The sequence below is a fragment of the Budorcas taxicolor genome, chromosome 3, assembly GCF_023091745.1.
Source record: "Budorcas taxicolor isolate Tak-1 chromosome 3, Takin1.1, whole genome shotgun sequence".
NCBI lineage: Eukaryota > Metazoa > Chordata > Mammalia > Artiodactyla > Bovidae > Budorcas > Budorcas taxicolor.
The window spans coordinates 40,623,128-40,911,485 of NC_068912.1; the positions used below are offsets into that span (position 1 = coordinate 40,623,128).

General features: G+C 35.4%; 1 protein-coding gene across 1 annotated transcript; it reads left to right on the forward strand.

The window, feature by feature from the left end:
• Positions 1–10,731: 10,731 nt before the first annotated feature.
• Positions 10,732–232,773, forward strand: COL11A1 (collagen type XI alpha 1 chain). Its single transcript, XM_052638265.1, has 67 exons — positions 10,732–10,837; positions 39,671–39,838; positions 44,496–44,709; positions 48,321–48,483; positions 75,030–75,158; positions 80,282–80,398; positions 81,006–81,095; positions 83,066–83,320; positions 84,027–84,089; positions 85,650–85,691; positions 86,861–86,923; positions 87,531–87,605; positions 91,089–91,172; positions 93,190–93,246; positions 96,589–96,642; positions 99,538–99,591; positions 99,710–99,763; positions 99,943–99,996; positions 101,286–101,339; positions 101,457–101,501; positions 108,322–108,375; positions 108,802–108,846; positions 109,099–109,152; positions 109,595–109,639; positions 121,075–121,128; positions 122,260–122,304; positions 123,422–123,475; positions 123,558–123,602; positions 128,703–128,756; positions 130,391–130,498; positions 133,629–133,682; positions 139,664–139,717; positions 139,847–139,891; positions 140,031–140,084; positions 140,200–140,244; positions 143,360–143,413; positions 149,891–149,944; positions 155,553–155,606; positions 158,282–158,389; positions 158,789–158,878; positions 159,152–159,205; positions 174,258–174,365; positions 180,041–180,148; positions 181,051–181,104; positions 182,185–182,238; positions 182,748–182,855; positions 191,476–191,529; positions 193,087–193,140; positions 194,347–194,400; positions 198,785–198,838; positions 199,431–199,538; positions 199,824–199,877; positions 200,553–200,606; positions 201,647–201,700; positions 209,707–209,760; positions 209,897–210,004; positions 210,482–210,535; positions 218,076–218,129; positions 219,109–219,216; positions 219,711–219,764; positions 219,867–219,902; positions 219,997–220,050; positions 222,100–222,349; positions 225,617–225,729; positions 227,782–227,850; positions 230,974–231,207; positions 232,627–232,773. Exons 1-67 carry the CDS (start codon positions 10,732–10,734, stop codon positions 232,771–232,773), a joined length of 5,418 nt encoding a protein of 1,805 aa, XP_052494225.1.
• The last annotated feature ends 55,585 nt before the right edge of the window (positions 232,774–288,358 follow it).

Here is a 288,358-nt window from a genome sequence, read left to right on the forward strand (position 1 = left end):
TTGAGAGTCCCTTAGACTTCAAGGAGATCAAACCAGTCAATCCTAAAGGAAATAAACCCTGAATATTCATTGGAAGGACTGATGATGAAGCTCAAGCTCCAACACTTTGTCCACCTGATATGAAGAGCTCATTGGAAAAGATCCTGATGCTGGGAAAAATTGAGGGCAAGAGGAAAAGGGGATGACGAGGATGAGATGGTTGGATGCTATTACTGATTCAGTGGACATGAGTTTAAGCAAGCTCTGGGAGATAGTGATGGATAGAGAAGCTTGGGGTGCCACAGTTCACAGGATTGCAAAGAGTTGGACATGATTTAGCGACTGAGCAGCAGTTTATTAGTGATGTTGAACACCTTTTCATATACCTGCTGGCTACTGTATATATTATTTGAGGAAATGTCCATTCAAGGCCTTTGTCAAGTTTTAAATCAAGATATTTGGTTTTTTTTGCCATTGAGTTGTAGGAGTTCCATATATGCACTGGAAATCAATTTCTTTTCAGACATACAATTTGAAAATATTTCTTCCTGCTTTGTAGGCCCTGGTGATTCTTAGCATGAATCCAAGACACCCTCAGGAATAACCTTGAAGAAATTTGGGGAAAAAAGCATTTATTACTTACAAGTTCTGGAAATTACGTGCCACACTTTGGGCCACACAGCAAGGTCACAGGTAGAGAGAAAGGGAGAGAGAATGCATAAACTCGAGATTCTGCTTCTATTTGCAGTTAAGAGTGGGGGCCTAGGGTTTCATGGGATTACTATTGATAAATTTAAAATATAAGAATGAGAATTCAAAGTGCAGGAAGAAAAAAGAAAAATAGCCCAAATGGCTAGTTATCTAAACCAAACAATATGTTGGGGGGGGGCGGGAAAGGCCTTAAGTGGTGTTCAGCCTGGCTTTTTAACTAGTTGTGTGGCTGGAAATGTGTTTATTCAATATAACAGTCATAGAAGCACCTCTTTGAAGTGGATGCCTCTGCAATCAAAGCTTAAGTCAGGCATTTTCATTAAAGCAAATAAAATTCAATTGTCAGGGCTTACATTAAAATTCTCTTGATCATGCCCTTGGTTTTACAGAAGTCTTTTTTAGTAACTTAGTTCCACTGTCTACTTTTGCTTTTGATGCCTGTACTTTTAGTGTTATATCCATGAAATTATTGTAAAAATCAATGTCATGCAGTTTTCCCATACATTTTCTTCTAGGAGTTTTATAATTTCATCTTTTACATTTAAATTTTCATACTCTATTTTGAGCTGATGTTTATGTTGGTGATAGATTGGGATCCAATTTCATTCTTTTGCATGGGGATATACAGTTTCCCAAGAACAGTTGTTAAAGAGATTATCCTTTCCTTTTATATTATATGTATTCTTGTGGAAGAACAGTTTTCCACATATGCACCCATTATTTCTGAGCTCTCTATCATTGGTCTATGTGTTTGTCTTTATGTCAGACCAGTACTATTTTAATTACATAAAACATTCATAATATATTTTGAAAACAGGAAGCATATATTACCTCAAATTTTGTTCTTTTTCAAGATCACTTTAGTTTTTTTTTTGGTTCTTTTGCTGTCCCATATGAATTTTAGGTTTGTTTTTTTCTATTTATGTTAAAGTGCTATTGGAATTTGAAAAAATTCCAATATCTGAAAATCTGAAAAATTCCAAAATCTGTAGATTGTTTTGGATAGTATGGACATCTTAAGAGCTTTGCATGTGGATACCTTTTCACTATTTGTGTCTTTTAAAATTTCTCTCATCAATGTATTGTAGTTTTCAGTGTATAAATATTTTGTCTTCTTGGTCAAGTTTATTCCTAAGAATTTGATTATTTTTATGCTATTATAAATAAGACTGTTTTATTGATTTCCCTTCTGATGGTTCATTGTTGCTGTTTAGTCACTCAGTCATGTCTGACTTTTTGCGACCACATGGACTACAGCATGCCAGGCTTCCCTGTCTTTCACTGTCTCCCAGAGTTTGCCCAAATGTCCATCGAGTTCATGATGCCATCCAACCATCTCATCCTCGTCACCCTCTTCTCCTCCTGCCCTCAATTTTTCCCAGCATCAGGGTCTTTTCCAATGAGTTGGCTCTTTGAATCAGGTGGCCAAAGTACTGGAGCTTCAGCTTTAGTATCAGTACTTCCAGTGAATATTAAGGGTTTGATTTCCATTAGGACTGACTGCTTTGATCAAACACAAAACCAGTTGCGTTATTATACATTGACAAAGAAGGTTGAGTGCCAAAGAATTGATGCTTTTGCACTGTGGTACTGCAGAAGACCCTTGAGAGTCCCTTGGACGGCAAGGAGATCCAACCAGTCATATATATAGCTGATCCAATGCTGAATGCATGTGAAAGTGAAGTTGCTCAGTCGTGTCTGACTCTTTGCCACCCCATGGACACCAGGCTCCTCCGTCCATGGGATTTTCTAGGCAAGAGTACTGGTATGGGTTGCCATTTCCTTCTCCAGGGATTTTTCCCGACCCAGGGATCGAAACCAGGTCTCCCGCATTGTAGACAGATGCTTTACCATCTGAGCCATCTATAAGCGTAATATTTTCTTAATGAATTGACTCTATTATCATTATATAGTGATCTTTGTCTCTTGTGATAAAGGGATTTAGGAGTCCTGTGCAAGCAATGGGCTTCCCTTGTAGCTCAGTCATTAAAGAATTTGCCTGCAGTGCAGGAGACGCGGGTTCGATCCCTGGGTTGGGAAGATCTCCTGGAGAAGGAAATGGCAACCCACTCCAGTATCCTTGGCCTGGAAAATCTCATGTACAGCAAAGCCTGGTGGGCTGCAGTTCATGGGGTCACAAAGAGTCGGCCAGCAATGGAGATGAAATTCAAATATACATTTTGTTGTTGTTTTAAATCATGATATTACATGAGTTACATAAATCATCTTATATTTAGAATAGCTTTTCTTTTCAATTTTTATTTTTACTTTATTTTGCTTTACAATACTGTATTGGTTTTGCCATACATTGACATGAATCCGTCATGGGTGTACATGAGTTCCCAATCCTGAATCCCCCTCCCGCCTCCTACCCCATATCATCTCTCTGGATCTTCCCTGTGCACCAGCCCCAAGCATCCTATATTGAACATAGACTGGCGATTCGTTTTTTTACATGATATTATACATGTTTCAATGCCATTCTCCCAAATCATCCCACCCTCTCCCTCTCCCACAGAGTCCAAAAGTCCATTTTATGCATCTGTGTCTCTTTTGCTGTCTCGCATATAGGGTTATTGTTATCATCTTTCTAAATTCCATATATATGTGTTAGTATACTGTGTTGGTGTTTTTCTTTCTGGTTTACTTCACTCTGTATAATAGGCTCTAGTTTCATCCACCTCATTAGAACTGATTCAAATGTATTCTTTTTCATGGCTGAGAAATACTCCATTGTGTATATGTATATGTATATGTATATGTATATGTATATGTATATGTATGCTTTCTTATCCATTCATCTGCTGATGGACATTTAGGTTGCTTCCATGTCCTGGCTTTTATAAACAGTGCTGCGATGGACATTGGGGTACACGTGTCTCTTTCAATTCTGGTTTCCTTGGTGTGTATGCCCAGCAGTGGGATTGCTGGGTCATAAGGCAGTTCTATTTGCAATTTTTTGCAAAGGAATCTCCACACTGTTCTCCATAGTGGCTGTACTAGTTTGCATTCCCACCAGCAGTGTAAGAGAGTTCCCATTTCTTCACACTCTCTCCAGCATTTGTTGCTTGTAGACTTTTGGATCGCAGCCGTTCTGACTGGTGTGAAATGGTACCTCATTGTGGTTTTGATTTGCATTTCTCTGATAATGAGTGATGTTGAGCTTCTTTTAAACCTCTATCAACCTAACTTTAGGCTAAGTTAGTTAGTCACTCAGTTGTGTCCAATTCTTTGCGGTCCCATAGGCTGTAGACCACCAGGCTCTTCTGTCTATGGAATTCTCCAGGCAAGAATACTGGAGTGGGTTGCCATTTCTTCCTCCAGGGGATCTTCCCAACTCAGGAATCACATCTGTGTCTCCTGCATTGCAGGCAGATTCTTAACTGTCTGAGGCACCAGGGAACCTATAAAACTCCACATTTTTATTTCCCAAACATACTTTATGTTATTGATGTCACTACTTACATATTTTTATATTGTGTATTCATTAACTAGATCTTGTTGCTAGTTATTCTTAACCATTTTGTTTTTTTAACTTTTATACCGGTGTTAAAAGTGATTTTCAGACCACCTTACCTGTCTCCTGAGAAACTTGTATGCCGGTGAAGAAGCAATAGTTAGTTGTGGCATGTTAACTCTGTAGTTTCATCTTCTGGACTCTAGAAGACAAGCTTAATAGCTGTGGTACACGGGCCTAGTGACATGTGGGATCTTCCTGGACCAGGGATTGAACCCATCTCTCCAGCATTGGCAAGTGGACTCTTCACCACTGTGTCACCAAGGAAGGGTCAAACATAGCTTTTTAGTGAGGGCTACTCAGTACCAGTCACCAGAGTATCTCAAAAATTCATTATAGCAAGTCTGTAGATGCTATATATATATATATTACACATTTAGAAACAAAGATTCAGAATGGTGTGTGACTGACAATCAGCTACATGGGTAGCAAGTGGCACAGTGAGGATTCAAACCTAATTTAAAAAAAAAAATGTAAATGTCTTGTGTTCAAACTCCCATGAGAGTAGCCATCATTTACAGGATTGCTATTTATATTCCACTTTTAAGAGCGAATATATTTTGAAATTGCATTGAGTATGGAATAAATGAATTTTGTTATACACATTTTTTGAGAGATAACTTGAATGATGCCATGAGCTGGAATAAAAGCCCGACAGTTAAACTCCCAAAATCTTGAAATAGAAAGAAAAAAATTAATGTTCTTTTCTAGCATATGTTTTCCTTTGTTTAAATAATTTATATATCTTCTTTATTTTATGTGCAGCACTTTATAACTATCGAAATTGATACATTCTTACCTCATGAAGATGTTATGAAGACTAACAACAACAAGCATTAAGTATTTTTAATAAAAATGTTTTTATTTTAATGACAGTAGTATTTTGCTTTAAAAAGTATTCCTTCATAGTAAATGTTGCTTGTTTTGCAATCATTTAAATTCATATATGATTTTCCAGACTTATAGATTAGATTGTGGAATTTTGAAATAAGATCTATTGTTTGTCCAGCATTTGAATGTGTAATAATTTGACCATAGTAATGCTGGCAGAACATATAATATTGGGAGGATTATTAACATTGAGATCTGCAAAACAAATTAAGTTGAAGTTATTCATCACAGATGTTTAAAAAATCAGGTCTATTTCAACATTTAACCATATTCACCAGCCTTAAACCTTATATTTGGCATTCATTTTGGCAACAAGAAAATGTATATGACTGTCATATAAAAATAACAAAAATATTGTTTATAATTCAGAAATCTGTTTTGTATGAGTCTTCAGATTTTTGAAGCACATGCATTTGATTTCAGAATTAAATGAATTGGTACATATGGCAGAGGCATAAAACAGATTACACATGGTTATCTGGAAATAATATTCATTTTAAATAAAAAAATATTAACAAATGCAATTGGGATGGATGAATCTATGTAGACATTGAGGTGAAAAAAGGATTCACTTATTTTGGAAAGTGCACTGATATATGTGGTCAGTTTTATTATTTATATTAGGAAGTAATAAGCATCAAAGGAAAATTATTTACATATTCTCATTTTACGACCAAAATTAAATTTTAAAGTTCATGAAATTGCTATGTGTAGATTTTTAAGAGTAAATAATCCCTATAGATAAGCTAAAATCCTTACCTTCAGCCACCTTATTTTATTAGGAACAGCCAATGGGAATTAATTAGGAACAGCCAAGACAATTACTACTCAAATGATAGCTGAGTAGTAATATACAGTGTACATACAGAGTAGGAATAAACAGCGAAACATCATTGGGATATGTTCTTGATGTCGTAACTTCCTTTGGCTATGGTCTGTAGTTCACTAAAATGTTTAAGATACCATCTTCAGCTTCTATTGATAGAGATGTTGATGTTGTCCTGCAACACTTTGCAGAAAGTGTTGTGTAATTTTTGCTGACACAGGAGCTTAGTAAATGCCAAATCCATTCAATTAAGAACAAAAAAGATACAGAGAGTAAAGTATCGACAAAGGTCCAACAGATATTTAAGGTTTTGCTCTAAATCATTCTGTTCTCTTTTCCTCTCTTGTATCTTTGGATAATTATTAAAAAGAACCATGATAGTTTTCTTGTGAGCAGAACCATGATAGTTTCTGTGAGCATAGCTAACCACAGGATATTTTTAAGACAGATGTACATGATTGTACAAGGCAATTGTCCTTGCTGGTTTGGGGTTCAGTTAGATTTGATTTTACTTTTCTTTTAAACAGCATGGGTCTATCATCTCTGAGTTGACTCCTTCAGCACTCTAACAGACCAAACTTTTCATATAAAGATTTTCTTTCATCATGGATTTGTGCTAAATTTAGATTCCTCTCAAGTTATGTATGTTATTTCATAATGCGCAGAAAAATATCCAGTCATCACTGTGGGGTAAGTGTGAGCTAGACTGACTATGAAAATAAATTTTTCTATCCCTCTCTCACCCCCAACTTTCTATAATACAGTGGCCCATCTGTGAGGTAACAGGAACCAACACCACTTTTAAACAGAGATTAATTTTTAGCCACTCGTGTATTAGGAAAAAAACAACTGTAAAATCAATGTCAAACTGCTTAGTCATTTCTTTCTTAAAATAATTGACCTAAAGTTCAGAAAAGTGCAAGAAAGACAAACCATTAGGCACAGTAAGAGAGGGATTACATTCAACAACGATTTTCTTTTAAATGTATTAAGAATTTCTGATGTGTGCAAGAGTTTCCCACCCCCGTAATAATTTCTCATTCATTAAGTCTAAGTAGATACAATGGCTTTAGTGTGTTTGGAGAAATTGTTCATATATGTATCATCTCTCTCTCTCTCTTATGAATGCCAAATCATCTCAAAGATGATGAAACTTTTCAAAAATCTACTTCTTTCATCTAATTCTACCCATAGTAATTTAAGTCTTACAATCGAGTTCTCTGTTACTGTTTCTGTTAGGACCATTTTTGACAATATTAAGGGAGATTTATCAGCATCACAGAATGTTTAATAAAGTTCCATGAACTCTGAAGATTGTCTAGAACATTTATGTTCCCCTACTATGCTACTGGGGCTTCTCTGGTAGTTCGGCTGGTAAAGAATCTGCCTGCAATGCAGGACACCTGGGTTTGATCCCTGGGTTGGGAAAATCTCCAGGAGGACGGCATGGCAACCCATTCCAGTAATCTTGCTGGAGAATCCCCATAGACAGAGAAGCTTGGTAGGCTACAGTCCATGAGGTCGCAAAGGGTTGCACATGACTGGGCGATTAAGCACAGCACAGCACTATACCACTATACCCCTAATCAATTATCAAATTATTCTCTCAGTTTCCCAGACAAGCCAATATGGCCAAGTGGGCAATCTAAAATACTGCTACAAAGAATGTAACTATTTTTTCTCTAAACTGTTTTCCTCTTGTTTTTGAAAGACTTGCGCTCAGAGCAAATTATACAAAAATGAACAAATATCTTCAAATGCCATTTTTTTTTAATGTAACAAGATGGGAAATGTAATACAGATACTTGTGCTCCAAATAAAAGACCTATATGTCAGGAAAACTGTCGCATTCCATTACAATTTGAATCTACATATAAACAATTGGCATGGACTGGTTGAAAGATGGTGTAGGAAACAAGTCATCCCCTGTGAAACTGAAGGTAGTGAGGTGGTTCTCTTTCTGCTTCCCTCTGTCCTTTTGCTCTTTAGCATTACCCTTCCTTCCACTAAATTCATCTCCTGTAAATCCACGGGCAGGTACCTAGGAGACTCCAGACCTGGCTAATAGCTACAGGGTAGAGGGGTAAGACACAATTGACTATTCCTTACTATGAATCCACTATATTTCCTTCCAGAGCATTAATTCAGACCCAGGTTATGCTTCTCTGGGCAGTGGCCAGAGGAATTCAGACCACAGAGTACGGAGAGCATAAGGCAGTAATAACTCTATTCACCCAAACCACTTTGCCTGAAAGGACCCATTCACTGCTGTGAACAGGCCTGAGATGTGACCAGAAGGTGGGACTTCCTAGACTGACTGCATCATTTCTCACCTCCCAGCACAGTATCAGACCATAGAATTCTCTATAAATCAGGAGAGCTATTGAAAAACAGCTTGGAACACCATTTCTAACATGTTCCTGCAAGCACTGGAACACTCTTTAGGTCTTGCATTGACTTAGGATTCTGCTAGCTTCACAAATGATGTACTTCCAAACTCTGTATTCATTTCACTATTTTACATTTAAGAGAAGTCCTTGAAAATAAGTTTAAAAATATACAAAGAATTGGACAAAAATAATTTAGGTTTCAAAAAAAATTGTTAACTGAAAATTCCAACAGATTTTCAGTTTGAGAAGATAAAAATAAACTGTTTCTAAAAGAAAAGAGAGAGAGATGAAGGATAATGAAGATGATAAATTTCAGTATATTTTTCCCTTTGTTGTTGTTGTTCAGCCCCCTTAACGTTCTTAATTTTTAATCCTACGTTTCACATTCAAACACTGTATGATATTTAATTATTTTATTAAATTGTATGAACAACTTGAAAATATTTCTCTGCAGCTGATATAAGGCATCTTGAACATTCTGCCAGCAACATTATCAATGCAAAGTATTTTTTTAACCTATTATCTTTAAGAAGTAAATTTCTTAATGTGGGAATGGTGTCACAGAGTGAATAGTCATGTTAAAAGTATTTTTTAGTTGCTTTCCTCATTTGATATGCCTCTTATACATGTCCTTGTACGATTAATTCCATCTTGGACTTCGGATAGTTTCTGAACACCTTCCTTTCGTCTCTTAAACCACATAGTTAGAATATCTCGTTAATCTCATGGGTCATGAGCCATTTTTTGATAACTAGTAGAAAATTAGATTCTTAAAAATTAATGGACATATGCATCTCATGAACTTAGCTGAGAACTCTTAAGCCTTGAAATACCTTAAAATCTCAGCATAGGTCCTGGCCAAAGCTTCCAGTTTTAGCAACAGGAAAATGTATTCATTCACTCAACCCATCTCTACTGAATCCCTAATGTATGCTGGCACCTTGTTGGGCTCTGTTCCAGAAAATTTTTGAGAAACATCTTAAGAAATATTAAAGAACAAAAAGGAGCCAATAGGAAGGGATAATTTAAACGTAGAAAAAAATGACTGAAGAACTTATACTCCAGGTTTAAGTGGATTACTTGGAGGAGGAGTAAGCAGAAGGAGTTTAGAAATCTGTCCCTTCTCATTACTTTCAATGTGGAGTGACCATATTTTCAGCTCCTGAGGCCCTTTATAGGAGTTGTGGGCCTAGACGCTTTGAGATCTCCGCTAGTTGCTTTCCCTGACTTTTCTCCTCGCCCTCTGCCCCCTCAACCTGGTTCAGTATGGAATCAGTTGGAAAATTAAATTACTCACCCCCTTAATGTCAGCTCCCATATATTTCTTTCTCCTCCTGCCTCAGAGTACAGTTCAGTTCTTTAAGAGACATGCCTCTGAATGAAGCTAGCGTAGAATTCAAACATTCAAGAGAGAAACCTGTCAGTTTCAGACCTCGAAGGAGAGCTTCCCTGTAAGATCAAGGATTTTGACCTCTGGGGTCTCTCCATCTCACCTTTCTTTTAATTCTCTGTTTAAAAATAATAATAAAAAATGCTTTTCGGAGGAGGCAGAGCAGTGAGTCCGCTGGTTCCACGTCTGCTATAAGAAGCAGATTTTTGCACAGGGATAAGGTTACCGCTGGCAGCCCAAAACTCCAGCGGTGTGGCGGTTCAGACGCTGGGCTCCTCCCCTCCCCCGCCGACCAGGAGAGGCTCACAGACGGGTGCAAGTAGACAAGTAGCTGTTTTTATTGAATACAGAAGCTCCTTGAAAACTCTGTGGACTCTGGGGCTCTCCTGCAATTCCTTTCATTCCCAAAGTGCTGGAGCCAAGCACGCGTCCCCCGTAACTCCCTCCCATTTCTTCTCCGGGATTTGGGTAGGAGAGGAGGGAGGAAAGGGGAGTGAGGAGATGGAGGGTGGTTGGTGGGCTGGGCTTGCGGGGAGACCTGATTCTCCGGCAAAGGAAAGGGGGGCGGGCTCGGGGCCGCCCGCGAGGCGTGTGATTGGGTCTGACCTTCCGCGGGCTTGTCAGTTTCGCCCGGGGTAAGGGGGGCGCGGGAGGGGAGTGGGCGGGGGAGGGGGCTGCCCGGAGCCTCTCGTCCGGCCCACTGACGGCATGAAGCCTTTAGGGGCACGCAGTCCTCTCAGATTTTTGGTTGAAGCCCCTCATCTGCCGTCAGTCTGAAGGCAGGGCCCCGCAGAGGACAGATCGGAGGGTCCCTACCGGCGGGGCCAACCGAGAGGGAGAGGAGGGGGCGAGAGACAGGAAGGAAGCAAACCATCAAATTTAAGAAAAAGCCCTTTGACTTTTTCCCCCTCTCCCTCCCCAATGGCTGTGTAGCAAACATCCCCGACGATACCTTGGAAGGGACGAAGTAGGTCTGCAATCGCGATTTCGTGGGTTGAGTTCACAGTTGTGAGTGCGGGGCTCGGAGATGGAGCGGTGGTCCTCTAGGTGGAAAACGAAACGGTGGCTCTGGGATTTCACCATAACAACTCTCGCACTGACTTTCCTCTTCCAGGCTAGAGAGGTCAGAGGAGGTAAGAAAAAATGGTTTGGGGGAGGTGGGAGATTGCTGTCGGTCTTTCTCATTCTGTGCCCCTCCCCCCTTCCTTCTTCCAACCCCTCCCCCGCAAACAATTCTCTCAAATAAAATCCAGATTGTAGCTGCCACCAGGTTGGAAGTGAAGACTGGTGAGAGAGATGGATGTAGGCGGGACAGTAATGGGAGAAGAGGTAGCAGGAAAAAAGATCTGTCAGGCACAGAGCCTGCTGAAATGCCCTTCACCACCTTCCAGGGGCTTTGAAAAGAGGAAAAATATTACCTTGAACACAGAGGCAGTTGTACAAAGCTTTTGTTTGAGGAATGGTCCTTAGACTACCTTTGAACACATCTGGTTTCTTCAGATTCTAACTAATGAAAGTCCTTTTTTAAAGGTGAGCTGAGGAGAGAATATAGAGAAAGGGCATAAAATGAACCTTGATTAAGTTCTTTGTCTGGAACAAAGTGAGAAACAAGCTGTTTTAAGGATTTGAGAGAGACCAGGGGGAAAGAGTCTTTAAGACTGAGAATACTGTCTGTGTGTGTGTGTGTCATTTTGAGGAGATAATAAGAGGGAAAAAATGGCAGATTAAAAGAAATGGATGGAGATAGGAAGAACACTCTTCCCGGAATTTTGCACCTTCCTCCCCTCTGTGACCCCCCACCCTCAACTTCATCTTGCAGGTTGGACGTGCATTTCTCTTGGAGAATGATGAAACTCGCCAAGCAAATGGGGTGGGGGCGGAGGAATAGGGATTGGAGGGAAGGGGAGGGGGCGTGGGGTGGGATGGGAGGAGAGAGGTAAGGAAAAGTTCCTACGTGGCACCACCAAATATTCAATGACCAGACCTGCTGGGAAGACTGCAGCTCTGTCAGTACTCGAGGAGGGAGAGCGACTTCACTCCTCCCCTCCGCCTCCTCCCTCCCCTTCCCCCGCCTTTTCCAGCAAAGGCATCTGGCTGGAGCGGTCCGTTAGGTGCTGTAGACACGGCTGGCGGGAGGACGGACTCCTTTGGAGTTAAGGGAGCCCAAACAGCTTATAGTAGAAAAGCAAGCTTTGCCGGGGTGCGCAGAGAAGTAGGGGTAAGAAGGAGGGCGGCGATGATTGGCTGAGGGAGAAACAAATTGTCAACCCCAAAGGCTCAGGCTTTAGCAGAAACCTGAGTCTGACCCTGGTGGGTGCCAAGATCTGAGTTCTTTGTGGGAGTTAGCGCTCCCGGAGGCCGAACTCTGCGAAGCCAGGTCTGTATTTCTTCCCCACACTTTGTGATTGTTCGCCTTCCTGAGGAGCAGGCAGGGATGGGTTATTCCTCTGTGACTTTTCCTGGCGAATAGTACAGTCAGAGACTCATTAGGACTGTCTTTGAATTTTTGAAAAAGTCATGCTGATTACGTGGATTCATTCATTTGTACATTTTAAAAGATAAATAGTAGAGTCTTGGAAGTGAAATCTATCAAAAGTTTGCACTTTACCTTTGGTACCTGGTCACCAGCGGGATTGGTCGATTCTGTCCTCAGGTCTGCCCTCTGCTGGTTTTCTTTATTATTTGGAATTAAAGCAACTGCCTCAGGATATAAGGCCTCCTAAAATCCTTCTAAGTACAATGATCCTGAAAAAGGACACTTGATTAAGGAAGAACAGGTGTATTGTTTCCTTTTGAACTTCTCGAGCTATTTCTTTTGTCCAAACTTGGAACAAGTATCATAATGGCAGCTTTTTGTTTTTAGTATGGAAACTAAGACTTTCTTCAGTGAAGACAGATGCATTGTAAACTCGAGAGACTTATCATAGATATTCAGGGATTATTTCACTGAAGATGTTTCAGTTCCGCACTGGGGCTTCTTTAAAGCTCTTAGGAGATCGAAAGGTCAAATTTCTACACTTATGATGCATAATTTTCTCATTTAAATCTAACTGCATACCTAAAACTCTTCTAAACAAAACATCTTAGTACCACATCAAATAACTGGTGGAAAAAGAAACTTCTCTATGAATACAAAACCATCTAAAGTGAGAAATAGCAAACTTTAAGGATCATGTGTAGTTGCTGTTTGTTATTTTTGATGAAATATCTTGCAAGTTATATGGTTATTTGGATCTTCACATTGTTTAAGATTTGGTGTTCGTTTCACCAAATTGCTAGGTGCTTATTCTTTAGGAGGAAACCATATTTACTTAAACCTACTCTTATAGGCATTCTTACCACCTAATGAAATTCAACAAGGAAATACTATATTAATGCTTAAAAAGGAAACACTAGCCTGAATCATCACACAAAGGAAAAATAAACTCAGTGTTCAGTTCTCATGCTAGCCTTTGTATTTGCAACTGATGTAACAATGAGTTAGTTTCTAAATAAGGTACTGTATACCAGAATTGTACTATATATTTATATAATTTGATTTCTCTGAGATGCAGTGGTATGCTCTGACTGTTAAACTGAAAGATAATTTAAAGATAACTTTTATCTAAAATTTGTATTTCTTGGATTAAAAAATGCTTAAGCCTAAAAAGTTCTGGGTTCATAATAAATTGGATTCTAAAAATATGTAGTTAGGATCCTGGAGCATCTTACAGAGAAAACCTTACAAAGAAAATTTCCTGGAGTGAATGAAAAGAAAGTCAGTGAATTAACACAGTCATATTATTTTACTTTGCAAATCCAAACTCTGTAATTTAGTAATCTTGAAATTACTTTAAAAATTGTTGGTATTTATTATGGTTTAGTAAGAAGAAAAGAATAAGCATTATTTTTTATATTTATGTGCATTAACTTCAGGATCATATTTCATATACTTGTTTATGGTTAATATAAATGGTTTATCTCATGAATTTATAGATTTCATATTCAATTAGTTTAGTACTTATTAAGATAGAAGCTGAAATTTACCTGGAATTTATAGTGACTATAACTCATGACTGTGTTCAGATTGATGGTTTTATGATAGATGGTTTTAGCAGTTTTTAAAGGAGTTAAGCTAAATTGAGTAAAAAGAAAATACAATATCTGATTGAATCATTTTGTTACTAATTAAAATGGTATTCTGTCTTTGGTGGTTGAGCCTATACTGTGCCCTGCAAAACGTTGATTAATTTTATGAAGAATTTTCGAAGCTTGTCAAGAGTTGGTAGTGATTCCTGCTGAAGTGTTTTGAGTGCCTGGGATCAGCAGGTGAAATGGTGCTGGCTTCCAGAGTATGTGCTAATCCAACTTTGGGAAGAGATCAAGCTTGTCCCTTAGGTTACTCAATCAGAAATCAGTTAAAAGATCAGATATGCTTCTGATAGCAAATGAAGTATCTTCTATGATTATTAATATTGTGTTTCCATTTGTTTTTTAAAGCAAAATCAACAAAGTCTGTAATAAACACTAAAGAAAATTAGGTAGCTCATGAGAAACATCTTTCTGAATCTTTTATACAGATAACCTTAGTTTAGGTGGCACATATATGTTCAGTTAATTACAGACACCTTCACAAAATTGTCTATTAGTTTTAAAATTAAGTATATTAATATTTTAATGTGACAATTGACTTTATAATTAATACTTTGCTAGAATCTACTTATAGAAATAATTCTGTAAGAGGTATACACAGTTTTAAATAAAATTATGCTTATGATTTATATAATTAAATTTTAGCTTCTATGTTTGCTTCGATTTGTGACTAAAATTGAAGGGGCACATTATTCAAGTTATCACTAAAATATAGCAAGGCAAACATGGCCCCCTTTTCAAATTTGTGGGTAGGATTTCTGACAAAAAATAATTAGTTGCCTTTCTATTCTTAAATTTTGTTTCTTTTCTGAGACAAATTTCTCTTCACTCTGGTTAACTTATTTAGGCACTACCTATGTAGTGATAATGAATGGATTCGAATCGAGTTTCAGTGAAAGTGTGTAATAAAAAGCTGAATTTTTCGAAAGAAGAAAAGGTGTTTAGATTCTTTTAAAGAGAATGATAGAGATAGAAATTCTTATAAAAATGGCAACTTCATACTACCTTCTCACTATACTAATGAGGAAACTAAGGCACAGAAAAATTCTTAACTGAATCTTGTCTCTCAAAAAAATATAATCATATAATAGTCAAGATTTTCCATAAATGAGTAGGGTGAAATCTGCAATAATAATAAAGTATCTTTAAATAATAGTAGTCTGAGACTTAATGGAATAAACAATTATTACTTAATTTGTGTGTATTTATGAAATATAGAATGACCATATATTGCTTAAATATATGTGCTGGAGTTTAGTTAGTGAGGATCGATTAAGTGAAAATGATGAATCAAAGAAACACAGATTATAGAAAGCATTTAAAAATTCCTCAATGTTCTAAATTTAGATATAGGTAATTTTTGATAATTTGTATTGTTAATACACCTAATTATGTGATTCTATAAGATCTGTATCAAATTAAAAAGTGCAACAGTTTATAAAATATTTTTGTATACATTTGTTGCTGGTTTATGAACATAGTTTTTTTCCCTCTCTAAAGTTCCTAATAGAGGACCCAGTACAACTTTGAATTTTCAGGAAGCTAAGAAAGGTATATATTTATTTCAAATAAGACAAATAATGTCAAATTTCTCTTTTTGTGTTGATTTTGTATTGATTGGGTGATATATATAATATCTAATTGTATGTTTTTTATTAATAAGTCAGATAATGATTTGATTTTTATTTGATATGGGTTATTTGTTTAACAGATAACCTTTTTTCCAAAGAAGCAGTCAGCTTTGGGAAAAAAATAACAGATGCGCTTAGTAGTCCAAGTTCTAATTCAAGTTTTTCCTTTTGGATTGTCAAAGTGTCTAAAAGTACATAACCACATTTTACTTTGGGAATAAATGGATAGTTAATTTATAGAGAAATACTTCCTCTTCAGGGACTACCATGATATGTGGTGCTGGCAATGGCTAAGATAGAGTTAGTATTTCAACCATGAAGTTTTTTCCTCTCTTTTGGGAAACTCAGTACATGTCCTTAAGGTCCTGAAGAAGATACTATGGAAGTTCTACTGATGACTAACTCTGTTTTATATGAATACAGGGTTTTATATATATTGACCTAGCCCTATCATTTAATATAATTTTTAGTGATGATGTTTAGGTATTTAAAAGCCAGAATCATATTATATCCTAAATGCACTTTTCTTTCCTGTCCACCTTTGGAGAAAGCGCAGTTGGTTTGTGACATTAGGAATTCAAGGCAACTGCAGAGTTGGAGCTGAGGGCTGATCTGCGTTTCTGCTTTTACTCCTCGACTTCCCTCATATAATACTGGGGAAATGTGACCTGAGCTGGGAGTGGTGAGAGGAAATCAAACTTTTTTTTTTTTTTTTAGCATTGAAGTTTTGTCCCTTAACAAAGAAGAAAGAGGTACACACAGGTGCTATAAAAAGTTACACTGCTCCTTAAACTTTCTCCCTGAAGAGTCTATTTTAAATGCAGTTTTCAATGTATACTAAAACTACGCTATAATGAATTTCCTAAATTTGGACTTTTTTCTACTGATTTCTCTTGCAATTAAATTCAGAACCTAAAGGGTTTTGCTTTTTTTTTTTTAAACTACCTTCTATATTCTAACGCATCTATTTACTTCTCCTTTCAAAACGCTAATATGATTTTATTTTTATAGATAATTGTGTTTTTTTTTTTTTTGCTTTCAGTGTGTCAGAACTCAACATGAATAATACTCTTGGGTAGAGAAGATGAAACAATTTTAAAGTGATTTAGTGAGCAGTATCTATTTATCAGTTGCAGTCTTTGGCCTACTACTGACTTGGCTAGTGGTTCTTTAGACATTGGCTGATCACCAGACCTACTGTTATCTGGTAAAATAAACTCTTTGCTTGCTGCGCATGGAATTAGAGACAGTGCTATTAATTTAGTAGAAAGAACTCAGAGAAAAGAAAGGTTATCGTATTTCAGAGTAAGAGACCAGTTTAAATACGACTTGACAATTGAGAACTAAAACAAACCTGTGTAAAAGTGCTTCAGCACAATCAACTTTTGCAATCCCTCAAACCTTCTTTTTTTTTTTTTTCTCCTTAAAAAGCATTTCTTTCTTATTTTAACCAAATTTAATTGTTCTTCAATGGCCCTGTACTGTACAGGCCAATGAAGGTCCCTATTCACAGAACTTGACCGTATAGGATGTCAGTGGAAGCGTCCTTCCTCTGTCTGACTGGCAAACTCACATCCGGGCTTATAGGAGCAAACCTTAGACTGTAGGAGGCAGTTGGTTTTCCTTTCTCACTCAGACTTTAACAAACAATTTCCCGAAAGGATCACTACTACGAAATAGCAGTAGTTGCAGTTCCTGACCGAACTAACAAGAAGCTCTAGCACATTTTCCTACTTTGTGTTCTTAGGTACCACTGCGGAGAGTCGTAAGTATTAGTGGTGCGTGCTAAGTCACTTCAGTTGTGTCTGACTCTTTGCGACCCTAAGGACTGTAGCCCACCATACTCCTTTGTCCATGGGATTCTCCAGGCAAGAATATTAGGGTGGTTTTTGCTGTACCCTCCTCCAGGGATCTTCCTGACTCAGGCATTGAACGCAGGTCTCATGTCTCCTGCAGGGGCAAGCAGATTCTTGACCACTAGCGCCACCTGTGGTATTTGCTCTGAACTCTCTTTTCAGATTAACTGAAGTACAGCCTTCTACTTGCTGTCACTCTTTGAATGCTAATGAACCTTCAAAATACTTCACTGGTTTTAAGACAAACGTATTGTACAGACGGCCTAGCATGATGTAGGGTGCCCTTCTGTATGTCTCAGACTCAGGTTTCCCACTCCAACACCATGCACCCTGCACACTAGGCATGTTCAACCTCTTGACCATCTTTTCCCCTGTCCTGGAATGCATTATTCTTTTTTGCCTGGAATGTATTTTTCCTTCTCATCCATCTAGCAGATGCTTTCTCATACTTCAAGATTTAACTCAAGCTACATACTCCAGACAGATATAGTAACAAGCTCTAACACTGAATGCATATGTCTCCTTGTAAGCATTTTTGTATAGAATCTCATTCGTTCTGACAGTTGTCTTAGAAGTAAGCTAATACTACCATCTCTATTTTACCCCTAAAGAAACTGAGAAACAGATATGTTAATTGTTTTACTGAAGACCATACAGCTACTGTGTGATAGACCCAGGATTTGAACCCGACAGTCTTGCTCCAGAGCTCTTGCTTTTGACCATTTGCCCATGTTTACTTTATTGTGTATTCTTTTTATATATAAATAGTTTTTTAAAATAATTTTTTAAATTTCTTTTTTGGTTGCCCTGGCTCTTCATTGCTGTACACAGGCTTTTTCTCCTTGAGGTGAGTGGGGGCTACTCTTCGGGGCTACTCTTCGTTTCTGTGCCCTGGCTTCTCACTGCAGTGGCTTCTCTTGTTACAGAACACAGGCTCTAGGCACATGGGCTTCAGTAGTTGCAGCATGAAGGCTCAGTAGTTGTGACTCACAAGGTCTAGAGCACAGGCTCAGTAGTTGTGGCACACAAGCTTAGTTGCTCTGTGGCATATGGAATCTTTCCTGGACCAGGGATCAAATAAATCTTTGTCACCTGCACTGGTAGGCAGAATCTTATCTACTGCACCACCAGGAAAGTCCTATTGTATATTCTTAATGCTTTTATACAGCCTCCCTGACTTTGCTTATGATTATGGTGCCTTGGGGCCTAGCAATAATGCACAAATCATGCAGCTGTAACCTTTGTAAATATCATATAAATCGTGCAAATAACTTAAATGCTACCAAGGAAAAATATAAAGAGATTTTGGTGAAAGATGATGTCATAATTCAGGTGACTCTTCAGCTTGCACTAAATTTCAGTGGTGAAGGAATTGTCACTCTTCCCATTTTAGGGACAAATCTATGCCTTATTGATGGCAGAGAACCAAAGGCGAGTAGATGGAAGCTAGCATGTGTTACTTTATTCCTTTGACTGAGGGGAAATTGACAGCTTTGTCTGTTGGTGTTCAAGGTTCAACTTGGGGTTGGCCTGGTTTCATTAAGGAACAGGGACACTTACAAATTGCTGCCTGTTCTAATCAGGATCTATTACAAGGAACAACAGTTCTATTCCACTTTGGGGGATTGATGTATGGGAGGAAGCTTATTACCTTCAGTATAAAGTGTCAGATGTGATTATCTAAAAGCTGTTTGAATGTAATCAGCTGCAAGAATGTAACTGAAAGATACGTGGTCTGCAAAAAAAAAAAAAAAAAGACAGTATAATTATTTTAAAAGTTCTTCATTTATATATTAGCCTTCCTCTAGGAGTTGCTGGAGGGTAAAGACTGTGATTTACTTTTATTTCTTTCCCTAGCGTCCGCCAAGGTGCCAGAATGCATACAGGATATGATATAGTCACCATTTAGATGACTAATTATCTTCTTGTTTTGCTCATCAGACTGGAACAAGGTTAAAATCTAGTTAACTTGGAGTGGTGTAAAGTGACCTCCTCATGTCATGTTGTTAACAGTGATTAGAGTCCCCCTCCCTCTTTTTCTTTACTCACTCTGTGAAAGTGAATGAATTGCTACTTTTTTCCAGCTTTCCTCATTTGGAAAATAGTTTTGCACATTCTCTCCAAAGATATTTTTATATATTTGAAGCTTTCAGTTTACCATACTATCTCTAAAACTGGAGTTTGCTTTAACATAGTAAGATGACTGATAAAATGCCATATGAAGTCATATTTTTGCTTTGACAGCAACATAAATCATCATTTCACTTGCCTATTGGTAAACAGGAAAGTTTCATTCAAGTTTGATTTCAATTTGTAAAAGTAATAATTGAGAAAAATCCTGTCGTATATAATTTTTCAAACCTTTTTCAGTTTTGTATGATATTAAGGGTTGTCTGATTTTGCTTAATGACTATTAGGAAAAGTAGCCTATCTATATTTATTGTATTATGATTATTTTAGTAAGCTAGCTCTGCAAGTTAGAAAGCAAACTGCATGTTGCATATACAATTATGTTATTATGAAGTACCATCTTAAAGAAGGAGTACTTAAAATTTCAAGTGCTTAATAGAATTAATAGTCTACAGCAGTAGGATTGTTTTGGATAAAAATATATTTTTAATATTCTATTCCTATCTGTTGTATATTTTAGTTCCACTAAAATCATCAGGATGGGTATCTTTATCTGCTTTATTTAGTGTACCCTAAGCATGTAGATTGGAACCTATCACATAGTAAACATTTGGAAAATTTTTGTTGAATAAGGTAAAGATGTTGGTTGCAGCTCAGATGAATTGCTTTTCAATAACCTAATTGATAACCTGAGGTAGGATATAAATTATGTAAATCAGCTGTTGTCAGTGTCTGTGGAATATACTAAAGAGATTTTTGCTGATACTGTTATGATTTCTTGAGATGGCTGTCTCTGTTTTGCCTCCAAGCAAACTATGGTTTTGAATACTCTCCCAATCTGCTTACCATTATTTTTTTACACAGAATTTAGTTATTATCTCCTCTAGGGATACCTCTTCTTAACCATGAGGACTAGGATAATTGACCTTGTGTAGCATCCTAAAGCACAGAAACCTTATCATAGAATGGCAACTAGCACTATATCTGGACTATAATAGGTAGCCAGTAAACATTCATTAAGTGAATTAATGAGATCATAATTAAGACATTTTTATTAAAGTCAAGAGGACAGGAGTACTCAATTATGGCTTGATATCACAATCATTTCCAGTCCCATCTCTATGGATATTGATTGAGTGGATTTTGTACAGAATCCAAGCATAGCTGCTTTATAAGACTCTACATATAATTTTGATGCACAAGCAAGGATTCATGAACCTTCTGAAATAGGAAATAAATGTATATAAAAATGAGGATGTGCCTAGTTTGTATAACAGTGTACTGGAAGTCAAGATTTGCAATGTGCAAATCTTCTGATACATTCCTTATTTTCAAACAGAAGTGGTTCTGCATAAAATAATATAAATAGATCAACTGATCATGATATTGATAATGCTTTTTAAAGAAAATCCTCCTCTTCATAGCATGTAACAAACTAAATGCAAATAAATATTTCTCTTCTCAACTTTAAAGTCAAATTATTATAATGAAAATATAATTTTAGTTTTATAATAAGTATATTTTAATAGCTTTGGGCTTCCTTGGTGGCTCAGCTAGTATCTGCTTGCAATGCAGGAGACCCAAGTTCTATCCTTGGGTCTTGGGAAGATCCCCTGGAAAAGGGAATGGCAATCCACTCCATTATTCTTGCCTGGAGAATTCCACTGGACAGAGGAGCCTGCAAGCTACAGTCCATGGTGTCACAAAGAGTTGGACATGACTGAGTGATTTTCGCTTTCAATAGATTTGACCACTTATAAATCAGACTTTATTTTCTTGGGCTCCAAAATCACTGCAGATGGTGACAGCAGCCATGAAATTAAATGACGCTGATGAATCTGGACAGCATATTAAAAAGAAGAGACATCACTTTGCCCACAAAGCTCCCTATAGTCAAAGCTATGGTTTTTCCAGTAGTCACATACGGATGTGAGAGTTGGACCATAAGAAAGGCTGAACACTGAAGAATTGATGCTTTTGAACTGTAGTATTGGAGAAGACTCTTGAGTGTCCCTTGGACTGCAAGGAGATCCAACCAGTCCATCCTAAAGGAACTTAGTCGTGAATATTCATTGGAAGGACTGATGCTGAAGCTGAAACTCCAATACTTTGGCCACCTGATGTGAAGAGCCAACTCATTGGAAAAGACCTTGATGCTGGGAAAGATTGAAGACAGGAGGAGAAGGGGACAACAGAGAATGAGATGGTTGGACGGCATCACCGACTCAGTGGGCCCGAGTTTGAGCAAACTCTGGGAGATAGCGAATGACAGGGAAGTCTGAATGACAGGGAAGTCTAGCATGCTGCAGTCCATGGGATTGCAAAGAGTCAGACATAACTAGAGACTGAACAACAACAAAATTAAAAATGCCATACTTTTCAAATATTACACTTTCAACTGGTGTTTCTTCTTCTGTTACCATTCTCAAAGTTGTGACTTTATTTCTGCTTTGAATTTTCAGTATATAATGCTTTTTATGATATGAGAAAGTTCAGGATTAAAGTTGTTTAATAATTGAGAAAATTAAATGATCCCCTTCTTTGTGCAGTCACTGTGTTAGGTGTCAGGACTACAAAGATGGTAATTCAGGCTCCATTCTCATGGAGTATGTGTGTTACCAGGAGAGTGCTAGAGTGGAGGGTGTGGGCATCAACCATGTAACACAAGACCATAAAGTATACTTTCCTGCATAGAATGGAGTGATATGACTAATTTAAAGATATAGAGAGGCTGCCAAGTTGACATGGTCAGCGCATACTCTCATATCTGTACATGACTGCTGCTGCTGCTGCTAAGTCGCTTCAGTCGTGTCCGACTCTGTGCAACCCCATAGACGGCAGCCCACCAGGCTCCAGTGTCTCTGGGATTCTCCAGGCAAGAGTACTGGAGTGGGTTGCCATTTCCTTCTCCAATGCATGAAAGTGAAAAGTGAAAGTAAAGTCGCTCAGTCATGTCCGACTCTGAGCGACCCCATGGACTGCAGCCTACCAGGCTCCTCCTGATTTTCCAGGCAAGAGTACTGGAGTGGGGTGCCATTGCCTTCTCCATGTACATGACTAGGTGGTTCCAATTGATTGCAACCATTGGATTCTCTGACAAATAACCAGGGAAGTAGAGCAGTGCAGCTTTTTTCTGTGTTATTTAATCCACTGTAAAGTGACCTGACATTCTCAATGATAATTAGTACAGTTGAGTCACAGTTGATATGGAGTTATAGTCATGATTAAGTTGAAAAATGAATGAATAAATAATCTTCCTATTTTATAAAGGAGTATGATAAACAACCATGTACGCATTTATAAAGTCTGTTATGAGACAAAGTAGCCTAATATTTTTAAACCTTACAAAATGGTTGTTCTTGTTATTAACCAAATTATAGCATGTTTTTGAACATAAAGTGTAAATAGTGATTTTTGTTTCTGAAGATTAATATGTTGGACCAAAACCTCTGTTTTATTTTGTTGGGAAAAAGTAACTTATTATAAGCATTTTTAACTTATAGTGATTTCTTTCATGGGAAGTTATATCAAATAGAGTTTAAAAAATATATCATTAATTTAGTTATAGTTTAAAATAACATTGATAGTCTGTCAACTCCCAAAGTTTTATTGTTACTACTCTAGACCTTTCCTCTGAATTTCCCTTAAACTTCAGATTCCTAAACTCATTGAACTGCCTATTCAGCTGTTTCCAGTGGCATTTACTAAGTCATCTCAAAATTAGCATGCCTAAAACTGAATTGCAGAACTCCAGTCCTAAAGTCCATTCATCACGGTCTTCCCTGTCTCAGTTAATGGCAATACAATCAATCATGATGTTTGAATTAAAAACGTTGGTGTCATCTTTGACTCCTTTTCTCTTATACTCCACTCTGGTCTGCTATCTTCAGAATAAGTCCATAATATCACAAAGTACTTTATCTCTCAGCCCAAGAAAACAGTATCAACAAAATTTTACATCTAGAAGATTGCAATTGCTCCTTCTCTGCACTCTAATTCTACTCCAGTGCCCCTAGAGTCTGTTAACATAGCAGTCACAGTCTTCTGAAAAATTAGTTAGCTGATGTTCTTTCTCTCTCTTTAACTTTCAGCGGTTTTCCATTTCATTTGCAATTAAATCTAAACTCCTTGAATATCCCACATGAACTATACAAGCTGCCTTCAACATTCCCTCATTGTTACTTCTCTGACCTCATCCCTGTATTTCCTTGGCTGGAGGCATATTTATCTCCTTGCATTTCCTTCAGTATCTTACGTCTTTCGTCAGCTCCTATTTCATGTTCTTTGCATTTATTAGTCCCTTTGCTTACAATGACACTGCATAAAAATATTAAGGTAGAGGAAGAGCTTATGCCTTTTCCGAATTTACTCAAACCTTATCTTATTGAGGCTTTTCCTGTCTTAGATATACTAAAATCCATATCACCGTAACCTTTCTTATATTCATTCACTGATTTATTTTTCTCCTTATTGTTCAGTCGCCCAGTTGTACCTGACTCTTTGAGACCCCATGGACTGCGGCATGCCAGGCCTCCCTGTCCCTCACCATCTCCCGAAGTTTGCCCAAGTTCATGTCCATTGTATCAGTGATGCCATCCAGCCATCTCATCCTCTGATGCCCTCCTCTTTTGCCCTCAATCTTTCCCAGCACCAGGAACTTTTCCAGTGAGTTGGCTGTTTGCATCAGATGACCAAAATACTGGAGCTTCAGCTTCAGCATCAGTTCTTCCATTGAGTATTCAGGGTTGATTTCCCTTAAAATTCACAAGTTTGATCTTCTTGCTGTCTGAAAAGAACTTTCAGAAGTCTTGCCCAGCACTACATTTCAAAGGCATCAATTCTTTGGTGTTCTGTCTTCTTTATGATCCAGCTGTCAAAACTCTATGTGACACTGGGAAGATTATAGTCTTCACGATACAGAGCTTTGTCGGCAGAATAGTGTCTCTGCTTTTCAATACACTGTCTAGTTTGTCATAGGTTTCCTGCCTAGAAGCAATTGTCTTCAGAGTTCATGGCTGCAGTCACCATCTGCAGTGATATTAGAGCCCAAGAAGAGGAAATCTGTCACTGCTTCCACCTTTTCCCCTTCTATTTGCCATGAAGTCATGGGGTCAGATGCCATGATCTTAGTTTTTTTTAATATTTAGTTTTAAGTCAGCTTTTTCACTTTCCTCCTTCACCCTCATTAAGAGGCTCTTTATTTCCTCTTCGCTTTCTGCCATTAGAGTGGTATCATCTGCATATCTGAGTCTGTTGATGTTTTTTCGTTCTGTCTTGATTCTGGCTTGTAATTCATCCAGCCCGGCATGTCTCATGACAAACAGTGTAACAGCACACAACCCTGCTGTACTCCATTCTCAGTCTTGAACCAATCAGTTGTTCCATACAGGGTTCTAACCATTGCTTCTTGACCCACATACAGGTTTCTCAGGGGGAAGATAAGAGGGTCCGGTATTCCCGTCTCTTTAACAGCTTTCCACAGTTTTTTTTTTTTTTTTTTTTAATGATCCACACAGTCAAAGGTTTTAGAGTAGTCGGTGAAACAGAGGCAAATGTTTTTTTCTGGAATTCCCTTTCTTTCTCTGTGATCCAGCAAATGCTCGCCGTTTGATCTCTGATTCCTCTTCCATTTCTAAACCCAGCTTGGACATCTGGAAATTCTTGGTTTGCATAATTCTGAAGCCTAGCGTGCAAGATTTTGAGCATGACCTTACTAGCATGGGAGATGAGTGCAATTGTCTGATGGTTAGCGCATTCTTTAGTACTACCCTTCTCGGGAATTGAGACGAGGATTGACCTTTTCCAGTTCTGTGGCCACTACTGGATCTTCCAAATTTGCTGACATATTGAATGCAACACTTTGTTGGCATCATCCTTTAGGGTTTTGAATAGCTCTATTGGAATTCCATTTTATCCACTAGCTTTATTAGCAGCAGTGCTTCCTAAGACCAACTTGACTTCGCACCCCAGAATGTCTGGCTCTGGGTGACTACACCATTGTAGTAACATGGTTCATTGAGATCCTTTTTGTGCAGTTTGGTGTATTCTTTCCATCTCCTCTTGATCTCTTCAATGTCTCCTAGGTCTCTACCATTTCTGTCCTTTATTGTTCCTTGGGCAGAATGTTCACTTGATATTTCCAATTTTCCTGAAGTGATCTTTAGTCTTTCCCCTTCTGTTGTTTTCTTCTAGTTTTATTCACTGTTCATTGAAGAGGTCCTTCTTGTCTCTTTGTGCTTTCCTTTGGAACTCAGCATTTAGTTGGATGTATCTTTCCCTTTCTCTGTTGCTTTTCACTTCTCTTCTTTCTTCAGCCACTTGTGAAGCCTCCTCAGGAAACCACTTTGCCTTCTTTTCTTTTTCTTTGCAATGGTTTTGTTCACTGCCTCCAGTACAATATTACAGACTTCCATCCATAGTTCTTCAGGCACACTGTTAACTAGATCTAATCCCTTGATTATACTCATTACTTCCACTGCATATTCATAGGGGATTTGATTTAAGTTGTACCTGGCTGGCCTAGTGGTTTTCCTTACTTTCTTTAGTTTAAGCCTGAATTTTTCTATGAGATGCCGATGATCTGAGCCACAGTCAGTTCTAGGTCTTGATTTTACTGACTGTATACAGCTTCTCCTTTTTTGGCTACAAACAATGTAATCAATTTGATTTTGGTATTGACTGTTTGGTGATGTTCGTGTGTAAAGTCTTCTCTTGTGTTGTCAAAAAAGGATACCTTCTATCACCAATGGATTCTCTTGGCAGAATTCAGTTATCCTTTGCCCTGCTTCATTTTATTTTCCAAGGCCAAACTTGCCTGTTACTCCAGGTATATCTTGATTTCATACTTTTGCATTCTAATCCCCAGTGATGAATAGAACATCATTTTTTGGGTGTGTTAGTTCTAGGAGGTCTAGTTCTTCACAGAACTGATCAACTTCAGCTTGTTAAGCATTGGTGGTAGGGGCATAGGCCTGGATTACTGTGATGTTGAATAATTTTCCTTGGAAACAAACTAAGATCATCTGTCATTTTTGAGGTTGCACCCAAGTACCACATTTTGCACTCTTTGTTGATTATGAGAGCTACTCCCTTTCTTCTATGGAATTCTTGCCCACAGTAGTACATATTTAATGGTCATCTGAATTAAATTTGCCCATTCTCTATTTTAGTTCACTGATTGCTAAGATGTCGATGTTTATTCTTACCACCTCCTGCTTGACCACGTCCAGTTTACCTTGATTCATGGACCTAACATTTCAGGTTTCTATGCAATACTGTTCTTTGCAGCATCAGATTTTACTTTCATCACTAGACACATCCACAACTGAGTGTCACTTCTGCTTTGGCCCAGTCGCTTCATTTTTTCTGGGGCTATTAGTAATTCTCTTCCACTTTTCCCCAATAGCATATTGGACTCCTTCCAACTTGGGGGACTCATCTTTCAGTGTCATAACTTTTTGTCCTTTTATACAGTTTATGAGGTTCCTATGGCAAGTATGGGATGGTTTTTATTCCATCTTCCAGTGGATCATGTTTTGTCAGAACTCTCTGGTATGACTTGTCCATCTTGGGTGGCCCTACACAGCATGGCTTATTGAGTTTTGCAAGCCCTTTTGCCATGTCAAGGCAGTGATCTATGAAGGGGATTTTCCTCCTTAGTTCTCCTCAAATATTTGTCATTTATAAAAAAGTAATGACATTTAAATTAAGGGTTGAGATTTTATTTTAAGGCTTTATATAAAATGTAGAATTAGATAACTTTGCAATACACATATTATTTGGACAGCTTCTAGGCCATATTTATCCAAATAATTCCCATGTTTTTCATTTCATTTTACCTGTTTAGATATAGTCAATATAGCAATCAAATTCCACTTAGTAGAACATTTTACTTATTGGCTAGATACTGTGCACATTGATCTAGTTGTCCTGAGAGTTGTAGTTGTGTAGTAATTGTAATGGGGGTTTGTGCTTTGTTTTACTGGTTTAACAGAGCAATGATGCAGGACTTGTAGTTACCTAGAAAGTAGCAGAGAGATGTTTCCCACTGAAGACCTAGAAAGCAATTACAGAGTAGGAATTATCAAGAAAATGTAAATATATGTTGCTATTCAAGTCAAATTTAATTCTTGTTCCTGTGTGTGCTAAGTTGCTTCAGTCGTGTCCAACTCTATGTGACCCTGTGGACTTAGCCCACCAGGCTCCTCTGTCCCTGGGATTCTTCAGGCAAGAATACTGGAGTGGGATGCTATGCCCTCCTCCAGGGGATCTTCCCAATCCAGGGATCAAAATGGCGTCCCTTATGTCTCTTGCATTGGCAAACGGGTTCTTTACTACTAGGAAGCCCATTTATTGTTCCTAATCAACATTAGATCTGGGATTCTGTATTTTATGGATTTTTCTTAACCACTAAATAAGACAGAATTAGAATAAATTGTGACCAGTGGGACATCAATGCAATCAATTTTGATGGGAGTCATATTTTTCCATTAGTTCTACTCAGAATACTTTACTATATATATTTTTCCCTGATTTTTCCAGTTTTGAATTTTACTCTGTAGCTGATTAAAAAAAAAAACAAAACACCACAAAACCAAAAAACTAGTATTTTCACGAAATGTAAGAAAGTACATTTACATTTGATCATTGAGTTCTTATCTTCTGAAACGGATCTACCAATAAGTTCGTTAGGTGTTTGATTTGAAAAAATTAAATTAATTATAAAATTCCTAAAACTCTAGGCTCCTATTTTATATTGTCTTTGTCTACGTCATCCTCGATTTGATGCTATTCTTTCTTTGAGTATCAAATGCTTGTTTTTTCCAAGAAGCTTAAGACACTGGTTCTCCAAAACTTGAGTCTTGTGATGTTTGTATTTCATTCATTCTTTTTTTTTTTCCTGTAGGGAAATATATTATGTAATCATAGGCTTAAATGGCAAAACATTTAAGTTTATTATAGAACCCATGTTTCTATAATACAAATATACAAACCTAGGTATGTTTCCCATACCCAGGAATACTTAATGTAAACTACACAACTATAATCTTATATACTTACAATTTACTAATGTATTCAAGCCTTCTGTTTCTCCCATTTGCACTTTTTAAATTTTTTCGGAACACAATGATTCGATTTCATAATATAGACAAAAAGTCTGGTAGTTTAAGCCAAAAAGAATAGTGTAGAGACCTAAAGCATGTATCTGATTTATATTCACTTTATTTTTGCCATGCTATGTCACTTCAGTCATCTCCGACTCTTTGTGACACTCCCCCCACAATCCCAGCCCCATGGACTGTAGCCCGCCAGGTTCCTCTGTCCATGGGGTTCTCCAGGCAAGAGTGTTGGATTGGGTTGCCATTCCCTCCTCCAGGGAATCTTCCTGATGCAGGGATTGAACCCTCATCTCTTTTTCTCCTGCATTGGCAGGTGAGTTCTCTACCACTAGTGCCACCTGGAAAGCCTACTTGTGCCATATAGGCATTTAAAGATAAACTTTCATACCTTTTTAAATATAGAAGAATTTAGGTTGATATGATTTGTTTTCTAATACTTCATGTTAGTTTATAATACAGGATATGTATGTGGCATGTGTGGGTTTGAAATAAATGAAGGAATAGCATCAGAGGTCAGACACTAAAATATTAGTTTTTTAAAATCTTCTAATAACACATTAGGGTTAAATCTAGAGTTATATTAATGTCTATGTGATACAATGACAAAATTATTGAAAAGGAAACAATTTCAATGATATCAGTGCTTTAATGTTAAGTTGTGTTGCAGGGTGGTAATGGGACAATGAACTTGACAGCTTAAGCCTCCTGGGGTTGTATGTCCCTAGAATAACAAAGGAATATGCTGGAGAGATTACTAAGCATTGCATACTGTTCATGGATGATATCCAATGGATCTTTAGAAATTAAAAAAAAAAACACTAAAAAGCTAAAAAGCAGTTTTAGAGATAAAAAGTGTTCAGTCTTATATTCAACTGTTAAGAAATTTCCCAAGGTAGTCAGAGGAAATGAATAAGAGGAATCAAGTGAGTTATAGACCTGCAGAAACACTGGTGGCACTCGATGGGACTATTGGATGTTCAGAAAGGTTGAATTTTTGACAAAATAGTGTTTTTAGGTATGCTTTTTATCGAGTACTTGGACACTATTCTCCAGGAGTTTAAAATTCCATTTCTCATTTAATTATCAGAATTTGAGTAAGTTGAAGAAACTAAGTCTAAGAAGGGTAAGCAGCTTATCCAAAGTTACACAAATAATAAATATCAAACTTAGGTTGGAAGTTGGGCTATCCCAACTGCAGAAATTGTTATTAACTGTTGTCCATTCACTTGTTGTATCTTACATTTTAGATTCTTTATAAGGGCTTTTATGATTTTGAAAAACAACAGGATGTTGGTAATAGTTAAATTATAATGAATAGTCACTTCTCTCTTATTTTTTCTTTGCCAGTCCTGCCTCCTACTACCACATAAACAAAATAGCTCTTCTGTTGTTTTATTTTTTTAATAGAGTATCAAAGCATTTCATGATTGGGTGGTAGATGGCTGATATCACTTTCTACGTCTTATTTTATTTTTGTTTCCTCTATAAGGATATGCTTCATTTCTGGCCTGTGATGTGAGGTACAAGGTGAGAATAAGTGACTCCCTAGGGTGGGGAAAGCATCTAGCATTCTTTAGTAAGATTACTTCACACCTGTGTTCTTGCCATACCTTAATCAAATGGAAACAGCGAGATTTGTCAAGCTCTTCAAGATGCTGTTAGTAAAGGCCATTTTCAACCCTCTTCTTGTTTCTTCTGAGACTGATGAGAAAGAAACTTCAACTCTGGGGCAGAATGTGACTGCTCATTTACTCATTCATTTCTTAACCATATTTCTATTTTTTATTTATCATGCATCAGGTACTATGTTATTTATGAATATTACAGTGAACACCCATAGTGATGATGTTTGCTCTCAGGGGACTTATGATCTACCGGGAGGCAGATATTAACCAACAAATTACAACTTTAGCAAAAAGAGAGAGAGAAATTAGGTGGCAATCAAGACCACCTAATTAAGGAAATCAAGGCCACAATTTAGACATATGCTGTGACTGAGTGCACACAGCCTAGAGTGAAAATACATATTTATGCAAAAGAACAAAAGAGTGTGGAGCTATCCAAGGGAACTTGGGATCCTATGAAAGGGTCATATAACCCAGCCTAAGGGTAGATAAGAAACGATTTCCTGAAGAAAATCATGTTTAGGTTGATATCAAAAAATTGATTAGGTCTAAGTTCACTGCCCAGCTACACATTAGATTCATTTGGGAAACTTTAAAACATATAAATGCCTGGGCACCCTCCCCACTCCCCACTCCATCATTCTAGATGTTAGTTCTGGAGTTGGACCCACACATCTATATGTTTTAAAAACTCTCCAGGAAATTCTACAGATAGGGTTGAAAAAGAAAAAAAACAAACAAACTTAACTATCCTTAGTCAATTGATGAAAGATTGAAAAAAGAATCTTCAACAAACAGAGTATAGCAAATTTTAGAAACTTGAGAGATGTTTATTTCAGCCAGAGCATAAAATGTGGGGTCAAGGAAGCAGGTAGGAATTAGTGTAGATGTCTCACTTGGAGTTTGTGGCTGTGCATTTTCATGGTGGTGATGTAATTTTTCTCAAAAAGTCCTCAGAAGCCAAGATGCCCCACCCCCCGGGAGACTTTGAACACCTAAATTTATTCAGTGTTGATGTCTTGTCAGGACAAGAAGAGTTCCATTTTTTTGAACTCTGTGCTGTCTTATATCTGTGCAGTCATATTTGATATTTCTATTGCTTCCTCTTCATTGATGAATCTATTCAAGACTCAGCTTAAAAGGATCACGTGGCAGATATTTTAGCTTTTGAGGACCACCCAGTGTCTATCAGCTACAAAGCTCTATCCTTGTAGTGCAAAAGCAGTTGCAGACAATAAATTAATGAATAGCTGCAGCTGTATCTACAATATAAACCTTACTTATGGACACACATTTAAATTTCATGTAATTTTCATGTGTCATAAAATTTTAAGCTTCTTTTATTTTCAACCATCTAAAAGCATTCTTCACATACCAAAGAATAATAGGCAACAAGGATGTCTTAATACAGAAGCATACTTTTCCTAGTATTATTTCAACTATCAAGTCAGTTCTCACAAAAACTGTTTCAGGTAGATATTTTTATTATTCTAATTTTACAGATGTTAAACCTGAGGTACAAAGCAGCAAAGTAATATGTCCAAATAAAACAGATGCTAAGTGCTGGAGGTGGGATTCAAACCAGCCCAGTGCTCCAACACTGCAGTGCTGCTATGGACTACTTACTACTCAAGGGAGTATGTGAAAAAAAAAAAGGAGGGATTAGAGACTAAACAGTCAAAGCATTTGTATGACCTTAGAACTGTAATCTGAGCAGACACTGGAGGCACCAAGGAGGAAGGAATAAAGACCTGAGATAGTCTAATGGATGAGTGGAGGTGTTAAAGAGATCAACAGAACACAAGAGGTAAGACATACTAGGCCCTCACAAATTCTTGTTTCAAGACAAGAAAGCCCTGTGGGCTTCAGAGGAAGTTGCTTCTATATGTTTCACCTTAGTGTGTTTTATATTATACAATATTTTATATAGTATATGGGTGTTTGTGTGTATGTATGTATGTATACTTGTTCTCTTCTAGTTTTGGAAAAGGGCAGGCAAATAAATAACAGGCAAGTGTGTGTGTCCTCTGTTGCTCAGTCATGTCAGATCCTGTGGACTGTAGTCTACCAGGCTCCTCTGTCCATGGGATTCTCCAGGCAAGAATACTGGAGTAGGTTGCAATTTCCTTTTCCAGGGGAATCTTCCCAATCCAGGGATCAAACTCGGGTCTCTTAGATCTCCTGCATTGGCAGGCAGATTTTTTTTTTACCACTAGAGCCACCTGGGAAACCCAGTAGGCAAATCAGTTCAGTTCAGTCACTCAGTCATGTCTGACTTGTTGCAACTCCATGAACCGTAGCACACCAGGCCTCTCTGTCCATCTCCAATTCCCAGAGTCCACCCAAACCCTGTCCATTGAGTTGGTGATGCCATCCAACCATCTCATTCTTGTCGTCCCCTTCTCCTCCTCTGTCGTCCCCTTCTCCTCCTGCACTCAATCTTTCCCAGCATCAGGGTCTTTTCCAATGAGTCAGCTCTGCACATCAGGTGGCCAAAGTATTGAAGTTTTAGCTTCAACATCAGTCCTTCCAAAGAACACCCAGGACTGATCTCCTTTAGGATGGACTAGCTGGATCTTCTTACAGTCCAAGGGACTCTCAAGAGTCTTTTCCAACACCACAGTTTAAAAGCATCAATTCTTCGTCACTCAGCTTTCTTTATAGTCCAACTCTCACATCATACATGACCACTGGAAAAACCATAGCCTTGACTAGATGGACCTTTGTTGGCAATGTCTCTGCTTATGAATATGCTGTCTAGGTTGGTCATAACTTTCCTTACAAGGAGTAAGCGTCTAATTTCATGGCTACAATCACCATCTGCAGTGATTTTGGAACCCCTAAAAATAAAGTCTGACACTGTTTACCCACTGTTTCCCCATCTATTTGCCATGAAATGATGGGACTGGATGCCATGATCTTCGTTTTCTGAATGTTGAGCTTTAAGCCAACTTTTTCACTCTCCTCTTTCACTTTCATCAAGAGGCTCTCTAGTTCCTCTTCACTTTCTGCCATAAGGCTGGTGTCATCTGCATATCTGAGGTTATTGATATTTCTCCCAGCAATCTTTATTCCAGCTTGTGCTTCCTCCAGATATATAAGTGTAGGCAAATAATTAAAACCAAGTGTAGAAAGTACTACTATAGAGGTACATCTAACCCAACTAGAGAATGCCTTTGGGAAGAGGCTGCACATCAGTTATATACTAATTTATCCTTACAATAGGATTTATAAAAGCTCAAAGACTGGAGAAAAAATGTAGTGAATAGTCTGTGAAGTCTGAGTTCATTATGGGGAGAAATCTGAGTGAGAAAGGCATTAAGGGGGAATGAGATAAAAGGTGGAGATGCAGTAGCATCAGACTGGAAGAGTAAGGGGTGTGTCCACATTGTTAAGGTTTATATTCAAGGTTTGTGCAAACTACCTGGAAGTTGGTGGGGTTCTCTGAAGCAATTTAAGCACAGTGACTTGCATGGGAATTTTGGAAGCTCACTCAAGCTGTGCTATGCAGATAGATGAGACAAGTCATTGAAACTGGTTAAATGACTATTGTAGTAATGCACTGGGTCTGCTATCCTATTTTCTCATTTAATAAAGAAAAAAGTGTACACTAAAAAAACAGGAAAAATATTATTGAACAAAGTATCATGCTGATTGGGTACATATGAAATACTAATCATGATCTGTGCCATGAGAATTGGTGAAATAGAAACAATTAAAATATTAGGGACAGTTAATTTCTTTGAACATTGAAATCATAATTTTTAGATGTATCAAGTTAAGCTATAATAAACTACTGCTTTTAATCTTTAAACATTTGAAGTTCAGTTAATAAAATGTGGACTCTTTTCTCCCATCTATGCATGTGTATATATATATATATATATATAAGTCTATAGAACCTATGTTATGAGAATTTGTTAAATGCTATAATTATGGTATAAAATGAGGCAAATAAGTTTCTTAATTCATTATTTAGTTTACTTCAAGGAAACATCTTTAAGACTTGATTAACTGAATTTTTGGAGAAGAAAATGGCAACCCACTCCAGTACTCTTGCCTGAAAATTCCCATGAACAGAGAAGCCTGGTAGGCTACAGTCCATGGGGTCACAAAGAGTCAGACACGACTGAGCAACTTCACTTTCAACTGAATTTTACATTTTTGTAACTTTATATGACTTTTTAGGAAAAATTATTTGCAATCTTTATTATATATCCCTATTTTTAGAGTGAATTATTATTTCATATCATATGTCTCTACATAGAAGCCTATTTAAACTTGAAAAATAGAGCCCTTAGATAGAATGCTGTAGAGGGAGGGTGTTTTATCATATTGCTTTCAAAGTAGGAGCTAACAAATGTGACAAAACCTGTGCTGTTGGAAAAGGTCATCCTGTTAAGAGATAGTTTGGGGAAAAGGAGATTTGTGGTCTGTTTTATGTATTATTTACTGATGTGCAGGTGAGACTGTGACTGTGAGGCTGCACCCTTTTCTTCAGGAAAGAATTGCAGCCTTCATAGCTGTGTTCATGTCAATCCTGAAGTCTTTACCCTATTGGCATGTACTTTTGCTAATGGCTTTAGTGCAAGAAGATAAGATAAAATAAGCAGATAAGATGCTGTGCTCTTAGAAACAGTTTCCTTCAGAGTAATTTATACCCTGAAGCATGAACTGCATTTAATTTAAATCTAATATAAACCTTAGGAATCAATGGACTGGCTCAAGATGATTTTAATATATTTATGTTCTAAGTTTCTTTTCACAGTATGCTTGTTTATGGGCTATAGCAGCGAGTGGAATGAACCTATGTTTGATTTTGCACAAACACCTTAATTTGTGTTCTGGTCCTAAGTTCCTTCATCTGCATAGTAGGGATAAGAACACATGGGCTGCAAAATTTGTGAGGGTTAATTAACCTAGGAAGAGTTTAATCCAGTTACTGTCCCATGTTAGGTTCTTTGGACATGGAAGCTAATATAGCTATTATTTTCTTATTTTTATGGTAAGAGAAAAGAAGAATGTAAAAATAGTCAGGTATTGTACTGGCCTTAAAAAATGCCCATTTAAAGCAGAACTTAGCCAAAATTGTTATTGGATGTTATTCTTTTAAATATTCCAAGGCTGAATTAAAGAGGACTATATTTGATCCTTCAATATTCTGATTTTCATTGTATTTTTTTCTTTTTAAAAATTTGGAACAATGTGCACTCTACTGGTTAATGTGTTCTCTACTGGTTCATGTGTTATTTCATTCAAAAGCTTGATGAAATAGGTGGTCGTTATTATTAAAGGGAAGGACATTTCTTATAACATAAAAGACAAATTATATAAAGCTTCATTCAACATGATTGTACATATAGAAGTTAATATCCCAAAAACTTAATTAACTAAGAAAATGACCAAATGCACATTTCTCATGCACTCATTCAGTCATCCATTCATACATTCTATAACTGACACTAGTTAATGCTAAAAATGTTAATTGAAATTGTAATATTCAAAGAGCACCACTGTGTTGCAGGTCACTCTCTACTTTGTGTAGTGTGATAAATCATGGTGATGTTATTAACTGGTTTGCAAGCAGTCCCATTTTCATTTTAAGTCCTCCCCAAACAGTGTACTTATAAAATCCAGTGTATTTGAAATTTGATAACAATTCTATTTTTTTTAACAACTGAAACTTTTCACATGAGTAATATTGGTCTCACTTTCAACCAAATGTGATCTCTTTTTCTTCTGAATGAAAGAATACTGCGTGCATCTCTATAGAACAATAGATACTACCTCCCATATAATTATTGGGACATGTTTAGTGCTTCCTTAAGTAGAATCTAAATATATGTAGTCTAATTAATTAAATAAAATCTATATACATGCAGCCTCAGACATACTCAGTTTTGATTATTTATTTTTATTATTTATTTTGATTATTTTTGATTAAACATAGAAAGCCAATGAATATTGAGTAATATGGATTCCTATGTCTGTTTTTATAACAATGCTTACACCACCTGAATCATGTTTTGATGAGTCTAAAAAATCATTTGTCCTTTTATATCTGGTTTATTTCATGCACTATTGTGTTTCAAAGGTTCCATGTGGTAGCATGTATTAGAACTTCATTCCTTTTCTGGTTGAATCACATTCTATTATATGTATATATCACATTTTGTGAATCTATCCACATATTGATGGAAACTTGGTTTGTTTTCACTTTTTCAGTATTGTGAATAGTGTTGCAATGAACATTCACATACAGATGTCTGTTTTAAATTCTGAATTTCAATTCACTTAAGTATATACCTAGGAATGGCATTGTTTGGTCATGGGATACTTCTATATTTAGTATTTTTAGAGATATTATATGGGGCCAATTATTTGAAATTTCTAGAATAGCAAAGTTCATAGAAATGGAGAGTAAATTATCAGTTACCAGTGCCTGGGCCGAGGAGAGGAATAGAGACTTATTGCTTAATGGTTAAACAGCTTGAGTTTGGCCTAAAGAAGTTTTGGAAATAGTATTGATGATTGCATAACATTGTGAATTTAATTATGCTATTAAATTGTACACTTTAAAATGGTTAAAAAGGCAAAAATTTATGTTGTATATATTTTACAAAAATTTAAAGAATGAATAGTAAATGAAGTTGTTTATTCACTGTCGTTTCCAGCTCTTTTGTGACCCCATGGACTGTAGCCCACCAGTCTCCTCTGTCCATGGTATTTCCCAATCAAGAATACTGGAATGAGTTGCCATTTCCTTCTCCGGAGGATCTCCCCAACCAGGGATCAAACCCAAGTCTCCTGCATTGACAGGCTGATTCTTTACCATTGAGCCACCAGGGAACATTAGTGTAAATACAATATAGCACAGTTCAGTTCAGTTCAGTCACTCAATCGTGTCTGACTTTTCACGACCCCATGAACCGCAGCATGCCAGGCCTCCCTGTCCATCACCAACTCCCGGAGTTCACCCAAACTCGTGTCCATTGAGTCAGTGATGCCATCCAGTCATCTCACCCTCTGTTGTCTCCTTCTCCTGTGCTCAATCTTTCCCAGCCTCAGGGTCTTTTCCAATGAGTCAGCTCTTCTCATCAAGTGGCCCAAAATATTGCAGTTTCAGCTTCAACATCAGTCCTTCTAATGAACACCCAGGACTTATCTCCTTTAGGATGGACTGGTTGGATCTCCTTGCAGTCCAAGGGACTCTCAAGAGTCTTCTCCAACACCACAGTTCAAAAGCATCAATTATTCAGTGCTCATCTTTCTTTATAGTCCAACTCTCACATCCATACATGACCATTGGAAAAACCATAACCTTGACTAGATGGACTTTTGTTGGCAAAGTAATGTCTCTGCTTTTGAATATGCTGTCTAGGTTTGTCATAACTTTCCTTCCAAGGAGTAAGAGTCTTTTAATTTCATGGCTGCAGTCACCATCTACAGTGACTTTGGAGTCCCCCAAAATAAAGTCAGCCACTGTTTCCACTATTTCCCCATCTATTTGCTGTGAAGTGATGGGACCTGATGCCATGATCTTCGTTTTCTGAATGTTCAGCTTTAAGCCAACTTTTTCACTCTCCTCTTTCACTTTCATCAAGAGACTCTTTAGTTCCTCTTCACTTTCTGCCATAAGGGTGGTGTCATCTGCATATCTGAGGTTATTGATATTTGTCCTGGCAATCTTGATTCTAGCTTCTGCTTCCTGCAGCCCAGCGTTTCTCATGATGTACTCTGCATATAAGTTAAATAAGCGGGGTGGCAATACACAACCTTGACATACTCCTTTTCCTATTTGGAACCAGTCTGTTGTTCCATGTCCAGTTCTAACTGTTGCTTCCTGACCTGCATAAAGGTTTCTCAAGAGGCAGGTCAGGTGGTCTGGTATTCCCATCTCTTTCAGAATTTTCCACAGTTTATAGTGATCCACACAGTCAAAGGCTTTGGCCTAGTCAATAAAGCAGAAATAGATAGATACTTTTCTGAAACTCTCACTTTTTCGATGATCCAGCAGATGTTGGCAATTTGATTTCTGGTTCCTTTGCCTTTTCTAAAACCAGCTTGAACATCTGGAAGCTCACAGTTGACGTATTGCTGAAGCCTGGCTTGGAGAATTTTGAGCATTACTTTACTAACGTGTTAGATAAGTGCAATTGTGCAGTAGTTTGAGCATTCTTTGGCATTGCCTTCCTTTGGGATTGGAATGAAAACTGACCTTTTCCAGTCCTGTGGCCACTGCTGAGTTTTCCAAATTTGCTGATGTATTGTGTGTAGCACTTTCACAACATCATCTTTTGGGATTTGAAATAACTCAACTGGAATTCCATCACCTCCACTAGCTTTGTTCATAGTGATGCTTCCTAAGGCCCACTTGACTTCATATTCCAGGATATCTGGCTCTAGATGAGTGATCACACCATCGTGATTATCTGGGTTGTGAAGATATTTTTTGTACAGTTCTGTGTATTCTTGCCACGTCTTTTTAATATCTTCTGTTTCTCTTAAGTCCCATACCATCTCTGTCCTTTATTGAACCCATCTTTGCATGAAATTTGCCTTTGGTATCTCTATTTTCTTGAAGAGATCTCTAGTCTTTTCAGTTCTATTGTTTTCCTCTATTTCTTTACATTGATCCCTGAGGAAGGCTTTCTTATCTCTCCTTGCTATTCTTTGGAACTCTGCATTCAAATGGGTATATCTTTCCTTTTCGCCTTTGCTGTTGGCAATGTACCACAACGAACAGATTTTATACTTTGATTGGGTGAATTGCATGGAATGTGAATTATGGTCCATGAAGCCATTTGAAACATAAAGTTTATCTAAAGGATTACACTTACAAAGGGGAAGTTTAAGGTTAGTAGCAGGAGGTAGCTGAAATGGATTGGATTTGGGAAATTTATGTTTCTGCCAACAAACAGCCTATTCTAGGCACCCTGAGGCTACATAAAAAGGAAAAAAAAAAAAAAAAAAAAAACAAACCTTAGTATCTCCAGGGACTTTCATAGGAAACCATTCAAAGCAAGGGCATTATATTTTGTTAGGTATTCTTTTAAACAGCTTTTAACTTATCATTGAGCATTCAGTATGGCTTAGGAGCTGCACATTTTACAATGCTTATATATAACATTCATTGTGAATTTGAATCTTTATAATCACCTCTTTAAATTATGAATAGTTGAATATAGTATGTTGATTAGAAATTAATGGGATATGTACAAATGCTGGCTTTTTCAATATGTTTTGCTTTTCCGTAATTTAATTTCTGATTGAGATATTTTGTGTTTGAGAATGTTACAGTTTATATTTTACCTGTTCCTCCTCTTCTCAGCCCCCCAACTTAGTGTTAAGGAAGCATGGCAGGTGATACATAGATTTGAGAAGTAGGATACAATTTCCTTTGTTTAAAAAATAACTCATTTTTATTAGATTATTTGTTCAATTACTTTTCCCTATTTTTAACGTATTTTTCAGCTGCTCCAGTTGATGTACTAAAAGCTCTAGATTTTCACAATTCTCCAGAGGGAATATCAAAAACAACAGGCTTTTGCGCAAACAGAAAGAATTCAAAAGGTTCAGATACTGCTTACAGAGTTTCAAAGCAAGCACAACTTAGTGCCCCAACGAAACAATTATTTTCAGGTATGTTCTTTTTATTACTGTGACTACTGCTGCTTTGATAACTATTATTATTCCTTTTTATCATGCTACATAATGCACAAGTATGGGGGGATTTTTCATAATGGTTTGAAAAATACTTGGTGAATTTTTTTTTTCCTGTCCTTGAAAGCACTAAATGACCTGGTATTAATTGTCTAGAAGTCATGATAATGTAGGGAAAGGGAGTAGTGAAATGACAATTTCTGAGTATCACATTTTCTTAGTAAGTACCTTATTATGAGTGCTTGCTTGTTATTGGATACATATCCATTGTTTTTCTCTTACATCTTCACTAGGTTGAGTAGCCTTGTTCCTATTTAACAGAAAAAGAAACTGAATTTCACTGAGACTCTGACTTACCCATATGACAGAAGGTCAATAAATGCAGGGTTTGTTTAATTGCCAAGGCCAATATTGTCTTATCAAGTATTCCTTTTTGGTCTTTTAGGATCTTTTCAGAAACAATTTATCCTTTAAATTCTTCATATTATCCTCTACTGTCCTCATGTGAAGGAACTCAAGTTCCCTATTTTTACATAAAACTTTTCTATTGATAGAAAAATTATAAATCAAAGGACTAAAAATTTACAAAGCAAAATAGCATATTTTTCAAGAAAGTACATTTTAAAGTATTTTTGTACATAGATTTATTTTGCTAAATCATTGATTCTTCCAAAATATTTCCTGTCTTGAAAAATGCAAATTTGTGGTGGACAAAAATAACAAAATGCAAATATAAAGATAAAATGCACACTTTTTCTGACTTAAAATGAAAAATTAAATTCATGAAATATTTTTCAAATCAAATTGAAAGTTGTAAATAGTAAAAATTAAGCTTCTTTTCTCTTTATTTGCACTCTAATGCTGAAATAGGAAAAGGATGGTAATTTTCAAGAGAGAAACAGAGAGTAAAATAGATTAATGGAAAAGCTTTAGAGGTACTCAAGAAGTTAGTCTATAATTTTTTATATGTGGCTCATCATCTCAGGATCAATTTTTCTGCCCTCTGGTGTAGTAGTTATTTTGATTAATTTGATTATTTCTGTTGTTTATTCTTGGAAAAAAAGCACAACGTGTACTTCTAGGAGGTCCTTCTATGTCAATTAACAGAATAATCATTTCCCCCTCTTCTCAAACATTGTGTCTTAGGTATGTGATTTTAATAATGAGTAATTCAGATAGGAAGAGACATCTATATCTCTTTCTGCATGCAAGTGATTATAGGGTTACCTTCCTGGAAGATAGGGTAGCTTCCTGTCAATTAATACAAAAGAGCATTTAATAAAAATTACCAACAACACTTTTACCATTAAAAAATTGGAAGTGAATATGTGAGTAGTATTCTTTATTAAAATAGTGAAAAATCTTGGGAAATTTATTTGAAAAACTTTTTCTTTCATTATGAAAACACAAAGTAACGACTTCTTTCCTAATGAATGAAGTAAGCAGTAGTATTGGAAACTTCAACATTAGGGCTGGGGGAAGTGTTTTCAAATTGTCATTGTAGTGTTCTGTTGAGTTAAGCTATATGTCCTCCAAAGTCTCAATTTGAGACCTTGAATTTAAATACCTGAGAACTCTGTTCCTGTGACCTGAATAGATGCTGTAATTTGCAAATTTTACCTGGTCTCTTTAGAACACCTGCTGTGGGACAGACACAGTACTAGAAACGTTGTGTATATTGAACTTTATGTTCATAACCACCTGGAAAGAAGAATATTTCAACCCAAGTAATGGATTAGGTGTTAGAAATGTGAAATATTTGAATACAGTCACAGAACCCATGGATGATTTAAAGCTGAGAGATAGTTTGGGGGCTCTTTTTAGACAAAAGTGGGCTTTTCCCATTATGCAAAATTACCTTCACACATGATTTTAAAAACTCTACCAACCACCAAGTTACTACAGAAAGAGATTTTATTTAAAGGGAGACATATTCTGCATGGAAATATATGGATGGATCACAAGTTAAAAATTAAACCCAAATAATAGTTATTGTGCTTTTTTAATATCAAATGTATTCATGGATGCAATATCTATTGATGTTAAAAGCCCATTTAGGGAATCATTTTTGAATCTGATATACTCTTCTGAGTGATTATTACTCATCTAGGATTTATGTATACACACTTAAAGGTGGTAGCATTTTTTTCCTCTAACAACAATCATTTAATAGAGAGGATACTTTATTCTTAGTTTGTGTTTATACATTTTAAAACACACTAAGTTGCAAAATTACACATTTTTTTCTGTATCATATATACTGATCACTACTATTTAGATAAAATGTCACATCTTAAGTGGTTGAATTTCTGTTATTGAACTTACTTTGCAATGAATTATCTCTGATAGATTTAGTTGGTTGAAACAAATTTGATTAGCATCTTATAGGGAGGAATCTAAATAAGTGTCTAGGTTATATTGTGGACATTTTGACATTGAGTAATGATTTTTTAGAATTTATTTTTTAAAGGTCATAACTTAAAGATTACAATTAAAATATTATTGCTTAATTTTAAATTGAGAAATGCTTCTATAATTGAAAGATTTTACTCATTGCTATATTTAGAAGTTGACAATTTTCAAAAGCTGTATTACATACATGGGATGATTAATATTTGCTACAACTTATTAAGTCTTACATGAATATACTATTTCCTGAAATTCCTCTTTTTGTAAATGTCCTTTATTAAATAATTTTTGCAAAAATGAAAAAATATTGTTTTCTCCAACTCATACTATTTTGGCATCATTTTTTTGAGTACAGAACATATTTGAAAATCGAGGTATTCAGGGAAAGAAGTCCTATAATTCTCAACAACATTTTGATTTAATCATTTGAAGAAAAAACTTTGTTATTGAGCTTCCTCAATTTTAGGCTGTATTACTTATATTTTTATTTGTAGTAGAAGAAGCTAAAAGATGTTTTTGTTAATTGATATGTTTTATTATCTTTCCATTCTATATACATGATCATTTTTCTTCTATTGATTTTCATAAATATAAAATTGTATATCTCTGTGGCACAAATCATATCAAACAAAATTCTTACTCTGTGTGTGTGTTTGTGTATGTGTATAAATTGCAATGAAAGCAAGGTTTTTATGATCTATTTGTGATCCAGTGAAGTTGTATTGGTAAATTATTTTAAAGATTAAAATTAAGAATTTTAAGTAGACATTATTTGTTTGGAGGCATCTATCTAGATTTTAGAGTATCTAGATTTTAGGTAGATTAGAATCAAATAGGTAACGTTAATTGACTTCTTTGTGACATAGTCTAATCTGCTTTCCATAGCATTTTAATTAATTCCATTTCATAAGACATCTTTCCACTACATTATTTTAAGTGGCTGCATAGAATCCCACTGTATTAATATTTTAAAATTTTATTTAACCAGTCCCAACCACTGCAGGCAATTTTAGTGTTTTATTATTATAAATAGTATTCTAATTAATTGACTTGGCGTGCTGCGATTCATGGGGTCGCAAAGAGTTGGACACGACTGAGCGACTGAACTGAACTGAACTGAACTGAATATCTTTATGTATAAGTATCCCTCTCACTTCTATAAATTCTTCGAATTAAAACTTAAAGTCTCCTATAGTCTTCTGAATTTGAATTCATGGCATTCATATTTGTAGTATTTTTATTATTTCATACTACCATACATAATAATATATGTAATGGATGGACTGAATATGGAATTTCTTGGTGTTGGCTTATGCATGCACATAAACACCAGTTTTGCATGTGTAAAAATTTTAATTTAAATAATCTCATCCTTCAAACAATAATACCTAGTTTACTTATGTCCCAGGGTAGTAAAAGGATTAAATAAAATATATATGTAAACTTATTTTTGAAAAATAGAACCCAGGAATTTATATGCAGTGTTTTTAGTAAAAAAAACAAAACAAAACAAAACAAAACAAAACAAACAAAAAAACCACAATAGTCATTGCTTAAATATCTGAGATATATTGTGGTAACCATTTAATTTATATATTTATTTAATAAATGCTTACTAAGATCTTATGTAGATCTGGCCCCATGTTGGATATTTGGGATATGATGATGAGAGGGAAAAGAAAAAAACTAACCCTCATAAATTTAGAATCAAATTAACCAAATATATAAGAGTTCTGATTTTAATGACATAAGCTTTTTATTAGTGAAACTTCATGTGTAATAGAAAAAACTGCTCAGAAAATCTTTAGCTTTTGAAGAGATGACTAAAAGAGTACCATCATATGTTGTGTCCTTACAATGCCTCTTTAAAAAGAGGATAGAGGGCACAGATTAGACAAAGGCAGAAAATACAAAGTGTACACCAGAATTTCATCTTAAGTATTCTAAAAGTGCTTATTGTGTGTTTGATATTGAATTGGCACCAAGATCTTGTTTCCTAACTGTGCATTCAATTTTACATAATCCTTGTGCTTTACATGAGTTGAATACAGCTTCAACAATTACTACAGACAAAGATTAGTAGAATCCCTTCCCCACTGGTTTTTAAGTTAGTATCATTACTGTCTGAAATTTGGTTACTGGTTAAGACCACATTGGTAAGCTCAAAAATAATAGAGTGATCCAGGAATAGTTTGGAATTTCTGACTCTTTGGCATTCTGCTTTCAGGGGGAACTTTTCCAGAAGATTTTTCAATATTATTTACAATAAAACCCAAGAAAGGAATTCAGTCTTTCCTTTTATCTATATATAATGAGCATGGTATTCAGCAAGTCGGTGTTGAGGTTGGGAGATCACCTGTTTTCCTGTATGAAGACCACACTGGAAAACCTGCCCCAGAAGACTATCCCCTTTTTAGAACTGTTAACATTGCAGATGGAAAGTAAGTAACACAATAATCCAATGTTTTAACTGTGGAAAGCAGTTCGTTCATTTGGTCATTCAACAAATATTTATAAAGTGTGATGCAGTTTTTCTAGGGAGTGGTGATACAGAAATGAACAAAACAATAAAATACCTAATCTTACATAGTTTACAATCTGGGTAGACAAGCAGTGAATGATAAAAAATTACTAATGAATAGTTTATCAGATGGTGATAAGTGACAGGGAGAAATATAGCAATGAGAAGACTAGGGGATGATGGTGGGGAGTGCAGTTTTAAGGAGTGAGGTCAGGGATAGTCTTACTAAGAAGGTGACATGCAAAGATGGTAGGATGCATGCCACTGCTAATAATTAAAAGGATAGTATTCCACACGAAGGAAAAACAAACACACAGCCTCTGATTCTGGCTGTGACTGATTTGGCCTAAGCAACATCAAGGATGCCAGTGTGGCAGGAACAGAGTGAAACGTTGGTTGAGGATGGAGAAGCAGTGTAACACTTTGTGTTGTTGTTTGGTCAGTAAGTCCTATCGGACTCTTTTGCAGCCCCATGTAGATGGCCAGGCTCCTCTGTCCATGGGATTTCCCAGACAAGACACTGGAGTGGGTTGCCATTTTCTTCTTTAGGGGATCTTAAGAGTCGGACACGACTGAGCGACTTCACTCACTCACTCTGACCCAGGGATGAAACCCACGTCTCCTGCATTGGCAGGAGGATTCTTTTTCAATGAGCCACCAGGGAAGCCCATAATACATTGGACTGTAGATGATTGTAAACATTTTGGATTTTATTGCGGGTGAATATGAAGTCACTGTAGACGTTTTGAGCTAAAGAATGATCTGATTTGACTTCCTTAGATGGAGCTAGTGGTAAAGAACCTGTCTGCCAATGCTGGAGACAAAAGAGACTTGGGTTCGATCCCTGAATTGGAAAGATCCCCTGCAGGAGGGCTGTTAACCCACTCCAGTATTCTTACCTGGAGAATTCCATGGACAGAGGAGCCTGGTGGGCTACAGTTCACAGGGTTTCAAAGAGTTGGACATGACTGAAGTGACTTAGCATGCATGCATGCACCAATAATATTAATATTGACAATCATAGGAAGTTTTATATAATACTCAATATGTGCTGTATACTGTTGTGAACACCTTATGCAAGTTAACATTTAATTTTTCACAACTCTTTGAAGAAAATAATATTAATAAACCCATTTTACAGATAAGGGAAGTGAGGTACTGAGAGTTTAAGTAATTTGCATTTGTAAAGTGGCAAAGGTGAGGTTTGAACTCAGGTAGTCAGACTGTCCAATAACAGCCACTCTGTTAAGAAAATCATGCTGAATTCTGTATTGTGAATATTGTTTAATATTGTTTTGCTCCCTATCATTTCAGGAGCAGCTAAAGACAAATAAATGTTTCTTAAATGTACTTGACATTTTATTGCTGAATTTAGGCTACTAAAAGATTTATCACAAATATAACATTTGATTATAGACATAAGAAAGAAATAGCTGTTCAGATGGAAAAAAAAAAAAAATTCACACTCAGATTACCATTGTCAGAACCATGGAAAAACTGCCTCTCAAACCCAGGAAAAAACTGGGCTTTCCCAAGTAATTTACATCATTATCCTTAATATGAAAAGTGATGATAATTCTATGAGTTGAAATACATCAGAGTAAGAAGTGTAGGGTATACTGTTATAGATTGTTTTAGATACAGCAGTCCTCTTTGGCATGGTTGCCTTGAGCAAAACCTTAGAAGCCAGGGAGTGAGCATGGGGGATTATGGAGGAAGAGCATTCCTGGCAAAGTGAATTAGGTGAAAGGAACAAGAAAGAGGCAGAAATGTGGCTGGGGTACTGTGAATCAGAAAGCAGAAATGTGGACATGAGATGGAAGAGAGGCACGGTTAGGCAGAGTTAGGACTTCGGCTTTTACTGGGAGTATCAGGTTAGCTTTTAGCTAGAGAGAAACTTGATATGACTCATATTTTAAAATGGCCACTCTGGTTGCATTAGAGTGGGAGCAGGGACCAGTTAGGAGTCTAGGAGAGAGACATGGTTACCTGGTCAAAATTGTGAGATTTGAATCCTGAATATCCTGTGATACAGGATTGACAGATTTCCTGATGATATGAATGTGTAGTATGACAGAAAAGAGGATAATTAAGAATGTTTCCAAAATTTAAGGCTAATTTAGTATTTTGAACATTGTATGTGATACCATGATTATGACATATTATTGTCAGACCTTAAATTAATTCAACAAAATTCCAGTTTAGAGTCCTAATCAACTTTCAACAATTGAAAGAAATCATTTTTATTTTATGTTAATGAAAAGCACATGCCCGCAGTAGTGGAGAGGGTTTAATTGAAGACACAGGCTTCTTGGCAGAAACATGTGTAAATTTTACTCTCACAGTATTAAGTGCCTCCTAATATAAATCTTTGTGCAATTCAAACCAAGCAGATGCCTATGCTAGCTGAAATTGCTATGGAAAGAACAAAGATTAAGTGTATATGGAAATATACTTGGTCCTCATCAGTAGTCATGCCAAGTCACATGAAACAGATTTTTGAGAGGCTCCTGCAACTCTTTGGGTACTTTATTTTATGGATATAGTCCTAGAAACTTCTGGAATATTAATTTAGCACTTTTCATTTGGAAAAATAAGAGTGGTTTGCAAAATCCAAGTGAGCTTCATTTAGTTGTTTATGTTAGCACAAGATACTGTTAATAAAACCCACCATTTTGTGATTTTGATTAGGGTATTTGTATTTCCAAAGGACTGGCCACATCTCCACTCCTAGCCGCCTCCCCCCCGCCCATCCCACCCCATCCCCAGCCCACCCCACCCCCACCCCCACTGCAAAGCCTGTCATCCCTGCCCTGAATTAGCTGGAGCAGTAGCTTCAGAGTGAATTGAGAGTCTCACTCCACACATGCATTGACTATGCTTTCTTTACTTCCTGCCAACTCTGGAAAGGAGAGATATTGTGTCTCACTCAGTCTTGGATCCTGCCCACAATACTGAAATATAACTGTCTTGAAATTAAAGTGGAAAAAGAAAACGAAAGCACTTGAAATAAATGCAAATAAAGACAGAGAAGCATATTGTGTCTTACAATTAAACGTTCAATTGCTCCAGATGGAGCATTCATTCAATTAGTAGACATACCCTTTTAGAGCCTATATCAGGGGATCTCTCAAGTAGAATTCTTTTAAGTGAAATTCCACATTGGAAGAAAGCATTTACGTACATAGAAACTATTACTTATCCCATATCCCACCCCTAATCTCTATCAAATACCCTCATGAGGACATGGTGAGATCCAGCTATTGTTTCAACACAAGGTGAAGCAGAGGATGGGCACTTCCTTATCAGCACAGACCGCCAAACCTGCTCTGCATTTTACATGGCTGTGTGACTTTTTGAGTACTTACCACTGCTCTGGACACTAAGTAGCCACTTGTTAACTGATTAATAAATAAGCCTACATTTTGTATAATTTAAGATCACTTGTATAGTTTAAAATATATTGTAGTTTCACATGAATAATGGTTTGACAACATCTTTGGAACTTACAGAATTATTTGGCTTTTTAAGGTGGCACCGGGTAGCAATCAGTGTGGAGAAGAAAACTGTGACAATGATTGTTGATTGTAAGAAGAAAACTACAAAACCACTTGACAGAAGTGAGAAAGCAATCGTTGACACCAATGGAATTATGGTTTTTGGGACAAGGATTTTGGATGAAGAAGTTTTTGAGGTAAAATAAATCAAACTTTATTTTTTCTGAAGATTATTAATTCAGATGAGTAGAGTTAATAATAGCAACAATCCATATATGCTATAAAGCAAAGTTGTAAACTTTAAAGGGTGACCTACTTTCTTCCCCTGTGTGTATAGCAGTGATGCTTTCTATTGTTCAGTAAGAGAATGAGTAGACAGTGGTGACTATAAAACCTGGGAAACTTTAATAGAGATTGGTTGATTTAAACACTGGCATGCTATTCTCTTGGGAAAGGCAAATGGCTTTCCTCTTAGTACTTTGCATTGTTTTCTTTGGAGAAAAGAACATTTTCTTCACTTCCTTCTCTCAGAGATTAAGTTAATGAAATGTACAAGTCAGGTGTGTGTGTGTGTGTGTGTGTGTGTGTGTGTGTGTGTATTTCCAAGGTAAAATAGAGATACTCCAAAAGACAAACTATATTTTTAAAAATCACTATTTCAATGTGAAGGTAATGGTTAAAAGCTCCTTTCCAGTAATAATTGGCCAATTATGATAATCACATTATTTATTTGACCCTTCCATCATTGTATCTGGTAACTTTTGCTTTAATTTTCATTTAGTCAGTTATTAATGGAACAAACACATTTGACTACATGAAGGGGTGAACTCCTGAGCTATTCAGTCATTACTGATGATTGTTTTTATACCATTTTTGAATAACTTAGTTTTCAAAGTGTAACAAAGTAAAGCTGTATAATATATTATGGTTTAATAGACAAGTTTTACATGGAAATACATTTGCTGCATTCTGCTGATACGTATATAGAGATATGTATGCACACATAGTATGTGTTTTCAAAAACCACAGTGGAAATTCAGAAGGCCAGTAGAATATTGCATTTCTGTGCTTAGTTATATAATCAATAGCATAATTTCAAATAGAATTATTATTTGCAACATTTCAGATTATTTGGGATTCTGTTTGTTTCTGAGTTTCTGCATTAGTATATACCCAGGTCTTTGACTCTAAACAAAATGTTTTAATACATTATATCACACTAAATTAATGACAAACTGATTCAGACAATATGTAATAATGAACTCTCAGATATTCCAATATCATGCATTGATTGCACACAAATGATAAATGAATATTTATTAAATGAATGAGTATTATAAATAATTTAATTTTTAGGTTTACAGAATTCTATTTTAAAATTAAACTGTTTATGAACATCACTTTCATAAGCTAAATCTATTTTTGTAATACACAGTACCTTATTTTCCTAGAACATATGAGTAATATGGAAGAAATATATCATTGAAGGTTTCATTTCATATGTTAATCTATTGCTGTACATATTCACAGAGCTTGTGTAAGTTAAACAATGGAAAATAAGAGTAGATTGCTTTTGCCATAAATTAAAACATATAAGAGGAAATATATAATATTGATATTTATTAATTAGTTCTCAAAATTTACTGTTTCTGAAAGATAGTATTTGATATATGTACACATTGATTGGGCTTCCCTGGTGACTCAGACTGTAAAGAATTCACCTGCAGTGCAGAAGACCCAGGATTCATACTTGGGACAAGAAAGTCACCTGGAGAAGGGAATGGCCAACCACTCCAGTATTTTTGCCTGGAGATTTCATGGACAGAGGAGCTAGCTCCACAGTCCATGGGGTCGCAAAGAGTCAGACGCCACTGAGCGACTAAATTACTGAGCAAATAACACACACACACACACACACACACACACACACACACACACACACATACACATTGATTAGATTTCTTTTTCATACCATTTCATAGCATTGAGACTTCTATTTTTACCTGAACTTACTTCTAGGTGAGTGTCATTTAATTTTTATTTTTTATTCCCCCTACCCTAACATGCATATAAAACCAGATTATGTTCCACTTTCTTTTCCATATACTACACTCATACTTACTGGGTGTTTAGAGTTTTTTAAGTGTAGTTACAGACTATCACAGTAATCTTCTCTTTTTTTTGAAAATAAATAATTAAACCTAATGTTACATATTAAAAATATGTAATAAGCACCTCTATATTTCATAGGCTGATTATAGTATCAACAATTAAAATATATAAAAATGATTCCTTAAAATATTTCCATGTGTCTTCAACCACTACTAACCAAATATATCTAGCCAAGAGGTATCTAGTAAACTACCAAAGACAGAGGTACTGGAAGCAAAATTTATCATTATTTTCTCTGATTAAACATTAGCAATCTAATGCATAAACCATATTCTAAACTTTGAAGTAACTTCAGCTGTTTACCTGAAAAAAAGTCTAATATGCAATATATGAATTGCAATCTACAGAGTTTTTAGAATTCAGCATTAAATAGATAAAAGCAAAACTAAAAATATTTTTTAAAGTATGACGAAATTAGTTTATATGAAAATGCCAAAATGAATATGTAGACCCATAATTCAGATTATATACTTTTAGCATGACAGAGTAAATATAAGAATTGATTTTGGAATGAGAAAAATCTGATTTTGAATCCTAATAGATAGTTTAATCATGTTTCTCTGTGTAATTACTTTTTGTAAGTTTTAATTTCTTAGTCTTCAGATGAGAACAGTAATACAATCTCTCTCATATTTTTAAAAAATTGAGTTTATGCATGTAAAGTGCTTGAAGTACTAGTACTAGACAGATTGTGACTCCTCTGTATATCTTTTTTCCTTTCTAAGAATATTTTTTTTCTTAAATGTACTTATTTTAACTATTTTTGGCTGCACTGGGTCTTTATTGATGTTCCTGGCCTTCCTCTAGTTGTAGTGAGCCAGGGCTACTCTTCACTGGGGTGTGCAGGCTTCTCATTGTGGTGGCTTCTCTTGTTGCAAGGTGTGGTCTCTTGGGCTTTCTCATGGGTTTCAGTAATGGCAGCCCATGGGCTCAGTTGTTGTGGCTTATGGGCTCTGAGCGGAACCTCAGTAGTGGTGATGGGCTCTGTGGTCTGTGACATGTGCAGTCCTCCCAGACTGGGGTTGAACTCATTTCCTCTGCATTGGACCCTCAGGGAAGTCCCCATGTCCCTTTAAATTGCATATGTTTTCCAAGGTTCATACTTAAAATGATAGTATGCTAGTAGACATAGTTTTCCTACAGAACAGCATTATAAGATAGAAACAACTTTCACATTTATCCATCTTTCCCAGTCTAGATGCATTTTTGTCAGTCTTTCAGACTATTTTTCCTATTTATTGAGGTATAATTGAAGTACAATAATATAAAAATATCAAAAGAGTACTATTTAATCAGTTGTGACATATACATATATGTGTATACACATACATATATGTATGCATATACATATATGTGCATACATGTACATATATGTGTATACATATACGAGGATTCCCAGGTGGCTCAGTGGTAAAGAATCCACCTGCCAATGCAGATATCAGAGATGCGGGTTTAATGCCTGGGTCAGGAAGATGCCCTGGAGGAGGAAATGGCAAACCACTGCAGTGTTCTTGCCTGGATAATCCCATGGACAGAGCAGTCTCTGGTGAGCTACAGTTCATAGTGTGGCAAAGAGTTGGATGTGACAGCACACACACAGGCACACACCTCTGAAATTATTGTCATCACACCCAGAGAAATTTCCCTCCTGTATTTTTATGATCCATCCTTTCTCCATCCTAAACCTTAGGTAATCTCTAATTTATGTTTTATCACTACAATTTATATGTTACGGAAATTTTATAAATGGAATTGTACTGTATGCATTCATTTTAGTTTGGCTACTTGTTGTTCAGCGTACCATTTTTGAGTCTTATCCATGTTTTCTTATGTATCTTTATTTTGCTTTTCTTTCTGAGCAGTTTTCTAATGTGTGAATAAAACACAGTTTCTTAATCCATCTATTCTGCTAGAAAGCATTTGGATTGTTTCTATACTTTGGCTACTGCATACAAAGCTCTTGTGAACAATCATGCCCATTTTGTGTGGGAATTTATTTTTATTTGTCTTAGTTAAGTACCTAGAAGTTGAATGCTTGGGTTATTTGGTAGGTGCCTGTCTTGTTGTTCAGTCACTAAACTGTATCCGACTCTTTGTGACCCCATGAACTGCAGCACAGAGGGCTTCTCTGTTCTTCACTATCTCTCATAGTTTGCTAAAACTCATGTCTTTGAGTAGGTGATATTCCAACTATCTCATCCTTTGTTGCCCCTTTCTTCTGCCCTTAATCTTTCCCAATATCAATGTCCTTTCCAATGAATCAGCTCTTTGCATCAGGTGGCCAAAATATTGGAGTTTCAGCTTCAGTCCTTCCAGTGAATATACAGGGTTGATTTCCTTTAGAATTGACTGGTTTGATCTCCTCGCTGTCCAAGGGACTCTCACGAGTTTTCTCTAACACCACAATTCAAAAGTATCAACTCTTTGGCAGTCAGTCTTCTTTATGGCCCAATAGTCACATCCATATATGATTACTAGAAAAACCATAGCTTTGACTACACGGACCCTTGTTGGCAAATTGATGTCTCTGCTTTTTTAATATGCTGTCTAGGTTTGTGATAGCCATTCTTCCAAGGAGCAAGCATCTTTTAATTTCATGGTTGCAGTCACCCTCCACAGTGATTTTGATCTCAGGAAAATAAAATCTGTCACTGTTTCTACTTTTTCCCCCATCTATTTGCCATGAAGTGATGGGACTGGCTGCCATAATCTTACTTTATTGACTGTTGAGTTTTAAGTCAACTTTTTCACTCTCTTCTTTTACCCTCATCCAGAGGCTCTTTAGTTCATCTTTGCTTTCTGCCATAAGGTTGGTGTCATCTGCATATCTGAGGTTATTTATATTTCTCCCTGCATTCTTGATTCCTAAGTCATCCAGCCTAGCATTTTGCATAATGTACTCTGCAAATAAATCAAATAAGCAGAGTGACAATATGCAGCCTTGACGTACTCCTTTCCCAATTTGGAACCAGTCCATTGTTCCCTGTCCAGTTCTAATTGTTGCTTGTTGGCCTGCATACAGGTTTCACAGGAGACAGGTAAGGTTATCTGGTATTCCCATCTCTTTAAGAATATTCCACAGTTTGTTGTGATCCACACAGTTAAAGACTTTAGCGTAGTCAGTGAAGCAGAAGCAGATTTTTTTTGGAATTCCCTTGCTTTTTCTATGATCCAGTCAATGTTTGCAATTTGATCTCTAATTCCTTTGTCTTTTCTAAAGCTAACTTTTACACATGTAAGGTCTTGGTTCAGGTACTGTTGAGGCCAAGCTCAAAGGATTTTGAGCATTACCTTGCTAGCATATGAAATGAGCACAATTGTATGGTAGTTTGAACATTCCTTGGCATTGCCTTTCTTTGGGATTGGAATGAAAACTGCCCTTTCCCAGTCTTGTGGCCACTGCTGAGCTTTCCAGATTTACTGGCATATTGAGTGCAGCACTTTAACAGCATCATCTTATAGGATTTGAAATAGCTCAGCTTGAATTCCATCACCACCACTAGTTTTGTTCAAAGTAATTCTTCCTAAGTCCCACTTGACTTCACATTCCAGGATGTCTGGCTCTATGTGAGAGATCACACCCTCTTGGTTATCCAGGTCATTAAGCATTTTCTTGTTTGTTTTGTATAGTTCTGTGTATTCCTGCCACCTCTTCTTAATATCTTCTGCTTCTATTAGTTGCATGCTGTTTCTGTCCTTTATTGTGCCTATCTTTGCATGAAATCAAAGATAGGTATCTCTAATTTTCTTGAAGAGATCTCTAGTCTTTTCCATTTTTTCTACTATTTTTCTCTATTTCTTTTCATTGTTCACTTAAAAAGGTGTACAATACATATATAAATAATATCTCATGAAGTAGTTTCATGCCCCCAAATTTCTCTGTGTTCCAACTATTCATCACTGCCTTTCCCCTAAACGCTGCCAACCACTAAGCTTTCAATAGTTTCTTAGTTTTGCTTTTTCCATAATGTCATATAGTTGGAATTATACAGTTTTTATTCTTTCCAAGTTGACTTCCTTCACTTAGTATTATACATTTGCATTTCCTCCATGTCCTTCACGGCTTGATAGCTTATATCATTTAAGTACTGAATAATATTCCATTATTTGAATGTATCACAGTGTATTTATCCATTCATCTACTGAAAGACCTAATGATTGGTTCCTAGTTTTGATAACTATGAATAAATCTGTATAGACAACCAGGTTCAGGTTTTCATGTTGAGATGATAACACGATGATACCATATTTACCTAAGATGTTGATAAGTTTTCAGCCTCTTAGGTTAAATACCAAGGAATGTATACAGATCATACAGTATGAGTATACCTAGTTGTATAAGAAACTAATAAACTGTCTTCCAAAAGGAATGTGCTATCTTGCATTATCATTGCAATGAATGAAAATTCTTCCTTCACAGTTTTGGCACTATTTGGCTGTTATCCATTTTAATAGGTGTGTAGTAGTATCTCGTTTTAATATGTATTTCCCTGATGATATATTGAGCATCTTTTCATATATGCTTACTTGCCAGCTCTCTGTCTTGTTTGGTGAGGCATCTGTTAAGGTCTTTTGCCCATTTTTTAATCAGGTTATTTTTGTTTCAAATGTTTTTTGGAGAATAATTCTTTGTTAGATATGTCTTTTGCAGATACGTTCTCCTGGTTTGGCTTGTCTTCTCATTTCCTTGACATTGTATTTTGTGGAGTGAAAGTTTTTAATTTTAATGAAGTCCAGCTTATCATTTATTTTCTTTTCATGCATCATGCTTTTGATGTTGTAGCTGAAAAGCCATTGTCCTACCCAGTAGTCATATAACCTTTCTTAATGTTCTCTTCTAGGAGTTTCATAGTTTTGCATTTAGATAATGATATATTTTGAATTAATTATTATAAAGGGTGTAAGGTTTGTGTTTAGATTCACTTTTTTGCATGTGGATTTCTTGTTCTAGTACAATTTGTTGAAAATGCTATCTTTACTCCATTGTATTGCCTTTGTTTGTTCCTTTGTCAAAGATCACTTTACTATACTTATGCGGATTTACTTCAGGGCTCTCTATACTGTTTCATTGATCTATTTCTCTTTTCTATCACAAAAATCACATTGTATTGATTACTGTAGCTTAATAGTAAGTCTTGAAGTCTGGGTGTCAGTTCCCCAACTTCATTTTACTCACTTAACATTGAGTTGGCTATTCTGGGCCTTTTGCCTCTTGTTATAAATTTTAAAATCAGTTTGATGATATTCACAAAGTAATTTCCTGGGATTTTTAACTGGGAAAGTTGAAGCTGTAGATCAAGTTCAGACAACCCTTACTTCCTGGCAATAATGAGTCTTTCTATCTGTGAAAATGGAATATTTCCATCAACATTTTGTAGCTTTTCTCATTTAGATATTGTTCATATTTTGTTATGATTTTCAATTTCACTGGTTTTGACTCTCATTTTTATTATTTCTTTCTTTTACTGCTTTGTAATTAAATTGCTCTTCCCCTTCTAGTTTTTCAAGGTGGAATCTTAGATGATTTGATTTTATATTTTTCTCCTTTTCTTGTATTTGCATTCAATGTTAACAATTTCTCTATGAGAACTGCTTTTGCTGCATTCTACATATTTTGATGAGTTCTATTTTGTTTACTTCAAAAATATTTTATAATTGTCTTTAAGATAGCACCATAGACTCATTGTACTTGGAAATGTGTAGTGTATTCTCCATTAAAAAAAAAAAAAAAACTTTACAGAAATCTTTCTGTTATTGATGTCTAGTTTAATTTAACTCTGCTCTAAGGGCTGATATTGTATAATTCTATAATTCTGTTCTTCTGAGTTGTTTAGGTGTGTTTTATGCCCCAGAAGGTGATCTGTTTTTGTGAATATTCCATGCAAGAAGAATGTATAAACTGTTATTTGATAAAATAGTGTATCAAAGTCAATTAAATCTACTTGGTTGATAATGCTGTTGTGGTCAAATATGTCCTTACTAATTTTGTGCAGCTGGATCTCCAATTTCTGGTAGAAGGGTATTAAACTTTCCAACTATGTTATTATAATAGATTGTTCCATTTCTTCTTGCAGTTATAGCCCCTTTTGTCTTGTGCAGCTTGATGTTCTCTATTAGGCACATACACATCAAGGGCTATTGTTTCTTCTTGGACCATTGACTGCTTTATCAGTATAGAGCATCTCTCTCTATCTCTGATAACTTTCTTTGTTCTGAAGTCTTCTGTGTCTGAAATTAATATAGTTACTCTTGCTTTCTTTTGAATAGTGATAGTATAGTCTATCTTTGCATTCTTATGCTTTTAATCTATATGTGTCTATATTGAAAGTAAGTTTCTTGTAAACAATATATAATTGGGCCTTGTTTTTTGATCCACTCTGTATAGCATTTGAGGTTAATTCAGATTTCAGAGCTCTATAGAAGATCCAAAATAATACTTGTTCAGGATATTGCTTGTCCTCCAATATGAGCAATTCCTTGTTAATGCATCAAAAGATTATCTTGTGATGCCAATAGTTTACAATAAAGTATCACACATTTTGTTTTGTCCCTTTTGTAAGTTTTAACTCTGATTTCTTTCTTTATTTATTTTTTCTCCTTTAAGGCTTATCATTACTTTGTGACATCTTATCAACTTCTCAAAAAAAGCCATCTTTTATTGCATTCTTGTTGTCACTGTCTATTACTGTGTTGTTTCATAATTGTCTAATAATGCATTTCTTTCTCATTAGACTGTAAATTTATTGAGAGCAGAATTTATATCCACTTAATTTAGTTACTGAATCAGTGACATCAAACACAAACTCTGCCCAGTGCTTATATCCAATGAAGACTAGTAAATATATGGATGAACGTTATGCCTGCTAGTGGTTAAGACTGTTAGAACCACCTGTCCGGAAGGACGAAAAAAAAAAGTGGGAAGTCAGGAGATACTTGGAGTAACAGGCAAATTTGGCCTTGGAGTACAAAATGAAGCAGGGCAAAAGTTAACAGAGTTTTGCCAAGAGAACACACTGATCATAGCAAACACCTTCTTCCAACAACACAAGAGACAACTCTACATATGGACATCACCAGATGGTCAAAACCGAAACCAGATTGATTATATTCTTTGCAGCTGAAGATGGAAAAACTCTATACAGTCAGCAAAAACAAGATGGGAGCTAATTGTGGCTAAGATCATGAACTCCTTATTGCCAAATTCAGCCTTGAATTGAAGAAAGTAGGGAAAACCACTAGATTATTCAGGTATGATCTAAATCAAATCTCTTATGATTATACAGTGGAAGTGACAAATAGATTCAAGGGCTTAGATCTGATACACAAATGCCTGAAGAACTATGGATGGAGGCTCATGACATTGTACAGGAAGCAGTGATTAAGACCATCCCCAAGAAAAAGAAAGGCAAAAAGCCAAAATGGTTGTCTGAGGAAGCCTTTCAAATAGTTGAGAAAGAAGAGAAGCTAAAGGCAAAAGAGAAAAGGAAAGATATATCCATCTGAATGCAGAGTTCCAAAGAATAGAAAGAAGAGGTAAGGAAGCTTTCCTCAATGATCAGTACAAAGAAATAGAGGAAAACAATAGAATGGGAAAAACTGAAGATTTCTTCAAGAAAATTAGAGATACCAAGGGAATATTTCATGCAAAGATGGGCCCAATAAAGGACAGAAACAGTATGGACCTAACAGAAGCAGAAGATATAAATAAAAGGTGGCAAGAATACACAGAAGAACTATACAAAAAGATCTTCATGACCCAGATAACCAGGAGGCTGTGATCACTCACCTAGAGGCAGACATCCTGGAGTGCGAAGTCAAGTGGGCCTTAGAAAGCATGACTACAAGCAAAGCTAGTGGAGTTGATAGAATTCAAGCTGAGCTATTTCAAGTCCTAAAATATGATACTGTTAAAGTGCTGTACTCAATATGCAAGCAAATTTGGAAAACTCATCAGTAGCCAGAGGACTGGAAAAGGTTAGTTTTCATTCCAATCCCAAAGAAAGGCAATGCCAAAGAATGTACAAATTATGGCACAGTTGCACTCATCTCACATGCTAGCAAAGTAATGCTCAAAATTCTCCGAGCCAGGCTTCAAGAGTATGTTAACCAAGAACTTCCAGATGTTCAAGCTGGTTTTAGAAAAGGCAGAGAAACCAGAAATCAAATTGCCAACATCTGTTGGATCATCGAAAAAGTGAGAGAGTTCCAGAAAAAACATCTATTTCTGCTTTATTGACTATGTGAAAGCCTTTGATTGTGTGGATCACAATAAACTGTGGAAAATTCTGAAAGAGATGAGAATACCAGACCACCTGACCTGCCTCTTGAGAAACCTGTATGCAGGTCAGGAAGCAACAGTTAGAACTGAACATGGAACCACAGACTGGTTCCAAATAGGAAAAGGAGCACGTCAAGGCTGTATATTGTCACCCTGCTTATTTAACTTATATGCAGAGTACATCATGGGAAATGCCAGGCTGGATGAAGAACAAGCTGGAATCAAGATTGCCGGGGGAAATATCAATAACCTCAGAAATGCAGATGACACCACCCTTATGGCAGAAAGTGAAGAGAAACTAAAGAGCCTCTTGATGAAAGTGAAAGTGGAGAGTGAGAAAGTTGGCTTAAAGCTCAACATTCAGAAAAATAAGATCATGGCATTTGGCCCCATCACTTCATGACAAATAGATGGGAAGACAGTGGAAACAGTGACAAACTTTATTTTCTTAGGCTCCAAAATCACTGCAGGTTGTGACTGCAGCCATGAAACTAAAAGATACTTGTTTCTTGGAAGAAAAGCTATGACTAATCTAGATAGCATATTGAAAAGAAGAGCCACTACTTTACCGAGAAAGGTCCCTCTAGCCAAGGCTATGGTTTTTCCAGTAATCATGTATGAATGTGAAATTTGGAATGTGAAGAAAGCTGAGAGGTGAAGAATTGATGCTTTGGAACTGTGGTGTTGGAGAAGACTCTTGAGAGTTCGACTGACTGGGTGGAGAAGGAGCTAAGAGATGTATAGGATAGTACATGTCCTTTGAAAGTTAGTTGTATATTAAGTAGTTGACTATTCTCTGTTGAAGTAGAATAAATATTATATAACAACATTGTGCTTAAATAACCTATATAGAGATACAAATAAATAGTTATAATAAGATAGAAATTCTGTCTCTAATAAAGATATAGGAATGTTCATGGGAGAAAATATGGTATGCAAAATAATTTAAAAAATAAAAGGATGTTTAAAGATGAGGGCACATGTACAAAAGATGAAAGTTTGGAATGAGCTCAGAGGATTTGAGAATCCAGTTTGCTTTGGGGGATATTTAGGCGATGACTTAGTGAGATGTTTTAGGGCCTGTTTTATGAAGTGCATTTTATACCACCCTGCGATAGTTAAATTTTAAACCACAGGTCATGGGAAGTTTCTTTAAGTAGAGGAATTAAATATTGAGATTGTTTTTTACCAATTCCTTTTTTGTCAGTGAAGGAGTTAGTCTAGAATCAGAAGAACCTGGTTAGAAAAGAACAAAACAAAACAAAAACTGATATGTTGAAACATTTAGTTCAAATAAAAGGTTACTTAGAGACAAGGTCATCACAGAAGAAATGGAGAGAAAAGTCTTGTTTCAGGATGCTAATGTGTGTGCAATGACAGATCTTAAGACTGATTGGGTAAGTGGGGTTAAGGGAGAGAGAAACTTAATACTTCAGGCTTTGCATAAGGTAGCAAATGGGACTTCCCAGATGGCTCAGTGGATAAAGAATCCACTTGCAAAGCCAGGAGCCATAGGAGGAGGAAATGGCAAACCAGTCCAGTATTCTTGCTGGCATAATCCCATGGACAGAGGAGCCTGGAGGGCTACAATCTGTGTATAGAATTGAATGAGTACGCATGACACATGATGTGCCTGTGTAGGCTACGTTGCTTCAGTCATGCCTGACTCTTTGAGACCCCATGCACGGTAGCCTGTTCCTCTTTTCATGGTATTCTCCAATAATAATAATTATTATTAGCTCACTGATGGCATCACCGACTCAATGGACATGAGACTGAGCAAGCTCTGGGAATTGGTGATGCACAGGGAAGTCTGATGTGCTACAGTCCATGGGGTTGCAAAGAGTTAGACACGACTGAACGACTGAACTAAACAGTTAGTGTGAAATTATTATTAGCTCAAAGAAGTTGAATAACAATGTGATAAATTATTCAAATTATTTTATTTGTTTTTTAGGAATTAGATTTTGGAGAATCCCATGGACAGAGGAGCCTGGTGTCCTACAGTCCATGGGATTGCAAAGAGTTGGACACAACTGAGCGACTACACTTACTTACTTACTTACTACACTTACTTACTTACTTACTCTATTTATATTTATATCCAGTAGATAAATAGCATCATAATTATTACTGTATGAGAAACTAAAATCACCAAAGAAGCTAAGGCCTAAGTTCTTAGTCCAATTTTCCCTTCTTGTTTCTACCTAAGATATATTAGAAATTAAATTCCAGTACCTCAAGGAAAAGGAAGGTCTACATTACTTACATACAGTATGGAAAATAAAAGTGCAGAAGCCTTTTGATTGATTTCTCTTTCTCTCTGCCTTTCTGTTAGTCTGTTCTCTAAGCATCAAGCCTAAACTAGTAGGTCTATTCCTGTCAAATAGCACCTGGCTGAAAGGATGAATGAGTCAGCAAAGAATGTCACTTCCTTGTTTATAATTATTTAGTGGCTTTTTCATATCATTTAGAGGATGTTGAAGTTCTGTAGGCTCCTAAGTGATTCATTCACACCTTTTGCCCCTTTTCTCTGACTTCATTAATGGCTCCTTGCTCCCTCTGATGCATAGGGCATAACTTCTGAACACATCAACCATGCTCCAGCCTTAGGGTCTAAGCATCTACTTGTACTCTTGCTGGAAAGGCTTTCCCTTAGATATCCCTTAGATAAGGCTTTCCCCTTATCAGCAAAATCTTTCATGATCATACTTTATAATACAGCACTCTGCCTTAGGAGTCTGGTAGGCTAGTCCATGGGGTTACAGAGAGCTGGACATGACAGCGACTGAACAACAACAATGCTTCTAAATCTCTCTCCTAGCTGCTTTGTATTCTTTCCAGCACCTATTACTTTCTGATACTATGTTTTATTTTCTCTTTCCTTCTGTGGAATGTAGGGCTTCCCTCATAGCTCAGTTGATAAAGGATCCACCTGCAATGCAGGAGACCTCCATTTGATTCCTCGGTTGGGGAGATCCACTGGAAAAGGGATAGGCTACCCACTCCAGTTTTCTTGGGCTTCCATTGTGGCTCAGCTGGTAAAGAATCTGCCTGCAATATGGGAGACGTATGTTTGATCCCTGGGTTGGGAAGATCCCCTGGAGAAGGGGAAGGCATCCCGCTCCAGAATTCTGGCCTGAAGAATTCCATGGACAGTCAGTGGGGTCAAAAAGATTCAGACATGACTGAGGGACTTTCACTTCCTTCTTTCTCTGGAATGTAAGAGAGCAGAGGTGTTGCTCTGTATCCACAGTGTCTAGAAGAGTGCCTGAAAATACTTTTAAGTGGATGACATAAATATGCTTTCTAGCACTTATTAATTCATGGAGTATAGATCATCGTGGCAAAAAAGAAAGGAAGAGACCAGATTTGCTACATTTTTTTCTAATTGTTTTTTCTTTTCTTTTACTCTTTTTTTTTTTTTTTATATTTGTGGAATAATAATAAAAGCCACATCAATAGATGTCTTTTAGTAAGAATGTTTGTTATCTTATATTCAGTAAGAATACAAGAAATATTTATTTTATACTTTTCGTGGTAGTGTTTTATATAACTTTAGGCATTTTCTGTAATACTTGGTAAATAGTTGTTGAATTAGTAGTACATTCAAGTAACCTAGGAATGCTACTCATTTTCTTACAAATGATTTCTTAAGCTGATTTTGAGACAGTGAAATATAAAGACTGTGTGGGTAGCAGTTCTGTCTGTTATTATGTGGGATTTCTTCATTTTTTCTTTTGAGTTATAGTGCAGATGCAATCTCTGATGCATTTTTCAGTTAAACTAAAATTCTAAGCATTTTGGCAGTCTTCCTTTCCACACAGAATATTTGAGAAAGAATCATTAACTGTACAGAATGTTTGGAAAAAAAAAAAAAAAGAACAACTGTGATGAGAGTTAATGCCTTGGCAAATTCAGAAGTCTGAGTAACAGGAAGCATAGTTTTGCAATTAATTTTCTGATAATCTCTACTTTTTGAGAACGTTATGCTATATTAAAGATTTAATGTCAGTCTTGTTCCTGGATATACAATATTAAACCTCTACCAGGATTCACCATACTTTTCAGCAAAGATTTAATATCAAATATGAACAGAAGTTTTAGTGTCTAAGGAATATCTTATGGAGACACTGTATAATTTTGTTAAGCTATTGCTTTTACAGTGTCACATGCTGGAAAATGCTTCGCTAAATGTGTTTTTCTTTCTCTTCTATTCTTTAAGTCTTCTGAAACGCAAGCTTTTTTGGAGTATATTTATTGGAAGATTACAAAGGGATTCTCCAGCACCATTTCTTTTTTTTTTTCTTTTTTTAATATAAATTTATTTATTTTAATTGGAGGTTAATTACTTTACAATATTTTATTGGTTTTGCCATACATCAACATGTATCCGCCACAGGTATACATGTGTTCCCCATCCTGAACCGCCTCCCTCCTCCCTCCCTGTACCATCCCTCTGGGTCATCCCAGTGCACCAGTCCAAGCATCCAGTATCATGCATTGAACCTGGACTGGCGATTCGTTTCATATACGATATTATACATGTTTCAATGCCATTCTCCCAAATCATCCCACCCTCTCCCTCTCCTACAGAGTCCAAAAGACTGTTCTATACATCTGTGTCTCTTTTGCTGTCTCGCATCCAGGGTTATCGTTACCATCTTTCTAAATTCCATATATATGTGTTAGTATACTGTATTGGTGTTTTTCTTTCTAGCTTACTTCACTCTGTATAAATTTTACATGTTTATACAGTCCATAAATATGTTTAGAAGTTTGAACTCAAAAGTATGTTCTCTTGTAACTGGTATCAAGTACTGTAGGAATTGAACCTAACATTTGTGTATACTTACACTTTAAAAAGTGTTTAAGTAGGTATTAGCTTTTAAAGAATCTGTAGGAAATTCGAGACAAATAATAATATTTTTAGTTTAGAGTTGTTAAAATTGAATCGTGTAATGGTGAATAAATTAATTGCCTGGGTATCTATTTATTGAACCACCTTCAATGTAGGCTATCTGGGTTCAATTCCTGGGGAAGATCCCCTGGAGAAGGTACAGGCTACTGACTCCAGTATTCTGGCCTGGAGAATTCCATGTACTATTTACTACACATGGTCATAAAGAGTTGGACCTGACTGAGTGACTTTCACTTTCACTATTTATCGAACAAACATTTATTAATATTAATATGTGCAGGCCTATTCCATGGATTTGTGGAAACCTGGGAGAATGAAACAGACAGATCCTCGCTCTCATGATGTTTATATTCCATTGAGTTTAGCTGAACAATATAGACTGGCTTATTATGAAGAGGAGCTCCTGGGAGTTCCCTGGTGGCCTAGTGGTTAAGATTCTGAGCTTCCACTGCCATGACCCACGAGTTCAGTCCCTGGGTGGGGAAATGAGATATCACAAGCTGCACAGTGCCTTCCCAGCCCCCCAGCCCCACCCCTTCCCCTACCCCCCAGCAAAAAAATCAAGAGCCCAGATTATAAACTGTGTCATCTAGTAGAAACAGCATACTTTCCTGGAAACTGATACATATCTGTACTGATTATTTGAATCCTTAAACACAGTATATGCATAAAAGGAAGATACCTATTGTTATTTCAGGGCCTTTAAGCACGTGGTCTTTCTCTAATGTCTCATAGTCCCTGTGAGTTCACTGTGGTTCCAGCAGGAAACTGAATTTCTACCTAGGTGATTTAGGAGGTGTGAACAAGGAAGGAGAGTTACCTGGTGAGCATTGCCTTTCCCATTTTCCATGATAGATAGCAGTACAGTGGGAGCTAGAGCCCTGCTCAAGTGCTTTCTGACAGTGGCAGTAGCTGTCAGGGTACCAGACTGCAGTGTCAGGCAGGAAAGCGTCTGGTGAAACTACTTCACCCCCTCTTCCCACCTTCCAAACTCCTAACTCCTGGTGATCACTTCCATGGTGTGTACTGGAAACCACCTGCAAGATAGTCTGATGATGTGAGCTGTGGGGTCAGACTCTTCAGGCACAGGCTAAGAGAGAGCAGCATGAATGATTAGGATTTGAGAGCCAACAAAGAATACTAAGTACCTTTATATTTAAAAGAAAAATTAGACACTTTCTCATGATCTCATTTATGACAGGTCCTTCTAGATTATTCCTCTGATTGTCCCAGATGAAAGTTGTCTCATCCCCCTACTTCTGCTGGCCCAATTTATTTTTTTCATAAGTGGTTTAGTCCCTAAGTCATGTCCAATTCTGGTGACCCCATGGACTGTAGCCCACCAGGTTTCTTTGTCTCTGGGATTCTCCAGGCAAGCATACTGCAGTCGGTTGCCATTTCCTCCTCCAGGGGATCTTCTGGACCCAGGAATCGAACCTGAGTCTCCTGCATTGTAGGTGAATTCCTGCACTGAAGGAGGATTTTTTACCAACTGAGCTATAAGAGAAGCCTGCTTTTCATAATTGGAATTCAGTAAATACTAAAGAAATATGTCTAAGTAATTTCCCTTACCAGGTTATACCCTCCCATGTGGCAGAGTGATAAAGAATCTGCCTGCCAATGCAGGAAATGCAGGGGACACAGGTTTTATCTCTGGGTCAGGAAAGATCCCCTGGTGTAGGAAGTGGCAACCCACACCACTATTCTTGCCTGGAAAATTCCCATGGACAGAGGAGCTTGGTGGACTGTAGTTCATGGAGTCACAAAGAGTCTCTGAGAGTAGGATCTGGGTCTGATTTTCCTTTTTACTTGTCTCTTGCCTGTCTATAATGTCAGCATGTTACTTTTCCTGAATAAATATGTGTTGATTAAATGGGTAGATGACTGATTGGTAGATAACCAGGGTGAAAGATTCTGAAAGTTATCTGGCTGTCAAATTTCTGTGTAAGTTACTGCTAAAAGTTATAGAAGAGATACATTTATTATCTGACTTATAATGTATCTGTGCCTATTAAAAAATTGTGTATTTGTGGTTTTTTGTTTTTTTTTTAAGAAAAGAGTTTGTCTGGGGAGGGAGAAGCCTTAAATTTGTCTTCCAGTTGTAAGGCATGAAGTACCTCGTCAAATTAGGAATGCTGTGTAACAGGTTTGCCTTTTTCCTTCAAGAGAACCACATAGTTCTTTCCAAGAACTCCCATTTCTCTTTTTTTTTTAATGATCAAACTATTAAGGTTATTTATTGTATTATATAAATTTATGACACCAGAAATAATTTTTTCAATATATGTATTATTACTCATATATCAACTTTACTCCAGTTACATTTTACAAACAAAGAATCTTTTTATTTTTTAAATATAAATTTATTTATTCTAACTGGTGGCTAATTACTTTACAATATTGTATTGGTTTTGCCATACATCAGCATGAATCTGCCACAGGTATTTCTGGCTTTCACCTTTGACAGCATGACCCTCATCTTTGATTCTTCAGTAGACATATGTATAGATTGACTATACTCTGTAGTGAGCAAAAAAGTTTTCACAATATTACTGAAAAAAGAGCCAATTTTGATTTGATAAAACTTCAATTCACTTAAAAAATATATCATTTATAAAAGTAGAGCAGTGCAACAGAGTAGAAAAAGAAAGTATTCTTAAATGTTATTTATGGGACCTATTACTTCTGCGACACTGTCATTGCATGCAGAACTATTACTAGAATAATAAATATATCAAGATGCTACTACCAATGATTTCTTTTCATCCTTTTTCTCTAGAGTTAAAATTAGGCAATGAAAATGATGCTAAACTGATAATTAAATGATAGCCAAATACCTAGTTTATTTGTTTGGGTTAAAAGAGTAAATGTGCCAGTTCAACTGTTGAACTCTTTATGAAAGGTTAAAACAGTCTACCATTTATTTCCATATTCAAAAGATGATAATTACTTTAAAATAAATTCAAAATTTACTGCCAAGTCAAAGGCCACAAAATGTAAAGTAAATTTCAAATTCTACAGTTAACTTTGTATGACAGCCAGTGAAAGTCATACCTGCTTGCAAATCCATATTTGACCTTTATGCTGATATTACTAATATGAATTTGTCCTTTGTGTCTGTGCTAAAATACGACTTAAAAATATTAAATGATGCATAATGTTTCCTTTCATACAAATAATATTTTTCTTAAATTTTAAAGTTAAAGTCTCAAATGATTTCCATTTTGTTTTTAAATCCTCTGTTTAGATTTTTAAATGTTATCTTTAGTTACATTATTTGAACAACAGATGTTTGTAAGAAGTGTCAGACAACTCTATTTTGATTTTGCATATTTAAAATATTCATATTTAATGAACATTTGAAATGAATAATCTTTTGTAATCTAAGGATTATCTCTATTTTTTAAGAATTGGAATTTAATTTTGATATGCTTCCTTAATTCAAGAATTAAGAAAGAATTTACTCTTCATTTATATTAACATGAATGAATAAAATTAGGTATAGAATACAAAAATATATTTTTCTGATTTTGTATATGTATATTTTATAGTATATAAAAACAATAAAACTTTTTTTTATTAGTTTTTTCTTTTCACTATTGACGTGAAGTAGAATTAGGATATAATTTCATTTAGATGGCATCACTGATGGCAATGGACATGAACTCGGGCAAACTCTGGGAGATGGTGAGGGACATGGAGGCCTGGCATGCCACAGTCCATGAGTTCCCAAAGAGTTGGACATGACTGGGTGACTGAACAACAACAATAGTGATACAACTGAGAATTGTTTTCACTTTTTAACTAGTGAAATGAAAGTGTATTTTTAAAAATCATAAAGTGGATATTTAAACTCTAGCATGCATGTAAGCTAAATCGCTTCAATCGTGTCCGACGCTTTGCGACCTAATGGTCTATAGCCCGCCAAGCTCCTCTGCCCATGCAATTCTCCAGGCAAAAATACTGGAGTGGGCTGACATTTTCTTCTCCAGGGGATCTACCCAATCCTGGAATTGAACCCGCATCTCTTATGTCTCCTGCGTTGGCAAGGCGGGTTCTTTACCACTAGAGCCACTTGGGAAGCCAGTATAAATTCTAGCATAATTTAATTTGATAAAGTTGTTTAAATCCCTGGTAAGTTTATTTAAAAACTCCATGCTTTCAAATTCCTTTGCCAACTACTGAACAACAAAGGCCTTTGCCATCTGCCTCTATAGCTGTTGACCTTCAACAACCGGAGGGAGTTCAGGGTGAAGTGAGGCACTCTGCTCCAGGGAATCTGGTGGGACAGGTCTTTAAATAGTTGGATGTTTCTAGGAACAGATTTTATGATCTCGATCCTTGCATCTCCTCATGTCTAGAGAAGCACTAAATCCCTTCATAGTTAAATCAGATCCTCATGACTAACAAAAAAGCCTTTTGTAAAATGAGTGCTTCATGGTATTGAACTCCCCCTTCACCAAAACCTTATATATTGTCTTTCCCCCACTGCTGCTTTGGAGCAGTCTCTCAGAGCTATCTGAGATGCCGCCTCCCAGGCTGCAGTCCTAATTTTGCCCCAAATAAAACTTAACACACACACACACAACTCAATGCTTTCAAATTCTTTATTTATACTTGGAGACAATAATTTTTCTTTTTCTTTCTTTCTTTCTTTTTTTTTTTTAATCATTCTTTACTTTCTGTTACCCCCAGTGCCTCAGGGATATTTACACATGACGATACTGTCCAGGTGCATTATAACCTGTGATTACCCTGAATTCTAGCTACTTGTCATATTAAATCAGTCAATACTTCCACAACATCTACTTAATATCAGTCCCTTGACATAGTCAGACATTACCCATATCATGAACAAACAAAAATACTTGCTTTGAAGCGCTCTTCTTTATTCTACTATAGATAATACTTGCAAGATATAAATATAAACAGCTAGTAATTATCAGTCTATACTCATTTTCTAGGACTGCCACAACCAAATACCACAGGCTGGGTCTTAAAACAACAGAAATTAACTTTTTTACAGTTCTGTTTGCTTGAACTCTGAGATCAAGATGTCAGCAAGGTTGATTTCTTCTGAGACCTTTCGCTTTGGCTTGTAGATAGTCATCTTCTACCTGTGTCTTCACATGCTCTTTGTTTTGTGGTGTCTGTGTCCTATTCTCATTTTCTTGTAGAAAGACCAGCCATATTGGATTAGGGCCCAGCATAAAGATTTCATTTAATCCTAATTCTATCTTTATGTGTCCTATCTCTAAATACAGTCAGATTCTGAGACTAAGAATTTAAATATGTGAATTTGGGGACACAAATCACCCAGCCCATAACATTAAATCTAGGCAAGTTCATTTTGTCTATAATTATCAGTGGAAAAAATGGGTATTAATTATTACAGAAGTATGTACTTTCAGGTTAAAGGAAAAATTTCTGTTGATTCTTACTGATGCTTATAGCTTAGTTTGGCCACAGCTATATAACCTGACAGTTGGCATGTAGAGGAGTACAATTCAAAAGTAAATAAAGAGAAATTTTTTAAAAAGAAGACTGACCTTTTTCTAAAAACAACCCTTAATTATCATTTCACTTCATAGACTTAAAATGTTCATCCTCCATCTTTCTCTTTTATTGTTTCTCAGCCAAACAAATGCCTTTGCCTCCCTACTCTTGCACGTATCAGAAACTGCAAAACTACCTTCCATTACTCTCTAATGCACTTTGTCCTTCTCTCCTTGCATATCCCATCCCACTCCATCATCAGCATCCAGTCAGTTCCCAAATCTCACACCTGTTTTCTCTAATAAACTGTATTATCTTTTATATCTATCTTTTATTCCTAGATATCTTTTATATCTATATTTTATTCCATATGGACTTCCCTGGTGGCTCAGTTGATAAAGAATCTGCCTGCAGTGCAGGAGAACTGGGTTTGATCTCTGGGTCAGAAAGATCCTCTGGAGAAGGAAATGCAACCCCCTCCAGTATTCTTGCCTGGGAAATCCCATGGACAGAGGAGCCTGCTGAACTACCATTCATGGGGTCGCAAGAGTTGGACACGACTTAGCAACTAAACCACCACCACCACCACCATCCTTTATTCCATTCCTCCTATTTCTGCCTTAGTTTAGTTTCTCAATGCTTAACTGCAATGGATTCCTAATTGATTCTTATGCTTACAAACTGGCTGCTTTCAAATCATCCTCCCCCATGTTGTCATAGCAGTTTTGTTAAAATGCAGCATTGATCAGTTTACTCCATAGTTCAAAGTCTTTGAACAACACTCTGTAATGTTTAGATTTCAGTTGACACATAAAACCCTTCTTAAATTGGTTCCTTCCTTAGTTGTTTGTTTGTTTGTTTTGTTTTCCTTCTATCTTTATCTCTTTTATACCTCAGTCTTCACTACTCACTATCACTGTATAGGGCCATCCCTCCAACTATACAGCACTGTATGTACTTTTCTAACTTCGTCAGCTTCATGCATCCAAAGTTTTAAGATGCCTTTTCTGTTTAATGCTATTTCTCTTTCCATCTTCTTCATCACCCTAACTCCTATTTGCTTATAACATACAGTTAAGATTTTCCCAAGAAGCATTTTACAAATGCATTAATTACCATTGAGATACCTACATGCTGGAAGTAATGGAAGTAAGAATGTGCTTCAGGAAATATGGAGGGTAGCTGATTTTATAGACTACAGTTGCAGCATATGGTTTACTCCAGGCTTAGGGGAGATGAAATTTCTAATTTTTGAAACCTTTGAAATTAAATGAGACACTAAACAACAACATGTATATGCGTATAGAACCAAAAATAACAGACAATAATTGTTAGGATATATGCGTTATATTTTAGCTTTGAAATGAGGATACACTAATACTTACATAATTTGTTGTGATAAAAATATGTCAGAATCCTTTTGCAATGGAAGTTACATTCAGATGAACCATATCTTTATAATTTATATTCAGTTTTCTTACATTTATTTTGCTTTCCTCTTCCAGGATCATCCTGTCTATAGACAAATGCTATAGCATAGACTCAGACCTAGTTGGCACAGCTGTAGATAGCAAGGTAATTGCATCAGCTCTGCTTTAATTTTGGCTTTGTGGGTCATTAGAGGAGGAGCATGTCTTTTTCATATGTTGTGTGCATCATATGCCAATTTTACTTGGTAACTTCACCTTTATCCAGTTGTGGAAGTTTTTATTACTATTGAATCTAAACATTTATGGTTCATTCAACCTGTCAGGATGCTTTTGTTTGTCTACAGACTGTCTCATATCATGTCATATGATTACCATAAAACACTGTAAAATACCTTCTGGGAAAAAGAGCACTATAGATTTTTAGCTGAATTTTCCAGTTTCTTTCCAGTAGTATATTTTATGGCTGAATATCAAACACCTGAATAAAGAATTTATAGTGGAAATAATGGCAAGATTCCATTTCATGAAGTGGAGTGCCTTAACTAGAATAGTTAAGTACTTAGAAATCCAGTATTCTAAAAAATATGCTATTAAAAATACCATATGCCATACAACAGGTGACTTTTTTTGTTTTAGCAAAAGCTGCATTTAGTTTATTGTATTATCTGTAAGTTAAGTTTGAAGTTTTAATTGCTCATTGTGTCAGACTGTTTGTGATCCCATGGACTGTAGCCTGCCAGGCTTCTCTGTTCATGGAATTTTCCAGGCAAGCATATTGAAGTGGATTGCCATTTCCTATTCCTGGGGATCTTCCCAACCGAGGGGTCAAACCTATGTCTATTGAGTCTCCTTTATTGGCAGGAAGATTCTTTACCACTGCACTACCTGGGAAGTCCAAATGACTTGCATAATTCTGAGTAATTAATGACAAAGCTGGGGTTCAAGAATTAGAATTTCTAATGAGATCCTCTAAGATGACCGTATTCAAGATGTACTGAATGATTGTCTTTTTTTTTTAAACAGCAAAATGAAGAAAATTCAAATTTCTCTGTTACTAGTTATTTGTTGTTCAGTTGCTAGGCCATATAAGACTCTTGTGGACCCCATGGATTGAAGCATGCCAGGCTTCCCTGACATTCATTATCTCCCAGAGTTTGCTCGAACTCATGTCCATTGAGTCGGTGATGCTATCTAACCATCTCATCCTCTACCATACCCTCTCCTTTTGCCTTCAAACTTTCCCAGCATCAGAGTCTTTTCCAATGAGTCAGCTCTTTGCATCAGGTGGCCAAAATAGTGGAGCTTCAGCTTCAGTACTTCCAGTGAATATTCAGGGTTGATTTCCTTTAGGACTGACTGGTCTTATCTTTTTGCAGTCCAAGGGACTCTCAGGAGGTCTTCTCTAGCACCACAGTTCGAAAAGCATCAGTTCTTCAACGCTCAGCCTTCTTTATGGTCCAACTCTCACATCCACACATGACTACTGGAAAAACTGTAGCTTTGACTGTACACACCTTTGTTGGCAAAGTGATGTCTCTGCTTTTTAATATGCTGTCTTGGTTTGTCATAGCTTTCCTTCCAAGAAGCAAGTGTCACCATGGTTGCAACCAGCCCTGCAGTGATTTTGGAGCCCAAGAAAATAAAATCTGTCATTGCTTCTACATTTTTCCCCCTCTATTTTCCATGAAGTGATGGGACTGGATGCCATGATCTTGGCTTTTTAGCATTGAGGTTTAATGCAGCATTTTCACTCTCTTCTTTCACTCTCATCTAGAGGATCTTTAATTCCTCCTCACATTCTGCCATTAGAGTGATATCATCTGCATATCTGAGGTTATTGTTATTTCTCCTGTCAATCTTGAGTCCAGCTTCTGATTCATCCAGCCAGGCTTTTTGCATGAAATGCTCTGCATATACATTAAGTAAGCAGAGTGGGTTGCCATTTCCCCACTCCATGGGGAATCTTCCCAACTCAGGGATCAAACTCGCCTCTCTGCATCTCCTCTATTGCAGGTGGATTCTTTACCTTTGAGCCACCGAGATTACATACACTTATAAAGAACTTTCTGAATGAATGATTAAGTAAAATGACTAAGTAACTGAAGAATTATAGCTAAATCTGACTGTGGAGAAATTTCTTAATTCAACAAAATTTATCTTAATGATTATCAAGCATTATAATACATCATGTTAGTGAAATTTTTATTGGCAGATGTGTGTTTTTGACATTTTAATTTTAGTAATTTTTCTGTTACTAATGAGACATTCTAGATGCAGATCTTAGTACTTGGCAGTGTTCACTTAAATGCTAGGATGTTGAGCAAACAAGGATCAGACAAAGATGAAAAAAATTGGAAATGAGATGTCTATGAAGGGCACTGAAAAGCTTCTGTATAATCTTAGGTATCTATGAGGCCTGTGTAAATGTTCAGAAAAGACCTGAAGAGACCCTAATATCTCAAATATCACTGAGCTTTAGGATCTATATAACAAAAAATGAGATCTAAAGCATAGTTGTAAACTGTTGAAATATTAAGGGCATACTCACACACAAATACACACTCAAAGACTCTTGGCAAATAGTGAAAGTTTTTTAAGGAACTCTCTGTTCAATCATTTACTCACCACTAGCATAGTTGAGTAGAGTCCTCAGTGGACACAGAAAACAAAAAATATTGACTTATTAGAATTACTTCAAAAGATCACTAAACAAGCAGCGAAAATAACTGCAAACAGAAATATCAGGCGTTGAGGGGAAGGCATAATGGAATACAGTTTCCAAAGGTGATATTTAAAATATGCAACTGTCAAGAAAAAATTATGAGACAGGTAAAGAATCAGGAAATTATGTCCCATACAAAGGAAAAGCAAATCTATGTCCTTGAACACATGACAGATATTGGGCTTACCAAAGACTCTGAGTCAGCAGTTATGCGTATGTTAAAAAAAAACAAAAGACAAAAAACAGCTATAGGAAACCACAGCATAAGAACTAAATGACAATATGGAAATGATGTTTTATCAAATAGAGATAAATAACAGTTGGATTTCTTTTAAAAGAATAAAACACATCTGGAGTTGAAAATCAATGGAGATTCCTCAGTATGAAGAGAAGAAAGAATAAACGAAATAAAGATTACAGAGTATAAAAGACCTGTGGGACACCATCAAGCATAGCAACACAGACATAATAATGAGTCCATTTATTTGAAGACATGATAAATAAAAAAAGCTAGTCACAAAAGGCTTCATGATGTATGAAATGTCTAGTTGTACCAGGGGCCGGGGGAAGGAGATAAGCAGTGACTCTCCTTGGTTGTGTTGTTTCTTTTAGAGGTGATGACAGTTTCTTAACATTAGATATTGGTAATGGTTGGAAAACCCTGTGAATGAACTAAAAACACTGAATTGTACACTTTAAAAGAATAAATTCTGTATATAAATTTTATTTCAATAATGTGATAGGGGTGAAAATATAGATTTATCAGCCATTAAAATAAGTGCTAATTTTAAGAGTAAGACTATAGAGTGCTTTTTAGACAGAAGAAAGCAATGCAAATAGCATTAACTACCACACTACAGATAGTAACCATGGTATTTAATGAAAGTTTGTGGGCCAGAATTAAATAATTTATATTCTTTTCTGGGTACTTTTCACATGAGTTTGCTTGTATCTTTTTAAGTTATAAATTTTACTCTCCATTTTACTACAGTTTTAAATCTTAACCATTATATTACAATCTCTAAGGGCAAAGATTATATCAAGTTTATGTTTGCACCTCCCATGATACTATCTATGTTCAATGTCCTGTGTATTGTACCTTTTCAATACACATTAGTTGATGAATAAGTGAATGCTGCAGCATAAAAGTGCTGTGAATTCTTTTAGTACTCAGTTTTAGAGATGTGTAAAATTTTCATCAGACTCTAAATAACTTATGCTAGTCAGATATAGAGAAAGCTATAATACCTGGGAAATTATTAAAAGTGAAATCAGGAGTTTTGTGAATCAGACTCATGCTCTCAAACTTACAGAAACTTGAATTACCAAGTCAAATGGATATTAACCCAGACATTTTTCCATGCTTGGGCATAATTCTGAATTAATATGATCATGGCCCATAGATTTATATCAAACTAGCTTCATGTTGAATTAGACCCATGTGGAAATATTCAGGTGACTTCAAGAGCAAAATATTTGATTTTATTACATTTAAATTTTTTTAAATTTATTTTCATTAATTTTTATTGGAATATATTAAGATCTGATTTGTTAAATAGTTGTGAATTTCTCTCTCAATCCTATAAGACTGCTTTTAACATTGAAATGTAAGTGATTTTTCTTCTCAGATATTTGAAAATGAAAAACACTATGTCTTGGGTAAATCTTGCTCTGGATATATGTGTATTCAAATATGCTAAGTAACCATGTTTGTTTCTTGGCAGGGGGACATCCAGCAATTGTTGATCATAGGTGACCCCAAAGCAGCATATGACTACTGTGAGCATTATAGTCCAGACTGTGATTCCTCAGCTCCCAAGGCTGCTCAGGCTCAGGAACCCCAGGTTGACGAGGTGAGGAACGTAAGATCAGGGCAGGTTTTCTCATTCCCGTGGTAATGACATAGTTTGCAGTTTCAAGTTGTATCTCTGTTTATTCACTTTTAATTAAACTATACCTTTTATTTAATAGTGTTTTAATGAGTGACTAACACTCACTCTTTCACTAATATTTCAAAGGAGATGCAATTTGAAGAAGATTTTTGATGTTTGTTTCAATCTTAAGTATTTTGTTACTTAATTTCTTAGAAATAGAGTTAGTTCCCTTATATAGTGTGTAGAGGAGGATATTTTTCTTAGTGGGAGATGAGAAAAGAGATAATTTCTCTAACACTTATTTTTTTCCTTGTTACTTTTATAATTAAGGCAGCCTCAAGACAAGGATAACTATTTTCTAGCATACATGCCATATCTTCAAGCCTTTGGCAATCCTGTTGATCGCAATGGCACCTGACTCTGGTGCTCTTGCCTGGAAAATCCCATGGACAGAGGAGCTGGGTAGGCTGCAGTCCATGGGGTGGCTAAGAGTCAAACACGACTGAGTGACTTCAGTTTCACTTTTCACTTTCATGCATTGGAGAGGGAAATGGCAACCCACTCCAGTGTTCTTGCTTGGAGAATCCCAGGGACAGCGGAGCCTGGTGGGCTGCCGTCTATGGGGTCACACAGAGTCAGACACGACTAAAGCGACTTAGCAGCAGCAGCAGATGAAAAAGGGATGTTAGTGCTATCTTCAAGTTTCAGGCTGTGTTGAATATTTAGAGACTCTTTTTTTTTTTTCCATTTCTTACAAGGTTATGCTACATTGATATGTAAGTTTTCCTTTTCTTGCACAAGACTTGATACAAAGAGCAATGGAATGAAAAGCAGTATGAGCTGATTGCAATAACTAGACGTTCATATGCTTTGATTAATAGTGCATTACTTTATTTGAAATTCTGGTGTAAAACCATTTTTCCAGGCTGCTTTTGCCAGAAAATTCACCATAATGAAATTTGACTCTATTCTTTCTCAGATAAAAAATATGTACATTTAAGTTAGCGATAGCCATTTTGTCAGACTTGAATATCCCAAAGAACAAAAAATATAGCACAGTGTACCTTTTATGCAAATTTTTAGGTAGACTTTGTTAATGTGGATTTTCTTGAAATTAAAAAGCAAATTCTGGAAGGAGTTGCATCTTTAGTTGGTTGCAAAACTTTATTTCTTAAGATGAAGAGTTTAAAATTTTAGAAGGTGGGGTGGAAGTTTATAAACATCAAAATTATCCTTATCTTTGAAAGTGACTCAAATAGCTTTCTTCTTGACTTTTAAAATAATATGAAGTACAGTCTTTTGAGTTTTACTATTTAGAGCAGGTTAAGATCTTATCTCTTAATTTTAGTTTACTGTTATTTCTGCATGTGAATTAAATTTGTGTTTTATTAATTTTTGACATTACTTTTCTTTTTAAGGTATGTTAGTGAATTCTGTTGCCCTGACTTTTCCATAAGTTAATATTAATATTGTTTTGAAACAGAATAAAGCTTTAAGAAGCTAAAAGGAAAGCAATATGAGAGAATAAAAGAGAAATTACTTGGATATTTGTGTTTGCTTGTCTCCCAGTTCTCAAGTGCTTCGTTCTTTTTTATTCCCTCATGATTTATTAGAACAATCTGTGAATTCCCTCATGATTTATTAAAACGTTCTAATATCTTCAGGTTTAGTTGGGACTATGTGGGGACTCAATATTAAAATTTATAACATTTAGTATATATGTTCAAGACAGATGAGATTTATTAATATTTTGCTCCTGTTTTAAAAAAGATAAGACTTGTTCTTTTTAGCAACAGATATGGCTCTGATTTTGGGAAGAATGAAGGTATGCATTCTTATTATATCACCTTGAGCTATTTTATTCCCATGTTTTAATGCTATTATGTCAGGTAAGCTGAGTTATTTTAAGGCAAAATAATACTTTTAACCATTATTGTCTTAAATTCATTAAAAAGTAGGCATTCCCTTTTTTACTTCAGTTGTTGATTCATAAATTTAACATTCTGCTGGTAAGTCAAATTTGTTTTTACTAGAAGCATCTGATGAGGAAAAGAATGTACTGCTATGATAAGGACTGCATGAAAATCTTGTTGGGTGATCCAATAATAGCATTTCTTAGTTTCTATATTGAATATGTCATCTTGAAAAATTTTTTTAAAGAATCAGCTCTCACTTTTTCCCAACAATGCTAAATTACATTGATACTTCAGTGATAAAAATCTTTTATACTAGTATGAAAAACACCTTTATATTACTTTTGAACTATATCCATTTATGTATCATTATATTACAAGTATGCATTTTAATAATTGTACAATAGATATTTTGCCTATGCAAAATACAAAAGTAATGTTACCAATGAATAAAGAACATATAGTGGAAAATAGAGCATCCAGCATACATGTTGTACTTTATATTGCTTAATTTTTCATTAATAAATTTGTGACAATAATATATTATCATTCTGATTTGGATTAATAAATATGTCAATTTATTTTATAAATTAACTCAAATATGTTTTCTTCAACTTGTGCTTTTGTATGTTTCATATCTTCTAAAGAGCATATTTTAATTCATTCTTAAGATTCAATTTTTATGTGTTTGATGTAACATTGCATCATAATCAGAATGAAATGTAAAATGATAGATTTAAATATAGTGTTAATATGAAACTATTATTCAACTTGAACCTCTGCAATACCACTTATATAGCAAAGTAACCAATATTAAAATTATGGTGGTTTGGGAATTTTTCCACTATGTTAAATAATCCTTCTATCTTTATTAGAAAATTGGATGTTAAATCTGCATATGGTTCTTTCTTAATATATTGAATACAGCACAGATTGCAATGTCTTATGTACAGTAGGGAATTAACATTCTTATTTTTCATATCAGTATAAAACATGAAAAGGACGAAGAAGCAACAGGAATACACTGTTCTATAAAGAAATTTATTACCTTTAACTTTTTGCACTTAATATTTATCAGATATCCTAGTTCTCATAGATGCATAGATATTTGCTGATGTCACTATTTCTCTAACAACTTGAATAAGAAAAGACTTAACAAAATTTCCAGAAAAAGTCCCTTTCTCCTCAAATGTTTAAACTTAGGCTAGGCAACTCTCAAATAGTAGGTGAAATTCTATCACTGCACATCTTTTTGCTCATATTCATCTGATTAATTATAACTAGTTCTCTCTTCTTTACCTGTCTTTGAGGCATCACAAAATTCTGCAGCAAAAAGGGAGAATCTTTTCCAAAAGCAGGTTGTAAAGCTTCATGTAGACCAGCAAATTCCTACATGGGTCAGTACCCACCAGAGGGGATGTTGTTTAAAGATAAGGAGAACAGAAGCAGTGATTCTTTTCACTGACTTCTGGATGGCTCTAAGAAAAGCATGTGCTTTCGTGCCTAAGATAGTGAGCACATTACCTCCTTCATTATTCCACCATCACGGCTAGTCTGTTTGATCTCCATGTAGAAAAAGTTAATACAGAAGAGAAATTATGGAGATTAGAACAGGTTTCCTCCTATAAGGAAAAAGAAAAAAGAAAAACATGATATAAAGATAGTAAAGGTAACTGGCTATTTTGAATATCAGGCTGCATCCAAGATGCATTTAAGATGCTTTTAAATTGTCTATTTTTACAATCCTCCTTGGTTTTTCAATCCTTCTTGCGATTGGTTTGCAATATGTTTCATTATATGTCTTTGTGAAATTTGCCTTCATTTGCATTGCTGTAGCTAATAGCGCTTATTAGAAGGTCCAGTGATCACAAGTCTCTGAAAGACATGGTGTGAAGAGTTATTTTTCTGGTGCATTGAAAGGGAACTATTGGCAATTTTAAAAGGCCAAGAGAGGTCCACTTGGGTTATAATTGAAATTTTACCAAATACTTAGGGATTTCCAAATAGACTGCTTTTAGCATATGTTTGTGTGTGTGTATATACACATGTGTGTGTATATATACACACATATGTATATATGTACCTAAGTATATATATACATAAATATACTAAATATAATATATGTACATATACATACACAAATGTATGTATACATATACATAAAGATATAAATAATATATACATATATATTAGCATTTTAGCTTATTGATTTGCTGCTTAATAAATATTTTTGTTATATATGACCTTAATAGATTTAGAGTTATTTTGATTAAAACCAATAATATATGTTTAAGATTAAAATTTCAGTAGAGATATTTGGCTTTGAAGGTGAAGCTGTTTTCCTCATAATTAAATATTAATTGTTTCTCTCATCCCTTTATTGAGAAACATACTTTTCTCTTAATTCTTTTAATAAAAAACAATCTAGTATTCCATCTTTCAATTTGAGTTACATTTACATGTTTTAAGATACCGAAGTGTTATACTCTTTTTCAATAGAGAAAACACAATATTTGTAAAAAATATAAACAGATCTAATTTTGAATCTTTTAATGGTTCACAACTGTGCTCATTTTGATCTTAAGTTTATAACAAATTAGTTATTTCTGAATAGATTTTAGAGTTTTTCCCATTGGTTCTATTATTCTAAATAGAATATAGAATCATTTCATGTTCCTTCTGTTCCCTTTCCTTCCTCTCCCCTTTCCATCCAACAATTGATATGAAAATTCCTTCATACTTGGGAAGACTATTTTTAAACATGCAGTTCAATGGAAAAAAAAAAAGTACCCATTGAAATTACTATAAATAAAAGAGGTTTGTGTAGTAGTTTTTATAAATTAAAATTAACATGAATATTTAACAACTATGGACAACAACTGTGTCCAAGTATGTAACTGCTGTGTTTGAATTAATATTAAGAATTAAAAGTTTGAATTAATATTCTAAACTTTTAATTTCCTCACACTCCTAACCACTGTTCTGCTCTTAGAAAACCTGCTTTGTCAGTATTTTATTATACTCTGTATATGATAGTATTACTTCTTTGTAACACAAGTAATATTTAGATAACAGTATTTCCTTGTCTCTTAACTTTACCAGTAAAAGTTAAGAACATGATTCCCATTTTGTTAATAGTATTGCCAGCAACTAACAAAATTGCCTGATATTTTTTCCTTTGCGATGTAGTATGCACCTGAGGATATAATGGAATATGACTATGAGTATGGGGAAGCAGAATATAAAGAGGCTGAAAGTGTAACAGAGTCACCCACTGTAACTGAGGAGACAATAGCACAAACCGAGGTAAAAGCAAAGAAGAACCTTTGTGTATGGTGTCCTGGTGTTTGTCATCCTGTGGTTCTTATGTCCACTCTTCCTCAGACTTATCGTCGATCTTTCATTCATCTCATTTCTATGACCCAATAACTGATTTTTATTTGACAGTAGTAGCTGTCCTGAAGGAATGATGTTTGGTTTGGTTTGCTTATTCTTCCTTTCATCCATGCTCTTCATTTCCCTTTTCATTTTATTTATGTTTTCCATTCCATCTTTCACCACATTTTACAGAAAAAGAAATTCAGTTTCAAAATGAAGATGAAGACAGTGGCCACTAATTCAAAGAAAAAGTCCAAAAAGTTTACACCCCCTAAATCTGAAAAATTTGCATCCAAGAAGAAGAAAACTTATCAAGCAGCAGCAATGGCCAAGCTAGGGGTAAAGGTAGCAAAGAAAAAGCAATCAAGATCTCTCCTAGATAAGCTGGAAGATCTCTGATGACGAGTCATTGTCCTAACCCAACTAAATAAATACTCATTTGGCTAATACAATACCCTAATTAATTATGATTTCCATAGATATGGGATTGCCTTAACATTTTTAGTAATTACTTTTCTTTTGAATTCACTATTAGGCAAATATTGTTGATGATTTTCAAGACTACAACTATGGGACAGAAAGTTACCAGACTGAAGCTCCTAGGAGTGTATCTGGATCAAATGAGGTAATGTTCATAGATAGCATTAAATTGCAGTTCAAATTTTTTAAATGTGCAATATTTCTTGATATATTTTACTCTGGAAGAATCTATAACCTCTAAAAAATTTGGTGTTTTTATTCCTTTACCAAAGTAAGAGAAACAATAGCACTGGCTCACTATTACTAAAAAACAGTTCGTTTAAAATTAATCCCAATTCAGTTTTGCATGACTCTGCTTCATGCAATGTTAAATTGATCAAACTGAATTGGCTGCCATCATTTTTTTATCGCTCCTGGGATAGAGCAAGCTTCTCAAAATGTGATTAAGGTTACTCACAACATGACCTTTCTGTGAGGAGGAAAATCCTCCAAAAAAAAAAATTGTATCATCAAATGATACAATTAAAATTTATGCCATCTGACCAATAATTATGCATTTTTATGACACAAATATTTTGATAAAATATAGTCTTAGTTGATTTTAATGTCTGTTTACATTTTCAAACTTAATATGGCTAAAATAATATATCTTAACTTTTCCCAGTCCTTTCTATGAAAATATTTAAGTATATTCAGGTACAAATTAGAACAATCTTCCTGAATTTCATATTATGTGCATATTCCAATTATGAGAAAATAAGTATACAATTCAGTTTAACTTTGTTAAATTTCTTCACACCTGGTATGAGGATTAACTGAATCATTTAAATTAATAAAAATTTTACATCGTATGTGTCCCAGTGGGACTTTACGTGAAAACACATATTTTAGAATAATAACATTTTAGAGTAAAAACAGATTTCAAGTCCAAATCTTGTCCAAGTTAATCCAAACTAATCAAGTTTATCATTTTCCAAAAATGATTATATTAAAATGTTTATTTATATGCTCAAATTCTTTCAACTTTTTAACTCAGAACTATGAGCACAGTACTATTTTGATTCTGGATAATATGTACTCTGTAATAATAGTATATCTTCATTGTCTAAGAATACAAAATATGGTTATTGGACATTTTATTTTAGTTAACAATTGCTGAATTAATCATTAACCACTTTTTTCATTCACATGACTTTATGTAACATACTTATTATTAAGTATTATTCTATTATCTAGATTTGCTATGTCATAGCAAACAAGTATTTCAAGATGAAATTTAAAAGTAGCAAGATACATTATTTGATCTGAACTTCATCAAAATCATAACATGATCAAAAATTACCTAAAGAATGTTATTCAGATTTATGCTATTAATGGGGAATTATTTATGAAAGAGAAATTATACTAGTGTTATTTTTCTATATCTCTGTGAGTAGTTTTGATATAATTATATCACATTAGAATCTTGATATAATTTTTACTTTTAAGTGAATAGGCTCATACTCTTTATGAGACTATACAGTCATCTATTTTATTGTATTGAATTTTGAGCACTATAATTTACATTTTCTTTGCTTTAAAGAACTCATTGTGATATAATACTGCACTAAATACTTGGAGCTCTGAGTAAATATTGCAATGATAAATGTCAATATTGGCATTAATATTTTACTTTTGGATTGAGAGTCAAACTTACACAGCTTTCCTGATAGAAATTATATTTCAGTATGAGGTTCTTTGAGATCTGAAAATTAAGTTAAGCTTTAACTAAATATTGCATATATATATATTATTTGAGTCAAATTATAAAGTAGATATCAAATTGCATAACAAGCTTTTTCCAATGAACAAGCAAATACACATGTTGAATCTATGTGAATATTTGCAGTTTATTGATAAAAGTGCTTTGAAAGCAATATTTTCTTGTGCATTCCAATGTACAAAAATATTCCTTTCAATGACGTTGAAAGACTATCTTTCCCAGCCTTCAGACTTGCTTGAGTAGTACTCAAACCACTTCCCATCACATGCCATCAAACTGTATTTGCAAATGCTTACATTGCTTTACTAACAGTAAACTTCATTTCTCCAATTCCTTACAACATAAATTAATAGCCAAATCCAGTTGAAGAAGTATTTACTGAAGAATATCTAACTGGAGAGGATTATGATTCCCAGAGGAAAAATTCTGAGGATATGCTATATGAAAACAAACAAATAGACGGCAGGGACTCTGATCTTCTGGTAGATGGAGATTTAGGCGAATATGATTTTTATGAATATAAGGAATACGAAGATAAACCAACAAGCCCCACTAATGAAGAATTTGGTCCAGGTGTTCCAGCAGAAACAGATATCACAGAAACAAGTGTAAGTCAGTATTATGCTCTGTGTCATTGTGTCTTATTTCTGGTATATTTTCATGTTCATCTTCGTGTCTTTTCAGGTTTACAATATAGATTGTTCTTATATAAATCATGAATGTTGATCACTACTAGGAGATCTTGATAGATTCTTCCTCATGGAGATCTCAGGCCATACTACTGGAGTCTTCTTTTGAAAGAATAATCTCTAATAGCACTGATAAGATTAAATCAGTCATTGTCATTCTGGATACCAAGACTATTTTCTAACTTTTAAACAGTTTAATTGACCTTTCTTATCAGGTGAAGTTCAGTAATCCATCATATTATCATTTTATTGTTATAATTATTACTATTTAAACTTTTGAACTTCTTTACTAATTTCTTCCTACCACTTCTATTATTTTGATTTTAATTTGAAGATACTTTTTGTTTATTGCCTTGGAATAATAACTGAGGTCAACAGATATCATTATCTTTGTATAATATGTCTTTAAGAAGCAATTGTTCAATCTCACTTAAGGTTTAGCATTAATGTTATTGTGTTTTCCTTTGTATATTTTCAGTATTTAAAACTTTAATTGGTTTCTATGTTAAAAAGTATATTTTAATAGATTGTTTACATGCACTTATATGATTAAATAACCTTTTTAAAAATACTTAAATAGCCTTATTTACTTAAAGACAGGCTGCTTGAATTTTTCACTCAACAGATTAATGGCCATGGTGCATATGGAGAAAAAGGACAGAAAGGAGAACCAGCAGTAGTTGAACCTGTAAGTACTGGTGTGAATACGTTGTAAAGGTTGGTACAGTCATTTATATCATGAGCTATCACTGCTGTAAATTATTATGCATGTTCATGTAGTACCACTGAAAATTCTGTATGTCTAAACATTTATAATGCCACAAGTAAGTGAGTTAGTAAATCCAGTTCTGGCAAGCAGAATTTCAATAAATCAAAAAACAGAGAGGCAGAAAATTTTGGAATTTGATAATAGCTGACAATCTTTTAATCTAATTCTTTCCTTTTATAACTAAAGGGACTTAAGATCAAAAGGATTTAAGTAACTTTCCTGAGGTTCAAATGTTTGGTAGTTGATCTATGACCTGAATTTGTCTCTTCTATTTTCCAATTCAGTAATTTTTCCTCTAAGCACTGTGACTTGACATAATTAGAAATATATTATTTAACATAGTACTTATTTGTTTCATATCCAAATCACATCATTAATTATATGAAAACATTCTTTTTAAAATTTGCCTCCTTTTCATCTATTGGAAGAAAAGTGATTTTTCAGATTTATGTGAATTGGTAAGAAGCAAATTCTTATTGGAAATCAATTTTATTATCATTCTCTTTAATCAGCAATTTGGGGGTAAGAATTGCATTAGAAATCATTGGAGAAGGAAATGGCAACCCCCTCCAGTGTTCTTGCCTTTAGAATCCCAGGGACAGGGGAGCCTGGTGGGCTGCCGTCTCTGGAGTCGCACAGAGTCAGACACGACTGAAGCGACTTAGCAGCAGCAGCAGCAGCAGCATTGCATTAGAAATAAAGGAAGTATGTTGAACTACCTCAAGCTCATGAAAATCATTTCAGAAACTGCAAGGACAATTTTTTTTTTTTAAGTGATGGAGGAAGATAAACATAAAAAAGCTGCATCTCTAAGAACATTGTAGTCTATTACTCCAAAATCTGAAAAAGCACATCATATGCTCACCAACATCTTTAAAAACAATTTCAGAATAAATTTGTCTTTGTTATGCAAAGTTACAACTAACTTTTAAAATGACAAGACAATTTTCGGAGTAGAATCATAAACTTTTAGAATTGGGTTCTTATCCTGAAATAGTATTCTATTTCTTGTCTATTTAAGAACTTACATTTATTCCCAATTCTTTAACATGGACTTTACTCCCTTTTCCCTGAATTAAAGTGCTTAGGTGCTCTTTCTCCCACCTTTTCATTCACACAGCAAATATTTATCATGTTCTTGCTATGTACCAGGTGTTATTCTGGCTGCTAGCAAAAATTTGGTTAAATGTATTTGCCCTTTCGGGGAGCACTTAGTATATTCTTTTTGTAATATTACTTATATGAATATTTGTTTCCTTGCTAATTAGTTCATAGATTTTCTCAGGACAGGAATTATGTCTTCTATTGTTTTGAATTTCCTCCCTCCCAGTGCAAAAATGCTTGTAATTATCTTTGTATGTAGGAGCAGGTAATTCACGTTTTAAAGTGCTGTGATGTGGTACTTTGATAGAACCAATTACAAAAGAGGTTAGGGGTTCCATTGCCCTAGTAATGTCTTTATCCTTTCTTTAACTGTAGGGCATGCTTATTGAAGGACCACCAGGGCCTGCAGGACCTGCGGTATGTAATGTTTTAAGATTATTTTTGTCTTGTTTTTTTAAATCAGATATAAGATTTCTATTATACTGTTGAATTTATATATTTTGAGTATGGAGCTTCCTTGCTGACTCAATCAGTAAAGAATCTGTCTGTAATGCAGGAGAGCTGGGTTGATCCCTGGGTTTGGAAGATCCCCTGGAGGAGGGCATGGCAATCCACTCCAGTATTCTTGCCTGGAGAATCCCCATGGACAGAGGAACCTGGTGGACTACAGTCCATAGGGTCACAAAGAGTCAGACATTCCTGAGCGACTAAGCACACGCACACACATTTGAGTATTGAATTATAGAGGCAAGTACTTAGAGGAGCCAGTGGCCTTAAATCAGTTTCTGATTTGGCTATCCAAATGATACTCTTTTGAGTAATATGAAATTAAATTTTGTTTTAAATATTTTTAGTTGCTTAATTATCTCTGACTTTTCTAACCTCATCTTCAACTTTGTACCTGAAAATCATAAAAATATATAAATGCCTTCTTTCTTTTTTTATAGGTATAAGCATATCTCAATGAATGGAGTTGAGAATTTTAAGTAGACTATTGCTGCCTTTATTGTACTGCTGAATGTAGTGATTATCAGCTTCCATTGTCGTTTTTTAATAAGGCTGTTGTTACTCATCAGTGTGTCTTTATTGTCAGGGAGTTGTACTGATCTGACTTTGTAAGAAATCTTCTTTCTTTTGTGTAATTAATTAAATTCTTGTCATGTGAATTAAATATATTATACCCCTGCCTATAAATACTTACACTCATAGAAGAAGATAAATGATTTCTAGATTTCAACTTTGTGGTCACATTTTTGCAGTCTAATTGAATGAGTATACCATTTCTTTCACAAGAGCCGGAAACCAGCTTCCACCTCAGGAATTGTACATTGGCAGGATCTCCTTTTCTGTTCTTCCATGGAATGTCTGTGTCTACCCTGAGAACAAACTTGTAGAGGAAGAGTTGAGCTAGCTATAAAGTGGCCCATATGATGTTCTTTTTATGGGAAGTTTAATAGGCCAGTTGTTTGGGAGAAAGTGTTTGTTTATGAAATATAAGTGAGTTCGTCTTTGAGTTTGGTAGAATGAATTTGCCTCAATACTAATAAATTCAGGAATCTGACTCATCATGGTTTATTTCTCTGTAGGGTCTCATGGGTCCTCCAGGTCTACAAGGCCCCACTGGACCCCCTGGTGACCCTGGCGAGAGGGTAAGTGAAGGAATTCAAAAGAATGCAACTTAAATAAAAAGAATTAAAATATATTCTACAAATTTAAGATATTATTCTTCTCACTTGAATAACATGTGAGTTCAATGTGCAAAGTTTTAAGTTTTCTAACTATAATTTTAAAAATGAGAGGAGAGAATATGCATTAGTGAGAATTTTTTCATTATTTATAATCATTTTTTTTTGATATGAACCTGATACATTAGAGCAAGTTCTTCCTTTGGAATTAAGACATATTTTCCAGGAACTACTACGAATGTTTAGCTGAATGCTGGTAGAATGAGTTAATAAGCCTGCATCTAATTTGAAGATCATGTCCTGGGTCACATGGTGAAATAGACTATTAATGTTAAGTCTGTAGGAACTCTTCTTGCAAAATCCCTTTTTTCTTCCTTGAGTAGCAATAAATTTATGTATCATTTAAATTCTGTAAAACTAGTGCAGTGAAATACAGTCCTCTCTAGATATACTTACTATTAGTAAAATAAGATTAGCCAAGGAGTAGAGGACAAATTAAAAATTAGGTAATGTAGAGTTATGGCATTCAAAGTTTATTTATTAATTTTGATGATTTCATTTACTTCCCTAGGGTCCTCCAGGACGTCCTGGTTTACCAGGGGCTGATGGTCTACCTGGTCCTCCTGGTACCATGTTAGTGTTACCGGTATGTATTTTTATTGTTATAAAGATAACCTGATGTTTTGTTATCCTATTGTTGAAAAACATTGCAGAATCATATTATAGATCAATCAAAAATCTACTGTATGAGGTAGAGATACTTGAAATGAAGCAGCCTCCAGGAACTGGATAATTTAATAAAGCAAAATTCTGGTAAATATTAACTTTGCAGTAGAACTAAGCCTTTATTATTTCATTATATTTTGACAATAAAGTTTAAAGGACCTAGTATTTTTAATTGTGTACTTTATCGTGAGTCATATGGGTGGCATGCATTTCATGTATTATATAAAATTACTATACTCTTTACCACCATATAGACACTAGCTGATACTTTTTAAATAACATATATTTATACTGTTATTATTCATTGACCCCAAATTATTTGTTTTACCTTAAGATTGCTTTTTAAAGTTGCACAGAGGAATTAATATTAAAATGACCTTACTACTCAAAAGCAATCTACAGATTTAACGCAATCTCTATCAAATTACCCATGTTGTTTTTCACATAACTATCAGTAGCATTAAAAAAAAAAATCCCAAAATATATATGGAACCATAAAAGGCCCAGAATTGCCAATGCGATACTTAGGAAAATGAACAAAGGTGGAGACATAAGTTTCCCAGAGTACAGGAAAGTAACTTTACTACAAAGTTACAGTAATCAAAACAGCATAATGCTGGCACAAAAAGACAAATGGATCAATGGAGCAGAAGAGAGAGCCCAGAAATAAACTGACATACCCATGGTCAATTAATCTTTGATAAAACAAGGAAAGAATATACAATGGGGAAAAGCCTGTCTTTTCAGCAAGTAGTGTTGGGAAAGTTGTACAGCCAAATATTAATCAAATATTCAAATAATCAAAATTCAAACACACCCTCACAACATACACAAAAATAAACTCAAAATGTTTTAAAGATTAACTGTAAGACATGATACCATAAACCTTCTAGAAGAGAACATAGGCAAAACATTCTTTGACATAAATCATAACAATGTTTTCATGGGTCGGTCTCCCAGGGTAATAGAAACAAAAGCAAAACACAAATGAGACCTAATCAAGCTTATAAACTTTCACACAGGGAAGGATACCATAAACAAAACAAAAAGGCAACCAATAGACTGGGAGAAAATACTTGCAAAATATGCAGCCATCACTGACTTAATTTCCAAAATATACGTCTCATATAGCTTAATAACAACAACAGCAAAACCAAACCAAAACAAAACACACACACACAATCAAGAAATAGATGGAAAGACTAAGTAGGCATTCAGAAAACTAAGATCATGGCATCCAGTCCCATCACTTCATGGCAAATAGACAGGGAAACAGTGGCTGACTTAGTTTTTCTGGGCTCCAAGATCACTGCAGATGGTGATTGCAGCCATGAAATTAAAAGACGCTTGCTCCTTGAAAGGAAAGTTATAACCAACCTAGACAACGTGTTAAAAAAACAGAGACATTACTTTGCCAACAAAGGTCCGTCTAGTCAAGGCTGTGGTTTTTCCAGTAGTCACGTATGGATGTGAGAGTTGGACTATAAAGAAAGCTGAACACCAAAGAATTGATGGTGTTGGAGAAGACTCTTGAGAGTCCCTTGGACTGCAAGGAGATCCAACCAGTCCTTCCTAAAGGAGATCAGTCCTGGGTGTTCATTGGAGGGACTGATGTTGAAGTGGAAACTCCAATACTTTGACCACCTGTGTGGAGAGCCGACTCATTTGAAAAGACCATGATGCTGCGAAAGATTGAGGGCAGGAGGAGAAGGGAATGACAGAGGATGAGCTGGTTGGATGGCATCACCGACACAATGGACATGGGTTTGGGTAAACTCCGGGAGTTGGTGATGGACAAGGAGGCCTGGAGTGCTACGGTTCATGGTATCACAAAGCCTTGGACACAACTGAGCAACTGTATTGAACTGAACTGAAGTAGGCATTTCTCTAAAGAAGACATACAGATTATCAATAGGAACGAGAAGAGATGCTAAACATTGCCAACTGTTAGAGAAATAAAAATCCAAACTATAATGAGATATAAACTCATGCCAGTCAGAATGGCCACCATTTAAGACTACAAATAATAAATGCTGGAGAGGATGTGGAGAAAAGGAAATTCTCCTGCACTGTTACTGGGAATGTAAATTGATGCACCTTCTATGGAAAACAGTATAAAGGTTCCTTAAAAAACTAAAACTTAAAAAACTAAAATAGGGTTACCATATGGCCCAAGAGTCCCACTCCTAGCCATATATCTGGAGAATACTAAAATTTGAAAAGATACATGTACCCCAGTGTTCATAGCAGCTCTCTTTACAATAGCTAGGACATGGAAGCAACCTAAATGTTCATTAACAGATGAATGGATAAAGAGGATGTAACATATATGTATATAATAATGGAATACTATTCAGCTATTATTAATAAAAAGCAGCATGGATGAAACTATTGATTATCATACTGGGTGAGGTAAGTCAGACAGAGAAAGACAAATATCATACATTATCACTTATATGTGAAAACTAAAACATGATACAAATGAACTTATTTACAAAACAGAAACAGACTCACAGACTTAAAAAGCAAGCTTGTACTTACTAAAGGAGAAGAAAGGTAGAGAGATAAATTAGCAGATAAAAGCTACTATACAGAAAAAAAGATAAACAGGTTCTATTGTATACAGGCAGATATATTCAATTATAATAAATCATAGTAGAAGGGAATATGAGAAAATATGCAATACACATATATTTAGCATATATATACATATTAATTCTCTGCAATACCAGAAGCTAACACAACTTTGTAAATCAAATATACTTCAAAAAAATTTATAAAGTTGCCTAAGTTCTTGTGAAAAAAATAGGTTTATCTATTTAAATATAATATAGACTCAAGTAATAATATAGCATGGGAAACATATTCATCCTGCATTCTGAGTTAAAAATAAAAAGGAGCTTTAGCATTTTATGAAGGGATACAGAAAGGATGTTTCCTAGTATAATTACTTAAGGGAAACAAACTGAATCCATCTCAAGGAAGATTTCCTGTGTTCACAGAGATTCTAGAGGTTTTGCTCAGAAAATAGCAGTTAATCAATAACACTGTTGAACTGAGTGCATTTAGAATTTTCACAAATGAGTGGATAGAGTGGGTAGCGTTTGTGCAGGTAAAGAAATGGATGATGGCTTATTCCAGTGTTTTTAAAAATTATGAATTTAAAATTATAGATTCTGTAGTCTCTTCTAAATGTGGTAAAATGTCTCTTCTAAAATGGTCTAGAGAACTTTCATAAGAAATAAAAGGAAAATTTAGAAAAAATCAAGGTATGATTCATGATGGAATTACCTCACACTTTGTAAAATCCCATCATTTTAAGTAAGTAGTGTTTAAACTAGTATAAGGCACCTACTTGAGAAAGTCTGATTTTGAGCTTTTGTATGTTATTATCTTTTCTTAGTTTCGTTATGGTGGTGATAGTTCCAAAGGACCAACCGTCTCTGCTCAGGAAGCTCAGGCCCAGGCCATTCTTCAGCAGGCTCGGGTAAGAAAGGACCAACATGTAGTCCCATAACCTGATTATGTATTCAATTACACAAGAGAGAGAGAAAGAGAGAGAGTGTGTGCGGTGTGTGTTTATGTATCTGGAGGGTGCTACTATTATGAATGAAATTCTATATAGTATATTGAATCTAGATGGAGAAGATGCTAAGAAAATATCTGTTTTTCCAGTAGGAATATTTTATTTGATATTGAATTTAAATGACTGGCCTTTGCAGTATTACCACACATAATTCTTGCTAAAACACACAAACCATAACACACACATTTTCTAATTTTATTCAAAGAGGGCTGATGGTGGATTTATACATCACACCCTTTATCTTTCACATCCAGTTTTCCCTGCTAAGGCGTATGTCGTATGTCAGTGATCAATGAATAAAGAGGGTAAACTTTTAAATAATTTTTCCACCTAATCTTACAGATTATTCAGCATATCCCAATTAATCCAGAAATTTCAGTTTCTTAGGCATTCTTGTGTAGGAAAGAAATCTTCAAATATGCAGTCTGTGTGAAACATTGTAATCTATATTTTATTTTTCCCAGATCTGCTCAGTTCAGACTTCATTGTCAACTAAAAGTTTTCCACTATCTGCATACCTGTAGAATATAAAATTGTTTATTTTTAAATTTGTTCCAGTTGCAATTAAAATATAAAGAAAGAAATCAAAGGAATGGATCAGGAAAGAGTTGAAAGTGATATAATACTTTTATTCATAGTATAGTCTTGTTTTCTTTTCAAGGAGAAAGGAAATAAAAGGCTTACAGTGGTATGGATATGAGTTCCTGCTTCCTAAGTGATATAAATCATTTTGGTGATAACTATTTATCATCATAAATTTATGACTGCATAAATTATTGCTTGGTTACATCATTTATAAAGACAATGAAAATTTAAAATACTTGTTTATTAGGTCTTAACATGATAGAAGTCTAAAAATATTTAAATTGGTTTACTAATGGTGCATACAACCTATAAATTATATTACTTTGGACAAGTTTTAGGTAATTACTTGAGCTTAAATAGTTTATTAGGCCATTGAATTCCTAATTTTATTAGTCTTTTTAATCTACTTGGAAATAGGTAGCAAGCATTATAATTCCAATTTTTCAGATATTTAATCTCAAGGATTAAGAAGTGTATTGTCAAAAATCTCATGGTGAGTCAGTAGTGTAATTTTGGAGATATTACTGTTTTCATCTCATGCACTTTTCTAATATGATTTTACATATTATTTCTATTGCAATATTTTTATATCTGCTATGGTAATCTAAATATTCATCTTTGGAATCACTAATATTCAAAAATAGCACACCACACTAATTTAACATCTGTCAAATATTTATCTTTTTACTCTAATTGTTCCAGCTTTTCAAGTGTGCTAATTTCACATTTCTAATATTGTGTCGGCAGTGCATGTAATAAGTCTATTATGCCTATGATTTTTTAATATAAATGTATTTTTCCATAAAGCACTAAATTTGAGATTTGTTAAAATAGCCATATTATCTTAACACTTCCTGATCAATTTTGCTTTTATTTGGCTTGAATTGTCATAGCTTTTCATAAGACACTGCTAGAAAACTTACTTAAAAAGCATCTCAAACTGTTCACAACTGAAAGTATTTTCAATGAGAATTGCACCTACATATTGAAGACAAATTTATGCAATATTCTGAATGTACATTTGAGTAGAAAAATGATCAGATATTGTTTCTTATTAGATATTAAAATCTACTTTTACTTGTATCATAAGATAAATCATAAATATATAGTATAAGACTGTATAAGTTGCAACAGTTTAAAAAAAGTTTGATACTTATTATGTCATTGTCATTCTAGAAACATGATTCTTCAGTAATCAAACACTCTTTCTACATAGCAATTATGCCTCTGTTGATCAGGCTGTTACTCAAGGGCCACTTGTACAAATAATTATTGTGATTTAATATGCTCATCCAAGGTAGCATTCCTGAATTTGCTTTATTTTGTTTTCTAGATTGCTCTGAGAGGTCCACCTGGCCCAATGGGTCTGACTGGAAGACCAGGTCCTGTGGTAGGTTATCCAATAAGATTTTATATATTTAAGTTCCTGTATTCGTAGTTCCTTGTGCAGCTTTGGTCAGGCAGTTTTCATTTCTCTGGCTAGTGAAAGTAAGGTAAATAAATAGACTTGCATTTCATTTTGTTTCCATTTCAAAGAAGGTATTTGAATTCAGTCCTCAGTAAATTTTAATGAAAAAATTGCAGTAGGACGTTCTCAAATCATACAATGAAAAATATAATTATATCACATATGCAATTATTAACTTTTCAAACAGTATTATTTATTTGTACAATAGAGTTATTGAATTTCAATTTTACAATAAATTCTTGAGATTTAATTTTAGGTTAAAAAGAATTGATTAAAGAAGGAAAAATATATGAGGCTAATGAAAAATTGTCCATAATCTTAGGAGAAAACAGGAGATGTGGCTTAAACTTTAAGTTGCCTATAGTATTTCATGAATTGTTTCAGATATTAGAAAAACTATTTTGTCTTTCAGAGGCTCTTGGAAAATGTGTTTTGTTTTTCCTTATAAGCTTACTGACAAGCTAATGTGGTCTATATATTTAAAAATATTCTCAAATATTTTGAAATTTACCAAATGCTAAGGACTATAGCAATTCACACACACACACACACACACACACACACACACACACACACACACACAGAGCAAAAGATTCTAAGTCATACTTTTTTTAAAGAGAAAAGAACACTGAAAAATTCCAGCCTAATTTTACATTGACTTCAAGATTAATGGAATAATTTATAATTTAAGTATTGTTTTTGATATAAAAAGCTATACTATGCTTTTGATATGATCTTATATGCACAATATACTTTATTGAAATAATGATATTTATAGAAATTATATACCTAACATTAAAAGTTTATTTTTGGTTTGCTGATTGGACACAGCAAAACTTTTTTTTTTCAAATTTGATCAATTAAATAGTTTTCTAATTCTGTTTTATTGACCTTATTGGGATGCTAGTTTTCTTCATGTAGTTTATTCGTGTTTTTTATGTATTTTCCCATATATTTATAGTTCTTTGAATTCATTCTTGAAATTTTATAGCATTTTATATATTTTCAGGGCTATATACTCAATCATACGAGCTCATGTGGAACATGTGTTCTGGCAGTATGTTCCACAGAATTTAAATTATACACTTCTAAATGCATTATTATGTATTTATCATATAGTTTTACTGTTCTGCCTTACAAAATATAATAAAGAAATGAGAGTTTATGTCAGTTAACAAAGGAAGAAATAGAATTAATGTTTAGTTGCTTGTTAGTAATAACAAATTTACATGACTGAGGAAAACCACAATATGCTGGTGTTTTATAGATATGGGGGCGGAAGAATTATGTGTATATTTTATTAAAAGTGAAAGTTCTTGGAGCCTAGAACTTGAGACTCTGATGAGGCAAATTCAGAGTTGGAGAGGTAGATTTAGGGTTGGAACTGACAAAATATACTTTTAATGATGCAGCAGGCTGAATCTTATGTTCAAGAATGCTTGGGAAACACTGTCTATTGTTTAATTTTAAAATATCCATCTAGAATCTCTAAAATTAAAGGAACTTTCCTACTTATCATCCTGACAAATACAAATCTAGTGGATCTATATAGGGTAAGGGCAGTGATGAACAGAATCCATGAAAACTTGTTAAATTGAGCTGTTCTGTTTTCACCAGTCATTTAGGGCCAGACATTCACAGCATGTTTGCAAAGGGAAAACATTAACAACCATGTTATTACATTGCCATTCTCAATGTAATATCCAAGGTTAATTGATTTTACTACCTAAGTCTTTGTTATAGAATGTTTTAGCTTCCTAAAATATTAAAGGTAGGTATTGAGAGAAAGTAATCAAGTTGCTTGTTTTCACCATTTTCTCTTCTATTTTCTTTGCTCCAAAACATAAAGTTATTACAGACTGTCAATAATCTTAATTTTAGAGTCTAAAAATGTTTTATATATTAAGATTTTAAAAATAAGCAGTATTTTAAGACATAAATATTTTCATTCTCTCCATGAGCACTTCCTTTATTCAATTATTTATTTCCATTTGCTTTTATAGATAAAAGGAGATCTATATTATAAAATATTCAGGAAATCTTGAAAATGTTCTTTTCTTTATTCTGTTACTGTCAATGATTGCATGACAATTTTTAGAATAAGTGTTTGGGCAAAGTAATTATAATCTGTTAAGTAGATAGTGCTTATACACAGATATACAATGTAAAAATTAGTTAGATTATTGGACTGTTCTTTGCATTCAGGTCTGAATAATAATCTCATTTACTGTAGAACTCCAGTTTCTCTTTTGAAGAAATTTAACTGCAAGATTACAAGAATGATCTTCAAGACTGGAATATTCATATTACTTGACTTGCCATATATTTTGGCAGTCATATTAACAGTTATTTTACTTTGGAGCCACCAGGAGGCTCTCAACACCTAGTATTTTCAGGCTTTGCATAATTTTAGCTTTTTTGCACTTTGATTCAACGCAGTATTTAGTAGAATCTCTATTGATATAAATAAATCAGAAACTTTTTAAACACACAAAATATACTTCAGCATGAAGTAACTATTATCATTATATTCAATTTTAATGTTCGAAAGCTCTTTAGGAGGATGATTGGCCTAGTATTCATTTTTTTAAAACTCAACAGCACTTTTATAAAGTGATTTTATATTTTTTCCAGTTAATGTGCCAGATTTTTGTTGTACTTCTTGACTTATGTAAATATTTGTAAGAGACTTTGTCATAGGATTTATTTTTGTGGGGAAATTTAATACAGAACAATCTAGGGAAAAATGCTTTAACGTTATTTCAGGACATTATGATGATAGCAGTAGCATCTGTTTTTGATGTTTTATTGCTATAGAATTCAGCGTCTCAGAAATTTCTGAGTATAAAAGCATTAACATGTTTCCAAGTTGTATAAATGGATCAGTGTGTACCTAAGTCTGTAAAAATGTGTTTTCTCTAGTACTGCACCACAGTATAATATAAATAATGCCTGAGTATGGTGGTAAGTGCTCTGATGGCATACACATTAAAGAGTATCTCAGGGTGATCTCATGAAATTGGCTTCTGTGTGATTATCAGTAAATATAAGCTTTTAAATATAGTTCTCACATATGAATACAGTCAAAATCTGAGAAGAGATGTATTTCATTCAGAAGACTTGAAAATTTTATTGTATTAACTAATAAAATCATATTTGAAGAAATGTATTTTGAATAATGTTTATTTCAAGTGAAAATAGTAGGACATAACTGATTAGAGAATTACAAAATTAAATGAATATGTCTTCACTTTTTCTCTACAGGGTGGGCCTGGTTCTTCTGGGGCCAAAGGTGAGATGGGTGATCCAGGTCCTCAGGTAAAAATTAACCCATTTCACTTATTTTATATTTAAATTTATTTTATCTATTATGGTAATTAAAGGGTCTGCCATTTGTTTTAGGAGTAAAGAAATTACTTACATGGCCTTTCAGCTTCCATCAACTTCTTTAACTGAAAAATCTCTAATGGTCAGTTGACTGCCAATAATTTGATTAATTTAAACAATAGTAGAAGAAGATAATAAGCTAGAATTGTAAAGTCTTGATAGTAAAAGGTCTTCTGAATATTAAATTGGTTTAAAATTGTACAGAGCAAAGCAGAACCATTGCCATTGTACTTATAGCAGCCCTGATACAAGCCTAAAATGTTTCCTGTGGAGACCAAATCTAATACATTCTCTCAGAAAGGATGTTTAATATAGCTAAAAGAAGCTTACTTTAAGTTCTTTGTAGAGCTGAGGAAATTAAGGGAAATCAAGAACATCTGAGCTGAAATTCTTAAAAAGACCTTACACATTTTTGCATGTGCGTGTGTGTCAGTCTCTCAGTCGTGTCCAGCTCTTTGAGGCCCCTGTAGCCCGCCAGGCTCCTCTGTCCATGAGATTACCCAGGCAAGAACACTGCAGTGGATTGCCGTTTCCTACTTCTGAGGATCTTCCCAACCCAGGGAGAGAACCCACGTTTCCTGAGTCTCCTGCACTGAGCCATCTGGGAAGCCCTACAGTATATTTATATGGTGCCAAATTTAAAGTATTCTTTTTCCTTGAACGATAAGTAGATAGAAACACACACTGTAAACACATTATGGAATATACTTATTCTAGAAAACTGAAAACAAAGTATCATGTACTTTTAAAATCCATTCATTTTTTTAATGAGAATGCTTCCTGATTTACTCAATATTTTGAGATTCAGATTGGCTGCAGGAGCTTTCAAGTGGTCATTTGTTTTTTCCTTTTTTAAAAAAATCGATTTTACTTTAACAATATTATAGTGTAAAAGTGAATTTGAACATCTATATGCATTTTCCCTAACTACCCTCACAATCATTTGGATATTGAACGGTTACAGAACCCCAAACAATTACTTGATACCACTTTACAGTCACATCTTCCTACTGCTAATAGCTGACTGACTGCTGATCTGTTCTTCACCATTACAGATTTATGTTTCCAAGAATATCATATAAATGAAACCATACATTATGTAATCTTTTGAAACTGTCTTCTTTCACTCAGCATAATTTGTTGTAGTTGATGAGCATATCCATAGTTTATTTGTTTTTGTTACTGAGTTAATATACCCATGTTTGGATGCACCACAGTTTATTTTGAAATGAGAAAAAAATCCCCTAAATTGAGAAAGATATTTGAGTGACACAGAATGTGAGAGCTTTCTTTTCCATGCCTGTTAAATATTGTCATAAATGGATGGAAAGCATTTGTACCTTAACTGAGAATTACATTAAAAAATTGAATAAAAATATTGAAACATTAGGAAATTTAGCCTTTTACAGTTTATGAATTTCTGGATCCAACTCACCTCTTTACAAAATGGATGAATTTGAAAACATGCTGCAGCAGTTTTCATGGTCTTTGTAGTTTTCCTTAATTCCAGTGAGATGCAATATCAAATGAAAGATCATTGTCATTAAAAACTAACAAAATTTGCCCTGTTATTATTGCTCCTTGCCTTCCAGTTGAGGTATAGGATAGAATTTTTTTCTACAGTGTTTTTAAGCTATATTCTTTTAACCTCTAACTATTAGGCAACTTTAATTTCATGTTTCTATAGTCAGTGTGTCAAAGTTATAATAATTATTTGTAATTTCAAATTCGTGTTACATTTTCTACCACAATCATTAAATTCATATTGTTTACACTTAAAAAGGGCTGCTATGCTATGTCGCTTCAGTCGTGTCCAACCCTGTGACGCTATGGCCCACCAGGCTTCTCTGTGCATGGCATCCTCCTGGCAAGAATACTAGAGTGGCTGGCTGTGCTTTCTTCCAGGGGATCTTCCCAACCAAGAGTCAAGCCTGCATCTCTAAAGTCTTCTGCATTGGCAGACAGGCTCTTTACCACTAGTGACACTGAAGGCCTATGTAATATTTCTAATGGATCTGTATGTTATCTATTACAAGCTGTGTAATTTTATTCTTAAAACATGTATATTAATTCATAAATAAGACATTGTATGTTGATATAGCATTGTACTGAACTACCTCAAGAGAGATACTAAGGATTTTAAAACTTTAATCTGAGATGGCATGGCACCAGTCAGTAATTGAATTCGAGTTTGACAAGTCATCTTCCAGAATTTTGTAGATGAGTGAAAGAAATGTGTACCAGGCACTGTGCTAAACTGTAGAAGTATAAAGGAAAACAAGATTTAGTCCAAAGTTGCAATGGTTAACAATTAAATGGGAGACTCAACTATGGAAACAAAAACAAAAAACAGTTACAATCAAATGTGATACTTCCAATAAAAGAATAAATATCTAAGAGAAGATCTCCTTAAATGAAGGGAAATTTGAAAGCAAAAGGATTAGAAAGAGAAGAGGAATGAAATGAAGTGCTTTCAGTCAAGGGAAATGTAAAACCCCAAGGTCTTGAAAATAAATTTAGTAATTGAGAATTTTTTAAGTTTAAAATATCATTTTGCATTCCTTTTGTTTATATGTAATCACAGGTTTATATAAACTTAATAAAATAGTATGACTTTTTCTGGCAAGGAGCCATGTAGAAAAATTGATTCTCTTATCTTCTTGCTTTATTATGGACTTTTATACAAGAAAGAGTTTGTGTGTGTGTGTGTTAAAGTGATTAAGGTAAAACTAAGAAGATATAAAATTCTAAAACCATTTCTCTATGTGATTGAGTTTACAGATCAGGAATTCTATAAAATTAATTAAATATGATGTTTTAATATAGGGTCCACGTGGTGTCCAAGGTCCTCCTGGTCCAACAGGAAAACCTGGAAAAAGGGTATGATTTGCTTTCATTGAGCATATTGAGGGCATCTGAAATCATCAGTTATTTTATTTTCTTTTACTCTGTGCTATTTGGAATCCTTTTTGCTTAGTCATGTTCTTGGTACTATCAGGGTCGTCCGGGTGCTGATGGAGGAAGAGGAATGCCAGGAGAACCCGGGGCCAAGGTCAGGAACTCATCTCATATGTTTATATATTCAGATCTCATATCTCAGTTTCTCCTGAAATTTTTATATTTTAAAATAAAGTTTCCTGATATGAAATAATATTTCATATTCAAATTACAGTTCAGAAATAAGTTCAGAATATGACGTTGTTGATGATGGTGATGATGATGCTTTTACAGGGGGATCGAGGATTTGATGGACTTCCAGGTCTACCAGGTGACAAGGGTCACAGGGTAAGATATACTATTCTATTGCTTTTTATACAGGGATAATATAAGAATACTATGAAATATTTTAAATAGCTACACTAAGAAATAAGGAAATTAAGTATTTGTGAACTCATGTAAATTAGTACATCTAAAAGATACATGAATAAATATGTTTTTTAATTTTTTAGATGTTAAAATACTTATTTTACATAAATATAAGTTGAGGCAGAATCTTTATGTACATGTATGTGTACATGCTTGAGTCTTGTTAGACTCTTTGTGACCCTCTGGACTGTAGCCTGCCAGGTCCTCTGTCCATGATTTTCCTGGCAAGAATGCTGGAGTGGGTTGCTGTGCCCTCCTCCAGGATGTATTGTATATGCAAAACGTATTTACAGAACAAGTATAGAGATTTAATTTTGCCTCTAATTTTTTGATAATTACCTCAATTTCTTTCTTACATTTTGTCTATGGATATATTCAAAAGACACCTGCAGGCAATCTGTAGTTAATATTACAATATACTGGGCAATGTATTTTATTATACTTGTTAGATGGTTTTGGTAGATTGAGATACCATAGACTACTTCTTTGTGATAATATAAGTTTATAGTTCAATGCAGGAGTTTATAATTTACTAGGGTTTATTAACAACATACAATATTGAGCAACAATCCAGTCAGTAGTTTTAGTGGGAAATTAAGCCAGGATGTGGTCTCTCATAAAAGATCAACTTTGGATCTTCACATTACTTTTCTTCAAAAATTAAAAATAAAGGTGAGGCAATCTTTAGGAAAATTAGAAAATGTGAAAAAAAGAAAGATAAAGAAAAGAAAGTCTCATGAAAGTTTAGCAAAATATCTAGTGTGTGCATGTTGAGAGAAATACATAATTTTTTTTAATGAAGCTTTGTTAGTCTTCCAGAACTGTACTGAATTGATGAGAATTATTTAAGAAGCAGAAAAAATTTAAATAAAAATCAGCAAAGTGCATCCATGCACCATGAAGACTGAAGACAATCTTCAGCAAAATAATTTTGTTAGTTTGTAATAATTAAAAGTCTGAAAATTATTTGGATATTTTATTTATTTATTTTTGTTTTCAAAATTGAAGGAATGTTTTCCTTGCATACTAAATTGTAATGCCAGTTAATATAAAATTATGACTTATCTCTGAAGTGTTTTCAGGAGAGAAAATAAAACATAAGTTTTTCTACCAAATGTTTCATTACTTTTGCAAGGATAGCTGTAGGATAGAGTTATAAATATTATGGTTTACTTCAAATTCTAATTGTATTTGGATTTCTTTAATAGGGTGAACGAGGTCCTCAAGGTCCTCCTGGTCCTCCTGGTGAAGATGGAATGAGGGTATAAGAAAGTTCATTTCTTTTAAGAAATATTTAAAATTAAAACATTAAACAAAGCCATGCTGAAATGTTGCATTGTCTGATCACATCACTATCCTATTCATTATGTCCATGACAGGGAGAAGATGGAGAAATAGGACCAAGGGGTCTTCCAGGTGAAGCTGTAAGCAACTTTTCTTTTTTTTTTTTTAAATAATACCCTATTTAGGAAGAATAGTGCTTGGTGTTACATATATAAAGTCAATAATGAATTGCAATCTTACTTAGCCTAACCAGGTAATTTGTATGTGAAAAAACGTTTAAAAAGGATACTTACAGCTCTTCTTTCATTAAATCTTAGAAAATTGAGAGAAAAAAAATGTGGGATATAATAACTACAAAGAGAGATAAGAAAGCCTTCTTAAGTGAATAATGCAAATAAATAGAGGAAAACAATAGAACAGGAAAGACTATAGATCTCTTCAAGAAAATTGGAGATACTAAAGGAACATTTTATGCAGAAGTGGGCACAATAAATGACAGAAATGGCAAGGATATAACAAACACAGAAGAGATTAAGAAGAGGTGGCAAGAATACACAGAAGAACTACATAAAGAAGGTCTTAATTATGCAGATAACCATGATGATATGATCCCATATAAGGCCAGATATTCTGGGATGTGGAGTCAAGTGGGCCTTAAGAAACATTACTTAGAACAAAGCTAGTGGTGGTGATGGAATTCTAGCTGAGCTATTTCAAATCCTAAAAGATGATGCTGTGAAAGTGCTGCCCTCAATATGCCAGCAAAATTGGAAAACTCAGCAGTAGCCACAGGACTGGAAAAGGTCAGTTTTCATTTCAGTACTAAAGAAAGGCAAATGCCAAAAAATGTTCAAACTACCATGCAGTTGTGCTCATTTCACATGCTAGCAAGATGATGCCCAAAATCCTTCAAGCTAGGCTTCAATAGTATATGAACCCAGAACTTTCAAATGTACAAGCTAGATTTAGAAAAGGCAGATGAACCAGAGATCAAATAGCCAACATTTGTTGGATCATACAAAAAGCTAGAAAATTAAAAAAAAAAAATCTACTTCCACTTCATTGACTACACTAAATACTTTGACTGTGTGGATCACAACAAACTGGAAAATTTTTGAGATGGGAATACCAGACCACCTTACCTGTCTCCTGCGAAATCTGTATGCAGGTCAAAAAGCAACAGTTAAAACCAGACATGGAACAACAGACTGGTTCAAAATTGGGAAAGGAGTACAACAAGGCTCATGCTTTCACACTTTTATTTAATTTCTATGCAGAGTATATCTTGCAAAATGCCAGGCTGGATGAATTACAAGCTGGAAACAAGATTGCATGGGGAAATATCAACAACTCAGATATGCAGATGATAATACTCTAATAGCAGAAATTGAAGAAGAACTAAAGAGCCTCTTGATGAAGATGAAAGAGGATAGTGAAAAAAGCTGGCTAAAAGTCCAACATTCAAATATCTAAGATCATAGCTTCCATTCCCACCTCTTCATGGCAAGTAAATGTTGGGAAAGTGGAAACAGTGACAGATTTTATTTTCTTGGGCTCCAAAATCACTGTGGACAGTGACTACGGCCATGAAATTAAAAGACTTTTACTTCTTGGAAGTAAAGCTATGAGAAACCTAGACAGCATATTAAAAAGGAGAGACATCACTTTGCCAACAAAAGTCCCTATAGTCAAACCTATGTTTTTTGTAGTAATTATGTACCGATGTTAGACTTGGACGGTAAAAAAGGCTGAACACCAAGGAATTGATGCTTTTGAACTGTGGCACTGGAGAAGACTCTTGAGAGTCCCTTGGACAGCAAGATGAAATCAGTCAATCCTAAAGGAAATCAACCCTGAATATTACGTGGTAGGACAGATGCTGAAGCTCCAGTACTTTGGCCCCCTGATTTGAAGAGGCAACACATTGGAAAAAATCCTGATGCTTGGAAAGATTGGGGGCAAGAAGAGAAGGAGAAGACAGAGGATGAGATGGATAGATGACATCACCTACTCAATGGACATTGAGTTTGAGCAAATTCCAGAAGATAGTGAAGGACAGGGAAGTCTGGTATGCTACAGTTCATGGAGTCACAAAGAGTTGGTCATGACTGAGCAACTATGTCTGAATTTGGCAAAAAGGAGTTCATGATCTGAGCCACAGTCAGCTCCTGGTCTTGTTTTTCTTGACTGTATAGAGCTTCTCCATCTTTGGCTGCAAAGAATATAATCAATCTGATTTTGGTGTTGACCATCTGGTGATGTCCATGTGTAGAGTCTTCTCTTGTGTTGTTGGAAGAGGGTGTTTGCTATGACCAGTGCATTTTCTTGGCAAAACTCTATTAGTCTTTGCCCTGCTTCATTCCATATTCCAAGGCCAAATTTGCCTGTTACTGCAGGTGTTTCTTGACTTCCTACTTTTGCATTTCAGCCCACTATAATGAAAAGGACATCTTTTTGGGGGGTTAGTTCTAAAAGGTCTTGTAGATCTTCATAGAACCGTTCAACTTTAGCATCTTCAGCGTTACTGGTTGGGGCATAGACTTGGATTACTGTGATATTGAATGGTTTGCCTTGGAAACGAACAGAGATCATTCTGTCATTTTTGAGATTGCATCCAAGTATTGCATTTTGGACTCTTCTGTTGACCATGATGGCTACTCCATTTCTTCTGAGGGATTCCTGCCCACAGTAGTAGATATCATGGTCATCTGAGTTAAATTCACCCATTCCAGTCCATTTTAGCTCACTGATTCCTAGAATGTCGATGTTCACTCTTGCCATCTCTTGTTTGACCACTTCCAATTTGCCTTGATTCATGGACCTAACATTCCAGGTTCCTATGCAATATTGCCCTTTACAACATCAGTCCTTGCTCCTATCACAAGTCACATCCACAGCTGGGTATTGTTTTTGCTTTGGCTCCATCCCTTCATTCTTTCTGGAGTTATTTCTCCAATGATCTCCAGTAGCATTTTGGGCACCTACTGACCTGGGGAGTTCCTCTTTCAGTATCCTATCATTTTGCCTTTTCATACTGTTCATTGGGATCTCAAGGCAAGAATACTGAAGTGGTTTTCCATTCCCTTCTCCAGTGGACCACATTCTGTCAGACCTCTCCACCATGACCCACCCGTCTTGGGTGGCCCCACACAGCATGGCTTAGTTTCATTGAGTTAGACAAGGCTATGGTCCTAGTGTGATTAGATTGACTAGTTTTCTGTGATTATGGTTTCAGTGTGTCTGCTCTCTGATGCCCTCTTGCAAAATTCTGCCCTCTGATGCCCTCCTTATTGCCAATTTCAGACTTAAATTGAAGAAAGTAGGGAAAACCACTAGACCATTCAGGTATGACCTAAATCAAATCCCTTATGATTATACAGTGGAAGTAAGAAATAGATTTAAAGGACTAGATCTGATAGATAGAGTGTCTGATGAACTATGGACTGAGGTTCGTGACATTGTACAGGAGACAGGGATCAAGACCATCCCCATGGAAAAGAAATGCAAAAAAGCAAAAAGGCTGTCTGGGGAGGCCTTACAAATAGCTGTGAAAAGAAGAGAAGTGAAAAGCAAAGGAGAAAAGGAAAGATATAAGCATCTGAATGCAGAGTTCCAAAGAATAGCAAAAAGAGATAAGAAAGCCTTCCTCAGTGATGAATGCAAAGAAATAGAGGAAAACAACAGAATGGGAAAGACTAGAGATCTCTTCAAGAAAATTAGAGATACCAAGGGAACATTTCATGCAAAAATGGGCTTGAAAAGAACAGAAATGGTATGGACCTAACAGAAGCAGAAGATATTAAGAGGTGGCAAGAATACACAGAACTGTACAAAAACGATCTTCACAACCCAGATAATCATGATGGTGTGATCACTTACCTAGAGCCAGACATCCTGGAATGTGAAGTCAAGTGGGCCTTAGAAAGCATCACTATGAACAAAGCTAGTGGAGGTGATGGAATTCCAGTTGAGCTATTTCAAATCCTAAAAGATGATGCTGTGAAAGTGCTCCACACAATATGCCAGCACATTTGGAAAACTCAGCAGTGGCTACAGGACTGGAAAAGGTCAGTTTTCATTCCAATCCCAAAGAAAGGCAATACCAAAGAATGCTCAAACTACCACACAATTGCACTCATCTCACACGCTAGTAAAGTAATGCTCAAAATTCTCCAAGCCAGGCTTCAGCAATACGTGAACCGTGAACTTCCAGATGTTCAAGCTGGTTTTAGAAAAGGCAGAGGAACCAGAGATCAACTTGCCAACATCTGCTGGATCATGCAAAAAGCAAGAGAGTTCCAGAATAACATCTATTTCTGCTTTATTGACTATGCCAAAGCCTTTGACTGTGTGGATCACTATAAACTGTGGAAAATTCTGAAAAAGGTGGGAATACCAGACCACCTGACCTGCCTCTTGAGAAACCTGTATGCAGGTCAGGAAGCAACAGTTAGAACTGAACATGGAACAACAGACTGGTTCCAAATAGGAAAAGGAGTGCGTCAAGGCTGTATATTGTCACCCTGCTTATTTAACTTATATGCAAAGTACATCATGAGAAACGCTGACTTGGAAAAAGCATAAGCTGGAATCAAGATTGCCGGGAGAAACATCAATAACCTCAGAAATGCAGACGACACCACCCTTATGGCAGAAAGTGAAGAGGAACTAAAAAGCCTCTTGATGAAAGTGAAAGTGGAGAGTGAAAAAGTTGGCTTAAAGCTCAACATTCAGAAAACGAAGATCATGGCATCTGATCCTATCACTTCATGGGAAATAGATGGGGAAACAGTGGAAACAGTGTCAGATTTTATTTTGGGGGGCTCCAAAATCACTGCAAATGGTGACTGCAGCCATGAAATTAAAAGACACTCACTCCTTGGAAGAAAAGTTATGACCAACCTAGATAGCATGTTGAAAAGCGTTTTGACATTACTTTGCCAACAAACGTCCGCCTAGTCAAGGCTATGGTTTTTCCAGTGGTCATGTATGGATGTGAGAGTTGGACTGTAAAGAAAGCTGAGCTTCAAAGAAATGATGCTTTTGAACTGTGGTGTTGGAGAAGACTCTTGAGAGTCCCTTGAACTGCAAGGAGATCCAACCAGTCCATTCTGAAGGATTTCTTTGGAAGGAATGATGCTAAAGCTGAAACTCCAGTGCTTTGGTTATTGGAAAAGGCTCTGATGCTGGGAGTGATTGAGGGCAGGAGGAGAAGGGGACGACCGAGGATGAGATGGCTGGATGGCATCACTGACTCGGTGGACATGTGTCTGAGTGAACTCCGGGGGTTGGTGATGGACAGGGAGCCCTGGCGTGCTGCAATTCATGGGGTCGCAAAGAGTCGGACACGACTGAGCGACTGAACTGAACTGAACTGAGAGACTAAACAACAACTTGCCATCCAAAAAACCTTATCCAGTTTTTGTTGCTGTTTATTTTTTTTTTCCATTTTTTATTTCAATATCTCTAGATTTTTTTATTTTTTTAGTATAAACTAGTATTACTGGTTACAAAAAATGAGGTGCTTGCTACTCCTACTACCAAAAATGAGGTGCTTAGTATATATCAAATACAACTATAAAATTTATTAAATTATATCCTTTTTTCCATTGAATTTTAGAAATGATTTGGAAAGGTTTACTCAGATCTAGTCAATCAAAGATCAACACTAGAAGCAGACCTCCTAGTTTTACTGCTAGTTTGCCACATTATCAGTTCAGTTCAGTTCATTTCAGTCTCTCAGTCATGTCCGACTCTTTGCGACCCCATGAATCGCAGCACGCCAGGCCTCCCTGTCCATCAGCATCTCCCGGAGTTCACTCAGACTCACGTCCATCGAGTCCATGATGCCATCCAGCCATCTCATCCTCAGTTGTCCCCTTCTCCTCCTGCCCCCATTCCCTCCCAGCACCAGAGTCTTTTCCAATGAGTCAACTCTTCGCATGAGGTGGCCAAAGTACTGGAGATTCAGCTTTAGCATCATTCCTTCCAAAGAAATCCCAGGGTTGATCTCCTTCAAAATGGACTGGTTGGATCTCCTTGCAGTCCAAGGGACTCTCAAGAGTCTTCTCCAACACCACAGTTCAAAAGCATCAGTTCTTCAGCGCTCAGCCTTCTTCACCGTCCAACTCCATACATGACCACAGGAAGAACCATAGCCTTGACTGGACGGACCTTAGTCGGCAAAGTAATGTCTCTGCTTTTGAATATACTATCTAGGTTGGTCATAACTTTTCTTCCAAGGACCTGTCAATTCAAAGGCACAGTGTGTTTGTATGTGTTAGTTGCTCAGTTGTGTCCAACTCTTTGCAACTCCTTGGACTATAGCCCACCAGGCTCCTCAGTCGCTCAAGTAAATATAGCAGTAAACCATACTGTTGACTTTTTTGAAGGAGGGAAAAGTGGAGAAGGGGAAGAAGAGAAGAAAATGATTGCTTAAATCATAATAATTTTAAAAGTCATGAAAGTGGTTTCTAATCTTCCTAATATAGTCATCCAGCTGTTTCTTTCTCTCAGTAGAAATATTCTCTCAAGATTGAATTTACCTAAATGTAAAAAAACTGAGAATCAAGACTCTTTGTGTAGTCTGTTTGAATTATAAGATTTAAAAAGATTCAGTGTTGCTATTCAAATTGGAAAATGGCACAAAAGTTACTTACTTAAAGCTTTAAAATATTTCCTATATTGAAAGTTTCATAAGTGATTCATATGTAATTCCATAGACTCAAAGATACAGTTTCTATATTAAAGACTCACTCATCCGTTTTGGCTTTTGGTTCAATATAAACACTAGGAAATTGTGTCACAAAAAATGCTATTTTAAATGCCCCTTTTGGTGTGTTAAAAGAGGATGAATAAATATTTTAATCAAAACATTACATTAAAATGTATTTATTGAAAAGACAAGGCATGTTTTGAAGGCATTTTTTTTTGTTTAATCTGTTTCGTTTTTACTCCTAGGGTCCACGAGGTTTGCTAGGACCAAGAGGAACTCCAGGACCTATTGGACAGCCTGTATGTATTGTTGAAAACTTTCAAAATGTTCCAGGGAAAGCTTATTGCCAGAGTCTTAAAGCCCGAAAGCTGTTAAAGCTTTCAGTAGGCAGCCAAAGTTTCAGTATTATAATCTAAGACCTAATGATGCTGCCTATCAATTTAACTGAGTGTATTCACTCCACCTGCTTCGTTCTCTTCTCTTCCTTTTAGTTTATGTATTTTATTGTTTTTCCCAACACACAGTAGAAAATACTGCCAGGATGTCTCCATGGACATGGAGAGGAGAGTATAGACCTTGCTTTTTCTCTCATTTCCATTGAGTTCTAAAATGACTTTTAGTTACCCTAGGTTACTGGGTATCATGCTATTAGGTTAGTTTTTTATATTTTCTATTGTAGCATCTGAACTTGTATACACTCATGTATAATCTTTTCTTTATTGAAGGGCATAGCAGGTGTGGATGGCCCCCCAGGACCAAAAGGGAACATGGTATGTACAAGATATCCATAAAGTAACTCATTTCTGTAATCTAAATACTAGCAAACCATTTTTGTTGCTAAATCTAAAATTAAGGTTTCTTACAATGTTTTGCCAAATTCTTTTGCTAGCATTAATATTTTGCAAGATTTTCCAGATTCTCTAAAGAGAAACATGATATGGGGACTGTTTTTCAATCCGAAAGACAAAACCTATCATGTGAAATAGTTCTGTTAAAGACTCTTTTCCATTTTCCTATGTCAGGGTCCTCAAGGGGAGCCGGGTCCTCCTGGTCAGCAGGGAAACCCAGGACCTCAAGTAAGTACAAGCCATCACAGCTTTTGTTAAGGTAATGGGGGAAGACGGTACCGTTATACAAGAAAATTGACAGCCTCAAAATTTTCTATTTAGGGCTGATAGTTTATGTATCAATGTACAACGCTCATTCTATTTTATTCCTTAAAAAATTTTTTTGAACAAATTTGCAGCGGCTTTTCTTTCTTCCAAGAGTAAAATGAGTCATTCAGTGTTCATGGAATGCCAGGATACCTGCAGGAGGGTTCTGAATAGGTTCACATTACAGTTCCATTGCTAAAAGAGTAGCTTGTATAAAACTACACAGTGTTGTAAAATCTTCTGGAGAATGTGGGTGATATATATATATACTCATAGGTCATTGCATGTAATATAGAGGGCTAATCGTAAAAGTGTGTTCTTATGATGTGATACTTGACTTATGAAATAAATTCTTTTAAAATAGGGTCTTCCTGGTCCACAAGGTCCAATTGGTCCTCCCGGTGAAAAAGTAAGTTCATCTGTTGTCCTAGTAATGTCTGGTAAATGAGCTTGTGTTGTCAATCTTGAGGAGTAAGGCCTGCCTTTTGCTTTTGATATTTAAATGGCTTAGCATGTAAGGAATTAATCTAGATTTAAATCATGAGCATACGGGTGAGCAGAAGCCATTCATTTGTCTCTGAATTGTAAATGATAACATTTCACAGAGTTTCCATTTGGATAGCTTCCTAATATGACATTCTCAGCTATATTAATTTCATTAATGTACTGATATGAGTGAGTGCTTTCTCTTTATTTTGGTTCTTCTCTCATTTCTCATTATTTAAAACATGTGATTAGGTTTTCCTGTGACAAAGGGCTTTTAACAAGATCTAATTAAGGGAAAATTGTGACGTTATCATTGCCACCATTTTTCATGGAAAAATGGCAAATGATGTTCTTGTTAAAATTCAGTCTAGATCAAAGCAAGAGTAAGTCTTTAATTAAAGAGATGTCTTTTTTCCCCTGTCTCCCCTGTCAGTTTCTTTAAGTAGTATTTTCTATTCCCTATAGTTACAGCACAGTGTTACCTGTTCTTATATAATTTTTTTCTTATTTTTGCTGATTTCTATAAATATGTGATTTTTTAAATTACCAACTTTATTGGGGTTAATTTCATACCATAAAATTTACTCTCTTTAAGTCTGTCAATCATTTTTAGGAAATTTATAGAACTTTGCCACAATCACATTTTTAAAATATTTATACCAGCCCAGAAAGAAAGCTTGCATCAATTTCTACTCCTGAGTCCACCCACAAACCTACACAACAATTGGTCTGCTTTGTATCTTTATACATATACCTTTTCTGACCATCTTCTGTGAACAAAATATATGAATGAAATTAACTTTTGAATTTAATCATATGAATAAATATAGTATGTGACATTTGTGTCTGGTATCTTTTATTTGAAATAATGTTTTTGAGTTTTATCCATATGGTAGCATATATCAGTACTTCACTTCTTTTTGTTGCCAAACGGTATTCCTTTGATTGAATATTTTGTGTACTTATTCAGCAGTTGAGAGAAATGAGTTATGTACACTTTTCAGCTATTATGAATAGTGCTGCTTTGAATATTTCTACAAAGATATTTGTGTAGACATTTTAAAAATTATTTTTGTTAGATAGTTAGAAGTGGAACTGCTGGGTATATGATAAATTCATGTTTAACACTTTAAGAAGTTTTAAGATTGTGTTTCAAAGTAGTTGTACCATACATCCTTCCTCAAAATTTATGAGGATTTCAGTTTTCATTCCAATCCCTGAGAAAGACAAGCCAATGAGTGCTTAAAATACCACACAATTGCACTCATCTCACACGCTAGTAAGTGAAGTTGCTCAGTCATGTCCAACTCTTTCCAACCCCATGGACTATAGCCTGCCAGGCTCCTCTGTCCATGGGATTTTCCAGGCAAGAGTGCTGGAGTGGGTTGCCATTGCCTTCTCCAGGGGATCTTCCCAACCCAGGGATTGAACCCTGGTCTCCCACATTGCGCACAGATGCTTTACCCTCTGAGCCACCAGGGAAGCCCAAAGTGAAGTCGGTTAGTCATGTCTGACTCTTTGCAATCCATAGACTGTATCCTACCAGGCTCCTCTGTCCATGAGATTTTCCAGGCAATAGTACTGGAGTGGATTGCCATTTCCTTCTCCAGGGGATTCTTCCCAACCCAGGGCTCGAACCCTGGTCTCCTGCATTGTAGACAGACGCTTTACTGTCTGAGCCACCATCGCATGTGCTAGTAAAGTAATACTCAAAATTCTCCAAGCCAGGCTTCAACAATACATGAACTGTGAACTTCCAGATGTTCAAGCTGGTTTTAGAAAAGGCAGAGGAACCAGAGATCAAATTGCCAACATCCGTTGGATCATCAAAAAAGCAAGAGAGTTCTAGAAAAACATCTATTTCTCCTTTACTGACTATGCCAAAGCCTTTGACTGCGTGGCTCACAATAAACTGTGGAAAATTCTGAAAGAGATGGGAATACCAGACCACCTGACCTGCCTCCTGAGAAACCTATATGCAGGTCAAGAAGCAACAGTTAGAACTAGACATGGAGTAACAGACTGGTTCCAAATAGGAAAAGGAGTATGTCAAGGCTACATGTTGTCACTGTGCTTATTTAACTTATATGCAGAGAACATCATGAGAAACACTGGGCTGTATGAAGCACAAGCTGGAATCAAGATTGCAGGGATAAATAGCAATAACTTCAGATATGCAGATGTCACCATCTTTATGGCAGAAAGTGAAGAAGAACTAAAGAGCCTCTTGATGAAAGTGAAAGAGGAGAATGAAAAAGTTGGCTTAAAGTTCAACATTCAGAAAACAAAGATCATGGCAACTGGTCCCATCACTTCATGGGAAATAGATGGGGAAACAGTGGAAACAGTGTCAGACTTTATTTTGGGGGGCTCCAAAATCACTGCAGACGGTGACTGCAGCCATGAAATTAAAAGACGCTTACTCTTTGGAAGGAAAGTTATGACCAACCTAGAAAGCATATTCAAAAGCAGAGACATTACTTTGCCACCAAAGGTCCATCTAGTCAAGGCCATGGTTTTTCCAGTGGTCATATATGGATGTGAGTTGGACTATAAAGAAAGCTGAGCACTGAAGAATTGATGCTTTTGAACTGTGGTGTTGGAGAAGACTCTTGAGAGTCCCTTGGATTGCAAGGAGATCCACCCAGTCCATCATAAAAGAAATCAGTCTTGAATATTCATTGGAAGGACTGATTTTGAAGAGGAAACTCCAATATTTTGGCCACCTGATGTGAAGAGCTGACTCACTTGAAAAGACCCAGATGCTGGGAAAGATTGAAGGCAGGAGGAAAAGGGGACGACAGAGGATGAGATGGTTGGATGGCATCATCGATTCAATGGACATGAATTTGAGTAAACTCCAGAAGTTGGTGATGTACAGGGAGGCCTGATATGATGCAGTCCATAGAGTTGTAAAAAATTGAATGCAACTGAGCAACTGACCAGAACTGAACTGAACTTGTTTTTTCACATGCTCAGCTGTACTAACTTTGTTTCTCTCTTTAATTATGGTTATTTTTATTGGTGTGAAATAGTACCTTATTGCAATATTAATTGGCATTTCCCTAATCACTAGTGATATTGGGCTTATTTTTATATGCTTTTGACCTTTTCTATATATTCTTTGGTCTTCCCTGGTGGCTCAGCAGTAAAGAATCTGCCTGCAATGCAGGAAACACAGGTTCAGTCCCTCAGTCAGGAAGATCCCATGAAGAAGGAAATGGCAACCCACTCTAGTATTCTTGCCTGGGAAATCCCATGGACAGAGGAGCCTGGAAGAGGGTCCAGTCCAAGGGGTTGCAAAAGAGTCAGAAGTAACTTAGCAACTAAGCAACAACAGCAACATATATTCTTTGGTGAAATATAAATATAAATATATATATATATATATATATATATATATATATATATATATATATATATATTCAAGTCCTTTGGTAACATTCTAGCTGAGTTACTTATTATTAATATTAAGAATTAGCATATAAAACTTGTTGCTGTTCAGTCACCCTGTCATGTCCTACTCTTTGCAACCCCATGGACTGCAACACACGAGGCCTCCCTGTCCCTCACCATCTCCCAGAGTTTGCCAAGTTCATGTTTACTGCATTGGTGATGCCATCTGGCCATCTCCTCCTCTGACACCTTCTTCTCCTTCTGCCCTCAATCTTTCCCAGCAGCAGGGACTTTTCCAATGAGTCTTCTGTTTGCATCACATGACCAAAATACTGGAGCTTCAGCATTAGGATCAGAGTGAATATTCAGGGTTAATCTCCTTTAGTACTGACTGATCTGATCTTTACGTTTTGGGGCTCCAAAATCACTGCAGATGGTGACTGCAGCCATGAAATTAAAAGACGCTTACTCCTTGGGAGAAAAGTTATGACCAACCTAGAGAGCATATTCAAAAGCAGAGACATTACTTTACCAACAAAGGTCTGTCTAGTCAAGGCTATGGTTTTTCCAGTGGTCATGTATGGATGTGAGAGTTGGACTGTAAAGAAAGCTGAGTACCAAAGAATTGATGTTTTTGAACTATGATTTGGAGAAGACTCTTGAGAGTCCCTTGGACTGCAAGGAGATCCAACCAGTCAATCCTAAAGGAAATCAGTCCTGTATATTCATTGGAAGGACTGATGTTGAAGCTGAAACTTCAATACTTTGGCCACCTGATGAGAAGAACTGACTCATTGTAAAAGACCCTGATGCTGGGAAAGATTGAAGGCGGGAGAAGGGGATGACAAAGGATGAGGTGGTTGAATGGCATCACTGACTCAATCGACATGAATTTGAGTAAATTCCAGGAGTTGGTGATGGACAGGGAGGCCTGGTGTGCTGCAGTCCATGGGATTGCAAAGATTTGGACAAGACTGAGCGACTGAACTGAACTGAACTGATCTGATCTCCTTGCAGTCCAAGGGACTTTGAGAAGTCCTCTCCAGCACCACAGTTCAAAGGCATCGATTCTTTGGTGTTCCACCTCCTTTACGGTCCTGTTCTCACATCCATACATGACAATAGGGAAGACCATAGCCTTGAATACACGGACCATGTCTGCAGAGTAATATCTCTGCTTTCAACACTGTCTAGGTTTGTCATTGCTTTCCTGCCAAGAAGCAATTGTCTTCTGATTTCATGACTGAGGTCACAATCTGCTGTGATTTTGAAGCACAAAATGGGGAAATCTGTCACTCAGTTCAGTTCAGTTCAGTTCAGTCGCTCAGTCATGTTCTACTCTTTGTGACCCCATGAATCGCAGCACGCCAGGCCTCCCTGTCCATCACCATCTCCCGGAGTTCATTCAAACTCACATCCATCGAGTCAGTGATGCCATCCAGCCATCTCATCCTCTGTCGTCCTCTTTTCCTCCCACCCTCAATCTCTCCCAGAATCAGAGTCTTTTCCAATGAGTCAACTCTTCGCATGAGGTGGCCAGAGTACTGGAGTTTCAGCTTCAGCATCATTCCTTCCAAAGAAATCCCAGGGCTGATCTCCTTCAGAATGGACTGGTTGGATCTCCTTGCAGTCCCAGGGACTCTCAAGAGTCTTCTCCAACACCACAGTTCAAAAGCATCAATTCTTCAACTCTCAGCTTTCTTCACAGTCCAACTCTCACAACCATAGCCTTGACTAAATGGATATTTGTTGGCAAAGTAATGTCTCTGCTTTTCAACTTGCTGTCTAGGTTGGTCATAACTTTCCTTACAAGGAATAAGCGTCTTTTAATTTCATGGCTGCAGGCACCATCTGCAGTGATTTGGGAGCCCAAAAAGATAAAGTCTGACACTGTTTCCACTTTTTCCCTATCTATTTCCCATGAAGTGATGGGGCCAGATGCCATGATCTTCGTTTTCTGAATGTTAAGCTTTAAGCCAACTTTTTCACTCTCCTCTTTCACTTTCATCAAGAGGCTTTTTAGTTCCTCTTCACTTTCTGCCATAAGGGTGGTGTCATCTGCATATCTGAGGTTATTGATATTTCTCCCGGCAATCTTATTCCAGCTTGTGCTTCTTCCAGCTCAGCGTTTCTCATGACGTACTCTGCATCTGTCACTCCTTCCACCTATTCCCCTTCTATTTGCCGTGTGATAATGGAGCTGAATGACGTGATCTTAGTTTCTTATTATTTAGTCTTAAGTTGACTCTTTCATCCTCCTCCTTCTCCCTCATCAAGAGGCTCTTTAGTTCCTCTACACTTTCTGCCATAAGGGTGGTATCATCTGCATATCTGAGGTTATTGATGTTTCTCCTGCCTACCTTGGTTCCAGCTTGTAGCATCCAGCCTGGCATTTCTCATGATGTTCTCAGCATATAGGTTTAAAAAACAGGGTTACAGCAGACAGCCCTGTTGTACTCCTCTCTCTACCTTGAACCAATCAGTTGTTCCATACATGGTTCTAACTGTTGCTTCTTGACCCACATACAGGTTTCTGAGGAGGCTGGTAAGATGGTCTGGTATTCCCATCTCTCTAAGAGCTTTCCACAGTCTGTCATGATCCACATAGTCAAAGGCTTGATCATAGTTGAAGAAACAGAGATAGATGTTTTTCTGAAGTTCCTTTGCTTCTCTATAATCCAGCAAATTTTCACACTTTTATCTCTCATTCCTCTTCCTTTTCTAAACACAGCTTGGACATCTGGAAGTTCTTGGTTCATATACTGCTGAAGCCTAGCATATAGGATTTTAAGCATGACCTCACTAGCATGGGAGATGTGTGCAATTATTCAATGGTTAGCACATTCTTTGGTGCTACCCTTGTTGGGAACTGGGATGAGGATTAACCTTTTCTAGTCCTGTGGCCAGTGCTGGACCTTCCAGATTTGCTGACTTAATGGCATCCTCCTTTAGGAATTAGAATAGTTCTGCTGGAATTTGATCGCATGCACTCGCTTTATTAATAGCAGTGCTTCTTAAGGCCCTCTAGACTTCATACTCCAGAATGTCTGGTTCTGGGTGACTAACCACACTGTCATAATAATTCAGTTCATTAAGATTTTTACAATACAGTTCTTCTGTGTATTCTTTCCATCGTTTCTTGATCTCTTCAACATCTACTAGGTCTCTACCATTTTTATCATTTATTGTGTCCATGTTTGGGCAGAATGCTCCCTTGATGTTTCCAGTTTTCCTGAAGAGATCTCTAGTCTTTCCCCTTTTGTTCTTTTCTTCCAGTTTTATGCACTGTTCATTGAAGAAGGCCTTCTTGTCTCTTCTAGCTTTTCTTTGAATCTGCATTTAATTGGATGTATCTGTCCCTCTCTTGCCTGCTTTTCATTTGTCTTCATTCTTTGCTATTTGTAAAGCCTCTTCAGATAAACACTTTGCCTCTTGCTTTCTTTTTCTTTGGTATGGTTTTGTTCACCACCTCCTGTACAATATTAAAGACTGCTGTCCATAGTTCTTCAGGTGTAGTGTTATCTATATTTAGTCCGTTGAATCTATTCATTACCTCTACTGGGAATTCACACAAGATTTGATTCAAGTCATATCTGGCTGGCTTAGTGTTTTTCCCAGTCTTCTTTAGTTGAGGCCTGAATTTTACTATGAGAAGCTGATGATCTGAGCCACAGTCAGCTCCGGGTCTTATTTTTGCTGACTGTATACAGTTTCTCCATCTTCAGCTATAAAGAAATGAAATCAATTTGATTTCAATATTGACCATTTGATGATGTCCATCTGTAAAGCTGTCTCTTGTTTAGCCTTTGCCCTTCTTTATTTTCATATCAAACTTAAGTGGTCTCTAAAGTGCTTTTTTTCTGTGTGCTTTCTATATGATTACAGTATTAGAGGGCTACTGGAGATAGTTGATTTATTTAAAATATTAAGCACCGAAGGTGCTTTAGATCAGAGATTTTAATCTGGACCACTCTTATCATATCTTAGATTAACTCATCATAACCATATTATGTTTGTAATAAATTGTACTTGAGGCATGTGCTTATTAAATTTTGTATAATAATATCATCCCTGCACTGGAGTCTTAGAGGAAGAATTTGCTTTTAAGGAAAGTTGGTGTATCTGAATTCACTATGTTGAGACACAGGTAAAATATAGGATCTGGTTCACTGTCCTTCTTGTGGTAGGAAGAGAGCTATCATTAAGCATAACCTGCTTCTTTTTCTGCTTTGAACATATCCAGCTCTTGAGTTCAAAGACAGTCTCTTTCTATCAAAAGGAGAAAGAACATGAAAGAAATGTGTTTTATTTATTTTGCATCTATGGTATATATTTTATTTGAGATTTGTGTTCTGTTTATTCTGGCTCAAGAGCCTTGTCTTTCAAAACTTGGTGAATAATGTTTTTAATCAGATTGTGCAACCCACAGTTAAATCTCACAGTTAAATATAACTTAAGAAATGTCATATATTTTTAATTCCCAATAAAATTTTTATCATGTTATTGTTGCCTGTACTTTTATTATATTTGGGGTAAAATATTTTATAACATTAAGTTGATTAACCAAACTGGATGACCACTATATTGCTTTTCTGACATGCAATAACTTAAATATACTTTTATGTCCTGTGATTTAATTTATGCTCTCAGAATTTCCTTCACTCATATTAATTGCTTTACAGAAAACAAATGATATTGTATAACTCTGTGAGCTAAAAAAGAAATAGCAAGACACAAAACAAATAGTTCGGTTTAGTTCAGTTGCTCAGTTGTGTCTGACTCTTAGCGACCCCATGAATCGCAGCACCACAGGCATCCCTGTCCATCACCAACTCCTGGAGTTCACTCAGACTCACGTCCATAGAGTCGGTGATGCCATCCAGCCATCTCATCCTCTGTCGTCCCCTTCTCCTCCTGCCCCCAATCCTTCCCAGCATCAGAGTCTTTTCCAACGAGTCAACTCTTCGCATGAGGTGGCCAAAATACAGGAGTTTCAGCTTTAGCATCATTCCTTCCAAAGAAATCCCGGGGTTGATCTCCTTCAGAATGGACTGGTTGGATCTCCTTACAGTCCAAGGGACCCTCAAGAGTCTTCTCCAACACCACAGTTCAAAAGCATCAATTCTTTGGCATTGTGCCTTCTTCACAGTCCAACTCTCACATCCATACATGACCACAGGAAAAACCATAGCCTTGACTAGATGGACCTTAGTTGGCAAAGTAAACAAATATTAGTTAAAGGCAAAGACTTTGAAAATATGGCTAAAGATCTGAATTCATTTATATTGCAACTCTTGTGATATATTAGCATTGGTTAATTACTCAAAATCTTAGATGATGAAATTTCATGAAATTGCTTGAGAATTAAGATGGATAGTATACATATAAATATATATTATATATATCATATATTGCTTAATATAGTACATAGGAGAACAACAAATTTTAACTATTTTATTAAACTCCCAAAAGTATAGCATTCATTCATTTAAATGTATTGCCATTTCTTTATGGAAATAACAAGAAGTTAAGAAAGCAGACAAAATACTGTACTGTCATAGAGCTTCCATTTTAAAAGAAATGGATCGATTTTAACTTGATTTAAAAAATCCTATAGTACAAGACTTTTAGTATTTCTAATCTACACTCAAATATATAGCAACAACAACAACCAAAAATAACATAGTATTATACACAAGGTCATTGTCGTAGAAATATCATGTCTGCTGGAAATAATAATTATGGAACTAATTTTGCCTTTGTATTCTACATTTTGCTTTGAAGAAATAAGTATATTGTACTGAGAGCAAAAAATGATTTAAGTGAAAGGTAAAACACTGTCATAAAAGAATCAGGATTTTATAGCAGTTATTTTATAATATTAGATTACTTGACTGTATATGACTTTGCACATTGGTGAAGAGTATTGAAACCTTTAAATCCCATAAAAATGAGATGCAATTAAATTCAGTTATAAAGTCCAGATTATTTATAGGTTGTTTTTTGTTGTTGTTGTTCCATAGTGATTTAAATGAGGCTTCCTTGTTAAACTCTGTACTATCCATATACATGAATACAATGCTTTTCTTAAATACTGTTTGAGAATGGAAAACTCCGTTTACATCCAGCATCTAGACTTGCTGATGTATCCTTGCTCTTTTAATTGTTTCTAAATTGCCACTAATCATGAGCAAGCAGAAATGGCTTGAGCTCTAAAGACTTGATAAAGGTAATTATTCTAAGTAGAAAGCCAGTTTTTCTCCCAGTGAAGGGTCTGCTTGCAATAATCATTCTTTTAGCTTGTTCCAACCTAACCAGGGATCAAATTAAATGATATCTGAAATCCTTTGTGATTAAACACAGATTAATGTATGAATAAATAGTTACTTTGTTATTATTTGTTATTTGTGTATTAGATTATGTCCTTTCTACATCAAAATAGTATACTTCTATGTCTTATGAGTAACATAATCTATAACATATTTCTTATGTTAATTATTACTGATGTTTAATCAATGTTACTGTGTAATTGTTTGAACTGGCACTTTTAAAAAAATTATTTTGTTGAAATATAGCTGATTTACAATGTTGTGTTAATTTCTGCTGTACAACAAAGTGATTCAGTTACACACACATATACATTCTTTGTCATGTTTTTTCCATTATAGTTTATCAAGGGATACTGAGTATCAGTTCAGTTCAGTCACTCAGTCATGTCCAACTCTTTGTGACCCCATGGACTGCAGCATGCCAGGCTTCCCTGTCCATCACCAGCTCCTGGAGCTTGCTCAAACTCATGTCCATTGAGTTGGTGATGCCATCCAAACATCTCATCCTCTGTCATCCCCTTCTCTTCCCTCCTTCAATCTTTCCCAGCATCATGGTCTTTCCCAATGAGTCAATTCTTCACATCAGGTGGCCAAAGTATTGGAGTTCGGCTTCAGCATCAGTCCTTCCAATGAATATTCAGGACTGATTTCCTGTAAGATGGACTGGTTTGATCTTGCCATCCAAGGGATTCTCAAGAGTCTTCTCCAACACCACTTTTCAAAAGTATCAGTTCTTCAGTGCTCAACTTTCTTTATAGTCCAGCTTGTGGTTCAGCTGGGAAAGAATCCGCTTGCAATGTGGGAGACCTCGGTTTGATCCATGGGTTGGGAAGATCCCCTGGAGAAGAGAAAGGCTGCCCACTCCAGTGTTCTGGTCTGGAGAATTCCATGGAGTATATAATCACAAAGAGTCAGACACAACTGAGTGACTTTCACTTTCATATTGAGTATAGTTCCCCGTGAATAGGAACTTACTAGTATCATTATGGAAATATACAGTATTTGCTTTTTCAGTGATGTAAATCAATGTATATCAATGAATATAATGATTGCATATGGGCCTATATTATTTTTCTTTTTACTCTGTGCATGCATGTGTGCTAAGTTGCTTCACTCATGTCTGACTCTGCGATCCTATGGATTGTAGCCCTCCAAGCTCCTCTGCCCATGGGATTCTCCAGGCAACAATTCTGGAGTGTGTTGCTATCTCCTTCTCCAAGGGATCTTCCCAATCCAGGGATCGAAACTGTCTCTTACATCTCCTGCATTGGCAGGCAGATTCTTTACCACTAGCGTCACCTGGAATACTCTTTTAGTCTACAAGTAGCAATTTATTATGGCATGCAAAAATTAAATTAATTAGCAACTAATTTAATTGCTAATTTAAAAAGACACACAAGATTAAAAGCTAGATTAAAAAAAATGTGTCTTTGACATATGTTAAATTTGATTTTCATCTATCTTTATATACCATTTTTCTATAAAACATGTTAAAAAGTATTTAGACGTGTGCAATTTATAGATAAAGATTGGTGACTCAAGTTAAGAATCTTATTAGCAGTATATTCCTATGTACAAAGTAAGACTAAATTATTTTTTTGAAAGAAAATATTCTGTTTTTCTATTCGATTAGGGTCCACAAGGAAAACCAGGGCTTGCAGGACTTCCTGGTGCTGATGGGCCTCCTGTAAGTAGTAGTTACCTGGTCATTAAACTTTCCATATTTCATTTTCATAAATAGATTTTACATGTGTTTTAGAAGTGATTGTATGAATTCAGTAATAAAAGCAAATTGAGCCAGTAATTAAACATTGATCTCTCTAAAATTCTATCTAATCATGTAGTTTCCATACTGCAAAATCTTTAAAGAGCTCCCTGTGGTCTTAGGACCACTCTCTGCCAGAATCTCATATTTTCCTACCTCTCACTTTTCTCTTAGTAGGCTCTACATTTTCTATTGCTATACATTTTGTTATGTCCTTTTCTTTTCATAGACAATACTTTTCTATCTTCTCTTCCTTTTCAAAGAACATGTTTCTTGAGAGGCCAGGTGATATTCCTCATCTTTTGTAAGTTTCCTCAGACACCTTACATGAAAATTCATCTGTGTTCAGCGATTCCTTACTTTTCCACAAATATAGCAATGTTTATTATATCTTATCATATAGCAATAAATTATGTACTCATGTGATATCCATGGTTGTTATTTGAAAATCTTTGTTATTTATGCTTCTTTTTTTTCTCTTGAAACTACTTACTCAGAACTAAGGTATAAAAATTTTCATCCTGTTATTGCTTGTTTTCATTGAGTAGATTTGTTGTGGAGCTGTGCATTTTTATTTACCAACTCTCAGTAACTTGATTGAAAACACCATTGGTGTTTATGATGTTGCTGTGTTTTAAATGTCCCATTGATGTTCTTAGTTGCCTTGTAAAGATGTGAGTATAATTATTTAATCAATATGCAAATAGAAGTTAGACTGAAACACTTTTATTTAAGACTAATTGAGACTGGGGTCAAATTGTTCATGAATAATATGCATGTTTTATGTGCTTTTTCCAAACTCTCTCTCAAGTTCATTATGTCATTAGTGAAATTTGCACTTATGAAATTATGAATTATGAAATATAAACTTATGTTTCTTTCCAAATGCTAGTTTCCAATATTATTTAAAATTATATAGAGTGATGGAAAATATTTAATATATTTTGAAACATAAAGAGTAAAACCTCAACATATGGAAAAAAGGAAACAATTTCATATTATATATTACCATTAATATTGAATCTTATCAGTATATATTTTTGACAAATGTAGGGCCATCCTGGAAAAGAAGGCCAGTCTGGAGAAAAAGGTTCTCTGGTATGTCACAAAGTATTATTTAAATGTTCTGTCACCTTATTTCCCAGAGAAAATGCCTTGCTTTGTTCATTTCTATGAGATACATATTTATATATATATTTCTTTGATCATTTAGGGGTATGAATATTAGAAAATAGGTAGTGAAAAATAGTTACTCTCCACCTGTAATATGTATTTACTTTCAAAAGAATGTTTGCTAACATTTAGGTATAAATCATGTCTCTAAAGTAACTTTTAATTTAGGGAATAAAAAAAGATATGTCTTAGTTAGATAACTTTTAATTCTGTATTGGCAATTTAATCAATTAGATCAATTAGACTATCATTCTCAGTTAAAAAAAAATTCCCATGATCAGAAATACATTCACATTCTGCATATATATTATATGTGGAATACATGATCATAAATAATAGTAATGAAATTGGACAAGAACTACTGAATATTGTTAAAATGTTTATGTCAGTTGAATTTGATCTATATTTATTACTTTCTGATAATCTTTACATAAGATGGGAATTGAAAGAGAAACAGTTATCAAAATATCTAAATAAAATGTCAAAATTAAAGCTTATTCAACCTTAATACTTCTTTTGGATTACAGTAGCAGGGTAAGATCTTTTTATTTAGAATTGCTAATTTTAGATTCTTATTAAAATAGTCAGCATTACTATTGTATATTATATATTATTTCCTTTAGATAGAGTAATGAAATGAAGCCAGTTGTGGAATATATATAATTTTGATCATTTTCTTGATGTAAATGCTATAAACAATGCCATTTTTTGGTTAGAAATTATTTATCCTTTTGGTTAATCTATAGCTGTTTTTTATAGACACAAGGACATCAAATTTTTTTCAATCTTAGAAGTTATTAATTATTAATATATGATTATTTATATTACTTCATATATTTATGACATTTATCTTACTTTAACATGAATATATATGTTTGTTCATCATATCTGACTTTAGATACAAATGATAAGCTACCAAATAAATTTTTACCAAAAGTGGAAAAATATCGTCTTCTTAGAGATTATTTGGTAAAACTATAGTATGTGAGTGAGGGACACTTTCAGTGCATTATGTATTTAAATTGCATTGGGTCTTTTACAGGGCCCTCCTGGTCCACAGGGTCCCATTGGCTACCCTGGTCCCCGAGGAGTAAAGGTAAATAATATTATATTTTCCACATTATTTAATTTCAATGTAAAATATTATAGTCATTTAATTCTTCTAATTTATTCCATAGGGAGCAGATGGTGTCAGAGGTCTCAAGGGCTCTAAAGGTGAAAAGGTAAAACATAATTTATTTAGGTGATTTTAATTGCTATTGTGTAAAAAATTAAATTTATTCTACAGATATTTCATTTCTCAAGTATATTGAATGATTACTTATATAGCACACAATGCAAGTCTAATAATTTTGTACTCAGTGTCCTGGAAACTTTAAAAGAAAAGTTTTATATCCTTGGGTGAGGATGAAATTATAGAAGAAAAATAAAGGTATATATCATATATAAAATCAATTCTACTAAAGTTTTTTTTTTACATCTTTAACTTTTCTAAATTATAAGATTGACCGTATGATTGTATTTGTTAAGACTGGATTGGATCTAGTTATATGCATAACAGAGGAATATTTATTCCCTTTTTTCTCTACTAAAATTTTCATTCTTCATAAATTGAAATAAAGTACAAAATAGAAATTAATTGTTGGAAGAAGTCTTTGTATGTGATAATGCATGCATAGCAAAACTTAAATGAGAAGGAAATAAAGAGTAAAACCAGATAAATGTGAATGAAAGAATATGCACTCTTTTAAAGGATGCTTATAATTTAATTTGATGAAGAAAACAAAACTGAGATTTTTTTTTCATTAAATGGGCTCCCTGGTGGGAGAAATGTTTAAGATAAATGTAGACCTCCCACATCCTCAATGATTATGTTGAAATGGAATGACACTACTCAGAACTGGTACTGCATTAATTCTTACTATATTACATTTTATAACACAAAGTACAAAGTGTTAAGGGAATTTCATGAGAAATATATGGAACATACATTTTTATTTCAAGGATAACTGTTTATTCCTACAGTCATAACATTATTAAAAGCACCTTGAATGGATTTGATATCAGTAAGGAATAAATGACAAGAAGGGATGTATTTATTATATATGTTATATTTTATTTCCTGAAAAGAATAAATAGGTAACGTACTGAGATATTGTCAAAGTATGCGACTATATTGTCAAGTCTACTGTGTGAAAATATGTCATGTGTTTTAAATTAACTCAGCTACTTTGATTAGAATCCTAATTCATCTTTATCATCTCAGTTGAACTTCAGGGTATAGTGTCTTACTGAGCTGACAGCAGAGTGATGGCTTAGACAATGTTGAACTTGCAATTATTTGCAAGTAGCCTAGGCGAAAAAAAAAAAAAAAAAAAAATATATATATATATATATATATATAGTCTCAGTTTAGAACTTAGAATCTCAGTTTTTGTTGGTAATACATTTAAATATCAATTCAAATTTTTTCCTGGAATTAGTGCCCACCAAGAATTTTTAGGGAAGGCAGTATTTATATGAAAGGCATATAATTGGAGTGGGAAAGTTGTGAACTTTTTGGAAGGAGGGGTAGTGGCAAATGAAAAGGAAAAGAAAATTATAGATGATGAGATATTTGTGAGAAGAAACATACTCAGGGGAAAAAAATGTATATTGGTTATATGTAGGAAAAATTTGATATTATTGGTTATTTTGAGTGGCATATGGTTTCAGAAGAAACAAGTAGATATATAGAGAAAGAATTAATATTTTTAATTGGGAATTAAACATTCTGATTTCTGATTATAGCACTCATAGCAAAGCTGTAAAGTTAACTTGTAAAGTTAGGTTGCTTACTTTCCCTGAGCATTATTTTAAATCTGTAAAATGAGGACCTCATCCTAAAAAATCTCTAAGATATCAGTTGTACCTTTCATTCCATATCATATATTAACCTAGTAATATATTGTTTACCTAGATTTAGAGAAATTTTGTATAAATTTTAATGGAAACTTTTTATAATAAGAATTCTTCCTATTTTCAAACTTTGTAAAGAACTATGAAATCCTAGTTAATTTTAATGTACACTATTTGTTTTTCTGAATATATATTATAATCAACCATTTATCTCAAAAGAGATGAGGAAGGAAATTGAAACTATTTTCTTTTTACAAATAGCAGTATTAATTAACAAAGCTGAATTACCAAGTTAATGCCCTAACTAGAATAAAATTCTCCACTGTTTAGACTCAGATTTATTCCTCAGTACTTAAGCAACATAACCCAGTCAACCAAGTGGCACAGGTGAATTCCTTTTTCACCTGTTTTCTAAAAGCTGTTTCCTCCAGACTAAGTTCAATGCATGAAACAGGGCACTCAAAGCCAGTGAACTGGGACAACCCTGAGGAATGGGATGGGGAGAGAGGTGGGAGGTGGGTTCAGGATGGAAGACACATGTATACCCATGGTTAATTCATGTCAATGTATGGCAAAAAACACTACAATATTGTAAAGTAATTAGCATCCAATTAAAATAAATGAATTAATTAAAAAATACTAACTAAGATTTGATAATTTAAGGACTGGAAAGCTTAGTAGCTTGAAAGTTCCATTTATTTTAAAAATGTCACTTATTGTAAGGATGTTCTTACTAACTTACTATCTAATTTATTTTTAAATGAATGTATTGAAAACAAAGTTTTGATAGCAGTAGCCTCTACTTCACTATATATTCTCTTAAAATATCTCTCCTTGAAAAAAAATTAAAAACTATTATTTATTTTAGACATAGAGTGCAGTATTTTTTTAAACTGAACTTGCAACTGTGTAATTACCTTTCTCTCTAGGGATCAGGTAATGAAGACACCAGTCAATAGGAATTTAAGTGGTCATTTTCAGCTTTTAAGCCTCTGCTATTGCCCAGCTGCATTCAAGGCACTGTATCAAATTTGATTCCTTTTCCAGGTCTTGGCTTCCCAGGTGGCGCTAGTGGTAAAGAAGCTGCCTGCCAATGCAGGAGACATAAGAAATGCCAGTTGGATCCCTGGGTCAGGAAGATCCCCTAGAGAAGGGAATGGCAACCTACTCCAGTATTCTTGCCTGGAGAATCCATAGACAGAGGAGCCTGGAGTCCATGGGGTCGCAAAGGGACACAACTGAAGCAATTTAGCCTTTAGCGCTTCCGGGTCTAATTCTCATATATCTTTACTAACCTTATATCTTCTGGACCTTAGCATACATTACCAAAGTCACACTGAGGCAAGGATGATTCCAAATTTACATTTAATAAATATCTGTTATATATCATGATTTTGAGGGTCAGAATATGGTAGGCATTGGAGAGCTAGAGGTTAATTAGCCATGATTCCTTTATCCCATGGACAGAGAAGCCTGGTAGGCTACAGTCCATGGGGTGACAGAGTCGGACACCACTGAGCGACTTCACTTTCACTTGTTTTTCAGCATTTAGTAGAAAGAAAGAGACCTGTGATTATTCCCTGTTTCTCAGACAGGATGTAATGTTATATGAACAAATGATGAGTGTGGCGCATAGGACGAAGAGGTTAATTTTAACAGGCAAAGAATGAGGTCATGGAATACCTCATGGCAATGTTAGTCCCTGGGCCCTGTTCTGACTCTTTGCGACCCCACGGACTGTAGCCCACCAGGATCCTCTGACCATGGAATTTTCCAGGCAAGAATCACTGGAGTGAGTTGCCATTCCCTTCTCCAGGGGATCTTCCTGACCCAGGGATCAAAGCCAGGTCTCCTACATTGCAGGCAGATTCTTTACCGCTTCATAGCAGAATCATGAGCTAAATCCTAAAAGATGACGAAAACCTCACCAAGTAGACAGAGAAAGTAAAAGATTTGCAGATGGGTGTGTATGCGGAAGTGGTTAACCAATGCAAGAATTACAAATGGAAATACAGGAAATTCAGCTTTTCTAAAATTCAGTTCCAGTGTGTTAGATGGAAGTAGAAGGGATATTTAAACCAAAGATAAAACTATAGAGGTGAACAAAGCCTCAATCATGAGGGAGATGGCAGCTTATGGTCATCATTAGCACATTGGAATCATTGATTCCAAAAATTGATATGATTAGTTTTGTGTTTTGTAAAGGTCATTTCCACAGCAGGATGTAGAAGTGTAGGTACAAATCTTCCTAGCTTTGTTCTCATGCTTGGCTTGACAGGCCTTTTTCTCAAACTCTGCAAGTCATCCATTCTCCAACTACAAATTAAGGTACCAGCTGCTCTGTGAATTCTCCAAGTACCCTTCTCTCCTCAGCACCACCACTACTGGTACCAGTGCAGTACATCATTATCATTATCCTCATGTCTTTCATCTCTAAACACGCATTCTCCTCCGTCTGAGCCAAAATTAATGCAAATTATTGGTAAAACAAAAACTTCAAATTACTCCACAGTGCTCTGAATAATTGCTCAACTAATGCTATTGAATACATGAATGATTATTCCTTAGGAACTTTTTTTTCTTGAAATTAAGAGACAGTAAAGTTGTTCATGAAGCTGGATATAGTAAAAATGACTAGAAGTATTTTCATAGTCAAAATTTCTCCTCTCTTTGCTAAAGGATGCCCAGTTTTCAGCATCCCTGGTTTGTGCATATGTGCCAATTAGCAATCTCTATTTTTGCATAAAGGATAATATTAATTTGCTTGTTCTTCACCTGAAGAGAGGTTGTAATATAGAGAACAAGTTGAACCAGAACACATTTATCTAAAGCGCAGGAGACAAGATGAATGAGATAAATATATATAGGTATGTATCAGCAAATTAAAGATAAAAACAATTTATTTGGTCATCCAGGGTTCTTGTAAACCAGTTAATTAAATTTTTATTTCTTTGTTCAAATAACATAGGATACATGTTGTTACAAGAGAATGGTTATTTTCTCCATAAGATAGAGAAGATTTAACGAACACATTTGTGAAAACTTTTCTAGTAACTTAGAGTCATTGCTGCTGCTGCTGCTGCTGCTAAGTCACTTCAGTCGTGTCCAACTCTGTGCGACCCCAGAGACGGCAGCCCACCAGGCTCCCCCGTCCCTGGGATTCTCCAGGCAAGAACACTGGAGTGGGTTGCCATTTCCTTCTCCAATGCATGAAAGTGAAAAATAACTTAGAGTCATTAATTATGGGGAAATGAGAGAATACTGGAAATAAAGGTTTAAAATAGGGAAGAGGAAGTTTCACAAGCAAGATTCATATTTCTCAGAACTATTTTTCCTAATTATCAATACTCATAATGTATATAGTCATATTCTAGATTTATCCAAACAATTGATTAAGTACTTGTTTTATTATTTATACTTTTTAGGGTGAAGATGGTTTTCCAGGATTCAAAGGTGACATGGGTCTCAAAGGTGACAGAGTAAGTAAAAAGAAAATCTGCACTAGTACATGCATGTATGGATGTGTGTGTGCTTATTCCTATATAGTTAAATACTGCAAACAGAGAATAAATCAAATGTTTGTGCTACCTGAGACATTTTTTACTTCTATTTTTATCTGAAGATTACATGTCTTAATTTCTGTGGAAATAAAATAGTATTAGTTATTTTTTGGATGCTATGCTAAATATATGTCCCATAGCATATCTACACATGCATAGTTATATATATATATATGTATAAATACACAAAATATATATTATATATGGTGTTACTGTTTACAGATATTTTATAAATTGATGATCAAATTGCTTTATATAATTAATTCAATAGATTTGTTTTAAATCTTGTTCATATATAATGAGCTATGCCTCCTGGAGACTATATCTGCATCTTTCATGAATTTTCACTTTATAGTTGTCTTGAATTTTTGAGTATCAATATAGTACACCATTTTTCTGTTAGTGAGTATCTTGAAAACAAAAAATTGTCACCTTAAGTAAATTAAATGGTTTATTGGGAAATTTTGTTTTATAACTAGCATAATAGTATCTAATGAATGGAATAAAAAAGGCATGGTATAGAATACCGATTTTCTTAAAATGCATATAAAGCCTGTGTCTGGGATGGGAGCAATAGCATACACATTTAGAACCTAATACCTTAAATGTGAAAATAAAGTTTAAAGTCAGATGAGATATTTTTCTTATGTTCCAATCAGTGATTTCCAAAGTTGCTATCATCTGGGAGGAAAAACTATTTTCCCTCTTACCCTGATAGAGTCTCAGACTGGAGCCCTCTAAAATTACAGAATGACAGAAGACAGATTAATAAGAGATAAGCAAACAGAAGTTTGTCTTGTGTATCATGATTATACATGGGAACACTAAGTGATGAGTAATTGAAGTGTGATTAGAACTTGTGATTGTATATCATTTTAGCAAAGGAACAATAAATTTTGAAGAGGAAAGGACTTTGAGTTTCTAGTGCTTTAAATTGTGGGAAGGCAGATAAATGGAAACTGTTAATGTTATATAAAGGCTAGTTGGAAAGTTTGCTGTATAGATATATTCCTCTGGTGTATAGATATATTCTTCTGGCTCTAGACTAGTAAGGGTCTAGTTACCTCTAGTGACTAATTTTTGTCTTTTCTGATAGAGGGGGTAGGAAAAACACCTTTGCAAATTTGTTCCCTGCTTTTAAGCAAGTACAGGGTGGGTAGATCACTTTTTTTTTAATCTGCTTCTTCTCACTTGCCTTCAGTTCAAAATAATCCTTATGCCAAAGTGGCATATTTTGGGGTAGCATATATTGCCAACCTATAGTATCTAATTTTGATTCTTATTTTCTCTCTCTCTCTGTGACTCAGTGTATTAAAATTAATTTAGTGTGATACATGGTAGCATAGGACTTCTGTAGCTTTTCAAATGTCAGACTGTATTGTTTATGTACTAATTGAAAGATTGATAAAGTCAAAGACTTTCCGTCCTCTTTGTCATATATGTGAGTAAACAAACCGAGAGTTGAAGAATATAACTTTCTGATGAACTATAATTTCTGCCATTCAGTCTCAAAGATATTTTAAGTTACAAGAATGCTCTTACTTTGTTATCAGGGAGAAGTTGGTCAAGTAGGTCCAAGAGGAGAGGATGGCCCTGAAGGCCCCAAAGGTCGAGCTGGTCCAACTGGAGACCCCGGTCCTCCTGGTCAAGCAGGAGAGAAGGTGAGTGAACAACTTTAAATTTACAGGTCCTCTTGTACGTGATGTTTGATTGTGATTTTAGGGTGATTTTAATCACTCACGATATAAATCAAGAGTTTTATCGAGTTTCAATTTTTTGAATTTCAATTTCATATGCATATGCTACTTAGAAGTATAATCAGGAGACGGGCGCATTCTTCCTCTTCTACACTTCCTTGTTTCCTAGTCTCTTCTCCCATTGGCCATGTAGCATCAGCCACTCTTAACACTCTTCTATATTAAAAGTGCAGAATCTGCATGTGATTAATGAAGGATGAAAGAATCAATGAAAGGTGGCCAACTTATTGTTTTGGAGCAAGTTGAATCACCTTTGGCCCGAAAACCAAAATGTTCTTTTCTCAATCTTTCCTCATAAGCATGTATTTTTACATGATACGTGTTTCAAAAGATACTGATATTCAGGCCATACTTTAAGAAGTTTTAATTTTAATCCAGTTTAACTCAGGCATCACCATGTTTTAAAAGTTCCTAAATAATACTAATTTATTGCTTTCACAGCCACTAAGCTATATGCATATGTCAAAAATATTTGTGGCTGTTACATTTAGATATATTAGGCAACATTAAAATTATGCCTTCATAGAATGTTTAGTGATATTGTAAACATCTTATAGGGCTTCCCTGGTGGCTCAGATGTTAAAGAATCTGCCTACAATGAAGGAAACCCCTGTTCCATCCCTGGGTCAGGAAGATCCACTGGAGAAGGGAATGGCAACCCCCTCCAGTAATGAACCTGAAGTTAAATTAAGTAAAACTAGAAATATTGATGATAAGTGCTATCCAGTTATGTACACTGAAGGAAATATAAATAATACTTGTCTCTTGGTATAAATCAAACTATTCCTTTTTTTGTAAGTATGTCTAGTCTCCAATTTTTTATATTGAGCATATCATCATTCTATAAATAGGAAAATAGCATGCTGTATAAGAAAATTGTTGTCTCTGCCCTTTACCATCTTGTTCCAGAAAAAAAAAAGGGATTATATAGATATTGTGACTAGACAAATAAAAAATCATTTTCTCTTGTTATCATGAGTCATTTCTACAGTTTCAGACTCCTGGTTGCTGTTTGTAAATGGATAAATAATGTCATCGTGTTTAAGCAACAGAGGGAAAAGATGGGGTTCAGGGCATACGGGCTTACAAGACCTATGAACCTTCTGCTTAAAGTGCTCATTTGCCAATAGTTTAAGGATATTCTAGGACCTTCCTCTTTTTGCAACCCCACTGTATTCTGTGTAAGTTGGTCCCACAAACTGTTCTGAGGCATCAGAACTTTACTTCCCAATTATTCATCTTTAGCATTTCATTAGTATTTTCTCTTTTATTGAAGTTGCCTATCACTGTACTGAAAATACAATTTTTCTGTCTGGATTTATTTTTAAATGATTCTAAAATGAATGAATTTGCATTCTAATGTAGTAACATAGACTACAAAAGTTTTCTGATCATAATTAAGAGAATTTCATTAACCTTGAAATCAGTAGCATAAAGCAAGGTGTGACAACTTACTGTGTCCAAGGTGGCATCATTATGAGTATGCTTCTTAAGGCTTGTTTGAATATTTTTCATGTGAAGACCGCTTACCTATGTGAAATTGATCTTGAATCAGACAACTCTTTAGTTCAATATAAGATAGTGAAAGTGAAAGTCGCTCAGTTATGTCTGACCCTTTGTGACTCCATGGACTATATAGTGCATGGAATTCTCCAGGCCAGAATATTGGAATGGGTAGCCTTTCCCTTCACCAGGGGATCTTCACAACCCAGGAATTGAACCTAGGACTCCTGCATTGTAAGCAATTTCTTTACTAGCTGAGCTATCAGGGAACCCCTATCTATAATAACAAAATCATAAACTCTATTCCTAATTTCTTGCCTTGCTTCATCCAGTAAAATATTTATTTTTGTTCATAAAGCCTCCTCATCTTTTAAAGTTTTATAGATAGTAATTTGGACTTGTTTATGTTTTTGTTCTTATTTATTTTGAATGCACATAAGAAATAATGATACTACTTGTCTGTTAATGTTTAAGATTTTGATAAATATTTTATATCTTAAACATACTTTCTCAAGATCTTAAGGAAATTGTCTCAGTCAAATTTCACAAACATATTTTATTCAATCCACTTATTTTAATTTTATTTTCTTTCTATCCAAATTTTTAAATTAATGCTTTGTTCAGGGGGTCAATTTTGTTAGGTTAGCATTTTAAACCTTTTAGCATATGCTATATGTCTTTGGACTTCACAGTAATTTATCATTATCAGCACTTTCAAACTGAGTGGTAATTTTATTGCACTGGAAGAAAATAGCTACACACTCAAGTTTCCACCTGTAGGAATTAACAGTCCACAAAAATCATTATTTAGCTATGTCTCTCAATATTTGGTATTTATTAACTCAATTTATTCAGATATTTGAATAAAAGAAGAAACTTTGCTCAAAAATTAAGTTAAATTTCTTAATATAGTTATTTAAGCCTTCCTTTAGTAAAAAAAGTTAACTTATGATTGCTTACTTTCTATTTACAGTGAGAAATTAAATAATTTTTTCAAATAGATTACCTTTAGTTGAAATGGCAAAACCTACATGCAGTTCTAACTACAGCCATTCATTTTAAATAGTATTTAATTTTGATAAAATTTAGGTGAATTCTTTCATTCACAAACAGTCCTAGAATTATCTTTACTCAGGGCTCTATGTCAGGGTTTCCCTGGTAGCTCATCTGGTAAAGAATCTGCCTGCAATGCGGGAGACCTGGGCTCGATTTCTGGGTTGGGAAGCTTCCCTGGAGAAGGGAATGGCTACCCACTCCAGTATTCTGGCCTGGAGAATTCCATGGACTGTATAGTCCATGGGGTCGTAGAGTCGGACACGACTGAGTGACTTTCACTATGTCCTTAAGGAAGACACTGTCACTTAGGAGCTTAAGTTATTGAACATCATAGCATTAGTAACATTTTTTTCCTGTTCAAATTAAGAAATGTAATGAAAGTAAAAAATGGAAAAACTTGCAAATCTTCCTTTTATGTGCTCTAATAGACTGAATTCTATTTTTGAAGTGATTATTATTATTATTTTAACTTTAGGGGAAACTTGGTGTTCCAGGATTACCCGGATATCCAGGAAGACAAGGTCCAAAGGTAAAACAATTAGCTTGATTTTTATAGCTTGTTTATTAGCATTTTGTCGATACATTTAACATTAATCATCTACGGTTACATTTCAGTTTGTTATGTAGAGATGATGAATCCTTAAAATATAATCTTACAAGAGAAAGTCAGATGCATTTATGTTCAGCAGAGAGTTCAGAGAGCTTATGTGATTTTGGACTGGAGTATTTCAGAGACAGAGGAAGTCATAGTCAGCCAATTCCTTGTAATTGGAATAAGGTCTATTCCAAGGCAGCATTTAATTAATAGATCTAGAAGTTTTAAGTATATGACCAGTGATGGGTAATAGCTTTTGATTTCCTGTCTAGTTCCCTAAAGGTTTGAATTACCATTTAATATTTTTTTTAAGAGAAAGAATGGCTCTTCTTTCATCCTCTTTATTTTCTCTTATTTCCACAGAATCACTTTCCTAGGGCTACTGTAACAAATCACCACAAACTTGGTTATTTAAACAATGGAAGTTGATTTTCTTACACTTTTGAAGGCCAGAAATCTAAAATTGAGGTGTCAGCAAGCCCATACTCCCTCCAGAAGCCCTGTGGGAAAATCTATCCTGACTTCTTCCATCTTCCTATGGCCCTAGGCATTTTTTGGCTTGTGTGCAATCTCCAACCTCTTCTTCACGTGGCCTTTTTTTCTGTGTCCTTATCTTCTCTTCTTCTTATAAAGGTACTTTCCATTGGATATAAAGACCACCTGAATAATTCAGGATGATCTAATTTCAAGATCCTGAACTAAATTATATCTATGAAGACCCCTTTCTTCCAAATAAAGTAATATTCACAAATTCCAGAATAGTTGGATATTTGATGTGTCTTTGGAGGGGAGTACTACTCAACTCATGCACTCAATGTACTGAGATTCTATTTTTGACTATGTGAAATATACATATTTTAAGCAAAAAAGTGTTTTAAAAATATGTGTTTACCTAGCACTAATTTTCCTCAAGCTCATTATAGAACTTTGTTAAGGATTCTTTTGATTGATTGACTAGTTATATTAAATGGTTAAATGATTTCATATATAAATTTTGCTTATTAATATAAAGGTAGTTACATGCACATGAGATTATCTATATCTATCTACTATCTATCTATGTTTGTCATCTATCTATCCCTGTTTGATTTGTTAATGTTTGACAGATATATAATGTAAGGATACATCCTGCTTGGGTATAATAATACCCAAACATATATTTATTAATGTTTCACAGATAATCAATGGGAGACAAAAATATCCTACCTTCTGACAAATGTGAATTTCATGCACTTGTGACTCATTATCATGTGATAACAGTACTTTAGGCTTGCCATACAGTTTTGCCCTATTAGTTGGCTTTCTAGAATATTTCCTTGTATTCTAGGAGGTAATGGAGTCCTTCTAAAGAAAGATGCATTTAATCTGTGATTTAAAAAATAATACAAGCATTAATTAGTAATTTTTACCTTTTAAATATTGTCTCTAATACCCTATTCTGTTACTTAGCTATCTTCCTTTTGGATGTCAAGCATTTTTACAAGTGCTTTGAGTAAAAGAAGATATTTGCTTTATAAAATACAACTTTAAACTATTCTTAACTTATTGGGTAAATTTTCTATCTAAATTGAATTGCAATTGTGGTTTTGTTTTGATTTAAAAACAGAAATCTGTTTTTACATTTACATGAATGAGTATAGTTTTCTATTAAGGGTTTATTTGACATTCTTATATTTTTCTGTTTTTCCTAAGTCAGTACTATGTTCAATAATCATTCAGTTCTTTAGTAACAAAATGGACCAGAATGACTAAAGAGAAATGCATCTTCCTCGAGGAATCAAACATTGCATTTTTACCTTTTAACCTAAATGTCTGAAATTTTGGTCATTATCTTTATCTTTTACTTTTCTTCCTAACTTTTTTCTATGATCAAAATCATTTATGTTTCTCAGTTCTTAAATAAAAAATGATGGATACATCAAAAATCAAAGATAAGGTCACATCCTTTCCTATGTGGAAGCCAGTGAATTTTGAATAGGCTTAAGACTTTATTATACTAAATATGAAACTAGACTACTAATCCCTTTCAAGCAATATAAGGACTATAATTAGGCTTCCCTGGTGACTCAGATGGTAAAGAATCTGCTTGCAATGTGGGGACCTGGGTTTGGTCCCTGGGTTGGTAAGATCCCCTGGAGAAGGGAACAACTACCCACTCCAGTATGCTGGCCAGGAGAATTACATGGACCAAGGAGCCTGGCAGACTACAGTCATGGGGTCGCCAAGAGTCAGACATGACTGAGCGATTTTCCCTTTCACTAAAACTTGGCTGCTAATTTTCAAGCAATATAAGGACTATAATTAGACAATATAATTTATGTAATATCTTACTTACTAGAAATGTAAACCATAATGGGTTTTTAAAAGATGTACCATTATATGTTGTATCAAAAGATAGCTATTTCAAAAAGTAAAAACTATTTTCAGATAGAATTAGTTTATATTTAAAAATAGCATTTAAACTAATTTTAAAAGTTTATTCACCAAAAGAGCTGATTTTGCTATTAACCATTGACTTTTTGGCCTTTTGTTGGCTGTTTATTTTTTCCACTTAAAAGCAGACGTCTTTTCATGGAAATTGTATATTTTTGGTGATAATTTTTACATGCAAAAAAGAGAAAAATATGCCCATATATTACAAATTGTTTAGCTGGTGGATTAGACATTTTTGTCTATTTCCCATAAATTTCTTAGAGCAGAAACTATGTAAGAAAATAAATCTATTAAACACAAAATTGATACATAAGAGCCATTTGTTCAAATGAAGTCTCTATAAATGTATTTCTCTTCTACTCAGGACAGATGAATATTTGTCCTTAAATTGAATTTGATAGAAATGAATTACTTCCATATTGAATTATACCACTTGTCAATGTCCTAGAGTATTCACATTGTAATACTCTACCAGATATAACTATATGATTCTCTGTAGAGACTTAGCAGAGCAGCAGCAGCAGCAGAGATAGAGAAAAGGCTTTTGAAAGCCTTTCAAAAATGTAATTTGCAGACATTTTCCCCCATTATGTGCGCATCCAGTTCAGTTCAGTCGCTCAGTCATGTCCGACTCTGCGACCTCATGAATCGCAGCATGCCAGGCCTCCCTGTCCATCACCAACTCGTGGAGTTCACTCAGACTCACGTACATCAAGTCCGTGATGCCATCCAGCCATCTCATCCTCTGTCGTCCCCGTCTCCTCCTGCCCCCAATCCCTCCCAGCATCAGAGTCTTTTCCAATGAGTCAACTCTTCGCATGAGGTGGCCAAAGTACTGGAGTTTCAGCTTTGGCATCATTCCTTCCAAAGAAATCCCAGGGCTGATCTCCTTCAGAATGGACTGGTTCGATCTCCTTGCAGTCCAAGGGACTCTCAAGAGTCTTCTCCAACACCACAGTTCAAAAGCATCAATTCTTCAACTCTCAGCTTTCTTCACAGTCCAACTCTCACATCCATACATGACCGCTGGAAAAACCGTAGCCTTGACTAGGCGGACCTTTGTTGGCAAAGTAATGTCTCTGCTTTTGAATATGCTATCTAGGTTGGTCATAACTTTTCTTCCAAGGAGTAAGCGTCTTTTAATTTCATGGCTGCAGTGATTTTGGAGCCCCCAAAAATAAAGTCTGATACTGTTTCCACTGTTTCCCCATCTATTTCCCATGAAGTTATGGGACCGGATGCCATGATCTTCGTTTTCTGAATGTTGAGCTTTAGGCCAACTTTCTCACGCTCCTCTTTCACTTTCATCAAGAGGCTTTTTAGTTCCTCATCACTTTATGCCATAAGGGTGGTGTCTTCTGCATATCTGAGGTTATCGATATTTCTCCCGGCAATCTTGATTCCAGCTTGTGCTTCTTCCAGCCCAGCATTTCTCATGATGTACTCTGCATATAAGTTAAATAAGCAGGGTGACAATATACAGGCTTGTCGTACTCCTTTTCCCATTTGGAACCAGTCTGTTGTTCCATGTCCAGTTCTAACTGTTGCTTCCTGACCTTCATATAGGTTTCTCGAGAGCAAACCATTCAATATCACATTAATCCAGTAATGCTGAAGAAGAATGTGAGCATTACATGTTCTAATAATTGTCCTCAGGTTGATCACGTAGTGGTCTCTATAAATGAATTATAATATGTTGCTAAATGGGTCCTAATAGGAAGCTTAGCAGTTCTTACTAAGCTTTGTCTATCAACTGCCATAAGCCTTCACATACAAACTTCCTGATTTGTGGAGGAAATATAAATTGATAACACCTATTCTGTATGTATCACCTGGAGAAATTGTTAAAAATGAAAATTCCTGGACCTAATTGCCTGCAGTAGGATTTGACAGTCCCTTCTTTTAGCAGTCACTCTAAACTATTCTGACACAGAGAAGACATTTATCACTGAGAGAAGTATTACTTTAGGTTAGTTCATTCCAAATGAATGTGCACTGAAATAGAAAACAAATTTATTGTTACCAAAATGAGAGAATTGGGGGAAACAAATTAGGAGTTTGGGATTAAGAGATACACACTACTGTATATAAAATAGATAAACAATAAGGACCTACTATATAGCACAGGGAACTATATTAAATATCTTGTAATAACTTTTAATGGAAAAAAAATCTGAGTGAAGAATATATATTTGTGTGTGTGTGTGTGTATAACTGATCAACATTATTGTACACCTGAACCTAATAGAAGAAGAAAGAAAAACAAAACCAAAAGATGTATTCAAGTCAAAGAAGGCTTTGTTTTACCTTCATTGATGCATGGGAAAGTGTGTAAAATCTGCATGTCTACTATTCTTTGCTAGACGTTTTATACATTATTGCATTTAATCCATACACTGGTCTGAATAGGAAAAGTGAGTGCTTGGAAGCCGCCTCCCCCACCCACCAATCTGAGGGTCTAATAGCTATTAGTAAGTTGAAGAGAAAGGATTGAACCCTAATCTGCTTTATTTCATGATACAATAATGAGGCAAACCAATCAAAATCATGTTTGAAGGAATCTCTTAGTAGATGAAGATCTGGACATATGTACAAGGTAAAATGGAATTATATTCCATTTGTAAAAGGTAACTGTGGATTAAATTACATACTGCTTTTATAGGACTTATACATCCTTAAATAATCCTTATTTAATGTTATCTATTATTATTTTTATACTTTGCTTTCCTTCAGTTCTATATCCTACAAGTGTCAAAGTACCTATAAGAGGCAGATGATCTCATTTTACTGAAGAAAAAGCTACACTCAAAGGGGATAAGTGATGTACTCAATTTACTTACATGATTGTATGACAAACATAAGTCTTGAATTCATGTGTTTGGAATCCCCATAACAGATTTTAATGCTGGACAGTCTGACTTAGACTCTCAGCTGTATCTAACCATATTTAAACATCAAACAGAAAAGGGGGAAGATTTTTAATCTTTATGATTTTATCCAGTTCCAAAGGTACAAAATACTCAACTAAAAAGTGATAAGTATACTACAAGAATACAATAATGTTAATTCAGAAAAACATTTTCTAAAACTCCTATTTTACTATTTGATTATTCATGCTTGTGAAAAACAAAGTTTTTCTTCTGAGTTGAAGCAAATATGTAGAATTATAAGTCAAAATTTATATTATATGAAATGTCCTTTAATTGCTATTTTTTAGTATGAAAAATGATATATTTGATTAATTTCCTTAAAGTTGAAAACTAAGATGTGTTATCAATTCATGTTTTCAATGCTTTCAGGATTTCAGGTGTCACTGTAAGTTCATTTTTCAGTATATGAATAAAGGTTGTATGATATCGTAAAGTTATATTTTTGATTTGCATGCTACCCACTTATGAGAACCACTGTATTTTAAAAGACTTTCAGCTTGTTGCTGAAATGTTAATTAATATATTCATTGTTTACTATTTTTATTTTTGTAGGGTTCCACTGGATTTCCTGGGTTTCCAGGTGCCAATGGAGAGAAAGGTGCCCGGGTATGATATACGAGTATACTGTTCTGGACTAATATAAGTGTTCTTGCATGGGAACCTATCTCTCAGACCCAGACTCGCAATTCATTGTGTTATACTGTATACTGAAGCTGTTTGAACTGTTTTTGACAGGGCGTAGCTGGCAAACCGGGCCCTCGGGGTCAGCGTGGTCCAACGGTAAGGGCCTTGATTTAAAATGGTGATTTTCATTTTGGATTTAACTTCCCAAAATAATTTGCTTCAAAAAAGAAAAGTGATCCTGTGCCGTTTTGATCTAATTGGAGCTAGATCAATTCATCTTTGCTCTTACATGCAGGGACCTCGAGGTTCCAGAGGAGCAAGAGGTCCTACTGGGAAACCAGGTCCAAAGGTACTGTCAGAGCTTGTTCCATTTGGGCTTGTCTGTAGGTTCCTCTTCCAGAGGATGGCTGTTACTGGAAGGAGTCAAAACTGATTTCTTTCTGTTTTTGTGTTATTTTTCTCAGGGCACTTCAGGTGGTGATGGCCCTCCTGGCCCTCCTGGTGAAAGAGTAAGTACAATAGTTACATCATATAAATGTTTATATTTACAAGTGTTTAAATTTCTGGGAAAAGTTACATGTGTTTGCAAATACATGTATGCAGTCATCCACAAAACACCAGAGTTTTAAAGTTCCTGTTCTTTAATATGTGTGTGTGTGCTAAGTCATGTTGCTCATGTCCGACTCTTTGTGACCCTATGGACTGTAGCCCACCAGGCTCCTCTGTCCATAGGATTCTCCAGGCAAGAATACTGGAGTAGATTGCCATGTCTTTCTCCAGGAGATTTTCTTGATCCAGGGATTGAATTTGTGTCTTATGAGTCTCTTGCATTGGCAGCTAGGTTACTACCAGCACCACGTGGGAAGCCCATTTTTTAATTTACTTCCCTAAAAAATCTTCATCACTTAAGTGCTACTATTTTTGTTATAGAAGTGAGAGAAATTATATGTGTAACTGGCCTATGATATCAACTCTTAAACTCAAACCAAAATCTTGTATTTCTTTTAAATATGTACATAACACCTATACCTTCTCCTCCCCCGCTCTTGCTTTCCATACTGACACTTTGTTCCTGGAGCTGGCAGTAGCATTATGCTGGTAACATGCAAGCTTCCAGTAGCCATTAAGTCATAATCGATAAACATTCAAATCAAGATAAAGCATCTATTCCAGTAAATAGGAAAACTATTTAGTAAGCTGATTTTTCAATTGATATAAAATAAAGCTAAATATACATAAGTAAGCACGCTCTTTGTTTGTTTGGCAAACTATAGCATTTTTGCAGCCAGATTTTAAAAGCTATCCTCTTGAAAGAATTTAAAATATTCTGCATTACTATCAAAAAAATTAATATTATATAATTTTAATTATACCTTTTATATTATAAAATATAAAATTTATATTATATATTCATATTATAAAATTATACATTTTATATTATTGAAATTTATAATAGGTATTTCAAAAAAGTAACACAGAAATACCCTCTGATATATAACTTAAAACTGAGAATAGGTCATTTTTTAAAAAATAAACTTTCCGTTTGTGACAGAAATGTCAGTGTATAAGACCCAAGAATAAACATTAAATTACTTTTGTTTCAGGGCTTTGGATCAAGTTTAATTAAGTTTCTATTAAATATTTCTCACTGTTGATGAGCTATTTCCAAATTAAGTTTATCCTATACATTTGACTTCATAAATGATATACACATTTTAAATATTTTGTATTAGTCATCTTAATTGGAATATATATTGGAATTAATTTAAATTAATTAAAATGCCTGAATCATTAACTGAAATAGAACCAGTAGAGCCATTTAACAAACTGTAGCATAGCTAAGAGTTTTGTCTTTAAAGCACAAACTATTCTATTTACATGTTTTATTATACATTCCAAAATCTCAGTATCAGCTATAAATCTTCATGATTTTATTTTGGAACACAACAGTGTAACCCAAGAACATGATCACTTGTGATTGTGAAGACATTTTGAGAATGGGAAAAGCATATTTTGAGGATCAAAGTAAAGTGAGTGTTAGTCGCTCTGTTGAATCTGACTCTTTGTGACCCCATGGGCTGTAGCCTGTCATGCTCCTCTGTGGGATCCTCCAGGCAAGAATACCGGAGTGGGTTGCCATTCCTTTCTCCAGGATATTTTCCTGACCAAGGGATTGAACCTGGGTCTCCAACATTGCAGGCAGATTCTTTACCATCTAAGCTGCCAGGGCAGCTCAAAGTAAGGGTTGGTTTTTTAAAAAAAAAATTTTTTTTAAGTATGCTCGAAACCATTTCCAAGAAACATTTATACATGTTTTAAATATACAAAATGTATTTCTTGCATTCTGTGTAGTTTATCAGACATTTTCTCTATAATATACCATTTTCTCAAAGAATTTTAAGTATCATGAACTATTTGTTATGTCTTAGGCACGCAGTTTAAGAACAATAAAAATAATATCACAGAAATGTTCTCTTCTGTATATATGATTTGGGAAGTTCAAGGAGAGAGTTTTGTAGTACCATTGAATTAGAAATGAAAAATACCTATATTCGCCCATTATAATGACCTTCTTTAACAATATATTTATGTATATATATGCGATTCACGGGGTCACAAAGAGTCAGACATGACTGAGCAACTGGACTGAACTGAACTGATGCATATATACTTATATGCACTCATTAGGATATTCTGCAAGTTAAATATGATCCCTCATACTCATGATTTGCAGAGCATGAGTGCCTACCATTAAGGTCTTAGTTAATATAGTTTTTACTTTGGTCTAAAATGAGAAATTTTAGCAAAAATAAAACAGAATAAAAGCAAAAAATGAACATACTGAAATAAATTGAATTTTGCATAAACAATGGATAATTTGTGGCATAAGTATTTCTTTTTCAATATTTGGGACATAGTAAAGTTATTTTCATCTTATCTACAGAAGAAGCTTATACATGAATAAAATGAGATAGCAATATCCTTAAAAACAAATACATTTTAAATATAGAGATTAGTAAAAGGTATCCTCTACTGACTCGATGGACGTGAGTCTGAGTGAACTGCGGGAGTTGATGATGGGCAGGGAGGCCTGGCGTGCTGCGATTCATGGGGTCGCAAAGAGTTGGACACGACTGAGTGACTGAACTGAACTGAACTGATGGTCTTTTGAGATAGTCACTTATTTTTTTCCTTTAATTTTGTATGACTGTAGTGTCAAAATATGTATAGAGTCAATTTTAAAAATAATTTGGGGGAGTCTATTGAATTGAAATATCTTCCATCTATAGATGTTTTTAGCTAATATTGAAAGTAGATTATCTACAAGGTTTTCTGATACATCCATGTTCTATTTACTTTTAATATGAATTCTAAATAATTGCAGTGTTCTTAAGCTAAGACCACTTATGTGATGTGGAGTTTTGAGTACTGAATTGTGTGGAAAATCATCCATTTTGCTTATAGATTAGCACAGATTATCTCATTGTATTGCCCATAGTTCTGTCATTATGGTAAACAAGCTGTAGTCTGTATTGTTCTTTATCTGTAGAAATAAACTTCAGAGTATAAAGATGTTCCTTTTAAAGTATATGCTTAGATTTCCCTACTGCTTTTTCTTTTCAGGGTCCTCAAGGACCTCAAGGTCCAGTTGGATTCCCTGGACCAAAAGGCCCTCCTGTAAGTATCATAGTTTCTCTTTCTCTTTCTTCACTTGATAGTGTTATCAAATTTTGCAAGTCACAGCTTATATGTGACTTATATGTTACATATATGTGAAATATATTTGGATACAAATATTGATACAAATTCCTATAAAAATAAAATCATGTGTGCATGCCAAGTTGCTTCTGCTAAGTCACTTCAGTCATATCCGGCTCTGTGCGACCCCATAGACGGCAGCCCACCAGGCTCCCCCGTCCCTGGGATTCTCCAGGCAAGAATACTGGAGTGGGTTGCCATTTCCTTCTCCAATGCATGAAAGTGAAAAGTGAAAGTGAAGCCGCTCAGTCGTGTCCAACTCTTAGCGACCCCATGGACTGCAGCCCACCAGGCTCCTCTGTCCATGCGATTTTCCAGACAAAAGTACTGGAGTGAGGTGCCATTGCCTTCTCTGAAGTTGTGTCCAACTCTATGCCACCCTATGGACTGCAGCCTGCCAGGCTCCTCTGTTCATGGAATTCTTCAGACAAGAATATTGGAGTGGGTTACCATGCCCTCCTCCAAGAGATCTTCCCAACCCAAGAATCGAATCTGTAGTTCCTGGCCTCCTGCATTACAGGAGGATCCTTTACCACTGAGCCACCAGGGAAGCCCATAAGACAAAATGGTGATTAATGCCAGAGTTTGTATTTTCAACTTATGAAGTTTATCAAACATTTCTGAATATAATTTAGATATATCTGATTAAACATCCCTTCAAATATATCAAAACTAGAACAACATGAATATTATTTTCTCAACTACTCTTCTACTGCAATGAGTATTATTGATGACATTAAAAATCATTCAGTATTATTGATGACATTAAAAATCATTTCTGAATTGTAAATATTTGGTGTATTAATTTCTTGTATCTTTTATCATCCAATGCATCCTTCTTCAAAACCATCCTCCAACATTCTGATATTACTTATATCACATTAAGATCTATTATTTGTATTTACTATTTTTGCCTTTATAATGTATTTTTTAAGAAAATTTAATGATAACCCTCCTTGAATCATTCCCTTTTTTATAAAATTTATTTAGAGTCACAGTTAGACTATCCTCATCAAATATTTCCACAAAGTTAATTGAAATCTTCTCTTTTCACACAGACATTTATGGGAATATAAGACATGCCTGGTGCTCAGTTGCTCTTTTCTCTCCTTTTTCGGCAACCTATTCAATTTATTTATAAGAGTTAGTATCAACTTACTGCCTTGGTCTATTCTGGCTGCTGTAACAAAGAAAACATAGATTGTCTAGTGTATAAAAAGTAGAATCTATTTCTTAGAGTTCTGAAGGCTGTAAGTCAGAGATCAGAGTCCCAGAATGATGAGGTGAGGACCCCTTTTCAGGTAGCAGACTTTTCATTTTCTGTTCTCTGGAACCACTTTTATAAGTCAACCATTCCATTCTTGAGGGTTCCACAAAGATAACATAAGCACCACCCAAAGGTACCCCTTGCTAATAACATCACGTTTGAGCATTATACTTTCATCATATGAATTTCAAAGGGATACAACCTTTCAAACCATAGCACCCACCTGTCAAAGGAAATTGTTCTCACAGGGTGGCCCCAATGGGCCATCAAGATCAGCAGCACTTTGTTAGAAATCCAGTGTCCTGTTTCCAGCTTACCCCTTTAATCAGAACTCAAGGAGAGAGGCCCAGTTTGTGTCTTAATGAGCTCTCTGGGTAGTTCTGATACATAGTAATGTTTGTGAAGCACTGTTCTAGTCCAGAGTAGACAATGCTATTCAAACTTTAATGTACACATAAATCATGTTGGTATTCTGTTAAAAACATAGGTTTTGATTCTGTATGTCTGGGATAGGTCTTGAGACTTGATATTACTGGCAAATGTCCAGGTGATGCCAATGCCAATGGTCAATGGGCCTGACATTCAATAGTGAATTCAAAAGTAGTTTGAGATTAAGACCAATATAGTTTGAATATGAATATGACCTACTCTGTAGGAAACGGAGTACAGTTAAAATTTTCAGTCAATGATTTGAGAACAAAATTTTTTCAATGCAATAATACAAATAACTAATTCCTTGTAAATAATTACTGACAGCTTTTTTCACATCCTGGATGTTTTCATTTAGAGACATACTGATACAGGTTTCCGGCTGCATGTTTTAAACTGATTTTGAACTGAATCTTTTTTACAAACTACTACAACATACACCTTGTATGAGGAAGTTATATAAGGCATTTTGGATGCTAACATTTAAAAAATTTTCTAATTTCTAATAATTATGTATCTAATATAAATAATTATAGTTTACCAAATATAGTTCAATAACAATCTTGCATAGAAGAACACTACTAAATTAAGATGTTTAAAACCTAAATAAATGTTACAAATGAGTACATTCTACTTTTAAACATGCTGAAAATCATTTATAAATAAATAAAATGTTCTCCAGCACTTTTACTGAGTTTGAATAACTCCCTCTTTCCTTGATTACTTTCAAATGTGACTTTAGCTCACATGTTTGAAAATGGGTTATTTATTGTAAAATACTGATTTAAGTGTGAAGTATTGTTTTTATCACTAAGAATCTTGATATTACTGCAAACATATCAAAAAAGGCTATTATCTATATTATAATGTTATAAAAGGATTAACACAAATACCCATTATTAAACACAGGATAATAGATACTACATGCATATAATGTTGTTTACTATTTCAGTTTTGTTCCAAATGTAATATTAAATGATGTAAAGCTGCATATATAGAGAAATGAAAATACTGTTGCAAAATTGTGCACATAGGATCCATTCATAAGTATTTTGAAGCCATGCTCATAGATTATTGTTGAGCAACATAAAATCCAGTGATATGTATAACTTTAACATTATCATGCCATTTATATTTGAGCAAACTGTTAAGAAGTTTCTCTTGTGTAGGATAATTTTATTGTCACAGAATGCCATTTTTCCTCAGATTTTTTCGGTCCATTCCCTCATGTAGCTTTCAAGTTTTGAGTCATTGATCATGCATGCATTTTGTCTCTTACGTATTAGAAGTGTAATAAATGCCTACACTTGAGAAGCATGCAGTCTGGTAGAGAGACATGACCCTGTTAAGGAACATTGCTTTCACTGCTAAACAAAATGATTTTTATATTCTATTTCTCTGACAAATGAAACATTCGAGTGTGAAATAAAGTACCTATCATTTGTTCTGGTATGCAGTTTTATAACATATAGGAAAGAACTGTCTTCATTTCTTTGATATTTAGAAGGAAGGATTCAGGTAGAAGGATTGAACCAAGCTCCTCTTCCTTCAAATTAACTGATTCATTTTCATTATAATTAGGAAATGTATATATATTATATATGTATGTATGTATAAATAAATGAAATATATATATGTGTATATGTATACTCACACAGATACATATGGGGTACTTGGAATATTCAGGTTTAGAGTCTATTTATCTCAAGCCAGTGTCAGCATATAGTTACCCCATTTAAAAAAAAGTAAACTCTGGTGATTAATAAGATTTATAACATGCCTACTATAAGACATCTTCTATTTATAGAGAAATCAATACAGTGCAAATAAGAAGTGAAAAAATTCTTAGCATTTATTTCTAAGTATCTTTACACAGATTACTTTGCTATATACACACAACCCCCATTTAGATAAATTTGTTGTCACTGACATTCTCCAATGACATCAAATGCCCATCTATTTTGATCAATGATATTATTATTTTTAAATTAATGCCATGAAATTATTTGGTCATTATATTTATTTTATTGGATAGTTGTTTGAAGTCAATAAAATTGTTTAGGATTTATCACTTAATATTAGGAATGCATACTTAAATCAAGAAAAATGATGATATGAATTTTTATATAGTCTATTACACACTGCTCCCATAGAATATCTAGGAAAGCCATTAAACATCATGTTACATTCATCTCAGATGATGTTATTTAGATCTAAGTTCATTATTTTAAAGAGTGGTAATATTTTACAATAAAAGTATTATCTATACTTTTCATACCAACAAATATAATGAGATATTTAACTTTTATATTTACAAATGTTGAAGAAATGTAAGTAGCTTATGTGTGTTTGCATGCTCAGTCATGTCCAACTCTTTGTGACCCTATGGACTGTAGCCTGCCAAGCTCCTGTGTCCATGGGATTCTCCAGGAGAGAATACTGAAGTGGCTCTTCTGGACCTAGGGGCTGAACTCCTGTCCCCTGTGTCTCCTGCCTTACAGGTGGATTCTTCACCACTGAGCCACCAGGGAAGCCCTATAAATAGCTTATATTGATTGCAAAACTCATCATTTGAGATGCATTTTAGCATGGTGGAACAAAGTGTCTGATTCATGTTTTTTATTCTTTAGCAGTCACTCTGTAATTTTATTTAAAGTTTTACTACTAACCCCAGTTGATGGCACATTTAAACCCATATGTATCAAAATAGTGATAGAGTGTAGGATTTGTTTTTATTTACTTTGAAATACTGAACCTAAATAAGATCCAGTAACAATAAATTACTTATTTATGTGTTTCATCTCCAAACTGAGAACTGTATCTCATATTATGATTACCTAGTGCCCAGCACATAAGTATGTAATATATGTTTTTGAAAGAAAGAATGGGTCTGTGATGCCCAAGAATGTTTGGGGGACTTGGTTAAAAGCATTCCAGTTTTGGTCTTTGGGGCAGATGGCAATAGAATCGCTGATATGGTCCCGGAAAATATGAGCAAATCACTGAGCAACCAATGATCTTGTGAAATATCATACAGGCTTTAATTAGAGCTGGTAACTTAAACAGTGTGTCAATAAAGAGGAGATCAGAGAGAGAGCTGGTACTAGTCACCATCAGGAAGCCTTTCCCCAAGATGTTACAACCAACTTAGAAAAAATTCCAGTGGAAGAAAGCTGTCTGTGAAAATGATATTATTTGGAAATACTTTTTTTTTCAAACTTCATATACAAAGAATTGACACTTGAAAATACTTGAAAATAGATTTATGCAAATAGTGTATTTTTAATACCTGAGTAGGTTTATTCAAATAATTAAACTGTGAGAGATATACCCATTATCATTAAACATGTTGTCATTGACGTGATCATTTCCTTCATTTACCCAGACGTTCTCACCTAAGAATGTCTCTGCCTATACTTATTATACGTATTTTGAAATTTGAACTTGATGCTTAATGCTTTCTGTGTAGGATAAGTCATCCACAATGCATTCTAAACAAGCCATCTATTTCTACTAAGTATCTAAATAACCCTCTCAGGGTTTTTACCGTAAATACTTAGTTGATAAGCCTCATTTATTTTTTCAGTCATGACAAAGACAGCATCATTTACCTAAAGTGATAGCACAGTGGACGTGCTCTCCAGTGTTTAAGAGACATTATGCTTCCAAGAGGGTATTTAAGAAAAGCTACTGGGAAAAATTGGGCCTGGTAACTTCTAAAATTGAGTGGTGCCCCTTGTTTTGTTTACCTGAAGCAACTGATAAGTAAAATGCTCTTGTTTGTAAGAGTTTTTATTTCTTTCACATTCTTGTCAGTTAGAAGCTCAGACCACCACTAGAGGACACCGTCTATCTCTATTATCCAAGTCTTGATACACAGGAAATTGAATTAAAAATATGCACCAAATAACAACAAAAATAAGGAAAAATATTCATTTGTCAAGTACTGAAGAACTATTATTTTTGCAAAAATAAAATACAAATATGTGAATATGCTCTTTAAAAATATAGTTGCTAATGAAATAATTTAAATGTAAAATACTCAGATTACAGTTTTACAATATTGTGTTGGTCTGAGTTATAGCTGTCTGGTAGTTTATTCACTCAGTCATGTCCAACTTTTTGACCCCATGAACTCTAGCCTGCCAGGTTCCTCTCTCCATAGGATTTCTCAGGCAAGAATACTGGAATGGGTAGTAATTTCTTTCTCTAGCAGATCTTCCTGACCCAGGGATCAAACTTAGCCTCCTGCACTGCAGGCAGACTTTACTGTCTGAACCACCAGAGAAGCTCATAGAATTATACTACAGAGATATATACACATACTACCTGCTCATGCTCAGTCCCTTCAATCATGTCTGACATTTCGTGACCCTGTGGCCTCTAGCCTGCCAGGCTCCTCTGTCCATGGGATTCTCCAGGCGAGAATACTGGAGTGGGTTGCCATGCCCTCCTCCATGGTATCTTCTCAGCTTAGGGACTGAACCCACTTATCCTGCATCTTCTGCATCACAGGTGTATCCCTTACCACTGAGCCTCTGGGGAAGCCCCTTTACATGTACTACCATATATAAAATCAATAGAACATCAAAATAGCATATCTAATGGAGATATAAGAAAATGGTCTAACATTATATTTAGATTCTAAAATGATTCAAGAAATACTTTTGACATTTGATGGTGAATATTTGTGATTTCAGGGACCACCTGGAAAAGATGGCCTGCCAGGACACCCTGGGCAACGTGGAGAGACTGTAAGTGATCCCACTCTTCTGATTAACATTTTCTATCTCTAGCATCTCATCATTTCACAGAAAGATACTTTATTGTTAACAAGTCAAATATCAGGTTAAGGACAATACCAAAATTAATTCCATTTAATCTTTTTAAAATATATATATTGGTGTTTTTCTTTCTGGCTTACTTCACTCTGTATAATCGGCTCCAGTTTCATCCACCTCATCAGAACTGATTCAAATGTATTCTTTTTAATGGTTGAGTAATACTCCATTGTGTATATGTACCACAGCTTTCTTATCCATTCATCTGCCAATGGACATCTAGGTTGCTTCCATATCCTGGCTATTATAAACAGTGCTGTGATGAACATTGGGGTATATGTGTCTCTCTGAATTCTGGTTTCCTCGGTGTGTATGCCCAGCAGTAGGATTGCTGGGTCATATGACAGTTCTATTTCCAGTTTTTTTTAAGGAATCTCCACACTGTTCTCCATAGTGGCTGTACTAGTTTGCATTCCCACCAACAATGTAAGAGGGTTCCCTTTTTTCCACACCCTCTCCAGCATTTATTGCTTGTACACTTTCGGATCGCAGCCATTCTGACTGGCATGAAATACCAATACAGTATACTAATGCATATATATGAAATTTAGAAAGATGGTAACAATAACCCTGTATGAGAGACAGCAAGAGACACAGATGTATAGAACAGTCTTTTGGACTCTGTGGGAGAGGGAGAGGGTGGGATGATTTGGGAGAATGGCATTGAAACATGTATAATATCATATAAGAAATGAATCACCAGTCTAGGTCTGATGCAGGATACAGGATGCTTGGAGCTGGTGCACTGGGATGACCCAGAGGGATGGTACAGGGAGGGAGGAGGAAGGGGGGTTCAGGATTGGGAACACGTGTGCACCTGTGGCGGATTCATGTTGATGTGTGGCAAAACCAATACAATATTGTAAAGTAATTAGCCTCCAATTAAAATAAATAAATTTAAATTGAAAAAAAAAATAAAATACATATAAAATACATACTGCTGCTGCTGCTAAGTCGCTTCAGTCATATCTGACTTTGTCCGACCCCATGGACGGCAGCCCACCAGGCTCTCCTGTCCCTGGGATTCTCCAGGGAAGAACACTGGAGTAGGTTGCCAATTTCTTCTCCAATGCATGACAGTGAATAATGAAAGGGAAGTCACTCAGTTATGTCGCAGCCTAGCAGGCTCCTCCATCCGTGGGATTCTCCAGGCAAGAATACTGGAATGGGGTTCCATTGCCTTCTCCTAAAATCCATACAGAGACCCATTTTGTGGCTAAATACCTAAATGAATATGATTATTCGGGGACATGCATATTACTTGATTTTCCTTATTTTCAATAAGAGCATCTGAGGTATTTGCTGATGGAAAAGATGTCTTTATCATTTGGATCCCTCCACAAGGTTGTCATCCTTGACCCTTTCACTGAAGTCTTTGTTTACAGATACATTTACAAGTCTTTCACCCTTCCAGTCTCTAAAGGAGACACATTACAATAAACCCATTCAGATAATAGGTTCTTGTATCCAAAATTAAGGGATGAAATATTTACTGAAGTTGGAACCATAAATCTGTAATTTGCCTAGAACTATGTCAAATAAACCCTCTCCTATCAGGTAAGAAAATGGAAAAAAATGTAGCTTTAATTATGAGGAACATAACATTAAACAAATTGTCTGAACACCTTATGTAAGAGTGATTGGGGCAGAGGGGAAACTGGCATCTCAACTATGGTTTAAGAATCCTGATGGTTTTGTTTATTTATTTTGCCACTGTTACAAAACCTTGTATCTGGCTCTTTTAGTGGGATGGTAATCTAATCAGAAATTGTCAAGAAGGGTTAGTATCTTTCCTTGATTTCAATTCTTGGCTCTTAACATTCATTAATTTTATCCAGATTTCTTAAAGAAACCACTAGACAGACTGCCTTTGACTATGTGTCTCAAAATTATCCTAGGGTATTCTGCTAGCATCAGTACATATTAGGAGTTCAGTTGAAGTACAGAATAACAGATCTGAAAACACAATGCTTTTCTGCATGGGAAAATCAATCCGGAAGCAGCAGCCAATTTATGTTTTGCTCACCAAGTGACAATTCCTCCTGTAACGACTCTTGGTTTTAGTCAGATTTAGTAAACTTCAAAGTCTTGGATTACACAGCAAAATCAAGAATGATTTAGTGAGGCCAAAGAGTACAATTGTTTGGGGGTCATCTTGGGAATGACATTTGCGTGGTGAACAAGAAATAAGCTCTCTAAAGGATAATCCACACTCAAATTTGCAAATGTATTCTCATTCAAATATTGCAGTCAGTCATTTCTAAGTCATGGTGTAGCTTCTTGGGAATAACTTTAGAATATTTCAAAAATGTCTTTTGAGGAAGGGGTACCTAGAGAATTATTATTATAAAATCCCTTTTGTCTTCAATTTAATCAAGAGCTTCTGCTTCTGTCAAGAGCAACAATATTATGTTCAGTCGCTCAGTCATGTCCAACTCTTTCCGACCCCATGGACTGCAGCACACCAGGCTTCCCTGCCCTTCACCATCTCCCAAAGCTTGCTCACTCATCTCCACTGAGTTGGTGATGCTAATGTCTAAAGTTAAACAAAGTGGAAAACTAACATGTTAATTAATGATTCTAGGATAGGTATTCTCATCTCGTAGTTTCTTATAAATGAAGGCTAGAATTATTTCTGGAAAATTATATTTCTATTTTCAAATTCACTTAAAGAACAACAATAAGTCACTTTTATACTCAGGAACCTTTCTTACTCACCTTGTTCTCTATTGACTGTGATTCATAAGATTTTCTTGTACAAGAGTCAGAATCTAAGGCAGCTATATTTTGATATATATGTGTTTCCTTATTTTAAAGAAGTCATTTTGATATATTTGAGATTTGTCTTCATTCAGAAATCCTTAAACTGAAAGTTCATTCTGACATCTTACAATTTAAAGCTTTTTAGGAGCAATTAGAGTCCAAAATCACTGCATATGGTGACTGCAGCCATGAAATTAAAAGATGCTTACTCTTTGGAAGGAAAGTTATGACCAACCTAGACAGTATATTAAAAAGCAGAGATATTACTTTGCCAACAAAGGTCCATCTAGTCAAGGCTATGGTTTTTCCAATAGTCATGTATGGATGTGAGAGCTGGACTATAAAGAAAGCTGAGAGCCGAAGAATTGATGCTTTGGAACTGTGGTGTTGGAGATGACTCTTGAGAATCCCTTGGACTGCAAGGAGATCCAACCAGTCCATCCTAAGGGACATCAGTCCTGAGTGTTCATTCAAAGGACTGATGTTGAAGCTGAAACTCCAGTATTTTGGCCACCTGATGGGAAGAGCTGACTCATTTGAAAAGACCCTGATGTTGGGAAAGATTGAAGGCAGGAGGAGAAGGGGACGACAGAGGTTGAGATGGTTGGATGGTATCACCAACTCAATGGACATGAATTTGGGTAAACTCCAGGAGTTGGTGATGGACAGGGAGGCTTGGTGTGCTGCAGTCCATGGGGTCACAAAGATTCGGACACGACTGAAAGACTGAACTGAGAGACCATTTTATTATATTGAAACAACCCACATTTTTCTTAGAAATGCAGTGCCAAATCATGTGTTGATCATAGAAGTGATCAGAATAGAAGGTATGTTTTTAATAGACATGTATCAAATTCATTTCTGTTCTTAAGAATTTTGAAAAACATACTTTAACTTATTCTAAAATAAATGACTAGTCTTAGTATATGGCAATATTAAATAATCACACTTCATTTTGATCTATAAAAGCTTTTTTGTACGTATTTTATATGTAAGATCTTTACTGTCAAATTTACTAGATACTTGCAAAACTCAATATTTTGTATGAGCTGGCATATGGTCAGAGCTGTTTTCCAGCTCCTTACAAATCTGTCTGTCACTCAGATGAGCTAACACACTCTTAGGGTGTATGAGTACAAGTCTGGGTAACACATTTTTTCACAGAATTTCTTCAGTGAAAGCATGAGAGGGCATTGAAAATGTCAAGTAAGCACTTACTGAGAGAGTTTTAAGACTCAGCAGAGACTAGAGGTTGAGAAATAGTTTGTTGCAGAGGACTTGATCAGAATCACAGATATTAATAGCAATTATTTTCATGGAAATTATTGAGACCATCTAAGGAGTTGGTAGGATGTGGGACTAAATGATGTAAACACATGGTAAAAAGTAACTGCTAAGAGCTGTTAGCTCTCAGTGGAAAAGTAAAACATAAAATAATATGTATATAATATAACTGTATATATGTGCTTACATATGTGGGTACTAATGTCCAAACTGTTAAGTTCCTGAAAAGTTAAAATTAAGCAATAAAGCTATTATTTTGTTTATAAAATTCTAAATAAATTGTATAATGCATTTCCTTTGAATTGACTGATTTTGCTATTGTGATTGATAACTAAAGTAGAAACCTGAGGGTTTTAAGAATTAATGTGTTTTAAAAATAGGATAAAAAATTACAAATAGAATTTTTTTTCTTTTTACTGTTTTTAAGTTCATTTTCATAAATAATGTAATAGTAATCATCAGGAAGGTCATGATACAAGTGTGGAGCCAGTTTCTGTCCCTTGCTTTCTAACTTTTTTATTTCCAATCTCATGTTATAGTGAATAAAACTTTTGCAAATATTATATGCTTTAATTCAGTTCTTTGGAACATTTTTCTCTCAGCATTTTGAATCTTTCTCCAACTGTTAAGTGTAAATTAACTCACATGAGAAGGAAATTTGCTATTCATAATACAGTCATGCAGAAAATAACCCAGGAGTCTAGAGAAATAGAGGTACCAGAATATATGCCAAAGGCCTTATTTAGTGAGTACATGAGCTCACATGTACTGGATTTTATTCTGATGACTACAATATATGTATGATACATTTGTAAGTATATTCTTTTGGATTTTAAGAAAGAAAACTGAAAAAATATTGAAATGTGACAAAGCATGTAAAATATTCTTTTTATAAATTTATTTTTATATTTTATGAGATTGTTGTAATAGAGGGAAGAAAAATGCACTGATATGACAGACTGTAGATTTATCTCTGCATGAAGAACCAGTGGACTGTTACAAATAGTCTCTAAGTCATGATTTATTTCATCCATAAATGTTTCTAGATTAAAATTTCTGTGTTGTCTGACACAGGGAATGAGGGGTAAGAACACAGTTTTGCTCCAGCTTCATCCCATTTTCGTATTTTCTTTTTTAAACTTATTGAAGATAATCATAGAACTACAGTGTAAAATAGTGAAGACAATAAATTTTAAATGTAAAGAGAACTGTAATGTAATAATTTATAGGCATTTAGAAACAAGTGCTTGTGTGCACGCTTAGTCACTCAGTTGTGTCCAACTTTTTGCAACCCTATCGACTGTAGGATATTTGCAACAAGCTCCTCTGTCCATAGGATTTATGAGGCAAGAAATTTTTAGCCAAAAGGTGGCTTCCTTTTAGAGTGAATTATTCAACTATCTCAGAGAATTATAATTTATGTTTTATGTCCTGGATAGCTTTTATAGTTCTTTTGTTTTTTTTTTTTCCTTAGGGATTTCAAGGCAAGACTGGCCCTCCTGGGCCAGGGGGTGTTGTTGGACCACAGGTACATTCCACTACTTATTTCCTAACAAGATTTATCTTTCTGTTTATATTTTAACTTTTGCTAAGTTGTATGAAATTTATTTTATTTTGAGAATTTTAGTATTAATATATTTTTATAATTTAAATGGTATTTAAATATATGCAATTTGCCTACATCAAATGAACTTCAGAAAACCATTAGTTAGCTAAAGCAATTTTTCAGTTGCCTGAATGAATAAAAGAAAAAAATAAAATAAATAATGAAAATAAGTCAGAAAGTTCACAATGAAGGTGACACAAAAGCCTTATCATGACATAACTTGCTAAAAACATTAAGATACTTTTTAAATAGATTGACCATTATCTATTTTCAGAGATTTCAGATTCTGAAATGACTTCAGTTTTCTGAGTTTAAATAAAATTTAGGTGTATAATATATTAGAAATATAAATCTTCTAACATAATTCTTCTAAAATGTTAAAATGTGTATTATATTACATCTTTCTTAAAATTTCTGTTTTCTTAACAATGATTTCCATCAGTGATAAAATATGAGTGTGTAATCTTTGAGTGTATATTGATAGAAGTAATGGCAAAGACAAGTAGCTTTTTCAAGAGAGGTGGCAGAAAGAATCTCAAAATTTAAGGTAGTACCCTGAATTATAGTATTAAATACTTGTAGACAATAACTTGTGGGGATAGAAAACAATGTTTTTATTCTGGCATAACATATTGAATGGACAAGACACATTTAGTTTACTCAGCTGGAATTTTACCCCTTGCTACTTACAAACTGTAGCAAAAGAGCCAGAGCAGTAAAGTGTCTTAATTACTTAATTGCTTTAAATAGTCTTTTCTCAGCCTATAATTAGTTCTTAATACTTTGTTAACTCAAAACATACACACACACACACACACACACACACGCACACACAACACAGAAACAAAATATGTATCTTCTTTCTAGGAATATGTGTAACAGAAGCAAAAATGAAGAATTCTTGGATTGGCTGATCCTTTTAATTTCAGAGCTCAATCTTGAACCAAAGGAATTTCTGTTTGCTACTTTATCAACGAAAAGACAGTGTCCATGATAATCTTTTTGCATATTTCTCTGTGTGTATATGTTGAGCCTTTCTTTTAATTAATTGCCTATCAATTTTAAAAAGCCTCTAAAATACTTTTGTTTTTCTTTATTCCAAACAACTCCAAAACAATTTTCTGTGAAAATTTAACTAAAAGAATGATTCCTATTATGTCACTTATCAACAGAAGTAGAATTAGGGCCCCGACTAGAATGTAAACAGCTTGAGGTTTAACTGAAATTTTCAGATCCTCGCATTTTTGAAAGTTTATCTCTGCCTAATGCAAACATCTGGTTTCTGAAACCATGTCCTTTCTGTCCTCTTACTTTAAGGCATAAAAATAGCAGATGTATTATGATTATGCATCTTCATTGGATAATTTTTCTTCATTGGTCCTTTAAATAAGAAAATTCAATAGCCTATATCAGATTTAATCATATTTTCATGTTAGGACATAGGAAGTGATTTAATAGGAGCAATATTGATTGCAATACTTGATATCCACTCTTTTTTATTTGTACATTCATGTAAAGCACTGTTCATTTTTGTCTTGGTGATAGCCATTACATTGAAATTCTGATTGATGTTTAAGGAAAACTTCCTTTGGGGAGAAATGCTTGCACATTAATGATAAGTTGAGGGCTTTCAATAATACATAATTAAAAGTATTTAAATCTAGATAGATATACCCAAATTTGGGGTAGATGTGTTTTTTTTTTTTCCTAATCCAAGACCGAAAGGTAAGAATCTGTTGCAGTTTTAGAAAAATAAGAGAGAATGATAGCCTATAAGCAATTTAAGTAACACACTGGACTGTTTAACAACATTAGCATCTGGAAAATTTCCCTTTATATATTCTTCACTGTATTCTAAGCAGAGATAGAGAGCGACTGGTGACCATTCTCTATTTACACTTGAAAGCTCATTAAAGTCTAGCACCACAGAATGGCATGACTCAGGGGACACATAAATGACCTGACGTTTTTCTCTTTGGCATTTGCAGCAGTTTAAGGCAGTGGGCTATTTGTTATAGTCTTTGGCCTGAAGGAATTGCCAGCTGAAATCCATGGTTTTCAGGATCCCCTGACACATTCTCTAGACTATCAAATCAATGTAAATTTACAATTGGAAGGTCTCCAATCATGGAAATTCCAAGGAGAACCACTTTGGTTGTGTCGGTTCCAGGGAACTTGAGCTTATTATCAAGCAGTGAGTCACTGACTAGCTACCAGTTTGGTATTAATAATGCCTCTTTTATTTTTAAATTTACTTGACATCTTATATAAAAAGAGGGAAGGAGATGAAATTATAATGATAAAATGGTTTTTAACAAAATTTAGACTGACTTCACTCTGAAAAAATCTGGTATTAAACAAAGAAAACAGCTCTTTAAATTTATGTAAATATTCCCTTTACACACTCAGATTTTAATCGATTATACTAATCTTTCCAACTTCTATCAAGTATTTTACTTTCAATGCTTTATATGCAATTTTGTAGGACACCATGAAAATAATTTGAAAATGATATGCCTTTGTGAAAGGGAGTGATATTTGTTATCTTTGCCAAAAAATAAAAGAGCAATCTGATGAAATTTGTTTATCTACTTTAGGGACCAACTGGTGAGACTGGTCCAATAGGTGAACGTGGACATCCTGGCCCTCCTGGCCCTCCTGGGGAGCAAGGTCTTCCTGGTGCTGCAGGAAAAGAAGGTGCAAAGGTACATACACCATGCTGTTGGAATTTTCTTGGCTGAAATCACCCATTTGCTTTCTACTATATCTTCTCTTTACTTGTCTATAGATTCTCTAAACATTGGTGTAGTATTTAAACGAATGTCAGAAAGATATCTTAGTAAAATATTCAGTTTATTGTACTTCAAGTCATGACTGAACAAAAATATGAGAACATTTAGCTTCATTGACCATAAAACCACCCATTCATGTACACTCAGCTGTAGATAGTGGTTAGTTCATTTTAATGTATGTGACATTCCACACACTACTCTCATCATTAAATGATATTCAAACCTTACTCACACTAGGTTTGAGGTAATTAGCTTTGTTTTTGGGAGCATGTAAGTTTACTTCCTATGATGGATGTATATTATATTCCTTAGGGTGACCCAGGTCCTCAAGGTGTCTCAGGAAAAGATGGACCAGCAGGACTACGTGGTTTCCCAGGTGAAAGAGGGCTTCCTGGAGCTCAGGTATAGTGAACATATTAATGAAACATGTAAATAACATGTAAATAAGATTGCTTTTTAGAAGCATTCTTTTGGTCTCAACTAAATAAAGATTCATGAGTAACTAAAGGGAAATATGTGAGCATATGCACTGGTTGTGGAAAAACATAGATCAATAGATTAATATATTTGTGTCTGGAATCACTTCCTAACATTCTCATTATTTCAGTCATACATCACCTCTTATTTATATTCAATTCGTATCAATTCATTTTCTTTGCTTTTCACTTTTCCCAGGGTGCACCTGGACTGAAAGGAGGAGAAGGTCCCCAGGGCCCACCAGGTCCAGTAGTAAGTATGATTATAAAATAGCCATGCAATCCATAGTTGCAAATTACAGCACTTCTTTCATTACTCTCATGCTGTGATCCCACAGTGTGTGGAAGAGAAAATAAACATATGTCAATCAAATCAGTCAATGCCTGGTCTCTACTAATTGCATGCTCTCATGAGTGCAGAAACAGAGGTGCTTAGATGATTGAAAATATTTATTTTACCACTGCTGTCAGGAGGTGAAAGGAACTATCTTGCCTCTTGAAATACCTGAGAAAATAAATCATAATTTTTCTGATTCTGAGTACTCGAATTTTATTAATGTTTATTTTTTTTAAAAAACCATAAATATGAAAGGCGTGTATCCACTTTATTTGTTATCTAGATTGCATTAGTCATTGTAACCTTATGAAATAATTGGCAAATAAGTAAATATTAGATTTTATTTTCTTGGGATATGTATCAATCCCCCAGAAAGCATTAAATACAGCCTTTGTTTTTTTCCATAATTTTACCTTCATTCTTATCTGTGAAGTTACCAATAGCCGAGCTATCATTTTTAGTGGTTTCTTCTCATTCTCCCTTTTATTTCACCAATCTAAAAAGCTGAAAGTTGCCTAAACTCTCCTCTTAACTTCCTTATATAACACACGGAGGTCATATTAGCTCCACCTCCAAAATATTTCTTTAATTTGTCCCCCTTTCTCTGTTTCCACTACCATCACCTTTGTTCAGACTCTTTCCTTTCTCGCCTTGCTTAATAGTGTCTTAACCTACCTCCTGACTCCATTTTTACTCTCTTCAGTTGGTTTTGCCCACTGATTCTAGAATTATAGCTTAATGTCAGTTGCTTAGTCATGTTTGACTCTTTGCGACCCCATGTACCATACATAACCCACCAGGCTCCTCTGTCTATGGAACACTCTAGGCAAGAGCCTACCAGGCTCCTTTGTCCATGGAATTCTCCAGGCAAGAATACTGAAGTGGGTAGCCATTCCCGTCTACAGGGGATCTTCCCAACCCAAGGATTGAGCCCAGACTTCCTGCACTGAAGGCAGATTCTTTACTCTCTGAGCCACCAGGGAATACACATCCTTAACAGTGCCGTTTTTCTGCTTATACATATTTCATGGTCCCACACTGTCTTTGGAAACCAAACTCCTCATTATGACCAAGAAGTTTCTTCAAAATTTGATCGCCATCACTATCATCTATTTTATTTCCCTGAAAGCCTACATTCTAATTCTACCTGATTTAATGCATTGGACTTCTTGTTTATCATACTAACACAATTTTTACTGAGAATATACTTTTCTTCTTCCAAAAAACCCCATTTTTCCTATCTCTATTTGAAAAAAAATCCTACTCATCTATAGAGATCAAGTTTAAACATTAAATCTCCATAAGGTCATCTTTGGACAGTTTGCCTCCATTTCATGTATTAGAGAAATTTCTTCACCCTTTATTTTCTTTGTTATGATTTATATTTTAGAAATTGCATTGGAATATGTTTGTTTGTCTCTTTCATTAAGACTGTAAGTTTCTTGAATTATTTTGGTTCCATTCACAGCACAGTGTTGTCAATATAATCATTCCATATCTCCCTATTTAAATTTATCATACATCCTGATATTGGAGTTAAGTGTGTACAACATGTGAAAGTGAAGTCGCTCAGTCGTCTCCAACTCTTTGCAGCCCCGTGGACTGTAGGCCACCAGGCTCCTGCGTCCATGGGATTTCCCAGGCAAGAAGACTGGAGTGGGTTGCCATTTCCTTCTCCAGGGGATCTTCCTGACCCAGGGATCGAACCTGGGTCTCCCACATTGCAGGCAGACGCTTTACTGTCTGAGCCACCAGAGAAGTGTACAACATAAATAATACTAAGAAAATAACAGTACAATCTTTGGCAGATTGATTAACATTATATTTAATCTGAGATCATACAAATGTCATAGTACAATGATTATGGTGGTATGGATATCTGATAAAGATTTTTTAAAAAGAAAAATAATATTTAATATTCATAAAAATATAGAACATTTTAAGATACCCTGATAAGTTAGTGGTGGTAGCCCTAGTAGGAAAAATAGTTGAATAAGACAGAAGTGCTTAAACTTGAGCATAGATGTTTACATGCATGCTCAGTTGTGTCTGACTCTTTGCGACCCTGTGAACTGTAGCCCACTAAGCTCCTCTGTACATGAGATTATCCCAGCAAGAATACTGAAATGGGTTGCCATTTTCTCCTCCAGAGTATCTTCCAGACGCAGGGATCGAAACCACATTTCAGTGACTCCTGCATTGGCAGGTGGATTCTTTATCGCTAAGCCAACTGGAAGCCACTTTGAGCATAGGTAGAATCTTCAAAATTTTCATTGCAATGCAATCTATTTACCCAGAACGTTAGATTCTAAAGTGAATTTTATTTTGTAATATGAATTCATTATTTTTAAGATCAGTGGTGATGCATCTGTGAAACCTGAATCATGAGTACAACATTTAAGTTGTTTTAAGTTATTTTTAGAACCCAAGCAAACATGTTATCCCAGCTCTTTGGACAGTTGAAATTAATATATTTATGAGGTAAATAATATGGCCAGGAGATAGAGATATAACAGGATATAAATTGATTATCTGGTTATATTTGATAGAACATAGTAAATATGATTTTTAAAAGATCTAATATTTATTCATTTAGCATCAACAATTGTTTATTTGGCGATTTCTATGTACTTCCCAGTGTACAATTAAGCTGCACAGAATATACACCTTTAAGAGACTTGAAACTAAATAACACTATAAGTCAGCCAGTGATTAAATGCCTAATGATATACAAACAACAAATATTAATTATTCAAGGGCAGGGGAAGAGAAATCAGTAGAAGTGTCAGGCAGGAAGTGGTCCTTGAATTTGACTTCACAGAGTATAGAAGATTACGAAACTATGTAAGATCAAGAGAATGATATCAGGAAGGGAATAAGGTGTTTAGGGAACATCTGGTCTTACCAAAGTGGGCACCTTAGAGAAGGACTAAACCATGAGGAATTCTTTCTAGGATGCAGGTACTCTGCTACGTACTTTCATAATGTAATGCAAAAATATATGTCATGTGATTACTGAAGCTCTAAAATGCCAACCCGAAATAATTTGAAGATCAGGAGTTTTTCGAGTAAGTGGATTATGAAAACTACAATAAAGTGTTTTGGAGTAAAAAAATTTAATAAAGTTTTAGGGGAAAAGTTGTCATTAGTGTATAATATATATAGCAAAGAGGAGAGGGACTTGTTGAGCATAAAATTTCAGTGATCAATGTCATGATAAAAGAGTGAACCAATATAAGGCAGTAGGAAGTCAGTGGCCAGTGCAGATGGAACAAACACCAGGAAGGCAGGATGAAAGTGAAAATGAAAGTGAAGTCGCTCAGTCGTGTCCAACTTTTTGTGACTCCGTGACTGTAGGCCACGAGGCTCCTGTGTCCATGGGATTTCCCAGGCAAGAATCCTGGAGTGGGTTGCCATTTCCTTCTCCAGGGGATCTTCCTGACCCAGGGATCAAACCCGGGTCTCCGGCATTGCAGGCAGACACTTTAGTAGGATTTATTCCTAAGACTGGATGTGGGTAGTGAGGAAGATGAAAACAGAATGATGACTTCAAGCTTGTGTCCTTGTGGGAGTGACAGTTTAGTGATGCCTTGGTCAATTTCATCTGGTCAGGAACAACGACAAACACTAAACTCTCATATAAAAGATCAAAGCCTTTTAGTAGTAACAAAAGATTTTAAAACGCTTTTATACTTTGCGGATAGAAATGTTCTACAAATGCTGACTGTGAGTTTATTTACTTGGAATTAAAATCTATTCTAACAATAAATTAACATATCCAAGTCTATAGGCATCAACAAATTAAAATTCTTCTTCAAAGTTGGAAAAGGAACCACTAAAAGGAAAGACATCATCCACACTGATTATGTTTTATGCTATTGTAATTTCTATAAAATATTGTAGAGAGATCCATGATGAGGTTCCTACTCCATGAAATAAATGTGAAGTGAAGGGACTTTCCTGGTGGCTCATATGGTAAAAAATCTGCCTGCCAATGCAGGAGATGTGGGTTCAGTCCCTCAGTTGGGAAGATCCTCTGGAGAAGGAAATGGCTACCTACTCAGGTATTCTACTCCTACTCCATAACAAATGCTAAACAAGCCTTAGTTTATTCCATTTAAATCAAGTACATGCATGTGAAGTTTGATTTTGAATTTTTTTATTTCAAATTACCAAGATTTAGACCAAAAATTTTTGATTCTCTAGATGAAAACTATAATTTATTCAGAAAATTTGTTAATGGTAATTCTCATTTTTTTTAGAAGATTTATGGTATCATCTTGCTTAGTTCAGTCACTCAATTGTGTCTGACTCTTTACCACCCCATGGACTGCAGCACACCAGGCTTCCCTGTCCATTACCAACTCCCAGAGCTTACTCAAACTCATGTCCATCGAGTTGGTGATACTGACATCTCATCCTCTGGTATCTCCTTCACCTCCTGCCTTCAATCTTTCCCAGCATCAGGGTCTTTTCCAATGAGTTAGTTCTTCGCAACAGGTGGCCAAAGTATTAGAGTTTCGGCTTCAGCATCAGTCCTTCCAATGAATATTCAGGACTGATTTCCTTTAGGATGGACTGGTTGGATCTCCTTGCAGTCCAAGGGACTCCCAAGAATCTTCTCCAATACCACAGTTCCAAAGCATCAATTCTTCAGCTCTCAGCTTTCTTTCTAGCCCAACTTTCACATCCTTACATGACTACTGGAAAAACCAGAGCTTTTAATATGCTGTCTAGACTGGTCCTAGCTTTTCTTCCAAGGAGCAAGTGTTTTTAATTTGATGGCTGCAGTCACCATCTACAGTGATTTTGGAACCCCCAAAAATAAAGTATCCCACTGCTTCCATTGTTTCCCCATCTATTTGCCATGAACTGATGGGACTGAATGCCATGCTCTTAGTTTTCTGAATGTTGAGTTTTAAGCCAGCTTTTCACTTTCCTCTTTCACCTTCATCAAGAGGCTCTTTAATTCTTCACTTTCTGCCATAAGGGTGGTGTCATCTGCATATCTCAGGTTATTGATATTTCTCCCAGCAGCCTTGATTTCAGCTTATGCTTCATCCAACCCAGTATTTTACATGATGTACTCTGCATATAAGTTAAACAAGCACGGTGACAATATACAGCCTTGACATACTCCTTTCCCAATTTGGAACCAGTCTGTTGTTCCATGTACAGTTCTAACTCTTGCTTCCTGACCTGCATACAAATTTCTCAGGAGGCAGGTCAGGTGGTCTGGTATTCCTATCTCTTTAAGAATTTTCCAGAGTTTGTTGTGATCCACACAATTAAAGGCTTTGGTGTAGTCAATAAAGCAGAAGTAGATGTTTTTCTGGAACTTTCTTGCTTTTTTGATGATCCAATGGATGTTGCAATTGATAGTAAAAACAATGAGTAAGGAAAGCTGACTTCTTTGTCAAGAAAGATAGTACACTCTATTTTGCAATGTTGATAAAAAATGTGACATTGAACTATCAGAGCTTTTCAATATATTCAGACCCACACAAAGCAAAATATATTTAATAGTCATCCATCTATATTTGTGTGTATCTATTCATTCATAAATTTTTTACATCTATTCTTTTATTCATAATCTATTCATTTGGAAACATAGGCCATACTACTTGTATCACATTGTTATGATAGCCTACAGAAATGGATTCACTGAATTCTGATAGGTCTAGCTATGATGCTATTGGCTTGTATTTAGACAAACTATAATGTGTAGAGTTACATCAACCAAAAGCATCTATTCAAGGATATGGGACACTTTTATGCGGGGCTCTTATTATGAGTATTCTCTGAAGAAATATCTTTTTTCTTTTAATTGTTACAAAAATTAGATTTTTTTTTTTTTTTATGGCTTACAGAAACAAGAAATTCAAATATGGAACACAGTAGAGAAGATAACTTCTTGCTTTATGACTATTTTGTAACTTCTTGCATTCAGTTCTACACAAAAAGTACATATAATGTACCTTACTATTATATATTGCATCTTGTTATAATTACTTTTTCAAAATGCTCAGTTCAGTTCAGTTCAGTCACTCAGTTGTGTCTGACGCTTTTCGACCCCATGAACCGCAGCACACCAGGCCTCCCTAACCGTCACCAACTCCTGGAGTTCACACAAACTCATATGCATTGAGTCAGTGATACCATCCAGCCATCTTGTCCTCTGTCATCCCCTCCTCCTCCTGCCCCCAATCCCTCCCAGCATAAGGGTCTTTTCCAGTGAGTCAACTCTTCATATGAGGTGGCCAAAGTATTGGAGTTTCAACCTCAGCATCAGTCCTTCCAATGAACACCCAGGACTGATCTCCTTTAGAATGGACTGGTTGTCTCCTTGTAGTCCAAGGGACTCGCAAGTCTTCTCTAGCACCACAGTTCAAAAGCATCAATTCTTCAGTGCTCAGCTTTCTTCACTGTCCAACTCTCACATCCATACATGACCACTGGAAAAACCATAGCCTTGACTAGATGGACATTTGTTGGCAAAGTAATGTCTCTGCTTTTCAATATGCTATCTAGGTTGGTCATAACTTCCCTTCCAAGGAGTAAGTGTCTTTTAATTTCATGGCTGCAATCACCATCTGCAGTGATTTTGGAGCCCCAAAAAATAAAGTCTGACACTGTTTCCACTGTTTCTCCATCTATTTCCCATGAAGTGATGGGACTGGCTGCCATGATCTTTGTATTCTGAATGTTGAGCTTTAAGCCAACTTTTTCACTCTCCACTTTCACTTTCATCAAGAGGCTTTTTAGTTCCTCTTCACTTTCTGCCATAAGGGTGGTGTCATCTGCATATCTGAGGTTACTGATATTTCTCCCGGCAATCTTGATTCCAGCTTGTGCTTCTTCCAGCCCAGCGTTTCTCATGATGTACTCTGCATATAAATTAAATAAGCAGGGTGACAATATACAGCCTTGATGTACTCCTTTTCCTATTTGGAACCAGTCTGTTGTTCCATGTCCAGTTCTAACTAGTCAAGATCTGTTACACTGACTTCATTAACCATCCATGGATCATAATCTACATTTAGGAAAAGCATAGTCTCTAAACTAGGTCTCTAGTATGAAATTTTAGATTACTAATATTGATAGTCCTGCTTTTTGCCAATAAAAAGTTGCTTGCTTATTTATTTTTCTTACCTACATTTCTTTTTTTTAATATTTCTTATTTATGTTATCTTTTAGTTATGTCTTCCTTGTAAGCTGCTGTAAGTCCTTTCCTATGAAAAACTGTAATTAAATAATGAATATGCCATTCAATCTATTAAGCTGAAGTTTTACAGATTCATTAAATGGACATTTCCTGCATAGAGCTTATGGTTTACTGAAGAAGATGGATGTGAAATAAATAAAACAATGTATTAATCTATTAAAAGAACAAAGAAAGGAAGGTAAAAACAATGGTTTTTCCCTAAAGGAATTATGTTAGAGTTCAAAATACAAATAAAATCAGTTTTATCTATGAAAAGCAAGTTTTTTATGAGTTTGACTTAGTCTTGAAGTGTTCAATACTATTTTAGTCCTCTTAGCAAAAAATTGGCATTTTATCATCAAAGCTCTCTGAAGGTCTAGCTACTAGGAATATATGCATATTGAGAAGCAGGTTTTAGTGCTCCCACTCAAGCCAAACAAAATTGTCCCAGTGGGATACTGTTCCTTTGGACTTCTAAAGTCTGGCCTAAACCAAATGCTCTCTGTATGCCTGATGATATACACAAAAGCTGGTAACAGATGCCCATCAAAGGAGGGCATGTTTTCTCCTCTCAAGGGGTTTACTGACTAAATGGATATCTTGATTCAAACAGAAGGCAGGAAGAAGCAACAGGCTGAACAGCAAGAGAGGAAGGCAGCACAGCACTTTTTTCATTTGTTAAACACAGACTGAGTAAACATTTTATATGTATGTTAACATGCAGTATATACAAATAGATTATGCAAACAAGCTCTCAGATTGCATTTACCACTGATATATTTCATATAACAAATTAAGGAAAATGTATTCCCTAAATAATCTCTCCCTCATATTTTTCTTTCTCTGATAAGAAAAATCCCCTCAAGGACTTTCCTGACGGTCCAGTGAATAAGACTCTGATCTGCCAATGCTGGGGGCACAAGTTTGATCCCTGGTCAGGGAACTAAGATCCCATGTGCTATGTGGCATTGCCAGAAGATGAAAATAATAATAATTTTTAAAAACACCCTCATTGCAAACATTTATTTCTCTAAAAATGAGGAGAATTTTAAAAAATATAATAGTATGCTATTAAAAGCCCTTTATCCTTACAACCACATTTCTCACTCTCACCCCTACCCCTTAGAAAAGTTGGAATTAATATGGAGAATGTGTATGAGAGGGGCCAGATATGTAGCTGCTAGAAGGTAAATATCCAAGATTTCACAACTGTGCAATGTATCAGTCTTTGTCTCTTTTCTGTGACTTCTATTTCATTACTGTCCTCTGATGATTCTTTTTCTCTCTATGTGCTATTATTTCTTCTTCTTATTGTCTCTTCTTTAGAACTGTATATGCCCTTCTTATCATAATTCCTATTCTACTATTTCCCCACCTCCTATTCCAGAGAACCTTATTCTTTACTGGCACTTTACTTATTCCTCAAACAAGGAGCTAGACAAGTTTTTAGAAGGATTTCACTTACTAAATGGATCACATGTTATTCTTTCGAAAGATGAAGTACACTTTCTATATTGGCATCCTTAGACCTTAGGGGGCATGCAAGCAGGATTAATCAAGTAGAGAGGTGGTGTGGGAGCAGTGACTGAAGACTGAGGCATTGTAAGACTTTCACTTAGCCGTTCAGTACTTATGTTTTAAATTCTAGTAATGCTTGATATTTTATCTGAATTTTCAGCTTCAGTCAGTTCGGTTCAGTCTCTCAGTCATGTCCAACTCTTTGCTACCCCTTGGACTGCAGCACGCCAGGCTTCCCTGTCCATCACCAGCTCCCGGAGTTTACTCAAACTCATGTCCATTGAGTCGGTGATGCCATCCAACCATCTCATCCTCTGTTGTCCCCTTCTCCTGCCTTCAATCTTTCCCAGCATCAGGGTCTTATACAATGAGTCAGTTCTTTGCATCAGGTGGCCAAAGTATTGGAGTTTCAGCTTCAGCATCAGCCATTCCAATGAATATTCAGGACTGATTTTCTTCAGAATGGACTGATTGGATCTCCTTGCAGCCCAAGGGACTCTCAAGAGTCTTCTCCAACACCGCAGTTCAAAATCATCAATTTTCAGCTTATCTGATCTCAAATACATGTAATCTGGAGAGTGAGAATTACTTCAAACTAGTTTTGCCATGAAGATTAACTTGGCTTTAAAAAAAAAGAGTGCTAGACTTTTTCTTTTTTTGCTTCTTACTTGTGTAGCTAGCTCTGTGCCTAAGAACTTGTATTTATGTTTTTTTTTTTTTTTTCTTCTCTCTAGTGGGATGCCTTTTAACTGAATATAGATGAGATGATTTCTCTGATTACCTTTTTTCCTTTACAAATGCTCCTCAGAATATGAAACACCTAGTGAACATAACAGAAAATATTTATCTGGTGTTCTCCTGTGTATGAAGACTTAGAAAAATAATCACTGTTCTCACTGCTCCAAGGAAATAAGCTGATGCTGTTGACTTTTATTTTATTACCATTGCAAAGTTTAGGGAAGAGGACTTCAGAAGACGATAAAGCTAACACAAACTTAAAGAAAGGTCACTGATTAGAAAAATGTAAATTCCTCCATCTTTAAAAAATAGGCAAATGTCCAATCTTGAGTTAGTGCTTGCTATTTAGTATTAAAGTAACAGAATACTTAATGATATTATGGCCATCATAATTTTTGTAATTCCTTACACACCTTTGCTGTGCTAAGCCGCTTCAGTTGTGTCTGGCTCTGTGACCCTGTGGAGCCTGTCAGCTCCTCTGTCCATGGGAGAAATAGGGGAGTGGGTTGCCAATTCCTTCTCCAGGGGATCTTCCCCACCCAAAGATGGAACCCACGTCTCTTAAGTGTCCTGCACTGGCCCGGGGGTTGGTTGCCACTAGTGCCACCTGGGAAGCTTTTAATTTCTCTTGTGTCCATTGCAATTTAAATTGAGGAAATATTTTTGCAGCTTGTAGCCTCTTTTTCTCTCCAGTTAAGCAGTTTTGATGGAACAGTATCACTGCTATATTGTTGAGTACATAAACAAAAAGTTAAATTAGGATTAAATATACTGTTTTGTGGGAAAAATTCTGCCCTTAACGATGTGGTCTTAGATATACTGCATATCAATTTTTATCTTACTTTTCTCTTTTATAAAATTTCACTTCTACAGTCATTTGAGATTGCATATCTACTTTTGAATTAAAGCTGTTCATGTACAATACTCTGACATCTGTTGCATTCAAAGTTTAAGACAGACTTTAGATGTATCAATACATTAATAGCAGAAAAAAAACAGAGGGCAAATTATTGTTGTTTCCATTTTATTGGGAGAAAATTGAGCCAAATAAAATTTAATCAGTTCATTCAAGGTGGGAAAACTAGTGGTTTCAGTGCTGAAAAGGAAAAGATCATATATACAGTTGACACCTTTACTTAGGGCTTGCTATGTGCCAGTCAGAACTTGAAGGGCTGTAGATCAATATAAAAAACAAGCAAAACTGTTACCTTTGTGAGACTATCATGATCCATTTAAACTATGTTTAAACTCAAAGTATTCCTCTTAGATGTAATCGTTCATTTATCTGACAAATATAAAGCTCTCTGTTCTTCACTATAGCCAGTTATAGAGCAATGCAATAAATTCTGTAGCTATAAATGTCTATACTTAATGGAAAAATTGCATTTACAGTGTGAGTTTCTTAAGGGCTGATACCTGCCATAATACATTTTGTATTCCATCTGAGTCACAAGAGAGTAGAGTCTCTCTATATTTTTGTTAAATGTGTAAATGGTTCTCTTTTTGATAGTGGGTTTAAATTTTCATTTTTAATGAACTTTCTTAACTGATTCAACTGGGATTAAAGGATTCATAAGACTTATTCTTTTAAAAGATGACTTGGGAATATTTAAATAAGATTCATAAGTTTGTAATAGCATGTGTTTAATCAGTAGGTAGCATCAGAGATTTTCACTTTTCCATTTATAGATATGTAATATAAAATCATTGTAGAATATGCTGTTATCAAAAATATCTAGACATAGTAGATTTGAAATAACTAATGGGAAAGGAAATTGCGATTGTACTTTAGGGCACAAATATTCATTGGAAATGTCTCTTCTTGTTTTAATCCACTGTTTCATAGTTAATGAGCTGTGACAAGATTATAAGCAATTTTTTTTAACTTTAAGGAAGCAAAATGTTTTTATTGTTAATCTTACTGCAGGTTTCACAAGCAAGATGGCAATCTGAAATTTAATATTAGGAATGCTTCAGGGAGTAATTAAAATAGTAAAGTTTGCAATAAAGATAGTATATTATATCTAGCAACTATACATATTATCAATGATTCAAATTAGCATTATTTCTCTGCTTGATATATGTGAAAATATTTATTTTATTATTTTTGGATATTAAATATACTTCACTACAAAATAAACAAGCATTCTTTTCTTAAATAAAAGCTGTGAGTTATTTTCATGTGTCAATTATAATGTGTCCTGTTAAGATAATACATATTTCTCAGTTATATACCACATCCTCTGTGGAAAGTATATATTCAATTGATATTCATCTGCAAATTTGATAAATTTCTACTGACTACACATGAGTTTATTTAGGAATTAAATTTTTTAACATATCCATAATTTATAAAAGACCAGTGCAGATATCTAATCATATGATTATGTTTTTAAGTATATTATTATTTATAGTTATGTAATACATGCAGTTGTTATTTTAAGCTTTTGAAATCAAATCATGAGTATTTACAGGACAAAATTCAGTTACAAATGCTATATTAATGCCTTTACAAAATAATAGTAGAAAACTTAGGATACAATGGTAACTGTGTAAGGAATATTTAGAATGATGTCTCATGATTTAAATTCTCAGAATAATACAACTTTGGAGAGAGGAGGTTGTCATCCTGAGCATAAAGAATGGTTGGAATTTTAACAGTACAGGAAAAGACGAAGGACTGTCCAAGGTAGAAGATAAATGGGACCAAAAAATCAGATGTAAAAATGGGCACGTCGTCTTAGAGGGATAATGAGAGATTTAGTATTTCACATAGAAACAATTTTCACAAAGAAACAATTTGCACGTAACAATTTAAAATGTAAAGTAAAACAAAAAATTTATTGAGTGTGATTATATTAATATTTTTCTGAGAAGATAAAGGATAAATATGTTCTCAAAAAATGCATCAACTCAAACTATTTAGACTTCTGTATATTTGTTATTGTTCAATTTCTAAGTCTTATCTAACTCTTTTTGACCCCAAGGATTGCAGAATGCCAGGCTTCACTGTACCTTACTCTCTCGTGGAGTTTGCTCAAATTCATGTCCATTGTGTCAGTGATACTATCTAACCATCTCATCCTCTACCACCCTCTTTTCCTTTTGCCTTCTATCTTATTCAATATGAGTGTCTTTTCCAGTGAGTCAGCTCTTCGCATCAGGTGGCCAAAGTATTGGAAATTCAGCTTCAGCATCGGTCCTTCCAGTGAATATTCAGGATTGATCTCCTTTAGAATGGACTGGTTGGATCTTCTTGCAGTCCAGGGGACTCTCAAGAGTCTTCTCCAACACTACAGTTCAAAGCATCAATTCTTTGGTGCTCAGTTTTCTTTACAGTCCAAGTCTCACATCCACACGTGACTATTGGAACAACCAGAGCTTGACTAGACAGAACTTTGCTGGCAAAGTAATGTCTCTGCTTTTTAATACGCTGTCTAGGTTGGTCATAGCTTTTCTTCCAAGGAGCAAGTGTCTTTTAATTTCATGGCTACAGTTGCCATTTGCAGCAATTTTGGAGCTTCTCCCCCCAAAAAGTCTCTCAATGTTTCCATTGTTTGCCCATCTATTTGACATGAAGTGATGGGACCAGATGCCATAGTCTTAGTTTTATGAATGTTGAATTTTAAGCCAACTTTTTCACTCTCCTCTTTCACTTTCATCAAGAGGCTCTTTAGTTCTTCTTCAGTTTCTGCCATAAGGGTGGTGTCATCTGCATATCTGAGGTTATTAATATTTCTCCCAGCAATCTTGATTCCAGCTTGTGCTTCATCCAGCCTGACATTTCGTATGATGTACTCTGCATATAAGTTAAATAAGCAGGGTGATGTATAAGACAGAAATAGTTTGTAATCCTCTGCAATCAAGGAATAGTTCAATAAAAGTGAATAGGTGCTACATTTAGAGAAATTCCAATTTGATAGCCCCTGAGAGTTGTTAATGTCTTCATTTCTGAGAAGCAATGGGTGGCTTTGTGGAGTAAAGCCCAGGGAAGAGTCCTTGGTCAGGGTTGCTATTGACTAGTTCCCTGATTACTGGAAGGACACTTAACTTCTTATGTTCTTCATCTTTTAAGACTGCTATTCTATTCCTGGGCTTCCCTGATAGTTCAGTTGGTAAAGAATCTGCCTGCAGTGCAAGTAGACCCCGGTTTGATTCCTGGGTCCGGAAGATTCTACAGCTACACCAAAAGCTCCATGGAATCTTTCTGGGAGTCAAGTGACAAATAAATGTTAAACTGACTTTTAAATTGTAAAGTACTATGTTAACACAAGTTGTTGTCATTATCATTGCTTTTATGTTCATATGTAATTAGTGTCCTAGCTAATAAAAATAGAAATTAGAACAAAGTCAGTAATTCATATTTGTAAAATAAAATTATTTCTGATTACATAGGCAGAATAATATTAGTTAAAAATGTGAAAGTACTGCATTTTCCAGCTTTTTAAATCATTTGAGTTTTCAAATGATGAAATTATCTAAACTTCTTAATTATTAAGGGAATCTGCTAAAAATCATATGTTCTAATATTTCACATTTAGTTCAATTCTGAATTAAAAGAATAAATTATACTTTGAATTTAATCCAAAGACATTATTCTTGTTACCTTTCGTTTGAATTTGAATGAAATTTGAATGAAATTTCAGTTTTCATTTGAAAATTAAAGATGGTAAAAGGTTAACTTTGAGCTTTATATGACTTAGTAGATCTATGTTTGCATTTATTTTTGCTTTAAATAATACTTTTTTAAAATTTTTGATAAGATAATTAACATGAAGGCAGAATCCACACTTTCTAAAATTTTACATATTAGGTATTCTTAAAGCAAAATAAATTAAAACATATGGCATCTATTTTGAAATTCAAATGGACATATCTACTCAAATGTGAATTATCTGTCTAGTATTCATAATAAAACCAAATGATCCCTATAGGACTCTAAGATAAATTTAAGGACTTATTTTCTTGGAAAAAGTCCAAGCTCTGGGATAGTGATTATTAAACTTTATTATGTAAAAAATTATATTTGTACATTAATGCAATGACAATTTCTGAACTTATTTTTAAGACTAAGACATTGTGATTGAGTGAGTTTAAGGTGAAGTACAGAAATCATTTTGAAAATGCTAGTCTTAGACAGTGTAACCTGCCAATTCATGATAATACAGGGAGAAAATTATATAGTAAGGTACCATTGCATTTATGTCTTATAAAGCATTGTGAACAATTAGGAACACTCAAATGAAAAAGAAAAAGGCTGTAAAATGTTACGATATATTATTTTGAAATACTTTTCTTCCTATCAGTATTTCTTAACTTCAATATCTGTGCTTAATATTGGGGCTAGAATTTAATCTTTTAAATTGTGAGTATTATTCTGAGATTTTAAAATTATCTGAAAGTGACTTTTATGTTATACCAACTATAAAATGTCAATACTGAATAAGTGATTCCTAAGTATCTCTTTTTCCATCTTTAATAACAAAATACCTTTTTCCCCTACATTAGGGCTCACCAGGAGAACGTGGATCAGCAGGAACAGCTGGCCCAATTGGTTTGCCAGGGCGGCCAGGACCCCAGGGTCCCCCTGGTCCAGCTGGAGAGAAAGGTGCTCCAGTAAGTAATTTCAAGGAGGAAATATATTATACTGCCACCCTGCACAAGTTATTACTTTTTATTCAAGGATGTTAGCTCTTCATACTCCACTGCATTCTTCCTGCGTATGTGCCTGCCATGTAAACACACTTCTTTTTGTATTTATAATACAGAAAACTTCAAATTCAATTAAGTAAGATGACATTTTCCACACCTTATGAAACCCTAATACCTGTGAGGGAATTGGATATTATTAATGTAAAAGCTTCTGATTTTGCTCCTTTTAAAAGTCCTTTTAAAATTGGACTTTTGATTAAAACTGTATTTTACAGCATAGAGTTAGAAAAATGAGCACTTTTCACTCCTATACAAAACTATATTTCATTTCCAATATACAACTTCATTTCCAATCACTTTCATAGTCTATAAGTGAAATACATAGGAAGTGGCTGCCCTTTTTTATGTAATTTATGTTTTGATCTACAGTGAAAGAGGTGGAAAATATCTGGTCAATTATTTTATCTTATATCTCCTGTTTAAAAATTTTACATTTAAATAATCAATGTATTATATTCATTAGATTTATGTTTCATCATCAAGCTTTCTTTCCTAATCTTGTTACTGTTTTGATTTAATCATACTAATTTTCAAAAAAGAAAGTTAAAGCATTCTCTCATCCTCCATGGTTAAAGCAAAAACCCAGTAAATGTATATAAAAGTTGCTGACCATCATAAGTAAAAATATAAGTTCAATACTTTTGTGTATATGTAAGTCTTGACATATATAATTTAGTTTAAGTCTATAATCTTCAAAATACCTTTTTATCACTAAGACCTTAGTTTTAGCGAGTTGAGTCTGATTTAGCATGTTGCTTTCATTGTCCATTGACATTAATGTTTGTGATTTTTTTAGTATTTTCAAATTACAATGACTATTTTTCTGTAATCTACTACCTTTTAGAAACACTTAGAATAATTAGAGTGGGTGGAATTTTGGGGTGACAGAGAAAAGCATTTTTAATTGCTGAAAATTTTTTAAAGCAATACATTTCCAGCTTCAAATACATTTGAAGAAAATTTATACATTGTTTTCTGAGATGTTAATGGAAAAGCATAAAAAATTGTTCTTTGTCTCCCTCTTAGAATTTCTATAATTTCTAACCAATCTCAGAAACCAAAGATTTGTCTATAAAACCTTTATAGTATACTGTGCACTGGAAGGGGATATAAAACACAGATTCAGGACATTTCATTCATTCAGGACATTTTTGATTTTCACTCAAAAATCCAGGGCACTCATATTTTGGCACAGCACAATGAAGAATGTATACAGAGAAAAAGAATATGCATTGCTTTAAGTGTAAATTGAGACTATCTAATACTTATTAGAGAAGTACAGAATTCCCTGAAGATAATTGAATTCTGAGTTTTAACTTGGTTAAATACCTAGAATTTATGAAGAAAAAGTAAAATATTGAAATGAATGTAAGAATATGGAAAAGTATTGAAAGTTATAATAAGTTACTTTGGTGATGTAGAAGAGAAATTATTGATCAAAAGCCTTTCTAAGAGCTAAGATTTGGCCTGGGTTTTGGTATTAGTTGATAGCATGAGTCGTAAGGGAAAGGAGAATGCTCTGCCCATCCATTCTCTCTCAATTATTCCCACCATGAGAAAAAGTCCAAGATGTTCATTCTATTGTTCTTTTATTAAACAGGATTGAAGATAGTAGCATAACATTCTTACAGAATTGTGGGGTGAAAGTATTCATAAACCTCCATGCAGAAGTTCAGTAAAAACTGATAGAGACATTGGCTTAGATGTTATATGAAGCCTTTTACCTCTTCCTAAACCCAAATATAAATTTTGATTCTTAACTCCTCTGAACAATTTGTATTATAATTTGTCATATAACTATCAGTAAGTTAAGGCTTGGATAAAGAAGGGAAGACAAGATAGTGATCTGTGAAAGGCAAGTCCTTGGTCTATTTACCTACCAAACAACCACCTTGGAAGGGAGAAAATGGAAAACAAGAGCCATGAATATCCATATGACCTCTGGCAATAACCGGCCTAATCTATATCCCCAAATTAATCATCCAGATAAGAAACTTGGAGGAATAGGGGGTGCTGGAAAGCAAGTAAAGTAAAGAAAGCTAAAACTTTTTCTACCTAAGTGCATTGATAGAAATATTTTGATGTAAAGAATGATTATTGAAGAAACCTACTAATTGTATTATGGAGGTACTAGATTGAAGGACTACAGATAGGAAGCTATGTGGATAATACATCTATCTGAGACTGCTATACAAATGGGGGGATGCCAGATCCAAAACACAGTGAAGTCAATATAGTGACCATAAATTGATTAGGCATTAGTAGGTGTAGATACAAGGAAACATAATTTTCAGTTTCAAGAACATGTAAATATAATTGAAGAGAGAATGATCCATGTCAGGATTGCAAATCTGGGCGTTATTTCGAACAAGTTTGATGTAGGATCTATATTATTGAGTCTCCATTTGATGCAGTATTGAGGAAAGAGAATAAAGATCTAGACTCTTTAGGGAAAATTGTAATGGTGAGAGTTCTGAAAGGATCCAGTAAGAGGGAGAGCAAGAGAGACTGTCTGTGAGTGATATGGAATATATCCAGTGGCACACCGTCATGAAGGCCAAGAGAGAAAAGAGTTTCCGTTGTTGAATGTTGTAAGTGATCAAGAATGCTCAAAGTTGAGAACTAAAGATAAGACAGACCAGGATTTGGCCATTGGGCATTCAAGACTTCAGGGTAATTTCAGTGGGGTTCAAAAAGAAGGTGGATGATAAAGGAGTGGAATAAGTGCATACAGAACACTTCAGTTAAGCCTGAGCTTAGAATAATAGGGAGTCAGGAGGTGGGAATACCAGCAAAATTTAATGCATTGCTTCTGGTTATTACTATTATTGTGATGCAGTTATATTTATCTCCCTGGAGAAGGAAATGGCAACCCACTCCAATATTCTTGCCTGGAAAATCCCATGGACAGAGGAGCCTGGTAGGCTATAGTCCATGGAGTTGCAAAGAGTCGGACATGACTTCGCTTTCATTTTCAGTTTATATTTATCTACTTAACAAACAATAAGAAATAATCAATGAAAAGTGAGGAAGTAAGGATGTCAGAGTAAACTAATGTTGCTCGCTTTGAGCTGATAAGAATTGAGCTGGGAGCTCAGTTCTATTATTTATTTTGTTCATTATTTGGGATGTTAATATGTCTAATCCTTTGTTTCCTTATTTCTGAAAAAAAAAAAAAAACCTTAATATTTTGTGATGAGTAGATGAAATTGTAGTTCTTTCACTTTGTAGGATTATCATCATCATTGGGTGTAAACCAGAGTTTTCATCAAAAGATTGATTAATAACTAGAAAATAAATGCATAAATTAGCTTTTGAATCAGAAGGGATGGATTTCGTGAATTATAATAAAAGATGAGGGTATGGATAAGGCTAAGTTTACACAGAGTCAAACAAAGGACATGGGGATGATTAGCTAATTTTATCAGTGTTAATGTAATATTCAGCTATTAATATTGGTGAAGAAGTAGAAGTAATGAAATAAACATTGCTTAAGGAGAGGTCAGCGATGTTTCTGGTAGTCCTGTAGGTTATGGGCTAAGATATCCATAATAGGGAAGGCATTTACCATCTTGCAGGGTTGTAAAATGAAGAATCTAAATTTAGATTGTTATAGATCTGTTGAAAGGTTATCCCTGATTCTACTCATACCAGGATCAAAAGAAATAAACAGCAGGTGATTCCTGGCAAGCGATTATGCGTACTATAACAAATGCAGATAAGAATTAATTTGTTTAATTTACACATACTCTCATAGATTCAATTTTTGGAGTTCAGATTCTGAAGGAAATTCAGTTTAGCGAGAAATATCTGAATCAGTTGATGTGTTCAAAGTAGTGACATTCACTGTAATAGCATAACACATTTTATGAGTGGAGATAGGTTTGTGACATTGTAATATTTAATTTGAATGAAATAAAAGGTCTCCAGTGTGACAATGGAGATATTATTAAATGATGATTATGACATAGTTTTGAAAAATGAGATCGTATGGAACCCAACAAAGTAATAAACTTATAAATGTTGTTTTATAGATATTTATTTTTGTCATTAAGCAATAGATTAATTCAACTAATACTCCTTAAATGGCTATCATGGGCCACAGGCCAGGAAGATACAATGGAATACAAAAACAGTTTCTTCTCCTACAGTTCATTGTCTGATGGAGCATTGGAAAATAATCAAAGAATCACTAAGTACATGTATAATTACAAACTCTGGTTAATGACATAAAGAAATGTACTGATGTATATCAGATTATGACAGAGAGACCTCAGCTGGAGTCAGAGCCTTTCCTTGGACAGGGCACTGATGATGGAATGTAAAAGATGAGGAGGAATTAACTAAGTGGAGGGTCCTCCTAGAGGCATTCCAGGCAAATGAACAACACGTGCTCAGGCCAAGTAACAGGAAGGAAATGTCATCAAGTTTAAAAAAAGATCTAGAGGAGCCGAAATACAGAGCAATGGCAAAGGCAGTAAAACCAGGTGATGGGGAGACTGCACTAGCAGCTTGCTCTTTATCTTAGGAATGGTAAACAAGTAAACTGAGTAAAGAATGTTGTTAAGATTATCTGTCTCTCTGGTTACAACATACGGAATAGTTTGGAAGTAAGAATAGATGTGAGATAGGAAGAAGGTATTTCAACAGTTCAGAGGAAGGCTATTAGTATTTTGGGATAAGATATTAATGGTGGAGATAAAGTGAAGTAAATATATTCAAGAGATAAAACTTGGAAAGGAGGTGGTAAGGGACAGGGAAGGGGGCAGATAGTGGGGCCAGGATAATGTAAAGGCAGGAACTAATGACATGGATTCCCAGATTGTACAACAGGAGGAAAGATAGAACTACCAAGTACAATCAAAAAATAACTCTGTGCAGAACTGTGATGAGGTCTTCACTTTTAGGAAAGGAATTTTTGCCATCTTCATTACCAAGGCTCTACTTTTTCAATTATACAATATACTTAAATTTTAAAAGAGCAAAATAATGCCACTGTCAAAAGATAAAGAAAAATTTTTAAGATGCTAACAACCTTTAATTCTGAATCAAAAGCAAGGAAATCAAAATGCAAAATCTAGAAAAATTCATGAAACATTTGTTAAAAATGAAAAACATCTACACATAAAGCATATTATGAAGTTGGGCATGTGAACAAATGCATTTTATGGTTTTTGAGGCCTACCAGCCACTGCCCAGCTATTTCAGTAGCAATACAGAATGTAAAGGGTCAGTAACTTTTCAAAAACATAAAGCATCTGATTTTTAATATATAATGCTTGATTTGAAAATGTGTGGTTCAAAGGAAAATTCTATTGATTATTTTTGTTGATTGTTGATTATTTTTTATGAGATTCATAAATGGTTAGCAATGATAGTGTTCTTAGTGACAAAAGAATGTGGGATATTTCATGTTATCATTTGCTACTGAGAAAATGCATTTTGAGTAAAAATCAAAACAATTTCCTTGTTAAATATGGAAGCCAGGGTATGACTCTTGTAGCTTCACTTATAAATTGAGTGGCAAATTCATAGGTTTCTTACAGCCAAGTAATGACTTGGTGGATTTTTCAATGCAGGGAGAAAAAGGTCCCCAAGGTCCGGCAGGGAGAGATGGAGTACAAGGCCCTGTGGGTCTCCCAGGGCCTGCGGGGCCTGCTGGCTCCCCTGGAGAAGATGGAGACAAGGTGAGTACTCTTTATGTTAGTACATACCATGAAAAAGAAATTTTTTCTCAAAAATCCTAGATATAATCTTTCTTAAGATTAGATATAAAATCTAAAGTTATATTTTTCAAAGTTTCAATATAGCTTTCTCTTGCTCAAAAGTTTTAATTTAGGGGCTTAGAATTAAAATTTTCCTGTGAAATAGTATGTGAGATCTAAACAAGACAAGAACAATGGTAGTGAGAAAAATGAGCAGATGCCAAAAGCTCTTATCTGTTTTTAATATTTCTCATATAAATGTGAAATTAAAGTAATTAGTTGTATACATTTAACCACAGTGTCTTGGATTTGTAGAGTTAAAATTTAAGAATGAGCTGCATACATATTTTATAATCCTGTACTTCTCTATTTCTTACTAATGTGTAAGTGAAGATTCTAAGCTCTTGATTTTAAACGTATAGCTGTGTTGTGTTTGAATTGAATATACTTTCTAGCATTACTGTGAAATTATATAACAAAATTTGTTAATCAGTGTGCTGATAATGCTTTATCCTTTAGCAGTTGGAAAACTAGGAGAAAAAATAGATTGATTTTTGATTAATGTGTAATTATATTTTTATATAAATCAGTGTATTTCCATTATCAGTTTATACTGGTGATATTTCAGATGAAATTGATTTTGTGAATTGAAAATCCCAGCTGTAATAGTCCTCAGAGTTCAGCTGATTTTTGCTTTTCTGTATGCTTATCAGTTCTAGACAGCAATATTAGTCAATACAGGAGAGTGATCACTAGGCTTTTCCAATTTAAATAGTGACATTAAATGCTATCACATAATTTAGTCATAAGATGATAGTGATCATAATGCAATGACAGGTGTGGCATATTAGATATAAATTTTAACTCAAATATTTCAAATTCAGGGTGAAATTGGTGAACCAGGACAAAAAGGCAGCAAGGGTGACAAAGGAGAAAACGTGAGTTTCCTACTTCTTATTGAGGGGGATTTATTAATTTAATTTCTTTTGCTATTAACCATGGATTTTTTTCAGTTACTATTTCCTTATGTCTCCCTATAATATTACTACTATATTACCTCTGCGGTAACTAATCAGTTTGAGATTTGGTCAATTCTAATAAAACCTCTTTTCAAAACTTTGTGTTAAGAAATGAAATAATTCAAACCTTAAAACCTCAGAATGAGACTAAACTATCTACAATTTTTCCCTCCATTGCTTTTACATTGTTAGTTCAAATACCATATACTTTAAAGACAGATAACATCTTTGTATTGCTATGAAAAAGATACTGACCTAGTGGAAACCTGAAAGGAACCTGCCAGTCCCTCAACCAAATCTCCAGAGCCTAGGCTTCAAAAATTGTACCCAATGTGTGGCAGTTTTAAGAAAAAGAGCAGTACAATTCCATGACTCCAGTGTCTGGATCTTTTATAGTGCCTGATTGTGTAAAAAAAAAAAAAGAATACAGTTAAGAAAATATATTTATGCATGGAAGACTCATAAAGCTACTGAAATCTATTGCTTAAAGTAAGGAGTTCTGGTTTACTGAATACATAACACTGAATTTGCATGTGTTTACATATGAGAAAAATTCCAAGTTTTCATATATCATTACTTTCTGTCTATATAGAATTCCCCACAACCTATTTTTCTTTTGGAAAATATTGTATATATGAACATTTTCATGTCTCTTTTTGACACATAGATATCTCACTAAAGAAATCTGATATTTTGAAAATTTTCAAGTGTGAAACTTTGACATGATTTATAAATATTGGCATAGAAATCCTTTTTTAAATATCAACTACTACAAATGAGAATGTTTTCAATAACTGCCAATTTAAAAGTGATTGCAAGTAAGCAAGGCTGAGGCTCAAGAAGTAAAATAAATAATGGTTGACTGAACTAAATGCAAAAACCTTTTTTCCCCAAAAAGTGTATAGAGGCTTAATAGATTTTGATCAATCAAATGTTCTGTGCTATATAACTGAGGCTCTTTTGGCTTCAGTTTCAAATTTACTGATTATTTCATTTCAGGGTCCTCCTGGTCCCCCAGGTCTTCAAGGTCCAGTTGGTGCCCCTGGAATTGCTGTAAGTGCTCCTCTTTGTTCAGCAAATCTTAAGTCCTTATTATTCTCTGATTAAATAGATCCATGAACTGTCACATAACCAGTTGATTTCATGTGATAATTTGTTTGTATGCTTAACATTGAATCAAGTTTAAATTATCTAATATAGGTAGCCAAGTTGACTTTATAAATAAAAAACACTGTGACTTCATTGGAAGATAGCTAATAACCAGTTGGGAAGTACTTAATTTGTAGGACATTCTGAACATTATTTTCCTTTGTTACATAGCTCTTATTTCACTTGGTAAACATGAGAAAAATCAAAATCAGTCATATTCCATAATCAAATAATGTAAAGCAAAACAAACAATGGTATATTTGCAGCAGATAGTACAAATTTTACCTACTTATCACTTGGTTGCTTATAATAGACCAACTTTGATTAAATGAGAAATGATTATATTTTTATGATGTCTTATGGCAGAATCATGATTTTTCCAGCTTGTGATCATTTGTATTGGTCTTCTCTAGGGAGGTGATGGTGAACCAGGTCCCAGAGGTCAGCAGGGGATGTTTGGACAAAAAGGTGATGAGGGTGCAAGAGGTTTCCCAGGACCTCCTGGTCCCATAGGTCTTCAGGTAAGATGTTTTCTGCATTGCACATCCAGTCATTCCCACTTACTTCTCACACCAGGTTTTCTGGTGGATGTAAAACAAAGCAGTGGTCCTTTTTTCTGTCTAGAAACTCTGTTTTTAAGTATAATAACCATTTTACTTAAACATATATATGAACTTTAACTGCTTTTTGCCAATTACTATTAATTTTTCTGAAACTGCATAAGTCTTGGTTTCTGTAGGTTTAATACTGGTTTTTTTCATTCTCATTGTATATGGAAAATGAATGACAAGCTTCTTTAAGTGTATATTGAAAAATCACAATGTTAGAACGTTTCTTTCACATATCTCATAGCAGGAAAATTAGTACTCCAGATGGCTAGCAGAAACTATGAGCCTTTTGAGAAATAGCAAACTGTCAATCACAACTGGGGCTTCTCAGGTGGTGCTAGTGGTAAAGGATCTTCCTGCCAGTGAAGTAGACGCAAGAGACTGGTTCCTTTTCTGGGTGGGGAAGATCCCCTGGAGTGGGAAATGGTAACTCACTCCAGTTTTTTTGCCTGGACAATTCCAGGGACAGAGGAGCCGGTGGGCTACAGTCCATGAGGTGGCAGAGTCAGACACGACTAAGTGACTGAGCGCACACACACACACACACACACACACACACACACAATTGTAACTATTAACAGAAATTGCCAACAGCAAATGTTAAGCAATAAGAGGTAAAATAGGCTTCCCTTCCCTGGTGGCTCAGATCATAAAGAATTTACCTATCATGTAGGAGACTGGGTTCTATCCCTGGGTCAGGAAGATTCCCCTGGAGAAGCGAATGTCTACCCATTCCAGTATTTTTTACCTGGAGAATTCTGGGGGTCACAAAGAGTCAGGCAGGACCTAGCGACTAACACTTTCACAATAGGTAAAATAAATAAATTAACATTCAGTTCCATTCAGCCACTCAGTCATGTCCGATTCTGCAACCCCATGGACTGCAACACTACAGGTTTCCCTGTCCATAACCAACTCATGGAGCTTGCTCAAACTCATGTCCATGGAGTCAGTGATGCTATCCAACCATCTCATCCTCTGTCATCCCCTTCTCCTCCTGCCTTCAATCTTTCCCAGCATCAGGGTTTTTTCCAATGAGTCAGTTCTTCGCATTAGGTGGCCAAAGTATTGGAGCTTCAGCTCCAATCACTTAAATAACTTAAATGATTAAAATAATCTTTAAAATAACTTCTTAGAATTATAATTTGTATTTTAGTAAACCCATTAGGAAGTATGAGGTTGTAAAACATTGTAGGCCAAGAAATTGTCTTTAAATATAGCTTATAACTGGGTTGTTAGGCAAAACATTGTATAGTAGATATCTGTCTGAGTTGTCTTTCTTCCATATGATGTTAACTGCTTCCTACAAACTGTGGAAACATCTGGCTTTCTTCTGCCACTTGTTTATTCGATACTTACCTAGTGATTCTCTAAAAAAATCATAAAATTGTTGATATTTGGGTATATATGGATATTAGTTATGCCACATTAGCAATTTTAGAAATGATTAAATCATCTAGTTCATAATAATTTTTAATATTAAGTGCCTTATTAGTATATAATTATATGTTACATTATTAAATATAACAATTATTGTTATAGCCCTCAATGGATATCTACCAGTGAACATAATATTGTAATTTTCTACATTTTTTATTGCCAAAATAGTTTCTTTTCAACTTGAGTAGTATAAAAGTATCATATCATATTTTCATTTAACCCTTTTATTCTTATTGCTGTCATTTAGTTGCTAAGTTGTGTCCAGCTCTTTGCAATCCCACAGACTGTAGCCCACCAGGTTCCTCTGTCCATGGGATTTCACGGGCAAGAATACTGGAGAGGGTTGTCATTTCCTTCCCTAGGGGATCTTCCCAACCCAGGGATTGAACTTGGGTCTCTTGTATTGGCAGGCAGATTCTTTACCTCTGAGAAAGCAGGGAAGCCCCATTTATACTTATTAGATGATAATAAATAAACAATCCTGAGCAATATATATCAGTATGTAGGCTGCTGCTGCTGCTAAGTCGCTTCACTCGTGTCCGACTCTGTGCGACCCCATAGGTGGCAGCCCAGCAAGCTCCTCCGTCCCTGGGATTCTCCAGGCAAGAATACTGGAGGGCTTGTCATGTCCATCTCCAATGCATGCATGCATGATAAGTCACTTCAATCGTGTCCGACTCTATGCAACCCTATGGATAGCAGCCAACCAGGCTCCTCTGTCCACAGGATTCTCTAGGCAAGAATACTGGAGTGGGATGCCATTTCCTTCTTCACAGTTGTATGAGCAGCGCATATATTTGAAAGTAACAAGGCATTAGAAATTAGATTGCTGATGTATATATTACCATTCATTTTCTGCTTTTTCATTTAACTGATTATTCTGAATTCTATAAGGTTGTAATTTAGAAATTTAGTTCTCATGATTAAAAAGGTGCCTTGTAACTTATATTTACAAAATATTGTATTTTTAAAAGTCTTCATCTACACAGAGTAAGAAATATGATCTTTGAGGACGGTGACTCAAGAAATCAATTCCCCAAAAAATTGATTATATTTTCCCAGAATACCTCTTTAAATCAGGAATCTGAAAAGATGTTAATGTAATTAACATGCTCACAATTGTGTCTTCATCCTTTAATTGAGTCTTTGTGGCAGAATAGATGTTAGCAATTATATTAGACATTAATAATAATAATGTAGTAGTCTAGTTGCTTACTATTTGTCTCCATATGAAAACACACATACAATGAGAGTTCTTGGCCTGAATTCATTTTTTATTTCATCATTGAAGAGGTAAATTCTTTTAAATTAACAGATCTTATAGCAGAATCTCTCTGTGCATAAATTACTCCTTAGAAAAGTGCTGGGACATTTGAAAACTGACTAACACCGGAGTGCCATTTTGCACATTTAGCTGCTGCAAAAAAAGAATTTGACTCAATGTGTTTCTACGGATTTGAATAATAAGAATATTCTGTCTAAACTTGGCACTTCCCTGATAACTCAGTTGGTAAAGAATAACCCTACAATGCAGGAGACCCCGGTTCAATGACTGAGTCAGAAGAACTGCTGGAGAAGGATAGGCTATCCACTCCAGTATTCTCGGGTTTCCCTTGTTGCTCAGCTGGTAAAGAATCCGCCTGCAATGCAAGAGAATTTGAACTATAATCAAACTTCATAAAAAGAGATAAATATTTCAATATTTTTCTATTGGGTGGTTTCTACTGAACTAATATCAAGAATAACATGCATAAATAAAAATGGCAATGCAGACTAGGCATGTTATAGAAATACAAGACAGCTATGAACTAATATTATATAACATTCAATTTGGAAATCACAAATCAGATGCACTGTATACTACAGTTGGTGGGATATAAGGAATGTGATTGTTAATTTATGTGGTGTTAATAAGAGCTTAATTATGTTTACATTGTAATGCTTAGTACTTAAGGAAATGGGCTTAAACTGAAACATTTATTTCATCTGTGTTAAAAATCTACTTGTCTTTCTAAGAATTTGAGTTCATGTTCTCCATTAATGAATTAGAATCTCTTTGGTTGTGGATCTTGGAATCTAAAACTTTAGTGACCTCTTTCAGATTATCTTTAAGCAGGATAAAATTGGAAACACTACCTGGCTATTTCCTCCCAGGAACTTCTCTAGTAATTCTAGAAGCTAGCATCAGTTGATGATAACCATTTGGCAAGTACATATGATAGGCCATTTTCCTAGACATCTAACCTACAAATGAGAAAAAATAAATGAAATTCTGGTATATGCTATTATAAATCAGTAATTAAGATTTCCTCATACAAATGAATATACAGAATATTAAAAAATTTACAAATATACTCAGTAAAGTATCCTCTCTCCAAACTGAGAGTCATATGGAATTGGTACATCACAAAAACAATTTCATGACTTATTACAAGCATTTAAAAACTGAAATATAACAAGATAAGGATAAAAATATCAAATATCATCATCTATCTATTCAAGATTACTTTTTTCTTTTTTAAATTTATTTATTTTAATTGGAGGCTAATTACTTTACAATATTGTATTGGTTTTTGCCATATATTGACATGAATCAGCCATGAGTGTACATGCGTTCCCCATCCAGAACTCTCCTCCCTCTTCCCTCCCCATCCCGTACTTCTGGGTCATCCCAGTGCACCAGTTGTGAGTACCCTGTCTCATGCATTGAACCTGGACTGGAGAACTATTTCACACATGGTATATAGATGTTTCAATGCTATTCTCTCAGATCATCCCACCCTCGCCCTCTCTCACAGAGTCCAATAGGCTGTTATGTACATCTGTGTCTCCTTCGCTGCCCCGCATATAGGGTTATTGTTACCATCTTTCTAAATTCCATATACATGCATTAGTATACTGTATTGGGCTTGGTGTGCTGCGGTTTGTGGGGTTGCAAAGAGTCGGACACAACTGAGCAACTGAACTGAACTGATATTGTATTGGTGTTTTTCTTTCTGACTTACTTCACTCTATATAATAGGCTCCAGTTTCATCCACCTCATTAAAACTGATTAAATGTATTCTTTTTAATATTCCATTGTGTATATGTACCATAGCTTTCTTATCCATTCATCTGCTGATGGACACACGTATACCCATGGCTGATTCATGTGACTGTATGGCAAAAACCACTACAATATTGGAAAGTAATTAGCTTCCAATTAAAATTAATTAATTAAAAAATTCAACATTTCATTAAAATCTCTGTTTTTCTCTGGTGCTCTGCCAGTTGTTAGAGACAAAAGCTTGACCTGAAAGAGCAATGTCCCATGAGTTTAGTTCAGTTCAGTTGCTTAGTCATGTCCTATACTCCGTGACCCCATGGACTGCAACACACCAGGCTTCCCTGTCCATAACCAATTCCTGAAGCTTGCTCAAACTCATGTCCATTGAGTTGTTGATGCCATTCAACCACCTCAGTCTCTGTCGTCCCCTTCTCCTCCTGCCTTCAATCTTTCCCAGCATCAGGGTCTTTTCCAGTGAGTCAGTTCTTCACATCAGGTGGCCAAAGTATTGGAGTTTCACCTTCAGCATCAGTCCTTCCAATGAATATTCAGGACTGATTTCCTTTAGGATTGTCTGGTTGGATCTCCTTGCAGTCTGAGGGACTCTCAAGGGTCTTCTCCAGCACCACAGTTCAAAAGCATCAATTCTTCTGTACTCAGCTTTCTTTATAGTCCAACTCTCACATCCATATATGACTACTGGGAAAACCATATTCAACAACAGAATGGGAAAGACTAGAGATCTCTTCAAGAAAATTAGAGACACCAAGGGAACACTTCATGCAAAGATGGGCTCAATAAAGGACAGAAATGGCATGGACCTAACAGAAACAGAAGATATTAAGAAGAGGTGGCAAGAATACACAGAAGAATTGTACAAAAAAGATCTTCATGACCCAGATAATCACGATGGTGTGATCGCTCACCTAGAGCCAGACATCCTGGAATGTGAAGTCAAGTGGGCCTTAGAAAGCAGCACTACGAACAAAGCTAGTAGAGGTGATGGAATTCCAGTGGAGCTGTTTCAAATCCTGAAAGATGATGCTGTGAAAGTGCTACACACAATATGCCAACAAATTTGGAAAACTCAGCAGTGGCCACAGGACTGGAAAAGGTCAGTTTTCATTCCAATCCTAAAGAAAGGCAATGCCAAAGAATGCTCAAACTACCACACAATTGCACTCATCTCACACTCTAGTAAAGTAATGTTCAAAATTCTCCAAGCCAGGCTTCAGCAATACGTGAACCGTGAACTTCTTGATGTTCAAGCTGGTTTTAGAAAAGGTAGAGGAACCAGAGATCAAATTGCCAACATCTGCTGGATCATGGAAAAAGCAAGAGAGTTCCAGAAAAACATCTATTTCTGCTTTATTGACTATGCCAAAGCCTTTGACTGTGTGGATCACAATAAACTGTGGAAAATTCTGAGAGAGATGGGAATACCAGACCACCTGACCTGCCTCTTGAGAAACGTGTATGCAGGTCAGGAAGCCACAGTTAGAACTGGACATGGAACAACAGACTGGTTCCAAATAGGAAAAGGAGTACATCAAGGCTGTATATTGTCACCCTGCTTATATGCAGAGTACATCATGAGAAATGCTGGACTGGAAGAAACAGAAACTGGAATTCAGATTGCTGGGAGAAATATCAATAACTCAGATGATAACGCAGATGACACCACCCTTATGGCAGAAAGTGAAGAGGAGCTAAAAAGCCTCTTGTTGAAAGTGAAAGAGGAGAGTGAAAAAGTTGGCTTAAAGCTCAACATTCAGAAAACGAAGGTCATGGCATCCGGTCCCACCACTTCATGGGAAATAAATGGGGAAACAGTGTCAGACTTTATTTTTTGGGGCTCCAAAATCACTGCAGATGGTGACTGCAGCCATGAAATTAAAAGACACTTACTCCTTGGAAGAAAAGTGATGACCAACCTAGATAGCATATTCAAAAGCAGAGACATTACTTTGCCGACTAAGGTCCGTCTAGTAAAGGCTATGGTTTTTCCAATGGTCATGTATGGATGTGAGAGTTGGACTGTGAAGAAGGCTGAGCACTGAAGAATTGATGATTTTGAACTGTGGTGTTGGAGAAGACTCTTGAGAGTCCCTGGGACTGCAAGGAGATCCAACCAGTCCATTCTGAAGGAGATCAGCCCTGGGATTTCTTTGGAAGGAATGATGCCAAAGCTGAAGCTCCAGTACTTTGGCCACCTCTTGCAAAGAGTTGACTCACTGGAAAAGACTTTGATGCTGGGAGGTATTGGGGGTAGGAGGAGAAGGGGATGACAGAGGATGAGATGGCTGGATGGCATCACTGACTTGATGGACGTGAGTCTGAGTGAACTCTGGGAGTTGGTGATGGACAGGGAGGCCTGGCGTGCTGTGATTCATGGGGTCGCAAAGAGTTGGACACGACTGAGTGACTGAACTGAACTGATTAGACAGACCTTTTTTGGCAAAGTAATGTCTCTCCTTTATAATATGCTATCTAGGTTGGTCACAGCTTTTCTTCCAAGGAGCAAGTGTCTTTTAATTTCATAGCTGCAGTCACCATATGCAGTGATTTTGGAGTCCCCCAAAATAAAGTGTCTCACTGTTTTCACTGTTTCCCCATCTATTTGCCATGAAGTGATGGGACTGGATGCCATGCTCTTTGTTTTCTGAATGTTGAGTTTTAAGCCAACTTTTTCAGTCTCCTCTTCCACTTTCATCAAGAGGCTTTTTAGTTCCTCTTCACTTTCTGCCATAAGGGTGGTGTCATCTGTGTATCTGAGGTTATTGATGTATCTATTGGCAATCTTGATTCCAGCTTGTGCTACATCCATCCCAGCATTTCACATGATATATTCTGCATATAAGTTAAGTAAGCAGGGTGACAATATACAACCCTGATATCCCATGAGTATAAGTATGTAAACAAGTGGTACAATTGTGTTTTTAAGTGTACGTTTCAAATTGGAAAATCCCATGGATGGAGGAGCCTGGTAGGCTACAGTCCATGGGGTTGCAAAGAGTCAGACATGACTGAGCGACTTCACTTTAGATAAGATAGGCCTCCCCTGATGGCTCAGAGGGTAAAGCATCTGTCTGCAATGCAGGAGACCCAGGTTCGATCCCTGGGTCGGGAGGATCCCCCCTGGAGAAGGAAATGGCAACCCACTCCAGTACTATTGCCTGGAAAATCCCATGGATGCAGGAACCTGGTAGGCTACAATCCATGGGGTCTCAAAGAGTCGGACACGACAGAGCGATTTCACTTTCTTTCAAATGTGTACAAAGTTTTGTAATATAAAATAGGAAATATAAACAGATATGCTGGGGGGAATTAGGAAAATCAAGAGGGAGTACAGTAATTTTTTTTGCTGGCCCATAAAGATAGGGCCAGGTGAAGTCTGAATGCAACTCCTCTGATTTTATTCAATAGTACAGAACCTCTCCCAAAGCAATTACACTGCAATTGAACGTAAAGGAAATAGATTTGAGTGAATAAAGGAAGTGTAATATATCAGGTCTCATGGCCTTATGAGTTTATAAGATCCAGAACTGGAATTAGCAGGTCAAGAGTTCAGAAGATATTTGTAACCCTGGACATATGTTGGATGGAATATTCATTTACAAAGGAGTTTTGTCTAACTGTTCCTATCTATAAAATCCTCACCGGGTAAAGGTGTCCTAAAATAATTTGGAACAAGATTTTTCAAAAACATTTTTACAATGTTAATTCCATATACTACTCATAAAGATTTAGAAAATGATTAGGTATTCATAAATTCCCAGAACAAATTATGTATTTAGTTCTTATAATTGAAATCAAAAAGTATAATACTATGCAAAGCATGAATTTTGTGAATATACATATATGATTCCCTAATATTTAGTCAATATTTGCATTATGTGTATTTTGACAGATGATAGTTTATGAGTCTTAATTCCACATTCTTATTTAGCTGTATTTAACTTTGAATTCTATATAAGAAATTGGACAAATATTTCTTTTTAAATACATGAATGAATTTTACTGTTTTTCTATTTATATTTTCTTAGGGTCTTCCAGGCCCACCTGGTGAAAAAGGAGAAAATGGGGATGTTGGTCCTATGGTAAGTTTTTATTTTCTAAAATTGATGTATATTATGAATTTCCACATTACTAGTATCTTTCTCAAGGCTTATTAATATAAACAAAGTAGTCCTAAAGGTTATGACTTTGCAGATTGTTGCCTCCCTGTTCCTCACCCAAACTTGCACCTGCCACTTTTAAAGTTTCTCTCACTGTCTTGACTATTTCTCTATCTTTCCTTTTCCTCTTTTCGGAATAATGTTGTGCACACATATGGCTTTCTTTGGTTAATATATTGTTATATCTGTTTTATTTCTCTGTGTATATATTGTTAGGTATATATAAACTGCTACACATTTGCTTTGTTTTGTTTTTTAGTCTTTAGCTTTAGCTCTGGTTTTTGATATGAAATAGGTAAATAATAGATAATAGTTACCCAGGATTTGGGTGACTAACAAATGTTAACACACTATTAAAATTAATTACACTTTAAAACAAATTCTTAATTAATGAGGAATTTTATCTTAATCAGAATGCTTTGGCCTAATAATATTCAATTGCTGATTCTGGATTTTTGCTCTAAATTTAATATTTCAGCTAAAAATTTAAAATACATATATTTGTTGATCAAGCACTACCTTGGTAAGGAAAAAATAAGCCAGGGTCATTGACATCTATAATGAAATGAATACATTTTCTAATTGCTCTTTCCCTTTGATAAACATTGCCTCCAGTATTTTCTTCCTTCAAAATACATATTTTGATAATTTTATACTTACATGTTAGATTTTATAAGGAACAAGAAACATAAACATTGCCCATTCAAAATAAGTAATTAATACTCTAAACAGTTTCAGTTGCATAGCAAGCTTCTCTCTGAATAACCTTGCTATGGTTCCCTGAATCATTAATACATTCTCTCTGACTTATGGTAATAGCTAATAGCTAATAGTCAACCATGACATGAAAATAAATTGTGACTTCTAAAAAAGTACTAATGCCCTGCAATTTACTACAGATGAATTTAAACACAGTCTTGAAGTAAGGGGTTCTGGCCATCAGTATTTTACAAAAATTGTCCCAAGGTAATTTTAATGCATAGCCAGGAGCAAGAACCTTTATTTAAGGATGACAACTAAACAGTTAATCTTATTCCAATCCTGGCATATATAACATGAGAGCTGACATTAAAAAAAGTGAAAATATACAAATAAAAAATATAGAACTAATGAATTCTAAATCTACTCAAACACTATTTATTTTTCCAACTTTATGTCTCCTTTATACTCTAGCATTCTAGTATATTCTGGTATATAAAATTTTAGTTGTATTATGAATTCATTGTACTGGATAGTATTAATAGACTTTTATAATTTTTAATTAAATTGTTCTTCCTGCAGTTCTAATTTCCCCATATCTATGTGTAAAGAAGCATTTGCTAACATGATGTTGTATCCATTAAGAATGATACCTGATTTGCTTTATTGACTATGATTTTGCAGGCTGAGGCTTCTTTTTGTTTTCTTAATCACAAAATGAAAACATCAGGAATGCATTTGAGTTCAGTCTACATAAACCTTAATATTCTTCTCTTACAGGGTCCACCTGGTCCTCCAGGCCCAAGAGGTCCTCAAGGTCCCAACGGAGCTGATGTAAGACTGTGAAATATTTAGTTATTTTGAAGTTATATAGATATTATGTAATGGCAAGCAGTATCTAAAATACAATGGGGATAATTACACTCCTTTGAAATGTTTACATGAACAATAGCTTAAGGGTCATTTACTCACTTCATTTTGTTTAAAGGAAAAGAAAGGCTTTGCAGGGAGCTAGTCCCTACAAATATTAATATAATATAGGTACAAAAAATATATTACATTCAATATATATTTAGTGAGAAATATTCACTAAAGTACCCCATTGTTCAGTTCAAATTACTGTGTCTTGCACATAATAATTCTACACTGCTGCTGAATTGTTTCAGATTTAACCTTTATCTTTTACAACTCCTTGAGGAGATGGTTTGTAATTGCCTTGATTATACTAGCCTAGGTCTGTGTCCCAAACATCCTTTATCTAAAAGTTTTGCAAGTTTGTATTTTTTTCTGTAAAATAATTCAGAGTAATGTGTACATTATAATATATTTACTTCTTACCCTGTAAAAAATGTTTCCTCTTAATTGTATAAATGATCTCCCCCAAGCTTAACTGTTGACTGACTGTTCCAATATTACAGGAGTGTAATGTCATATTTATCTTATTGTTACTATTAACAAACTTATAAACTTTGGTGTCGTGTTTCCATTTGACTTTCCCTTTTCACAAAGAGCAAGTTTGCTCTTCTGTTATTCCTGGTTTTAATGCTGGCAGGCCAGAACTAGGTAAAATAAATTACATGCAGATATACTAAAAATGCTTTTAGGTTTTAATTCTTCTAAGCAATTTAAAGACTAAGAGATGGTTTATATTGTTTTTGCATGGATTGTAGTATTCTTAATCAGAGTCATATTTTGATCCACTAAGAAAATCTGCAAAACCGTCCTCTAAATCTGATCTACTCAATTGGCAGAGAAATTGAAATTATGTTCCAAGTATCAACTGATATGACTAGAGTTGGAAAGTCCTCTGCTTTATCACTAGAATTCTGGTGCATTTGAAAATCAATTTAATGCAATTAAATTATTTGCTATCCAGCACATTTGACAACTCCATAAAGTTCATTGTTTTGTCTCATCTTTCAAATGACTTGAGATATTCTTGCACATATTTCTCTTTTTGAGAACAAGTGGATGTATGTTTATGAATTTATATCTTATTACAAGAGTAAGGATAACTGTATTCCCTTTCTTACACCGCAGGGACCACAAGGACCTCCAGGATCCATTGGCTCAGTTGGTGGTGTTGGAGAAAAGGTAAGGGATGCAGTGATAGACAGTTAAAGCAGCAAGAATTGGGAACTTTAATAATATCAATTAGTATTTTAAGTGCTTATAATAGTTGTGTCTTTCTAATGTTTTGCACATATTTATATCATGATTTAGAGGTGTAACATTTTTTATTGCCAGACATGGTTCTCCTCATACGGATTACTCCTTGTAATTAACACAACCACCCCATGATGATAATATTTTATCCACATTTTTAGGCTGAGTGAGCAGAATATAGAGAATATCAGTAATTTCATCAAGGTTTTGTCAATAGGAAGTGACTAAATCAAGATCCACTTTAACCGAGGTATATTTGATTAGACTGTGTCTGTAGTAACATTCTACTGAAAATAGAAGAGATTGGTTGATGCAACTGACTCCCACTTGCCTGGAAATCCCATGGATGGAGGAGCCTGGCAGGCTACAGTCAATGGGGTCGCAAAGAGTTGGACACAACTGAGTGACTTCAATTTACTTTACTTTTTTCATTACTAATACTGTCTTTGGCACTTTTCAAAATTGTTGGCATTGATATAATATCTGAGCTCTGAATAGTTTCTTTTTATCATGAAAATGACTTTATTTAAAATATCTGCTTTTCCTTTTTATAAAAATGATAAAATGATTCTCTTTTGTTATTTATGCATTCACTCTCATTTCTTAAAAGAACTTTCAAGAAAATTAACATTGATATTGCTTTACTTAAAAAATAAATTCTTCATCAGTTTGAGGCATAGAAATATCATGCCATAAAATACGCAGTGGAAAAAATTTAGAAATTTCCTTTGTTTGCTTCAGTTTTGTTAATAAATATCAGAAGTATAGACTTATCCTTATCATACAAATGATTCTGTTGTTTAGTCTCAAAAATTTTGATGTATCATATATTATACGCATTGATTTATTTTTGTTAAAAGATTTAGTCCTCAGAAAAGATATGTAATTGGTTGAGAATCTAGTACTTTAGTGTTTATTTGTTCCCAACACCCACATTCTAGCATTTTTATTATAATTAATCTTATATAATTGCCTATTTAAATAGTTTATTAATTACTAAATTAGAAATAGTTGAAAGCTATTATCTAATTCTTCCCCTGGAGAAGGAAATGGCAACACCTTCCAGTATTCTTGCCTGGGGAATCCCATGGACAGCGGAGCCTGGTGGGCTACAGTTCATGGAGTTGCAGAGTCAGACACCATGAGTGAGCAACTAACACTTTCACTTTCATCTAATTCTTATTTCATAAGCAGGCTAGTTCTTTAATTCTGATTGACTAACTCTTGGTTTATATTCTTAAAGTTTCTGTTTAAAAAAAAAATGCAGATAAATTGAGAATGGAATTGAAAGAACTTTTTCTTTGAGTTCAGTTGTCATAGGAAGACTAACAGAAGAGAAGACTGCTATCTGATGGTATCATAGTAATAGACAGATTAAGGTAGCCCACACCTTTCCTCTTTCTTCCCTTTGCATCATCTTCTTTTGGTTCTAATACTGAACAAATAATTGTTAGGACTAGTCTCTAATTTTAGTTTTCTGCCTATATAGCAAATTCTAAAACCATTTTACCACTTTTTCAGCTTATTTTGTTTCCTAAAGCTTTTGGGTACAGTGGGAATACTGTTAAGTACTTAAGTTGCTTCTTTAATGGTTTTATCCTCTGCCCTAATCTAGAAGATAAGCATGGATGCCAGATGTTTGGAGCTTTGAGAAATTCCCTTCCCATACTGTTTCCATTTGCTTAAAGTCTATCTGGTAATATCTGGCCACTTTTGCATCTTCATAGAATAATTCGGTTAACCAGGATAGGTGTTTGACTTCTTAAAATTAAAACATCTAAATTTGTTGTACTTAAAAAAAACAGAGTTTTATTTTTCCCTATTTAAAAACATTTCTATGTGACAGCAAGATAGAAATAAAATCCTAATTTTCTTTTCTTTTCTTCAGAATCTAGGGTATAGATTCTGGCTATACTTTGAATCTAGGGTATACTTTGATGAAGATTACAGACTTTTGAGATCGAATCTGATTTGATTTGAATGCTTTCTCACTTCTATGCTCGAAATTTATTTTCAGTCCCAAATTCAATAGAAAAAAGAAAAGCTAAGCTACTTTAGTCATGCTGCACTTTGCTTTAATAAATTTAACTTGTTTTCTGTGTAATATATGTTTGCTATTGATGGATTTTGTACTTTAGTGTTTTCCTCAAAACAATGAATGCATATTTTATGAATTTAGGCAGACAGAGTAACTTGCTATCCCTTCTGAAGGGGCCTTTAATCTGAACAAGTGTGTTACAGAATGGAGGCTTTAATCTAACAAGTGTGATAAAATGGTTAAATGATAAGTAATAATAAATGTATAATCTACCACCTCTTTCATATGCCAGTGGTCTTCATAGAATTTACATTATTGAAAATTACTATTATTACTTAGAATAAGCATGGTATAGCCTGTTGATACTAGAAATATTTAATTTATATAATCCAGTCTTGTTCATTGTTTTATTGCTTTAAATGTGATCTTGTTCTATCCCTTTTCAATTTTAAATGGGACCTTTAGAGATAATATTAATATCATCTTAAGTAATTGCTATTTATATTGTGCACATTTGTCTATAATATAACCAAAAATGTAATTTTCATATGTATTTAGTCTTACTGCTACATATTAGATCTCTAGAACTTATTCATCTTGAGTATCTGAAATTTTGAACCCTTTAACTAACATCTCCCCATTGCCCCCAATCTCCAACCCCTGGTGACCACCAATCTACTCTCTGCTTGGGTGAGCTTAGCTTTTTTAAATTCCATCTAATTGAGGTTATGCAGTATACTATATACATTCCATATATAATGAATTTAATATGGACATTTTACAGTTGATTTGAATGGCAAACCGCTTAAGTTTTTTTCAAAGATGTGAATAATGACTCTTAAAATATCACCTACATTTTATTCCATCATACTGGGATTGGTGAATGATTCATTGCTTTGAAAATAATGTAAATATAATTTTTACTTGTAAAGTTTTTTCAAGATAATTGGAAATATTTTCTACTTATCTTGAGAGAAAATAATTTATACATAATAATAGTACTAATAAATTCTTAGTACTTGATCTCTTCCCTCATTATGCAGACAATTTCAAAAGTTAAAATATGTGTATATTCTCAAAGAATAAGAAATTGTGTACACAAAATAGTCTCTCCCTTGGAATTATGTTTATATTTGATTTCAAACCAATTCATGAACAGTGGGTTTGTGCCAGGAACATTAGAAATAGCCAAGTTAAAAATTAAAGGAAATTCAGGCCTCATTTTTTTAAAATTAGAATAATTTTTACTTCAGAGTTTCTAGTACTACAGCTTTTGTTAGAAACATTCATGGCACATCAATGTACTCTATTACTTCACTTGAATGATTACTTGAACAGAATATTGTGTTTGTATGCATTTCTAAGTATGAAGAGTTAGTAACAGACTTTCACAAGAGAAAACCTATTAGTCTAGGAGGATTATTTATTATTCCACTGAGTCAGAAAATAGCCATCCATATCTATATATGGAAATCATAAAAACTACCTATATATATTGGAGAAGTATATATAGGAGAAGGAAATGTATACACACACACACACATACACACACACACACAGGAGAGGGAAATGGCAACCCACTCCAGCATTCTTTCCTGGAGAATTACATGGATAGAGGAGCTTGGCAGGCTATAGTCCATGGGATTGCAAAAGGGTCAGTCATGACCTAGTGACTTAACATAATATGTATATTTATATATATATAGAGAGAGAGACTCAAAAAAAGAAAATTTAATTAGTATCTAAGTATCAATGTGCATCTTACAAATAGTCTTTTTGTATTTATTTATAGCTCTACTTTATACCTCTTCAGACCTCTACTAACTAATTTGATAGGATTATCAAAATGCTACCAAATTGTTTGATTAGAGCAAATTAATATTTTAGAAAGAAAACATTTTAAATTGTTTAATCCATAAGCTTAATTGTAATGTGAATATTGATGCAACACAATACACAGTTTTTAGGAAACATGTGAATGTCTGTTTTGTGTGTTTTGGTGGTAACTTGGCTTAATGTTCTGGCTATTAAGTAACTGATGAGAATTGTAGCATCCAGCATATTCAGTTCTATTAATATCTCCCCAGTTGAGAAATAAAAGTATTAAGGTCAGTAATAGAAAAAGTTCCTTCTTTTTATCAAAGTTGTCCCTGCTTTTTAAACAATATAATGAGTTAAGGGCTAGTTTAAAGTGTCATGGTCATCATTGAAGGCAATTTTACAAATGCAAAACATCGTTTCTGTGTTCTGATAACTCATTTCTTTTCTTTATAGGGTGAACCTGGAGAAGCAGGGAACCCTGGGCCTCCTGGAGAAGCAGGCACAGGTGTAAGTGCTGGCTTATTGTCAATATAGTGTTTTAGGGATAAGATATTTCTTTCAGAGTATTTTAAACATGGAACTTAACTCCTAGATGCAATACAGTTACTTGGTTTCCCTTTCCAGTCCATTAAGAATCATCACAAATGCAGAGCCTTTTTATTTAATAATTTTGCCTATCCTCTGCATATTTTTGACTCGCACGGAAATTTAACAAATATTACATGTGCTAAGTTAGAACATTAATAACTGTAAGATATTTATTGCACATATCTTTGGTGGACTATCCACAAAAGAAATGAACAAACCCTGCTACATCAAGTGATTATGGATTGTACTATTCTAACTTAGATTGGTTTAAACTGAGGGTGACCTTGACTTCCAGAAAACATTTGGCCATGTTTGGAGACATTTTTGGTTGTCACTCTTGGAGCAACGATAAGTGCTGGCATCTACGTAATAGGCACCTGGATGGTGGTAAACATCTTGCAATGCAGGAGACAGGCTCCCACGGCAGAGAAGTGCCTGACCTAATATGCTGAGGTTAAGAAGCTGTTTTAAAACTTGTAAGAGAATCAGGTGTTTTTCTTATGTTGTGTAGGGTCCCAAAGGAGAAAGAGGAGAGAAAGGAGAAGCTGGTCCACCAGGTGCTGCTGGACCTCCTGGTGCTAAGGGACCGCCAGGTGATGATGGCCCTAAGGGTAATCCGGTGAGTGACCTCGGTCCTCTTCAAAGTGACATCTATGGCAAAGCTCCTTGAAACTTTTCATAGTAAGACTAGAAATCATGAGACTTTGGCCCATAGTTGGTGAAGTTAACTTTTCTTCGTTTTATATATTCATAAGCATTCTCAGTTCATACCATTTAAAAAAAATTTTCTAGCAGAAGAAATATTTTATATGGTTTCGCCATGACTTTTATCTCTTAAACTTCAGAATATCATGACTTTATATGAAACTATTTTTCATTATTTCCTTTTAAAACATTATCTTAGGGTCCTGTTGGTTTTCCTGGAGATCCTGGTCCTCCTGGTGAGCCTGGCCCTGCAGTAAGTATCATGAGAAAACAAAAGAATTATTTTCGTGAGGAATCTTCCCAGTTAATAATTAAAGAAAAGCCTTAATTACTTCAGTGGATCCTCAGAATTAGGAAGAAAAGAAAGATGTAAACTGTAGCCACGTGTACCAGAACAAAAATTTGTATATTTGAAGATTATTAGACTTGCGTTGCATGATTATTATTATCTCTTCATTGGGTTACTGTTCCAGAGTTTGTTGTGTTGAACATATTAATTATCTGAGTAGCAGCAAAGAGTCGGACACAACTGAGTGACTGAACTGAACGGAACTGAGCAGCATTACTTTTATTTCAAAATTATAGGAGTTCTGCTTTTACCTCGGTCTGTTTTAAAATCTAAATATCTCAAACTGCATCATATTTGTTCATAGTTAAAGGATGCACTCTTCTTGTATAATAATTATATCTTCCCCTTTCATTATATTCAGAGCACACTATATATTTTTTAATTTAACATGAGAGAAATTTCATAAATTTTATGGTATAATTCTTAAAAAAAAACAACTGAAAGAATATAATGATACTCTTGTCTATCAGGTAATAATTTATCTTAAGAACTAAGCTGGTACATCATATCTTTTTTTTCCTGATAAAAGTGAGTTAATATTGAGAAATACCTGGGTTCATTTTCTTTTGCTGATTATAGGGTCAAGATGGTGTTGGTGGTGACAAGGGTGAAGATGGAGATCCTGGACAACCAGTAAGTAAGCACACTATTTTATTTAGTCTCTGCAGAGTCTCAAGATATTTAAAAGAAGTAATCAGGCTCTAAAAAGCATAGCTAAATGTACACATATTTTTCTTAATGAATTATCAGTTATATTTGAACTCCAGTTTAATTTCAGTCTTCCATGGAATGTTTCTTACCTGATATAGTTTAAGAAATAGAAGCACAGCCTTCATAATAAAAACTAAAGCTGTATCATAATAGTGATTTTGTCACACCAGATCACATTCAACTATCTCTCCAGTTGTGTTAAATGGAAAATCATTTTAAACTCACAAGTGAGACTTAAATGAAGAAAACAGTTATCAGCCTATTATTAGGATGAATTACTTCAATTTCTAACCTAAAAGAACTCAGCATTACTGGACTGTTTTTTAAATTTTTTAATTTGGGAAATACAGCAGGAGGCTTCGGCCACATGTGGTTACTTAAGGAGGAAGTAAGGAGGGTGCTTACTTAACTAGGAATGAAAGACAAACTGCACTCTGAACATAACTTTGTCTCTAGAGTCATATCCGCTGGGTGTTTGCAGTCAAAGATATATAGGCTTATTCTGTGTGAATAAGACTTGTGGGTCATATCCCAGCATGTTGTGTTCTCCTTTGCATAAAAAGGGTAGTGTTGCACAAGATAAAATTAGAGATAGAGATTCATAGTTCACAGATGCATGTGATATGAATTGAATTATTAACCACATGATTCTATTAATTAGTACATCGACTGATATTTTTCAGATATAAATTAGCACTTAAAAAACAGTTTTAAATAGAAGGAATTCAATTCTACTTTTTTCTTCTATTTATATGAAGAAGTTTTCCATATAAATTTACTGGTTGTAATTATAGATATCTGGAGGAAGTTTAAGTATCTGAAATAGGGATGAGCTCTTCCAGGAAATAGATGTGGAGAAATGAAAAAAGCATGTTGGTTTCAGTCCAGATTTTGAACAGTGCTGGAAGCCATAAAATAATACCCACAAAATTGCTAAAAAGATATTTTTTCACATTTTATAGGGTCCTCCTGGCCCATCTGGTGAGGCTGGCCCACCAGGTCCTCCTGGTAAAAGAGTAAGTTTTAAAAATTCTTTATTTGAAATATCTACTAATAATCCATTCTGTGTATAAATTTATATAATATATATAAGCTGTAGGCAACATTATAATGGTACTGAAATATATAAGTCCTAGAGAATAATTTCCTGAATTTGTCAAAATAATTATTAATGTAGAACACACTTTAATTGACAGGTTTAATCTGTCACCGTGAAAAGTAGTTTTACACTTCTCTGTGCTTAAATCTCCTCCTCTGTAAAAATGTCACAGGCTTTTTAAAAGACTCTGCTTTGATACCCTGAACTTTAGCTCATGCTGTTGTCTGAAGTCCAGTGCTTCTTGAAAGAATTATAGAAACCTTATTATATTATCAATAGTATGAGCTCAGAAATCAGCATATTAGATTGCTTTACACTGTCAGACTACTCTGATTTGGAAACAATGGCTATATTTAAAAAAAAAGAACTATAGTGAAATATAAAAATCTTATTCAAAATATTGGCTACAAGGGAACCTAGGAGATTTGTTTTATTGCCTTTTCCCTATTATTATACTGTTTTTTATAATAAAACAATCCTGTAGACCTGCCTCTTGCAGCTCTTCTATCAATATCCAGTGCTCTCCTTCACCTTCTTTAGTCTATTTTTTAACCTATCCATGAACAAAATATGTGGCAAACATTAAAATGTGTTTCATAGTCTCATTTCCTCTTCAGTAATTCAAAAGCACAGAGCAACTGGGGCCACACTTGTTTTCTAATGGTAGCTTTATATTAGGAAGTATTCATACTATACATCTTCCTATACACAGAGTATGAACAGGTTTTAAATCCATCTCTCAGGATCAGAGGAGCCTGGCAGGCTACAGTCTGTGGGACTGCAAAAAGTCAGACACAACAGTAGTGACTTATCATGCACTCAGGATATAAATTTGAGTCAATATTTACAACCAAACACTTCTTTGCCAGAATGAACTTAGTTTGTAGTAAATATTGTCTTTGAATACAATTTTATCCCACGGACCAAGTGCCTGTTTTAACTTTTCTCCTCCTCTTCCTCCTTTTCTTTCTCATAATTATTATTATTTTGTTTGTTTGCTTGTTTTCTTTTTGTTAGCAGGCTAAAAGCATAATCTTGATAGAAAAAGAAATATATCTCAAAACAACCATTGGGCTATTATTCTTACATACATTCTCAATCATTCAGTTGTGTTTGACCCTTTGTGACCCTATAGACTGTAGCCTGCCAGAGTCCTCTGTCCATGGGATTCTCTAGGCAAGAATATTGGAGTGGGTTGCCATGACCTTCTCCAGGGGATCTTCCTCACCCAGAGATTAAACCCCATCTCTTAAGTCTCCTGCATTAGCAGGCAGGTTCTTTACCACTAGCACCACCTGGGAAGCCCAGAAATATAACTTAGAATAAATTAATTTCTTTGAGTCTCAATTTTCTCATTTATAAAGTGGGCAAAATAATATTCAATGCTGGAGTGAAATTAAATTAATAAATGTATATTTAAATCATCACATCTAATATCTGGATTTATCAAGAGTTCAAAGAGTGAATGTTGTTCCTAAGGAGTTAAATACAAGTTTTAAATTACAGCATCATTTATAAATGAAACAAGCATGTTAATTAAAATGTACAGATAAGATAGACATTTTCTTCTAATTTCTGAGTTCTGTAAATTGACATGAAAGTTCATTAGCAATGAATTTATAACTTCATAATTAATTACATTTTTGAAATATAGAATACGGTTATTCTGTTGAGGTGGATACATATTATTTGTATTATTTATTTATTTGATGTAAATACATATAAAATCATGTAATGTAAACTGTAAAGGAATTTCCTATGAGAACTACTGCCAGAAAACAGAGCATTAAATTCATGATGACTGTATATAACTTCAATAACATGGATTTACTAAGCAACAGGGATTTAGAGCTAGTTTGGAAAATACACAAAGGAAGTACTTGGGAACTTTGCTGTATGTCTGTGAAGTCACCTTGTTTATGTACTGAAGGAACACAAACTCCTGAGCCTGAAGGGATACGTGAAGTCAAAGTCACTCAGTCATGTCCAACTCTTTGTGACCCCATGGACTATACAGTCCATGGAATTCTCCAGGCCAGAATACTGGAGTGGGTAGAATTCTGCCTTCGCTAGTTTTGCATTCAGCCAGCAGGCAGTATTGTCTTTGATGCAAGAATCAATTTAAAATTCAATTCAGTTCAGTTGCTCAGTGGTGTCCAACTCTTTGCGACCCCATGAACCGCAGCACACCAGGCCTCCCTGTCCATCACCAGCTGCCAGAGTTTACCCAAACCCATGTGCATTGAGTCAGTGATGCCATCCAACCATCTCATCCTCTGTCATCCCCTTCTCCTGCCCTCAATCTTTCCCAGCATCAGAGTCTTTTCCAATGAGTCAGCTCTTCGCATCAGGTGGCCAAAGTATTGGAGTTTCAGCTTCAACATCAGTCCTTCCAATGAGCACCCAGGACTGATGTCCTTTAGGATAGACTGGTTGGATCTCCTTGCAGTTCAAGAGACTCTCAAGAGTCTTCTTCAACACCACAGTTCAAAAGCATCTAAAATCACCCTTGTGGAAACAGCAGAAATATTCCTATACAATAATTATAATATCTGATCTATACACTTATGACTTAATTGAATATGGAATTTCCTTACCATTTATTTCCCTTTAGTTCATCTGGGGAGTATAATTTTAAGTAAGCTTTGTATGTAATTTGTGGAAATTAGTATTTCTCTTATCCTTTGTTTCCCTACATAGGACGCAACACAAAAGTAGATCAGTAACAATTTTTCTATAACATCTCATAGCAGAAATAACAATGAATAGAAATGTGTTGAAAAGTATTTTACTTCCCTTGAGGGAATCTTACAAGTAAATGATAATAAACTTTCCTGATGGAATATTGATCGGAATGTTGTGAGTAGCAGTGATATTAAGAAACATCATTCTAACAGTTATTGAACAGGTAGGAAAATTAAGTTGCCATTTGTAGTACATGTACCTTCTGTCATGCATTTTAATACTTGAGAATAAACATATATTTCCTAAAGGCACTAGAAGACTACAGTTTATATCAATAAGCTATTGGATTTTAATGCTTCAGTTATCATTATAGCTGTTTCAAACCAAGAGCTAGTTCAAAACCCTTATACTGAAAAAAAAATCTACAGATGAGTAAACTGATTTGAAAATGCAAATACTAAATGGAATTTTAAGGAGTTTATCTCATTTTTGCCAAAGGAAAATTGACAAAAATTAAAGCAATAACTGATATTATTAATTGATAGAAATATAGAGGAAATTTTAACCAACTCTATATGCCCATATATAACATATATGAGCCTATGCCTTTATGCATGGATGTGGATGGTCAGAAGATAAAATGTTATAAGGAAACATCCTTTCCATATCTACCTACCCTAAGAAAAAGATCAGATATTAGGTTCTTAGGAAAGCCATCCTATTGCCTAAGTAGATCAGTATACCTTTCTCGTACACCTATTTCATCTCCCTGTGTTTTACAATCTACTGTATTTGTTAATATTGTCTTCTTTCTTTAAACTTTGTGAATTTCTTAGAGTTTCTCTCTTCCTCTTATATTCTCCATGCACAGTACATTTCTAGCATCTAAGAAAGTTTTAGTTACTTGCAGCATGTATGAAAGATTGGGTAAATTGAAGAATAATATTGTAAAAAGTGAATAGTGGAAAGGACTATATCATATAATTTGAAAGTGAAATGAAAGTGTTAGTTGCTCAGTCATTTCTGACTCTGCGATCCCATGGACTGTAGCCAATCAGGCTCCTCTGTCCATGGGATTCTCCAAGCAAGAATACTAGAGTGGGTAGCCTTTCCCTTCTCCAGGGGATCTTCCCAACCCAGGGATCGAACCCTGGTTTCCCACATTGCAGGTGGATTCTTTACCAATTGGGCCACCAGGGAAGCCCAAGAATACTGGAGTGGGTAGCCTATCCCTTCTCCAGTGGATCATCCTGACCCAGGAATTGAACTGAGGTTTTCTGCATTGCAGGCGGATTCTTTACCAGCTGAGCTACCAGAGAAGCCCATTTTTTCTAACAGCAAGAAAAATCTTGCTTAGCAGTGATTACTGATTTACAAGAACCTATTTTATTGTATCATGTTTTATGAGACATTTTCCAATCAGAACACTCATTACTTCATGATAGTACAGCAACTAATTCACTGCCTTAAGTCCTTGCCTCTATGTTTCATGCAGATATCTAGAAAGAAATGACTAAAACAAGTTTATCCATAGACATTGTTTAGTTTTCTTTTTTTAAGAAAACTGCCTATTCTCTTAGAAAAATTACATTAGCCATTTTCACTCTAGTCTTTCTCAAAAATAAACCTATTTCATCTAATATATATATATATAAAGAATAAAAGAAAAATAGGAAAAATGAGATAAAGAACAGACCAAAGTCATTTAATGTGGATTTCCACCAGGATAGACATTAGGCATTCATTCAAAGAGGAAAGAAATCCTTTTGGGATGAAAAAACTTTCTATTAAATCACAATTTTGTGGCTGTGCTGTAGTTTACATGTGTTTAAATTTTCTAGGCTTTTTAAACTCAAATTTTCTTTTCTCCCTTGCAGTAAATGCAACATTTTTGTTACACTTCAGATTGCTGATGACTTGCTTTTTCTAAAGCAGGATATTTATATATCTTCTGTATTATAAAGTTCATGGGTGTAAATTCAATCTCGAAGTTAATACCTTTATGTCACTATTGTAAGGTAAAATCTTCACAGAATAAAGAAAAGCCCATTATTCATTGAATCTCATTTCTATTCCCCGAATTATAGTCATTATGGCTATTTTACCCAATGTCCTTCCCTGATGGCTCAGATGGTAAAGAATCTGCCTGCAATGTGGGAGACCCAGATTCCATCCCTGTGTGGGGAAGATCCCCTAGAGAAGGAAATAGCAACCCCCTCCATGTATTATTGACTGGAGAATTACATGGGCAAAGGCTACAGTCCTTGGGGTCACAAAGTCAGACCGGACTGAGAGACTAACACTTTCACACTTGAATAAGTTAATATTTTAGCCGTCATGCCAATATTTTTAATTGATATATAACTGACTTACAATATTATATTAGTTTCACTATACAACATAGTGATTGGATATTTTATACACTATAATATAATCATCACAATAAGTTTAGCTACCATCTGCACACCAAAATATGACTCAACTCTTTAAGAAATATTTGAAGCTTATGCTTCTATGGAGAAGTACTCTTGCATAAATAGTATGAAATTCAAAAGATACACTTAAGTTTAAATGCCTATATTATTGTTAACAAATTATTGCTTGAATTGTAAACAAGAGACTCCTTAAAGAATTTATACATTTCTTATTTTGGGGTCAAGGAACAAGGAATGTCTAATAATAGATGAAGCTACAGTGATAACACTGAAAAAATAATTACTGATGATATATTCGTTGCCTCTCTGAGATAAATGAGTTCACTGAACTCTGAATTTGATGAAGTGCTTGATACTCATTTTAAATGTGAATTTTAAAGACCAAATGAAAGGCTAGCATTTATTCACCAGTAGAATATTAATAAAGCATCTGGAAAAAATTCCTCCTCCCTCACCTTGAGTCCACCAATTAATATTGTCTCTTCTACTCTTCCCAAACTCCAATCTCAATCTTAGTGGATGATTTTGAACACAATTCATAGCAAAAATTAAGTAAACAAATGAAAAGCAGGAAATTCTAGGGGTAAATGAAATACTACAATTTCCTAGATATCATTAATTTTCTTTTTAAACTTCCTATACTTATGTCTGAACTTGTGTAAAAATTTTCAGCACAATTAAGATTCAGGTTGAATCTTAATGTTTGTTAAGTAATAATAAATATCAATGAATTAGTGGAAATGAAATAAATATTTTATAATCCAGTCATAAATTTGTTATGTCTTAGAATGAATTTGTTAGGAATATATACATTGTTTATCCCACCACAGCAAGAGGGCAGAAGCACTCTTACTGATGGGACTGTCAATTAAATGCCCTGCTTGTGTTGATTTGAAAGATTTCTAAGAGATGCCATAGGTGAAAATATCAATGGCCTAAATATAATGAATAAGAACAAAATTTATATACAGTGGGAATTATAGCATATTTCTAGCTTCCAAAATTTTTGTTTTCTTTTATACCTTGACTATTATATTGAGTTATATAATATAAATGATTCCTTTTTACCTATTTGTTGTGAAGTTTAGAAATGTCAAGTTTTATATTTCACTGATGACCAAGAAAATGTAAGAAGGAAATCTGAATGTCAGATTTCAAGATCTGACCACATAGTACAGGATCATATTATAGAATATCTTTTCAGTTGACTTTCAATTTTCTAGTTAAAATAAGTAATTTAAAAGATGAAGTTCATATTTTGTAGGTGTTATAAACCTGAAAAGTCTGAAATAAATAATCTGTTGAAATGATATTTGCAAATGTATTTTGAAAGTCAGTTTTATTTGCCTCAATTCTTAAGTTGCCAACAGGGTGAAAAATATTGGTAAATACTTTAATTGAATTTATATAGAATAACAATAACCAATCATTTTAGTAATAATAAAAGCAATAACTAATATTTGTAGTGTTTTTATGTCTCAGGTACTGTTATACACCCTTTAAATTTATCAATTCATTGAATTCTCATGATGATGCTAGGAGATAGCTGCTATTATAATACACATTATGCAGAGAAGTAAACTGAATCACTCACAGTAACTGGCCAAAGATCACAAAGCTAGTTGATGGCAGAGCCAGGATTTGAATCTAGGAAGTCTGAGTCCAGGCTTTAGGTTCTTAAACACCAGATTCCATACCTGTATTTGATACTGCTCTACTGGGAAGTTCACAAAATACTTCTTCATGTGTTGGATCATTTAAATTTTACAATAATTCTATAACAAGAGAATTATTATTAATAATATTTTAGGCATCACCGACTCTATAGACATGAGTTTGAGTATGCTCCAGGAGTTGGTGATGGACAGGGAAGCCTGGCGTGCTGCAGTCCATGGTGTTGCAAAGAGTCAACCACTTACTGAGCGACTGAACTGAACTGAACTGAACTGAACATTTTAGGATGAAAGAAATCAAGTTCAAAAATACTAATAACTGGTTAAAAGTCACATAGCTAATAAAAAAGAATTGAAGAGAAATAGGTAGACCAATACCTACCTCACAAAGATAGAAAACTATGTCTGTGTGTGTGTGTATGGAGGAACATTATGAAATAATGCATTATGAAATACTAATTAGCATTTCTCCATAGCAATCTATGCAGCTATACAAAAGTTATGCAAATAGTATATCTTGTTAAGTTTTTGGATGACATATGGAGTGTGAAGATTTTTTTCTGTTTTCTCTAATACTAGGTTTGTGAAAGTCATACTTTTTATGCCACTAAATTATAATGTCAGAGAATAAAAAGTCAGTGTCTGTTGACCAACAAGATTTTAAATGTTGTACTATTACTATTCCAGTTTGAAAATGATCTTATGAAAATGTGTAACGTATGGATCTTCTGATATTAAGAGAGGACCCAGTCTAAAACACATATAATGATGGAAGTCAAATCTGAAACCCTCAATTAATTTCTAACTATGCAACATAATAAATGATAACTGAGTATTTAACACACTGAGTGACTAAGCATTAATATTTCTTTAAAATTTTTATCTTTATTGTTTCCTAACATTATTGTGATGTGATTATCTATATCAATCTGTGCTTCATTTGTGCTTAATATTCTAAAATTTGTACATCAAAGGGGTTTTGAGTTTTCTCAGTTTCTTAAACTAAATTGCTATAGAAAATCACAATTTATTAGACTCTCACTAATTAAATTGGGGTATTTATAAATAAGATCTCAGTTGTACTCTTTTTATATGCTATATGTATTTTAAGTGCAATTCTGTGTTTGTAGGGTCCTCCTGGAGCTGCAGGGGCAGAGGGAAGACAAGGTGAAAAAGGTGCTAAGGTAAAACATACACTATAGGTATCATGTTTGAAAATCTCATGTCTATATTGGACAACACATGTTTCAGTACTTTTCATAAAATAATAAAATGTCTATCTTCATTATTAATACATCCACATATTTTATTTTCTAACAGGGAGAAGCAGGAGCTGAGGGTCCTCCAGGAAAAACTGGCCCAGTTGGTCCTCAAGGACCAGCTGGAAAGCCTGGTCCAGAGGGTCTTCGGGGCATCCCGGGCCCTGTGGTGAGCATCTGTGCTGATAGTTGCCATTTTGAAAATAATGTCTTATTTCTAAGAAAAATTATTAGATGAAAATATTTATGTCAGCATTATTATATAAGTTATTGTATATGGTAAATAGTATGTAATAATTAAAGCCAGAGCCCCTGAGAATATTTAAGTATGTCATTTATTTAATAAGTACATGATGAAATTCTAAATTATAAAGATAGAATAGAAAGCTAAGCTCTAAGATCTTAAAGATGTAAGACTTTTATACACGCAATTGTCTATCTGTGAGTATGTGTATGTGCATGTAGACATACAAACAGCAAGTAAAAAGACTCAAAAATTGCTCACAATATTTGTAGATGTTCTCCATGTGATGGAATCCATAGGTGATGCTTTCTTTCTTTCCTTTTTGCATTACCAAAATTAAAGAAAAATAATATGTCTGCTTCTGTTAATTTAAAAAAATCTGTCATGTTTCTTTTTCCACAGGGAGAACAAGGTCTCCCTGGAGCTGCAGGCCAAGATGGGCCACCTGGTCCTTTGGTGAGTAGCACGTTTTTCTGTTGTTAGAATTCCAGAAATGAAATTGTTTATAAGCTAGAATCCCTAAGATTTTGTCTGGTAAATTGGTTTTTGAGTTGTAGAGTATTCAAGGAAGTGTATTACTCAGACCAAAATAAAAAGAGGAAAAAATTCTAACTGATAAGTTACTTGGAAAATATGCCCTTGATCAAAGGTCTTTCCTATCTTATGTCCATTTGATGAAAAAAAAAAAAATCCATTCTGAACAAAATGCCACTAATGGCCCAGCCAGTTCTTTTCCAAATGTGGACGGTTCCCCTAACGCATCAATTACACTTAGTTTCCTGGCACTTAATTTAAAAAATAGCATTGGCACAGGCATACAGTGATTCTTTCACCAAATAAATTGTTCTGTTCATGAGTCATATGGGCTGAAAGATAAAGCATTAACCCTTGCTAAAGCATTAACACAGAAGCTTGGTTAATATCATAAACTGTATATGCAAACAACACACTTGAGAAATTCAATAAAGCATTTAGTTAACTAGGATATGGTTCATAGAGGCTATCCTTGCTATAAAATTTAGGCAGAAAGTGAGAATCCAAGACCTGCCTTTAAAATTATTGCCTACTAGGTGACAGATTCTGTTTCATGGTAGAGATATTTGAACTTCTTTGTCCAAAAATAGTAATATGTAAAGGGACGGGAAGCAAGACATTTAGTGCTATTCAGGTATAATGTGGAGAAGGCAATGGCACCCCACTCCAGTACTCTTGCCTGGAAAATCCCATGGGTAGAGGAGCCTGGTAGGCTGCAGTCCGTGGGGTCGCTGAGTCGGACACTACTGAGCGACTTTACTTTCCACTTTTCACTTTCATGCATTGGGGAAGGAAATGACAACCCACTCCATTGTTCTTGCCTGGAGAATCCCAGGGGCGGGGAGCCTGGTAGGGGGCCGTCTATGGGGTCGCACAGAGTCGGACACGACTGAAGTGACTTAGTAGGAGTAGTAGCAAGTATAATGTGTCTGCATGTGCTCGGTTGCTCACTTGTGCTCAACTCTGCAAGCTCATGGATTGCAGCCTGCCAAGCTCCTCTGTCCGTGGGATTACCAGGCAAGAATACTGGAGTGGGCTGCCACCTCCTCCTCCAGGGTATCCTCCCGACCCAGGGATCAAACCCACATTTCCTGCATTGGCAGGTGGATTCTTTACCCCTGAGCCACCTGGGAAACCCCTCAAGTATAACGTATATCAGTTTAAATAGTCAGGTTTGTCTATAGAAATTTTACAAAACTGCTTCTCATGAGTATATCAACTACCTCAGATATATATACGTGCTGAGAAAGGCATCAAAACTAGTATCTGCAATCTTAATCATTCAGGCAAACTTGGTCATTTTTTTTTGTAAAAATATCACAAAAATTTCCTCTAAAATTCCAAGTATAGTGTTATGGAGATTATTTTTTTAACTTGCTTTGAAAAGTTAAAGATCACTTATTTTGATAAATAGATAAGAGTTATCAAGTTTTGAGGGGATTATCAACTCTGCACATGACCCACTGGCTTTGGAACAGGGACTTGACAAAACAAGATCATCAGTTCCTTGTCTGTATCACTATTTAGAGAATACTCTTCTTAGGTATGCTAAATTCCTAAGTGCACAGAGTCATAGCCTTGGAAAAAAATACTCCACCTTAATACCACCCTAAAATTTGCCAAAGATTTTTTTTGGTTATTTCAGATTTTCCAGTAAGTATTCTGACCTCTTTCCAGATGTAATAAAAAGCATCAAGCTGGAGATTTCCTTCAACTAATATTAAAAATAAAACCATCAGACATACCACCTGATTCTAGCTTGCAAAAGTTTATAATTCTGAATGTTAGCTAAATAACTCACACCCTTTTCCACAGTAAAATGGTAAGCAACAAAACTGAGCAACATGTGTGCCATTCCTTTTTCTGGCTACTTTTTTTTTTATCAGTGAGTATTTAGAATGCGAATCTGTTGTAGCTTTTTCATACATTCAAACAGTTTGTGCTAATTTTGATGAAAATGCTACTTGGTCTTCAGGAGATGAGGATGAGCGGAAAAATCATCTTCAGGATGCATTTTATAACAATTTAATGAACTTTTCAGTTCAACTAAGAAATACATGTTCTAGTAGGCAATTTTGGATTTGAATGAGAAATAGCATATCATGATTAGAGGTTAAGGTCATCAACTCTCAACCTGAATGAATTTTAAGAAAGTTATTCTATTTTTTTAAGCTTTAGGTTTCTCATCTGTAAAATGAGAATTTAAGTAGCATCTATCTTATAGGATATTATGAGGTTAAAATGAGTTAAATGGGGGATATTAATACATTTTTATCCATGGGGTTCTTACGTTGATTAAACAAACTATTTCTAAAAAAAAAAAAAAAAAAACTGAAGCAACTTAGACCATTTGCTATATAAGTAATAATTTAATAACTGTGTATTAATATTTGGATTGGAAATTCTTTGGGCTATAGTGAAACAAACATTTCGTGTCTCCCTCACTGTACGTGGGCTTCCCGGGTGGCTCAGATGATGAAGAATGTGCCTGCAGTGCAGGAGACCTGGGTTCGATCCCTGTGTTGGGAACATCCCCTGATGAAGGGAATGGCAACCCACTCCAGTATTCTTGCTTGGAAAATTCCATGGACAGAGAAGCCTGGTGGTTACAGTCAATGGGGCTGCAAAGAGTCAGACTCAACAGTAACTAACACCTCACTATATGTAGTTCTTTCATAGGCCTAATTTTTCTTTAATATCCCAATTCTCTAACACAGTTATTATTATAATATATTTATAAATAAAGCTCTGATATAAGAAAGAACAAACATTTTAAAATTCATAAAATGATAGCTGGTATCTCACCATTCTATATGATCAGCTCTATTAGAGTTTATATATGGTACAATGTTTACTTATTACTTCAAAATTAGATATTTCTCATGGCAGAATTTAAGCTTCTACATATGCATGATTTTTATATACAGTTAAATATTCAGAACCATCATATGGAACTGAAAGTAGATAAACAGTATGTGTGAAAGCTAAAAGAAAGCTAAAGATAATGATGAGATTGTATAAAGAAATTTATTTGAGAGTTTTTGAAGTTGAACTTTTTTATTGTGTTGTTTTTGTTTTGTTTTTCAAAAAATAGAAAAAATCAAATGGTAATAAAATTGAGTGCTTTAGAGAACAGTAATAATTGCTATATTCTCCTCTCTGCTGCATAGTCAAACATGATTTAATACTTTTATATTAATTTTTATTTTACTTTTTTTAGGCATAATTAGTATCTGTTTTAGTTTTAAATATTTATTTTGTTTCATAATCTTTTATTTTAAGAACTATTTGTTCCAGTGTATGTGAAAATTTGTTTAGTATTTTTACAAGTTTACCTTATCATACATTAATTCTTTTTCATGCTGATAAGAAAAATATCTGATAACATTATTTTTTAAGCCATAATTGCTGAATAAATGGTAGGATGGGTTACTGAATTATATTTTAAATTTTTAAATGCTACTTTTAACTTCTCTGTAGACAGGTTTGAGATGTGTAGTATTCCATAATGATTAAACAGGTTTAAATCACAAAACATTTGCTTTTCACCAAATTAAATGTTATTTTACAATACTATTTTCTAAATAAAGAGTAGGATATGAATTTTCTTTAAATTTTAATGCACTAGAATTTTGAGATGCATAGTAAAGCAAATATTGTGTACAGCATGATACAGCAAGGGAAAATATTTGATTGTATATTCTAGACACCTAAGAATGTATCATCCCTGTTTTCCTTTTCACTTTATTACTTATGAATTATGTATTTCATAGGGTTTTTCATTTTACAAAATTCTAAAGAGGAAATAGAAAATATCTGTACCTGAAATAACATTTTTATATGCAGAGTTGATATTTTTGATATATTCCAGGTTCAGAGGATTTTTATAACTGCTATCACATCATAACTTGCCAATGTCTATTTCCAACTGATGAAAACAAGAATCTGACTTTGCTTGGCAAATGCCTCCTTAGATATAGTTTGCAATTTTATGATATTATTAGCTTAAAAGAATTAATATTTATTTCCTATAACTTTCATGAAAAATATTTATAGAAATGATTTGAAAGCATTACAAACACAAATAACTTCTAGTATGTTTCCCATTACCCTGAGCATTTATAATCTGTAGTGTTTCTTTTATTTTGGCCCTTATAGCTTTTACTATTAGATTGTCATGAGAAAGCTGATTGATAACCATCTAGAGCATATCAGAAACAAACAACAATAATTCATATTTCCATATATTTCACTATATGCAGTGCTTTCATAGGCCTGTTTTTTCTTTCTCTATCACAATTCTCTAACAGTTATTATTAGAATACATTTATAAATAAAGCTCTAAGATAAGAAAGAACGGACTCAGGAATACTCGACTAATGAGTGGTAGACCTGAGATGCTGAATGAAGCAGTGATTGGAATATCAGTGTTCATGAAGTGACATCCCTGTTAGTTTTCTCACTTACAGCAAAATTTCTGTGTTTACTGTCTACCAGAGAAAGCTTAACTGTAAAATAAGAAGAAAGAAAGAAAAACATCTGACCTATTCAAATAGCTTTTGTATTTCAATCTAAAGAATATATTTAATTTTTACTGACATATGTCAATTTTAAACAATATTTTTAAATGGGTTCAGGCTACTGGTTCAGGTGTATGGTTCTTTCATGAAATTACGTATTTCTTAGAACTACTTTTTCGTGCATTTTTATGTCACTTTGTGCTAACATGTAGAATGTTTGGCATCTATCCTGATGGTCACATGACCTCAAGAAATTATTTCATTATTTTCATTATTCATTTAAATTATTCCTTTAAAATTGTGCTATTAGGCAACATTAATTTCCTAACCAATAATTTACCAGGCCTTTCTGATGAGATCAGAAAATAGTTGATGCAAATATACTTACTTAATCTTAAACTTATTGAATTACTACAACTAAATAAGTAATGTTTTTATTTTAACATAAATGACATTCTTTATGCTATTCTGATTTTCATATTGATTTAACAGATTTGGAATCTAATGCCACAGAATCATTTTTCTCAAACTTTAATGAATAATAAACCTATGAAACAGATTGCTGGTCTCTAACTCCAGAATTTCAGATTCAGTTAGTCTAGACAAGCCTCTGAATTTGGTTCTCTAATACATTCACAAAGGGCTTCTCCAATGGCTCAGTGGTAAATAATCTGTCTGCAATGCAGGAGATGCAGGTTCAATCCCTGGGTTGGGAAGACGCCTGGGAAGAGGGCATGTCAACCCACTTCGGTATTCCTACCTGGAGAATCCCATTGACAGAGAAGCCTTAGGCCATAGTTCCTGGCATCACAGAATCCGATACGCCTGAGCATGCACGCATGCAAAATACCTTCATAAGTGGTGATAATGCTGCTGGTCTGAGGATCACACTTTGAGATCATCCACTCTGATACAGTATTAGCAAATGAGATGAAAGTCCAGTGTTAGAATCTAGCCTTAGAATATTCCTGAAAGTGAATTTAACAATTATTTTAACAAAGTAGCATGATTATTTATTAGTTACACAAAAGAGAATCTAAACTGAATTGATAACAAATATACATCTAAGGATGAATAACTTTTTCTTTATAGGAAGATTTTTAGGCACATTTACATTTAAAATTGCATGAAATTTCTATAAAGATAATTTTATCTATTGTCAATAGAATGATATAGGGAAATTGTTCTCTTTTATATTGATACTAACAGAATTTCAGGTACATTCATTAGTGCAGTATGTTAGTTGCTCAGTCATGTCCAACTCTTTGTGACCCCATGGACTTTACTCAGAGGGTCCACTGCCCATGGAATTCTTCAGGCCAGAATAGCTTGTCATTCCATTCTCCAGGTGATCTTACCAACTCAAGGATTGAACATGCATCTCCTGTGTCTCCTGCACTGGGAAGTGGGTTCTTTACCACTGCACCACCAAAACAAATTTAAATATTTCTGATAACAGTCTAAAACACTGTTGTTACACAGGACTAATTTATACTAATATTTTTCTTATCTTTCTCTGATATTCAAGATTTCAGTTTGAGGAGAAGACTTGAGAAACTAAAGAATGGAAAGCGCTTATCTATGCAATTTCACAGTAGCCCCTTGAGACAGGAATTATAAGCCTTGGTTTACAGATGAGAGAACTGAAGTTCTGTTTGGTTAGCTAAACTGCTGATAAGAGCATCTGGCTTCTATCCCAAGTCTATCAGATTCTCAACCCATAGTTTTTATATTACATCACGTTATTTAGATCCATGGCCCTTAATACATTAAATTCATAAAGATGATGGACTAAGACTTACTGTGCTCTTTCACACTGAAAATTCAAGTTGTCTAGCGAGAGAAAAAATACTTATGGTAGCCTTGCAAAAGATACTACAGTGAAGACTAATCATATAGCTTGATCAAAGTTAAAACAATTTGATTTTTAAGTGCTATGTTAAAATCTTTACTGATATTATAATTCAAATAGTTCAATTCAGTCTATATAATTCAAACTCATAGAGAAAAATTTATATTTTGCCTTTGTTTCTTGATGCGGTATTTGTTGTAAGCAGCAGTGACTCAAGTGTTGCAGTATTATCCTGGCCTTTTTTTGATCTATCACCTACTTGTAAACCATCTGCTTGCATAGTTCAACTTGCTGTAATTTCAGAACAAGAACCTCAGTTTGTATTGAAGTACACTAGTTTTTGTATCTAAAAATTTGTTTAACAGACATCATTATGAATATTTTTGTGAGTAGAGGCCAGGACTAAGAGTTAGTTGCTAAAATAATTCCATAATTTTCATTACAATATAATTTAATTTGAATGGATAAATGGCTTACCCTTGGATTATAAAAAGGATTAAATAATTAAAATATAGGTATAATATGGATAAAGTGAATTTTTTTTTACATTTAGAGATTATTTAGATTAGAAATTCGACTTAGGAATTATAGCTAAAAATACTTTCTTGGGAGTTTGCTTAGCAAAATGGCTAACAATGGTCAGTTGACTGTCAAATATTTTATTAAGGGCTTTTCCTTTAAATTTTACTGGCAACATTATAACCTTTGAATTTGAGTTTAGTACTAAAATACTTGATTGAATGAATGTAAAATTTGGAAATTTCTTTTCTAAAATTAATTAAAAATGCTTCCTTACTTTTAAATCATGTCCTATTTTTAACTACATATTTATCTAAACAAACTTACTAATACTATGTTTTATTATTATGGTTACATATTAAACCATGGAGTTTAGTGCACAAAATAATTTATAATCCTAAAAAGTAAATGCTTGTTATTATTAGCTATCTTGAACCTGCTCATTATTAGTTATCTTGAACCTTATCATATTATTAAAACCAGCTTTTCCTGTTTTTGTTTTCCTCAGATAATAATATGATTCTCTCATTTGCACATACTCTATGTATGTTTGTTATTTCTCATTATTTAGGGACCTCCTGGCTTACCTGGTCTCAAAGGTGACCCTGGCTCCAAAGGTGAAAAGGTGAGAATAAAATAATGTATTATTACACTGTTGATATCCTAACTGCAGAGACTACAATTATGCACATTAAAATCACTCAAAAGGAAATTTCAAGGAATTCCTTTGTCATTCTAACCAAGGAAAATGCTGCCAATCCTTAGCTTCGAAGAGGAATTCAGAAAAGAGAAAATAATGATGAAAAATGTACCAGAACTCAATGTTATATTAGTCAGTGTTCCTTTGTAGGAACCATATGGAGAAAGCATATGGTTATACTAAAATAGCTATTCAGAAAATAAACAGACTAAAAAGTGCCCATTTTTTTCATGTTTTTAAACATGAAAATAAAAATTTTAAACTAGACTGTCCTTCAGATGGTAATTTTAAAGATATGTGTGCTCTATTGTATCAAATAAGTAAAGAAAATAAAACATTTTTAGAGTGACATTAATATTTTTGAATTATTTTTGTTTGTAAATATTTTTTGGGTACTGAAAAATCTCTGAAGAATAGAAATCATTTTATTTAATTTTTTAAGCACCAGAAACATTGTCGTGGGTTATAGCCAATTAGCAATGTTATTTTAGTTTCAGGTGAACAGAAAGGACTTACCCATACATATACATTATCCAGTGCTTATTAAAGCAAAGAATTTTCTGTTGTTTATTTCACCAATATTAAATTTGGTCATTATTGGCCTTTTAGTTAAAGGAATTCCCTTTAAGTAAACACAGCACTGAAGGTGATGCATTCAGAAAGCATTTTGTTCAATAATACATATTCCTCACCCTTAATGAAGGTCTCATATAATACAATCAGTAAATGATCCTATTAGGTGAGGAGGAAAAGATTCTTAATCCTATATTTTTTTTAGAAAGGGTTAAAATTTTTAATGTATTTTTTATTCTATTTCGTGAATTTAACTTGCAGTAATTTTATGACTATAACTTAATACATGGTTGCAATTTATACATCATTAAAATTTCTTTGCCTTTCAAAGGGACATCCTGGTTTAATTGGCCTAATTGGTCCTCCAGGAGAACAAGGTGAAAAGGGTGACCGAGGACTCCCTGGAACTCAAGGATCTCCAGGAGCAAAGGGAGATGGAGTGAGTAAAGATATAACTGATTTTCCTACTCCTTTTCAATCATACAATTAATACACCCAGACTCCTGCACACATTCCTTTAAACATGACCAACAAAGTAATTTAGAGGGTCTAATCTCCTTAAGTCAATGATGTTTTCAAAACAAAATTTATTCAACTTTAGAGTAAATAAATAAAAATTATGAAAATTGGAAACCATAAAAATTATACTTCAGTAGTCAATTACACAAACGTTCATTGAATCCTCAACACATACAAATCATTATTTTCAAGGCCGCAGGACCATAAAGTTATATATAGAGAGAGATATTGCAGCAAAATGAAAAAAAAAAATACTGATTTTCTTGCGAAAGGTATTTCCTAGATTTAAAATGGAAAATTTTAAGCCATTCTTCTGTACTTCTACACTGTCTAAATTTTGCAGTGTGTGTTGTTATGTAATGTATAAAAATGGAATCACTGGGAAAAACTAATTTGTATGAAACTTCTCTGTAGGGAATTCCAGGTCCTGCAGGTCCCATTGGTCCACCTGGTCCTCCAGGCTTACCAGTAAGTACAAGACAGAAGAATTTTACAAGGTTAACATAAATAAATCAAAGAGACATAGATTCTCTAGATTTTTATGTCTACTTTTGCTTTTGCATTTTTTAGGGTCCTCAAGGTCCAAAGGGGACTAAAGGCTCTACGGTAAGTACCTTTCCCTTTGGCATTTAGATTTTTCAGTGATGCCTACTCAAATGCTTTTGTCTCCATTTATCTCGTTGCTTATTCTTTTAAATAGGGACCTGCTGGCCAGAAGGGTGACAGTGGTCTTCCAGGGCCTCCTGGGCCTCCGGTAAGTGCATGGTAACGAGAGTAATATTTTGGCAATTAGCATCTTGAGATGGCCAGTGATTTCTCTGAATTTATAAGAATGAAAAAACATTCTGTCAAAGCACTGATTTTCTAGGAAATAGCAACTACCTTAATTAAGTACTCATGTGTCTTTTAATTGGGCTTCCCTAGTAGCTCAGATAATAAAGTATCTGCCTGCAAATTGGCTTCACTCTTTGAATATAAAGATACTGTAACTATATATTATAATATCTTGCTTTATTTTTCAAGAAAATCATATATTTTTATATCACATTTTTATGAGAGCAACTGCTTCTATGCCACAAAGATATATTAATATCTAACTAGGAATAAAAAGTAAAGTTCAGATACTTGGCATTTTTTTCCCTACTGCATATAATGATAATAATAGCTACCACTTATTAAAGCTGACATTTACGAGGGTTCACACAACTGTTGTGTTAGATCCATGTGACAAAATTTGAGACTTTCTTCTTGAAGTTGTTTCTAAGCTATATGAGTACTAATTTGCTGCAATGATAGTAACAAAGAATCAAAAACTAGATGGTTCAAAGGATAGAAATGTTTTGTCTGACAAATTTAGAAGGCAGAAGTCCTAGAGCAGATTGTCGGAAACATTGTTTCTTTCTGAGGTGTTTTGTTCCGGAAAGATCTGTTGGAGACGTCCTTCCTTTGGTTGTAGAAGGCTATCTTCTTGTCTCTTCACATGGTCATCTGACTATGCATGTCTCTGTGCCAGATTTTCCCATTTTAGAATGATACCAGTCATATCAGAATAAGAACCACCCTAATGCCTTCATGTTCACTTTAATAATTATGTATACAGCCACCCCATTTCTAAATAAGGTCTTCCTCTGAGCTACTGTGGCTTTGGAATTCTACACATGGATTTTTGTGGGATAGAATTCAATCCATAAAAGTACAGATTACCTATTTGATGTAGTTCTACTCGTATAGATATATAAATTCAAGTCTGATTGCACTTCTTTATTTATATATACAGATACAAATGTTTGGAACCAGCTAATGCGTATTTTTAAATGTGATATAAGTTATTATCAAGTACCATAGACATCTCATTATATAATACAAGAACCTAAAAATGTTGTTTTAATCTTCAGAGACTAAAGTCTAGTTGCAGGGATAGGACATGAAAATGAGGACTAGTTAGTAAATTAAAAAGCAACATATATAACATCAGTTCAGTTCAGTCGCTCAGTCGTGTCCGATTCTTTGTGACCCAATGAACTGCAGCACACCAGGCCTCCCTGTCCATCACCAACTCCCGGAGTTCCCTTAAATTCATGTCCATCGAGTTAGTGATGCCATCCAGCCATCTCATCTTCTGTCGTCCCCTTTTCCTCCTGCCCCCAATCCCTCCCAGCATCAAGGTCTTTTCCAATGAGTCAGCTCTTCGCATGAGGTGGCCAGAGTATTGGAGTTTCAGCTTCAGCATCATTCCTTCCAAAGAAATCCCAGGGTTGATCTCCTTCAGGATGGACTGGTTGGATCTCCTTGCAGTCCAAGGGACTCTCAAGAGTCTTCTCCAACACCACAGTTCAAAGGCATCAATTCTTTGGCACTCAGCTTTCTTCACAGTCCAACTCTTTCATCCATACATGACCACTGGAAAAACCATAGCCTTGACTAGACATACCTTTGTTGGCAAAGTAATGTCTCTGCTTTTGAATATGCCATCTAGGTTGGTCATAATTTTCCTTCCAAGGAGTAACATATCTCCACACAAATCTGTGCTTTGTTACTTGTATAGAAAAAGGTCCAGAAGTCATCTGATTTTTGCGCCTACCTCGATACCTCCACTAGATTCTTTTTAAAGAATTCATAAATTTTATATATAAAGATATATATGTATAATAAATATGTATAAGCAATTAGAGAAAACTTTAAAAGTAAGGAAAACATTGAAAGGCTAAACAAACTAATCTCTTATAAGATAATCAGTAATAATTAATATTTGAAGAATATTTTACCCTAGGAAGCAGTTACAAGCATATCATCTCTTTTACAGGGTCCACCAGGTGAAGTCATCCAGCCTTTACCAATCTTGTCACCCAAAAAAACAAGAAGACATGCTGAAAGCATGCAAGCAGATGCAGGTGATAATATTCTGGATTATAATGATGGAATGGAGGAAATATTTGGTTCCCTCAATTCCTTGAAACAAGACATTGAGCATATGAAGTTTCCAATGGGGACACAGACCAATCCTGCCCGAACTTGCAAAGATCTGCAACTCAGCCACCCTGACTTCCCAGATGGTATGTTAATAATACATGACCAAGTGAATCTCCTGAGCTTCTAAGTTACTGAGATGCATTGTCAGCTCATTAATTCTAGTTAAATATTTAATATAGACTCTAAATAAAATGAGAGTGAATGATTATTAATTCCAATCCTGTAGACCAAAAAAAGAACCATTTACACTGTAATTCTAGATCTACTTTGGAAAATCTTTTTCTTGTTAAATAAGGTTTTATCAAATTATGACAAGATCATTTTTGCATGGTTATAGATAACAAGGGCTTCCCTGGTGACTCCCCTGCCAATGCAGGAGATGCAGGTTTGAAGCCTAGGTCGGGAACATCCCCTGAAGAGAGAAATGGCAACCTATTCCAGTATTCTTGCCTGGGAAATCTCACAGACAGAGGAGCCTAGCGGGCAGCAGTCCATGGGGTCACAAAAGAGTCAGACATGACTTAGCGACTAAAAATGACAACAACAAGATAACACAGATGTATTTTGGTATTTTATTGCTATCATAGAATGGGTATGATGTGTGCATACATATGTGCATATTACTACATCTTTATATACTATATCCTAACTTATATAACACTAAGGCTTAAGTAGCATAACTGAATCATGTGACCTATCAGTTTAGCAATGATTTGGAAAGAGTATTTAAGGAATAGGATAGTTTGAGGCAAAAATTTATTTCATTGATTCATGAATAACAAGAACAACTGTGAATGATTTGTTTGTAATAGTATCAAAATAATTTACTATACCTATGCACTCCAGTATTCTTGCCTTTGAGCTCCTCTGCACGAAGAACAGAGGAGCCTAGCTACAGGCTATCGTCCATGAGGTCACAAAAGAGTTAGATGACCGCTGAGTGACTAAACAACAAAATTATTTGACAAAACTCTTGTTTACCTGTTCTGAGAAGCTGGCAGTCCCAGGTATCTTAAGTGACTAACTCATATTGTCCTAAACTAAACCAAAAATGGGCAGATCTGTATCTGATTTTAAATCTCCACTTTAAGTGGAAATACTTTATCACTCTATTTACTTGTGTGACAACATTATTTTTCACGATCGATCATATAATGAATGTTGTAACTGAGATCGAAATAACAGCATAGACAGAAAAGTTATATGCAATTCAAGAACAGACATTCCTTATTACAAACAATGTCTTAAAAGTCTCCTATCTTAAGCACAATCTGTTAAAAAGAGACACAGATAATTATTAAGGATTCTTTACAAACTGCTATCAAAAATCTTTACATTTATATCTATTTGAAATATATATTGTTTAGTTTCATATTAGTTCAGTGATTTATAAAAAGAATGACCCACATTTCTGATCTAGCTAAGGTTATCATACATATGAGACTGAATATCAAATGTAAAAGATAAGCATTTACTGACAACATAAAACAACATATTATTAACTAGAACTTGATGCTCAATTTTATAAATTTGGGGGATAGAAAGCTCACTGTGGACTACAGTTCCTGGTGGTTTCTATATATTAGCTAACTTTATTAATTATTTGTGTTAATTACAATTAAATATTTATTTATTTACTTATTGGTGTCAGACACTGTTATTCATGCAGAAACTCACAGATAAACAGAAAGAACAATTCCTCTGGGCTACTATTGTCTAATGATGGCAACAGGTAAACCTTAAGTTTTATAATAGCATAGTTTGACAGACACAGATTTCCCCTGCTATCCAAAATCAGAGTTCTTATGAAATCTCTTGCAAGCTGAAATGGCAAAAAGCCAAAAAAGCATCTTATTAATTTAAATATATGTCATTTGAAAGACTATCTAGTAACAATGTTAACTAAGAAGAGATAAAAATAATGTTTACCAGATAATTCAAAATTATTTATTCTTTAAAACCCTAAGAAATATCAAAGATTAAGAGTGGTTATTCCAGTTGGTAAAATCTTAGATGATTTTTATTTTCTTGTGTAATTTTTTCCCAAGAATTTTAATTGGTTCCAGATGTGAAATTATTAATGGTTTAATCATAAAAAGTATAATTTTTTTGTTAAAGAATTTATTTTAAAAAGCAAACTGATACTAAATTTTCAGGAGTTCCAATACTAAACCAAGCAGTTTGAGCTTTTACGTTGTTTAAAATTCATAATCAGTGAATTGACATAATTTAAATAAATATTTGAATGACATGGCAGCATGAAGAACGATAGGAGAGAAGTAGTCATCACATGTCTATCAAGTCTATCTCCCCAATTATTCTTAAATAACCCCATTGTCAATTACTTAAAGAATAACTTATTAGTCCCACTACTTAACATCATTACTCACCTAACATGGTCATGGTCATTTACATGATAAAATTAGTTCTGTACCATTTAGATAATATAGTTAATAGCAAACTGTATTTAAATATATAAAATAGACTTATTTGGAGTCCATTTAAAGAGGGAGTACATTTACTTAATGAAATATTTTGTTATACAGTAATGCAAAAGAATGATCCTTAAAGCTAAGTAGATACTCTCACCTCCATCATTACAGATAAATAAATTAAGGAAAAATATAATGATCATTATACTCAGGTTATTGCTGTTTTAGTTGCTAAGTCATGTCCAACTCTTTTGCAACCCCATGGCCTGTAGCCTGCCAGGCTCCTCAGTCCATGGGATTTCACTTAAGTAGTAAATAACACATATAGGATTTAGGGTCAAGTATATCTCCACCCAATGTACTTGCAATTTATTATATGTAAATCAATAGGGTATTAATATCTGAGGAGGAGCCATTTAAGCTGAAACCCAAAAGTAATAGGCATGCTAAGAATTAAAAAAAGGATGTTCCAGAAAGATGGGGACATTTGCAAAGCTCCAGGCAGACAAGACAATAGGTCATTCTTTCTTCAAACATACACCCCAATGTGAACAAAAGCATAAAAGTGATTCATGTAGAAAAATCAATGGCTATTCATTTTTCCTTATTTCTTCAATAAAATTGGCCCTATAATATATTCAATTTTTTATATAAATGCATTTGTGCTTGTGTTGTGCTTAGTTTCTCAGTTGTGTCTGACTCTGCAACTCCATGGACTGTAGCCCACCAGCCTCCGCTGTCCATGGGGATTATCCAGGCAAGAATACTGGAGTGGGTTGCTATGCCCTCCTCCAGGGGATCTTCCCCACTCAGGGATCGACCCCAGGTCTCCTTCATTGTGGGTAGATTCTTTATCAGCTGAGCCACCAGCAAAGCCCAAAATGTATTTGCATATGACTTATTTTTTTCTGCTTTCAGGTGAATATTGGATTGATCCCAACCAAGGTTGCTCAGGAGATTCCTTCAAAGTTTACTGTAATTTCACATCTGGTGGTGAGACTTGCATTTATCCAGACAAAAAATCGGAGGGAGTAAGTAACCAATCTGTTTTGGTGGTGACTATTGACAGTTTATGCCATGTTTCTGCAATATTGAACTAAACAGGAAAATTATATTGTCATATTTTCATTTATCTGCTTTCACAGGGGTAATTAGAGCATTTCATTTGCATAAACATGAATAAGGCACCAAAGTGAGACACGTAGTTAACAAATAGTTTTTATTTTTTAGCCAGATGTACTCTTTATGCACCTGTTTGCTCTCTAAAATTCTATGACTCTCCATGACACAGCACAGCTGATTATCAGATTTTAGTTATGCATAATAGCATTCTTTCCAATTACCATGTGATAGAACTCACAGCTGTATTTTATGCTCAAAATATACAAAATACACAAGAACGAATCTTTAACATAAGAGTATTCTGTGTACTTTCAGATAGTCTCTTCAAACATATTCCTTGATTTTCACCAAGCAGTATCAATATATGTGAGTTATATCTTTAAAGCTATAGGCAAATTATTAATAAAAGATTTTTCACTAACATAATTACCTTCTCCAAACATTTTATAGATGGGACATTTTGATTTTATCTGTATACTTCTAAAAAATCATATTCTTGTTAGTAAGTGGAGTTGGCATGCAGAGGCACAGAACCCCCTTGAGACAAAACAAGCAACTTTTAAAAAATATTTCAAGTTTATCGGAGTATAATTGATCTACAAGATTGTGTTTGTTTCAGGTGTACAGCAAAGTGATTCAGATATATATATATTATATAGATGTGTACATATATACATATATATACATACATATACACAAATATTCATTCTTTTTTAGATTCTTTTCTCATATAGGTTATCACAGAATATTGGGTAGATTTCCCTGTGCTATACAGTAGGTCCTTGTTGGTTATCTGTTTTATGTATAGTAGTGTGTGTGTGTTCACCCCAAGCTCCTGATTTATCCCACCCCACTCCACATTTCCTCTTTGGTAACCACAGGTTTATAAGAAAATAAGTAGCTTTGTGACTAATCTCTTTGGGAGAGACATTTAGTTTGTAAGTGAATGATGGATAGTAGGAGCAGGAGACAAAGCAACTTCTGTTTTGCAACCACACTTTGCATGTTGGGAAGCATAATAAAGCTCCTCTAGTCCACAGAGAAATGTGGGAAAATGGAAATGCCTCCCCTTACAGGATTACTCAAATTCCCTCTAGTGAGGCCTTGCTGCTGTTGCTGCTGCTGCTAAGTCGCTTCAGTCATGTCCGACTCTGTGCAACCCCATAGACGGCAGCCCACCAGGCTCCCCCGTCCCTGGGATTCTCCAGGCAAGAACACTGGAGTGGGTTGCCATTTCCTTCTCCAACGCATGAAAGTGAAAAGTGAAAGTGAAGTCTCTCAGTTGTGTCTGACTCTTAGTGACCCCATGGACTACAGTCCACCAGGCTCCTCTGTCCATGGGATTTTCCAGGCAAGAGTACTGGAGTGGGGTGCCATTGCCTTCTCCAAGAGAGGCCTTAAATACCTTTATATTTTGCTGATCTTTGCAAAGCTAAATAATAACATTTATAAAAGTTTCAAATCATTTTCCCCAGCAGGGAATGATTAGGCTTGCTTCCTTGCAGCTTAATCTTGACTTCTCCATAGCATTCAGGCCGCAGTTACTAACTGGATGCTTCAGGATGCCTCCCTTGGTTATGAACTACTAAAGGTTTCTATCTGCCTTGATGGCAGATGCCAACTGGCATTGTGAGGGTTTCTTTTGCAGGAGTTGCCTAAGAGTTCTGCCCACATCTCCTATAGCCAACACTTGGTATGCCTTTACCAAGTTATTTTCCACCTCCCTTATTTTGTAGCAGTTAAAGAAAACAGGAAAAAAAAAAAAAAAGGCTCAAAATTCACTAAACGGGAATTCACAGATCTATCTGAAATTTTGCTCTTTATCCCGTTTTGTATTATCCAGGTAAACCATTTAAAAAACTCTTTAGCATCATAGTATTACTGAAAATAAATGATAAATATATAAACAATATTGTTTATAATTTTAACCTGCTTTCTAACTTTCCTTTTCTTTGCAACAGGTAAGAATTTCATCATGGCCAAAGGAGAAACCGGGAAGCTGGTTTAGTGAATTTAAGAGAGGAAAACTGGTATGTTATTACCTTAGCATGCAGTGGTATATCTTAAACGTCATTACTCAAGCTCACATTATGTAATCTCTAGCCCCTTACTGTGAAAGTCTAAATCATACAAAGCAGGATCCCATGTACTCTCTAGTTTGCTTTATCTAAATCTCTTAGACCAATTTTGGGATTTTTAGAGAGAAGTCTAAAATTTTTATCAAAATAAATGGAAATATATTAAATTTATTAAGATAATAAAATCAAACAAAGTATGCATTTCACTAAGTACTTGAGATAGCATAAAAATGAATTATATTAGAAATATGAGTTATAGAAAGTATGATATCTATTTAGGATCTCTATTTCATTTCCTTTATACTTGAAATCTAATTTATTCTTTGTTTTCAATTGCAATAAGAATTTTTGGAATGTGAAATGTTTTTTCCAATGGTTACATCTGGAAATAAAGTGAGCTGACTGACTGACCTTTTATATGGATTACAGCACATGTTTACTTAGATATTTCCATAGAATCACCAGTTCGTGGTTAGTCACTTTCTGGAGATATTTTAACATTGCATGCCAAAACTAAATTTGCATTTAAAAGCTGTTTAAGATATATTTGTTTTTGAAATGTTAATTATAATGTATTCTAATGAAAGTTTCTCATTTATTCAGATAATTATTCAAATTTTCAAAGTTCTTTAAAAAACTATGATTTTCCATTTATGACTATTTATACAATCTTTATCCTCTAAAAATCTACACATATTACTAATATCCTCCACATCATAAATCTCTAGTTCCGTTTTCAAGTTACATATTATATATCCATGTTACAGTTTTATCTTTGTATGAGATAAAAATACATACACAGATAGAGCTCTCTGTGTGTAGTTTATTTTTTGTTGTTTTGTTTTCCTTAGAGTGGATTTCCCAGTTTTTTTCTCTAACTTCTCAGGTATCCTCATCATCTGAACTGTTAATCGGAAAGAATTAAGTAAATCAATGATAAGGAGGAAAAGTGAAGCAAAAGTTGCTCGTGGACAGTTGTCTGTGGAATTCTCCAGGCTAGAATACTGGAGTGGGTGGCCTTTCCCTTCTCCAGCAGATCTTCCTGACCTAGGAATCAAACCAGGATCTCCTGCATTGCAGGCAGATTCTTTAGCAACTGAGCTATCAGGGCAGCCCAATAAGAAGGAAAGTCACAGATAACTGCCTTTATATTGAATTAATCTATAACCTGGGCAAACTTCTTACTTAATTTTTTTAAATATAGGTTTATATATCTCAGCTAATCCCAGATAGTTTATTTATACCCAGTATAACAAATTATGAAGTTGACAAAAGAGACAGTTTTTAATAATTTGAAATTAAGACTGTGTTCCTTCTCAAAACACAAATTAAGTATTCCCTGATAACAAATATTTACTTGCATGTCTCAGGCAATATGCTTGGTGCTGGTGACACAAAGATGAGTATAATTACATCAACGAAGAACGGACAAACAGGCAGGTCTGTGGTGAAAATTAGAAGACCAAAAACCTCTTGGAAGACTGTGGCCCCAAAATGAAAAATGCAGGAACATGTTGAAAATTTTGAATCAAACAGGTATACTAGGAAAATAGGGGAAAACAAACATAAAAATAGTCAACCTTTGCATTTCACTGAGATTCCTTGATTTTCATTTTCACTGTTTTACCACTCTATTGGTTCCAAATAGGAAAAAGAGTACGTCAAGGCTGTATATTGTCACTCTGCTTATTTAACTTATATGCAGAGTACATCATGAGAAACGCTGGACTGGAAGAAACACAAGCTGGAATCAAGATTGCCGGGAGAAATATCAATAACCTCAGATATGCAGATGACACCACCCTTATGGCAGAAAGTGAAGAGGAGCTAAAAAGCCTCTTGATGAAAGTGAAAGAGGAGAGCGAAAAAGTTGGCCTAAAGCTCAACATCCAGAAAACGAAGATCATGGCATCTGGTCCCATCACTTCATGGGAAATAGATGGGGAAACAGTGGAAACAGTGAAAGACTTTATTTTTTTGGGCTCCAGAATCACTGCAGATGGTGACTGTAGCCATGAAATTAAAAGACGCTTACTCCTTGGAAGAAAAGTTATGACCAACCTAGATAGCATATTCAAAAGCAGAGACATTACTTTGCCGACTAAGGTCCGTCTAGTCAAGGCTATGGTTTTTCCAGTGGTCATGTATGGATGTGAGAGTTGGACTGTGAAGAAGGCTGAGCACCGAAGAATTGATGCTTTTGAACTACGGTGTTGGAGAAGACTCTTGAGAGTCCCTTGGACTGCAAGGAGATCCAACCAGTCCATTCTGAAGATCAGCCCTGGGATTTCTTTGGAAGGAATGATGCTAAATTTGAAACTCCAATACTTTGGCCACCTCATGCAAAGAGTTGACTTATTGGAAAAGACTCTGATGCTGGGAGGGATTGGGGGCAGGAGGAGAAGGGGACGACCGAGGATGAGATGGCTGGATGGCATCACGGACTCGATGGACATGAGTCTGAGTGAACTCCGGGAGATGCTGATGAACAGGGAGGCCTGGTGTGCTGCGATTCATGGGGTCGCAAAGAGTCGGACACGACTGAGCGACTGAACTGAACTGAACCACTCTATTATTCAAAAGGGCTTCCTTGATAGCTCAGTTAGTAAGAAAAATCCACCTGCAATTCAGGGGACCCTGGTTCGATTCCTGGGTCAGGAAGTTCCCCTGGAGAAGGGATAGGCTACCCATTCCAGTATTCTGGCCTGAAGAATTCCCTGGACTATATCAAAAAGGTACAGGAATATAATGAAAGTATTCTTGGAAACAAACAAAAACAATTACATTTTTTTGTGGTATTTACTGACTGACTAGGAAACTGAAGTATAGAGGTAAAATGATTTTTTTTCCAAGATAAGTATTGTTGATAGTAGCTAAGATGAAAACCCATCTTCATTTCATAAATTCCTATATCTGGGTCTTCCGACTCTCAGTGCATACTTTCTTTCATTAAGTAAGAAATAGGTCTGTTGATATATCCACATGCTTCTGGGATCTCAATTCACTGTTGACAGTGATTTTATTCTTTATAATAGAAAAGAGTCTTTATGCGTCTCTTTATTCTCTTATTTTCAGCTTTCATATTTAGATGTTGAAGGCAATTCCATTAATATGGTGCAAATGACATTCCTGAAACTGCTGACTGCCTCTGCGAGGCAAAATTTCACCTATTACTGCCATCAGTCAGTGGCCTGGTATGACGTGTCATCAGGAAGCTATGACAAAGCACTTCGGTTCTTGGGATCAAATGATGAGGAGATGTCCTATGACAACAACCCTTACATCAAAGCCCTATTTGATGGCTGTGCGGTGAGTATAGTCCCTGTGGCCTTCTTTCACAGAGAGGAGAGGCAATGTGTAACCATTCCCCTTTAGCCCTAAGTCAGATTTCTCTCATGAAGGGGATGTCAATTGTCATTAAGGTTCGATGCTTAACACTGACATATTAAAGTACAGTATATTAGAAACCACTAGCAGTCACACACAAACACACAGATACAGAAACTGAAACATACATATAGACACACTTTTAAAGCCATAGCAGAAGGTAATCTTGAGTTATATGTTATTTTTATGAAATTATTCCTGATATTTCAATACTATTACAGCTAGTTATTCTTGGAATGAAAAAGATCAAGAGCCTTATCTCATTTGCCTCCTAAATTCATGATTCTAAAATGACAGTTAAAGGAATCGTCATTATACCATTCATACCATAGATAATTCTTACCTTGTATTTTGCTCATAGAGGTTTGCTGATTGGTATTATGTTACAAGAGCTTAAACAGATATAGTCATTTTGTTATTTTAATCCTCTGCAACTGTCTTTCTCACACATATGGTAATTTCATAACAGCAAATGACCAAGAGAGCATCCTAAAAAATTTGTTTTCCTAGCTAATTGCTGAAAAGCCACAATTACAAATAAGCAAAGTAAGTAGCTTACAAATAGACCAAAGAAGATAACATACTGTATATTGGGGAGGGAGGTGGGCAGGGGATTCATGTTTGGGATCGCATGTACACCCGTGGTGGATTCATGTCAATGTATGGCAAAACCAATACAGTATTGTAAAGTAAAATAAAGTAAAAATAAAAATTAAAAAAATAAAATAAAACAATAAAAAAATAAATAAAATAAATAAACATTATTATCGGTAAAAAAAAAAAGAAAGGAGCAAGTGATTTAGATTTCCCAGTATAATGTACTGATAATTATTCATAAAATTAATACATAGCAACAGAAATACTTTGACTTTGGACTTCTTGTATTATAATTCCTACACTATATTCAAATTTTTCTTAGAAAATTTGCTTATATATGTGTGTATATGCATATATATATTTATATATATATATCTTAATTATTATAACAATGATAAGAATATACTATTTATGCAAAGATATGACCCAGTACCAATATCAGTGTTCACATATTAAAATATGTATATCAGTTCAGTAAGATTCTCTGCAGCTGTGCAGTATATTAGAGTAACATTTTTAATATGTGCAGCTAAATATTAAATACAGTCAACATTCAAAATTTAAAACTACATATGACATCAGTGATAACAAGAAGAGTGAATTACTACAAAGATAGTGGGAAATTTGTATTCCATTCTATTCTTTCTTACCTTCTTACCTCTACTCAGAGGCTTAAGAAAAAAATAATGTATGTTAGAAGTATGCAATGATTGTATAACTTTTTATTTCTTCTTTACTTTACAGTCCAGAAAAGGCTATGAAAAGACTGTGATTGAAATCAATACACCGAAAATTGATCAAGTACCTATCGTTGATGTAATGATCAATGACTTTGGTGATCAGAATCAGAAGTTTGGATTTGAAGTTGGTCCTGTTTGTTTTCTTGGCTAAGATTAGGACAAAGAACATATGAAATCAACAGAAAATATACGTTGGTACCACCAACCCATTTTATGCCACATGCAAGTTTTGAATGAGAATGGTATAGAAAATAACTTGCTACATATGTATGTACCAATTAGGAAATATTGATGCCCTTTTGGGTGCAGAACCACATGACAAAACTTTGAAAATCATAAAAACATAAGATAGTGTGGCTGAGATGGAAACAGGCCTTATTCTTGAATCCCAATTTTCATCTCTCCTTTTCCTATTTGGATTTCTTTGGTGCTGTAGAAAAAAAAAAAGAGAAAAATATATATTCATAAAAGATATGGTGCTCATTCCCATCCATCAAGGATGTGCTAAAACAATGTGTTTAATAAATTGTAATTTTATGTACAGTTCTATACTGTTATCTATGTGTCCATTTCCAAAACTTGCACGTGTCTCTGAATTCCATCTGACTCTAATTTTATGACAATTGCAGAAATATGATGGCAATAAATATATGTATTATGAAAAAATAAAACTATAATTTCTGGTGGCTCTAATTCCCTTTCTTTGATGAATAATAAAATGCCTTTGTATATATTGATGTTGAAGAGTTCAGTTATTTGATGTCGCCAACAAATTTCTCAGAGGGCAAAACCTGGAAGACTTTTGGAAGCACATACTGAGCAACTCTTCTCTTCTGACCATAACTTTGCTGAATTTCAGCCAAAAACATCATGCATTTTGATGCTCTATTCACTGCTATACCTCAACCATTTTCTTTTCAGAATCCAGGATCTCACAGGATACTTGTATATATGGAAAACAAGGAAGTTTATATTTTTGGACAGGAAAACGTGTGTGAGAAGCTATTTTAACAGATTGATGCCTCCATCAAGCAATCAATCACATGTACAATTTTTCTTATTACGTTATCTCATCTCATTGTTTTCAGTGTGCTTCAGCTATTCAGGTTAATATTAAAAGATGGAAACTAAGCAATTATTTATGAACTTGTTAAATGTTATATTTTAATCAGTCAACTTCTAGAATTTGATGCTAAGTTGCATACAGTCTTCAAATATTATTTTACTTGCACCTGTCCAACAAATATTATTTCTTTTCTCTCAAGAAAATATCATACATTATTTGACCTACCTAATTGCTAAATAACATAAGGGTGAACTGTTACTAATAGTGCTTGTATTAAAAGTCATACTTATTAAAAAAATAAAAATATTTTTTTCCACTAAGGCATTTTCTTTCAGGTAGCTTGAAATAGCAGTAAAATCTAAAAATAACAAATTGAACTTTGTATCTATTTTAAGTAATATATGTAAGACTTGAAAATAAATGTTTTATTATTTCTTATATGAAGTGTTAAGTTAATTGATACTAGATTTCACTGGAACATTTTCAACTGATAATTTATCACAAAAGAACATACCTGTAATATTATTGAAATTAAAACGTGAACATTGTCATTCAGAAGTTCTTTTATTTTTTAAATCAAGTTTGTAAATGTCCTTTCAAGAAGGGAGATATGAATGGTATAAATAAACTCAAGTCTTGTCTACCTGGATTGGTCATTCTCTTTCTTAAATAGGTTTTAAATTACTCTATTGCAGAAAAGGCTTTCAATTTGTTTCTTGACCATCCAGGTTAGAATAGCTTTACACTTCTGAAAAGAATATTATCCTTCATAGATTAGTTATTTAAAATTCTCCACATTTCTAAAATAAACTCTATAAACAAAATGATAGGGTCTGCTTAAATTTTTAAAATATTTTTATAATTAAAAACTTTATGAAGTTCAAACATTCATAATTTAAGCATTACAAGAATTTCCAGACATTTTACTTGAAATATAGACTCTAATATAGACTGTATAGGCTTCTCTGATATTTCAGTTGGTAAAGAATCTGCCTGCAATGCAGGAGACCCCTGTTCAATTCCTGGGTCAGGAAGATCCCCTGAAGAAGGGATAGGCTACCCACTCCAGTATTCTTGGGCTTTCCTTGTGGCTCAGCTGGTAAATAATTCACCTGCAATGCAGAGACCTGGGTTTGATTCCTGGGTTGGGAAGATCCCCTGGAGAAGGAAAGGCTACCCACTCCAATATTCTGGCCTGGAGAGTTCCATGGACTGTATAACCCATGTAGCCTCAAAGACTCAGACATGACTGAGCAACTTTCACGTCATAGACTCTAAATCATACATAATATTGTCTATCAAGAATAATTCCATACATCAGACAATTTATGAATGTATAGTAATGAGGAAATATTTTTCATATTGACCTGCATTGGGGAGGTTGCATCATTTTTCCATTTAAACAAAATGGCTTCAAATGTGGCACTCAACAGAATTCATGCATAAATAGTAACTCATCTATCCTTCTCTAAACCTTTCATCTATGGATATGGTCTTCTGCATGCTATCAAATTTTTTCTGTGTCTCCTTACTGATTTTATCTGGACAAAAGGAATCTCTCTGTAAGGAAAAATGGCTACTATGCAACATTCTATGCAACCCAGAACTTATGAATTGTTCATGTGTAAATTATGGATAGTAATATTGACCTTGCAGGCATAGGTAAGTCCTGGGCCTGATACACATAAAGTTTGGTGTAATTCTTTTTAAAAAGCTAATACAAAATTACGAATAAAAAATACAAAAGTTACTATTTAAAATGAGTAAAGATATTACAACAAATTATTAATTTTAAAAATGGACCAACACCAAAAGTATCAGAACATCCAGGAAAATATTGATATTTTTATTAATTAAATCTCTAAAGTACTTCTATAACAATTTTATCCATGTGTTTTCTTGTTTATTTATTTATTTGGCTGCAACCTCTGAGTGCCTCTTCAAATGACAATCTTAAGTTTCTTTTAGAAATAATGTTTCTCTAACAAGTTAGGTTTAAAGGGCTTTTTATTGTCAATAGCTTAGAGATGTTTCAGAGTCAGATTCTGTTATTGTTGAGTATTGTTTAATTTTAGTTATTTTAAATTCAGGAAAATCTCTTTTATAGTTCCTTCACACTATACTTCACACCATAAATTTGTGAGAATTTTCCACAGCACAGCCTCTGATTCTGTACGTTTTCTACCTTGTTGCTCCTCCATTATCAATAGATTCGAGTTCTGGGCACTGTAATACACGTGCATACAATGGTATAAATTCTGCCCTTGTAGCTTTTTTATTATCATAACAAGTGGGTGACAGGGCTATTCCAGAAAGCCAAATCTATACTGAGATTACTGGCAATTTAATTATACATAAATATTAGCTGCAAGCCACATAATTATATCCCACATAGGCATATTCCACAAATGACAAGTAAATGAATCTCTAATCAAATTTCCTCCTTAGAGCTTCCTTCCACACCGCCCAACACAAAAAAAGAATATCAAGAAGTTGGCATGTAATCACAAGGTATTTAGCTGATCCTGGTTAAAGAATCTTTGGCAAATCTTAACGAATCATATGACCACATGGGCATATTTTTAGAATCTTGTTAAGGTCTTAGATGATGCTTGTGAAAGAGGATTATGAAGCTTAAGTTTTATTGGTTTCAAGTAAATAGTTCTCTGCAAGCTGGATAACAGCAAAGTAAATAAGTTAATTAAAGGCCTAGCACACTGATATACACTAAGAGCCAAATAAATAATGACTATTGCAAAGTAAATACAGATTGTATCACAGAGGTCCAAATCAGGAAAGAGACTCACATAAAATACAAGCCATGGGACTTCCCTGTTGGTCCAATGGTTAACACTCCATGCCTGCAACGCAGGGGACCCAGGTTTGAACCCTGCTCAGGGAACTGGGTCGCATAGAGTTGGACGCGACTGAAGTGACACAGCAGAAGCAGCAGCAGCAGCAGCAGGGAACTAGATCCCATGTGTCACAACTAAGAGTTTGCATGCCAAAAAAAAAAAAACCTTGCATGCCACAACTTAAGTTCCACAAGCAGCAACAAAGACCCAGCACAGCCAAATAAAGAATAATAAAAAAAGATGCTTCAAATCATCTTAAAAAAAATACAAGCCTTACAGAGATTCACAAAAGATATCAAAAAACAAGAGCAGTGGCATATATGATATACAAGAATCCCAAATTCATCAGACAGAGCTTATCAAGGCCCATTTTACTAGGATGTTTTTGTTCTTGAGAAGGATAGGTTTGAAAGGTTTTAAGGCCATTACATTTTATGTTTTGTATTTTGCTAGTCTCATATATCTGTTGTTGTCTTTAGTCGAGTCTCACTCTTTGCTACCCCGTGGACTGTAGCCTGCCAGGCTCCTCTGTCCATGGGATTTTCCAGGCAAGAATACTGGAGTGGGTTGCCATTTTCTTTGCCAAAGTGAAAGATGCTCAGCTGTGTCCGAGTCTTTGTGACCCCATGGACAGGCTGTACAGTCCATGGAATTCTCCAGAGCTCAGGATTCTGAGCTGTATTCTCAGTATTCTGATACAGTATTCTCAGTATCCTGGAGTATTCTGTGGCTCAGGCTAGAATACTGGAGTAGGTAGATAGCCTTTCCCTTCTCCAGGGAATCTTCCCAACCAGGGATTGAACCCAGGTCTCCCACATTGCAGGCGGATTCTTTACCAGCTGAGCTACCTGAGAAGCACAAGCATATACGGAGCATATCTCTCTAGTGGTCATATGATTGATAATTCTTCAATATAGCTCCAGCCCAGAGATTCAGAGATTGCAGAATTACTCACAGTTTTAAATCTTTCAGAATATATTCTGCTAAAGCATTCCAAGTTCAGTTATCAGTTCATAGGCAACACCTGCTATCTCCTTACTTATTTTCCTTTTTTCCTTTTTGCCTCACTGAGTGGTTTATGCGATCTTAGTTCCCCAACCAGGGATTGAACCCATGTTCTCTACAGTGAAAGCACAGAGTCCTAACCAATGGACCACCAGGGAATTCCCTCCTCATTTATTTTCTGTCTTGTAAGTACAGCACTCAATATTTATAAGGAGATTGGTCAGTGTCATAAGAGAAGGAGAAATGAGTTACCAACCTGCTGTTAATTCTTTCCTTCTAAAAATATAAACTGAAAAATTTCAGAAATATTTCATGATGTAAAATCTAGAACTTATAATAGCCTTATAATGGCATTTCTCCCTATAATAGTATTCATACAAAGCTACACAAATACACAGATTTTTATTTTTAAATCACATTTATAAGTTTATAAAGAAGTAAAACCGGTGTAAATAAAATGTCTGCTATTTTTCTGGCTTAATGACGTACATGAGTATTCCTAAGGCACAAAGAAACTTTAATCTGAAAAGACCTCCATTTCTGAGCTCAACCTTGACAGGACAAGACTGAATTAAATAGAACAAACAAGTCCTCTAAGAAAGGATTTTCAGAGCCCTATAATCAACACAGTGGGAAATTCTGTGTAACCAATTCCTTAATGCCATGGGTATTGGCCTCTTACCTACTTCAGGAAAAAAAAAATTACTCAGTAAAACTGTTATCGTAGCTATCGCTCTATAAGGCAAAATATATTTTAAAAACATTCAATTACAGTTTATGCAAAGTTTCTTAGCTATAGAGAAACAAATTTCACATGTTAGATAATATTATAACGTAGTTATTTCTACATAGTTGCAGAGATCTTTACATCAATCCTGAGAGAAGCATGGAAAAAGAGAAACTGATAATAACAACATCAGAAAAATTCTGTTATTAATTAATTCAAAGTAGAAAAGTGACCAGTTCAGTTCTCAGGCACTCAGTCGTGTCCGACTCTTTGTGACGCCATGAATCTCAGCACGCCAGGCCTCCCTGTTCATCACCATCTCCCGGAGTTCACTCAGACTCACGTTCATCGAGTCCGTGATGCCATCCAGCCATCTCATCCTCGGTCGTCCCCTTCTCCTCCTGCCCCCAATCCCTCCCAGCATCAGAGTCTTTCCCAATGAGTCAACTCTTCGCATGAGATGGCCAAAGTATTGGAGTTTCAGCTTTAGCATCATTCCTTCCAAAGAAATCCCAGGGCTGATCTCCGTCAGAATGGACTGGTTGGATCTCCTTGCAGTCCAAGGGACTCTCAAGAGTCTTCTCCAACACCACAGTTCAAAAGCATCAATTCTTCGGCACTCAGCCTTTTTTACAGTCCAACTCTCACATCCATACATGACTACTGGAAAAACCATAGCCTTGGCTGGACAGACATTTGCTGACAAAGTAATGTCTCTGCTTTTGAATATGCTATCTAGGTTGGTCATAACTTTTCTTCCAAGGAGTAAGTGTCTTTTAATTTCATGGCTGCAGTCACCATCTGCACTGATTCTGGCGCCCCAAAAAATAAAGTCTGACACTGTTTCCACTGTTTCCCCATCTATTTCCCATGAAGTGATGGGACCGGATGCCATGATCTTCGTTTTCTGGATGTTGAGCTTTAGGCCAACTTTTTCGCTCTCCTCTTTCACTTTCATCAAGAGGCTTTTTAGCTCCTCTTCACTTTCTGCCATAAGGGTGGTGTCATCTGCATATCTGAGGTTATTGCTATTTATCCCTGCAATCTTGATTCCAGCTTGTGTTTCTTCCAGTCCAGCATTTCTCATGATGTACTCTGCATATAAGTTAAATAAGCAGGGTGACAATATACAGCCTTGATGTACTCCTTTCCTATTTGGAACCAGTCTGTTGTTCCATGTCCAGATCTAACTGTTGCTTCCTGACCTGCATACAGATTTCTCAAGAGGCAGGTCAGGTGGTCTGGTATTCCCATCTCTTTCAGAATTTTCCACAGTTTATTGTGATCCACACAGTCAAAGGCTTTGGCATAGTCAATAAAGCAGAAATAGATGTTTTTCTGGAACTCTCTTGCTTTTTCCATGATCCAGCGGATGTTGGCAATTTGATCTCTGGTTCCTCTGCCTTTTCTAAAACCAGCTTGAATGTCAGGGAGTTCACGGTTCACGTATTGCTGAAGCCTGGCTTGGAGAATTTTGAGCATTACTTTACTAGCATGTGAGATGAGTGCAATTGTGTGGTAGTTTGAACACTCTTTGGCATTGCCTTTCTTTGGAATTGGAATGAAAACTGACCTTTTCCAGTCCTGTGGCCACTGCTGAATTTTCCAAATTTGCTGGCATATTGAGTGCAGCACTTTCACTGCATCATCTTTCAGGATTTGAAACAGCTCAATTGGAATTCCATCACCTCCACTAGCTTTGTTCATAGTGATGCTTTCTAATTCCCACTTGACTTCACATTCCAGGATGTCTGGCTCTAGACTAGTGATCACACCATCATGATTATCTTGGTCATGAATGTCTTTTTTGTACCGTTCTTCTGTGTATTCTTGCCACCTCTTCTTAATATCTTCTGCTTCTGTTAGGTCCATACCATTTCTGTCCTTTATCGAGCCCATCTTTGCATGAAATATTCCCTTGGTATATCTAATTTTCTTTAAGAGATCTCTAGTCTTTCCCATTCTGTTGTTTTCCTCTATTTCTTTGCATTGATCGCTGAAGAAGGCTTTCTTATCTCTTCTTGCTATTCTTTGGAACTCTGCATTTAGATGCCTATATCTTTCCATTTCTCCTTTGCTTAAAGTGATATTACTAGGTAAATAATTTTTTTATTTTATATTTTTAGTGAAATAAAAGTCTCATCAGCATATCTTTCTTCTGTGTGGGAGACTTCTCCCACCCCTGGGGACACCACCTCCTTCCACCCTCCTGTTCTCTCTCTCAAAGGAAAGCAGGAGAGGAAGGAAGGCAGCTGCAAGTGGGGGCAGAATTTTGAAGTAAATATTTTCTAAAGATGGAGACAAGTGGTTTTAAATCATTGAATTCTAAAACATCAACACAGAAAATGATGATTATTTATCAGTTAATCAATGACTGAGGATATCATTCAGTGCTGTCACAAGCACAGTTTTCTATCAAAAAAATAAAGACTCCCCAAAATAATTATGTCAGAAAGTGTCTTCACTAAATCCTTAATCCCAGATTAACAGAAGAAAGGAAAACATCAGTTCTAAAGGAACAGTTTATAATTAAGTCAATTCCTAGCCAGGTTGATAAGAAGTCCAGGGTCCCTGAGGAGGAGAAAGGGGTCTGGAATTCTCAAGGAGGAAAGGACAACTTTTTTTCCTACATTCCTTGGTAAGGATTATATAACAACAATGTATTCTGCTTGAGGACAGTTTCTCCTTCTTGAAAACCTTCTGACTAATCCTGTTATCTTAAAATGTATTGATCAAGTAACTGAAAGCTGCTCAGTCCTGTCTGCCTTTTTGCAACCCCATGGATTATACAGTCCATAGAATTCTCCAGGCCAAAATACTGGAGTGGGTAGCTGTTCCCTTCTCCAGGGAATCATCCCAACACAGTGATCAAACCCAGGTCTCCCAACATTGCAGGCAGATTCTTTACCAGCTGTGGCTCAGACAGGAAAGCATCTGCCTAAAATGCGATAGACCTGGATTCAATCCCTGGGTTGGGAAGATCTCTTGGAGAAGGAAATGGCAACCCACTCCAGTATTCTTGCCTGGAAAATCTCATGGATGGAGAAGTCTGGTATGCTACAGTCCATGGGGTCACAAAGAGTTGGACATGACTGAGCAACTTCACTCACTAAAATGTATATTATGGGAGTGGTCTGATAAGATCTTTCTACTGTTAGTTCTGATTCTGTCATCTTAACATGTAAATTGTGGGAGTGGGTCTAAAGATCTTTACAACCTTGAGACATTCTTTTGATTTGTTGTAATAATCAATTAAAAAATATAGCTCCCTTGCTAAGACTAGTGAGGGGGGCACTCTCTGTCCCCTTTCTGATGTCTGTGTCAGAGGTTTCTCTGTCCTTTTTCACTTTAATAAAACTCTGCTACACAAAGCTCTTGAGTGATCAAGCCTTGTCCCTGGTCCAGAAGCTAAATCTTCTTTGGAGATCATGAATCCAACACCATTTACCATAAGCTATCATTATCAAGTTTCAGACTATACAGATTTTTGGAGAAATGAAAGAACAATGAATACTGGTTTGTGAGTGTTTCATGAAGATGGCAGGTCTACAAATATCTGTAGTGTTTGTATGGGTATGTGTAGAGGTGAGAAAGCAGACCATTTTAAGGAGGAAACCCAGGAAGAATTGCAGAGGCACAAGTTGGTGTAGCAACTGACAAAGAGGAGAAGTCTGATAAGTCCCAGTGATGAGACACTATGGCCTGGAGTGAGGCCAAGGCCTGTGTTTAAGGTTTGGTTGCAATAGGTTGAAATCACGTAAGAGTATGGATCAGTCAGTTCAGTCGCTCCGTCGTGTCCGACTCTTTGCGACCCCATGAATTGCAGCACACCAGGCCTCCCTGTCCATCACCATCTCCCGGAGTTCACTCAGACTCACGTTCATCGAGTCCGTGATGCCATCCAGCCATCTCATCCTCGGTCGTCCCCTTCTCCTCCTGCCCCCAATCCCTCCCAGCATCAGAGTCTTTTCCAATGAGTCAACTCTTCGCATGAGGTGGCCAAAGTACTGGAGTTTCAGCTTTAGCATCATTCCTTCCAAAGAAATCCCAGGGTTGATCTCCTTCAGAATGGACTGGTTGGATCTCCTTGCAGTCCAAGGGACCCTCAAGAGTCTTCTCCAACACCACAATTCAAAAGCATCAATTCTTCGGTCCTAAGCCTTCTTCACAGTCCAACTCTCACATCCATACATGATAACAGGAAAAACCATAGCCTTGACTAGAAGGACCTTAGTCGGCAAAGTAATGTCTCTGCTTTTGAATATACTATCTAGGTTGGTCATAACTTTTCTTCCAAGGAGTAAGCATCTTTTATATTTCATGGCTACAGTCACCATCTGCAGTGATTTTGGAGCCCCCAAAATTAAAGTCTGACACTGTTTCCACTGTTTCCCCATCTATTTCCCATGAAGTGATGGGACCGGATGCCATGATCTTCATTTTCTGAATGTTGAGCTTTAAGCCAAATTTGTCGCTCTCTCTTTCACTTTCATCAAGAGGCTTTTTTTAGCTCCTCTTCACTTTCTGCCATAAGGGTGGTGTCATCTGCATATCTGAGGTTATTGATATTTCTCCCGGCAATCTTGATTCCAGCTTATGTTTCTTCCAGTCCAGTGTTTCTCATGATGTACTCTGCATATAAGTTAAATAAGCAGGGTGATATACAGCCTTGACGTACATGCAGTAAATAATTTTAAATGAATGCTTATTCTTGAGTTAGATAGTCACAATGAAAGTTGTATTTAGAACTACTATTTTGGGCAGTTTTTATAGCATCTACCTAGTAGGCATTCTATGTTGGATGCATCTGTAAGATGAGTCAGATAATAACTATTAAATGAAACTTTATTGAATGATTGTGAAAATTGAAGTGAGTGGTAATACAGATTTAGATTACAATAGTTATACTTCCATGATTTAAGAGGAAGAGACACATATAAAACAATTTGAGAGAATAAATGACTATATTTTATAATATTTAAAATATCCCAGAGTCTTTCACTGAATACACATGCAAATAAGTTATAGTTGCATAGCTCTTAAGAACATATATCATAATATAATAGAAAAGAAACCTCGTGTCTACTAAAATCTGAAACGCCAACGGGTTTCAGTAAGGAAAAAAAAAAAAAAGACATCTGACACAATCTTATCAACTGGCTTTGTATCACACATATTATGGTAGGATTACTTATGAAAATAATTTGTGATTGCTTAAACAGTACATGTTTACAACATTATGGGTAAATGGCTGTCTCCTATATAAATAAAAGTTCACCTACATTATCAACCACAGAGGATATACATTTATAGAAAGAAAAATTAACTGATAAAACAATTATTATAGTTTTGTCTGTTGATATTGAAACTTTATAAGTAAAAATTGGAACATAAGGAGTAAGTAAATGGATGGGAGGCCTTGAAATAATTTTATATTATTAATTTGAAAAGAATATAATCTAGCTATAAACATATTAGGGCATGTAGGCACTCAATATCTATTTAAATATAAAAATGGGCAAATGAAGAAATCATATCTAAATGTCCTCTATTATCTGCTCATTAAAGTCAAATTTTTTATAGATATAATGTTAGATATGTTATAGATAGATAGAAACACTGTTTCTACTTTCTGACCCATTCTTCAATTCAGTAAAGTTGAACTTATTCCCTGACCATAAAAATTTTTCAAGATTACAAATAAAGGAATATTCACCAATCCGAAGTGCATTTTCTCAGAGATGACAACTCAGTGTGTCAAAACCTGCTCCTTTTCCTGTGCTCTTAATCTCAGTTAAAGACACTTCTATCCACAAAGTCACTTGGGCCAAAGACGTTCAAAGTCACTATGAATTGCTGGCTGTTCTTTCATATCAGTCCTCTATTTTCCTTAATTTTCTTTTTTAGAATATCTTTCACACCTTGTCTACCTTTTATCTTTGTTGATACTGCTTGAGTTTGGGTAGTAACGATTTTTCACCACAAAATTTTAATAACTTCCTGTATGATCTCCTACTTCTGGATACCCATATTCCCAAATGCAACATATAAAATTGTTCAGTGGCTTCCTATCACCTATCAGTTCAGTTCAGTTCAGTCGCTCAGTCGTGTCCGACTCTTTGCGACCCCATGAATCGCAGCACACCAGGCCTCCCTGTCCATCACCATCTCCCGGAGTTCACTCAGACTCACGTCCATCGAGTCCGTGATGCCATCCAGCCATCTTATCCTCGGTCGTCCCCTTCTCCTCCTGCCCCCAATCCCTCCCAGCATCCGAGTCTTTTCCAATGAGTCAACTCTTCGCATGAGGTGGCCAAAGTACTGGAGCTTCAGCTTTAGCATCATTCCTTCCAAAGAAATCCCAGGGCTGATCTCCTTCAGAATGGACTGGTTGGATCTCCTTGCAGTCCAAGGAACCCTCAAGAGTCTTCTCCAACACCTCAGTTCAAAAGCATCAATTCTTCGGCGCTCAGCCTTCTTTACAGTCCAACTCTCACATCCATACATGACCACAGGAAAAACCATAGCCTTGACTAGAAGGACCTTAGTCGGCAAAGTAATGTCTCTGCTTTTGAATATACTATCTAGGTTGGTCATAACTTTTCTTCCAAGGAGTAAGCGTCTTTCAATTTCATGGCTGCAGTCACCATCTGCAGTGATTTGGAGCCCAAAAAAATAAAGTCTTTCACTGTTTCCACTGTTTCCCCATCTGTTTCCCATGAAGTGATGGGACCGGATGCTATGATCTTCGTTTTCTGAATGCTGAGCTTTAAGCCAACTTTTTTGCTCTCCTCTTTCTCCTATCACCTATAACATTGTCTTTTTTGTTTTTGTTTATTTTACTGCTAACAAAGAGTATATTCACAACCTCCCTTTTTCTCTTGCTTTCTCATATCCATAGGCACCTAACATGAAAAAGAAATAACATTTGCAAATGAGTACTCATTCTGAACACCCTAATATGTAATATTTCATTTTAGAATATATTTCATCTGGTGGCTCAGGTGGTAAAGAATCTGCCTGCAATTGGGAGTCCTAGGTTCAATCCCTGGGATAGTAAGATCCCTGGAGGAGGGCATGACAATCCACTCCCGTATTCTTGCCTGGAGAATCTATGGAAAAAGGAGTCTGATGGGCTACAGTCCGCAGAGTTGCAAAGAGTCAGACACGACTGAGTAAGTAACAAAGCATAGTGCATTTGTAGATTGAATGATAAAGTTGTTAAAATCAGAATTAGAAAATTTAGTGATATGGGATGCTGTTCCTAACATATTTCTAAGTGAAAAAACAATTTTTAAATGCAAAAAGCATAGTCTTTTAAGATGATCTTTCATATATTTGATGTAAATGTAGCTTCCACTCTGTGTATGTCTTTGTGTTAATCATCACATACAATTGGGAACAAGCTTTACAAATATATCAGTCCGTTCACCATGCCAAGCAAAAAGCATGGCAATTAGTCATTTCCCTATAAATTTTTCATCTGTAACAAAAAATAAATGATGAATCATAAAATAAATACCACAAGTCAAAGACAGAAGTTCTTCAAGCTAATTCTAGTAACTTAATTCAAATGAAGCATGCAAAAGCAGACCCAAGGATAGGTTAGTTTTGTATACTGGTGTAATTATGTAAGGTTTCTCAGCAAGAATCCTTCACAGTGATGCAAATCTATGTGAAAGTTCTATGCACTGTCTTCCGACTCATTGGGACTCCTGATGTTTCCACATTGTTATAGTTAAACAAAACATCTGTTGAACAAAATGCAAGCTAAGATATAGATGTCGATCTTTGGAGAACCAGGAGAATAAAAGAATCAAAGGGAGACAAAGAAGACATCATTTCTACTTCATCTGTTCCTCTTCACTCACCTATTTTCACCTAATTAAATGATTTTGGTTTTTATTTTTTCTTCCAGTTTTATTGAGACATAACTGACATATAGCACTGTTAAAGTTTAAGGTATACAGCATGATGATCTGACTTACAGACATCATGAAGTGATTACCACAATAAGTTTAGAGAACATCCATCATCTCATATAGATACAAAATAAAAGAAAAAAATATTTGCCCTTGTGATAAGAACTCTTAGGGTTTACTATAAAATTTTCATAAATAATATGGTGTGGTGTTAATGTTATTTATTGCATTGTATATTACATTCCTAGTACCTACTTATCGTATAACTGGAAGTCTGTATCTTTTGACCATCTTCATCCAGTCCCTCTCTCTCCTCATCCCAACTTCTGGTAACCACAAATATGATCTCTTTTTCTATGAGCTTCTTTATTTGCTTGTTTGACTTATAAGTATAATTGACCTACAACACTATGATATTTCCTGGTGTGTAACACAGTGATTCAATATTTCTATACAGCTAAGAAGGATTGCAGTGATAAGTTTCGTTACCATCTCTACCGTTCAAAGATGTTACAAATTATTGACTATATTCCCCAGGCTATACATTTCATCCCTATGACTCAGTTATTTTGTAACTGGGAGTTTGTACCTTTTATTCTCCCCCACTTATTTCATTAGTCCCCTCACCTTCACCCTTCTGGCAAGCACTTATTTGTTCTCTGTTTTAATGGATGCTTTGTCTGAGAGGAGCTTTTTATGAACAAGACATAATTTTTATAAGGAGATTTTGTGAAGCAAAGTTTTATGTATACACACACACACACACACATCTATAAACATAGACCTAAATAAAGTAAAATTGCCTAATTTGCCCTATGAGAGATGCTTTAAAATGACTTAAGATTGCCCTTCTTTTATCCTTGACACATGCATATTCATGAACATTTAGCTATAATGTTAACAATTTATCTCCACTTCTTGCTACATTTGACTATTAAAGAAAAAACAATCCATGTTTTCATTGTTGTTATGTATGCATCTGTGCTTGCCAGGTTTATTTTACTTGATCTTTCCCTCTTAGGATGGCACATTCTTTAAAACAGCTTATAGGAAGAATTTAGCTTAGGTTAGAAGATAGGTATGAGGAAGCACTAAAAATCTGGCAGAAAGTCAACAGTCTGGACAGAAATGTTTAATCTTGCTTTATCCTTTACATACTCTGAAACTGAAGCATGTGGAAATCCTACTAACTAAATGACCAAAATTTTCTTATGAAACTTTCTTATGAAATTTCTTATGAAATTTTCTTTTTGTTATAGTAACAAAAAGCTACCTTTTTTCCCCTGGAAGTGGGGTATCTTTGGTGTTTATATTTTAAAACAACCATCCCAAGCAAAGACTTTATTTTTGTAAAATAGTATACTATGGCCACATATTTTGTAGAATGTGGTTTAATTTGCTGTTCTTAAAACCCCAAAATGGCCAGGTATATTTTTGTAAACTGATGAAAGAACTGGCTTAAGGAAAGATCTCATTTGAGCCATTAAAAATTCACTCTATAAATATATCTAAAGGAAAGAGCAAAAATTTATCTATAATATTTGGCAAAAAGAAAAATAAAATTCCTTAATTCTAACTTACGACTTTTTAAAAATTCACGAGTTTTATCAGTCTTCTGAAAATGCTTTTCATGACTGTCTTACAATAATACCTCAATTAGCATACCTAGTTGGAGCTCTTTTTTGAGTCAGTTTATTAACTATTACTTCTTATCACAATCATCCACTTCTACTTCTTACCTGTGCACACAAACACTCCAATCCATACTACTATTGCTGCCCCGTTCATCCATCTCTAATTAATCAAATGTTACCATCTAAGTTTTCTATTACAATAATGCTGGCTAATGAACAACTGCAAAACTTAATGGTTTAAATATTACTTTTCATTATCACTCATGAGTCTGAGCAAAAATGGGAGATCTTTCTAGCCTGCATCTGGCTGGGCTGTTCTTGCTTGGACTTACTCGTATGTCTGCTGACTGTGGGCAAATGATTAGCCAGCTGGGAAGTTCCTGTCAAGAATGATCTACCTGTTGGTGGATTTCCTTCACATGGTTTCTCATCCTCTTGCAGACTTTTTCAAATGATGATGAAAAGAGAGGGAGACATAAGACAGAGGACGAGAGACAGACAGAAACAGAGGGAGAGAAAGTATCAGTTCAGTTCAATTCAGTTGCTCAGTTGTGTTTGACTCTTTGTGACCCCGTGAACCGAAGCACGCCAGGCCTCCCTGTCCATGACCAACACCCGGAGTTCACCCAAACCCATGTCCATCGAGTCGGTGATGCCATCCAACCATCTCATCCTCTGTCGCCCCCTTCTCCTCCTGCCCTCAAACTTTTCCAGCATCAGGGTCTTTTCAAATGAGTCAGTACTTTGCATCAGGTGACCAAAGTATTGGAGTTTCAGCTTCAGCATCAGTCCTTCCAATGAGCACCCAGGAATGACCTCCTTTAGGATGGACTGATTGGATCTTCTCGCAGTCCAAGGGACTCTCAAGAGTCTTCTCCAACACCACAGTTCAAAAGCATCAATTCTTCAGCTCTCAGCTTTCTTTATAGTCCAACTCTCACATCCATACATGACCACTGGAAAAACCATAGCCTTGACTAGACAGATCTTTGTTGGCAAAGTAATGTCTCTGCTGTTTAACATTCTGTCTATGTTGGTTATCACTTTCCTTCCAAGGAGTAAGCATCTTTTAATTTCACAGCTGCCGTCAGCATCTGCAGTGATTTTGGAGCCCAGAAAAATAAAGTCAGCCACTGTTTCCACTGTTTCCCCATTTATTTGCCATGAAGTGATGGGACCAGAAAGAAAGTATACAAAACCGTTAATTCTAGGCCAGGATCAAAACTGCTGTGGTGTAAATTAGGCCACATCTGTTTGGTCAAAGTAAGTCAACAGACCATCAGACTCACTGGAAAAAGAAAATAGTCTTGACCCCCTAATGGGAGGGGCTGTAAGGTCACATGACAAAGTAAGTAGATATGGGGAGATATAAAAGACCCTGAATATCTCCTTATTATAGCACACTCACTGTCAGTCTCCTGCTTAAAATCTTTCGATGGCTATTTCATATCTCATCAAATGTAAAGTTTGCTCCCAAGATTTCAAATCCAATGACTTCCATCTAGTTTAACCTTCATTTTTTATCTAACTTAACCTCCTTTTCCATTTGTCCTCAACACGCTTCCTCTACTTGAGCCAGATCTACTCACTCTTACATGAATATGTCTACATTTTTAATCATTTATACTTTTGTGCTCTCACCTATATCTCCTACCTTTATGCCTTTTTCCATATTTTATACCTAACCAAACTCTATTTTTATTCAGCTTTAGTTTTGCTAAGATTTTATTTTTATTAGTCTCAGATGCTTCCTGATTACTCTAGTGCACACAGCTGTTCTTAATTTCTGAACTCCTACAGTATAAACATATGTTCCACACCATTTCAGCTCTTGGATGTGTAATTCTTCATATCATATACTTCTGTTTAATGAGTGGTAGTTTGATCTCCCCAATGAGAGTATAAAATATAAATTCCCTAGAATCTAAACATTAGTTCTAATGATATAGATTTGTTATGAGTTGAATTATGTCCTCCAAAAATTCACCCATTGGACTCTTAACCACCATCCATCACAATATAATCTTATTGGAAGAGAAGATCTTTACAGAGGTAATCAATTTAATATGAAGTTATTAGGGAAGGTCCTAGTCTAATAGCACTGATGTCCTTATGTAAAAGAGAAATTTGAGCACAGAGACGAATATAGAGGGAAGAAAATGTGAGGAGACAAAGGGAAAAGACAACTGTCTACAAGCCACGGAGAGAAGCTTGGAATAGATCTTTTCCTCAGAGCTATCAGAAAGAGCTACTGTCTTAACTTTTGTCTTCTCTCCTCCAGAATTGTGAGATAATAATTTCTCCTTATTGCAACCATTCAGTCTGCGACTCAGAATAGTCTTAGCAAACTAATATTAAATATTAAACAAATATTTGTTTCTGTTTGAGTAATTGAATAGATGAAAGGCTCATAAGTATAAACTACCAAGTCTATGTTCTTAGATGAGAGAAATTTGGGCTGAACTGCTAGAAACTTAAAATTTCTGGATCACGCACTAACAATACATAAAACTGGCTTCTAGCTACCAATATTAAACTACTGATGAATAAATTAATTAATTTTCTACCTTACACTTTAGATATGAGAGGAAGAGGCACAATGGATGGAAACAGAAGAGATGACCAAGTACCGCACACAGAGAGCAAAGTGAGCTGTTTTGCCCAGTGCAGTTATAAAATAGTGGTTGGCAAACAGGGGCTAAATATTAATGAACCATATGAAATTAAACAGCAAATATGTAACAGGAGGAGAAACTGGCAACCCATTCCAGTATTCTCACCTGAAAAATTCCATGGACAGAGGAGCCTGGTAGGCTACAGTCCTCAGGGCCAGGAAGAGTGAGACATGACTGAGTGGTGAAGTAAGCACACGTACAAGTGTAACCAATTCAGTTGAGAAATGCCTTATTTATCAGTCCTTCTAGGTATACAGCAGCGAATCAGACAGACATTCATAACCTTTGAACGTGATGTCATCATCAAAGGTGATGACCTTTGAAACTTTAAAGGTAGATATATTTTTATTTTTATTTATTTTTTTAAAGGTAGATATATTTTTAAAATGAAAATTTGATGCTAACAATAATAATAACAACAGTAAGTAAGTAATTTTGGTGATGGGCAAAATACAGAACCTGAGGTAATCTATGGCAGGGGTTCTAACCTTGATGAGGATGCCAGTTAGGTTTTTGTGAGTTAATAACCTTCAGTAGGAGACTGAAAATATGTATAGAAACTATCTTCCTCAATAACAGGGAAAGAGACAAAGTATGTTAAGGATATCATTATGATAATGACAATATGATGAATCTGATTCAAAAAAAAATTGAAAGACAAAAGCACTGAGTATTTTTCTTATAGAGTGTGTTCAAAATTAATTTTTCTTCTTTCTTTGACTCCATCAAACCATTTTCTGGTGTAGTTCAGAAGCTTTCTGTGAAACAACCTGCAGCCCCGCAGGCTACTGCCCAACCTGGCCTGACACATTAGAAACAAGGAATAAAATAGCAAGAAATGCCTCAGAGACTCACTGAAACTTCTGCAGGGTAGATCAACACAGGTCTGACCAGCAGAACTGAAACCCAAAGCAGTACTTCAGTGATAAAAGGATACCAGAAATAGACACAATCATCAAGAGAACAATTTAAAGCACCTGCTGATGATTCCGTCTCACAGCCCAAGTTAGGCAGAGAAAATTCAATAATGTCCAATGAAGTAAATAAAGTATTGTGGAAAATAAAATCCTAGTGCCTAAGATAACAATAGTATTGATGTCTGCAGATTCTGCATGACAGATGCACTCCGTTGCCACTGCGGAAGTGGCTGCAGGGCTATATAGCAGCTTGTGGCATCATGAACTATTCAATTTAGACAGATCCATCCCTGACACAGAGTGAGTTGGGCAGTATCCTGTGTTCTGTTTTTTGGGGGAGCTCTGCTCTGTTGCCAGCAGTCAGCTGGGCAGCAGTTCTATGAACCAGAGGGAGCTGTTTGCCAGATGGAACTGGAAAAAGACATGAGACATGATCCCACCATAAGCAGGCCTTAAATTGGCCTGATCTCCAAAGACATCTAGGAGATGTCAATAAGAGCCACCTGCAGAACTGTTTGTACAATAACTCCTGGGAAAAATCATTAAAGAGATTATAGACGAGATCCTATATTGGGAACCAAAGAACCAAACCTGGCTCTCATACCTCTGTTGTTTGGTCTGAAAACTGCTGGCTTGCACACAACATTTTTAAATATTTTAAATTAGTTGTTAACCTTTAAAAACTCAGATTTCTGGTTTCTCTTGAAAATATGGAGGATCTGACATAATGTGAATATTTATCCACTGCACCTTTTGAATGGGAACATATGCTTCTCTAATTTGATGCACCCCTCAGCACTCACCCTTTCTTTTGCTTATAATTCATTTGCTTCATTTTTTTTTTTTAAATGGGTTGGTCTGTCCAGGCATTTAATTCCTAAATCCAGGACTAACAAGACAAAGAAGGATGGAGATTAAAAGATATTGATCAGAGACAAAATTCATTGTCTAGAAAAAAGCAAAGGCCTAAATGAGTTATATTAATAAATCCAGAGGAAATTGGGAAGATCAGCCAAATATCGAAGAAAGATCTTAAGAGAGGTAATAAGCAAAGCAATTAAACAAAGGCAAAGCAAATAAAACAGGCTATATTATGGGATGGTTTACAGTCTTTTGATCACAATATTGAAGACAGCCAAAAATCAAAGTATTGATAAAATTCTCTGTATTAATTTGCTCTGGTTGCCAAAGTAAAATACCATAGACTTTGTAGCTTAAATAACTGAAATTTATTTTTTCATAGTTCTGGAGGCAGGATGCCACCAGTGTTGGTTTCTTGTGCAGGACCTCTTTCTGCGCTGCTACCTTCTTGCTGTGTCCTCACATGTTGGAGAAAGGGAGAAAGCTTTCTGTGTCTCTCTTTGTAAGGACAGTAGTCCCATTATGAGGGCCCCACTTTCATGTGTCAATCTTCCTTATTTACATCCCAAAGGGCCCATCTCTAGATGCACGTGGAAGGTTAAAATCTCAACATACAAATTTAGAGTAGGAGAGCAGTCAGTCAGTCCATAATAGTTTCCTTCAAAGCTACCCTGTATAAAGCTATCCTCTCCTGCTTGACCCCACATGGTAATGGCATCAAAATGAAAACTGTAGTAGTCAGAGTTCTCTAAAAAAAAAAAAAGAACCAATAGGAGGAGAACCAGGAGAACCGGTAGTGTGAGTTCTTACTCAAGTTCAGAAGTTTAAGAAACAGGAGTTCAGATGCAAGCCCTAGCCTGAGACCAGGAGAAGACTGATGCTTCAGCTCATGCAAAGCAAAAGCCAGGCAAAAGGAAACTCTTTTTCCTCTGCTTTTATGTTCTATTCAGGACCTCAGTAGATTATTAAATGATGTCCACCAACACTGGAGGGGGCAATCTGCTTTACTCAGTCTACTGCTAATTCAAACACTAATCTCTTCCAGAAACATGCTCACAGACACACATAGAAATAACTGCTTAACCAGATATTTGGGCACCTGGAATCCGGTTTTATGATGGTTAAGATGACACACCATATTAACCATCCCAAAAAATATACCTTGCAAATGAAGTGACTGGTAAGTTGAGACTAAACTATTCCTGGTTTAGTTAGCTCTACAGTAAATGCTTAAGAAAAATTGAGAAAGATTTTATTCTAGAGACAAAAATACCATCATGAAGGAGAAAATATGACTTAGTGTATAAGGGGTAACCTGCATGTCTGTATTTTGAAAAGGTTGCTCCTCCTTCAGATTCACACACAGTCAGTATACCTTTTTTTTTTTTTTTTTTTAAATCATTGCTGTTTATAAAGTAACCTCAGAAATTTGGAACTCAAGACTGAAAAAAGCAGATAGACACTCTATGGATTCCTGTAAGAATCTGGATCAATGTAGATACAATTACTTAGATTAATCTCTCCATCCTGAACAGCTTGAGAAAAAGAGAGCACAGACCACAGCATGGTTTATAAACTGAACTTCCCTATAATCTAAGAAAGCAAGCTCCATTGCTGGCACCGAGCAGCAGAGACATTACTTTGCTTACAAAGGTCCATTTAATCAAAGCTATGGTTTTTCCCATAGTCATATATGGATGTGAGAGTTGGACAATAAAGAAAGCTGAGAGCTGAAGAATTGATGCTTTTGAACTGTGGTGGTGGAGAAGACTCTTCAGAGATCCTTGGACTGCAAAGCAATCCAACCAGTCAATTCTAAAGGAAATCAACCCTGGATATTCATTGGAAGGACTGATGCTAAAGCTGAAACTCCAATACTTTGGCCACCTGATGCAAAGAACTGACTCATTAAGAAAGCCCATGATGCTGGGAAAGATTGAAGGCAGGAGGAGAAGGGGTTGACAGAAGATGAGATGGTTGGATAGTATCACTGACTCAATGGACATGAGTTTGAGCAAGCTCTGAGAGTTGGTGATGGACAGGGAAGCCTGTTGTGCTGCTGTCCATGGGGTCACAAAAAGTTGGAGATGACTGAGCAACTGAACTGAGCACTATGCACCTAGATCAGAACTGTGCTCTTTATGACCATCTGTGCATTGAATCTGCCTATATTTTTATTTTATTTTACTTTTTTCCTATGTATTTCATTGAAATTTACTGAGTAAGTTAAACCGCAAAATTATCTAAAATGCCTCTTAGAGTATGAAGTGATTTGTGCTGCTGGTAAGATGAAGTAGATTCACTTTCTTCTACTCCTCTCACTAAGCACAAATGAAAAACCCTGTACATTTTATATAAAACAAATATAAGGGAATTCTGAAAGGTCAAAAGAAGACAGCAGGTTATCTGGGGGGACATCTTATTACAGATTATCAGGATCCCCTGGGGGTTCTCTGGTGGCTCAACAGAAAAGAAGCTGCCTGCAAAGCAGGAGACACAGAAGACACAGGTTCGATCCCTGGGTCAGGAAGATCCCCTGGAGGAAGGCATGGTAACCCACTCCAGTATTCTTGCCTGGAGAATCTCAAGGATAGAGGAGCCTGGTGGGCTACAGTCCATGGGGTCGCAGTCAGACATGACTGAAGTGACTAAACACTAGCACAGCACCCCCTCCCTTGAATCTCTATGATACCACAAAGCAGTGGTCTCATTACTAGTGAACGTGAAGCCTTAACTGCTCAGCCCTGTTCGACTCTTTGTGACCCCATGGACTGTAGCATGCCAAGCTCCTCTGTTCATGGAATTCTCTAGGTAAGAAACTAGAGTGGGTTGTGATTTCCTTCTCCAGGGGATCTTCCCAACCCAAGGACTGAACCTGAGTCTCCTGCACTGAAGGCAGATTTTTTATTGTTTGAGCCACCAGGGAAGCCACAACTGGTTATTACTGGTGGACAATGGTGAAAAACTTCATTTTGAACTAGGCCACCTTTGATAACACCCCAGTAGAAAGAGATGGATGACTCCTTATTGTCAATTGGAAATGGAAATTCAGGCTTCCTGTGGGTTTCCATTAGCAACACAGAGGAAGCAGGGTGTTGGTGAAGGGAAAGGTTAATTACCAAACAGTAGAGACAAAAGTTCCAGCTTCTTACTTGGCCTTTTCTGACACCACTCCAGTAGGAATACTGGAGAGCCTTGTTACAACCTAATAAGGGTAATAGTTTGTGTTCCTTCCTTGGATTTTTCTGGTATCAGTAGACACAGTCACAAGATCTGAGTTGGAGAAAAGCAGCTATTATCTCAAAGTTTTCTAATTTACTGGACTTATCCTTTCATGATTTTTTGGGGTAAGGTAAGCAGGATTTGTTTGGGTGGGGGAGTTAAATCTATGTTTGCTGAATTCCAACTTCAGCTTCAAGTCTGGTATACATGAAGTTAAAAGAAAACCCAGGTGCACTGGGTTGAATATTATCCTATAAAATCCATTTCAGTGAAGAACCTCAGAATACACCATTATTCAGTGATAGTGTCTTTAGAGATATAATCAAGTTAAGATGAGTTCATACTAGATTAAGGTGGACTTTAATCCAATATGACTAGTGTACTATAAGAAGAGGAGAATACACATGGATACAGGGAAACACAGATTAGAAAAGAAGAAATACAACTGTCCCTCTTAACATAAGATGATTTTCTGCATAGAGATTCCAAAAGAATCTCTAAAAGTAGAACAAAAATGAGTTCAGTGAAGTTGAAGGACACAAATTAATATACAGAAATCAATTTTATTCCTGTATACTAGCAATAAACACATGGACACTGGAATTAAAAATACAATACCACTTAACGTTGCTTTAAAAATGCAATACTTACACGTACAATTCTAACAAAATATGTATAGGCTTTGTAAGCCCAAACTACACAACACTGATGAAAGAAATCAAATGAGAACCAATCCATGTTTATGGATTAAAGCATCAATATAGCAATATTGCCAAACTTCCTCATGTTGATGTATATAGGTTTAATTCAATTCCTATCATAATGCAAGCAAGACATGTTACAGTTATATACAAGATAATTCTAAAATTTATATTGAAAATTAAGGCAACTAGAATAGTTAAAAGAATTTTCAAAAAGAAGAATAAAGTGGGAGATTTGATCTACATGTTTGTAAGACCTATTATGTAGCTACACGCCTGAGGAGCTGTGGCTGCGCAGACACAGGAGGGCCTAGAGGAGCTATCCCAACTTGAAGGTCAGGGAGGGCAGCGGTGCTACTGGAGATCGGTGGAGAAATAACTTCAGAAAGAATGAAGGGATGGAGCCAAAGCAAAAACAATACCCAGCTGTGGATGTGACTGCTGATAGAAGCAAGGTCCGATGCTGTAAAGAGCAATATTGCATAGGAAACTAGAATGTCAGGTCCATGACTCAAGGCAAATTGGAAGTGGTCAAACAAGAGATGGCAAGGGTGAACGTTGACATTCTAGGAATCAGTGAACTAAAATGGACTAGAATGGGTGAATTTAATTCAGATGACCATTATATCTACTACTGCGGACAGGAATCCCTCAGAAGATATGGAGTAGCCATCATGGTCAGCAAAAGAGTCCGAAATGCAGTACTTGAATGCAATCTCAAAAACAACAGAATGATCTCTGTTCGTTTCCAAGGCAAATCATTCAATATAAGAGTAATCCAAGTCTATGCCTGAACCAGTAACACTGAAGAAGCTGAAGTTGAACAGTTTTATGAAGACCTACAAGACCTTTTAGAACTAATGCTCCAAAAAAATGTCCTTTTCATTATAAGGGACTGGAATGCAAAAGTAGGAAGTCAAGAAACACCTGGATTAACAGGCAAATTTGGCTTTGGAATGTGGAATGAAGCAGGGCAAAGACTAATAGAGTTTTGCCAAGAAAATGTACCGGTTGTAGCAAACACCCTCTTCCAACAACACAAGAGAAGATTCTACACATGGACATCACCAGATGGTCAACACCAAAATCAGATTGATTATATTCTTTGCAGCCAAAGATGGAGAAGCTCTATACAGTCAACAAACACAAGACCAGAAGCTGACTGTGGCTCAGATCATGAACTCCTTATTACCAAATTCAGACTTAAATTGAAGAAAGTAGAGAAAACTGCTAGACCATTCAGGTATGACCTAAATCAAATCCCTTATGATTATACAGTGGAAGTGAGAAATAAATTTAAGGGCCTAGATCTGATAGATAGAGTGCCTGATGAACTATGGAATGAGGTTAGTGATATTGTACAGGAGACAAGGATCAAGACCATCCCCATGGAAAAGAAATGCAAAAAAGCAAAATGGCTGTCTGGGGAGGCCTTTCAAATAGCTGTGAAAAGAAGAGAAGCGAAAAACCAAGGAGAAAAGGAAAGATATAAGCATGCGAATGCAGAGTTCCAAAGAATAGCAAGAAGAGATAAGAAAGCCTTCTTCAGCGATCAATGCAAAGAAATAGAGGAAAAGAACAGAATGGGAAAGACTAGAGATCTCTTCAGGAAAATTAGAAATACCAAGGGAACATTTCATGCAAAGATGGGCTTGATAAAGGACAGAAATGGTCTGGACCTAACATAAGCAGAAGATATTAAGAAGAGGTGGCAAGAATAGACAGAAGAACGGTACAAAAAAGATCTTCATGACCCAGATAAGCACGATGGTGTGATCACTCATCTAGAGCCAGACATCCTGGAATGTGAATTCAAGTGGGCCTTAGGAAGCATCACTATGAACAAAGCTAATGGAGGTGATGGCATTCCAGTGGAGCTATTTCAAATCCTGAAAGATGATGCTGTGAAAGTGCTGCACTCAATATGCCAGGAAATTTGGAAAACTCAGCAGTGGCCACAGGACTGGAAAAGGTCAGTTTTCATTCCAATCCCAAAGAAAGGTAATGCCAAAGAATGCTCAAACTACCACACAATTGCACTCATCTCACATGCCACTAGAGTAATGCTCAAAATTCTCCAAGCCAGGCTTCAGCAATACGTAAACTGTGAACTTCCAGATGTTCAAGCTGGTTTTAGAAAAGACAGAGGAACCAGAGATCAAATTGCCAACATCGACTGGATCATGGATAAAGCAAGAGAGTTCCAGAAAAACATCTACTTCTGCTTTATTGACTACACCAAAGCCTTTGACTGTGTGGATCACAATAAACTGTGGAAAATTCTGAAAGAGATGGGAATACCAGACCACCTGACCTGCCTCTTGAGAAGTCTGTATGCAGGTCAGGAAGCAACAGTTAGAACTGGACATGGAACAACAGACTGGTTCCAAATAGGAAAAGGAGTACGTCAAGGCTGTACATTGTCACCCTGCTTATTTAACTTATATGCAGAGTACATCATGAGAAACGCTGGACTGGAAGATCCACAAGCTGGAATCAAGATTGCCAGGAGAAATCTCAATAACCTCAGATATGCAGATGACACCACCCTTATGGCAGAAAGTGAAGAGGAGCTAAAAAGCCTCTTGATGAAAGTGAAAGAGGAGAGTGAAAAAGTTGGCTTAAAGCTCAACATTCAGAAAACGAAAATCATGGCATCTGGTCCCGTCACTTCATGGGAAATAAATGGGGAAACAGTGGAAACAGTGTCAGACTTTATTTTTTTGGGCTCCAAAATCACTGCAGATGGTGAATGCAGCCATGAAATTAAAAGATGCTTACTCCTTGGAAGAAAAGTTATGACCAACCTAGATAGCATATTCAAAAGCAGAGACATTACTTTGCTGACTAAGGTCTGTCTAGTCAAGGCTATGGTTTGTCCTGTGGTCATGTATGGATGTGGGAGTTTGGACTGTGAAGAAGGCTGAGCACCAAAGAACTGATGCTTTTGAACTGTGGTGTTGGAGAAGACTCTTGAGAGTCCCTTGGACTGCAAGGAGATCCAACCAGTACATTCTGAAGGAGATCAACCCTGGAATCAATTCCTTCTTTGGAAGGAATGATGCTAAAGTTGAAACTCCAGTACTTTGGCCACCTCATGTGAAGAGTTGACTCATTGGAAAAGACTCTGATGCTGGGAGGGATTTGGGGGCAGGAGGAGAAGGGGATGCCAGAGGATGAGATGGTTAGATGGCATCACTGACTCAATGGACATGAGTTTGGTTAAACTCCAGAGTTCGTGATAGACAGGGAGGCCTGGCGTGCTGTGATTCATGGGGTCGCAAAGAGTCGGACATGACTGAGCGACTGAACTGAACTGAGCTGATTGCCAGAAGAATAGATACATAAATCAAGGGAAAAGAATAGAGAATCTAGAAATAGACACAAATATGTCCACCTGATTTTTGAAACAAGTGTGAAAGTAATTCACTGGAGGACAGAGAGCCTTTTCAACACAAAATGACAAAGCAACTGAACATTCATAGGCAAAAAAACAAAAAAAAAAAACAAAAAACAAAAAACTCATCTTATACAAAAATAACCCAACATGGACCATGAAATAAAATTTAAAATAAAATAAATTTTGTGAAAAAATAAAGATAGAAAATCTTTGAAACCCAGGGCTAAGGAATTCTTAGACATGACACGAAAAGAAGCATGATTCATAAAAAAGGAAAGAATTGAACTACTTAACTTCATGAAAATTACATACAGTTGTTCTGTGAAAGATATCATTAAGGGGATGAAAAGACAAATCACTGAGTGGGAGAAAAAACTACAAGTCATATATTCAACAATGGACTAGTATTTAGAATACATAAAATACTCTCAAAACTCAATGGTAATAAACGGCCTCATTAGATAAAACAAACAATCCAGTTAGAAAATCGGATAAAGAAAGAAAGAGACAACTCACCAAAGAGGATATACAGTGGGAAATATGCACTGGAAAACATGTTCAACCGGCATTAGCCATTTGTGACATGGAAATTAAAACCACAATGAGATAGCCCTATACATCTATCAAAATGACAAAAAGCTCAAATGTGACATCAAATACTGTTAAGGATTCAGATAAACTGGGTGAGTCACACACTGCTGAAAAAGGATATATAAGTTTTCGCTATATGGTGTCTTAAAAAAAATATGCAATATAGCTGCTTAGGGCTTTCCTGGTGGCTCAGATGGCAGAGAATCCAGTTGCAGCGCAGGAGACCTGGGTTCAATCCCTGAGTCAGGTTCTAATATTATGTTAGTTTCTGCTGTACAACAGAGTGAATCAACTATATGTATACATATATCCCCTTCCTCTGGTACCTCCCTCTCACTGCCCCCCTCCCCTCCACACACACACACACACATATCCTAGCCATCTAGGTCACCACAGAGCACTGAGTGAGCTCTCTGTGCTACAGAGCTGTTTCCCACTATCTATCTATTTTGCCCATGTATACAGTGTTTCCTGGTGGCTCAGGCTGTAAAGCGTCTGTCTACAATGCAGGAGACCTGGGTTCGATCCCTGGGTCAGGAATATCCCCTGGAGAAGGAAATGGCAATCCACTCCAGTACTATTGCCTGGAAAATCCCATGGACAGAGGAGCCTGGTAGGCTACAGTCCATGGGGTCTCAAAGAGTCGGACACAACTGAGCAACTTCACTTTCACTTTTCAGTGTATATATGTCAATACTACTCTCTCAGTTCATTCCGCCCTCTAGTTCCTCTGACCCACGTGTATTGTTTCTTACAACTGCATAAGGATTTACAGCAGAAGGTTCAGTTGTAAAGCATCTGCCTGCCAATGCAGGAAACACCAGAGATGTGGACTGGATCCTGGGTTGGGAAGATCCCCTGGAGAAGGGAATGGCAGCCTACTCTAGTATTCTCTTCTGGGAAATCCCACGGACAGAGGACCCTGGTAGGCTATGGTCTCTAGGGTTGCAAGAGTCAGACATGACTAATTACACACACTCTCTCAGAATAAACAGATTCAAATTTGAAACATGTTCTATAAATAGAATAATAGAGAAGATTAAACACTTATAAACCCACACTCAGATTAAATATATATAATCTCTTTATAAAATAGAGAAATAAAATACTATAGATAACTGTAAAATGCATATTCCCTCTTCCCATTCCTCACCCTTTCTAAGTTTGTACTATATTCACCATATAGTGTAAAATAGTACCAAATATTACCAATTATTTACCATATTTGTAAGTATACATTTATCTATAAATAAAGCTAACTACAAACTATATGTAACATTGTTTATTTGATCAAATTGAGAAGGTAAAACATAAATACAATAAAATGCACTAGTTTTAACTATGAACTAGTTAAAACAAATGAACAAATAAGCTTATGTAACCCCCAAACCGGCCGAGATATGAAACCCAGGGACTTATCCAATGGTTCAATGTTTAAGACTCCAAGCTCCCAATTCAAGGGGCCTGGGTTCAATCCCTGGTCAGGGAACTAGGTGTTGTACCACAACTAAGACCTGGCCCAGTCACAAAAGAAAAAAAGATATGAAACACATCTACCACCCTCCAAATCCTTTCACCCCATCTACAGTCTAATCCCTCCAACCTTGGCCCTGCAAAAACATGTGTAATATTAAGTATAATAAATATTTATATGAATATACCATACAGTATATTAATATATCAGTTTATTCTTAAGAACTCACCTCTTCATATCATGTTACATCTCTCTCCCTCTGCCCTTCCCATTTTCTAATTCAAAATGTCCACATACTTTTAAATTCCTACAGAGCTCACTGACATTGGAAGGAGAGACTTCCCTTTTCCTGAAGAAATTCTAATGAAAGCATTTTCGTTAGAGGTGCAGGATATATTTATCTCTAGGAAAGTGGAAATAGCTCACAAATTGTGGTTCCAGGACAGAGAATTCTTCTGCCAGATTTTGTTTAAAGGACTGGATCTTGATGCCTGATATTAAAGTTTTTAGACAACATGTTCCTAAGTTTAAGGTCACAATATTGTACTAATTGGAATAGATCTAGGAGAACCACTTAAACCATCTATCACTGAGGAATCTTTGCTCAGGCAGTTCTGGCAGTGGGAATGAAAGCGAGGCAGGTAATAATAGAGTTAGAGTGAGACATTTGATAATTCCACGAGGAACTCTAAAATGGTAGGAAGAACGGAAGCCTCATCTTGCTCTGTCAATAACAGACAAAGTGACTGTTAATCTTATGGGGAATATACACAGGGGGAAGATCCCCTATATTCCAACAACCAGTTCCACAATTCAGACATTAGAAAATGATGGTAGATATATTAGCAAAGAATGTACAAGCCTTAATGTAAAAATTTTTGGTACATGACCTTGGTCCTGCTTATAATCCTCAGTTGAAAAATTTGCTGTGATTAGGAAGCCTAGGGGCATGGAAAGGAAATTAAGTAAACAAAATGACACCTCTACAAGTAGTTCTACTTTTCAAGATAAAATAAATCACTGGAAACAATTAGATCTCTATGGCTTCCCAACCAAAGGGAAGTAGATAAACAACAAATATTTCCAATGTAAGAGGGTCATTGCCATTTATTTGCTTAATTGTGCTCAGCTCTTTGCTATCCCATGGACTGTGGCACCCCAGGCTCCTCTGACCATGGAATTTTCCAGTCTAGAATACTGGAGTGTGTTGTTATTTCCTTCTCCAGGAGATCTTCCCAACCCAGGAATCAAAGTTGCATCTCCTGCCTTGGCAGGCAGATTCTTCACTTCTAAGCCACCAGGAAAACCCCTCCCATGATTACATAATTTTATGTAAATATCCATCTTAGCAGATTGGTGAACAAGAAATTCTCCTGCTGAGTTCAAGAAGCAAACCGACATTTGTAAACTGCCCAGAAGAAGGCCACTTGGCAGTAAACTGGCATGGCCTCTAGGACCTGAAGGTAGACTCCTACACGCAGCTGGTAAGAAGCAGGGGCCTTCAATCCTATCGTCACATACGAATAGATTCTTCCAACAACTGAGAGAATTTGAAAGTGGATTCTTCTCCAGGGATGTCTGCAGATGATAATGCAGTCTACTTGCCATATTAATTGCAGCACATGAGACCGGCAGCAGAAGACCACGCTGAGCTGTACTTGGACTTGGACCACTGAAATTGTGAGGTGAAATTGTGTTGGTTTAACCTATTAAGTTTCTATTTGATCATTATGCAGCAGTGTTTCTAGGATGTGCCATAATTACTGAGGATTCAAAATTGTATCAGTCTAGAAAAAATTGAATTAAAGTAGTACTATAAAATTGATTGTTTTAATCATTGTTTGCTTTTTTGGCATAAATTGATTAGTGAAGGATATTTTTCTAGACTCTAGAGATGGGTTAGAGTGGAGTAGGACCCTATATTCACACATCAATATAATCTGAAAAATAATTCTCAAGTAGTTCTTCCCCAATGCTAAATGTTTTCAGCCTGGGTGTGTGTTGATAGTGAGTGTCTGTCACATGAGACAGAGCCCTCAATTTGTGAAATATGATGGTATATCCAGGTGAATAATATCAGAATTGAGTTGAATTCTAAGACATCCGGGACTTCCCTGGTGGCTCAGATGGTAAAGCGTCTGTCTACAATGCAGGAGACCGAGGTTCGATCCCTGGGTCAGGAAGATCCCCTGGAGAAGGAAATGGCACCCCACTCCAGTACTATTGCCCTGGGAAATCCCATGGATGGAGGAGCCTGGTAGGCTACAGTCCATGGGGTTGCAAAGAGTCAGACACGACTGAGCAACTTCACTTCACTTTCATAAGATATCCAGTGGTGTCAAATCATTGCTTGTTGGAGGTGTGGGGAACCTCCCTCTGTCCCTTTCTTCTTAAACTTTAGAACTGGGACCAGAAATCTAAGTAGAAAGCTATATCCAAGACCTGCTAAAAATATGGGGAAATACCTAAAAGTTAAGTCTTGCAGAATTGTAACATATAGGTGCTAAAGTTGATAAAGCTTTTATGCAGATTTGTTCTCTAAGAAGCAGGACCATGTGTAGAGTAAGTTGCATAGAGGTTGTTTTATATAAACTTTCTGCGTGAATTTAAAATCATATTATATGACATTTTTGATGGTTCTGAGCATTATTTTTTTCTGCTTTCTGACACTTTGATAGATTAGGAGTAATTAGTGTCTAAAAAGTTGAAATTATATATATGTATAAATATATATACACACAGGAATATTATAGTTAATAAAAATGCTAATAACAAAGCAGTAAACAATGGTTCTAGTTAAGGAAAACAAAGAATGTAATATGGAAAATACAAATGAATTAAATGAGTTCAGTTTAAATAGAAAAAGAGGAGAATTTTATGACCCTGGATTCTCCAGCTAGTAGGGAAGAACAATTGAAATGGTAGAAAAGGTAGAGCTTTTTCTTTCACTTTCAAGTGATTAGGTCTCTTCTTATCTGAAAACCCTACCATCAGTTGAAGTACAGATGGGATGGTTTTCAAAAAGAGGAAAAGAGAATTGTAGATTTCAAAATCTTGAAGAAAAAGGTTCAAAAATACTCTTTGTTTTACAGTATATAACCACCAGAATATTAAAATTATTGACCAAATTGTGGTTTGTAGTTGTTCATATGAAAGCAGAATAGTAGCTCAGACGGTAAAGCGTCTGCCTACATTGCGGAAGACCTGGGTTCAGTCCCTGGGTTGGGAAGATCCTCTGGAGAAGGAAATGGGAACCCACTCCAGTACTCTTGCCTGGAAAATCCCATGGACAGAGGAGCGTGGTAGGCTACAGTCCATGGGGGTCGCAAAGAGCTGTGTCGCAAAGGACACGACTGAGTGACATCACTAAAAAATGTGATTATAGAAAGTGAGAACTAAAGAGCCTCTTGATGAAAGTGAAAGAGGAGAGAGAAAAAGTTGGCTTAAAACTCAACATTCAGAAAACTAAGATTATGGCATTCAATCCCATTACTTCATGGCAAATAGATGGGGAAACAATGGAAACAGTGAGAGATTTTATTTGGGGGGGCTCCAAAATCGCTGCAGATAGTGACTACAGCCATGTCTTGCTCCTTGGAAGAAAAGCTATAACCAGCCTAGACATCATATTAAAAAGCAACACATTACTCTGCCAACAAAGGTCCATCTAGTCAAAGCTATGGTTTTTCCAATAGTCATGTATGGTTGGTGAGAGTTGGACTATAAAGAAAGCTGAGTGCAGAAGAATTGATGCTTTTGAACTGTGATGGTGGAGAAGACTCTTGAGAGTCCCTTGGGCTGCAACGAGATCAAACGGGTCAATCCTAAAGGAAATCATTGTCCTGAATTTTCATTGGAAGGACTGATGCTGAAGCTGAAACTCCAATACTTTGGCCACCTGATGCAAAGAACTGACTCTTTGGAAAAGATCCTGATGCTGGGAAAGATTGAAGGCAGGAGGAGGAGGGGATGACAGAAGATAAGATGGTTGGATGACATCACCGACACAATGGACATGAGTTTGAGTGTGCTCTGGGAGTTGGAGCACAGAGAAGCCTGGCATGTTTCAGTCCGTGGGACTGCAAAAAGTTGGACATGACTGAGCAGTTGAACTGAACTGAATGTGATTACTCAGATTTATCATTAATTCATGGCTTAAAAATAGTAAAAAATTACCTTTATCCCTACTGAGATGATATAATTAGAGAAGGAAAATTCTTCCACTTGAGTTTGAGAGTACAAGAGATTGAATTCTGCATCATAGAAAGTAATACGAAAGGATGGATGCAGGATAGTGAGGGGAAGCATTTGAAAACAGCAAGAGTAACCGTGGTAAGTCAGCAAAATATGAGTCAGAAGCAAGAGGTGTTTCTAAATCTGAAGAGCAAGGCTTCAGCAGGCTGAGAGAAGACAACAACCAGATGGGACCAGAAGCAATGGTGTGTTTACTAGGGTCCATGAAGCAATCCTTTTGGGTGTTCCATCCAGTCATTCACATCTTCAAGTAAGGCATATTAGGGGAGATTTCTTCCTGTCAGTAAGTTGTAGGCTGATAGTGATGAAATTCCAATGACAAGCCTGAAGGCAGAAGTGGCCCAAACCAAAAAATCCAAATGAGAATGATAAAGTATGAAAAGAGAAGGTGAGTATTGTATACAGTTGACATTTGCTGAGCAATTTTTTGTTCATTTTTCAGTCATTCACTCATGTCTGACTCTTTGCAACTCCATGGACTGAAGCATGCCAGGCTTCCCTGTCCTTCACTATTTCCTGGAGTTTGCTCAAACTCATGTCCATTGAGTCAGTGATGCCATCCAACCATCTTGTCCTCTATCATACCCTTGTCCTCCTGCCTTCAATCTTTCCCAGAATCAGGGTCTTTTCTAATAAGACTGCTCTTCACATCGGGTGGCCAAAGTATTGGAGTTTCAGCTTCAGCATCAGTCCTTCCAATGAATATTCAGGACTGATTTCATTTAGGATTCACTGGTTGGATCTCCTCTCAGTCCAAGGGACCCTCAAGAGTCTTTTCCAATACTACAGTTCAAAAGCATCAATTCTTCAGCGTTAAGCTTTCTTTACAGTCCAACTCTCACATCCATACATGACTACTCAAAAAACCACAGCTTTGACTATACAGATCTTTGTTGGCAAAGTAATGTCTCTGCTTTTAAATACACTGTCTAAGTTTGTCATAGCTTTTCTTCCAAGGAGCAAGCATCTTTTAATTTCATGGCTGCAATCACCATCTGCAGTGATTTCGGAGCCCAAAAAAATAAAAGCTTTCACTGTTTCCATGGTTTCCCCATCTATTTTCCATGAAGTGATAGGACTGGATGCCATGATCTCAGTTCTTTGAATGTTGAGCTTTAAGCTGGTTTTTTACATTCTTCTTTCACCTTTATCAAGAGGCTCTTTAGAGCTATTTTCAGTCTCCTAATATATTATTTTGGGGCTTCTCAGGTGGCTCCCCTGGAGGAAAAAATTGCAACCCACTCCAGTATTCTTGTCTGGAGAATCCCATGGACAGAGAGGCTAGGTGGGCTACAGTCCAAGGGGTCAGAAAAGTCAGACATGAATCAGTGACTAAAACAACAATATATTATTTGGAAATACAAGCATTATAAATCATTTCAAGAAATCTTGCTTACTTACTTTATTATACAGTCTCCATCCTGCCTCATGCAGGTACTTCCGTCCTTGCTTTGTACTCTTCAGCTTGAAACCATGCTGCACTGCAAAGTGTCTGTTCCTCTTTTGGACACAATATATGCCATCTAGCTTTTTTTAATCCCTGCATCCACAATAACTAGTGCTTGTTCTGTGTTCAACATATGCTCATTTATAACCTGAATAAAAAAAATAGCTAGATTGTTCAATCTGTTAAGAAATTAACATTTGAAAACTAGAAAATTAACTTGTAATGAATGCTCACTTGTAAACCAGAATTTATAAATTTGCTATGGTATAAAATATAATGTATTTTTCATATATGCTTTATTTGAATCATAGGGGAAATGACATATTTTCAAATATAACCACTTTTCATCTATCAACTGGTTCATCTTCATCACCTTCCAATCAGGTTTTATAGAGATGATGATTCCAACTAATATATTTTACTGACGGATTTTGTTCAAGCAAGGGTGGTGATAAAACTAAATTTTCTATGTCTTAATAGTTCATGAATTTATTTGCAAAGGCAGTTCTTACCTGGTTTTACAATATTAAGACACATTTTTACTGACATAGGCTTAAGAATGTTGAATTTGCTGTTCAGAATGCAATAATATCCAATTCACATAGATTGTGATTTAGTGATTTAAGCTACCTTTCCTCAAATATAATATGATTAATCACAGCTCAGCATAAAACATACTATGATTTCACTACATAGAAGAAATCAATACAGGCTTCTTAGAATGGATTCCATGGTCTTTCATAATCTCATTCTAACTCATTTCCAGCCTAATTTCCTAAAATACATATTATTAACCTGTGCAGCTGCTACCCTGAATGTCTCACCATTCTCTCTACCTCTGTCATAGTCTTCAAAAAAGGAATCTGCCTGTTTCTTTCCATATCTACTCCTGTATCCTTAGTTCAAATATCCATCTTATTCTACCTGGATTTCTGCAGTCATTTTCAATAGATCTACCCACATGATTTTAAATTGTTTTGGAAGTGTATCCAAGGTAAATATTTCAAAAAAATTGTGAAAATTGCTTGCATTACATCAAGGAATTCTCATCACTCATAGAATAAGAACTAAACAAGGTCTAGGCATGATGTGATATGCCCTATCTCTCCAGTTTCTCTTAGTTTCATCTTTATGTTCATTATTCATGCTTAGCAACACTGCTTCCATTGCTCCTATTTCCTTTGTTTGAAAATATCCTGCTTCCTCATAACACTTCCATGATATTTCTTTGACCTGAAGTTCTCTTCTGGCATACTCTTTTTCATGCAGTAACTCTGATTCACTTTCCAAACATCAGTTTAAAAATTATAGTTTTTAAATACCCCCACTCTTCCCTTCAAAAGCAAAAAAGCAGCAAATTACATGTTCATGACTTTTTTAACCAAAGAATTGAGCTCATGACCAAATCCACTGACCCAAAACCTAGAAATAGACTAGAGCATGTAGAAAAGAGGAAAAAAAAGGGAGGGGCATGAGCACTTCTTCACCCAGGATGATAGACACTGACAAGAACAAATTGGCAGCTGATTATATGCTGATGCAAAGGTTTTGAGACTTGGTGCTGCCTGCATACAGGAATTTATACCTACTTGTAGCTTTTTCAGCGTGGATCTCAGAGTATAGTCACTAAAAATATCAGTGAAAGTTCAAGGGAATCTCCTTCACAGTGCAGAGTTGCAGGAATAAATGGCAATGGCTGCAAGAAGAGCCTGTAGTTGTTGTTGTTTCGTTGTTCAGTCATGTCAAACTCTTCGTGACCCTATGGACTATAGCCCACCAGGCTCTTCGGTCCATGGGATTCTCCAGGAAAGAATATTAGAGTGAGCTGCTATTTCCTACTCGAGGGGATCTTCTCCGGCCAAGGACTGAAACCATATCTCTTGCAAGTCTCCTGCATTGTAGGAAGATTCTTGACTGCTGAGCTACCTGGGAAGCCCCACCACAGGAGCAAGTGTGCTAAGTCGCTTCTGTCCTGTCTGACTCTTTGTGACCCTGTGGACCATAGCCTGCCAGACTCCTCTGTCCATGGGATTTTCCAGGCGAGAACAATGGAGTGGGTTGCCATTCCACTAGGGGATCTCTCCTCTAGGGGATTTTCCCAACCCAGAGATGGAACCTGCATCTCCTGTGCCTCTTGCATCACAGGTGGATTCTTTACCACTGAACCACCAGGGAAGCCCAAAATGGAAATGTCTAAGTGATATTTGCTCCCTACCTGCCCTACAGAACTTACTGTGGTAGGAAAGCAATAAAACACTTCAGGGCATTAGTAAGGCTGTTGAAGGTCTTCAGGATTAGAACAGGTACAGGGTCAGAATAACATGCCTGTCCAGGGCAACAGCTGGAATAGGAGTAATTATACTTTACCACCAGACCAAAATATGATGAGTGGCAGGCGAACAACTCTAGTGTAATAGCAGAATAGAACAAGACTGGAGAGGAATGCTCTCTCAGGAGCATTGTAAAGGAAGCCCTAAAGCTGAGAATGAAGCAGAAATCATAATACCGTATAAAGTAATAGCCTCCAAACTAAACACACATTAATACCAAAGAAATTAGGTGACCAAGTACACTGAAGCTAACAGTAGCCTGAAAACGATCCAAACCAACGGTCATTCCCGTTTGGATAGCTTCAAATCCATAAAGTTAAGGTCTAGAGAAGAAAAAGTTTGCTAATTTATACCCCACCCCCCAAAAATTTCCCTCATAGCTCAGTCGGTAAAGAATCTGCCTCCAGTATAGCAGACCTGGGGTTCGATCCCTGGGTCAGGAAGATCCCCTGGGAAGGAAATGGCAACCCACTCCAGTATCCTTACCTGGAAAATCCCTTAGACAGAGGAACTTAGTGGGCTGTGGTCCATAGGCTCGCAAAGGGTTGGACATGACTAGCAACTAACACTTCATTTCAAAAAAGTTATTTAGTTCAGTAACTACTATCTCATTTGTGATTAGTTTCTTCAACAAAACATTAAAATTTTTTTTTTAAAAAAAGCAAGAAATAAACAGTGAACTTCAAGAGGCAAAAGCAATCTATAGAGCTGACATGGATGTCAGAAATCTCTGAGTACAATGTTAAAATCACTGTGATTAATATAATAAAGTCTCTAATTGAAAAGGTGAATGTCATGCAAGATAAAATGGTTACTTTTTGCATAGAAATGAAGTATATAAAGCAGAAAAAATGAAAATTCTAGAAACAAATTAAAAGAGCAGTAACAGTGATAAGGAATACCTTCAACAAACTTATGCCCAATTCAACCACTTTAACATGCTCAACATGATCAACACAGCCAAGAAAGAAAAAGAAAAAACAATTCAATGACCTTAGAGATAGTTCAAAAACCAAAAAGTATGAGAAAATAGATCTAAAGGGTATTGGACATATTAGCTGGTCTAATAAATGTATACTTGGAATTCTAGAAAGAGGAAAAAAGGGAAGGAGAAATATATAAAGACATAATGGCCACAAGTCTTCTAAAATTAGAGACAGATACCAAACACACACACACACACACACACACACACACACAATGCCCCACTCTAGCTGTTGTCACTCCTGAAAATTAATGAATTTGAAAAAACTTGAAGATACTCAGAGAAAAAAAGACACATTGCATGAAAATAATAAAGATAAGCATTACAGTGCAGTTCTTATTTGAAATCATACAATACAGAACACAACAAATTGTCACATTTAAAGTCCTGAAAGAAAAGAAATGCCTATATAGAATCCTATACTCTAAAATATCTTCCAAAGCAAAGGAGAAATAATGACTTGCTCTCTCTCTGTCTCTCTCTCACACACAAACACAAAGATAATTTATGTCTAAGTAGACTTGCAACACAAGAGATATTAAGAAAAATTCTTTAGGCAGAAAGAATGTGAAACCAGACAGAAACTTGGACATACTTAAAAAAAGGATGAACCCTGGATATAAAATAAATGAAAGAAAGCATAAAATTCATTTTTTCCTTACTTTTAATGCCTCTGACAGATGGCTCTGTCTAAAACAAAAATAGTGATAAATTATCTGTTTAAAGAATATGTTAAAGTAAAATCTAGGACATAAATAGTACCAAAGATTAGGGAGAAAGCAGTTATATTATATTGGAAGTATCTTACGTTACACATTAAGTGATATAACATTATATGTAAGCAGACAACATTAATGTAACATTACATATGATGTATTATTATACCTAAGTGTTTATGCCCTAGGAACGACCACTCATTTCTCAAAAGTTATAAATAATGCCATTGTAGAGACAAATTAGGACTGTAAAACATGGTTAATTAACTTAGAAGAAGGCATTAATTCTCTTCTGTATACATTTATTTTGCTTTACACACTTATTTCAGCTTATTGAAACACATTTTTCAAGGAATTTATTGGCTGAGTACTTTTTCATAAATTGCAAACTCTATGAGAATTGGAACCACATGTGTTTTTGCATCAGATTGCATCCCAGCAGCCTAGCATGTGTAATAGGCTCAATAAATATTTACTGAATAAATGAATAAAAGCTACTTGCCTTTGCAAACAAATTTATCTCTCCAATGTCCTTGGTTCATTTCTCTGCCTAGAAAAGCTTCTAGTGATTTACTTCTTCTTCTTGTTTTTTTAATTCCCCATATGTACAATACTCTTATTTAGTACTTAATTTTTGTCAGCACTTAACAGGATATTTTCATAATGGTCTAATTATGAACAAAATTTGGTCCCTACCTTAAAGGAGTGCAACATAGTTTTCTGAAGTGATAATTAGACAGCCGATATTTGCAATGCCATAAAAATAGTCTAAATATAATCAAAGGCTTTTGGTGACATCCAGAATGTGAAAGGATACAGATAACAACCATTGTGAAAAGCTACATTATACCTTTCTTTTCTAACTATTAAGCAATCACAGTAGAAATTCCACTAGTTGCAAGTGTATCATTCGATAGTTCTATTTCCCTGGCCTTTTAGAAAAGAAATTTCTTAGTTAAAAAAAAAAATGAATTAGATAGCATTTTCATACTTAAGTACTAATAAGTTTTTCATATGCTTATTTTGTGTGTTTAGCATAATTTATAACTACAGGGTATACAAGGGTACCATCCAGATGCAGCTAAGATCTGGTATAGTCACTTGATGCATCATGCTATAAATTTTAAAGAACTATTCAGTGTTTTCAAGTTTCTCAACTCTCAATAAACTAATCTATAACAAACTGTTACTTAGAATCACAATTTATTTTGCATGTGGAAATAGCAATATCTATCTAAATTTATACAGCAATTTAAGAATAGCAAGAATCTAATCAGTAGAATAAGGTAGGAAAATTTGTCCTTATAGATAACAAGGCTTAGAATAAAGAGTATAATAACTAGCATTATGTGATTTTGTCATTCTATTTCAATATAAAGGTTTTGGGGTTTTTTTTGCCTACATTGAAAATCTGTTGTTTAGTGTAGCCACCTTCATTAATGAGCTTAGCTAGATCTTCTGAATAACTTGGGTTTCCCTAGTGGCTCAGATAGAAAAGAATCTGCCTGCAATGTGAGAGATATGGGTTAAATTCCTGGGTAGGGAAGATCCCCTGGAGAAGGAACTTGCTGCAGCTTCCGCAGCTGTTTCACCTCACATTTTCACAATAAGAGCTGGCTTCCTTCCTTAAATTTTATGAATTATCCTCTATTGCTTTCAAACTTTCCTTCTGTGTCTTCACTTCTGTCAGCATTCACAGAATTGAAGAGAGTTAGGTTTTTGCTCTCTGTCCATGAAAGTTTCCGGGCAAGAATACTGGAGGTTTCTATGAAAAGCAGAGGGATATGGGAGGAGGGTTTAGGATGGGGAACACATGTACACCCATGGCGGATTCATGTCAATGTATGGCAAAACCAATACAATATTTTAAAGTAATTAGCCTCCAATTAAAATAAATAAATTTATATTTAAAAAAAGAAGAAAAAAAATTGCCACTGACAGAAATACCACAAGAAAGTTTTCTGTCTTGGCTTGGGCTCTGGTTGGACTTCAAAAAAAATTAAGTCTTATGAGCCTTGTTAACAATGGACCTTCCCTACTACAAATTTCTTAGCACTGAGTTTTTCCACAATTCTCCCTATTCTGGCAGAAGCAAAGGCCTAAACGAATACAGTAGTTAGTATGAAGGATTCATTCTCAATTTGACATACAGGATTCTCACAAGCAAGACCTGCTGCAATTACTTGTCTGTTCAGTCAGAAAAATTTCCTGAAAGAAATCAATGTGAATGACACAGAATGAAAGTAAACAGCAGAATTAGTGTCACAGAACTAAAGGTGTAGGGACTGTTTTTAAAAAGTAGAATAAAGTAAAAAACAATAAAGAAGAAGAAAGAATAAGATATAACAAAAACAATAAAACAATTTGAGAAAAAATGTTTAAAACTTTTAAAAACATGCACATTTTTAGTAAAATTGAATGTACAGCTTAATACAATTATATAGTTACATATATTTACACAAAGATAGACATGTAATCATATAGATACAGATGAAAAAAAAGAATTGATGAATCAGAAAGTAGATTGATGATATTACACTGACTAAAGACTAGAGAAGTAAAATGATGAGAAATAAAAAAGAAAAGAATAAGATCTCATATATATCTAGGAGGAAATTTAGGGGAGGAAGCTTGGAAGAAAAGGCAAAATAACAACAAAGAAATAGTCACCAAATGGTGATAGGAACATTTATAATTTTTAAGCAAAGAAAAATTAGAAAGACATCTTCAGCTCTCAGTGTATGAAAAACTAATGAGTAAAAACAAACTGAAACATTTAGAAGAAAATATACAGGACTAGATGTAAGGCCTCTGATGTGGAAAAAATTAAAAAGTGTAACCCACAAAGAAAAAAGCTAATGAAATTTACAATGACAAAATTTTAAATTATCCATACAGAAAGATAATTTAACAGCAGGCATGAAACTAATCATAGCCTGTCAGAAGGTATCTGCTATAACGAACAGTCAGTCTCCAAAGTGCATAAAGAATGTTTTTAAAACAGTTCTTCGTAAAGCAATGGAAAAATGGGTAAGTTGTTAAAAACAAACAAACAAAAAAAACCTATAGAATTGAAAACATGAATAAACAAGAACTATGTAAGTAGATTTTATTTTTGGAGGAGCTCCAAAATCACTGCAAGCATGATGGCAGCCATGAAATTAAAAGACGCTTACTCCTTGGAAGAAAAGCTATGACCAATCTACACAGCATATTAAAAAGCAGAGACATTACTTTGCCAACAAAGGTCCGTCTAGTCAAGGCTATGGTTTTTCCAGTAGTCATGTATGGATGTAAGAGTTGGACTATAAAGAAAACTGAGCACTGAAGAATTGATGTTTTAGAACTGTGGTGTTGGAGAAGATTCTTGAGTCCCTTGGACTGCAGGGAGATCCAACCAGTTCATCGTAAAGGAAAGCAGTCCTGAATATTCATTGGAAGGACTGATGTTGAAGCTGAAACTTCAATACTTTGGCCACCTGATGCAAAGAACTGACTCATTGGAAAAGACCTGATGCTGGGAGAAGGCTGGAGGAGAAGGGGACGACAGAGGATAAGATGGTTGGATGGCATCACCAACTCAATGGATGTGAGTTTGAGTAAACTCTGGGAGTTGGTGATGGACACCACCATGGGAGGCCTGGCATGCTGTGGTCCATGGGGTCGCAAAGAGTCAGGCATGACCAAGCAAGTGAACTGAACTGATGTAAGTGGATGGCAATTGTAAGAAGTCACGTTACAAACTCTGAGCTATTCAACTCTAGATTTCTTTTATACTATTTATATAACTATAGTTATTTTGTGCTTTTTAAAAACATATGAAGGACATTTTTACTTCAAATTGATAACATACAAACTTCATAACAAAAATGTAAAGGATGTATGGAATTGATCAGATTGTGATTACTCCCATTTATTTGGAAGAAGAGTCAAAGGAATCTGTAATGCTCCAGTTCTTAAAAATTTAAAAAAAAAAAAAAGAATTTTTAGGACTTCCCTGGTGGTTCAGTGGTTAAGAATATGCCTGCCAATTCAGGAGAGAAGAGTTCTATCCCTGTTCCAGGAAGATTCCATATGCCATGGGGCAACTAAGCTGGCAAGCTGAAACTCTTGAAGACAGTGCACCGTAAAGCCTGTGCTCTGCAACAAGAGAAGTCACTGCAGTGAGAAGGTCCCGCACCACATATACAGAGTAGCCCTTACTCACTGCAACTAGAGAAAGCCTGTGTTGTGCATAGCAATGAAGACCCAGCACAGCCTAAAGTAAATAAATAAATATATACATATTTTAAAAGTTCTCGTAAACATAGCACGATATAAGATATGACAAAGTAGGCAGTAAGGGTGATAGACAACTTCTGTTTGCTTTATCACGTTGTAGTTTTCTGTATTCTTGAAGCTAATTATAATAAATTAATCACATTTAAAAAGTAAGATACTGAAAAAAAATGAGGCTATAGGAAGATAAATGTGCTTTTGCAACTTTCCCATTGGCAAATTCTGGTTAAAGTAGCTATGTATGTAAGTTCAAATGTGTCAAAAAATGAAGTTATAATTAGTATTCATATCTGTTCTTCACAACTCTTTAGCAGAGTCTGCTTATTTTAACAGTTGTATTTGGAATGCAGTCTGTGCCTCGACAGATACTAACAAAAGTAAATCAGCAAAATGATTCTCCTTCTTCCACCCTTGGGCTCCAGGCAATCACAGAAACTGTGAACATCTGCTTGAATTCTGATTGCCATGTTCACTGATTCAGTGCACCAAAATAAGCAACAATTAGGCTGTTCAGCATGTGTCAAAAGATCTGTCAAGTTAATTCAAATTAAGACAGGATAAATTGAATCCAGTTGGCATTAGACATATTTGTATGCAAAATTTAAACAAGCGTCAACTATGCTATGTTATCTTTTATTTACAAGAAAACAAGAATATATTGTTGCATAATTTCAGAAATAAGTCTTCCTCATAATTTTATTTAGGTCATTTCCTGGATGTATTTTCTCAGGGTGGAAAAATTTTCTGATAGACTTGAGTGGACTTCTATATTACATTAGATTAAAATAGTATCATTTTTTCTGGGACTCATTTATCTTATTGCCATTAATTATCTCCTAGGTACACAAATGGATTTTAAAGCTTGAGATGCATGAATTTCCAAACCCTTTTTAGATATACACCTGGCATTTATTTCTTAAATTTTAAATATTACATAAAATGTTAACATCTTTAAGTGGTCAGGTGATAGATTTCCATCTCATTTATTGGATAACAATCTGTGATATCAATACTGGGAAAGACTGAAGGCAAAAGGAGAATGGGGCAGTAGAAGGATGATGGTTAGGCAGCATCACTGACTCAATGGACATGAATTTTGCCAAACTCTGGGACATAGTGAAGGATGGGGAAGCCTGCCATGCTGGAGTCCATGTGATCACAAAGAGTTGGACATGACTTAGCGACTGAACAACAACAACTGTAATATCAAATACCTCTTTACCTGAATGGAGAGAGAGTCTGAACATTCTAAGAATTAGTGATAACTCTCGGGAATCTGACAGGCTCTTAGCAGAAGACAGGATAATTGCAGTGGCATCAACTATAATCTGTCCCATTTTCCAATTGTTACAACTAGGCAATGCTTCATGTTCTATCTCTATTGATGTTGGTTGGAATCATGTAGATAGTCACCAAATATTTGTACAGTATTTATCTTCAAGGAAGGAACTCCATCTTGCTTCTATATCTCTAATACACCTTGATGAAACAGAACTTTTGAAGGAAAATAGACAATTACTTTATTAAGATCTTCGGCATTTACTTTTAATGAGTCATATCTCCCACCGTTGACATTTCACCAGTCAGAGAGGAATAAAAAGGCTGTTAGAATTTGTGGTCCTGATTGAGGTTAGAAATAGGAGAAATAAAAAGAGGAAAAAGTATATCACATTTTTAGGAAATACAAAAATATATGCCCTAGAATTTAGCAGAGAAGTTCAAAATGACAATTAGCAGACACTTACCAGGATGTCTGCAGACCTAGGCATTGGTGAATATTGCCAAGATATTAGAGTAAGATAGACTTTAACAGGTCTCCATTTGAATAAATTGGAAATAATTTAGTCTGTATGGGTTAGGAGCTTAGAGATGCTTCTTCCTTTCCTTTTGTCTAGTTTGCCTATCAAATAAGCACTAGATTGGCAAATAGCATTGCCTGATATAATGATATGCATAAATTTTAATGGGCTTCCAGGTGATGCAGGGGTGAAGAATTTGCCTGCCAATGTAATTGTGGGTTTGAACCCTGGGCTGGGAAGTTCCCCTAGAGTATGAAATGGCAACCCACTCCAGTATTCTTGCCTGGAAAATTCCATGGACAGAGGAGCCTGGCAGGCTACAGTTCATGAAATTGCAAAGATTCAGACCCAACTGTGTGACTGAGCGTGCACATACACATATAAATTTTAATACAAGTCTCAGCTTCCAGAATTGGCATTGCAGAGGGAAGAAAAGAATAAGGAGTAGTAAATAACTAATTTCCCAAATAGTTTAATTACCTTGACAGTAGCTTACTGCTAAAAGTTGATAATGGTGAGAGTCTTGGAACTATTTCCCAAAGCTGGGAAAGATTTGTTTGTCTTTAAAAACACTGAGGCAGCAGGTAAGATGGGTGGCTTCTTTGAGACAGAGCAAAGGTTTCTTTTGTATAGAGTTCTTTAGTGTTTAGTATGGTGTTTGTGTCTGTGTATGACTGGGGCATATACTTTATCAGCTGTAAATGTGAAAAGATAAACAGAGAAACACTGTAATCTAGTTAGATTAAGCTGTACTGAATATCCAGTTTTAGAACAACAGTTTCGCAGTTATAATCTATTTTCAAGTTTCCTGGCCCTCGATTTATTCCATCTTTGATATTTAAAATCTTGCGGGGTGTCATGTTGACTTGCACTCTCCCATGAAAGTGCTATTATGTATTTTAGATGAGGAATATATAATCCAATTGTTTGCATTATAATTATAAGAATTTGAGCAACATGAGTGTTTTATAGTTATTAGGATGAGCATGCTAAATCTAATCAAGTTGTGATCAGATTTACTCAGATACTACATAGACATGATGAGAGTTGAAAGACGTTACAAATTATCCTGTCTTGAATTGCTTGCTCCAGTTCTGGGATCAAGAACTCAGCCTCCACAGCATGAAGTCCCCGTGTCAAACCAGAGGACTTTAGCCATCAGCCCCAGATGATGGGGGAGAAGTTTGCGTTCCTTGATATTCCCGTCGTTCCCACTAAGAACTGAGTCTGTTCATCAGAAATTACTCCTAATAGTTATCTGGAGGGTGCATTTACTTCATATTCATCCTTTTTGCCTTGGAAAAATATTTATGAGATTTGGGGATATCTGGACTAGGGCAAGAAATAAAATGAGAAGTTTAAAAATTTTAAAACCCAATTTTTATTTTGTATGTTGTGTCCAAAATACAGCTAGAGTAACAGAGGCTCTTAAATCATGGAAGACAAAAGAAAATAGAACTGAGAGTTGAAAGTTTGTGCTACCTGAACTCTGATGCAAACAGATCAATTGGAAATGGCTTCTTTCCATGAAGTTAGTAGAAATACTAAGATTAATGACATCTTCTCACATCAGTAAACTAGATTGGCCTTTTGTTTTCCCTTGAGCTCTTCTAGGAACCCAGGAGGACATGACTATACATAACAGAACCTAAGAAGAAAGTATCTTTTTCTTAGTTGAGAATTCTAAAGTTAGCCATGTGGGTACTCAATCTCTTCCAAACTTCTCCCCCATCCTTGAGCATCTTTGTAACAGATCTATGAGTATCCTTATTTCCGTATTTATTCAACCTTTGTGTTGAACCTAAACACAATCATTATATTTCCTTCTAAAAACTTTATATTTTGAACTGTGGTATAGCCTGCCAGGCTACAGTCCATGGCATTGCAGACTCTAACACGTTAGGGCTTTCCAGGTGGCACAATAGACTGCAAGGCTCCTCTGCCCACGGAATTTTCAGGCAAAAATACTAGAGGAGATTACCATTTCCTCCTCCAGGGGATCTTCCCATATTTATCTCTAAATAGCATAGTTTCTTAAAACAAGAGACATTGTCTTACATAACCACAAAATTCCATCGATAATTTTACTGCTAGTATTTTCCTTTGTTTTTCAGTTCAGTTCAGTCACTCAGTCTGCTCGACTCTTTGAGACCCCATGAAATGCAGCAGGCCAGGCCTCCCTGTAGATCTCCAACTCCCGGAGTTTACCCAAATTCATGACCATTGAGTTGATGATGCCATCCAACCATCTCATCCTCTGTCGGCACCTTCTCCTCCAGCCCGCAATCTTTCCCAGCATCAGGGTCTTTTCAAATGAGCCAGCCCTTCACATCAGGTGGCCAAAGTACGGGAGTTTCAGCTTCAACATGAGTCTATCCAATGAACACCCAGGACTGATCTCCTCTAGGATGGACTGGTTGGATCTCCTTGCAGTCCAAGGGACTCTCAAGAGTCTTCTCCAACACCACAGTTCAAAAGCATCAGTTCTTCAGCACTCAGCCTTCTTTACAGTCCAACTCTCACATCCATACATGACTACTGGAAAAACCGTAGCCTTGGCTAGACAGACCTTTGCTGACAAAGTAATGTTTCTGCTTTTTAATATGCTGTCTAGGTTTGTCATCACTTTCCTTCCAAGGAATAAGTGTCTTTTAATTTCATGGCTGCAATCACCATCTGCTGTGATTTTGGAGCCCCCCCCCCAAAAAAGTCTGCCACTGTTTCTACTGTTTCCCCATCTATTTGCCATGAACTGATGAGACTGGATACATGATCTTAGTTTTCTGAATTTTGAGCTTTAAGCCAACCTTTTCATTCTCCTCTTTCACTTTCATCAAGAGGCTCTTTAGTTCTTCACTTTCTGCCATAAGGGTGGTGTCATCTGCATATCTGAGGTTATTGATATTTCTCCCGGCTATCTTGTTTCCAGCTTGTGCTTCTTCCAGCCCAGTGTTTCTCATGAAGTACTCTGCATAGAAGTTAAATAAGCAGGGTGACAATATACAGCCTTGATGCACTCCTTTTCCTATTTGGAACCAGTCAGTTGTTCCATGTCCAGTTCTAACTGTTGCTTCCTGACCTGCATACATGTTTCTCAAGAGGCAGATCAGGTGGTCTGGTATTCCCATCTCTTTCAGAATTTTTCATAGTTTGTTTTGATGCACACAGTCAAAGGCTTTGGCATAGTTAATAAAGCAGAAATAGATGTTTTTCTGGAACTCTCTTGCTTTTTCCATGATCCAGCAGATGTTGGCAATTTGATCTCTGGTTCCTCTGCCTTTTCTAAAACCAGCTTGAACATCTGGAAGTTCATGGTTCACATATTGCTGAAGCCTGGCTTGAAGAATTTTGAGCATTACTTTTCTAGTGTGTGAGATGAGTGCAATTGTGTGGTAGTTTGAGCATTCTTTGGCATTACCTTTCTTTGGGATTGGAATGAACTGTCCTTTTCCGGTCCTGTGGCCACTGCTGAGTTTTCCAAATTGCTGGCATATTGAGTGCAGCAGTTTCACGGCATCATCTTTCAGAATTTGAAAGTGCTCAACTGGAATTCCATCACCTCCACTAGCTTCATTCGTAGTGATGCTTCCTAAGGTCCAGTTTACTTCACATTCCAGCGTGTCTGGCTCCAGGCGAATGATCACACCATCGTAATTATCTGGATCGTGAAGATCTTTTTTGTACAATTCTTCTGTGTATTCTTGCCACCTCTTCTTAATATCTTCTGCTTCTCTTAGGTCCATACCATTTCTGTCCTTTATCGAGCCCATCTTTGCATGAAGTGTTCCCTTGGTATCTCTGATTTTCTTGACGAGATCTCTAGCCTTTCTCATTCTATTGTTTTCCTCTATCTTTGCATTGATTGCTGGGGAAGACTTTCTTATCTCTCCTTGCTATTGTTTGGAACTCTGCATTCAGATGGGTATATCTTTCCTTTTCTCCTTTGCTTTTTGCTTCTCTTCTTTTCACAGCTATTCGTAAGACCTCCTCAGTCAGCCATTTTGCTTTTCTTTTTCTTGGGGATGGTCTTGATCCCTGTCTCCTGTACAATGTCACAAATCTCCATCCATAGTTCATCAGGCATTCTGTGTATCAAAAAGAATCCCTTAAATCTATTTCTCACTTCCATTGTATAATTGTTAGGGCTTTGCTTTAAGTCATACCTAAATGGTCAAGTGGTTTTCTGTTGGGAGCCAGTGTGAGGAACTCCGCGCATGGCAAAGGTCATGAGGAAGGAAGCTTGGCATTTGCAAAGGCGTGATCAAGCCTCAGGAAACCCCCTCTTCCCGAGCATCTACCCCCAAACCAGAGTACTTTATGGGGAGCTCTCCCCCGTAACCATTTCTCTCAGAGAAGGAGTTAACTTGCAGCTCCAGTTAATAAAAATTCCTGGGCGTGACAGGAGTGTTTCAACTTATGAACTCTGGAGGTTCTCTGGCCTGCCTGATCAGGCTCATCTGGCTGCATGTGATTGTTTACAGCCTCCCAACTGTGAGAGGCACAGGATGTTTTTAAAACTTTCTAAATACAGACTCTTTTGAGAAGTTAGAAGATTATTAGTATAGCATTAGTAGGTTGATTAGGAATTACATTGGTGAAGGGTTTTTTCATTTGTCCTGCCAATAATTACTGCTGATTCCCTGCCCTGGGTGTGACAAGGATGTCTCAGGTCAAACCTCTCTGCTGACAGACTAGCTTGTGTGACAGCCTCTCAGCCATAAACAGCACAGAGAGTTTGGAGTATTAGCATAGGGCTTTTTTCATTGATGAGTCAATGATTGCCATCAGGCCTCCATATCCTTAGGCACCTGGGAATATATTAATCAATGTATTTGGAATATAGAAAAGGAAATATAGTAGTTTTTTGATGTTAGCAATACTAGACTTTTTGAGTTAATGAATCTTCTCTTTTGTTATAGATCACTGTACTTTGTTATAAATCACTATAAATCACTGTGTCCTTGCTATGCAAAAATGTAACTGTATCACTATCTTAAAACAAAATAGATCTTAAGGGGAACATTGGTGAAGGGTTTACATTTGTTGAGCCAATATTTGCTGCTAAAACTTCATATTCCTGCCCTTATAATGAATATAACTAGCATATAGGAGAAATAAGTATTACCCTTTAAGATTAATCATGTTAAACCTTAGGTTAAGTAAATTCCTTTCTTGATTGTAACTCACGACACCCTCACCCTATAGGAATGCAACTTTATTTGGAGGGTGGCGCCTGACTTAAGAAAAAATCACCCCTGGAAAAATAAGTTTTCTGGGTAACTGACCGGTATCAGAAAGGGCCATAAAATGTCAGCAGACCTCATGGCCAAAAGATGATGAAACTCATAAGACCTTTGTATAATTTTATATGAAGCAACTGATTGTGACAAGGGTCAGGTCTGCTGACCCCCACGTGACTCTGTATTCATCCCTATGTATAACAAAAAGATATATAAACAAACCTGAAAAATAAAGAAATCGGATCAGTTTCTGGAAAGACTGATTCCCCCGTGTCATTTCTTTCTCGCTCCCCATTTTCCTGGCTGAATTCCCATCTGAGATGTGGGTACTCACCAAGCCTGCTAATTCTGCCTGGGCCTCTGAGATCGGACCGGGGAGGCCTCAGTGCCTCCTCTCTTTTGGGAAAATGGAAAGACGCCTATGCCCTACGTAAGTGGTGATTGGGATTCCATGTAAACCAGTTATTCAGCCTCTTTTCTCCACTAATTCTCCTACTACACTATCTGTTTCTAATCTTCCTCTATATCTGTAATTAAATAAGTTTTTTCCAGGACACCGACTCCGTCCCCACCTTCGAATCACACTGGATCCACCGGGGCTGGACCCCAGCAGTTTTCCCCATTTTCTTTAATTTAACTCTGAATTTGGCAATAAGGAGTTCATGAACTGAGGAGCCACAGTCAGCTCCTGGTCTTCTTTTTGCTGACTTGTATAGAGCTTCTCCATCTTTGGCCGCAAAGAATATAATCAATCTGATTTTGGTGTTGGCCATCTGGTGATGTCCATGTGTAGAGTCTTCTCTTGGGTTGTTGGAAGAGGGTATTTGCTATGACCAGTGTGTTTTCTTGGCAAAACGCTATTAGTCTTTGCTCTGCTTCATTCTGTACTCCAAAGTCAAATTTGCCTGTTACTCCAGGTGTTTCTTGAATTCCTACTTTTACATTCCAGTCCCCTATAATGAAAAGGACATCTTTTTTTTGTGTGTATTAGTTCTAAAAGGTCTTTTAAGTGTTCATAACTGTTCAACTTCAGCTTCTTCAGCGTTACTGGTCAGGGCGTAGACTTGGATTATCATGATATTGAATACCTTGCTTGGATACCGTGATACCTTTCTTTTTAGGGTAACATTATGTTTCATATCTTTAAGCTGATCATCTCCAGTGAAACCTTTTCTTAACCCTGTCTCCAGATACCAGCTAAGTAATAGCCAAATGCTTTACTCAATTTCCTATCCTGAAAGTTGACAGGACTATTGCCTCTAGCTATTGATTTTTGCTATAGATCTACAAAATGGATTTTTGAAAAACAAACTAATATAAACCAAGGTTATGTTTTTTTAACTTTTGTGCTTTTTTTGTTGGATGGTTGTATTACTGTTGTTTTAACTAGTAAAACTGATGAATATGATCATATATATAAATCATATATATCAAATATAAAAATTCTATATTTATTTAATGAAGTTATTGAAATATTAGATTATATTGAAAAGAACTGTGTGAACTAGTCAATGTCTGACTGATATGTTTTTAGAGTAATTTTGAGAAATCTAATTTTATTCAAAAGTACTTATAAACCAAATGTGTACTGCATGCATTGTCTTTATTGACCATATGTTACAGCATATAAATTAAGCTAAATTAAGACCAAGAGATAAAATTATGTTTTACAGGCCATGAGTGCAATTTTGGGATATTGGATGCAGTCAGCCGTTAAGAATGTCATTTTAACCAAAATGATAATTATACCTTAAGCAAACTCTGAGTCACTCTACTCAATTTACCTAAGCTGGATTACAGGGAAATTATCCAAACTTTCTCTCATTTCAATTTGAAACATTAGGATCGTCTTTTGCTTTGCAGATGATATAGAGACTGCATTTGCTGCAGGTGATCCATCTTCATTTAAAGCTGTACTCAAGTGCTTTTAACACTTATTGCTGTTAACAAGAATGTGGACTACCTTATTCCGCTGTCAAAAGAGATCAGGTAGAGCTGGCAAAGTAGACAGAGAAGAAAATACACAAACATGAAGGAAGTTTCATGGAAATAAAAATGCAGGCTAAAATTTAATCTAGATGAATTTTCAAATGAAAACCAAATGTACTATTTTATATAAAATATCTCAGGAACTCAGCTACACAAGATTCATCATGGAAAGATTCACAATTTTTCAAATTTGCTCTTTCCTTATATATAATACTGGTTATTGACTAGAAGGTCTGATTTATTAAACATCAAGAAAATTGAATGTGAGCTTGGTCTAAATAGTTGGGCTCACTTGAACTGGTATTTTCTACTGAAGTTGATATTTATATGATACTATGTGATAGGCTGGATTTATTAACAGATCATTTTTTAAAACCTGAGATAGAGGATTTTGGCAAACATAATATTTCTGGTCACTTCAGAGCTAATTTTAGCACTTTTAGTCTTACTCTTTTATACTGGCTTTGACCTTCAATCTAAAATTCTATGAGCTTATCAGTTTTCTTTTCATAATATAATACAAAACTGACCCTGTACATACCTTCTAAGAAATATATTACTGTGTTCTGTGAAATAAAATTATCTTTACCTTACGATTATGCAGGTGATATTTTTAATTCTATTAAACTGCCATTTTTCCGAGCACAGACATAGAAGATGGGGTGTGGGAAGGAGTGATGAGCAATTCTACTGATCGTTTAATAAATTAGTGGAGATATTAAGAAAAAGCACAAATTTCTCTCTACCACATCCTCCCCCAAAGAATATTTCGTTTGTTAAAGTTTTCATTCACTTCATTACACTTCCATCCACTATTGTTCTTAAGCATGCCACTACTCCTTATGATTCATTTCACAATTTGAGTTTGATGGTTGGGAAAGGCAATCTGTAGACAATTTTTGTTTTACTGTCTTATGCATTTTAAAATAAATAGTTTACTAACTTATTCTTCCTTAATTTTATGTATGCATTTTAAAATAATTTCCAAATTAAACAGGACAAATTAATTGGAGACACTGAATGACATTGTGAAAGCATTACCGTACCCCTGCATTTTATTGCTGCTATAGTGTCAGACAAGTCCTGAAAATGTTTTATGCCCCAAAGTCCAAAGCAGCAAGTTTCTGAGTTGGAGTACTTTCTTGCCAGATTTTCATCTTTGGTGGGTATTTCCCAGTTGTTTCTGAAATGACTCCCTCTGAGGATATTGTTGAAATGTTGTGTGCATGACTGCTTGTTGAAGCCAAGAAATGATGTGGAGCTGCTCACACGAGCTTTCCTAATTGTTCTTGTACTAGCAACTGAGGAATTGTCACAGATGGGTTTATCATAACACTTTGTTAGCATTTTTGTATAACAACTGCCTTTTCATCTGAAGGAAACCCTAGAGGGAAATGCAACATTCAGAAATAGGGTTGGAATATTAATTAATTGATGCTTCAAGTAGGAAGTTTTCTTTTTTAATATGCTTGATGTACACAGTTAAATGTGTTTACAAAATTCAGTTTAAATTTCTTCAAGTTATACACAGAAATCATAGCTTCTAGACTTATAATGAATTATTTCCTTTCTATTTAGTACTTTCATTTTAGAATCTTATATTTTGATATCTGATTCTATAGATGATCAATTTAGGATTTTTTGCACATTTGTTATTTTCTTTAATATTTCTAGTCCATGTCATTGGGTGAGTATTGATTAATTGTAGATATGTCAAAAAAAAGGCTTACAACTTCCCATAGGTTAATTTTAAATGAGATTATGTTCTATTGACTAGGACTTGGTTGGATTGTCTGTCTGTTGGATGGAAGTATGATGATTTTTTTTTAGCAAAGAATATTCTGATTTAATTAGCTATATAAATAAATATTAAAGTTACTAAGGTCTTAAGAAATGGTGTTGAATATGGAAATGTTTTCTCCATGTTACTTTACCTAACAACATCGACACATTCATTGTTAAATTTCAAATCTAAAAGGAAATATAGGGATAATTTTATTTTGATTGGGTACATATTTTTAAATAAGAACTCTGCAAATATCTAGTTGGTCTTCCTGAGACAGTTATCCACAGTCCACTTCTGCCTGTTATTTATTGAATTTTATCTTTTAAGCTTATTCTGGTGTATGTTCATGTGTGTGACAGAGAAAGATATAGTGAGAATAGTTTAAAATTAACATTGCATGATTCCTTTATTCTTTCTTTGTTTTTTTCCTGAGGTCTACTAAAATTATCTTTCTCCTATCCTTCATATTGAAATGTTGATAAATGAGTAGTGTTTAATTTAACGTAAAAAATAAACACAATAATCTATCTGATACCTTTCTTCTCTAAAATAGCCTTCTCTCTTAATGAAAAATGATTAACTCACTAACTTTCAAATAATCTTTATTATTAACCCTATTAATTTAAAATTCTGTCAGTGAATATTTATTCATGTTAATGGTTTTCTTTTTATTTGTTTGATTTATGGAAGGCATTATTTTATTAATTTTTCTAGGCATTACAACTACTTAATGCACAATTGTAAAAGTGATAAATTTTCTCATATCAACAGTCCCTATTTGTAACATTTATCTTTCTTGTGTTATAGAAATACAGAAAGATGTTTAAAGTAAAATATAAAATTAATTATTTTGAAAAGCATCAGTGCTTTAATCGTGTCCAGATTCTAAAATAATTCATATTGATCAATGTGGATTATAAGGAATTAAAACCCCTTATCTCCAATACAATAAATACAAAAAAGGCGACAGTAGAAATGAACCAAACAGCAACTGATAGCTGTAATGTTGCAATGTTGAGATAATAGTCAACTTTCAAAATATAATCCTATGAGTTACTACCAAAGTTTGATTAAAAGGAGTTTCTCTGATGTCCAGGAATAATAGCATCTCATAAAGTGACATTAGTGAAAGTGAAGTCGCTCAGTCGTGTCCAACTGTTTGTGACCCCATGGATTGTAGCCTACCAGGCTCCTCTGTCAATGGGATTTTCCAAGCAATAGTACTGGAGTGGATTGCCATTAAAGTGACATTAGACAGAAACAAAACTTCTTTCAAAGGCTGGAGTGAAGTGGTGGTTGAAATAACAAGCAGGGGGCACTGCAGCTTTATGAAACTATCTCAAAACTAACGACAAGAATCTGGTCTGAGATTCCTAAGAGTTTAAATATGATTTTCAGCTTCTTGTGATATAATTTTGAATGACCTTGACAGAAAGATTCTGTTAGGAATTTATTTGTAAAAATTAAGTCAAACTTTTCTTACTTGTCCTATTTTAAAACATGATCTTTATTTTAAAGATTGACATATTTTTTAAAGGATGATTTTATCCTTGTTATTAAACAGCCCATTCTTAAGAACCTTAGGGATTTGGCAGATGAGGTTAGAATTGTAATGTTCTATTCCATTTAATCTATTTTTAGGAACACACTTCTATTAGAGAAGAACCTGAGGTTTAAACCTTTTTTCAGGACATGTGGTATTTTGTACATTTAATATTTTCAACTCTTAATTTAAATATACTATTTATGGAAGAAAATTTAATGCATTTTACTTCATTAGTACCTATTGAAAGATCTTGAATATAGACCAAAACAATCTTCTCAATATAAAGTTAATAAGGAAAATTTTCTTTAAAATATTT

What these genes read in the sequence shown, in the direction of transcription:
- COL11A1 (XM_052638265.1), top strand. Translation starts at nt 10,732, where the DNA reads ATGGAGCGGTGGTCCTCTAGGTGGAAAACGAAACGGTGGCTCTGGGAT. An exon ending in AGGGCTCTAAAGGTGAAAAG is followed by an intron (nt 123,603 to 128,702) that starts GTAAAACATAAT and finishes TATACTTTTTAG; the next exon opens with GGTGAAGATGGTTTTCCAGG. An exon ending in GAGGGCTTCCTGGAGCTCAG is followed by an intron (nt 158,879 to 159,151) that starts GTATAGTGAACA and finishes CACTTTTCCCAG; the next exon opens with GGTGCACCTGGACTGAAAGG.